At 40.3% G+C, this 270290-nt stretch overlaps 5 protein-coding genes across 16 annotated transcripts; 4 read left to right on the forward strand and 1 right to left on the reverse strand.

The window, feature by feature from the left end:
- Window positions 1-1322: 1322 nt before the first annotated feature.
- On the forward strand, window positions 1323-55439 carry RAB3B (RAB3B, member RAS oncogene family). Of its 2 annotated transcripts, none has more exons than XM_032192809.1 (5): window positions 1323-1335; window positions 11743-11970; window positions 45346-45464; window positions 53150-53274; window positions 55062-55439. In XM_032192809.1, exons 2-5 carry the CDS (start codon window positions 11743-11745, stop codon window positions 55247-55249), a joined length of 660 nt encoding a protein of 219 aa, XP_032048700.1. In that variant the 5' UTR covers window positions 1323-1335; the 3' UTR covers window positions 55250-55439. The 2 variants fall into 2 exon arrangements, with proteins under 2 accessions (XP_032048700.1, XP_032048699.1); XM_032192808.1 differs by lacking the exon at window positions 1323-1335 and adding an exon at window positions 5848-5892.
- Window positions 55440-59509: 4070 nt separating this feature from the next.
- Window positions 59510-85850, forward strand: NRDC (nardilysin convertase). The gene is made up of 31 exons (XM_032192235.1): window positions 59510-59832; window positions 63841-64162; window positions 64348-64429; window positions 65300-65453; window positions 67164-67237; window positions 68655-68750; window positions 69613-69735; window positions 70682-70739; window positions 71701-71774; window positions 71969-72038; window positions 72418-72495; window positions 72955-73075; window positions 73157-73215; window positions 73846-73900; window positions 75273-75377; window positions 75669-75792; window positions 76313-76399; window positions 77045-77164; window positions 77921-77972; window positions 79145-79295; window positions 80372-80499; window positions 80825-80987; window positions 81672-81703; window positions 82001-82139; window positions 82609-82656; window positions 83016-83068; window positions 83680-83763; window positions 84474-84564; window positions 84876-84992; window positions 85227-85316; window positions 85601-85850. Exons 1-31 carry the CDS (start codon window positions 59510-59512, stop codon window positions 85796-85798), a joined length of 3471 nt encoding a protein of 1156 aa, XP_032048126.1. The 3' UTR covers window positions 85799-85850.
- Window positions 85851-86556: 706 nt separating this feature from the next.
- Window positions 86557-147201, reverse strand: OSBPL9 (oxysterol binding protein like 9). Of its 4 annotated transcripts, XM_032192521.1 has the most exons (24): window positions 147034-147201; window positions 137403-137453; window positions 133418-133496; window positions 121667-121743; window positions 112962-113057; window positions 110837-110884; window positions 106051-106080; window positions 103455-103505; window positions 99011-99049; window positions 95993-96086; window positions 95365-95466; window positions 95068-95227; window positions 94293-94405; window positions 93861-93979; window positions 92291-92376; window positions 91874-92048; window positions 90333-90417; window positions 89965-90075; window positions 89548-89611; window positions 89299-89439; window positions 88328-88406; window positions 87918-88009; window positions 87447-87582; window positions 86557-87340 (listed from the first exon to the last, which is right to left on the reverse strand). In XM_032192521.1, the coding sequence occupies exons 1-24, from the start codon at window positions 147142-147144 to the stop codon at window positions 87266-87268; spliced, it is 2214 nt and encodes a 737-aa protein (XP_032048412.1). In that variant the 5' UTR covers window positions 147145-147201; the 3' UTR covers window positions 86557-87265. The 4 variants fall into 4 exon arrangements, with proteins under 4 accessions (XP_032048412.1, XP_032048414.1, XP_032048413.1 ...); XM_032192523.1 differs by lacking the exon at window positions 99011-99049 and having other exon boundaries at window positions 147034-147200; XM_032192522.1 differs by lacking the exons at window positions 133418-133496; window positions 137403-137453; window positions 147034-147201 and adding an exon at window positions 132801-133347.
- A 20699-nt stretch (window positions 147202-167900) lies between these two features.
- Window positions 167901-214505, forward strand: EPS15 (epidermal growth factor receptor pathway substrate 15). Of its 6 annotated transcripts, none has more exons than XM_032191835.1 (26): window positions 167901-168010; window positions 175613-175654; window positions 179287-179376; window positions 179726-179773; window positions 180775-180870; window positions 181296-181361; window positions 181767-181892; window positions 182327-182386; window positions 182695-182895; window positions 184495-184640; window positions 185499-185658; window positions 189217-189302; window positions 194065-194137; window positions 198969-199130; window positions 199714-199911; window positions 201779-201976; window positions 202533-202610; window positions 202953-203043; window positions 205012-205047; window positions 205580-205716; window positions 206744-206813; window positions 207361-207437; window positions 207998-208160; window positions 210545-210645; window positions 211207-211257; window positions 212551-214505. In XM_032191835.1, exons 1-26 carry the CDS (start codon window positions 167984-167986, stop codon window positions 212695-212697), a joined length of 2730 nt encoding a protein of 909 aa, XP_032047726.1. In that variant the 5' UTR covers window positions 167901-167983; the 3' UTR covers window positions 212698-214505. The 6 variants fall into 6 exon arrangements, with proteins under 6 accessions (XP_032047726.1, XP_032047724.1, XP_032047730.1 ...); XM_032191833.1 differs by having other exon boundaries at window positions 167902-168010; window positions 210467-210645; XM_032191836.1 differs by having other exon boundaries at window positions 167903-168010; window positions 210467-210645; window positions 211221-211257; window positions 212551-212619.
- A 4882-nt stretch (window positions 214506-219387) lies between these two features.
- Window positions 219388-264433, forward strand: TTC39A (tetratricopeptide repeat domain 39A). 3 transcript variants are annotated; one of them, XM_032192080.1, is made up of 18 exons: window positions 219388-219408; window positions 229365-229469; window positions 235648-235779; window positions 236446-236522; window positions 237012-237079; window positions 240073-240137; window positions 242554-242653; window positions 243408-243473; window positions 249788-249896; window positions 250552-250619; window positions 250750-250809; window positions 251580-251741; window positions 253433-253524; window positions 254590-254710; window positions 256680-256791; window positions 258738-258852; window positions 259396-259512; window positions 262529-264433. In XM_032192080.1, the coding sequence occupies exons 2-18, from the start codon at window positions 229405-229407 to the stop codon at window positions 262647-262649; spliced, it is 1650 nt and encodes a 549-aa protein (XP_032047971.1). In that variant the 5' UTR covers window positions 219388-219408; window positions 229365-229404; the 3' UTR covers window positions 262650-264433. The 3 variants fall into 3 exon arrangements, with proteins under 3 accessions (XP_032047971.1, XP_032047970.1, XP_032047972.1); XM_032192079.1 differs by lacking the exon at window positions 219388-219408 and adding an exon at window positions 227433-227495; XM_032192081.1 differs by lacking the exon at window positions 219388-219408 and adding an exon at window positions 228110-228146.
- The last annotated feature ends 5857 nt before the right edge of the window (window positions 264434-270290 follow it).

The following is a 270290-nucleotide window of genomic DNA, read 5'->3' on the forward strand; positions in this document are numbered from 1 at the left end:
GGTATGTAGCACTGCAGCGCTCTCTGGCTTCCTACCTTCTCACCAAACTGTTAACTGGTCAGCTACCCTGGGGAAATCGTAGCAGTAAGAGTAATTTACAGACTCCTTTCAAGTGGCTGAGCTGTTATAAAGTGAAAGTTTATCCAAGGGCTGGCTGACCTACAAGCCAGTCCAAAGATGGTCAGTTCAGATCACTCCACGTGCAAGAAGCTTTTTGCAAGCAAAGTGTGGGCAGTATTTGAGCCAAAGTGCCATACACCAAACCAAACACCCCACCACGATGAGATGGGGCAGGAAGAGAACAGCACTCAGAGCGATGTGCTGAGGGCACAGCAGCATCTCTGCTCCGGTTTAGAGCCCTGAGATCAGAGGTGGTCCCTGGAGGCTGCAATTTTGCAGTTCTTGAATCTTTAGGTGGCCCCTGTGCTGACCTCCCCTGACAAGAGCTGCTCTCGTGAACCAAGAACCTGCTCTTCGTGCTCAGGTGCCTGCTTAAAGCCACACGTTGCCGTCTTGGCTGGCTGTTTAGGAAGTGCCTCGTTAGTCATGCCAGAGGGGTGTTTAAAACACTCATGATTAATTTTTGTTTGCTTTCTCTCAGGGATCATCCCTGAGAGCTGGTTTGGTTTCCCAGCCAGAGAAAGGTCACAACAGAAATCAAGTCTCTGAGGTTGAACTTGGGGTCTGTCTGTAGGATTTTAAAGACAGAAGGGTCTTCATTAAGCACTTTGTCAGACCTCTTTCAGACAAGCAATTCAGGGAGATCACAGCTACCACCTCATTTTTTTTTCCTTCTCAATAACAGTGCAGTAGTTCATGCCATCACTAGGCTTCAGAGTCAACACTCCTACTGAAGAGAAACGTCCTCCTGAAGCCCTTGCAAGATCAGGAACCGCAAGTTACGGTCCCACCGGCACAAAGCTCTCCGCATCCCGAGCTGTGGGGGCTGCTGAGAGGATTCGGGAGCTCCTGAAGAGAATCGGGGGCTCTTGAAGAGATTCGAGGGCTCCTGAGGGGATTCGGGGGCTGCTGAGGGGATTCGGGGGTATCCTGAGCAGCGCCCCGAGCCCTGATGGGACCCTCGGGGGCTCACTCCTTCCCCTGTCCCCACGCTTCTCCCTCAGCCCGGTGCCGGGACTCCCCCCCGGGGCGGCTCCGCTCCCTCCCGGGCGTTGCCGGTTCCCCCCCCCCGGCACAGCTCCGCCTTCGGGGCCGCCCCAGGTGCCGGCGGGGGGGCGGCTCCCGCCACGCTTGCAGCGGCCGCGGGACCGGCGCACGGCTCGGCTCGGCTCTGCCCTTCCTCCTCCTCCTCCTCCTCCGTCGCCACCGCCCCAGGTAAGAGCCGCGGCTCGGCGGCCGGGCTCCCTCCGCCCGTAACGGGCGCGTCCGAGCCGTCGGGGAGGGCGGGCGGGCTGCGGGGCGCCGTCCCCTCAGGCGCCGTCCCCTCAGGCTTCGCGTGCGGGGCGGGAGGGCGGGAAGGCGCCTGGCGTCGCCTCGCCTCGCCCCGGGTTCCTCCCTCGTCCTCGCCCCCCTCAGCCCCTCAGTTCCCGGTTCGGACGGGCTGAGGGCTCGATGCCCGCGGGGTGTTAAGGGCAGCCCCCCCCCCCCCCCAACCTTAGAGAAACCGTGAGGAGAACCCAAATGCAGCCCCAGCTCTAAAATAAATATTTATTAGAGGTGATAAACCGTTGCGTTATCTTTTAAATAACCTAGGCGGAGGGGGGGTGGGGGGCTGGAGGCTGTGGCCTCCCCGGCTGTTTTCCAGCTGGTGCGTAAGCCCTGCCAATTCCTGTCATTCTGCACGGATGTTTTCCGCTGGGCGAACGGCAGCGCTTCAAAACTGCCCGGCAGTGAGACGGACGGGGTTTGGTCCTGCTGGTGCTGCTGTGGGAAGGGCAAGGTGCTGGCTGGCTGCACCTTGGTGGCCTGCAGAGCACTCGTGTCCCTCACCCACTGCACAGGAGGAGGACGCTTGGTGTGTCCACAGTGCCCAGCAGCAGCAGGCAGTGAGCCCACCACATGAACCCAAGCAGATCAATCATCCCAGTTTCACTCGCTAAAAGCACCAACTCTCCGTTTCCTCCGCTTTGCACGGTGTCAAATACGCGGTCTTGCTGCCACCTGTCCCGAGGCCACGTGTTTTTTTTCCTCAGTGTGCCAGCAGCAAGGCAGGGGCGCGATGCCCGTGGTGGTGGTGTGCTGTGGGATCACGGCGGCATCACCAACACCACCGCTGTCGTTCCTGTCTCTGCCTCCGGAGGTTCTTTCCTCGTGCTGTCCTTCCCTTCTTCACGGCACGTTTGTGCAGTGAACCAGGTTGAGCTGACCTCCATTAAGACTAACCTGACCCAAAAGAGAAAAAAAGGTTAATTTGAATGTGAATTTTCCCTTGGCCCAAGACTGTGACAGCAGAGCTTTAATTCATGTTTCTGTACACGCTTTCTTGGTGGCAAACCTGGTTCAAACGTCTCCAGCCTCGTTCCTTGTCACTCCTTACCCAGTGCTGCACCCACACTTCTGCTGATAACTCTTTGTGGGGCTTCATACTAGCCTGGGCTAGCCCTGGGTTAAAATAGCCCTCTTTTTTCTTTTTTTCTTTTTTTTTTTTTCCTCCTTCCCCTCCATCCCAAGTTAAAAGATATCAGTGGAACATAGTCTTGACTCCTGTGTTTGTATCTCGATGCAGATCATGGGGGTTCTGTCAGGCTGTAAATTGGATCTGTATACTGCTATGTGTGAGCGTGTAACTAAAAAGCTTTTTTTTCCTGTTATTTGTGCTCGCTGTCCTGGAGACAGTTGTATATGCACTTACTGAGACCTTGGTGTGATCGCTGCCTTCAAGACTCTGTTTTATCAGGGCAATTTGTATTACAAGTCAGAAGAGAGTTCCATAAACCAATCTCTAAATCAGACTTCCTTTGCGATTTGGACAAAACTGTGCCGCCCTTTTTGCAGATCTGACACATTATCAAGTAACAAGTTGAGAAGACTTAATGTTTCGAGGTTTTAATAGCAGTATTTCTTTCTGAGCCTTAGGTGTAGCAAAGCAGTGCATTCATCAACACGCTAGCCATCACTGTCCTGTAGTAGCCGTGTGAGTTGAGCTGTGTGTTTTGTGGTGTTTTTCCTACTTCCATTTTGCCTTGGTCTGATGCAGCCCCAGATCAAAAAGGGGGGATGAGAGAGCTGCTTGGCAGCAGGCCCTCGTGTGAGGGGATGCATGTCTCCTGAGCCTTCCCGGGGAGGCCAGGGGTGCTGTCTGGGGGTGTTTGCAGGAGGCACGTCTCAGTGGCTAAAACTGAGCCTGTCCCAAGCTGGCCTTTCAGCTGTACTTCGTGTACACGCTGGTTAAAGTTCTGCAGTACTTAGTGAGCTCCTGTAATGCCTGCTGAGCTCCCTGCAGCGCAGTCGTATTTGGTCTTTGACATAAGCAGTAAGACGTACGTTCAGGAGTGTTAGCTAGTTAAACCTGGGAATTGTCAGGGCACTTGTAATCTGTGTTAGCAGCTGGCTTACCTCACAGCACGGACAGCGTAGCACGGAGAAAAGAAGTAACATGTCCCTCACAGATTTTCAGCTTCGAGGCTGGGGCCAGAAGGCAGCCAAAGTTCACCTGCACCACAGTGGTGTTCTGAGCTGGCCCTGTCTCCACGACACGAGTGTTACTACAGGACAAAGCCAGCCTCCTGTCACCTGATTCAGTTCTGATTCTTACATGCAGGTGGAACATTTTGGACCTGGTGTTGTAGGAAAATCTGCAAATGTCTCTTGCGTGCTTGTGGGACAGGTGTCTGAGTCAGCGTACAGCCGGCCGGTGGCTCCAAGCAGTGTGAATTCCCTCGTGTGGCTGAACTGGCGTTGTTTGCCAGCAGAGTGGGAGGGCATCGTGGCAACTTCGCTGTGTCCCAGCGCAGCTCCAGGAAATGCCTGGCTCCTGTGGTTTCCAGGCTTTCTGGAATATAAAGGGAATTGGGGAAATCTTCCCTGCAGCTGCTCTCTAGGGCACAAAGAGGATGTAAGTCTCTTGCATCCTTTGGGGCAGAGCTGAGCCAGGCTCAGCTAGCAGTTCCCCTGCAGAAGGGGAGATCCCTGTGCTGTTAAATGGTGTTCTCTGTGCCTTCGGAGCAGCGTGTTTGCCAGCAGGCAGGAACCTGTGTGATGTTAAAAGAGCCACAAACAAAACACTCGTAGCAGAGAGTAAACAATGTGAACGATGTGGAAACTCTTATTACTTTCCTTTTTTTTTTCCCACTGTAAAAATAGAGTAATAAATTTATTCTTCCTGAGAGTTTTGCCATGGCTCTGAAATGGACATTAAGGATGTTGAACGTTACGCAGGAAACAGGCGAGGCATGGCTCCAGACACCCAGAGAGATGTTTGACTCGAGGAAGTCTTTCTGACAGCAGTCCCAGCCTGCTGCCTGACAAATTGTGGTTGTAAAGTTAAGAGAATTGATGGGATAGCCACCGATTCTGGGCTTTTGTTCCACACTCAAAAAATTCTCAGCACTTTTTAAAGCTTGCGTTCCCAAATCTGAATGAGCAATAATAAACTGCCCATGTTGTTTAGAGCGTTCTCTTCTTCAGTTGTCATGCATATATTGAACTCATTCACAGCATGTGGTTTCCAGCCTAAGTCCACTACAAAAATCTAATTGTGAAGACTTCATTAATAAATCAATTTTAGCTTTTACTGTCAAGATGAGGGGCTGACATTTCTAAAGCAGCAAAACAGTGGCTTTTCTTTCTGTTTCCACTGTTGACTTATTGTTGTTCTGGATCTAGCAGTTAAGTGATTTGGATGAAGCTTCAAAACCAAGTTCCCTGAAACTGTGGACGGTGCTGAAGTGAGAGCCAGAGGTGGTCACAGAAATACCTGCTGCAGAGGCCAGGGCTGGGGGAACACAGGGAACCGTAATCAAGAAAAATGTGGAGTAGTCTGGGCAAGAGCAAGGTGCCGTTTTGTGTGCCAGGCGAGGTGATTGTCAATTGTGTGGATCGTGAGAAAGGGTTTGTCCTTGTCTGATCCAAATTCTTACCTAGAATTGGTGGCTGCAGCTTATTTAGATGAGGTCTGGGTTTGTCTGGGTGCTTCAGCAGCCTCCACAAGGCAGCATAAAATAAGTCATGGTAACAAGTGGGGGTTCACACTTGTCTGATGGAGAGGAAATGCACCAGAGCTGAAGTTGGCCTTTAGATTATATTAAACATGAAAATGAGGACTGAATTCTGTTATTTTTTTTTTTTTTTTTTTTTTTTTTTTTTTCCCCTTCTATATCTGGCACAACTATTGTTTTAAGGCAGTTATTTCTATATGGATGTGCTGTAAGTGGGGTTGCAGACGTTTACACGTCCTGGTGTAATTGGCATTTGCTGTGCAGTAGACTTTGACCCAGGCGTTGTGTGGAACAGAAATATATGGAGATGTATTTCAGCTCCTCTGTGGTTCTGTTCCCTTTGCTGCCATTCTGTGATGAGGGTGTAACAATTCCTATCTGAGGTTTTGCATCCCCTTCTAGAACATCTCTGGAAATTAAAATTTAGCTTAATCTAGATACTCTCCCTTTAATAAATTCTAAACTGATGGCTTCAAGTTCTACTGTTATCTTGGTATCTGTTACTAACTTGAGTACTGTCTCTTTTTTCTTTGTACACTACAGGGCTTTCCCCGTTACCTTCCATGAAGGAAATTCAGACCTTTCCCCAGCAGTGTGTTCCCAGTCTAACCTATCCACCCATTAGTAGCTTCTGTAATATTCTCGTTACCCATCTTTGTCTTAAATATTGTAATCCTTCTGCTTCTACATCACAGGTTCAGCAGTGTGACCACTCTTGATTCATATAACTCACAGCAAAGCCTCCATCTGTCTCATGGATTATAGATCTAAATTGGTAACTATCACTTGCTTGCCATACTTATTAGCAGTTATGTTAATTGCTCATTATATGTTTTCTGCTTCTGGTAAATCTCTCTTGTAGTACAAGTATTTGTATAAGACTCACTAAGGTCACGGCCTTATTTCCTTTATGAGCTTTAGTCTCAGGACAGTGTACATTGGCTTAAAAAAAAAACAAAACAAAACACACAAACCAACAACAAAAAGTCATTAGGAGATAGAGATCTGATTCAGGACTTAGTTTAATTCCTGAAAAATTAAAAAAAGTTTTGGTTTTCTTTTCAGATGACAGAGCACATAAAGGAGTGTTTTTAAATTATTTCTCAGTGGAGAATTGACTTCAATGTGTAGTTTGTCAACTAGAAATTGTTAATATAGACATGCTGTAATACTTCTGGGGAAAAAACACAAGGTATTAGCTCTTTTGAAAAGAAGTTTGCTGCATGTCAATAATGTCTCTTGTGAATTACTACAGAACTCTACATACTAGGGATAAAGGAATCTTTTGCTTTCTCTTGTGTTTTTTTTTTTTTTTTTCCTACTGTGTAACTGACTGAATGGTTTCCACAACCAGTTGCAACGTTCTCAGAGCTGTCCCCAGTGCTCCTGTCTGTGCTTCTCTGAGAGCCTTGGCAGACTGGGGATCTGTCTGACTTTAGCTCTAAGTGTTGACTTTAGCTCCATGTTCTTTTTTTCTACCTTTATTTAGCCTCATTATTTCTGCTTTTAAGGGAGTGTATCTAGTAATATTTTTTTCCTTCCACGTTTGTAAGTGGCTGTGGATGGCAAGGAGTCGTACAGGTGGAGCTGTGTTTGTGACTTGCCCCTTCTCTTGTTCCATGCTGCCACCACTTACCCCTTCCAAACGATGGTCACCTTCTTTGTCTCTTCTTCTCTGTTGCCTGATCTTGAGTGCTGGAGCTCAGGAACAATAAGATGGATGTAAGAGAGAGGAGGTTATGACTCTAAAATAGGGAATGGTTCCTGCCAGTTGCAGCTCCGTTAGGGAGTAAAATACTACGTCAGGAGAAGCAGTGGAGGCTCAGTTGCTGAGCAGAAGAAGCTGGGCTGGAACCAGCCTGGAGTAGCATGCTGTTGTAAGGTCTTTGACTCTTAATACAGAGTGGCAGTTTCGGCCCTGTCATCCCTATTTTATGGGTAAGGAAAGAAATGTATGTGTGCTAGCAAATGATGAAACAGTTAAACATTCACGTTTAAATTGCCACTGGTACATAATACAAAGCATTTGTGGTAAATTTCAGTTTGGGCTTTAAAAAGAAAGTAGTTACAAATATTAAGGGATGCTGTCACTGTTAGAAATGCACAGTGTGTGTAATATACAGCATACAGAGTGATAATGTTGAAAATGCAGATAGTTCTTTCCGTGTAGTTTTAAGTGTAAGTTCCATTGATGTGACCGTGTTTTGCTGGTAACTGAGGTGCCTGGCAGCAGGCGAGGAGACCCTTTGCCAAAGGCAGTTCAGACTTCTGCCTTGCAATGTTGTGAGAGATGGTGGGACATGGAAATAGCCGTGGCTGTGAACAGGCACGTGCAGTTGCTAATACAGAGATGTCTATTCTTCCAAAATAGTGATCAGATTTAGTGAGTTTTGTCTGTAAGATAGAGAAGTGCCAGCCCTCCCTTAGTTCGTAGACAAAATAATAAGGACTGGAAACACTTGAAGTACATTTTTTTCTTCTTTTTTTATTTTTTTTTCTGGAAATAAATTTATGGCAAGATATACCAGGTGATTTCTAGGCAGCACCATCAACTTTACCCAGTCTGTGTACCGCTTTTCACTGCAGCTATCTGTAGGCTGTAAATATTGCAGAAGTGGGGCAGTAGTGACCACTTCTACTGGCTCGTAAGAGCAGTAACATTTTGATGGTTCGTGTTGCACTACAGAACAGGTTGTTCACCACATCGGTCACAAATTAAGGAGCACAGCTGTGTGAGGCCACCCATACGGCATATGTCAGTGATTATGGAAACTGGTGGAGGCTGGTTTCCCAGGGAGGTGTCTTAGGGTGAGAGGCTCCTTTTTTTTAAATTGCATTACAGCGAAGTAGGGAATAAAGGCAGGAAAGACACCTTGACTGTGGAAGGTATTCTTTGGTGCCTAATAAGCTCTGATTAAGATTTTATTGCTTCAGAGCATTTGTTGCATCCCCTTCCTGCGTGAATTCTCTGGCTAACAACAGACGAGCTCACGCTGCAGGCTTTTTCCTCAACAGGGGAATAATGAGGTACTTACAGCTCCATAACTGCCTATTCTCACACAACTTCCATGAAACGGATGTGTTTAAGGCCTTGTTCCCATCGCTGAAGCCCCTGGGAGCACAGGTTGTGGATATTTGTATGCTGTTACCTACGAAGAACAGGGTGCAGGCTCTCACCAGAGAATTCTCAGCGACAATCTCATGGGCAGGTTTCTCTTCTTGTGTGTAAGGAGCTTTCTGTAACGTAGTCAAGTCTTCCGTTAGCAGCATTTTGTTGAGGATTACTCCACGGCAGTTATATTAGAGCCAGCACAAGCCCCTCTTGCGCTCCGTGCTCCAGCTGTGGGTGACTGGTAAGAAACCCTGGTTTGCTTGGCGTGTCCTAAGCAAAGAGTGGAGGTGGCTGCGTACAGGATCTGTGTTGCTATCTGAACAGCCTTTCACCACGGGGAAAACACAATTTATGTCCGCAGCAGCCGCACCAGGACATCTTTGTGGAGGACGAGGTGTGTGGTGCTGTGCGGCAATTCTCTGCCGAGCTCGATGGGAGGTGACTGACGCTTGCGAACCGTCGCTTTCCCCCTGCTGCCGAGGCTGAAGCCCTGCTGAGGACCTGCAGGAGAGGCGATTTGGGGACCTTCCTCTCAGTAGCATAGCAACTGCCATCACTTCCCACCGCTCCGTCCCCCCGCTTGGCTCCCTCGCTTGTATTGGAGCAGGAGCTGAACCCACTTCAAAAACAGCCCTGCGAAACAGGAGAAGTTGTAGGAGGAATTATTTTTATCTGGGATCTGCCTGTTCGCCGAACCAGCTCCATGCTCCCTTTGTGCTGGCGTAACAAGGGAGAGCTTGGGGCAGTGGTGGGACACCGAGTGGGTGAAAAAGGGTCTCAGGGACTTGGCCTGAGGAATCCCGTGAGTTCAGGGCAGCCCCGTGAAGGCTTTCAGCCCAAATGCTTGCCGAGTGCAACTTCAATAATGATCTGCAACCAGTAATTACTACTGCAGCCCTTCCAGTTTCACTTTAGTGACCAGAGGAGGGGAAAAGAAAATGTCAAACTCAAGCGAGGAGATGGAATTTTCTTTGAGATGTTGGTGTGCCAGCCGCCGCTGCCTTAATGCTTCAGCGAAGCGACCCGCAGCATCCTCAGCACGAGCGTTGTGCTTCTATGACAACAGCGCCGGGCTCTGTGCAAGCAGCGTTTGATCTTATTTTCTGCATTGTGCTCCTAACAAAGCTGCTCCAGCTGGTCACATTCGGTAATTGCTTTTTTAACTGGGGCTGGAGAGTGGCATTTGTAGCCAGGTACGCTTTTGATTATAGCAATCTAGGGGGTTAATGGAAGCAGCAGCGTTTCGTTTGAAAGATCAGCTTGGAGTTTGCGACTGGATTCCACAAAGGTAGTGAGAGCAAGGAGGTATCGATCCGTATATGATTAGTGGAAAACACCTTCCTTAAATGTCTACCACTAAATCTTGAAATGACCAGGCTTCCAGTGATGAGGGCATCTCACTTTTCCAAGTTTCTGCAAGTGGAATGGAGAAGTAGAGTTGTTTTTTTCCCTCTGTTACCAAGTGCACGTGTGTTCTCAATGGCATTTGTGGGCTTACATATGTGTATGAGGCACATAAATTACTCATAACTTCTCCCTGCCTTCCAGCTCGGTGATGGTACAAGCGAACTAATCACCTAATTCCTAATTTCCTAATTTTTGCAGCTGAGATTGCTAAGATTTGAACCGAGGCAGTGAACGCAAGGGCCTGAGCGTGCATGTGGAAGTTAGTTGGATGTCGAGCTCTTCCTTGTAAAAAATTCCTGTTCAGAACTGCAAGAGAGGAATAGAAGAGCACTTTTCTGATGTACTGGTGAGAGGCAAATTTGTACTTGGGCTTTTTTGGAGTGCTTGCAAAGGACTGTAGCCTTGCTGAATAGCAGCTGAAGTTAAGGACTGCGTATCAGAGTGGTATTGTATCCTACAGAGAATTGCTTGTGGGAAGATTTGACTGCATTCAGTGCAGCTGTTGAATATTGAGCTACTGCTGAAGCTCTTCAGAGCTGTCCTCATTAATGCAATCTGTGAAAGGTCTGCTGTGCTGGCTCCTTCCTGGGTGAGAAAGTTGCACGTGTTTAATCAGAGATAAACCAAGAACAGCTCCATTTGAACTTAAATAAAACACGCACAACAATTTGTTTCCCCTCTGTTGGGAGCTGAATTTAAATTGGAATGCCAGTTTAGCTTTGGGCAGCATTTTGGTTTATAGCTGTTTAAATACAGTGAATTTTGAACTTCTTTTCAGCAGGCAGGTTAAGTCCTGTGTGTGAGCGAGCCTTGATAAGCAGGAAACTGTTTGGGCACATGGTGAGAATAGAAGTTGGTAGGAGTTTTGTTTCTAAAGATGCCTGTGACTATGAATTGGGGGGAAAATTGACTTATTTCTTTGGATGTTTGTGAATAAAAGACTTCAATCTCCGCTCAAACTTTGCTTTCTGGCACTGCACACAAGTAATGCACGTCCTGGCTTGGTGGACAAGCTGCTTATCAGACCTGCATTGTCATCGCCCCAGTTTGCACACCCCCCTGGCTGGCTATAAGGACCTTCATCTGTTTGACACGGGAGGAATTCAGAAACAGCCTTAGAGATGAAAATTGTGGCAAATGAAAAAGCAGGGGCTTGGCTTCTCAGGCTGCGTGTCAAAGCTCTGAACGTTGCAGCAGCCTGGGGTTGCTTGGTGAGTCCTAGCTGTGGTGATGTTTGATTCCATAGGATTGTTTTTTTTTGGTTGATTGGCTGCTTTTGTTGCGTGTGTGTGCTTTTTAAATCCAGTTCAGGATCACAAGAGGAGGAATCTCTGAGTCTGCACCTTTCCTCTGCACTCACTATCCCCCAGAAATGAAAAGTGATCAGCCAGCCATTAGGGATGCTGCCTGCAGCCATGCTGAGCCTCACATTTTATGCATGTGCTGTTTACTTGAATTGCGGTCTTCAGAGTAGATAAGTGTCAGATGGTCTCGAAGTTGTCAGCTGAAACTCCTTTTGTCAACTGATGTTTCTCCTCTCATAGCTAAGTGTGGTGTGTTTTTTTTTTTAATCTGTAAACACTGAGGACAGAACTTTCAAAGGATGAAATGGTGGTGGTGCATGAGCTAGAAATGCAGATTGTCCCTAGTAGTTATAAAAAGAATTATTTAGATTTACCTGCCTCAGTGGCTGCTTAATGAATCGCATAGCTGGATGCATTGTCAAAGATTTTAGTTTTGGGTTGCAGCACTACAGGTTATCGGAGCAACAGAAATGGCACCCTGCCACTGGGGTAGAGAATGCTGGTTCCCCAGTAATATCTGAGCAAGCTGCAATAGCCATCTGTTACTCTTCTAAATACAAAGCAGTGCAACAGGTGGATTTCTTGGGGTTGGAAATCTTAGCAGTGTAAGTGGATAACAGAAATTTAAAGTTGGGCTTTACAAGAAGACTTAAAGGTGTGTTGCTCTTTCTTCAGTAGATGTAGTGTGTATGTTATTAGAAAGAAGAGAGATAAGTTAAACATACGGTACGCAGTTAAGGAAGACGAGTGCTTGAACTGCTCCTAAATCTGTTCTTTTTCAATGTCTGTCGTTTTTTCTTAGATGGCTTCAGTAACAGATGCCAGATACAGGCAGAAAGATACTTCAGATCAAAATTTTGATTACATGTTCAAACTCCTGATCATTGGCAACAGCAGTGTGGGGAAAACATCCTTCCTCTTCAGATACGCCGATGACACTTTTACACCAGCCTTCGTTAGCACAGTAGGAATTGACTTCAAAGTGAAAACAGTTTATAGGAATGACAAACGAGTGAAGCTGCAGATTTGGGTAAGTGCCAGCATTTTCAGAAATGATTTATATTAAACCCAGCAAAGATACAACGGTAAGAAACAGCTTGCTTGGAGATGATTTTTTTTTTTTGTAGTATGAATACCAATTTTTGTTTATATGTTTTGTGTGGTTGTGCCTTTTTCATCCCTGCAGTAAGTTCTCTCTATATTGCTGTCTCACTTGACTGATGGGACTCTTGATTTGGTCTGCTCTTCAATCTCAGGGGTTAGTGTATTATTAAACTGAAACAAAAGCCGAAGCAGATCTGGAGCCTTTTGATAGCACCTTTTGAGTGAGCACTAGTAGGTGAGAAAATTCAGTGAGCACTGAATGAGTGATCTCTAGATGTAGCTTCTGCTGTCAGCTGGCGTCCTCCAAATGAGATACTTGTCCCTTCCTGTGACTCATGTGTCTGCAGAGGTGTGCTTCAAACCGTTTTGACAGAAGTGACTTCTTGGTAAATTAAACGGGAAGAGAATTTGTGCAGGTAAGCTGGAGGGTTCCTCTGCTCAAGCACCCCATCGGTCCTTGTCCGACTCTGAATGACAGCCTTCTTGCCCAGTTTAAAAAAATAAAAGTTCCTGAGCTGCATAGTGGAGGGCCAAGGCCAAGCAATTGTGTCAATAGCTTGTGATGCTCCTTTCTATGGAAGGCAAGGGTGTTGTGTCTTTTATGCTACATACTGGCAAATGACTTAAATTGAATTTGTACCATAGTGTTTATCCTAATGGTGTTTAACCCTCTATATCCCAAAGAATTACGAGATGTGTTTAAAAAGCATAAGCTTGGATTGCTGTGTTTTAAAGTACCAAAGGGCTCCAGCTGCAATACCAGTTAACAAGATTCTTCCCTTCTGTTTTGCATAAAAAGAAAAGATCTCAAATAAGAGATCACGCTGTCATTGTCTTAATTGTTATTCTCATAACAATCTCCAGGAGGTAGCTCACTAACGTGAAACAGCTGTCTGTTTAGAGGTTTCTCCCACAAGTTAAGCTTAAAATTCAGAATTAAAGATTAGTTGAAACTGTGTCGCATTTCTACCAAAACCCTGTCCCAGCTAAGACCTTAGCGTTCTAATTGATTTATATACACTTGATTTATAATTAATCTCAGGTTATTGCATCTAAACATAATATCACAGTAATCACATTTTTTTATTGTGACTATTTTTTGAATCCAGAGTGAGAATCTAAAATGAGGAACTCTATTATTATTTACTGCAGTGGTATGATTCATTTTATTTCTGTGTTGCTGTGTTTTTGTTGCAGCAACCATATAATAAAATATCCTCTCCATGTTGCTGAATTCTGACACTGAAACTAATGCAGATAACCTGGCATGGACCTGCTTGATTTCATTTAGGGGTTGTGTAATGAGAATATTCGAAGTTCAGGCCCAGTAAGTAATTAAAGAAGACTTCCAATCCTGCGTTTGATTTTCTTGGCCTCAGAACACCAAATTCTCTAATAAATTGTGTAAAAGCAAGAAGTAAGAACTGTGAATGATTTTATATATATATTTCAAAGATACCAGGATTAAAATGAATTAAGCAGGAATTTTAAATAAATGTTTGAAGATTTCAGGAAAAAAAGGCTTTAATAACCTTCAACTTCTTACAAAAAGAGATGCCAGGCAGATTCCTCAGCGTGTGCTAACTGTAGGAGCTGTAATACTGGAGTTAATCAACAGTATTGTTGATTTAAAATTTCCTTTCAATAAAAGGTTTATGTAAATGCTTGACAGTTTCTAGAGCGACTTGTGTGCTTTCCTTCTCTATTTCTGTGTTCCTTGCATGGATCCCTGATGTGAGTCATGATTTAAGGACCTTAACCATCAACTTTGTGTGTACTGCTTTAAAAAAAGCAGTGTCTGAGCTTGCTTACTTCCTGCCTGTCCTGAGACTAATATCTGTAATATCCGTGTATTCTTCAGGTTACAAGCAGCAGTGAGGGCCAACAGTATCCCAGAACTGTTTCTGTGTGTAGGAAGGAGATTTCTCACTGATCTGCTTTCTGATTCCTTTATAAAATGATTTACAGCTGCTGTTGAGTTTCTGTGAGTGTGGGACCCTGCAACTTAGCGCTCTGCTTTTACTTGCAACTTTCCAATTATGTTGACATTTTTTAAACCTATGACCTGCTAAGCTTGATTTTAAGACTTGACTGAACCAGGCTTAATGTGGAACTAAGGGAGGGAGAAGTTGCAGGTGTTTAAATTAGCCACTTCAAACTTCTGTATAAAGCCCAGAATATATAAAGCACTTCTAGAAAACCTCAGATGCTCCCTGCTCCGTGGAGCTGCCTCTCTTTCTATCTGTGGGTGCTTGCAGAGCTCTGTTAAGTGTATGCAGCTGGAGCAGGCTGGAGGTGCTTGAGCTGTGCACATATAACCTTGGTTTATGTCACATAAATCTCAAGAGAGGGGAAGTAACCATGTCTGGCGTGCTGTGATCGAGGAAGATCAGTGATCGTTGGGGCTTTCTACGTTGACTTACTTTTGCCTTTTTGTGTTGGTCAGAAGAGCAGAATATTTGGGCATAGTGCCAACCAAGTAGAGCTCCTGGGATTTCTTAAAGGTAGGAGAAACTCATAGCGCTTCAAGTGCCAAGCTGCCGGCTGTCAAGATCAAAGAAGGGTGCTGCTCTGTTTAATTTTGATGTAATCAGCAGGCCTTTGGCTCTGTTGACATTAATACCCCAATCACCCAAATTGATATTTTAATCAGGTTTCTCTCAGTTGTGCTAGTGACTGAGCAGTCCAGGAAATCATCTGCTCAGTTGAAGAGACTTGAAAGGAAGCTCTCTTTCTCTTGAGTTGGGCAGTGGGAGGGATGGCACCAATCAAAGGTATTGGTGGTGGTTTTAAGGTAGAATGATAGCTCTGCTTCTAGAGAACAAAATGGTAAAAAAAAATGGTCCTGAGAGGAATTATACAAAATAATGTTTTGTCCTTTTATTTTCTTTTAAAAAAGAACTCAAAGATCAGTTGGTTGTGTTTTAATTCCAAGTCTTCTGTCTTGTTTTGAAATGGTGATTTTACGTAAATGGGATAAATGACCTTTACTGAGAAAGTTCACATTGTAGTTGGATGAGGTTGGATAATTATCCCTTCTAATTTAAAACATTTTAATGTAAATATATTAATATTATGCAGATATTCTGGTATCTGCATAAATAGAATTTTTGGATTAGAATTTTTTTTATAGCACTGTCATCTGTAATAATACTTCCATATAAAACACCTCCCTCATGGTATATTTATATGGGGCTGCTTCATTTTCCTCTCTCTGTATGCAGGGCATACATGCAGGTACTTTCTTGACCAACGGTTCTGTTTTCTCAGACTTACTACCTAGTGATCAGAAAGGAAAGCTATAATATTATCAGCTAAGTATGGTTTTTATTATAAATAAATCTCAACGGTAGCATTATTATATTCTTAGCAAATGCGTTCGGTTATTACTAAATGCGGTGCTCAGGTTGCCTAGCAGCTAGGCAAGGCCACTCTGGCCAGATCCAAGTGGAAGCAGGGTGAATGAATAAAAGTGATTTTGGTTTCAGCTGAGAACAATGAAAGATCAATTTTTTTTTTTCTTCTGTGCATTTCAGTGTCTATTGGTGGTAAGTAATAACAGCAGAACTCTAGAGCAATGTTGTGCTACAGCATGCTCTGAGGTTAAATGCTGAGGGACAAAGTCTGTCCTTCTTGCTGGCCCAGTACAGATTAATCCCATGGGCTCTTTGTATCATACCGCAAATTTACTGATGGAAAATCGGTGGCAGTGTTGAGCCCAGAATAATGCACACCACAACACTTACAATACACAGTTTGTACGAGGAATTTCTTTACTCTTCCTTATTCTTTTACACCCTACATGTCTTAATTTTTGTTGCACTGCTATAAATATGTGTGTGGTTAATAACAAACATCACTAAGTACAGGCTTTGGCAGATGATATTGCAGTCGAAACTACTTCCCGTCCCCTTTTTAAGTCAGTGAGAGGTTAAATTTAACTTCAGATTAAAAGGCAAAAAGGATGTGATATTCAGATGGAGACAACATATTTAGACTGCAGTACGATTTCTTTTTAAGATGTTGCTTAACAGATTTAAACTACTAGGGTGAGTACAGCTTTTTTCTTTCCCATTAACAAAAATGTTTCTGTTGCTTAACTGCTGCAATCCGTAGGGGTCTGAGATGAGCTCTGGTGGATGTTGGAAACACGCGTGCTACAGCTTCTGGGCACAGCTGGGAAGAGGGTACAAAGCATCATCGCTCTGTTTTTGTGGGCAGGATTTTTACCAACAGAAATATGACAACTGCTAATTATGCTGAGTGGCAGTTAGCATTACAACTCAAAAAAGTGTAAGCCAAAATAAAACCCAAGCTGTGTAGCCATCTCCAAGGCAAACTTGCAGTGTTTTAAAAAGCTTTTTGTGTCAGTTTTCACCTGGAAGACAGGATGTTACTGAGCAGGGCGCCTCACAAGGGAGGGATTCAAAGAAGTAACACTGGTAACTATATTCATTTTTTTAAATTTAACAGAGGTAAATTTAGAATGCCATCATACTTGATTGTAAACTTTTAATGTTAATTGCACACTTAACCAGAAGCTAATTATGCATTTCAGATGAGAGAATCATCTATTCCCCTGGCATCCTATTCCCATCCTGTTTTTCATAAGTTCTTTGTAAGCACTGACTTCAAACTTGAATGCTTGCACAAAACCTGTTTCTAAAAAAAGAGCTAGGAGTTCTGTAGCTCCGAGTACAGATGCAGTAGTGATGGATGTCTCTGAAGACCTAATGGGTCTGATTTGGCTCAGTAGGTTCACAGCTGGTGTGAGATCCTCTCTCTGCTTCGCTCTTTAGACAAAGAACTAAAATGGCCAAAGTTGTGATGGTGAACAGACAAGGTTGATCCTTGTAAGGAGCACGTCTCTTCTGCAGCCCTGAGGATTTAATGGGTCCCAGGAGTGAAAATCATCAGGGCTGAGTGGGCATGAAGCACCACTTCTGACGTTAAATCACAGTGCATAACATCTCACCAGAGGAGGGATACAGAACTGTCTGTAATTCAAGCCAAGGTTTTGCTTATATCTCAAGTGGTAATGCTCCTGCTCTGGGAACAACTTGGCTCGTGCCACTCTGAATGTTCTTTGGGATTAGACTCCAAAGAGTGATAAAAGGGAGAGAGAGAAAACCCTACAAATAAGAATAACCCGGATGGTTGGTTATTCCACTCAAATGTATTTCTGCTGATTTTATTGGGGGTTTTGAATTTATTTAACAGCCTAAGCTTGCCCTAAGCAGGGCGTTCCTGTGTTTGCAGTTAAACAGTTGGCACAGAAGGTTTATTTCTGTTTATAGTTAATCACCTCAGTCCCATTGTTATCTCATTATAACTCTGCGTTACAGTGAAGGCCAAATTCAACTTCACCCTAAGCTCTAATATCACTGGATTTATTCCAGTTTACGGCATTGGATTTAATCTCGTTGCGAGGTGTAATATCTTTGTGCTACATCTTCGCAGAATTACCAGGAGTACGGAGTGTTTGCCTGTGTTTGGTGCACTTCAGGAAAATGGAACGAGTTACAACACTGCATTCAGAGGCACCGTGTCCTACCAACTACTGATGGTTCCAAGGGCTAGCCCTTTCCTAGAAAAAAATTGCCCATGTTAACTAGTTGCCCAGCAGGGGAAAAGCTTTTCTTGGGAAATTTCAAGGGGAAATCTTCCACTGATGTAGTTGCTGGCATCCTGACCTTTTGCGTGTTATGCTTTTTACAGCAGAAAGCAGAACAGATACTTTGGTGCTTTCTGGTAGAATTGACTGTCATTTTACGTAGGGACTTAGAGTCATGTGCCTCCAAATGTTTTCCTGTTGTCCCTGTCTGGTCAGAATCACTGTTGCTATGATTTTATTTCATAGTTTTATCTTCTACATTATGCCTACATTCTATATTGAGATACGCTTGGTTATCCTGTGATCAGTTACAAGATAGTACAGCGTGTGAAATCTATGGTTGCTCACAGTATTTGTGTCAAGTGAGCACATCCTTAACCCGTGGCATGTATTTTTGGTCAAGTGAGAAAATGCAATTATTGAGCTGAGTCTCATTTCTAACTTTTGTGCGTTGTGTTGTCTGCAGCACAGCATCGTGTTCGTGCAACACCTACGGGTAGGCTGAAGGGCTGAAGTTAGAGACAAAAACCAGGGCCACAGCAACTGGTTTTGGGATGTGAGAGGTTGTACCCTGAAGTACAGTTGGGAGTACCTTGAAGTTTAACAGTAGGAATTATTATTTTCACTTATTTTCTGTTGTCTAGCTGTTTGAGATCATTCCGTCTCATTAAACAGCATGAAGTAAGCTTCCAGATGTTGACCGCTACTTCTGTGTTCCTAATACTAGAGCTACTTCCAGTCACGGGGAGGGAGGGTTGTACAAGTACCCCTGCAGCATCCTTTCCTTTGTTGGAAAGGGAAATGAGTGATGATCCTTCTGGTGCAAGGGAAGCGGTGACATTATTCCCTCTCCACTACATAAAATCATCCATTGTTGTTTTTCTTTTAACAAACAGGTTCCCAGCACGACTCTTACTTGTTTTTTGCAGTTCATTTGTGCTGCAGTGTAACCACAGCGTGTGCAAAGGTTCACCAGCCTGCTGGGTGTAGGGGTAACTCCATAACTTCGTGGGGTGTAAGGCTCCAGCGACTGGGCTTTGAGTATCACTTAAAGAAGGATCAGGGTGGTGTTTTCTCAGCCAGACTGCTGGCTGGCTGCTCTGTATCAGTGCTGGAGGGCAAAGCCATAGAGGGAGAGCAGTGTGTGCAGATGTGGGCATGCACATGTGATGCTGCCTCTGCTTTTCCTGTAGGCAGAGTGCTAAAATAAAAGAGACTGTGCAGAGGATCTGCGCAGAGGATGCTTACCAGGCAGCTTGTTCACCCTAATGCTGCTTTTGCTTTTGCATGGCTTGTTCAGAGACCCAGCTGCTGCCTGCTGCCCGTTGGTCCATAGAGTGGCGATAATGCTGAGGCTTTTCTGAAGTTGCTGGGTGCCCGAGTGCCATGGTAACAGCATCGGGCTCCGCAGAGTGCCCGCAGTGCACGGAGCCCTGCCCAGCTCCAAAAAGAAGTGCTCCGAGTGATGAACTGCAGTGTGCTGATGCGAGGAGCTCTGTGAGGCTGTGGAAAGTCCTGTATCCACTTGTTTTGGTGGTCTTTTAAGAGACAAGAAAGAGAAATAACTCCCATCAAATGTGTTTGGGATTTGATTTTTTTAGTTTTTAGTTCTAAAACTCTTCTGCATTACTGGATTATTGTAATCACCACCAAATGCTAACTGGCATCCTTGCTGTGCATTTTAGCCTCGTGCTGTACGTGTTTCTGTGAGGCTGAGCCTCTTCTCCTGTAGTTTCACTTGGCTCTGTGTTACTCCCCCTGGCTTTTTCCAGGTGAAATCAGATAGCACCTGTGGAAACACTTCTACGTTAACTGGAAGGAGAGATGTGGCAGAGTACAGCTGTAACAGAACTGGAAAGAATTGAGTTGTCCATAAGAGAGTAGAAGAACTGGGGAAAAGAAAAAGTTGATTTATGCGTTTTCTTTTTTAGAGAAGAGGTATTTTGATATAAGACAGCATGCTGGTGCATCATCTGGTTGCATGGAGTAACAGTGCTGGAAACTTAGAGCCAGGCAGGACTGGCAGAGGATTGCCTTGTAAGTCTCTCCCATGTCAGAGTGGAGTGATGGACCTCATGCTTTTTTCTACCCTCACCCAATCCTGGCTGGCTTGTGAAATTGGCAGGATTGCTTTCATTTTGCCCTGCAAAAATGCCCCCCCAGTGCAGCACAGCGTGGCAGGGCCTGTTCCAGTTGGGAATGGGACGAATGCTAAGTGCGGGTTCCAGCCCTGCTATGTCTCTGGCTGATTTCCATGTTATTTTTAAGATGCCCAAGGCTGAAGGCTTGTGTCACACGTCGCTGGGAATGTGTTATTTCAGAAATCGCTGCTTGCAAGAACTGTGGGAATTTGTTTATGATTGTCAGGGAGCGAGTTCTGGCTGTGTGCAGCCATCAGACAGAGGAACTTAAGTACAATTTAAGGTTCAGAAACTGAAATGCCATCAAGTGTTTGGATTTACAGCCTTCTTTTCTCCTGCCTACAATCCCAAAGACACCGAGCTAACAGTTAACAGAAAAACAGGAAGAAAACCAAGGAAGGTTTTTAGATGTGATTCTCATCTCTTACACTGATGGAAACTTGGAGGATCTGCAGGACAGGCTTGGGTCGTCCGTAGGGTTTAATGCTGCAGTAGCCCAGCCTGGAGCCTTCAGCTGGGCAGCGGTGCAGTAAAACAGAGGGGAGATGCTTTGTCTGAAACCCAGGAAGATTATGCTTGGTACGGCAGGGGGCTTGCAGCAAGCCTAATGTAGTTTATGCCCAGCTTCACATGAACACAGCTGTGCCACCTTCATCTTCTGGAGGCAGCGTGGGCTCTGGGAAGAGAGGGCTCATGTACATGACCCCACTGCACGGTCCTGGTCTGCCCTGAGCCTGGCAAGTGAATGGGGTGAAAACTGGCACAAAATGGGAGTGGAGCCAAAGCAGGACTGTCTGTTATTTTTAAATTTGTATTAGGATTTCTAATTAATAGAAGTAACAAATGGAGAAAAAACAAACAAACAAAACACCAACAGAAAGCCAACACCTTTGTAATAAATTAAACTTCCCCTGTTAATTGCAGTGGAAAGCGCCAGAGAAGCAGTGCCCGTAAGTGCTGCCTTGCAAGGAGTGAGGAGTGGCCCAGAGCAGAAAATTCAGGAGGGGTGGGCCCTGCAGGGGTGAAACTGCACCTCAACATGTCTGTGGCAGCACAAAACCCCTCTGGATCCCGGCCTTCCTAGGAGGTGGTGGTTGTCTGGGCTGAGTGCTTCCAGGGATGAGGAACCAGGCATTTCGCAGAGCTCTTCAGCCTGTTTTTGTACACCCTTCCTGACCAAAGCTGCTTCCTAGGTTGCTTAACTAACTGTGAAATGTGGTGTAAAGTACAGAAGGGACTTGATTGGGTTGGCTGATAATAGGAACTCGGTGCCCTAGATGAACGGTATTTCTATACTGAACTTCCCAACTGTTGTGCTATAATTATGTGACAGCTAAAAATCTACGCCTGTTTAAGGCTCCTAACCCTTAGCTAAAATGCATCTCTTTTTTACAGGAATACCCATCATCTTGAAAATAGCATGCAGGGAAAGTCACTACTGCAAAGATATTAAATGAGGTAAATTTGTGAGGACTGCTTAGTCTTCCCTGAGGCTTCAGGATTTGGAAGTGTAAAATTAATCTTTTATTCCCCCCACCTCACTTGTGCTGGCTAATGATTTATTTAGGGGGAAAAGGAAGAATCTGCACAAAGGTCTGCCCCTGTGATGTACTTGCTGCTGTTCTGAAGTACATATACAGCATTCTCCCTATTCAACGTTATCACATTCAAAGCTGTGGCCATCATTCTGAGGCCTCGGAGATTGATAAAATTATTTCAGATCTTCTACTAAAAGTCTAATCTAAATGTGTATGGGAACTACGTCATTAATCTATCAAGAGACTGCATGAAATCTAAAGGGAACAAATCCAACAGAACCCATCCATGCTGTTGTGGGTGGCAAAACTAATTTGAATAATTTTTCACCTAAGTGCAGAAATAGTCTTGGTCTCCCAGACATTTGCTATTGTGATGGGTAATTTCCCCCGAAGCAGTGGGACTGGCAGAACCCGGCTCAAACTTAGCCCCAACAGCACCCGTACCGCTGCGCTGTTGGCTCCGAGTCGCTCGGGGGCTGTAGGAACCCTCTGTGTGGCGGGGATGTGGGGAGGCGCAGGTGCTCCAGTGTCATGTCAAAACCTGAAGGTGCTGAGCGATGGCGAGGTAGGCACCTCTCATACCATTTACAAAGTTCGGTTGCTTAACCAGAACAGGGAACTTTATTTTCCACTAACTTCATACAAGATGTTTATTCACTCTGATTGATTGAAAGTACCAAACCTTTGCACCTCTTTTACTCCTACTGAGATCTTCAGAGTTTCAAAGTTCCCGGAATGGCAGCCCTTCCTCCCGGCTGAAAACGTGCCCTCCAAATGTACAATATTATGTTATCCTGTAACGGCGAGAGAGTCGGTGCAGTCGGCTCGCTGATTAAAAGAAGCAGTGTGTGGATTGGTTTTCTTTTTTTCTTTAAAAGAACATCCCTTTATGACCTAAGGGAAAAGAGGTAGTATTTGATTTGTTGGTTATAATGTCAGAATCCATGCAACGTGGCCTTCTTGGTGGTTTTTTTTTTGTTTTGTTTTGTTTTGTTTTTTTGTTTTTAACTGTACTCTGCATGTCCAAGAAGCATTGCAGCATTGATTTCTTTTTTAATATTTTTTCGTGCAGGAAATTGAGAATAAATCCAGGTTATCATATTTGCTAACTGCTCTGGGACTGTTACTGGGAAATATGAGAAGCAGGGGATTTTCACTTCTAATTTATCTACTTATTTTATAGATAGAAGAAATTTGATATAGATTTAATTGCCTTCATACCACAGGTGAGTCATGTGTGTTCCACTAAAATCTGTCTGCTCAATAAAGCATTTGTTCAAAATAGTCCCTCAAAGGGAGATGCTGAGTGACTTTTTCAGAGTCATGACTCACTGGATCTCCATTTTTTAAATGAAGAGATTCCCAAGACATGTAAATTTTAAGATCTTATTTATTAAATTCTTGATTAATAACAATACGAAGGTTAATTTTATTGTGTCAAGACTTGAGGGATTTGTATAACTGACGTTTGCCTTTCAGAAAAGGAGCGGTAGTTCAGTTTTCACCAGAGGTGAACTTGCACAGATGTAGCTTTGGAACTAGGGACCACCATGGGAGAGAACATGTTCTCCCTGTGAGGAGAACACATCTCCCCATCAGCATGGTCTTCCCTTCATCCTGAGGATGCAGGGTGCCTGTCTGTCTGCAGAGGAAAGGGCAGGGGGCTGCAAGAATGAAACGTGTTGGAGATACATCATCAGTGATTATCTCCTACCTCTTATTCCTTAGAAATCTCAAGTTTTGCACTTCTGCACAGCACAGATTGCACTTTGAATTCATACTTGCAATTTGGAGCTGTTTCCAGCAGTGACTTCTGACTGCCGAGTAGCTTTCTCCCGGGGCCAGATGCACGCTCTCTGCTGAGAGCCTTGATTCTCTGGTTCTTTGATGGTACCAAAGTATCGCCCAGCTACTGCAGGTTGCTGCAGAAATCGTCTGCATTTAACATTGCTTTTATGACTGACCTCTTCATTCACTGAGTAATGAATGGAAAAGAAAATTGTTTTTCTTTGTTTTATTGAGTAATGAAAGGGAAAATTGCACTTCTTTATCTTACAGCACAGCCCTTGCTAAAAATAGCACCTGACTATATTTTCTCTGGCTCTCTTTACTATTATTTTACTATATTAAATGCAATCTTTTTTCCCTTTGGATTTCTTTCCATTTTTGTGCCCCGAAGCTTTAAGCACCAAGTTTTGTGAGTCATAAATGTTCTGAGACATCAAATTAAGTAGAAACTGGAGAATGAGTTCTCAAAAGGTTGTGAATGCTGCTGACGTCAATCTCAGATTGAAATAAGAAAGAAGATATAGTTGACAGATCTTAGGAGTGAGACTGTAAGGGCACTTATGCTAATTCTGTTGTTGGAACAGAAATTGTGTTTTTATAAATGAAGGCAATAGTCCCAACTGGAGCTGTAATAGGCATTCATCGTAGTAACGAGATGATCTTGAGCTTTCATACTTTACGCTGAAATTTGCCTTCAGCAGATTTAAACAAAATTGTTTCGAAGTGACTAAAATGAATATCAGCATGCTTTCTGCTTTATCAACTTGTGATACAATTCAGTTTTCCAGCTCTAATTTTGCAGGATTCCTCACAGGATTCCTCCCTTAAAGCAGCATTGCAAAGTATGTTCTGTGAACAGAAACTTGGGACCTGTTGGAGATTTTCCTTGACTGCGTTTGGGAGATAAATGAATTTTGAAAGTAAAGAGGAGTCATGAATATCAATATGTCTTGAGAATTATTTTGATAACATGCAACATTTAACTTCTTGAAAGCAATTAGCAATACTGTTCTTGAAGTTAAATGCCTGTAGATTCTGTGTTCATATTGGTTTGATCACAGAATCACAGAATTTTCTAGGTTGGAAGAGACCTCAAGATCATCGAGTCCAACCTCTGACCTAACGCTAGCAGTCCCCACTAAACCATTTCCCTAAGCTCTACATCTAAACGTCTTTTGAAGACTTCCAGGGATGGTGACTCCACCACTTCCCTGGGCAGCCTGTTCCAGTGCCTCACAACCCTTTCAGTGAAGAAGTTCTTCCTAACATCTAACCTAAAACTCCCCTGGCTCAACTTAAGCCCATTCCCCCTCGTCCTGTCACCAGGCACGTGGGAGAACAGGCCAACCCCCACCTCGCTACAGCCTCCCTTGAGGTACCCATGATGCTGTTGAAACTTTCTGTAGATATAGTGAGATGCAAAAGGTGACAAAAGGGAAAAGAAACCACGAGGAAGTCATTTGTTATTAGTTATCAGTGCATAACTCATTTATGTGGTGCTTGTTTTGGCAGTAATGAATGTGGCAGTTCAGAGTGACAGATAACTCACAGACTTGTTGCATACTTTATCCCAAATCTGTTCAGACAGTTCACTGGAAGTCTGTGTTTAATTGTTTGTTAATAGTCCTGCAGTGATCACGCTGAGTCTAGAGATGTGCTTTGACTGAAGGTACGCTTCCACTGGTGAAAGAGGAGTTAGAAGATGTCCAGCAAAATCAGACTCTGTTTTGGAGAGCATCTTACAGCAGCAGATGAAGTGTCGAGTTCAGAGAGACCAAAGTGAATTGAGGTGAACCCAGAGGTACTGAAGGAGCAAGGTAACGTGATTGCTGGTTAACTAGATTAGGGCAGCAACGTGAATGCCTCCACCAGGTCATCTGTAGTGCTGTGTTCAGGTGTTTTCTGCTGCTGGGAGAAGCCTTTTTGGCAGATTGTTATGGGAAGCCACTTTACAGATTGGTGGCATTGCATGTACCTGTGTCAGAAAAATTGCGGTCATAGCCATTACAAAAATAAACAAGAAACCTAACTACAAATTTAGGGATTAAATACAGGCTAGATTTACCTGCAGGTGGCCACTAGGAGCTCAGCAGGAAAGTAATCAATAGGGGCTGACTAGCTACGTGGTGCAAAATGTACTTCTGCTTTCAAGGTGAGAAGAATGCAAGGGAAGAGGCTGTGGCTCCTGAAGCCTTTGCACAGCACCCTGTGAACAGAAACACAGATGAGCAACAGCCCTGGGATCTGGAGCTGCTGCCAGGGCAGGTGTGGGGGGGACGAGTGAGCCTCTTCGATGAAGTTGGGTGTTCCCTGTCTCCCGCTGAAGGCTCTGGCTGGGAGGGGACCAATCCCCATCAATTTACAGTCCTTCTTCTGCCAAAGCTCCTTGGTTGCCATAGAAAGGGAGAGGTGGGTTGTGATGGTAGATAATTTGACTGAAAATGATAAGCAAGTGGTAAATGAGAACTTGCCTGATGTACCTAATGATAGAGGGTTTCCAAGACTTCTAACCATGAATGGTCAGGGGGCATCTTACAGTCCCACCATGCAGTCTTAGCAAGGCACGGACCTGTGAAAGGAATGGTCCTTCACAGCACACGCACAGGAGAAAGGAGGAGGAGAAGTTCCAGCATTTCAATTCCACACGAAAAGGAGGTTCACCACCAGCTGGTTTATTAAGGATTGGCTGCCAAGGTAGGAAAATGCTTCCCCCGTTGGTGAGGTTTTACATAATTGTACTTCACTGCCATTTTGTGTCTGTGCTGAAACATCTGGTCTCTGGTTTGATCAGAAGCTTGCACAGTTCAGGACCAGGTGCTGAAGGACTCCAGCTGCTGCTTTGAGATGGCACGGCAATTTCTCCAGCCCTTGGTGATTGAGCACAGAGGCAGAGAAGAAGGCTTTCTCCTTCCCGAAGCTGCTTGTTTGTGGTTAACCAGCATAAAAATGCATCTGTGCTGAATTGGTCCGTATCAGGATTCCTGAACAACTCTTCTGCCTCAGGCAGTGACACTCGATTATGTTTCTCATTCCTAAGCTTCTTAGAGGTTTAGCATTTATGAATCTCTTCTAATACTGTTTGCTTGACACATTTAGGAAGGCATATGACAGTGATCAGCTGAGAAAAAAACAAGTCCTCTAAGCGAGTGCAAATTGAGGCTTCTAGTAAGGAGAGTGGAGAGGCAAGCAAAGGTTTTCTGCCACTTGAAATCAAGTTAGGACAGGGACATTAATATAACTGAAATGGATTTAATGCAAAAAAGGGCCGTGTGTCTGCTTCCCAGTCAGCTTCAAGCAGTCCACGGCAGCTGGTTTTGTCAGCAGTTGTGGTAGTGAGGCTGAGGACTGTAGGGGCTGCGGAGAGGCCTGTTGGGTGGCTCAGCTCTCCACATCCCATGAAGGTGCTGTCGGCATGCAATCCTGTGTCTGATACCAATTTGGCAGCTAAACTATGGGGTTAAAAACCAACTGCAAATCTGCAAGGGGCTGCCTGCCCAGCTTCTTCAGGAAGGCAAGAGGGATGGCTGTAGGGCCAATGCAGGCAGCTGGTCCTGGCCCTGGGCACTGGTCCCCCCTGTGGGGATTCGCCCCCAGCACAGGCTGCTCACCACCTCTTCACTGTGGCTTCCCCATGGAGGCTCCTGACCAACAGAAATAATGTTAAAAGTAGTTGGTATTGTAGGCAGGTGCCTTCCAGCTCGGCATACCTTGAAAATTTGACAGCAGCCAGATGTCTAACTTGGTAGAGTAAGTGATGACTCTAAATACCGCGATGTAAATCTTGCAGACGCTGCTGAGGCTCCAGGTGCGCCCTGCGAATTGCAATTTCTGGGAGGAGGTGTTTGATCGGAGACTGAACTCTGGGCTTTAACCCTTGATTGGGCCCAGAGGAGGCAGCACGTGCTCCGATGGGTCGCTGCTGACCAATTCCAGCAGGTCAGGTAATGGATCTCCTGGAGCTCCATAGGGCTGGCTGAGAGCAGTTATAGGAGGGGTTTTTTATGGCAATTGACCCAACGTTGCTGTTGGAAGCTTTCTGCAGCAGCACAGTTGTGTTTGGTGTACGTTTCAGCCAGCATACGGTACACATTTTAACTGAACACATGGAGAATTAATTTGATTTAAGTTGATTGATGTTGATTACCGACATGAGGATATGCTAATGAGAAACAATCAATTTCTAAAAGACTGTTTCAGTTCCAAGCCCGGTTGACGCATAGCGTTTGTATGATAGGCATGGAAAGTACAGCAAAAAGCCTCGGGCTATTTTGCAGCGTTCTCAGTGGTTCCTCCTTGATGAACGCGTATCGCCCTAATTGCAGCTTGACAGCACGTTCTTGTCACTACAAATAAAAACATGGTGCCGGTGTTTATTTTCACCACTTTTTGTATAGAACAAAAAAAAAAAACAACTATGGAAGTTTCATGGAAGAGAAGAAGGCACACTGAGCAGTTGTGTTTCTAATGCAAAGTCAAAGAACTCAGCACCCTTTTCTTCCCCTTCTTTTTTTCCCTGCTGCTTTTTTTGCTCACAGTAGCACGTAAGCAAATTCTGTCCCAGGCAGCTCTCAGAGATTTGAAGCTCATCCCGGTGGTTTCTGAGCCTTCAGTGGTTCATGGGCTTTTGGGGCAAGTTATGTGCTGGGAGCAAAGCCCGTTTTATTTATTTTTTTCTTGCTTACTTTATTTATTTTATTTCAGGTTCCCATAACTAGCAGCATCTTTGTGAGCTGCAGCAGGGGGGCTGTGGCTGTGCTTCTCTGCCTGCAAGTCCCCTCCCTGCCTCGCTCGGAGTGCCTGCAAGTTGCTGTTCTCCCTCTGCTTCAGCAGAGCAGCTGTTTCAGGGCTAACCTGGCTGGCTTTGCACTCCTTCAGAGTGTGGGGGCTCACAGCTTCCCACCCCCATGCAGAGGTGTGTGAAAACCCCCGGCTGCTGGATGCTAACAGCCTTCAGCTGCCACGCTCTGTGTTTGGAAAAAAAAAATGCTGGTTTTCAGCAAAACTCCTTGCTACGGGCCAGGAGGTTGCATTGCCTGGGCAAAGCGCCAAAATAACCTCTTGTTTCTAAAAACTTTCAGAAGGAGGCTTGGTTCAAATGCAGTACTGAACTCCCACTGAAGGTGCGTGAGGTAGAGGCACCCTGCTCAGAGGAATCTTTGAAATCGTACCTCGAGTTTTTAATTAAGCCAGTTCCCTTTAGATGTTTTTTGTGCATGCTTCTTAGGGAGAAGGAACGTAATAAGAGAGTGGAGAGTTGTAGGAGAGAGCAGATTGTTGGGTTCAGCACTCCGTGTTCTCAGCATCTCAAACCTGGGGCTAAAAACTCGATTTCTTGTGAGCATTCACTTTCTAGGTAGGAAGCCTTCCTGGTGTATTGCAGGGATGTAAATCGGTGTGAGGATGGTATATTGTTCTTTTTAAGCAGCTAAAAGTGATAGTTTCTTCCTTGATGTAGCTATTCTTCGGTGTGCATCAACTTATCTATGCTATGATCCTGCAAACCCTTAATAAACATCCTCTGCTTGAAGTATCTGAGTTAGAACAACAGGCTCCACTGTTCTTACCTGTGCGAACGTGGTATCAAGTTAAAAAATCTTTCCAAATGGCAGGTAAATGAAATTGTCTTGGCAAATCAGCTCTTCTTATAGGGGACCCGGCTAATGTCTGATGCTTTCCACCTAGGCAAAAGTTCCCATTTTCTTAAGGAGATAAAACCCTTATTTATATAAGAACATGAAGTAATAATCCATCGTATAGTCATTGATAGCAACTGATGCAGGTGACGTGCAAATAATCGCTACAGACATAGCTGCTGCAAGAGCAGAAGAAGGAGTAGGATGTTTTACAGCTGGCTCTGCTGCAAGTTTTGGCTACAGCAGTAGAATAATCACACTGCCTGTGCTACCAAGGTAATACAACTAACAGTCATGGACCAGAGTGCAAAGGGCATCTCATTACGTATGCATGATTTTCTGTCTTGTATAAAAGCTCCTCTACAAGATACGTAATTTAAATGTTTATATATCTGTGCAGCTGTCAGTTTTGTTTCCCTCTTTTATGCCCACTGCTTGCCTGCCCAAGGGGCAAGACTGTTGGGATCAAGTAAATACCTAGATAAAAGCAAGCAATTATAAACTTGGTTAGATAGGTATAAGATAAAGGATTATATATTGTCCTCTACTTGTATATCTCAGCTTCTGGTTCTTTGATTTTTCTTTATGTTTCAGCGCTGGATTGAAAAGGCATGGTTATAAGTGGATGAGTCTCCTGTATTGAGCTTGATCTGGAAGACGGGAGTTCTCCAGGTCCCTCCGCAGGTTCAAGCTGTGTGCTTGTCCCTGGTGGGGAAGCAACTTGAAGGCTAGGGAAGCTGGTGAGCGCCCACAGACCACAGAGCTGCGATTGCTTCCTCCTAGGGAGGCTCTGAGGCGAGTGCAGTGTGTGCTGGCAGCACAGCTTGTAGCAGTGCCAGCGAGGTTGATTTGGGCACTGCCCTGAACCAGAATAATGAATTTCTGCTACTTTGAATGGTAGAAAGTCCGGTCTTTTAGGTGGGGGTGTATCCTGGCAATGGTCAGGGAAACAATGTGAATGATGTGGAGGTGAAACTTGTAGAGTTCTCTCACCACCAGGCAATGGGATGTGCAGAGGGGAAAAGACTGCACTGTTGCGAAGGAGAAGGGCATGCCAATGGGTGAGGTCACCCCGTAGCTCAGTCTGGAGTTCTCCTTGGGCACAGCATGAAGCAAGCTGACTTTCTTCTTTATATGTTTTGCAGGATTTATTCAAGTGACATGAGCACAGTAACTAAGACAGGAAGAGGCTTGATGATATTTAATTTGCTCCTGTCAAGCAGCAGGGTGGCATCTCCTCCTGGATGTGGCAGATGACAGCCTTGCTATGACCATGAGGCAGTTCGTGTATGATATTTGGGGAGTAAATCTTGGCAGTTAACCCCTGTGTTCATTCAGGCGGGTGAGCAGATAGTAATGGCAAATGAAGTATGCTCATAATGGGAACCTATGAAATCTAATGTTTCTTTGTGACAAAACCAATCTGTATTTCCATATAAATGAGTAGCTACCTCCAGGCTGGATTTTTTGATTGATTGTTGTTTTGTTTTCTTCTTTTAATGTATCGATTTCTCACTCATTGAAGAATTTCCATTTTACTTCAGCAAGTACACAAAGCAGTCCTGGCTGTGCCTTTGTCACATCTCAATATGTCACACACACCCCAAATTCAAGTCTTCTCTGCACTGCAAGGACTCTGGGAATAGAAGCAGGGCTGGGGTGCTGGAAGTGGCCAGAAGGCTAGAGGTAATCAGTGGAGGCAGGAAGCCGATTGTACAGCTGGGAGGAAAACACTTGCTGGTAACAGGTCAGTGAAGAGAGACAGCTTCTCACAAAGACTCAGTAGGAGTCCTAAAAGGCCTTGGCAATGTTCGCTTGTCTCCTTTGCTTAAATACCGTATGACACGCTTTCTTCTCTCATTTTCTGAGCTGCCTCTCTAGCGCTGTCCATCTAAAGTGACAGAAGCACGCTTCCTAATTGGCAGGTTTTTGTTGCTGTTGAACAAGTGAATAAGCAGTAGATCTGCTGCTAATCTGAGCTGAGATCAGACATCCAGACATCCATTCTCCAGCAGCACACCCAAAAGCAAAATCTGGTTCAGATGCTCTGTCTGAAGTTACCTTGGAAAACTGCATCCAGGTACCACAGAATTGATTTCATTTTCAAATGGTGGAAAGGATAATGAATTATGAATAACAAGCTGGCGACTTCTGTGAGCAAAGAAACTCTGGAAAAAAAAATCCTCTGCTGGTTATTGCGGTTTCCCACAGAAAAGGATGAATGAGTTTGCAGTGCAGAAAGTACAGCTCCATGTTGCCTTTAATGTATTCACTTTGTGTTGAAAACATGAAGCTGGAAGGAACAATGGTACCATGGTAACTTGTGTTCTTTCTAACCTTTCTTACAAAATTGTAAAACTGTTTACCATGGCAATATCAAGTTAATATAGCACATTGTTTTTGAATTTCTTGTTTTTCCTTTTATTATAATTGTGTGTTTGAAAACTCTCTGATGCTCAACTACACTGCTATTGAAGCTTTCTGATACCTTCAGTAAAACAAAGGTGCTAATTATGAGCATTATGACTGTGCCTGGTTGATTTTTTTTTTCCTTCACTTGTTCATTTTCTTTGTTTTAACAATCCTATTAACACCTGAGAAGTCTGACCTAAGCAGTGTAATTGAGACACAATGTGAAGCCTATAATCGAGTTTCTGTTTTCTTTAAATAATTTCATTAATTGTATCTCCGTAATTTGCTCCTCGAATCTGAGAATGATGTCTGAAAAAATGTTTTTTTCGATAACCACATAGATGTAGAGGTAGTGACGGTGTGGATTTAATTCTTGTGCAGACTGCGCACCAATCTACGTTATTCTATGATGAAATTGTCAGCGTCCAGATTATGTCAGATTGACAAAATGGAAAAGCTCCAGGGGAATGCTGCTATACACCTACAGGCATGTGTCAGGGAACATCAAATCCTCATCTGAGTCTCTTGGATGTAAACAGAGCATCAACAAAATGCATCTTTGACTTTCAATATCTTATGCCTTACCAGATTTCTTTATAATCTAAGTTTGGCCAAACCCCCAAAAGTGACAGGAGAAACTCCAGACTGAGCATGACCAGGCTAATACAGTTTGATTATCCTTAGTTTCTAGTGTTGCTTGGGAGTTGCAGAAATAACTATTCAGCTGGGCAGAGAGACTCTGAAGCCCCAGTCCTGGCTCATTTGTGACACAGGCGAAGACTGGTATCTGTAGTATGATCCCTTCCATTTCTTTCCTGGGTGCAGAGGTGAATTTCTCTGCCTGTCAGACGCACCTTTACTACTTGCTGGCTTTCTTCTTTCCACGCAGAAATGTGTCCCCTTCCATTTTCAAAGTGGCAGAGCAGTGAACCCATCACTGAAGCAAGCGTGGATGGAGGTTGCTCCTGCAGGTCTCGTCATTCAGCTGTTCTGAAAGATAGGGCATATGTGGAGGTTGGTTATGTTTACATCGGCTTCCAACTAGTCTGTTCGTTAATTAAAATGAAGTAAACAAGTGCCAGAATGTTGTCTGAGCTTATCTAAGAAATTTTATATAACACTTGCTGTCTGTTGATGCAACTGTCCTAATGAATGCAGGGCTGATTTGATACGACTTCGTTAGTGAGGTGGAAGGCTGCTTTGAGATTAGAACTGAGGTGTATGTTCTTTGTCATCTAATATTTATCGTCTGACTGTTTGACTCCAGGAAGAGTACATACTGTGGATTAAATTTTGCAGCACATTTATTTATGCCCCACTTGTGGAAGATAACTAGGATCCGGGAAATTTTCAGTCACTCAGCATCAGGAAGGCTGGCCCAAGGTGCTGCTCAGCTGTGGCAAAGACTCTTTGTCAAGGATCAGATCTTAGGATTCCCTCCTTCAGCTGCAGGTGCTGGCTGAAAATGGGCTCTGATGGTACCAGAGGTCTGCTAAAAGGGCCTGGTTAAGGGTGCTGCTGAGATATGCTGGGGCTCTGTTTGTAAGTCAGGATGTGCTTGCTGTCTCTCCCTTTGCAAGTGCATTTGCAGACAGTGCTGATTGGACAGGAATGCAGGAATGCTGCTTTCCCTTCGGGCTTCATCTGGAGAGCCAGCAAAAGGAGACAGCTAAGCAAAGAGATCTAGATGTTATTTTGGCTTCTGTCATTTTTAAACTGACTTGCAAGATGACGAGAGAACCTTTGGTCAGGGAAATGACCTTTAGTATGCTGGATGGAGAAAGAAGATCTGGGTGCTGTGAGGAGAGAAGCTCTTCTTTTCCTTTCTGTTCTTTGCATTAATTTTATTAATGCTTCAAACAGGGATATGTTTTGTTCTCTGAACTCTTTGGCAATACTGTTCAGGTACGAGTATCCCAGTGAAATGGAAACTAATTATTGGTTTCCTGCAAGACCAGATCCTGTCACTGTCCGAATCTTGGTAAAAGCATCAGATCCAGACAGCCAATGGTAAAGCTTCCACTGCTGCTCTACAGCCTCCAAAATTGAGTTAAGTTTTAATACTTTGACATCAAAGTAAGGCAAAAAAGTGGTGGGGAAAAAAGTGCAGTTCATTTAAGTGCAGTTTCATCATGTTTAGAAGCAGTTATACTGTTGAAGTCAGGTCCTGTTAGTGTTAAAATGTCTTCAGGTCATTGGCAGATCTAATTCTGCTCACATATAGGTTATGCTTTGCCCCAAAGTTTGCTTCTGCACCTTTGCAGTCAGGAGGAGTGATTGTAGACTGAAGTGGGACAAGAACACACCCTAAGGGGCTGCTATTCGTCTGTCATAGTAAATAACTTGTGTTCCTCAAAAAATCAACTTGTTGGACCTTCTCCAGGCAAATTGCACGGCTACACATGAAGGCAGAGAAGCTCTTACTACTCAGAGATTAGTTCTTGCTAAGAAAGTTGGCTTCGTTTGATAAATATTTCAGTATTTTTTTCCCCCAGTGTAACAGGACAACATCATTGCCATGCTGGGAGGTGTTTCTGAAAGTGTGATGGTAACGGAGTGTAGAATTGCCCTACGTTGAACCGAGCTGGTGGTCCTGAGAACCTGCTATCAATTTTCTCCTGGCGGACAGTCTGGGTGATTTAGGAAGCAGCACAATGCTTATGCATGAACTTGTGCTTGCATTGTGCCTGGTACTATGATTGCTTCAATTACAGATCTGTTGATAGACCTTTGCTTGTTTGGAGTGATGCTGTGCAGTTTCCTTATTTTGGGAAGCTGTATGAATGTAAAATTGGTAGAGTTTAATGAAGAATGATACTTCACTATTTATGATCTATAAAACATGCCGTACTTTGTCTTCTGTACAAATACAATCTCGTATAATCCCTCCTGAACGTAGGATCTTTACTTGCTTTAAATAAGGCAAATTGGAGTTGTCATTAACAACTCTTTTTACAGCCTTCTTTGGTTGGGCTGTTAGGTGTTTTGAGAAACAGATTACATGGCCAATACTGTATCTGCTTTTCCTTTTATCTGTAAATTTCATCTCATGGGAGAGGTCAAGACCTCTGCCTATACAGAGTTATTCACCGAGGTCACTGGATGCAGGCAGCACCTGATAATTTGGGGTTTATTGTATATCAGACTTCAATCACCAAATGCATCTCCCCAAATCTGTGCTGAACTGAGCTATGCTGGTAAGTGCAAGAGTAGGCTCCAAGTGGATCTGCCCCTGATAAAAGTAATTTTGTTGCCCTGACTAGAAGCTAGCTCAAATCCTTTAAAAATGTGTAAACAATGCTGCTACAGCAAACCAAAATTCTCCCCAGTAGCTAACGTTTTTCCTGCTAGGATGACAGTTCTTTGACCTTTACCACTTGTGTACATGTACGCATATTAGCCTAGCAGCAAATTGGGTTTGAAATGGTCTGTAGCTTTTATGCCTTGCATTGCTTAATAAATCATTAGAAATGTGATAGTTCTCCACCAGTATTTTTCTTGTCAATATTTGTTTGTTCTTTGTTGGCTTCAACTGTTTGAGTTTCACACTGGTGGGAGCATCCATTAGTGCTCATTTTCCAGCTGTTTATACTCAAAAGCAGTGTAAGGTGGGCCCAGCAGCTTCTGTAAATGCTGATCAGGACTGAAATCCTCATCACCTGAAGTGCATATGTGATATTCTCAGGAGTGTCAGAGTCGTGGGTCTGCTGCAGAGCATGATGTGATTGTCCCAGCTGTCATCTGCTTGCTAAATCTGTTTGATATGTACTTTGACTTCTTGGGGTCTTTTTCAATGAGCCAGCTCTTCCATTATTTTTTTTTTCCTTTAGATGGGGCTTTCTTTCCTTTGTTTGCTGGATTCCCTAGCAAAACCATTTGTCCTCAAAAAGGGGTCTAGAGGAATGGATTTTGTTTTGACTTGCTCCTAAAAGGGCTTATGTGCAGTATCCTTAGAAGGAATGCAGTGTGATTCCTGCCAGGAAGTGCTGCTAAAACTCAGTTTTCTAAACAGTTCATGAAGAAAGCAATTGGAACATTTCAAATAGGTAATTGTGGCAGGGAAAATCTGAATGTAGTCCCTTATGATCTTAGAGCAGGGAGGAGCAGTTCTTGATAGGCTGGGACTGGCTGGGCAAGGACTGGAACTGGCGTAGAATTTTATTTGGATAAATTAGAGTTACCTATATAAATTAGTCATGTGCTTTTTTATGATGCCAACAAAACGTTTTCTTCAGTTGGGAAATCTGTTGTGGTTTTCTTCTGTCTTTCTAGAAAGGTAGATACAAAGATGTGCTTTTCATTAGTAAAATTGGAGCCATTCAGGCATTCAGTGTGTTCTCTGGCCAAAGGCTAGGCAGCAGCACGTGGCCTGGAGAGAGCAGGGGGGTGTTGTGGGGATACCCACAGGAGCACCAAGAGGTGATGAAGTGATTAGTACCCAGTAAAATTATCACACAGAAAAGAATCCCACACAGATATCAAGAAGTATTTGCTCATGACCTTCTTTCCAAATGGAAAGGAGGAGTCAGCGTCAAGCACAAAGGTGGACGAACTTAAAATAGCCTGCAAAAAAGACAGCAGACCGAGAAACCCATAGGCATTGTAAGTGTGTGGCAGCCCCAGAGGGACCTCACAGCTGCTCACTGAACTGCCTCAGGAGCACAGCACAGCCATCTGCAGTTCAACATCTGGACTTTGTGGTTAAAATAGAAAACATTATGGTAAATGGTAGCAGATTTTCTTTGTCTTGTGCTGTTACTGAGCAGCATCGTGCATGTGCTGTTGTGGTTAACAAAGTACTTGTAAGCATCAAAAAATGGAGGCTTAGAATTCAACTACTCCACAACAGCTGTCCTTTAGATGAAAATTTTCCTTTCTACTCTCAGCAGAGATCTGAATTTACATGCAGAGTTTCAAATTCCATTTGATTGGCTTTCTTGAAATGTTTGTGAATTTAAGCAAAACCCCTTTCATTTCACCAATGAGAACTGTATCAGATTTATTTTTTGCATGGCTTTTCAGAGCATGTGCACATCTCTAACAATTGTGAACTTATGAGCTAGTGGGATCTATGTCATTTCTAAATTCCAATATTTGGAAACCATACTTCAAACTTTCACTGAAGTGAGTTGCAGGCATTTGTTCCTTTTTATTTACCTTCTGGTTTATGTGCTTCAGATTGCTTTTGGGTTTTGCTGTCTTTAAGCTTTTACTCCACTTTCTTGAGTGCTAAAACCTTAAATGCTTTTATAATTTCATTTAATGCTGACCTGAATTCAGCAGTGGGGCTTCAGAAAGATCGTAGAAACATGGACAAAATCCTAAGTTTGGTAGACCTTCTGTGTTCCTGATACAAATGCCTCAGAGAACAGCATTCAGAGAACTAGAAATGATTCCCCCAGTGCTTGGGGTGGGCAGCTGCTGTCCCTGGGCACATTTATTTGGCAATGTGCTGTTATGTAATGAGTAACGTGGGGGGCAGTTTACCTCTGGTCCTGTCCTGTCAAAGACGCTGTACTGGGGAAAACTGGAGGAGAACTCTTGTCCCCTTCAGTGGGCTCCTGGTTCTGGTGTTTTCACAGCACCTTTGTCCTGTTGTGGCAGGGTTCTGGACAGATGTCCCACCTTCGACTGCAAACTATTTGAATTATTTCTCAGCACAATTTTAAGTGAAACTCCCATCCCTGCAAAAATTTTGAGCTATAACTAATATGCTCTTTTTTTTTTCTTTTTTTTTTTTTCCTAATTTAGAAGATAATACACTGGAAATTGCCTGATCAATTCTTAATTTCCACCAAGTCTTGAAAAACAACGTAAGGGTTTCAAAGAATATTTTATGTGGTTCCTAATGTAAACAGTCATTGGCTATTTTCTTCTTGCTGCTGCCCTTTAATTTAATGTATGCTTTGTTGCCCCTAGCCATCATTTAGTTTGATCTTCTAATCTGACAAAAGTCATAAAGATTTAACCAAAATCACAGAGTTGTAGCATGGCTGAGGTGGGAAGGGACCTCTGGAGGTTGTCTGGTCCGACCGCCTGCTCGAGCAGAGCCACCTAAAGCAGGTTTTGCCCAGAATTTCGGAGCATTTATTTTAGAGTTGACACCCTTGACATAATATGTACTGGAGGGGGAGGATGTAAAGTGTGAGGCCCAGATTTAGCCTTAATGCGCTACCAAATATTCTGAAATCTCTTGTAGATGGGAACATTTCCTTGGAGTGATGCTCAAAGCAGAATACTAAACTAAGTTTCCTTACCGTTAGGGGTACAAACAGCTCTCCAGGCGTACAGCCATTAAGCTCCATGAACACCTTTGCACATAAATATTTACTTTGGAAATGAGTGAACCGAAGGCCTTGCCTGGAGCCATGCAGCAAGGGATGCAGGCAGCAGCAGCAAGGGCTGGGTACCACCGTGATGTGAGCCGGGAGCTGCTGCCCGGCCTCGCGCAGACCCGAGCAGCCCCTGTCGCTGCCTCTCCTGCTGGTTACCATGACATTTGATCACCTAGAAATAGGCTCCAGGAAGTCTGGGTCTCGTTCTGCTGCTCTCCTGGCTGGGATTTGCTCTGTTCTGCTTGCGTGGGTTTGAGGGGGAGGGAGGCTGATAGCAGGATAACGCTAATTCCCTTCACCTGCTCCTGTTACTTTCCAGATCAAAGAACCAGATTACTGAATTTAGCCAGATTTGTATCACAGATCATTTAACTTCCTCCTCACAAATTTTGCATTTGTTCTTTTGTCAGTTGATTTATAACGTATAACGCATTGCAATTTTCCTTTCAGTTGTTTATCTCCGTGGTTTAGCAGACAGCAGTCATGACCCAAACAGTGGGAGTTGGACCAGCCCGCATCTATCCAGTGCGCTGAAGTCCCAGCTAGGGTGTCCAGGCTTGCTTGTTCACAGTAATGTAGTGCTGCTTCTGAGGTACTCTGCCTGTGAGTGATTTATCTGCTTTCCAACACCTGTAGCTGTAATTAATGCCCTTATAGTGGCTAACATAGCTCAGACATTTCAGGGTCGTACAGCTGTTCTTACAGTGGTTGATTAACAGAATTAATATATGTGGAACAACTAGAAAGGTCATGCAAAAGAGGCAAACTGTTCTTATATAAAATTGCATTCAGTGCCAAAAATGCTTCTTATTCTAGACTCTTACTACTTAAATATTTTTCATTGCATCAGTGATGATTTTCTCACTTGCCCTCAGTGGATGGTCTTTTAAGAGATGTGATGCATTTGAATTTTGTTTGCTGTTACCTTGTATTGTTTATTTGCAGTTAGAAGAGTGGAAGTTGGGAATAGGTACATGGTATAGATGCTACGTATTTTTATTCTTGGCACTTACTTATTTCTCTGTCAAGGTAACTGGAAAAATCAAAAAATACCAGAATGATCTTCATATTAATCCTTTGCTTATGAAACATAGAACTCTTCAGTTTCATAAGAATTAAGAAATGCATGCAATGAGCTTAATCTCTAGGTGTACCTTTTCATGTAATTCCTCTTTTTTTTGCAGCCAGAATCTTTTAAATCTTCTAACAGAGAAACTCAACCTATAAAAAGATTAGAAGAGCAGATAATGTTCATAAGTAAACAGCCCAATTTCAGTCCTCCTTTGTACTTAACAAATCAGGAAGAGCAACTGCCCCTAATCTTTACTAGAATCTGAAGGCACCCAGGAAAATGGAAGTATTTTTCTCTTACTTATTAGTAGGTCATGAGCAGGAGAGTTAATCACAGTACCTTGGTTTGAGTCCAGTTTGGAAGTTACATTTTGCTGAGAAAATTCACCCCTCTGCATTTTCAGTTATTCACTTTTTGTCCTAAATGGTGTGGAGCTGATGAGCAAGTTCAAACTGATGGGGTTTTCCAATCCCCCTGACTGCTGTAATGGTTGGTGAAGTCAACCTGTGCTAACTTTTTGTCCATCAGCTGAGTTTGCAGAAGTACTTTAAAGAGAAAAGCAGTTGGTAGGTGCAGAGCCTCACCTGGAGGGACGCCCAGCCACCAAGTTTGTACCCCGCAGAGCACGACTTCAGAAGTGGAAGGGGTCAGGATTGAGGTCCTTGAGGACTGACTAGGTGGTGGTGAGCTATTGTAGGCTGTGCTTGTATTGAAAGTCTCTGATTGTGATGAACCCTCCATCTCCATGGTGGAAGCAGTTGTGTGGGAACACTATAGAAAACAGGGTGGCAGCAGCTGCTGTACAGCCTAAGCACAATAGGATGGGAGAGTGAAGTGTTTGCAACTGATGGTACTGAGATTTTCCAAGGCTTCTCATTTTACTTCCATTTAAAGTGAAGAAGGGGCAATGCTTAAAAAACACTTTGCAGGGTTAGAACCTTTTATATAAAGTACAGGGATTTTGTGCGTGTGTTGCTTTTTTTCTGGCAAAAAACCATTTTGCTGCACATTGCTAATATTGCTCAAAAGGAACTGGCTCTCAAGGTATCTAAATGTGTCTGAGTAGGTTCCAGTGACTCCTGCGCAATGGGAGCACTCAATAGCAAGAGAGGAAAAAAACATGCTCAATATGATCCATTGAACTGGAGCATTTTAATCAGAGCGGTGCTCTGAAGGAACCAGGTGTTATTTTGCTCCTGGCAGCAACTGAAACTTCACAGACTTTTCATGACATCACATCTTTTCCATGTCTTAACCAGTGACTCATCTTGCTTGTCTGTTTGTTCCTATTTCTAGCTTCCAGCAGGAACAGTAAGCTCAACATTAGCATTTCCTCATTAATGTCACATACTAGTCTGCCACAGGTCACTCTCTTCACTCACCTGTGTGATTCTCAGTAGATTTTTTCCCTCCTACTCCAAGTGACTTCTGTTTAGCTGATTCTTGGTGGCTTTCAGTCAAAAGTCCACTTTTGCGGAGGAAATATGTGCATGTTCATGTAGTGTGCAGGAGGTCTGATGGCAGAGCACCACACTGAGCATTAGGCAAACACTCAGCTGAGGAAGTCTCGGCCCCAGAGCACGCAGGCTGACACATACATGCCTGCTGAGATGCAAGAGGTCGGACTGGAGCATACTGGCCATCTCGCAGCAGGCATCAATAATATCGAACAAACCAACTAGAACTGCTGGAGGTCACGAGAAATTTAACACTTCACTTTGCAGCAGTCCAGAAAAGTGAGGAAATGTGGTTGATTCCCTAGATTTGAGCAGCTAACTAGGAGCGAGGAAGGAAGGACAGGGCAGCAGCAGAGAAGGCTGCACCCACAGCCTGAGGGATCTGTCTGCAGCTGGGAAGAGAGCAGCAGTGGTTATAGATGCAGAGCAGTACTATTTTTTCACAGCAGTGATGCTGACATGGAACTGAGAAGGCTTCACATGAGCACAGATGTTTCCTCATCCATGTGGAAAGGAAAGTAAACAGGTTATGGACATAAATGGGTTGAGTAGGAGCCCCAGATTGCCCTGAAGCAGGACAAACAGCCCTCTGCCTGCAAGAGGTGCCTTTTTCTTGCTTATTTGGGTTACCTGTCTTGTGGAGAAAAAGAGCTGAGGTGCACAGTCTTGCTGAGAGCTGAGCCCTGGTGGCAGGGAGACAGGTATCTCCTAGCATTTTGATGTCTAACAACTTGCTGCCCCTATAAACACTGGGTCATGAAGTCGATTACCCTGTCTCCAAGGCTGACCAGACTTGGAACAAGGTGCAGAACGCTATACCTAAAAGCTATAGGAATAGCCTTTGGCAGTTGTGCTTGGTGCTGGTGACTTGAGGTAGATACAAGCCTCTGCTCTGAGTCTCTCAGCAGCCTACACAAGGAAGGTGTTAAGTACATAGCAGCAGTGGATTGCCGTACGTGCAGTTTGCAGTTGTTGCCATCCAGCTGGACAACAGGTAGCTTCTGTTCTTAGGTATTATTATTCTTTGAAAAACAACAACAACAAATCCTTCAAAGAATTGCAAGGTTTATTTGTTATAAAGACTGTCACGTACACTGCTGGAAAAGTCACGGTGCTGAGGGGATTAAATCTGGTGCAGATGAGAACTTTTGGTGACATTTTATTTTGTACAAAGGACTTGTGGCTGGAAAATCTTCATTAGAAGAGCAATGGTAGGGACTCTGACTTTTCAGACCAGCAGCAAAGATCATCTATGGGGCTTTAAAAATTCAAGTCTGTTTCCTCTGCAAGTTCCTTGCTGCTTCTGTTGAGACAGCCGAGTAAACAACAAAAAGATGGTTGTGCTCATCTGAATGTTTAGGTGATGGACCTTGTGAGCAGAGGGCATCTGCACATGATGCAGATGCATTTAGATCTTTTTTCCTGTGATAAACACTGAATTTTGATTACTCATTAATGCGAAACCTTCCATTTTTTTGATTCAAGCTCCCAACTAATGGTCTTGCGGGGTTTGTTTAATTGTTTATATCAAGGACAGGCACATATGTAAGCTCCAAAAGAACAGACTTGTTAGCACATTAGTGTAAATATACCTCACAGAGGCCCTTCTGTGCTTGGCTATAACTAAGCTATCTGATTCCTCATCAGGGAGAGCCAGGCAGGCTTCTGGATGCTGAAGGCTCAGGCTCTTCTTCCTAGGCATTTGGCTAGACTGTTAATTAGAGTTGCAGCAGGTTTCTGCTCGTCCCCGCCTGTGCCTTGTCTGCTTGCTTTTCTGGTCCTCTAATGAGTTTGTGTTCTACCTGGAAATCTTGCAAACAACTTGAGGGGTGGAAAAAAAAAAAAAAGCAATCTGCGTCAGTTATTTCTCTCCTTCATTAGATAAATGTCTCGTACGCAAAACTGAAACGCCTAATTACCTGCGGCTCGTGGTGTTTTAAACAGATGTAAGGGTGGTTAGTGTACGAGCTGAAGAAGTAGAGCTCGGATTCTGCAGTTTGTTTTCTTTCATTTCTGTTTAAAAATCTGTGTGTGTGTTTGGGGGGGTGGGGGTAGTTCACACAAAGACAGCGTAAAACAGAGTGTGAGACAGGGAAATTAAGTCCTTTTAGAGCTGTCTAAGAATCTAACATAACCTGAGGAAAAAATTGATGTTAGGGTGATACTAGGAGATTCAAAGGGCTTTGGAGACATGTGACTAAAAACCTTTACGGGGAGAAAAGGTGCTCTGTTCCTGTGCAGTAAGCCAGAGCTGGGAACCCCAGTGTCATGTAGAGACGAGTGGCAGCTCTGCTTCAGGCCGCCCCAGGCAAGGCTGCGAAGAAACTTTACGTATCATGAAATATAGGATGCTTGGTTTTGGCCTCCCTCTTCCCAGATAACCCGAGGAGGTAGGCACCAAAGTATACACTAATGAACGTGCAAATTGCCTTCCTAACGAGGGCAGTGCCATGCCCACCCAGAGCAGGCTGTCACTAAGCAAATGCCTGCAGCCCCCCGGGGCTCTGTGCCCCCTGCTGCCCCGTCCGCACCTCTCACTGAGGTACACATCAGGGCCACCGGGTTTCATGGGGGGATACAAAACCCAGCAATCTAGAATTACCAAACTTGACAGTCTTCAGGCAGCCCCACAGCCTCCCTGTCACGCAGATGAAGTCTGGGCTGAGTGAAGTTCCTCCATGAACACAGGCACTGAGCTTGTGCCAGCGCCTGGTTTGGAGGGTTCCTCGTCCCTTCAGGCTTCCCAGGACCTCCTCAGAGCTGACTCCTTGCTCCAAGCCGTTGTTGAACCGTTTCTTTCCAAATTATTCTGTGTTTAGCTGAACAATGCTGCTTGTGGTTTCCTACTGCCTGATCAATCTCCTGCCCTAAGCCAAAAAGGGGCTATTTAAACAGAAAACGAGGTGAGAATTGGGAGGTAGAACCAGCAAACAGTAACTCTGTGAGCATGTGAATTAAAGAAGCCTGACTACCCTTGGATTTTATTTTATTTTATTTTTTTTCATCCTTTGTAGTATCTGAGAAGTTATTTATACTGATTTAGGTCTTTCTCCTAAAGAGAGAGGTGTTTTGTCCTAATGAGGCATGAAGAAAACCTCTCCTGTGGATCCTTTTGTGTCTGAGAAAGATAAGCGCTACACTTGAGCTTAGTGTGTGCTTAATGTCTCTCTTCTCCATTCCAGCTATTTTTATACCATTTGTAAGAGCATACCTCCAAGATTGACTTTTGATCAGATTTGACTTGAAATGCATTCGTAATTTCCAGAGTTAGAATAAGCATAAACTCATGCGTGTGTGGAGACCAGTGGTTTTATAAACCTTGTGTCCTCAGGAAATCAGGCTAAAATAAAGCAACTATCATGTCTCTCCTTATTAACAGAGTGAAAATATTGCTCAGAGACCCTTCTCACCTGAAGGAGTGCAGGCAGGAGCCAGATGACCCAGCTGGTTTAGCTGCTTGGCAGCTAAGTGAGGGTGCAGTGTCAGTGAGCAGGAGAGCTCTGTGATGGATTTATCAAGGGCAGGAGAAGAAATGGCTCAGGCTGCAAGGTGGTGTCCACCTCACTCTGGTGCTTCTTGTCAGGAGGGAATCAGAGAAATATTTCTTAGCCATAATGCCTCGCCATGGTCAGCCAGTGGGCTACCCTGCCTTGAAAGAAGCACACAAGTCCCAGTGAAAAATCTCTTCATCTTTCCAGGGATGTGGTGGAGACCCAGCAACATTCATGCTGCATAATCTCTGCCCTGGGAGATTGACTTTGTGTTAGAGCTGTGGATAGTCTCATGGCAGTGCAATAGGCTGAGCCTTTTAAGCAAGCTGCGGGGAGCTTATTTACAAGTGCCTTGCTCCTACAGAGAGCCTCTGTGATGTGCTGGTGCCAAACAACAGGTGATCATTGATGTTTTCCCTTTTCATATACTTGCTTGAGTGTGTTCTGGAAGGGCCAACACTGTCTCTTGCATGCAAATAAATAAATAAAGCTGCATTCATGGGACCTATGGACTAGGATTTTAAAAGCTGGATTTCCCTCCCATTGTACCTCATGTATTTTCTCTGGATTGTGGTGTGTTTGATCAGAAACATACCCTATGCTCCTGGAAGAGTGCTCTGTATGGATTTATTTTTCTCTTCCAGGTAGCTATGTGAATAAGTCCTTTCTGGATCTTTTTCTCTAGAGAAAGAACGTTTTTGTTAATCACATTTTAAACTAATGGCAGCGAATGCTTTCTGAAGTGGGGGTTTTGGTGGACTTCAGGGCTCATCTCAGATCTGATGACCTGTAAGAGTAACCAGCAGTCAATACCGTGTACTGAGCATTCCCTTTGAAGATAAGGCCCTACGCCACCCTGCAGCTATTTCATGCAGTTGCTCTTTACCAAAAGGTGGATGAAATGTTTTGTTCAAATGGTAGATACATCCTACATCCTATTTGAAGCATGTAACTTCTGTCCCTGGTTCAGTGGGCAGGTCCAGAGGGAGCAGATTGGCTAGAGGACTACTGATCTGATGTAGAAATATTCCCCAGTTTGAGCAGACCACTGGAAATGCGAGGAATAAATGTTGTTGTCATCCAGCAGATGGTAGCTGGCATATTTTCCAGCTGGTGTGAGTATTTTGAAATTCCTCTGTTGTACGTGCCAGAGCCAGAGCTTCACCTTTGTGCTGTCAGGCTGAACATAGAAATGCAAACTGCAGATAAAGTTGTTCTTCAGCGCTCCACAGGCGAAGAGAATTAAGCTGCAGAAGAGGGTAAATAAGTCTTGAATTAGCATACGCCCCTCTGTACTGTGATCAGGACAGTCCATATCAAATTCACTTTGTATAACAATTTTCACTTCATCCAGCCTTTAATTGTTGTCTCTAACCTCAGGTAAGAACTGAATCACCCACATCATCCATCTCAATGATGTATTTCTGACCGTGACACTAAATTGCAACACAGATGTCTTTTGCCAGGTACACTGCTGGACTGTTTTCCACTGCCTCTGCTTTGAAGTGCCATCTTGCAGTGAACTCTGCTAACATTTGGTTATTGCATTGAGGCTAAAGCAGAGAAGAGCAATTAAGAGGTTGACATCTTTGTGTTTTTTTAATAATACACGTGTCAAAACACATTTAAGAGATCATCATTGATGCAAAAGCCCAATTAATGCTAAGATTTAAGTAGAGCTCATTTCAGTGATAACAAATGATAATTTTCATACGTACAATAATAAAAAGGAATTGCCTTATTTTAGATATAGGACCTAACTACAAGTCCTGTTTCTGAGAATCTGAGTCTTAAAGCTTAAATATTCCTTTTTGTTCCAGGATACAGCTGGACAAGAAAGATACAGGACCATCACTACAGCCTACTACCGAGGAGCTATGGGCTTCATCCTCATGTATGATATCACCAGTGAAGACTCTTTCAATGCAGTGCAAGACTGGTATGAAATAAGTTATCGTTGTTAAGTTTGTTTGTTTGTTTTGTGTGATTCTCTTTTCACAACTGTTTGTTGAGAACATCTGCCTTCCCACCCTTCACATTGCTTTACAACACCATATTCTTTCTTCAGCTATGGCTAACCTATGATGTAGATTCTCGGTTATTATAAGCTCTTCTGGCTCCACTGAATTCAGTACAAAAGCAGAAACACCAGAAAATGATTTCTGGACTTTTTGGTTACAACAAGCCAGAGTGAAAAAAGAAAGCACTAAATCAGTCCCTTGAAAAAATTTATAGCAGATTTCAAAGCTGCATTGGTACCCAGGCGTGAATTCCCGTTTCTTTTGTGCACTTTTCCTTCTCAACCTGGAGTCTCCCCTCCACCTGTCTTCTTCCTTGGGAAGAAAAGCCCTGTCTTACCCCATGCTGCAATTTGATTTTAGAGCTGTCGTTCAGACCTTCTTCCTTCCAGACAAGTATGTATACAGAGCAGGAAGAATAGAGGTCTTTCCAGAAGAACCAAGGCAATGCTTGCAGCCCCCATGGTAGCTGATGGGAGGTAATTCTCTCACCAGTGCGATGCTCAGGGTGAAAACACCAGAGCTGCAGCTGCAAGGTAGCAGCTATAGGCACAGCACAGATAAGTGGGAGGCTGTATGCTGATGCTGGAACTCTGTTTTTTCCATGGCATCCTCTCAGAGGGACTCTGGGTCATAGGAAATGGGAGTTCCTTCATACAGGCCCACAGCTGGAGTCTGTTCAGAGCTGGGCAATAGGGTGTGGGCGTCCCTGCTATAAAGAACTGTCAAAGAAACCAGATTATGTCTCTGACTTTTCTGTAATGGCACTGAACACTCTCTGACATTGGGACATCAATTCTCATTATGACTATCGTGTTGACAGGGAAGACTTGGAGACTTCAAGTATCTTGCAGTCATTCCTGCTTGTTACCTGCTGCTTTATACTGCAGATAGGCATGGCCAGCATGCCCGAAAGGCAGTGCAGAGGGTAATGGAATCTCCTAAGTCTGACAGATTGATTTGCAGTGATCTCAGTGACCCCCTGGAGAATGTGATGGTAGCAGGTGGGTGACTTAAAATTTCCTTACCTGGCACTGGTTGTTAGCACCCAGCTCAGTCTGGCTTTTTGACAAACACTTCTCCTGTATCTCCTAAACTGGGTTGTAACTCAAAAGCCAAAACAACATAGCTTGTTGTTTCTAATAACTTGGTCTTCTTCTGAGGTTGCCCACTACTTCTTCTCACTGTCCACTCAAGCAGCTGCTCATGATCATCACATCCAAAGATGCAGTCTCTGCTTTCACTTTATCTCCAGTATCACGACACCATGTTGCAGAAGGTGGACTGCAGCTATCAAATTAAGTAACTCAAAGGGCTTGGGAATGGGGTAGTCCATGGTGATTTTTTGGAAGGAGGTTTCTGACTTGATTATGTAGGTTTCCTTGGAATTGTACAAATGCAGGTTATTAATACACTTCCTGTATCTCAGAAAAGTTCCTTTCAGGTGTTTTTTTTTTTCCCCCTACATTTTATAATATTTCTAAGTAGTGCTCTTAAAAGCAGCTGACTTTACACTGTGAATTTATTTCCAAGGATGTGCAGAGCAAGAGACAGCACAGGGTCATTAGCTTTTACTCATGTCTTAGAATCAGCCAACTTGTAGGGAATTTTGGTTTGGAATTTTGTTTATCAAATCCAAGTCTAAGCCATTTTTATCTTGTGTGACTAACTTTCAAATTGTTTTTCTTCTATCTGCTTTTCCATGTTTCTGAAGTATGTCTAGATATTGAAGGTTAAGGTGTTGTTTCTTCAGATCTTTGAGATGGGCAGAGCTCATACAAACCTCAGTCTTTTTATACATATTCAATACTTCAGTTAAATGGTCTTTTGGCAAAAAATAAAATAAATCTACATCTATGAGCTACTACTATGAACTTATATTTTAAAGTTTGCAAAGGTGAAATTTTGTACTGAAATGGTCTAACATCTGTTCCATCGAAGAATGTACCAAGGTCAGCTTTGCATACTTGACTCTCTTCCAGCCCCGGAGTATCTTTGCTAAGAGGAACTTGTCAACCAAAGCATAGAGGTGGACCATCACTGCTGAATTTCACTTGGCTCGTCAGGAATCTTTCCAACTATTAGCTTTAAGATTTTGAGGCCATATGGTGGTGGAGGCAGGTGAAAATGTAGTAGCCCATGTAGCCCATTTCCTTTCTTTGAAGCTTGTCCACAGGAGTGGAAATAATACCTGCAGCAAGCCAGCATAGCTGTGCCAGCAGAGTCCTCTAGTGGCCATGCAGCCACGAGACTTTTTTTTTCCCACTCTTCAAAGTTGTTTTTGAAACTTCTGAAGGGATGAGTAATGCAATCCAAAGCTTTTGTCTTTTGCTGGTGCTGCTGTATCAGTCCCTGGCACATTGGTAGCAAATATGCAGGATTTTTTTTCCACTGGGTGATATTGTTATTGTTTCAAAACAAAACATTGCATTGGATCTAGTCTTCAGTCAGGATCTACGCTCCCTGGAAAATGAAGGTATCTGCTATGGGAGTGGAACAAGCTCCTTCAGCCTAGTCCCTCCTCAGGTCAAGTGTGAGAAGGTAGCAGTGCGCCTAATGATAAAAACAGGCCTAGCAGTCCTGCTGTGCTTCTCCTTGGTGAGAGGATGGAGCAGCAGTTGGGAAGCTGCAGAGGCCATAAAATCAGTAGCATGCCCCTGCCTTGTCCCCTGCATCCCACCTGGGTGTGTCACCTTCCTGCTGTCCCAGCAGGAGGGAGGACCTCTGTAACAGGGATGGAGCATCGACCTGGAATTACATCAGCAATAATCTTGGCAAAAGTGATCAGCTAAACTCATCCCAGGTGTTTTTACATCCTGCAAATTTCCAGAAAAAAAAAAGATTACAGCAATCAATCCTACACATATTTTCTCCCTTTTAAATGTCCTGATATTCTGGCTGGTTAGTAATGCATTTTTTGGTGTCCAGCTACAGTAAATAAAGAATTCAGTTAAGTTGAACATTTTGTGATAGATGCAATATGGTGTGGCAAATTGACTGACATTTCTAGATACTGAGAATAAATCAGCAATATTCAGTTAATGTGAATTAAATCCAGTAAGAGGAACCTGTTAATCTTTCCAGTTATTTCTAAAATAGCATGTGAGGATGGAATTTTAGTGTTCCTCTGGCATAAAAAAACACAAACTGAATAAGCTACTGATGAGACCTGCGTAGTGAGCTACAGAATGAAGCCTGCTGAATGTCCTTAAAAAATTGAAAGGTCTTTCTGTAAATTTAAAAATAAACTACAAATTAACAACTGATAAGTATTCTCAAATTAGGTGACATGCTTTCATCTAATTAAAATAATTTATTTCTGTGAAATTGATGAATATATTTGGAAATGACGAAGAAGGATTTAAGCTTTTATAAGTAGGAAGGGCTTCAATTTCAAGAACTTTTATGTTGAAATATCTTCAATATAAAATATATAGAAAAGGATAATTTTAACTGAGGTACCCACATTCATGCACATTTAATGGACTGTGTGACAGATATGTAAAAGAAGTTGGAATTAATATATTAAAATGGTATTTATGTGGAAATTGGGTAGAAAGTAGAAATGGAATTTTTTAAAAAGTGCACATTCTCAGATAGAACAGATACTTTAATAGGTCTTTTGTGAACTTCTCTTGGGTTTTCTTTCTGTAGTCTTACACTGATTTAACCAAGTGCATTTTCAAACAATTTAGGGGCAAGTTAGCATGTAGGCACAGTTTTATGATATTTTACTGTAATGCACATTTATTACAAATAATTAAAAAGGAAATTAATATTTTTGAAACTTCTGCATGTGAGTGAGTCATCTGGCATGTGATCATGGAACTGGGTTCATTAAGCGAATGCAATCAAGCTTAGGAGCGTAGCTCAAGAAAATGAGGAGCAAATAAATAGAAATGATGCCTCTTCCCCTGACAGTTAGCTGCTGTCCATCCTAGTACGTTCTCATTGGCAGGTAAGAATTTCCCACCTGAACATAATTCCTGGGTCTTTACTCGTTCACAAAACCTTGTAATGCCTCCAGTTGTACACAGTAATCGTTTAAGTGTTTTACAGTAGGACATTCTCCAGTCTAAAGCTTGTTCCTTCTTGCTGGTGCCCTGCCTACTGCCGTTTGGTGCGTCAGGTTTTTTAAGCTGCTGTGTAGGCAGGCTTTCAATGTGAGTCTCAGCCCATCTCACTGCTTTCTCTTATACCATCTCTTCTTGCAGAGTTTCCTACAGAAAGCAAGCCAAAAGTATGAAAAAACAGCTGAACCAGAGACCTAGTGCTCCAAGTAAGCTCTTGCCCATGGCAAACTTTTGTTTAGCTCCCAGGGGTGTGCAGAGATCTTGCAATCCATCTTCATCACTACACTGAAGTTGTGGGGAGGCAGATTTGTGCAAAGTCAGCTCTCAACCAGAGAGAGGTATTTTCTCTTGTAGTCCTCTCTAGTGTCTTAGAGCTCATATCCTCCCTCTAGGTGGGAAATTGCCATAGTAAATTGTGTTTGCTAGCCTAATTTTTCTCCAAGCCTTTTTACGAAGCTCTAACATCCTCTCTAAAACTTACCCCATGTGTGTGTGGTGGACTTTACCTCTTATCTCTGGCTTCTTGGCAGTGACTGTTTTAACAGCCTCCTGCCCTGTCCACAAATGAAATAGTCTGCCGTAGGATTTCTTCCTTGGGTGGTCTTTACTACACCCATCTTATGAGTGGAAATCCTAAAGAGGATTCTGGTTTGCTTTGTGTCACTCCAGAAATACTTCATCTGAACAAAATAAAGGTATTCTATCCTTTAAATAAGGAGGATCATACTTATATCTTAGGTGTTTAGATAAGCTCTTGATATGGTACACGAACACAGTCTTCAATTCATTCTCATGAATCAGATGTCTTTCCTGTTGGGTGAGTGAATGGGTTAAAATGAACTTTTATGTCTTTCAGCTCAGTTTCTAGATTTGTTAGACAGTTATTATTTGATGCTGCCTTGATAGTTTTGTGTAGATAAATCAGTGTGTTATACATCATTTGAAACCGTACAGAAAGTAGAATATATTCAGAATTTGCTACTGTGAAGTAAATGGAAAACATTGTGGGAACAGCTTTGGATAATCTAGACAATTTCATAGAAGGGAAGGGAAAAATAGGTTAAATTTGTCTTAGATTTAAGCAATAGGTGGGTTCACAAACCACTAGCTTTATTTATCCTTAAGGCTGATCTCCAAATTAGGTTTTTGATATATCCATGTAACTGTGAACCTGAGGCTATTTTTCTTCTAAGCATGAATTGTAAAAAACATGCTTTATCATTAATTTGGGGAATTCAGCACAAATAAGGCATAACATTATCATTGTCACATATTTTTTCTAGTGTACATGCAGGACTGCCATGATATTTGTTGAACCATCTCAATTGCACAAGCCATTTTTTTTTTGCTTTATTTTCCTAAAGCTCCTAGAAATTTGTTCACTTTTTGGAGAAGGATCAGGATTTTTTAGACATTCTTCTTTGTAAGTAAAGCTTTATTATTATTATTATTATTATTATTATTATTATTATTATTATTATTATTATTATTATTATTATTTACAATAACTGTAAACGGCAGTGTTCTGAGCGAGGATTTTCACTAACTTGTACAAAACAAGAACAAGATTCAGTGGGAGATCCTACATGTTTATCTCCTCTTTTTCACGTTCCAAGTAATTCCATTTAGATATCTAAGATTTGGCAGCAAGTCTTCGTGTGACCCCCCTGAAAGGCTGAATCCAAACCAGAGAGAGGAATGGGAGTCAGAAGAGCCCAGCTATAGGTGCTTTAAAAGGAACATAGAGAGACTTACGTTCACTCTATTGTTTACAGAGTGAGAGTGGGAAGATTTCATCTTCCTGGGCTTTTGGCTGATTTCTGAAGTCATTTCCTTTTGTGATGAGCCTTGAGAAACCCCAGAATACCATATTAACTCATTACGTAGCTCTCACGGGACTTGTCTACATGGGGACAGTAGACAGTTTCCAGGACAGTAAGAAGAATTTAAGTTTCACAAAGTCCTTGTTCATTTTTGCAAGGTGCGTTTTGGGCCTGGGCTTGTGCGGTGTGCTTGGTCTGGGTTTGTGTTTTCCAGTGCAAACTGAGTAGGCTGCTGCTTAAAGACAAGTTGTACAGGGATGTGACCCCTTTTTCACAGATATCTGTGGAGCAGTGTGACCGTCTGCTTCCATGGCAAAGGCAAGTAAGCAACTGAAAACTAATTAAAATTTATCATTAGTACATCAGAGCTGGAGGCTCCCGCTAATTGAAAAGCGAAGGAATCGAGTGCCTTTATTGTTTGGGGAGTTCAAGCAAACTAAACAGAAGTTAAACTCTGAGGGCTTTCCTGGCTTCCTGGGAAATGGTAGATTTGCCCAAAACCATGATGGTCCTGTACAGAGAGGAGTGGTGAGCAGGGAGAAGGAATGGGAAGTGAGTAGGGCCTGGACCTGTGTTTGGAGGAGGGGTGGAAGAGGAAGGCGTCTATCTCTTCTGGCAGAACAGCCTAATTACCTTTGGGAAGGAGGGAGACTTCAAAGATAGAGCTGACTTGGTGAAGATAAAATAGGTTGGGCCAGCCTGAAAAATGGATGAAAACATCCTACTGTGTTAACACTGTTTCACTGCTCGCTCTGTGGCACCATGTGTGTGTGTATTTAACTCCTCTTTTGTCAAAGAAAAACTATAAAGAGGCTAAGTGTAAGGTCAGACCCCTGAGGTCTGCAGCCAGCTCCGCTCCTTTTTCAGCACACTGAGCCCCAGAGAGCTTCAGAGGCTGCAAGTTCATCTCAGTGCTCCTGCTTCAATTCCCGTGTACTTGATCCCTTTGTCATTGATGTTGGCATTTGTCAGATACATGCTGTCTGTCACTGCAGCTGCTGTTTCCTGCATTAGGTGTCACTTAATCCAGCTGGGTTCAAATATTAGCTCGCAAAGCCTCACCTTGAGCCTGCATCTTCCCAATTTGATAAATTTCTGTTTCTCTTTAGCATTTGTTGCCGTGTTTCTATGCACCTTTCTGTCTCCATGACAGTTTCCTGTTCAAGCAAAGATGACTTGATGCTTTCGTCTACGTTTGACTCTCAAAATACAATTTCTTAAGGTGTTACCAAAACTCTGCAGAAAAACAGATATTTTTTTCTCATTATGAATTATTTTCATGTTTTGCAAGGGGCTGTAGAACTAGTACAAACAGACTGTAGCTGAAGTAGAATGCGTTTTAGAATGCTTCCCCTTCCCCCCGACTTCAAAAAATTATTCCACTAATTTTTTGTCTGAATCTCAAGATCTGCAAAGCACTTACAAATTCATAAGGAACTTTATTGTCACACAAAGCTAAAGAATAATAAAATTAAATGGTGTTGTAGATTACATTGGATGAATCCTTGCTTTATGTGTAAGTTTAGTCATTTGTCTTCCAGCTTACAGTCTTTGGATATGGATATTTTATTTAATGGCATTTATGCCATTGGCATAAATGGCATATGGCATATGGATATTTTATTTAATGGCATTTATTTTCATACTTGAAACATGATTGTCTTTTGGCATGGCTGATGGAAGGAAACAATCTTTCTTGTCCTGCTGTAGGGCCACACAAATCAAGACTTACTCCTGGGACAATGCACAAGTGATTCTTGTTGGAAACAAATGTGACATGGAGGATGAAAGGATTGTTCCTTTGGAGAAGGGGAAGCATCTGGCTGATCAGCTAGGTACGTGTCATAGCTCTTCTATTTATTTTTTCTTTTCCAATTCTTCATGCTGTGTTCCTTTTGATTAGTACAATAAAAAAGTCCTTCCATCAGTAACGCTTTAATAGTGACATAAGGTGATTAATATATTCTAGCTCAAAGATGATTAATATATTCTAGCTCAGTATTTTACTTGTTTAGTGCTGAATAATACCTTCTTGTAGGGTGGCTGTATTTCTAATGCTAATATGTAAGGGTATGAGGAAGATGAAGTTTATCTGGGGAGAACAACTTCTATTTGCTCAGCTGAAAGAAAAAAGGACGGGAAAATATACCTGGTTTTGACAGGCAGCATTTCTGTATATTAAATGTGATAACTGTTCAGCATTATCTGAAACTGCTTTGTGTATCAGGTAGGAAGAATCTCTTTAATTGCCTATTGACTGCTTAAGCTGTTAGCTTTCATCGTAATGATTCACATAAAGGTTATCCTTTAGCGTTTGTCTCTAAACTTGTGTAGTGGCATTAATGTCATTGAAATCATTTTCCAATCAGATTAAGAAATTTATTGGCCTGAATGTGAATTAAATCAAAACAGCTTCAGCCACAGCAAAAGCTAAAACAGTGTTGGACTGACAAATACCACTGTTTTGTTGCCTCATTTCTTTTGCCTGTTCCATACATCCTTAATCATCTTCGGAGATGGCAAGTGGGGCAGGCAGAACCCTCGTCTGTTACTTGAGAGCTCTCCCTACTTATTACTAACACAGCAAACATTTCCACCGTCGCTTCACCTGTTATCCCATGATTTTTAAAAAGTGGATACCTACTTGAATCTCACGCAAGATGACTCAGGTTACCAGCAGTGGTAATCAGCTAAGAAGGCTTTTCTTTCCCTTAATTTGTGACAGAATCAAGGAAATTGATGCAATGGAAAATGCCCCCAAAAGACAGAATGTCTCTTACACCAAAATAAACAGTGTGATGCTTGTACTTTTGCTGTTGGTGGTATAATAGCCTGGTAAACAGAAGCAATAGCCATTGTAAGTTATGGTTGGTCTTTGAGACCCTTGTGGTTAGAAAGACAAAGAAGTGTGTGGCCTGAAACAGCACAGGTAACGTTTTGCAGTTCAGCATGGTGCTCCTGGCTGAAGCCAGGAGCTCTGGGTGTCAGCAGGAATGGCTGCCTCCATGCCATCCCTACCTATGTGTGACTCCAGCCTTGCTGTAGTTCTTTTAATCAGAAAGAGTCAGCATTTGGGAGTCTGTGCTCATTGCTGCGGTTAGGAGCTGTCTGCTGGCTGCTGATACTACTCTACTGGAGACGCACAACATGAATTTTAATCCAGCAGCACTGAACAGCCCTTGTCAGAACGGGTGTCAGGATGTGTGATGTACGGGCACTGAGCACACTGAAGAGCTTTGCACTTAAACTGACAAAGAACAGGAGAAAACAGGACCAAAGCACCATTTAGTTGCAGGTTATCGTGCAGCTGCAGCCCACTTCTCAGATGGGAATGAGAGAATTCGACTCCCTTGTCCTGGCTTTATTCAAATCCATGTTGTCTGCAGAAGTGTTTACCAGTGCTCTGGTAAGGATCCATTTACACCTCTAACCTTTATAGATGCTTGATGAACTTAGAAGTACTTCTGCTCAGTATTCTGAGACTGTGAGAGTCAACAGAGACATACAATTGTCTAATATCTTGTTTTCTTAAGATGAATTCTGAAAAAAATGGTTAGTATTTTAAAAGTCATGTCCCTAACATCAGTGTCTTGATTTTTTTTTTTGCATTTTTTTCTCACAGGTTTTGACTATTTTGAAGCTAGTGCCAAAGAAAACATCAACGTAAGGCAGGTGTTTGAGCGTCTCGTGGATATAATCTGTGAAAAGATGTCGGAGAGTATAGAATCAGACTCTTCCAGGGGCACTTCTGGAAGGAATGTGCGGCTCACAGACAACCCACCCCCTTCGCAGCAGAACTGCTCGTGTTAGTGACCTTTCTTGCTGAGAAATGTCCTTCTCCTTTCCTGACTAAATTTTCTCTTTTCATTTGTGATGGTGCATTATCATGTAATCCAAAGGCAGAAGTCTCTGTTGTAGGAAACTGGTATGTTTGTTTAATGTGCTGGAGTGTTTAATATGTATTTCCTCATCCAATAATTAAAAAAAAAAAAAAAAAAAAGAATAAATATCGTAAGTGCACCTAGTGTTAATGTATGAGTTACGCTGAAGAAAAAGAATTGTATAATGTTGCAAATGCCATTTCCACAGAGAATGTTGCATTTTTAATGATAAAGTCTACTATGGCAGAAAGAATTTTGTCAACACAGCAGGAAACCTAAAAGGAGGGAAAAGGTCTAAAAGAAAATGGGGACAAAACCATCTTCTCTTATAAGGCAAGAAATCATTGTTTTTATTTTTATATTTTTATTGTTTACATTATTAAAAACAACAACAAGCTATCCCCAGATATTTTTGGAGTCATGGCTGGTCTCCTCTAGACATGGACGTCGTGTTTGTCTGTATGATGGAGCAGAACACCATGTATTTCCATCTGATGGTTCAAGGTCCTTCAGAGTGCCAAGAGCATGAGGGTTGTCGCAGTTTGTGCCAAGCCTCTAAATGGAGGAATATGATGTGGAGGAATTGAAGCTGACAAGCAGGGAAGGAAAAATCCTTGCAGCCATACCTGCCCTGCCCTGCGCTCTTAGCTGGTGTTGGGTGAAGGACTGAGAGCACTTCTGGGGGCTGCTCTGTCCTGCAGCCTTCTCCTCAGTCTCAGGTAACCGCTTGTGAGGCGCTGCCAGTGTCACTGGTCAGCACCTTGCTGTGCACAAGCATTTGAGCCACAAGAGCTGACTCTCCTGCAGCTTTTTCCCTGTTACCTGTCTAGGTTTGGATCTACTCCGAGCAGCTGCTTGATGTCAGATACTTTGCAGGATGAAGGAAGGAGGATGTGGCTGTTGCATGCTTGGTTGGAGACATTCTGACAAGTAAGACTTAGAACAGCAGTATCTCAGAAAAATATCAGGAGAAAAAATCTTGTTGCCAATATTATTAGATTTTCTTTTTGCATTTTGTTGATTTCTGTTTTTAATTTGTACTGGATGGGTGCATGTGTGAGCATAGATTTTCAGGTTTCAGATTCAACCACAAGGTACAATTTTTTTTAAAAAAGTGTGTGTGTGTAGGGAGGGAAAGATGTGATTAATGAAACTTAAACTACAAAAGAAAAATGTTAAAGATATCCTATCAGTTATGCTACAGACATTTTGTTCCATGATTTTGTTCTCTGAAGGGACGCACATTTTTTAATATTCAACAGCTAAAATATTCTCATATTTCTGAAATCTCTAAAATTATAGTAGTCTATGTATGTGTGTAGAACTCTGTATATGTGTACTACCCACATGCAGAGCTTGCATTTCTCTGAAATATATGGAGGAACTGCTTTTGCAAATCTGTGAAATTGTGTAGAGTGTATGCCTTTGTTCACGATCACGCAGTCATTTGCCCATCCCAGCTCCAAACAGTGACTGCAAATTGTGTCTCTGAGTGCAAATTAGGTGGATATAGAAAGATTTGCTGTCTTAAGGGTGAAAACTATGAAAAGTTTTATGGCTTTTCCTTAGGCCTATGGACTCCTCTGACCAAGGAGAATTTCTGTTAGAAACTGGAGTCCAGTATCTGCCCACTGCACTGTGATTTGCTGGATCATTGCACTAGTGAATGCTTTTGTAATTTTGTTCTGTCATGTCTCAAAGCATAATAGTTCTAAGAAAAAAAAACCACGGTATTCTGGAGAAAAATATAACTACATTGATGTAGTTTGAGCTCATTGTGCTCAAGGCTTCATCCCTTTGCAACAGAGTTTGTATTTGTTTGCTTTCAGAAATCTCTACTGTGACATTTTGGGTGTGTATGATCTAGTACTGAAAATGCGATTTGTGCAGTGCAAGGACTGTGATTATTGTACCTAAACTCCTGAAACTGCAAAATAAAGAGAAATGTCATCATCAGGTGTGGCCAGAGAGCTTCTATGAGCTGCATTACTGATACCAGCCAACCTTCTGTGTATATAACGAAGGTGTTTCGTAATGCTCTTAAAGTAGATCAAACTATATAAGACCGTTTTTTGACAGCCTGATGATCCTGGAGCCTAGTAGCCAAGAATCACTACACGGATTTAGAACAGTGAAGACAAGGGTTATTTGGCCAATAAATGAGCAGTACAGTGTTTTAGTTACAGCAGAAGCAGGATTTAGTGTAACTTCTATAGTCAGAAAAAGAAATAAAAACTTCCACAGCAGAGAGTGACGATTTTGAGCTGTGAAGGTGTAAGAGAGAACATCAGGGAAAATAATGAATTTTTCAGCTCAGTAACTTGATGGTAAAAGAAAATAGATTCAGCAGAAATTGAATTTCAATTCTTGCTTTTCTACCCAATAAATAATTGTTTCATCATGTTCCAGTAAAATTAGATGTCTCTTTCTAAGAAGAATACAACGGTGTTCCAGGCCCTTCGAGCTAGGAATTGTTAGGCTAGGCAGAATTGTTTTTTACAGCACAACCCAGCAAGTAACTACATGTCGGAATTGTCCAAAGGAGTAGTGAAGAAAATGGTTATGAATTCTGTCCTTCCCAGTATGGCACACATGGAGATACCTTGCATTTTATGCAGAAATACTGAAGAGCTTATTTCAGATCGAGAATCAATCACAGGCAAGCTTGCAATACAACATATTCATAGAGAGATGGATTTCCTCATCTTGCATTTGCAATAAAAGCGACAAATGGAGAGAAAGCCTTTTGTCTTAATGGCATCCAGCTGACTTCAGAGTTATCAGAGTCAGTAATAATTGCTGTTTGTGTCAACTTATAAAAGATAACGGCAAAAAGTGAGATGATGTGTCAAGGCGAGGGAAATAACTGACTTGCTTCCACAGAAGACAAACCTGAAATGTTTGATGCATTCTTATATTTGACTGCCTTCCACTTGACTAGCAGTGCCCTAGTTATGATAAATCTTGTAACCATACCGTCTTTAAGGAAGAAAGAAACGAAGGAAAAAAGGAAGGACAGATGGACGGACTGCTCTCTACAAGCTTCTCTATTGCTTGTACCATCGCCTAGAGCACTCAGAGCACATTTCTGTCAGAAAAGCTGGGAAAAGGAGGCTGCAGGTGAGACGTGGTCTTGGCTTCCACCTAGCGGAGAAGCAAGGCGCTGAGCGCGGGGGGAGCTCCTCGAGCCTCTCACCCCTGAAACCTGTCTGCATTACTTCTACAGGCAACGCGGACACAGAAGGTAACGAATTACAGGAGAGTGAAGTGCGGAGCGGTGCAAAGGGGCTGTCACAAGCGGAACGGGAGGTGTGAAGGGGTCCCCGAAGGGGAGATGCCGGAGCTGAGGTGCTGGGGTTCCTGCTGGGGCCGGACCTCGCCACACAGGCGGCGGCAGCTTGGCAGGGGGGAAACTTTGTGTACCGAGGGGAAAGTGCTTGGGACTACGGAACTTGGGACTGGGTCAGCACCCACGGGCACCGAGTGCAGCAGGTCTGCCTTTTCTGTTGCATGTTTTGTGTTTTTTAGGAACAGAATTTAAAAAAATAATAATAATAATTAAAAAAAAAAAAGGCAGGTAACGGGCCACGAGGGGCCGGCAGCGCCTGTGAGGGGCGGGGGAGGCGGGGTAAGGGGAGGGGCCTCGCCTCAGGCAGCCACCAGGTTCTGGGGGCGGCTCGCGCGAGCTGATTGGCTCTGCCACGTGAGTGGCATCCGTTTGGGCCAATAGGCGAAGGGAATGAGGGAAGGGCTGGTTGGTCGTGTCGGGAGGGAGCGACATCTGCTTGGGCCGGCCTCCGCAAGGGGCGGTTGGACTCATCCAACGGGCGGGGGGGATGGGGGGTGCGGGTGTCAGCAAACACAGAAGGCGGCCACGATGCCGGACCCCGATGGGAGAGAGCGGGGCTCTGGGATCCCCTCTGCCTCCCTCCCTGCCTTCACCCCGCTGCGCTCCCCCCATCGCCTGCTTCCCCCCCCTCTTATCCCCCCCCGATGGTTCCTCCCCACCCCCACCAATCACCGCCCGCTCCGGCCACGCGCAGCGCACGGGGGCCTCCCCGTTTCCCCCACGTGACGCCGCGGCGGGCGCTGACGGGACGCGGGGCCGGGGCCCGCCCAACCGCCACCGCCACTTCCCGGCGGGGCGGGAGCAGCCCGCCTGGCAGCGGGGCCCGCCGGCCGGCCGCGCATGCGCAGATTCGCGGCAGCCTTCGTGAGGAGAGGCCGGGCGGCGGCGGCCGGGACCGGGAGCGGGCCGGGGCCGGGGGTGTCGGGGGGGCGGCGGCTGCCGCCGGTTCTCGTCAGGGCCCGGCCGCTGTGGGCGGCCATGCCCGGGAGGAACAAGGCGGCGGGCGGCGGCGGCTGCCCCGAGGTGCCGGGGGGGCAGCAGGCCGCCGAGGCGGGCCGCGACGCCGCAGGCCGCTCACCTCACGGGGACGAGGAGGAGGAGCGGGGCGCCAACCTCGGCGACCCCGACATCGTCAAATCGCCCAGCGACCCCAAGCAGTACCGGTGAGCGCCGGGACGGGGCTGGGCGGGCTGGAGGCCGGCTCCGCTGCCGGTGAGGGCCCGGTGCGGTTCCCGTGCCTCCCCCCTTCCGGGCAGCTCGGCCCCAGGAGCGCTGATCCCCAGCGGGAGGCGGTTGTCGGGGGCGTCCCGGAGCGGCGCCGAGCTGAAAGCAGGCTAAAACCGGCAGCAGCGGAACTCTTCCCATATAGAGAGGTTCCAGGCTTAATTACAGCTGTAAGCGGAGACCCTGCGCTGCCATTTTGGTGGTGTTTTTGCTCGGTGCTCCCATCAAACCCCCAGGAGCACGGAGAAATGTCCCGGCCCCAAGCAGCTGGGCCTGGGTGAGAGGCTGCTGAGCGCTGCAGCCGGTGTGAGGCAACCCTTCTCCGAGGGATGCTGTAGGCAGGTTACCCAGCCTCTGTGAGATGTGCTCTTCTAGCTCTACCCTTCATAACACCTCCACTGTCTCCCCAAAGCCCAGCCTGGAGCTGAATTGTGGACTCGCAGTGACACGGGCTGTAGTTCCCTGCTGGCTGCACGGGGGCTGTGCCCATTGGCTCTGGGGAAAAACTTCCTCTGTTCTGGTCCTACTTCCCTGCTTCTTCCTCCCCGTTTCTGCCTGCCTCCACTGCTGGCATTCTCGCTCACGCTGCTTTGCAGGAGGTGTTTTCCTGCGGTTTGTAGCTACAGAGATTGTCAGGTTAGGAAACTTGTGCCTTTGCTACCTGGAATGGCAGTGTGATGAAGCTTGGGAAGTCCACTGAAAACTGGCAATGTGCTCTGAGGCTCAGGAACCTCCTCCACATGCAGGGAATTGGAGAGCACATTTGCATGCAGCATAGAGTAGACAAATACCGACATCTCTCAGATATCCTGCTCTCTGTACTTAACAGACGTTTTTCCAGCTGGAAGCCAGGAGTCGCATCTTTTCAGATTGATTTCTGTGTATGGGAAGCGAGCCTTGCACAGACACAAATGTCTCCCTTAGGAAGACAGCATTGCTAAAAGTAAAGTATACCTTTGTGTTCCAAACCCTCTAAGTAAATTTAAAGATGAGATTTAACGATGTATATACAGTTTCTCTCCTCTGTTCTTGCATTGGTGTTGACGTATGCTGCAGGCTGTTCACAGTTGATTTAATTTCTCTCTGTGAACATGGATCTTAAAACAACTTCTCACTGAATTACCATCTCAAACACACCATTCATAAAAGCAGAGGAATTCTGACAGCCTGCAGAATGTATTCTCAAAAGTGGGTTTGCTGGGGCAGAAATGATCATAACCGAAATTGCTTCTGTTGTTGGAACAGTCTCTCAGAGCTAAGAGTGGGTAGTTAACTGGACTTTTTCCCAAAAATTGTTGTATTTAAGTTCATCTTTATATGGGATTTCATGAGTTTGTATTGCTTGTTTTGTGTAATTTGAAAAATGAAGACATTTCTCTAAGTGTTCACTGTGCATTATTACGTATTTCAGTATTTTCCTAACTGCCTACCACTGATGTAAGAAAGTATCTCAGTGTGAGAACAGCAAGCTATTCCAGCTTACCCAGGATGTATCTTTAAGAATTTGACTTTTATATGTCACAGATTCTTTGTATCAATGTCTGTACAGTCCTTTTAAAAAGCAATGGGACTACGCTTGCTTCTCTTGCTACATGTGAATGCGTTTTTCTTACTGCATTTTGCATACTAATTGATACTTCTGTATTGATTACACTTGTTTTTTTCCATTGGACTGAAACACGGAAAAAGAAAAGAACACCGCTGTTAGTTGGTGCCTCTGCTCAGCACGGCCCCAACTGTTCCAGGTGCTCCTTCAGTGGAATCTGAGACACTTTGACAGCAGCATGGTTAAAGTGTTACCGTGCTTTCCGTGCTAACATGTAACACTGACAAGCCTGAAGATGAGTAATGTCAAATTAGTGTTGCCTGCTGCCTTAGTTTAATGGCTGCTTGGGGAAAGGAGAAATAAGAGCCTCTGGTACACCTGGCTGTGCAGCTTTATGGCAGTCCTTGTGGAGGAATAGCACCGTAGTGGTTGTTCTCTGCCTTCTGTGCCTGTACTGACCCAGGGAACTGAGTGCTCTTTGTGGGATGTGGAAGCTGAGGACAGCTACGCATGGAGGTGCAGAAGGTGCTGGGCCTGCTGGAGGACATGCTGTACCTGCGCTGACTTGCACCATCTGGGGCTCTTGCTTGGAGTTCTCCAGAGCCTGAAGCACCCGAGCACGCGGTGCATCTGGTTTGTAGGGCCCTTGCTGTATGCTCAGGAGTGCTGCAGCTGCATAATGAGACGTAGGGTACGAGCACGTTGCTATTCAGACATTCCAAACGTGTGGATGATTGATCTTGTACCCAGACATCTTAGCATGGATCTGGTGCTATCTGTGCCTTCTGCCGTTAATCGCAACATCTCTGCACATTAACACTGCTGTGGGTTAAAGCAACAAGAAAGCAACTGTGCTTTCATGTGGTTGGATCAAATTCATGCTGTTCAGTGTCCTGCGCTACACGTGGTGGGTGTGTTAGTCATTCTGAAACCCTGGTCCAGAGTGGGTGCTGTTACTTCCACATCTGAGGAGCAGTCACAATTCCTGAACTCAACACAACTCTTAAATGTTTGGTCTTCAGCTTTTTTCGTAGACTTGATAGTCTAAGAAGTGTGATGTGTAATCATGATATTCTCTTTACTGCTTTCACCCATATATTTCCTTGTGAAATTCAGCTGATGGTGAAGCGCTCCGTGCAGCAGGTCTGTGGGCTGCAGAGCTGTAGCAAGTGTCTTGCATCTCTGTTCAAGAGTGAAGCTTACACTGACTTCAGATTTTGAAATGAAATACTGATAATAGCACACACTCTTACTGGTGCAAACTTTGAAACTACATAACTATAGCAGTGCATGAAACAGGAAGGGAGAGCTTTTGGGAACCGTGGATTTGGAAATCAAAGAGCACACATTTCACTTTTCATTTGCGTATTTACCCTGTAGCTTGATCTGCAAATCTACTTTGAAATTTCTGCTGCTGAGTTAAAACAGTGACCATGCTGTAATGTTTTCATCTGACATAAACTTACTCTGCTGTTCAGATTTCTCTGGGAAGGCGGGATGAGCCCGTGGGTTAGTTTTACACCACCAGGGTTTAATGGATCGGATACAACCAGTGTTAGGTTGGATCAGGTATTTTCTCGATCCATAATTCCTTTGTTTCTGCAGCGCAGCAGCTCTCAAAGAGGGTGCTCCACCTCACGTGACAAAATGTGGCCGTGTCTATTCCTGATCTGGCATGAACTTTCACTGCTGAGAGCTCTGGTCAGGCAAAGTATCAGCACTAACTGTCATCAGCCTGAGGAGCTGTAGAAGGGTGCTGGATAGGGATTTATACATACACGTGTACATACCTAATTTATGTAGGGATGTCCACATGTGGATGTAAACACAGAGCTGTGTCAGTTGACTCCTGATGGCAACCCACCCAAGTCACTGTGACTTTTGAAGGCTGGGGAGATTTCTCCTCTCTAACATGTGCCCGCAAATCTGCGGATCCCATCTGATGGAAAGCATTCATAAAATCAAATAAAATTGAGTCTCCAGGGCCTGCTTAGAGGCAAAACCAAAGATCTTAATTCTGTCATGTAATATATGTTCACAAGAGCCTGCCAAGCATAATAGGGTGCTGAAGTTTGGGTTTGCCTATTCTGAGTACATTAAGCTTTCTCTAACCAGGTGCTAGTAGCTCAGATATCTCACAGAGAGAAATAAAAGCCCAATCAATGTCCTTAACTGTATGGGCAGAAGGGCTTCTGCTGCTATCTTGAATTGCTTGCTTCTTTCAGCTGCTACATATCAGAAGAGTATTTTTGCTTTTCCATTCTGAATCTGCTCACCTTCTTAGCTGCCCATATTTCATTGGGAAGTCTCAGTTGAAGATGGGAAATGTGGAAATTTCTGTGCTTCTGAGAATTTGGATTTGGGAAGTGAGTGCATTCATTGCAAACAATTTTTCTTTCAGGTATATCAAACTGCAGAATGGCCTGTGTGCACTTTTGATTTCGGATTTGAATTACTTGGAGGGTGCCCCATCTGCATTGTCTTCGGAAGAAGAAGAAGAGGATGGTGATGAATCTGAAGAGGAAAGTGATGAAGATGACGACGACTCTGGAGCTGAGATCGAAGATGGTAGAGAAGGGTTTGATGATGAGGACTGTGATGAGGGGGATGAGGGTGAGGACAATGATGGAGATAACGAGGATTTCAATGATCCCGATGACAGTGAATTAGAGGAGCTAGCTGAAAAGGAAGAGACAAGAAAGAGAGGCTGTACAGAAAAGCAGGTATGTATTTAAAGCTATAGAGTGAAAAAATATTACATACAGAACCTTCTTGTGCTCTGAAACCTTGTGATTAGGCATTCAGAGTCATTCTTTTTATTATGCCTGTCCTGATTGATTTACATGTCTGTCATTTTCCTAAAGTATTTCTTGAAGCAGCTTTTACTGAGACTGTTGTATTTTCTCAGTCTGCAGCAGCCCTTTGCGTCGCTGTTGGCAGCTTCTCTGATCCCGAAGATCTGCCTGGATTAGCACACTTCCTGGAACATAGTACGTATCTGCCTCTGTTTCATCTTCCCCAGCTGCAGTGCAAAGTTAGGGATATCTAGCTCTGGATGTCTATGGCATTTTTAGTGCCAATTCATATTTCAGCTACCTAGAATTTATTTTTATTAGTTAAATAAATGTGTTTTTATAAAAATACTGATGTAGTCAGGAACTCTTAATGTGGGAGAGGGAGTCTCATTCCCTTTGGCAGGCTGTGCCAAATGTACGCTTTTCTGTTAACCACTAAATGTGGGGATGAATGCTGTGAAGTTTCTGACCAGACATATCCATAAAGGCTACTTGTGACCTATTGAGTCTGGTCATACCTAGAAAGGCGCTGTCTATTTGGGCCTTCTGCTAAAGGCAGGTTACTCTATTTATTGGACAGGTTACTCCAATTATTGGTCTTCTGTTAATTGCTAGAGGAGTGTACCTTCAGTTCTTGCATATTTTATTTAATTTTGATGTTGTTCTGAAATACTTTGTGTTTAAAAAAAAAAAAAAAAGGTATGTTTTAGCCTGGGTTGTTGCAGATGAGCAGTAGAAATGGCGCTGAAGTACAGAAGATGTAACTTGTGTTTCTTGCCGGGGGATGGTTTGTCTAATCACACCCTCAGGCTGTTTGTTGGCATCGCTGGTTCCAAACCTGAATCTGGCATCTGCTATGGTCTTCTACGTCATGTTCAAAAATGATGTGAGAAGTTAGAATTCAATTTAGCCTTGGATTTGGGCCCTGTCGAAGTCAATCCCTGCAGGGACCGTGTGTTAATGCCTGCTCGGAGCTGCTGTGTCAGCTGGGCTGGGGGGCTCCTTGCTGCAGTGAGGACTAACAAATTCATGTGGTCGTGGTAATTTGGGTGATTTTCATTTCAGTGGTATTTATGGGCAGTTTGAAGTACCCAGATGAGAATGGGTTCGATGCGTTCCTGAAGAAGCACGGGGGCAGTGACAATGCTTCAACTGACTGTGAGCGGACGGTCTTCCAGTTCGATGTGCAGAGGAAGTACTTCAAGGAAGCGCTGGATAGGTAACTGCCCGCAGGTGCTGGTGGTGTGTGCGTGTCCCTGGTGGTCAGTTCTTTATTTTGGGGCTGGCTGCTGCTGAACTTGTACTACAGAGACCCCACAGGGACTTGTACTACAAAAGAGGGTACCAAACACAGGGAAATAAGATTTCCTTGTGGCTATCTGACTGATGTTGTAGTGCCTGCGGTAGCTGCTGTGTGGTTACCTAGGATCCGTTTGCAAGTCTTACTGCAAGCTCTTTGTCTTGCCATTCTTAAACTGGTGGCTTTGATGAAGTGAGAAATGTTACCCAGTGCGACAGCTGTTTGGAGGGGAGGTGCCCCCAGAATCCTGATGATTCATCTGTTGAGTATCTGTCCTGAGTTTGGGGTTGGCTTTTGATTATTTTGTTTCCAAGTCTAATCTATCAAGATGGGTGGGAGGGTAGCCTTGAGTGTTGTGGTATGGTGTACGTGCCTCAAAAGGGTACATTTAACCCAATTCTGATTATTCAGTGAAATGTGGATCTTTTGGGGGTGAAGTACTTACCTTGCTCTTTTGTGCTGTGAGGTACATTAGGACAACGCTGCTCCACCTGTCGGAGTGGTTTCCTTCCATGAGAAGAAATTGTTCATTCATGAGGCCATGTCAGCCAAATATTCCTGATGCTGTGATTTAGCTCAGGAGGAAAGTAAGGCAGACTCCACTGTGAATTCACTTTGATCAAAATATATTTCTCTGATGAAGCCAAGATCTAGTATTTGCACATTTTGCCAAGTATTGCCTTAATCTTACTTTATTAGGCTAAATTCAGTTTTCATTCACAGATTAGTCCAGGCTTTAGGTGTTTGAAAGTGAGAAAGAATCAAAAAATATAATTGCAGTTGGTCACAACAGCTCACTTGGTGTATTGGAAACATAGAAATTAGGAGTTCTGTCAGCTGTGGGATAACATACAAAGAAACTAAGTGGATGTTGCTGGTGATTTCTGCTTATTCAGTCAACTTGGGAATTAAAGAAAGATATTACATTTCAGTGGTCTTTAGTTTAATTGGTTCTGTAGTCATAGAACTCTGTCAGCAATGTATTCCTGCTAACATTTTGCTTCATCAAGTTCCATGAAACATTGAAAAAATACAAATAAAATAGAAATAATAGTTTGTCTAGCAGCCTTCTGCTGTCTCCATTCACTGCAGACGTGTCCCTTGCCATTGATCTGCTCTCTAGGGGTATAGGAGAAGAGATGTATCTGCAGGTGTCTGAACATTTATGGTAAATGAAACTGTAATGGATATAAAAACTTATGTTTCTGGTCATAAATCAACATTTCTTTTTATTTGGAGTTAGGAAGAAACTTCCTTGCGGTTATGTTGTTCGTAACGAACAACAGGATTTTTCTGCATTTTCCCTCTGAAGCATCTGATACTGGCCACTGTTAGAGCCACAATCAGACTAGATGGATCACTTGTCTGATCTGGTGTGATTGTTCTTGGGATGTAAATGCCCTCCTCCTGCACAGCAGCCTTGCCCTTTGCTTTTTGATGCTATCAGAGAACTGGCTTTTATCTCTCCTTAAGACAATACACTCCAGAACTGCATAATTTGTAGTGAGGCACACAACTTTATAAACTAAAAATAATAGATGTTGAGTTTAGTTGTTGTGGTGTTTTGTTGTTTGTTTTACTTTATCTTAAAAAACACTGAGGAAAAGCACATATTTTTCTCTTTCATAGGTGGGCACAATTCTTTATTCACCCGCTAATGATCAGGGATGCAATAGACCGAGAAGTTGAGGCTGTAGATAGTGGTAAGAGTTTCTTCTTCTGTGCGTTTACATCTTATAAGACCTATTTTGTAGCATTGCTTATTGCTTCCTATTTGGGATTACCTTTCTGAACACTTCAGTCAAGTTCATCTAACTCAACAGAGAAATTAAACTCTTGGATCTCTTCTTAACTTTCATGGGTACCAGTGGCTATTAGAGGAGAAAGACTGAGCATGGTGCCATTACTGATAGAGCTTACTATCTTATTTTTTGTACTGATAATTAATAATTCTAGGTTATTTGGCAGTAACTGGTAGGACAATTACATAAGCATGTGTGTAGTTTTTAATGAACAACATGCCTGTAGCTCCAGCACAGCCCCAGTGCTCCCTCCAATCCTATGTGTTTGTTATTATTAATACAGTAAGTCTGTGTGATTGTACTTGTCTCATTCTCCTAATGCCTATAATAACTACAAATTTGCTTCACAGAGGGAAGTTGGCACAGAAGTGAGTGGAGTGCTCACTTGATTTTTTTAATACATAATGAATACTTACAGACTGCCTATAAAAGCTCGCTGCTTTAGAATAAAAACCTGTTCCTGGCAGATACACTGACTGGTTCAAATATGGTTTCGAAGTCTTTTTTCTCTCTGATTAAAAAAAAATGGGCAACTTGATCTTTGCATTTAACTAAGTGTCAGTATAAACAAGGACCTGTCTTGTGATTTAAGGTGTAGTTTCTTCAGCAATTTAAGCTAATTTATGCCTTCACTTGCACTACCTTCATCATGCAGTTTTACTCCTTGGCTTGTACTGACACTGTAGCAGTGAGCTGTCAGGTAACTGTGTCATCTTGAACTGGCTGCAGAATAACCTGACCAAAAGAGTTTACAGCTCTGCTGTGCATGTTTCTTACTACCAGAAGAACATGCAGTTGGAGAGGGTAAGTTTTTAATTTTCAGCAGAAAATCCCTTATTTGGATTAGTGTAAACTGCAAAACTTCATTTTTGAAAACTGTCTTGCTCAGTTTTCAATTTCTCATTTCATTATTATGCTAGAAGTTACTCCTTGTGTTATGCAGGAGGAACAGATTTGTAATTGATCTCTGGCTTTTTGTGCAGGGCCTGAGTGTAGAATATTGATGGCCTTGTGTTCCCATTAAATTTAACAGATTGAGAACATTCAGACAGGACAGGCTGGGGCTTTATATGCTTTTCCTGTTTATCCCTTTCTTTACTTCTCAGCAATGAACTACATTTTTTTCTCTTCTCTTTTCTTGGCTTATTTTCATTACTGCTAGCAAGTCTTGTTTCTTATCCTATTTCACTATTTCATCATCCATTAAAACAAAAATATTCCAGGCTGCATCTATGTTTTTTGTTTTTGATTTTGTTTGTTTTCCCCATGGGAACATGACCTCAAATTTTGATTCATGCCACTGCAAAATCTTTAACAGAGTATCAGTTAGCAAGACCCTCCGACGCAAACAGAAAGGAGATGCTGTTTGGGAGTCTTGCCAGGCCTGGACATCCTATGAAGAAATTTTTTTGGGGTAAGTTCTGAATTAAAGTTTTAAGTGGTTAAAATTTTAAATACTTTATAAGATGCACTAACACGAGCTGTCTTATCACAGCAAGCATTACCCTTTCTCAGAAGTATGAGAGCAATTACTCATTTCACAGCAAAGCCATTGGGAATAAAAGCAGCTGCTTGCTTCTTAAGATATTTTTCATTCTGGTACTGCTTTTTGCTGATGTTGGAGCTGGGTTGCCCTAGGCATAGAGTCACGTAACTTTCTGCTAATGTAAAGGCAGCGTTCTCTGAGTCACCTCTGTCTTGTTTAAGCTTGTTTTTGCTATTAAAAATCCATGGATAAATAACATATTCCTGGATTTTAGTCTAATGAGGCTTTTCAAAGTAAATAATTCACTGTCAAGGTTGCAGAAGTAGACCTTCAGTCATGTGAGTGAAGGGAAGCTTGTTCTTCCTATGTAGGGCAGTAGAGTCCCTCTGAGAACTCTCTCACTTTCATGATGCTGGTGGGTATATAAATTATAGTGGGATGAGTAATAAAGATGGCCAGCTTTGAAATGTAGATCATTTTTTGAAAGTTGTGTAGTGACATATACGAAACATCATTTTTTCCCCTCCCCTGCTCTGCAAGTTCCATTGGCAAGCTGGTAACAGACAATGAGCTGTATAGTACACGGTATGTGTGATCTGATAATACAGGAGGACTTTGCCTTCTCTTGTCCTAGAAATACCAGCTGTCCTAGAAACTGGAAAAAAAGTAAATTTTGGTTAACATTCCTCTAACTCCAGATTTCTCAGTACTTTTAATATGCTCACCATGACCAGGAGAGAAGAAATTCTCAGTATGTCTGGTCTTGACTAACCACTTTTAACTTTTACAGGTAATGCAGATACGCTCAAACATGAGCCTAAAATGAATAATATTGATACCTACACCAGGCTGAGGGACTTCTGGCAGCGCCATTACTCTGCTCACTATATGACTTTAGTTGTCCAATCTAAAGGTAACGTCTGTTGTTCCTTATAAACAGGCTCATTGCTGCTCTTGGGGTAGTGCTCTTAGAACTAGTTCAGCTTTAGCCCAAGCCATGCTAGTGGATTATCCTGTCCTGCAGTAGGTATTTAGATGTGGATTTTAGCCTGGTTTCCAAATGAAACAAGACTCCAGCAATTGTGCTCTTTTATTACCATCCTGACACTTCTCGAGAAGTTTTTAACTAAAACTGATGAATAAGTTCCATATAAACTCAAAAGGTAAAACCTTAGTTATATTTAAAAGAGAAACTTGTGGGACTGTAGAGTCAAACCACTGAAAATGACTTTCCTTGCTGGGGCTCATTCAAGAGAGGTTTTGAAATAACAGACTGGGAAGAAACTAGGAAGTTTTTTTACTCATAGACTGAAAAATTCTGTGCAAATAGAATTGTGTTTCAGCAGAGAACTTCAGACCTATGGGTTATTTCTGCTGAGACGAAAGGAAAGAAATTGCTTACAAGTTAAGCGGGTAGTGTAGAGTTGTGTTGAAAATAAAGTTGTGTAAGTTCAAGTTAGGTTTGTGCTTAGGGGTTTTGTTGAGAGCCTAAAACTTATTGCAGTTCCCATCCGTGAAAACTGCTTTATATGTACTGGACATAGGATGATTGGATGCGTCTAGCAAGTACGGTTGATTTTTCAGATCCCTAAGTCAGTAATTCTTGTTCGCAGTCACACCAGGTACTACCAGAATTTAAATCCTAGTAGTATCAGCCCCACTTTTTGGAATAGTATACAAAAACAGACATAGTGAATATTAAGAAATGACTCAAACCAGTTTAAAGCTTATACTTTGCAACTTTGCAATTTTAATATGTACTGACTTGCAGTCTCTTTAAAATAACTGGTGAGATAAGATAAAAAAATTGTCTTCAGGAAATTTCAGGAAATTAAATTTATTTTTTATTTCCTCAATAGAAACACTGGATACATTGGAAAAGTGGGTGACAGAAATCTTCTCTGAGATCCCAAATAAGTAAGATTTTTTTGATGCATAGAAGTATTAAAAATTATAAAATTATCTGTGCTTAAAATCACAGGGCTTTTCATTTTTTTAAATCTCTTACAGAATATGTTAAAGAAATTAACATTTGTTTATCCTTATCCATAAAAAAATAATGGCTAATTCTGAAACTTAAAGACTGCTGTTTAATTGTTTTGAGGAAGATTTTGTTTATGCATAGTAATCATTTAACTTGCAAGCTGTGTGGTGCTAACTTGCAGCAGTGTTTGTTTAATTTGTGCTCACTCCTTGATTTTACGATAAATCATTTAAAAGTAGATTATCATTTCATATTTCTTATTTTTGCTTTGTGTCAAAAATAATTAGAAACAAAATAAGATGATATCTTGAATTTAAATGTTGTCATTAAGGTGGCAACTGATCAGGACTTGATTTTTTTTTTTTAATAATTCACCACCATGTGCTATATAAAAAGAGGTTTCTGCAAAACCTTAACTTGGAAATAACTTTATTCTCCCTTTCATTTTCCTTTGTTGCTTGATGTTTATTTCTGTGGTGCGTAGAAAATGCTCCTGTAAAAGTCTAATGCTATGCGGAGACATCTGTCTTTCTCACCCCTGTCCTTCTCTTGCTCCTACTGCACAAGACAATCCATCTTGAGTTTCTTACTGCGTTTGCTTTCCCAACAGGGAAAGGGAAAGCCAAGCTTTTTCTTGTTACTGCCTTGGAGGGAAGGAGAGGGAGGAGTTGACAGGGTGTCTAAATCTTGGGTAATTGCTCTGTTGTGTTGGCAGAGTGCAAGTGAATGACAGGGTTCCTTCCAGTTTGGCTTGGGTGGATCCTGCATTGCACCCTTTGTTAAGGGCCATTTTCTGCTTGTCCGGTGTACCGCCTCTGTGCTGACGTCTGGTGATTATCTCAGTGTAGCCTTGAGTCTTTGCCAGTAACACCACACTTTAATTTTGCTTTCAAGTGGTTTGCCCAAACCCAGCTTTGGCCATCTGACTCAGCCTTTTGACACACCAGAATTTCACAAGCTTTACAGAGGTAAGTAAAATAGATCTGTTTGAATATTTTGAATACATACGTTCATATTTCCTCTGTGTTCTGAAAGGATCTGTGTGTTTTGTAGAATAATTGTGTGGTTCTGAATAACTTTTAACCATTCTTTCTGCATTATTTAAAATTTCCTTCCTATTTCTAATCATGTATTTATATTCAGTAAATTTATTTCTGTTTAGTTGTTCCAATCAGGAAAGTTCATTCATTGAGTATCACCTGGGCCCTTCCACCACAAGAACAGTATTACAGGTAACGTCATGTTGTATTTTCCTTCTACCATGTTATCTTGTGAATAATTTTACTGGATTTCACAAGAAACCGAAGAATCGCATTTATTTGTGTTAGATTACTTTGGTTCGGCTAGGAGAACATCTTTAAAATGAACTGAACTGATGCAAATGCGGTTCTTTTTATAAATTGGTGCACAACTGATTTAACGTCATTCCTCTCTGACTCATATCAGTCATCATGTTCTGAACTCCCACATCCGTAGCTTGTTATCCTAATGCTACCTGAAAATGTAATAATTGTCGTAATGAAACTGTATTATAGCTGCTCGTACAGTGATTTGAATTCCTCCTTTAAAAAGTATTACCTCTTGGCATTTAATTTTTAAATTTTCTTTTAGAGTGAAGCCTCTTCATTATATTTCCTGGTTGGTGGGACATGAAGGCAAAGGAAGTGTTCTTTCCTTTCTCAGGAAAAAGTATGTATTTTTAAGCTTAGTAATTAAATGCTTTGGTATGATTAAAATAAAGGCAAACTATTTCTCACAGATCCTTCTTTTTTTTTTTTTTTTTTAAATATATAAAGGCGGGTCAAGTCTGCCTTTTTCTGTGAGCATTTTGTAGTGATATTCTTTAAATTGATGATAGTCCCAAGTGAGAAGTAAGTGGTTTCTGGTTTGTGGTCTGTGGATCAGTAGCATCTGTGACTGATTTTTAAGAGATGTCCCAAAGGTAACTCAGCTTTTTCTTAAATTAAATTAAAAAAATGTTTTTTCTTAAATTCTGTATCCTGAGGTTCACATCTTTATCCTGAAAAACTTTGTGTGACCTGGTAACAAATTGGAAGCCACTGAAGTAAAGCTATGATATGCTAATTGTAACTAAGCTTAGATAAAGCTGAAATGAGTAATTAATAAGTGTCTTTAATTCTTCCACAGATTTTGGGCTCTTGCATTATATGGAGGAAATGGTGAGACAGGATTTGAGCAGAACTCTACCTACTCCATCTTCAGCATTTCCATAACTTTGACTGATGAAGGTTACAAGCACTTCTATGAGGTATGTTTTTGTAACTGTGACTTGATTTGGCACTGTTTTCCTAATGTCTGGAAAGAATAATCTGTTCCTTTCTGTTTGCAGGTGGCTCATGTTGTGTTTCAGTATGTGAAGATGCTGCAGCAAAGAGGGCCAGATAAAAGGCAAGTGGTTTGCCACTGCATCAGCTATTGGCAAGACCATTCCTCTCCATTAGCCTTTTATTTGTAGCATTTATGTGTTTTGGTGGGTTACTAGAGTAGAGCTGGTTGGTCAGTAGTAAAGCTTGTCAGTACAAAAGTTAGTCAGTAGAAAAGCTGTGTGGGAAACGTTACAAGTATTTAAGTTTACAAATGAAGTTATTAAATGTTCATGGTTGTTTCCTTGTGTTTTTAGTTTGGTTTATTGTGATCAATTCCTAATTTTAATAAGGTGAACTAGTTGTATATGTAGGGTGTGGTTTTGCATTGATTTAAATAAATTTTGTTGAAAATCTGTGGAAGTCCGTGGTGCTCTGATGTTAGCCTTTATATTAATTTGGTATCAGTATCTGACTCCTTGTAGTTAAGTCTCTGCCTGTTCGGAAAATAGCAGAACTTATTGCTAGTTGTGAAATGTCCTTTTGGAGGTAAAGGAAGTATGTGTAAGATTGCTTCTAAGTCTAGTGCCAGAATGAATCACTGCAGAGAAACTCACCCTTGATTCCTTTCCTAGATGACTGTTTTTTTCAGTTTCTCAATAATGCTATGAAGTAGTGGAAGAAATCCACTTATTCTCTCCTCCCTCATTTACAGAATATGGGAAGAAATCCAGAAGATCGAAGCTAATGAATTTCACTATCAGGAACAGGTATTCATCCACTGTTTTCTGTTGGCATATAGGTAAAGCATAAACAGGATATTTTTTCATTTAAATTTTGAACTATGTTTTCAAAGTTCTGTATGACTAGAAACGGATTATGCACTTAAAATAATGAGGTTGTTTTTCTGAAATAATTGTCCTCAACAAATTGGGTTTTGTTTTTTGTTTTTTGTTTTTTTTTGGTCATCTACGTAGGCGCTCTTCAACTTCCAGTAATCAGACCCTTTTGTATGAGGTTCTGTGCCCATTAATAGAGCTCTGCCAACTGTCTGGTGCTTTTCTGTATTTTTTCTGTAATTTCTGTTGCTATTAAGCTGTTTTTGCACTGCTGATTTCCAGGAACAGAAAAGCAGTGTTGTATGAAAGGTGTGGCTAGTGACCTGGCCTCACAAGGGCTAAGATGCTAATGATCCCCTTGTCTGCTCTTAGAACAATACACAGATAAATTCGGTTTTGTGTTAAGGCTTGCTTGGCATATTAATATAATAGTTATTAAAAATCTTAGCTGTTTCTATTAAAGATAGAAAATGAAAAAGCAAGGAATACAAATTCTACCAAGGTAACTTCATTTTTTTCAATGTTGCTAAAACTTTTGGGAAGACAAGTCCATATATTCTATATATGGCTTGAAAACATCACTGAATTTTCTTGGTTTCTTTAAAGTACACAGATGCAGGAAGGACAAAAAAAAATAGGAAATATTGGAAGGAAATATCGGAAGAGTTTCTTTTCTTTCTAGATACTCCAAGTCCTTTCAGACACTTTTAAGATCTGCCAGTCTGCACTGAGCATCAGGATGTTAGAAACATCGTTTTTAGCAAATCCTTCCATCTGTAACTCTGCCTTCAAAATAGCATATGGAGGATATTGAGCGTCTTGAGTGGCCTTTGAGTAACAGAGGAAAGTGGTATTTGCAAGTGATACAGACAGCAGGGACCACTGCCAATAACCCTAAGTAATACATAACAGAGTAGAGGATTTTTCTGCTAGGAACAAGTTTCCACCACTTGCCAAGTGCATTTTTTAAATGTGGTGTTTTGTTTTGTTTTTCATTGCAATACAGCTTTTATGAATTTGTTAACAAAATGGAATTATTAAAAAATTAGAACTGCCTGTCTTCTAGCAAAAGCTTTCCCCAGCACAGTAGTTTAGGTAAATAGGCATGAGTAGAAAGATATTTTAAAAGCTCATTTTGTAATCAACAGAAAAAACACTCTGCAGATGTTCAAAATGCACAATTCAACAATTCAAATGGTTTCATTTTTTTTTGTGTGTCTGACCGATCAAGCTCTGCTTAAAACAGAAAATCGGTATTTTAGTTTTCTGATTATGTGAAAAATAGCTTTTTGTTTGTTTTTAGACAGATCCAGTTGACTATGTGGAAAACCTCTGTGAGAACATGCAGTTGTTTCAGAAGGAGGATTTCTTGACAGGAGACCAGCTTCTGTTTGAATACAAGCCTGAGGTAAATGTTCTTTAAACTCTGATTACATGTTTTGATGTAGGGAAAATACAGGCATACTGTATAATATAGGCACATACAAGCATGCAATTAGGCATATTGGTGGCACAGGTTTTGTACTAATTGAATCACTTTTTATATTCAGAAAGCACATCTCTTCTTCTTCTTTTTTTTTTTTTTTTTTTTTGTAAGTTTATGATGTCTTGTTCTTCATACGTTCAGATTAAGAAGTCTCAGCTGGGTCAGGCAGAGCCACAGTTGCATTTGAACTGAAGTGTTGTCTTGAACTTGCAGATCATTGCTGATGCCCTTAACCAGCTCAGTCCTCAGAGAGCCAACCTCGTTTTGCTGTCTGCTGCCAATGAGGGCCAATGTCATCTAAAGGAGAGGTGGTTTGGAACACAGTACAGCGTGGAAGGTAAAACAGCAACAGAAACATAAAGAATGTGTGATGTATGCATTAGAGCTATTAAAAGGGTGACAACACAAAATGCAACCACATGGAAGCAGGGAAATGAATCCTCAGTGCTAACTTGACTTCATCATCAGTCAAGTACTCTGTCCTCCTGTAATTGTTCTTTGTTTAGTGTCAGTTGATTCCTGCTCCCTGGTTTACAGTTGTAAGGAGGCACTTGGCTGCAATTCAAGTCCTGAACAGGGAAATGAACACAAACAGTGAAGGACAGGGTGGCTTGGCAGCTGGGTTACTAATGTGGGCAGGCCTGATTTAATTTTGAGTAGGACTGCTTCAGTCCTGCTCCAAGGGAGCTGTTAGGAACAGATTTAGAAAAAGTCATGATAAACCAGGTGACATGAAGAAACTCTTACAATACTGCAAATGTTCATAGAGACAAACTAAAAGATGAGATGATTTGTCTAGGAAATAGGAAAGCATTAGCCTTCCTGCTGAACTAAATGCATTTCATATTTTTTAATAGATATTGACAAGTACTGGAGTGATCTATGGGCCAGTGACTTTGAATTAAATCAGGATTTACACCTTCCAGAAGAAAACAAATACATAGGTAAGGCACCTGAGCATGAATTAAATCTTCCCCTAGTAATTTGTTTGAGTTTAATGTGGTTTAGAAACAATCTTTAATTCCATCTGAACATCAGCCTGACTTTGAAAATTAAAATATCTGGGAGCTCTGTTCACTTGAATTTCATTTAATGCTCTCTTATGTATAAATTTGGGAACTGACTTTTTCTAGTACGTAAACTTGCATATCATACAGCTCTAACAGATCCCACAGAATCTGTGGACTGTGAGAGTTAGCACAGAACTGTGGATGCATAAATAGAGGAATTTTATTTGCTTAATCCTGCTCGTTTTGAAAGTATGTAAATAGCATCTGGCTTTGTCGCCAAAAACAAATAAAATACAAACCCATAATTTACAGCCTATATAGAACATTACCATTTCTGCGTAGCCAGTATTCTGATGTGAAAACTGAAAAATGTTTTTCATTTGGTGTTCATTTGGTCATTCATTTTCAGTGCTGTGAAACTCTAAATGTTCTTTGGGCCCAGGGAAACATATGCAGTCATGTATAATGTAACAAACTGGGAGGGGAAAAATGTATTTTGCTGATAAATTTGCAGGCTTTTATTCATATAGCCTGGCTGTGTCTGACTTCCAGTTTTGGTTTGTTTTTTCTTTTTGTTAGCCACCGACTTCGCTTTGAAAGTTGCTGACTGCCCTGAGACAGAATATCCAGTCAAAACACTAAGCACACAACAAGGCTGTCTCTGGTACAGGAAGGATGATAAATTCAAAATCCCTAAAGGTAAATGAATGCCTTCTCTAAGAATAGGAAGCCCCTATTTTTACCAGCTGGAGTTTATTTCAAGGAAAATAACTCACAATAGTCTTCACCATTTATACTGAAGTGTTTACTTCCAGCTCTTCCATGGTCCTTTTGATATATTTATTAGCTACGATAAAAGAGAAGCAGGTAAACTACCTTGCAATAAAGAAACCCTGCTGATTACTTAGATTAAAAGGTGGAATCACTGAAAAATACTGGTTTCTTCTACTGTCTGTGGACAGAATTTGGCATACAGAATATGTTACTGAGACAGGGGCTTGAGAGGAACTTGAACATCGTAGAAAAAACTTGTAGTTTCTTCTACAGAAAGAGAAAGCTACAGCCTGCCTTTGAGACAAATGTGGAAAATATTTTGCTTTTTTCAAGCAAATTTTTAAGCAGAATGTCATTATTTTTAGAGTCTGTTAAATGTATGTTTTGTGGAATTTTCTTAGAGTTGTTTTGATTTTATTGGCCACACCACGTGAGTTAGTTTTCTACCAAGTGCAGCTTTATGTTTGTTAATATTTGGTATTTTTAAGGAAAGCTTTTGAAGTGGAAAAGAGAAGGCATTTGATGATGACTTAATAAAAGAAAAATATGTTCTTATAGCTCAATGACCATTTTCATCAGGCTTGAGTTGTGACCAAAGAATAACCTGATGGATATATATCACTTTGGAAAGCTGTCCCTTGTTATACAATTGCTCATGTAAGTCTCATTTTTCCCCACCAGGTTATGTTCGTTTCCATCTGATCTCACCGTTGATACAGCAGTCTGCAGAGAAGTAAGGATTACATTATTTGTGCATAGCTTGCAGTATAACTATAGGCCCATACATATTGAAGAAACATGAAAAGAGACTGATTTTAAACTGGAACAGAAAATTCCAGTTCCTTTTCTCACCTTCTTGCACTTTCCTTCTAGTTTTTTTCTGCAGTTTGGCAAGAGTGGTTTTGCAGCAGGCTGTTGGTTACTGTAGCAGAGAGGTGTGTTTGAGATGTGGTGTGTTATTCCCCAGCGCAACTGGAAAAAATAATGTAACAGCAGCAGGGTGCATGCCAGAAGGAAGTGTTTAGAGAAGGAATTGGTCCTGAAAACTGCACAGTCACGTCTAAACTAGTGACCTGGCAGCGTGTAGGAGCAGGTGAAGGGACTCACGGCAGCATTTAGAACCCTTTGGTCCTCAAACCTCAGGGTTGTAGCTCTGCCCATGCTATGCTTTTGCTGATCTAGCATTGCTATTTGTAACAAATTTCACAGCAGTTTTATCCTAAGCCGCTTGAGACCTGCAGGAAGAATGTTTCAGGAATGTCTGTATGAATCTGGTTTCATCAGGGCTTTATTAGTTTGAACTTTGAATTGGAATCCAGGCAATAACAAAAATCTGAAAGAGGACAGGACAGCAATTTGCACATTGCAGTCCAATTCACTGTAACTTATTTATTTATTTACGTCTTGATAGACAATGATCTCATTACTCAAGTCTTAAGCATAGCAGAAGCTTTTTCAGAAAAAAAAAACAGAGACTGGCTATCCTCCATTCCTTTACACAAAAGTGTATCCTCCGTTCCTTTACACAAAGTGTAAAAATCTATTTTTTTTTGTGATTATTCAACATTTCAAGCATTGGCACATTACTATGTGTCAATGTGTCTACTTTGAAGAAATCTAAAATCATGTGAAGCTGGAATTTTATTCATTGCAAAGAATAGTTGAATGTCAAAATAATTTTTAGTAGTGTCATGTGCATTCTGGATGAAGGGAAATTTGCATTTTGTATTTCCAGATTTGTTGAAAATTGGTTTTGAATCTCCTTTTACTTAAGTATTCATTTCTCTTAGAGAATTTCTTTTGTGTACAACCGAACTTGTTGGCCTTGATATTTTTTCCTCCTTTTATTCTTTCATTTTTTCTTTTTTTTTCTTTTTTTAATCCTCTGCTCTTTTCTCCCCACAGCATAGTATTGTTTGATACGTTTGTAAACATCCTTTCCCACAATCTTGGTGAACCAGCTTACGAAGCAGACGTCGCTCAGTTGGAATACAAGCTGGTAGCTGGAGAGCATGGCTTAATCATTCGAGTGAAAGGATTCAATCATAAACTACCTGTAAGTACTGCTGATCTTCTAAACACTTTTATGGATGCTTCTTTTCTGCATATGTGCTTTTTCTCCTTGCAGCTGGAGCTTGGCTGGGTAGACCTTAGAATGTTTAGATGGGGCATCTTAAATGGGAAACTTGTTTCCCTGTTCAAATACATGAAATGGCAGCAAATGCTCTTTCATGGCTTACATATATTTTATTCACTTACAGAAGCTCAAATTACTGACTTTTGCCTGGCTTAAGAGAAATCTTCCTTTAAGTAATAACTGGATCTCCATTTAGACTATAATAGCTTTTCTGTTAAAAAGAGAGATGAGTCTCCCATATTCTTTTAGAGTTAGAGCCTTGCTGTCAACAAGCTAAGGCTATTTGCATGCTGTCTGGAGAAATGTCTGAAAATAGCTTTGTTTACAATTTCATTTTGGAGATACAGATTCTGAACACGCTTATTTTGGATGCCATTTTTCTTTGTTGGGTTGTTAGGACTTTACAAGGATTGGGGGATCCCTGATCCCATTCTGTGAACGCTGGCCATGTAACACCTGGTAAGCACAAATGGAGAGAACATACAGATGGAAGAGCAGAGAACCACCAAGCTTCCTTAGGCTTCCATTGCAGGGCTTGAGTGGAGCTTTAACAGGACTGTCCATCATCTCTCAGACCTGTTAATATGAGATATAAAAGAAAAACACAGAGATGTAAATAGCATGCTCCAAATATCCTTTTTAATCACAAATGTCACTCTGTTCTGATCTCATTGTGCTGGCCAGTGATAAAAAGAAAAACTAGAACATCAAATCAGTAGTGTTGGAGTCAAAGGCTAGGTTTGTTTCAGTAGAATGTGGAAGCTCCTCTTGGTTTGTAATACTGAGCTTACTTCATTCACTGACTAAAAATGCTATCCTGTGGAAACTGTAATTTGGTGTATAATTATTTAGTGAAAAGCATCTAGCAGAACTGAGGAATGTGCTTTAGTAACAGTGGCTTTTGTGTTGATCAATGGTTTTTTTTAAATTATTATATAGAAATAAGTTTAAATCTGTCATTTCAGAAAAATGACTTTAAACTGTTTTCTTTACAGCTTCTATTTCAGCTCATCATTGATTACTTGTCTGACTTCAGCTTTACTCCAGCAGTTTTTGAAATGATAACGGAGCAGTTGAAGAAAACATACTTCAACATCCTCATCAAACCCGAGACTCTAGCCAAGTGAGTTCTGGGGGAGGGCAAGAGGTGGCTGTACAGTAACTGTTCACAGTAAGTGTGGGGTTGAGTGGATGAGCTCAGAAATCGCTGCTCTGAGCTCCTGGAGATTTGTTCCAGGGTTAGCGGTCAGACTGGATGCCCAGGTAGCTGCCGTTCTGGTGCCACCTGCAGCCAACAGCAGGTGCTGAGGCAGGGCAGGGTGAGCCCATGGCAGTGCACCTGGGTGCCATCCCCCTGTCTCCTGTACGTTCCTGGGTCAGAAATGGGATCTCCTGCATTAAGCAGCTGTTGATGGCTTGTGGTTTTGTTTTCCTTTCTTGCATTGCAGGGATGTGCGTCTGCTGATCCTAGAACACAGCAGGTGGTCCATGATAGACAAGTACCAAACGCTGATGAACGGCCTTTCCATTGAGTCCCTCTCCTCCTTTGTCAAGGCTTTCAAATCGCAGCTCTTTGTGGAGGGTCTCGTACAAGGAAACTTCACGAGCAGAGTAAGTACAGCTTCAGGAGCTGAGCTGCACTGGAACTTGTTCTGAAAATGGACTTAAACACAGCTGCAACAGCTCCTAATGCTCACCAGCAAGCTGACTGCCTCTTCTGTACCAACAAACCAGAGGCTTGCTGGTGCAGGGCAGCTTCATCTCCAAAAACTCAGGAATGCTCATGCATATGACTCTCTGAGGGGTCTTCATAGCTGCCCACTTATTTATTTATTTTATTTTATTTTCAGGAATTTGATTTAAGGGGAAAATGTGATAGAAATATGCCCTGCAGCCTTTTCCCCCCATTGCCACCATTCTGTATAGTTTGATGTAGTACTGATATTGATAAATATTGTTATTGATTTATTTGATATTGAGAAATGTCCATGGTGGAGCTGATGTCCGTGTAAGCTCCTTTTGCACTCCTGTGCACCCCTGTAGGTCCTGGTCAGTTTTACTGTGTCTCTTCCTTGATCCTTCCCGGAGCTCCAGCTCTGGTCCCAGAGAGGGGCCCTTTGTGTGCACCCTTTACTGTGGCATTGGCTGTTGCTGTTCCTCAGGCTTCTGCATTCTCCTTGCAGAGAAGTGTTTTAAAAACAAAAACCTGACCGAAGACTCTTTTCTATTTTGTTTGTGGCTGTGAAATGGGGCTAATAATTCTCTTATGAATAAAAATTGTATTTTCTCTCCTAGGAAGCAAAGGATTTTCTGAATTACGTTGTTCAGTGAGTATCTGACTCCTGCACCATGCATGTGGTAACTGTAACTGAAGTCAGGATTCTTTTCTGGAGAACGGGGTTGGGGTGGGAGCAGTGCAGACGTTCCCTTCTCCCTCCCAGGGTACAGCGCTGCTGGCAGTTCAGGAGGTGACCGTTGCTCACAGCATTATAAGCAGGACGTTGTTCTGGTGTGGGGGTGGGGAAAGCAATGTCAGTGTGAGAGTGTAAATGTCTGGGTGTTGGGCTGGTTTTGGCTGAGACGTGAGCAGGCGTCTGACACTTTGCTCTTTGTGCTCCCTTCAGAAAGCTCCAGTTCGCTCCCCTGGCCCACCCCTGCCCTGTGCAGTTCCGGGTGGTGGATCTGCCAAATACACACCTGCTCTGCAAGGTGAAAACTCTCAACAAAGGGGATGCCAACTCTGAAGTGACGGTGTATTACCAGGTACGTGTCAGCTCTGTGTGTCCCTCTGGTACCTGCTGGTGCTGTAGTGTTACGTAGGTGTCAGCTGAGAGAGGTTTCTGGACAACGATGTTACAGAGTGCACCAAAACCCTGCATGAACACAACACAACCCTTGGCCCTCCTGGCTAAACCAGGTGTGCTCTCACTGCATGTGGCACTTCCTGAAGGCAGCACCTTCCACTTGTGGCCTTGTTCTTGTAGCCTGGCGTTGTGCTGTGGTTATTTCCTGGTGTCCCTACACTGAGCTCATGGTCCTGGGGTGAAACCCCCCACCTCGGTCCTGCAGGCAGTACTGGGCCCCCTCAGAGACCAAGCATTTTTCGGTTGTCCCTGCTGTGAGATGTGTTTAATGCTTTAGTGCAGCTGATGTACGTCACACTTGTCACCTTGAGCTGGGCTGCAGCTTTTAACTCCATGAAATCATCTGAAATTCTTCCTTTTCTTTGTAGTCAGGTGCCAGGAGCCTAAGGGAGTACACCCTGATGGAGCTGCTTGTGGTAAGTTAGCCGTCATGGCTCACAACCCGTGACATTTCTGTACCTGCAAATGGTGCTTAGAGCTGAGATAAGGCCTGGGGGCTCAATGGTATGAAGGGGGGAGCGTGTGCCCGCTGCTCATTCTCATCAGACTTCTGAGCGTTTGGGACAGGATACCCAAACGGCTGCTGGGGAGGGCAGCTTGGAGCAGTTTTCTTTACTGACCCAAAGACAGAGACCCTTCTTCATTCAGCGGGTGTAGCTGGAAAGGCAGCAGTGCAGTTTTTTCCTGTGTTGGGATTTGTGTTTCTTGGTTGAGCCTGAGGGGCAGCTGCAGAGGAGCATCACCCCTGCCATGACACATCTGTGCTTTGTTTCAGATGCACATGGAGGAGCCCTGCTTCGACTTCCTGAGAACCAAGCAGACCCTTGGGTGAGTTCAGCACTATGCTTTTGATGTTCCCCAGTGTTGTTATCTGGAAGCCCTGGAATTAACCCTTGCAGTGGTTAATTCCTGCCTTGTTGCAATGGGAACAGAAACGTGTAACCCATTAAAGCCACAGGCACCCATTGACACCAGCTGCAGCTGAGTTGCTCTGGAGTCCCATAACAATTGGTGTCTGCCACTGGTGTGTTAACCTGGAATTACTCAGCACAAAGTTGTTCCTTCCCCTCCTAAACCAGCTCGCTGTTCCCCAGGGCTGCTGCCATAGCAGCTCTGCGGTGGCAGGACTCCCTCAGAGGCACCTGGCCGCCCCACAAAACCGGAGCAGGGGAACAGGCCTTTCACAACCTTATTGTTGTGTGTGGTAATTCCTGCAAATGAGTTCAGAAGCAGTTACTCCGTCAAGCTTAAAAGGGTTTCCCAAAAAATGAGAAGACACAGAAGTGTATTGATGCAGGAAATAATGGGAATAAGACTGTTAAGAATTTGTATGAGATTGTTGGTGTAGTACCAACACTGTTTTAACTTATCCCATATCCTGTAAATGAAAATTTAATTGTTCCTGTGGAATGACTTTTTAATTTATTTATTTTTTTTAGCTATCACGTGTACCCCACCTGCAGGAATACTTCTGGGATCCTTGGCTTCTCAGTCACAGTAGCAACCCAGGCAACTAAATACAAGTAAGTGTGTAACTGTGGCTGCTGTAGACTAAGAAAGGCTTCACTGCAGGGCACTTACAGCACGTGGCTTTAGGAAGTGGTGCTGAAGGAGGAGGTCAGCAGCCCTTGTGTGAAGGCTGTGATATCTGGGCCTCATTTGTCTCGTGAGGTATCAAACTACGTGTGACCATGTCTACGTGTATTTTGTGGTGAATTTATACAGCAGCCAGCTGAGAGATTTCATTTAACCGTCTATTTGTTCTACTGGAGCCAATGACAGCTGACTTCAGTTGGCTTTTGCTTGCACTTTTGAGTGCACCCACTCCCATTCAGAGTTTGTGGCATTAACGTTCAGCTGCTTCAGGCCACCAACTTCTGCTCTATTCATGTTGCAAGGCTGAGGGCGGCAGCTGGGGCCTGACAGCACCCTGCAGCGCGTGCTGCTGCTGGGCATGCTGCAGGCCCTGCACCACGCAGCTCTTCCTCTTGTGGCTTGGTTATATCACATCCCTGGGTTTGAACAGGACTCAGTATAGATAAAAATCAGAGCACTATTTTTATTCCTCACTATGGGGGAAAACAGAAATGGTGGTGTTCATAGATGTGGGAGCTTTGTTTGTCCTGCTGCAAACATTCCCTTGGTTGAGGACTGTTCTGCTACCTTATCTCTCAGTATTTTTGTTGTGTTTTTTCTCTGCCTGAGCTGATTTAATTTTTTAACTCTCATTTAGTTCTGAATTAGTTGACAAGAAGATAGAGGAGTTCCTTTCTTGCTTTGAGGAGAAAATCAAGCATTTAACTGAAGAAGCTTTTAGCACCCAGGTAAAAGTCGATCATGAGAAGTTTTTTCCTTTAATTGCTGACACCTAAAACTGAAGGCTTCGGTTACACTAAGCCAATATTTTTCTGAGGTCCCAAACAAAGGACTGACCTTTAGGTCCTGGCTCTTGCTGCATGCAATGCTCATTCTCTAAATAGTTGCCCCTGGACATTTCCAGAGAATTTTGAGAACAACGAACTGTCTTGTGCATGCCATTTGGGTTTTCCTTTAACTTCAGTGAAAGGTGGCTGATAGATGTAAATTGAGGTTGTTGAAACCTGTCAAACCTTTTTTTTTTTTTCCCTAAATATAGGTTACAGCTTTGATAAAGCTTAAAGAATGTGAAGATTCCCACCTTGGAGAAGAAGTCGACAGGAACTGGAATGAAGTTGTGACCCAGCAGTATCTCTTTGACAGGCTTGCCCGTGAGGTAGGGAGTTGCTCATTGTTGTCAAGCGCTGCCAAACTGAACGCTTGCATGAAGCTTTTTGCAGCAGTGTTAAACACAAAGCACAAGTAGCTGGTTTTATGCTATTAGAAACATAATGAAGTAGAAATATGCTATTTTTAAAAGGTCTAACAGAATAGCTGTTGTAGAGAAACCATTTTTATGTTTAAAATGACGTGAATTGTCACTGTGCTATTTAAAACCTCTGCGTTTCAGATTGAAGCTCTGAAGTCTGTTACAAAATCAGACCTGGTCACTTGGTTTCAAGCTCACAGAAGCAATAACAAGAAAGTGCTCAGTGTACATGTGAGTATTTCTCGTTAGCTCTTTGTTACCATCTTATGACATGCCAGGCTTTGATAACCTCAGAGGGGTTATCCCAGTAAGGGATGGCAGAAGTCACCTTGTCTAACCTTTCCTCTGGTTGTTAGCCACACTACTGGCTTTGTATTTCCTACCTGTCTAACTAATACTGTCCTGTAGATTGCATTGAAGTATCTGCATTTAATTTTCAGGGCAGATGACCACTGAACGATACCCATATTACAGCATCTTAGAGCCAAATTGTTTTATGTTAACTTTTTTTCCAGGTGGTTGGCTTTGGAAAGCACGAAGGGGATGCAGAGGTTACAGCTGTCTCAGAAGTACAGAATTCTTCATCTGGTGAAATACCTCATCTTATTTTCTTGCCCCCATCTTCCCTGATGACTAACGTTACTTCCATCAAGGACATCAAAGCTTACACATCAACTCTCAACGTTCTCCCTTACCATAAGATCTTAAAATAAAAATGACATCGTGCCCTGCAGTAACGTGTAATACAGGTGCTTTCTGCAACAACCAGTCCAAACCTATTTATTTCTATTAAATCAGGGCTGTAGCGTTAGCTGGGACAAAGCAGCTTCCCTCAAGCAGTCCTCAGCCAACCTTCCATTAATCCCCCACGGTCACACCAACAAGGCAGCGCCCTGAATTCCAGCTGGAGAGAAGGGTGAGCGTCCCCTGCCACCAGAGAGATGCTGCGTTCTCCTTTCCAGCTGGCTGAAGGTGGGGGCTGCCTTTGTGCGCACACAGTCCTGGGCATCGTTCCTCCAGTGCTGTAGCAGTTAAGAGCAGTAAGTACGTCTTCTCCCAGGAAGAATGCTGTAGTTCTCCTGCAGGAATTACAGTGGGGGGAGGGGAGCACCCCAAGGCTTTAACTTCATGCTGCTTTTTTTTTTTTTAGTTTTTCTGTATGTCCAGAATAAACAAAACTGAGATGAAATCAAATAAAAACCAGATTTAACTGTGTAAGGCAAAATAGTTTGATTGCTACAAATAGTTACTTACTCAAACATAACTTCAAGCTAAATCAGAGAAAGGCAAAAATTCCCCAAGTGCCAGGCAGTAGCAATGCAAGGCCAGTGTAGTTTCCAGAAACACTCCTGTGGGTGCTGCAAATTCTGCTCCTGTTGCTAGTTTGTTAATTCCTTCAAGAAGTAATTCTAGCAACTTCTGGAGGAAAATTAATATTAATGCTTTTCACATAAAACGATCATCACTCAGCTGCAGTCTTGCTGTAAAGGTTTATTATGAAATAAATAAAAAGTCCATAAGAGAAGTTTGAAAAATCTATTTTATGAAGCTTTAAGATGCATTGAGTAGAATTATCTACGGTTACATTTTAATCTCAAAATAACAAAGTTATTTTGGGCAAGACACTGAAATGCCAAAAGATTTGATTATCATACAGGTGGAAGATAACATTTATGTAGCATTTTCTAACAAACTTTCCCCTCAAAGGAATCCTCCTATTTACACATTGCAAACATTACCTAGATTTTTTAAATGACATCTTGCATTTTCTTCTGTGTTGTTTATATTTTTTAAATATGTAGGACCCAGGAATATTATGCAACTGATACCAAATGTCATGGCCTTCACAGTGGTTATTCAAAGTGTATAGCTCACAGCCCAGATTCTCCATGCTTCAGAAGCATTCGTAAAAGGGCTCCAAGAGCCTGCCTTTGAGGCCCAAATACACTACTACCAGTCTAGCAGAGTCCCATGTAAGTTACTGCACAGCCAAGACGTTCCCTGTTTTGTGTAACTGTTTATCTGCATCAGTAAGTCCGGTATCCCTGAGATAGGAACCACTGCAACGGGAGGGGACAGGTTCTCCAGGAGTTACGTACGTGACAACGGATGACTATCTTGGTATCAGATGTAAACTTCGCTAAGCCAAGGCTTGAATAGGTTCGGTTTTTATAACCCACTTAATGTTTACTGGCAGCAAGTCGTTTCAATAGCGGCTCATCATAAACCCAGCATTCTCCATCTTCATGGAATAACTAGAGGAAAGGGAATAATTAAATGTAAGCTTTTTATGCCTAAGGTGGAAAGGACAGTAAAATGCTACAGGTTTAAAGACTTTTACACTGTTGGAATAAAGCTCACCCGTGTTTCCCACGAGGTCTCATTCTCCTTCCTGGCTCTGGCTTCAGCTCTCTGTCTTTCTTCAAGTGCGTGCTTTGCGGCTGTCGCTGCATCAATGTCTCTTATCTTCAAGTTGTAGGTTACGTCTTTCCATAAGCTTAAAAAGTTAAATGGAATGGAAAGAAGAATGCTTTAGAGATGTGAAGTGCTACGAGGTTGTAAAGACAGACTACTGGCTATTAGTTGTTACTGTTTATTTGAGTTAGGGTAGGCCTCAACTATCCCAAGGACAGGTAAAACCAACAAATATTAAACCACAACTGCACTGTATAGTGCCAGAAATGGGAGGGCTGTAGTGAAACTCTCTGGACCCCCCAGGTAAATTTGGTCCCAGTGAGGATGTGACCAAGAGCTACAGGTCAGTCAGACTGCGTACTGCTAGCCTACAAAAACCCAAAAGGTCTTAATTCTCAGTTTAATTGAAGTTCTTACCAGCGAGACTCAAAGTCCTCTTGGTCCTCCAGTTTCCTTACCTTCTTCTTAATTGTAGGCATTTTCTTGGTATCTATAAAAACAGCATTCTCCTAGTGAGAGTTAAAAGAAAAAAAAAAATCAGTTCTTTAGCTAGACTGAAAAGTTATATACCAAGTTACATACCCTCTTACTCTAATACAGTGGTTGTCAGAAAACATATCCCAAACAATCTCTTGATTTTTTTATAGCAAGAACAGAGTCTAGTTATCTTAAAAATAACAAAGTAAATTTGGGACTTTTATCTTGAATTCAGTGTTCCTGTGATCTTTTGGGCAGTTTCACAGGAGTTGTCAACTACTAATGTTTATTTTGTTTTATTTTTAAGCACAATCTTCCACTTTTGATGAAGGAAAAAAAAGCTGCTTTACCCCTGTTGCATATTTTGCATACATGACACCATTCCATTCTCCTTCAACTGAGCAGAAGGGTTTCTTGTCATTAGGAGAACTAAAAAAAAAACAACACACAGACATTTCTCAGTTGTATTACAGCAACAGAGAGACCCCAAAGGATCAAAACTTTATCCTGGTTGCTGTACAGTCTGATCTAAAGGCCTTAAAAATGTCAGCTGCCAATACAGAAAATGTGAAAGCTTTGCAAATGAGTTTTTTTTCATAAATTAGTTCAACTAGATAAACTTTACAAGGAAGTGCTCTTCCAGCATGAGCCAGGTCTTGCCTTAGGGCTGTATATGCATTCAGAGTTCAGGAAACGAGTAACAGGCTTTCAAAACAGATTTAGTGATAAATTTAAGTTTTAAAAGACTTCAAGAACTCAAAATTTTTTCCCCAGACTACTGGGAAACACACACAGTAGTTCAAGAATGAGGTGTGTCAAGAAATGATTTAAAACCAAGATTTCAATCTCTTTCTGTCAGTGCTGCTTACTGACATTACAGCAGATCTCTTAAGTAACACGGGATTCTCCACTGCTCTGGTCACAGGTGTAGTGTCTAAGGAAAATTCACCAAAACACAAGTATAAATCAATATATAAAAGTCTGCAGCATGCACTTTAATGACATGCAGTCATGAAGCAGTATTACAAGACTTGCTTTAGTATTTTAGTAGGAGACATAATTATTAATACATTTTGGATAATTCAGGACTGAAAACTTAAAGTTTTTTTGTAAGCAGCTGAGAATGTTTGAGAGCCTGGCAAGCCAGGATGCAGATTTAGGCAGCTTTCCTCTCACAAGTCCTGGCTGTAAAATGGCAGTCCAGGACAAGCAATCATAAGCTTAATTATGAGGACAGCTGTTTCACATTGTTGACTTTAAAAGTACTGTCAGCATTTATGTAGAGAAAAATCAGGTTAACTGAAGAAACCTGCTCTCTTACAAAATTTCAGCAGTAATTCTGTGCTTCTTTCCTCCATAAAATGGTTTTGTGTGGAAGACAATGGAAGCATTGTAGCCTGTCTTTGAGCAACTAATACTGCATTCTCCACCAAGTTCTATCCATGGCACCGTGAGAATAGACCTGTAATTACAAACATATGTATACATGTATATATAGCCTTTTAAGAGGTAAATATTAAACACCATCTGTTACAAGGCATTAAAAATGAAAATACCGGAGTTTACTTGCCTTCCATAGCCATTAGGAAAGGTCAAAATGTAGTGTTCGTCATAATCTAGGCAGGTGACACATCCTATCAAAGAAAAAGAAAAATAGATTTAAAAGACATCCAGCAAAATCTCTGTGAAGCTTTTCATAATGAAAAGCTTTCACAAAGGTGAAGAGCTTTATTTCTCACAGAGGCTGAGAATGCCTCGCCTCTAGAGAAGGCAGGGAGAATTGTGCTCTTCACAGGAAAAACTGGGCCCTAAGTGGTTTCAGCACACACAGTCTGCAGAAGGAATCTCCAGTTCCTAAATACATGCACCCTGAATTCATAATTTCAAACATTTGTGTTTTATAGTGTGACTTAAAATAATTTATATAAAAATTCTAGTAGCCTAACGTAAATTTTTGTTCTGTTGTTAACTTTACACACACACATACCTTGCCCTATGTTATGAACTCCAATAGACATTCCTAAGAATTTTGACTTGGTCCATATGTGAGCATTGAATTGTATCCTCTTGTTATAACACTCTGCGTAAAATGCTGAAACTGAAGATAAAGATATTAAAAACAGCAGCACAAGACAACAATACTGTTGTTTCCAAATTCCTGTATCAGGAAATCTCTGATATTTATGTGGCAACAGAATTTTCAATTTGTTTCTCTCTATGACAAAAGTTCATAGAGAAAACTTTCAGCTTTTAAATTCAAAGAGAAAATTTAAATCCAAAATTTAAACCAAAAGCCGACTTTACTTTTGCTCCTACCCAATGCCAACTCTTTTAACCAAGTTATTGTCAACTTACTTGGAGGATGATGAGAGACCTGCTCTGCCACAAATGTTACACTGCTTTTACTGACCCAAGGAACTGGTCCTTCTGAAACTTGCTCCTGTGTGATGATAGAGAGGATTTTCATCATTGAAAGTGTTACTAGAAAGTAACTGGATGCTTGAAGTTTAAAGTAAACATACACCAACTGTTCTTTGTGTATTTGTTGATTTGCTAATTTAATGTGGAATAACTCCTTCCTGAAACTATGACATACAACATACAGTTTCTATTCTTGTTAACTATAAATGTATTTGGGGAGATGTCTATGATCCTGAAACAACAGTTAAACCCAAAGAGCTATGCATAAGCCCAGTTACAAAGTAATATTTATATTTACTTATTCAATTTCTTCAGAAGTGATAACAAATAGGTGACAGAAATAGTTTTCATTTCTACTTCTGAGAAAGTCTGATGTGCATATTAGTAACAGTAAGATCGTACATCACATACAACAATTCATTTCCTGTGGCAAATCATAAAAAGTGTAATTCATTGTTAGGAGTGGAAGGACAAATACAACACTGTCTTTATGCAAACAAAGAAGAGTTCAAACATTCACCTTAGAAACAATAAATATTTGGGCAAACTGGGGAGAGGTGGGGAAAAAGGGAGAGAGACTAAGTACATGAAATATTATGCCTCAATCATGTTTAAACCTACTACACATGGGGTACGGGAAGTATTCCAGAACAGCACTTCCCACATCTTCATTTGCAATTTTCCAGATTTAGAAGACTAAATGAAATGTTTTAAAAAATAATAATAAAAGTAAAATATAAAGAAGACTGCACTTTGTATATATTTAGTGCTACAACTTCTTTCTAAAATCACTGGGGCACTGTGTTGACCATAGCTTGTGCACCGGTCTCTGATTACAAGGGAGGCACTGCTACTTGTCCTTCACTGAACCAGACATACGAAGTAAATATGAAGTAAAATACAAAAGGAGGAGAAATGGGCAGACAGATGTACAACTGAAGTATTATCCAAGCTCAGAATCCAAATCTGATAAGACTTCATACCCTTCAAAGTCTACAAAACGATTTTAAGACAATAATTAAATATATGTAAAAAATATTTATATTTTCATATATATAAAATATATATGAAAAAATGTGTTGCTCTCCAGGTTTTACATGACGGAAAGAAGCCTCACTGTTAAAAATAAATGGGATTAGGGAACTGATACAAATCAGAACTTTGGAAAGAAGAGAATTAATATTCAGTGCTATGAAATGGTTCAGGAAAACAAAAAGAGAATGTTTTCAACGAGTCAAATCATTCTTAAAAAAAACCCTAATGGCTCAAATTTTTGTTATGCATGGTATTTTAAACCTCTGTCCATAGAAAAAGGGGGGAAAGGAGGGATGGAACTATCATTTAAGAAATTGCCACAGGTTCTAGATTTTGCTACTGAAACACAGCATATGCCATTGCAGTCAGTAAACAATAAAGCTTTAGGAATCTTTCTCATGTGTTCTAAACACCAAAAAACATACCACTAGAAAACTAACCATATCATCTTCACCTTCAGTGCCTGGTAATACCCAATGACATCGGAAGATCTCGCCCAAAATGGGGTTGTAAGGCTTTTTAGCAACCGACCCTTTTCTTCCCGCATGAAAAGCTGAGAGGTACCATTTCACCACTTGAACCATTCGCTCCTTTGGATCCTTCTGGTCACTAATGCTACACGAGACAAGACAGAAAAGAACAGGCAACATGTAATACAAGTGGATACCCTAAACGCGGGAAGCTTTCTGGATCACAGAATCACAGCTAAAGGTTTGAGTAGACTACTTGGAACATTTTCCAAGTTTAGATCAAAACTTGAGCATTATTCTTCAAAACTACTAACTTGTTTTCGACAGCCCATGAGGGCCATTAACAATAAAAGAACCAGTTAATGCTCTATTTTAAACATAGAATACCTGACAAATAAGTCCGGATGTGCAAAGAAGTCAGCATACATTTCCAACAGTGATCTTCTTTCCAGGATAAATGTTGGAAGAACCACCTGCGTAAAGAAAAAGGGCTCTTACAGATCATGGTATTTCAACATCCTGCACAAAAGCATTCTACATCCTAATTGTAACTGGACTTACAAACCACCCAAGGCACCCTGTACCCGTAAGGTAATTGTGTTCTCAAACCTACTGATGAGTTCTCACATAAAGCAGGTCAGTTGGATCTGCCATAAAACCAAAGATTTAAGCTGAGCTGCCTTTGTCTTGCAGATGTTCTAGTCCTACTCAGGGCATATCCAACCACATGGCTGAGCTTATCAAAAGCTGATCTTAATTACAGTAACACTGATCATTCAATTTCATCTATATGAACACTTAATTTGCAGTTAATAGTCAAAATCTCATTCCATGTAGTCATATTATCTTAAGTGCTTCTATCAAGATGAAGGTTAATCTGTCCCCCACCACTTTACTTTTCTTCCACAACAGCATCTGTAGGATCCATTCTTGCGGATCACCCTCATCTGCTTCAGTGTGGTATAAACCACCATGGAAAGCAGCATGGATTGCTATTCTTGATTTCAAAGTGATGCGGACAAGAAGCACGCTCATGATGCTTCTTGGCAGTTCGAGTATCTTTTCAACTACTCCAGGAGTTCCCAAAACAGATATATTTTGTAGCAATTCTTATTCAGAACTACCTGAAGTTCAGAAGCCTTTGGTAGCTTATCTGTGAGCTGCTGGCTATTTCCCCAGAAATACAGATCTTATTGTCTATTGTAAGTTCCAGACTGGACAGTTAAAGTCATCTACTTAAGGAAAACGATGGTAGGATTTATTACCTCTGTTATTTTTCTATTTGGAATCAGTTGTTTAAATTTAACCAAGCTGACGAGAAAGATCAACACTTTGAATGGTGTTCATGCAGTGTTAAGACAGATGCCAACATGAATCATATTCAGGAAATCCAGCTCTTTATTTGCCAGTCCTATGGTACAGTGGTTTATTATGTATATATGTATATATATTACATTATATAATTTACATTATATATATAATGTAAATATATATAATATATATTTATATATATAATTACATATATATAATTTTTAAAAATATACAAATATGTGTGTGCACATGTATGTGTGTATATATATATATATATTTACAGTGAGATATTGAAGATCTTCATTTTTTTTGAACCTGATCTTTAGAGTGCCTGTAAATTTGGGGTAAGAGGGATGCTGTATCCAGTAGTAAAGTTTTACGTGTCCTTCAGCTTCCTAAAACAAACATCTGCTTTCCATAGCAAACTCCCTTCCTGATCAGATTTTAGCAGTTGGATGTATTTATTCAGCACTTATTTCCTCTCCTAGTAAGAATTCCAATTAAAAAGCAATCACCATGCTAGAGAGATTAAAGCTTAACTAGCTGTAAGAACCACTGTAAAGTTAGGTTATCACTTTAGTATTAAACTAATTCATACAGAACTCAGTTTACTGCCTCCCTCCCCATGAACAGTCGGCAAGCTTACCTTTGTTAGGTCCATTCCTAATCTAACTTGTGACAAGAGATGCATGATAACACTCTTATGTTCTTCCACTGATTCTCCTTCCCCATCATCATCTCTATCATCAGGAGGATCAAATAGATCTAAAAAGACAAAAATGTTTTTTTCTCTAAACCTTCAAAGACTGTCTACATTTAACTAGCACATACATATTTCAGCTGTCAGAAAGGCCTTACTCATAAAACTACGATTTTTAAATTTCACCATTCAACAATCTTTCCTTAGTTAAAACAACTAAGTAGGTTTATCTACAGTAAAGGTTTATCTACAATCAGTAGATAAACCATTTTCCACAAGTATCTCGCCACATACTTACGATCATACACGTAACAACACAGTTTACAAATAGAAGAACAATCAAGAGCTCCTTACTAAACGTTCGTGCAATCTACTCACCAGCGTCATTTGTCCCATTCGACATGGAAGAATTGAGGGACTCTGTGGTATCTGGACGTTTCAAACTACTTCCTGTGCTGCTGCGAGTCAGGACTGCAGCAGAACCTGAAGAACTGAAGAAGAGTAATAAGGACTCAAGATTCACAATGAACAAATTCAAACCAAATTATCAGATATTGATACACACAGGCTTCAATTTCCTAAGGAGTTTACTGACAGAGCTTAGTATATGTGCTGCAGGCTAATTTAAGAAAACTCTAGCATCTCTTAAAATTATTTTTCTGATCAATAAAAAAAGAAGAAGAAATAGAGACTTTGGGGGAAGGCAGCAACTTAAAGGTTTTGTTTGTCTTGTTTTTCTAATTAATGTGACAAGTAATTAGCTATTTATGAAACAAATAGCTATGAAATACTCTGTAGTCTCAGACTAATTCTCTGAGCTGGTGGCTCCCCTAGTTCAATGTGTGTTAAAAGCTTTGTCAACATACATGTCTGATGGAATGGGAAGGAACAGGGGAGGAAACTGCATCCCTGACAGACAGCTATGCTTGGGGATGAGGTATTTTTATTCTGTTGCATAAAGAGTGGATTGGCTTTTTTAAGCCAATCTGTCTTCTTTGCTTATTTAGCTTAAGTAATGACTACAAGTAGACAAGCCATGTACTTGGAGATTTTAAAAAATCAACCAACCAACCACCACCACCAAACACACAAAAAAATAACCAACCAAACAAAAAACCTATTCAGCATATACTGTGTTCTTTCAGCTACTTACTCTATACATCTCTTTGGGGAAGAACTGCTCTGGTAGAATTCATCAGCATCATAGAATTCATCCTCACTGCTTGAGTAAGAAAAATCCGGAACTGTGTTCGGAGAAAGATTGACATGGCTTGGAGAAGTGAGGCTGCTGCTCGGTGCTGATTGCCCACTTCCTGTGGAGTATTAAACGTTGTGGGTTTAATTAAACCAACAAACAAAAACTGTCAAAGTCAAGGATGGAAAAGCATATACAGAAAGCATATATTCAGTTTCAGTTTCTTGAACACCAGACATTCAGACAGCACTGTACCTGTACTATTTGGTGTTGGAGTCTGATTTCCAAGAGATGCTACTACAGGTCCCACTGGCAAAGACGAGGGTCGCTGCTCTGACTTGCATAACTGAGCGGGTTCTAGGGCACAGTTTGATACGTTAAACCCAAAAGTCACATTGAAATACGAGAATTATACTTTTGTTGGGAAAGAGATTCCGCATTATTTCAACTGGCCTTCAAAAAATAAATGCTTGCCTACAAAAGCCACTCAGAAAAAGCATGCTTCCATTGTTGTCAGCTAGCGCTTTTTTTTTCTTTGTGAAGCAAAGATGACGTTTTAAAAATTGACATTAGTTATCTAGAATGCACTTCTATTTTCACAAAACTGTAGTTTAATTTCTTCTAAGAAAGTATAGTATAAGTGTAGGAAGGTAACTAAGAACAAGTAAAACAGATCAGCTTATCCGCAGAACTAGTGGCACTAACTCCCTTCCCTTCCTTTGCACCACTGTGGTGAGCATCCACCACCACGTGCAGTGGGCACCTCTACACAGCATGTCTGACACAGAAGCTCTCCACCTTTATGTAGCCCCTCCAGCTAGAGCACAGTTGCATCCTGCTTGTTTTTCTACGTTTCTACTGAGCTTGTCTCTGCAGAGCATACCTGGAGGTATAACAGTCTGGGAAGGCATTGCGCTGATCACCGGCTGCTCCAAAGGACTGGGCTGATAGACTGCGTCAACAGGGTTTATAGTGCTCTGAGATGAAAAAAAACAAAAGCACATTTTTTTCCTCAATTAAAAAAAAAAAAACAAGCATAGATAATGAGAACACTGTGAGCACAAGAAATGCTCAAATGCAAGACAGCAAATTCCTGAGAGAGAAAGCGAAACACAAATCGACAGCTGAGGACATGAGAAATACGTTTAAAATAGTAGTAGTTTGATTCTTTGCACAAATTTTTAAATACTGAACTGAATTTGCTACAAATTTTACTAGTCTATGAAGAATTCTTATTTCAAGTTCTAGGTTCTGGTATTCCTTTTAATGTCCATTAATAAATACTGCATGCAAAGAGCAGAAAGGTAAGACACAAATCATCTGGCAAAAATTAGGATAGGTAATCAGTAGTTTGAAAACATTTTGTTCAGAAATTAATTTGTCCAGACCATAATAAATCAACCCATGAATTAAATCAGGAATCATCAGCACATTTACAGCCAGGAAGCACCACTTTGTTGCCAAAATCCAGCTGAATGCAAGCTGACAGTTTTCAGAGCATCTCCAGTAATGGACATTTCGATGTACTCGTGAACACAGGCACTTTGAAAGCAAAGCACCAACTCGACTCATTATTCACTGACTTCAGGATGAGTGCTTGGCTTTTATACAGCAAAGACCTCTCAGAAATCTCAACTGCAACGCCTTTTAATCCAAACTGGCAAGATTTTGCCTTGCTTCACTGACTTTTAATCATCTAAGCATTATTTCTTTCTGTTCCAAGTAGGCTTACTTGCAACAACCAGAATTTGGGTATTGTTCTTGGATAAGAGGCATGTAAAACCCTTTTCCATGTATTTTGCAATTAAAAAACATTGATCTACGTCAGAACTGTGAAGATCTTTGCCTGCTTGTTAGATCTTGCTACCAGGCTTCCATTTAAAGATTTCAAGCCCAGATATTAAACCCCCAAAAACTGGCTAAAAAAAAAAGTTAGATGAGCTTTGCCTTTAAATTTAATCTGTATGCTTACTTCTATCCTCTTAGGTTATTAAAGCACTTAGAAGCTTCCAACTGCTCTTCCCTCCTTTCATACTGTGAGTTTTCACGTGCACGCAGACTGAGGGAAATGGAGTCCTTTTAACCTCTTCCTACAACAGGCAGACTGTATTCTTGCCTCTTCTCCTGGATAACCACTATTTGGAACTTTGTCCCATGTTAAAAACCAGTGAAGCCGTGACAATTTATTTTTTTTTAATAGCACAGAATTTCTCTCATTTGAAAAAAAAAAATTATTGTTCCCTGGTTATCTTAAAAAATCTCCAGTTAGAAAAAGAGGCATAAAAATTGCTTTCCAAGTTTTTGTTGGTGTCACTTATTGGTATGCAAATAAATAACCCAGTGCATTTACTGTTACTCCATGGCATCCCAACATAAAGCCAACCTCCCTCAGCCATTACTCCAACTGGTTGTGCAATTACGCATGCAACACAGGCAGGTTCCTGTCCCACAAACTTCGCAGTTCAAAATTATGATCCCATTTTCAGAGCTAAGAGACTTAAGAACTGAGATAGCCCTACGATACACAGGACACTACTGCTATCTCCATCTCCCCCAGTTGTCAGGGAAACTAATAACATAGATGATACTGGACACTGGTGTGATAAAAAAATAAAATAAAATTGAAGTAACCTCATCTTTGACTTTGTATGTAGGATTGTAACCTTATTCTTAAATAATTCTCCACTCCGCAACACGAACTGGAGCTTCTCCTTAGGTATTTTAGGGCATGCCTCCATAGTTTAGAAACAAATGAAGGCAGATCTTAAAGTATTGTTCTCTGATTTTAATGACAATTTAAAAACAGCCACCCAAAGAGAACAAGACTAATTCCACCATGGCATCAAACATTCCTGCCTCAGTTTAAAATGAAATCCTGACCTTTACACTCAAGCTGACGTTGATCTCAATAGCATCAAAATTTCAGCCTTCACAACCCCTGCTACATTAGTCCATGTATTTTTTCAGCATAAGCCAGCCCACTGACAATTAGAATGGGGGCTAATCAAATTCAGACTACGTTGAGTTGTAGTAACTGTATGAAATTTCCAAGTTGCAGATCTTCTGCCCACATCATTCCTACCGCAGGAAACTGCTGTAGCCAGACCTGCGTGACCTCTCTTCTCCGGGGCATGCAACAGAACCTGCCCTGTTACACAAAGACCTAAATTATGTGACACAGGGTAGCTGTGTATTTTACAACAAGCATCTTATCTGCATCTTTACTCCAAAGTTCACATCAGAACACCATACCAGTAAAGCTGTATATAATCAAAAGACAAATAAAGCTTGGGAATTACTGTCAGCTGTAATGAAAACAAGCCATAATTTTCTGTTGTTTTACAGAACCGATCTCCTATTAAAAGCATCTGAAATGTACTCAAGTGACAAATAGAGAACAAAGAAAAAGAAGTCACATGTGACTGAAACCGAAGAGAACAGAAGTTACACTGAGAATGCAGAAGTTGGATTAAAGAAAAGCCATGGCTTTAACAGACAGAATACAGCTGGGCCAAACGAGCAGCAGCACTGCAGAGAAGACAAACTACTTGAAGCACACAGATAGCTCATCTATTTCATACACAGATATTCCGATGGAACACTGGACTATTTATATCCCAGTAATTTCCCTTTCCTCTGTTTATATGGCAGATTTTTATCTAGGTGTTCAGTCATAACACTGCCATTTAAGACACTCGGCATAAAACTGGTCATTATATTTTCTAATGGCAAGGGTGTTAGGCAACCTCAGCAGCTAATGACTCAACAGTAATTTTAATGAGACACTTGAAGCAGTGTATTAGAGAAAGGAAGAAGTATGTTGTAAAATGAGTGGAAATTCAGGTCTCTGTTCACATGTTCTGCAGAAATAAAGGGAGATAAAGATTAGATTTAAACTTACTATAAGTCCATCTGCGTGCTTCTCCTCATTATTTTGGTCCTTAAGGAAAAAATGTTAAGAATATCAACATATCAATCTTGTACGACTTATCAGTTCTGTGTTACGTGACAGCTCTAACAGCAAGCTTCTCTCAGGAACATTTACATTTTCAGCCATTAAATGTTAGTGTTCCTCATCAGGTGATAGAGTAACTCAATTTAGAAGAAATAGCTCTATACATTATCACTGTACCTCTGCAGATTAGTGTTTTCTCAGGATCTTCAACCAAGCTCAAATAATTTCTAAAATATTCCTTCTACACTGCTTAATAGAGTCACATTTTACAATGCAGGTCATTCCCAAACAGCTAAGAGTCCCCAAAAACTGAAAGACACGATGGTCTTGGTTTCTGAAGAACAACGATTAGCATACAGAACAAGTTTTCAGAACCACTTTTTGCTTTCAAAAGGCAAAAATGCCTTTATAAATAAAATGTGTTGAACTTCTGCTCTCACACCTATTAGATTTTTAAGCCTTTTTTTTTAATTATCTACAGTTTAGCATGTGTTTTTGTTTGTTTGCTTCTGCCTAGAAGCATATGCAAAAGAGCAGGCAACACATGGAGTAAACTGTCATCAGGGAAATCACACTAGCAACAGGCAAAAGTAATACCAAACTAGAGTTAGCACAGGTTTAACATTATACCAGCAAGTGTTACATTTTAAATTTACTAAACACCAGGCCAAATCTCTTCACTTCCACTGTTAAGTTCATATTAGCCTGTATTATCAGTTCATAATTTTCTTTTCTGTAAACCTTATTTCCCCAGGCTTCCAGTTGTTAACATTATGAAGAGGATCAACAATTTTTTATTATTTTTTTTAAAAGCTGTAGGTAGTATTAACAAAGTTAGCACATAATTATGCTTCAACACTTTATACACCCTTAAGCTTATGCACTTGGCAAAAAGGCTGCTTAAATTTCATGTCTGCTAGTTGGCATTTCTTATGCAAGGCTGACATGATTAAAAAAAAAAAAAACAATACGCTAAGGGCAGTGAGTTCCATCGGGCTGTCAGCTTACAAATAAAGAAGGAAAACCACCAGCATAGTCCAAATATATTGACTTTTCCCCCCTCCCCAACACACCAAGTTTCCACATTATGCTATCACCTCTAAGACCTGAGAAACCACGACAGAGCAGCCTCATTCGCACCGCTGCTCGACGTGGCATGTGGATGAGGTGCTGAGGGGAGGAACGCCAGAGGCAGGCAGGTAAAAGAGACCAGAGTAAACAAGGGAAGGCAAAGACGTAAAGCTAAATATCTCAGCTGTAAGAGCTGCTTTGTAAAACATGTAATCCTTCCTCCTGTTGTAAGACTGCAGCGTGCCAAGTCGCTGAGAGACCAGGACGTACACGTACAGGCGGGTAGCAGCGCGCCGGGCACCTGGAGCTGTCACACGCCACACACGGGGCTCACACACGCCAACCACTGAGCCCACCCCTCCTGCTCCGTGTGGCTGGGTTGCTTTTTGGGACGTGAGAATGTTGTAATACATGCACGTGTGGTATCTGCTTCGTTATTTTCAAAATGCCTTGGGTCACCTCAAACACAAGTGGCACGATTACACCCTACATTCACCAGAGAGTTTAAGGAAGACTTAAGTGCCCAAAACCTAACACAGACCGTTTTCTTCTGTGAAACAGCTCAGCAACACACAATAAGAAAACCTGTTTGCCTCCCTCAGCACACCAAAATAGTATATTCTATACCAAAATAATCCAAATAATATATCATGGTTGAGGTTGGAAGGGACCTCTGGAGACCTTCTGGTCCAAAACCCTTGCCTAGCAGGGTCCCCCAGCGCATGTTGCACAGGATGACAGCCAGGCAGGTTTTGAGCATCTCTAAAGAATACTCAATACAAGAGCATTTAAAAAAAAAAAAAAAAAAAGGTAATTACGAAGTCTGTCTCCTGATGAGAAATGCACTGTAGAAGTAAAAAGGCAGGGGCATGTGTGCATGTGTTAATATTATGATTTAATTTCAGTAGTGTAAGTCAACAACAATACTTGCCTAACAGATTTGGGGAAAAAAAGACTTCCAGAATCTTAGAAGGTTAGATACTGGAGAACAGAAAGCTATCAGTGAGGCACAATACTTTTTTACATATATAAAACTTCATAGACATGCAACTAATAGAATTGTAGAAAGAAGGGAAGGAGGGAAGGAAAAAAAAAGCAATGTATATTTAATTACCTACAGCAGTACGAAATCAGGTACCAACACAGGTAGGGGAGGGGGAAAGGGATGGGACAGAAATGCCAGGTAGTCAACAAGTACATTTGCCTAAGAGAGAGACAGGAAGAAGATGAAGAGATGAAGCAGAAGAGGTTACTGAAATAGTGGGAAGATTCATAGAGGGTAGTTTTTCACTATATGTGAATCAATTTTTCCAATTAGCTTTGCATAAACCACTCATTTAAAGCACCGTATCTTCACTAGCTCCTCAAGATCTTTAGATATGATTATTCCTTAGCAAAAAAAAATCAAAATTTACAAACCTGTCCATTTACACTGGTAATATTAAATTACTAGTACCGAAGGAAGAACTTCAAAGTCTGATTCAATGTTACAGAAATTGAGAGTTCTGGCATTTTCCTGAGACCCAGGTTCCACCTATGTTTATGGCAGCTAGAACAGCAAAGCACTGAACCTGATCACAAATGACTACAATTGCCACAAGTCCAATTTTGTCCATTCTCAGCAAACCACCTAACCAACTTCAAAATCATATGTTTAGCATCATTACAAGAAAAGCAAGCATATTGGTTCTTAACCCACTAAACTTACCGATAACACATAGCAGAAGTGGGACTTGACATGCAATGGGAAAAAAAAAAAAGCTAACTCAGCCACTATTACCAGCTTTGATCAAGAATCTGAAATGGAGATTGTAGCTTCGCTCTTTCAGTTCTGCTACTAATTGCACAGCAGAGCTTTAAAAAAAAGTGCAGTATTTCACAGAAATTAAATCTTTCTGGAAATAACAACTATCAAATGCATTTATGTAGAAGTAGGAAAAAAATAAGCAAATAATTGTTTGCGCACGGTTTGTCCAACAGCTACCTTAATACTGCAAGCCCCATATATCCATGTAAGAAAACCAGCATACTACCATGCAGTCCATCTCTAACTGAGTCCTCCAAATCCCCAAAGAATGACGCGTCATCTACCAGTTTCATTATGCTAAAACACTTCTAAATATACTCAATACTAAGTAACAGCAAGCTATTAGGTGCTGTCAAGGCTCCCCTTGCTGTTACTACTGTTAAAGATTCAGATGGCATCACCATACCTTACCCTCAGACTGTTACAGCTCTAGAGTGATGTGGCACTATTTCTGTGTACCTTACTACTTGTAAAGATATTTTTGGCTTTGTATAAACTTACTAATGTACTTTCCCTTCAAAACTTAACCACCTTTTTAAGCTACTGATTTGAAATCTGAATTCTACAAAAACATGCATCAATACATAATGACTTCTACCTCCAAAAGAACCTGATTCCAAATCCTTCCGTTTTCACTAGCCTCAGAATTTTGCAAAATATATCTGGTGTCTAGAATTATGATAAACAACAGCATTGTATTTGAAAGCTATAAAAAGATCAATCTAGAATGCAAAAAAAAGAGCCTATACCTATTCCTGAAGAAATCAGAATGTGTTCTAATAGTCTTAAATTCTCAAAAAGCATAAAGTTTTGCAAAACACTGCCTTCCTTCACTCCTGACATATAAATTAGCATCATTTACTTAACATATCCTAAATACTGTACATAAAGCCCTGTATGAGCAAAACTTGACCAAAGAAAAACAAAAAGGAATACAAATCTCACTAGTTTTACAAAAGTTAACAAAATATTACAGTGAAAAGCCTAAGTACATTACCCATATTGCATTCTCAAAAAATACAGCTTATTGCAAGAAGTTCCAACATGGTGAAGAACTTCAGTCCTATTAAAACACTTGACAGACCAGTTTAGATTAATAACATCACCATTTTCCCTATTCCTATTTATGCTAGTCACATCCTTAAATGAAACAGAAAAAATAGTTAGTTCCATTAAGTTTATATTCTGCTAACCTTACATTTGTTGAAGTTCTGACTTAGTCTGGAAACTCTGCAAAAGAAAGTTTCTCTCTAATGAAAAAAAAAAAAAAAAAAAAAGCTTTGTCATCAACACAACTGTCAATAGGAACACTGACACAACCGTCTTCTGTGGAACTCAGTCTTTTGGAAACTTCATTACAGCAGTAGCAGAAATCAACGTATACCATTTTTTGGACATACACCCTGGATCACAGAGAGTGAACTCAGATTTCAGATGTCAGAGGGGAAAAAAAGTTCTCACACAGATTAATGCCATATGATAAAAATTTAAACTAGTTTAAAGCATACTTACTTTAGCTATCTGTAGCAACACAATGCAGTGTTTTATTGATTCTACCATGCTCTAAAAAAATAAAACAGAAAAAAACTTATATCAGCATGTAATAACATTTTTTATTTACAAGTATTTTAATTAGTTACAAAGAATATTAATGGAAATATTTGATGAAAACTGAACAGACACTCACTTCTAGCATCCCTGCTCTCCCTACCTCCGACCCCTTGACCCCTTTTGCCAGGGACAGAAGCAGAGCAGCAGGAAATTGAAGTTTCCAGAAGCCACATAAAACACAGGGTGCCAGAGAGAAATAGAAGTCAGCTTCAAACTTTCAAAGAGATGTAAGAAGGCAAATCCTCAGCAAGTGGTGAATCTAATGCATTTATGCAGTACTAATTGCTTTAGTTTTAATTAGAGGTACACCTCATTTATATACTTGACAAGTTCTCTCTGTAAGCTTTAGATAAGGGGGAAAGGGAAGGAGAAAAAGCAACAAAGATAATTAGGATTAAGATAATGGAAATTCTACACAAGATTAGACAGTGCAAGTTTTGATACTTCACAGAAAATAACAGAGTTATAGGAGAACAGCAGAGCCCCTGAGAAAGAGCTGAACACATGGGGCAGAAGGGACAGTAAGTATGAAGAAGGAACACTGGAAAACATTAACGTCAGCATATAGAGAGATTTGGGATCACAAAATGGGGAAACAGAAAATTAAGGAACAAGTGAGAAAGTTTGCCTTCCTGAGAAAGAGAGTTGGCTGATGTGTTTCTGCAACGTGCTTCCTGAAAACCAGGGGCTCTACACTGAATTACCTTGGGCTGTGCTGGTTGCATTTGGTCCATGCTGGGCACAACTGACAGGACAGAGCCACAGCCATAACCTGTCCCAACATCCTGGGTAAAGCAGCAAAGGTCTGGCTCACAGTTAGTCAGCACTAATAAGCTCAGCTAAATTCCAGCAGACTCCCAGAGAGCTGTCCGAGCCCATACAGCACTTCAGGGCAAGTACAAAAAAAGACCTGGTACTTTTTTTTTTTTTTTTTTTAACTGTGGGGATGGTCAAACACTGGAACAGGCTGCCCGGAGTGACTGCAGAGTCTGTCCTTGGAGTTATTCAAAACCCAGCTGGATGAAGTCCTGAGCAACTTGCTCCAGCTGACCCTGCTCCAAGCATAGGGTTGGACTACAGATCTTCAGAAGTAGCTTCCAACCTGGGCTGGTCTATGATTTTATGATTCTAAGATGCTAGACGTAAGTCTGCATACAGCACCAGAACCAGGCTGCCGCTTTGATGTTACACTGCTGGACCTAATATCGATCCCTAGAAACCAGAGCACGCCTCAGGATGGTCCTCTACGGGAGCTAGCCTTGGTCTGATCTGAGAGCTGCCAAAAGAAATCAAAATCCAGTGGGGCCCAAGCTGACCCTGTACTGTGCTCCTTGAAATCTACATTGTCCAGAGATTTTGCCATTGCCCTGGGTAATCCATTCAGCACTGCTTCAAGCAATGGACAGGTGAGAAAGGAAGGAAGATGAGAACAGCAGTGGAAGATGACAGATAAATCAGTGCTGGGAAAGAGTTCAAAAGTATTCAGGAAAGAAACAGATCCTGTAAAAATCTCAACATAAGTGGTAAGGCGCGAAAGATTTAAAAAAATCTAGAATATAGCAATAACAAACTTTAACTGGAGAGGAGGATACTGACTTATCAGAACTCAAAGAAAAAAAATCAAGGCAAAGTGGTCATTTTCCACAACAGTTACAGAAACAGGACATCCCAATCACTTATGAGATACAAAGAAATACTGGGAAAGGATTGGAAGAGGCCTGGAACAGACAAGTAGCTTTCAACTGCATAAGCCAAGCTGATGAGAAGGCCACCAATCAAACTCAGCTAGCAGCAAGTACAAGAGGAAAATCGGAGGCAGGAAGACCAGACCCCATTCCAATAACATAGATATAGAAGAACATCTCAATACTCATTCCAAAGTAAATGTCCGAAAATAATGAGCTGAAGGGTTGGAACAAACCAGACAGAGTGATAGAAAGGAACCTTCTTTGAGCAAAGCATCCATTCTCCTCCTTGCAGGCAATTACATCAAATAAAAAGTTTTAAAAGATCAGAAGGGGAAGCAGGTTTTCAGTGTTAGTAGAATTAAGGAGAGGTCCCTATCATGTGCCTCTTCTAAAGAGTGTATCTGTGATAAGAAGTGCCTTCTTATCAGAAGTTTCTACTGGAAAAAAAAATGTGGATTTACCGAAAGGTAAAGATAGCCTCTTTTTTTCACTTCAAGAAAAATCAGCTCTTTCAGTTTCAAATTTCTATGGAACTAAGATGTAAGATGTAAAGTTGAAATCTGATCAAAAGACAGACTGCTCACAAACATTTTCTGCCTGGAATTAGTGAAATTAAAGGTTCTTTTACTCCAGCTCTGACTATGAAGTTTGAAAATTCTTCATCATTCAACAAAGCAAATAAATACCAACTTCCTCTTGTACAGCTAAAAAAAATTCCACTTTTCTGTAACAAACTTTAGAATCTTCCATAAGAAAACAAGGTGACTTTTCAGAATCTATGTAGCAGTTAAAAAAAATAAATAACTTACACTGGTGGTTTCTTTGAGGCTTTCAATTTTCTGTAAAAGAAAAATCCAAACAGTGTGGTTAAAGAAAGAATTTCCAGCATCTAGTTTGACCTAAACACTATACAAATACTGTATTTTACTATTAAATGAGGAAAAAAAAACAACCAACATGATTAAGACTATTTCTATATATAGACATAATTTTCATTTTTGTAATTGAAAGGACAGAGATCAAGCTGACAATTAAAGCTTGAAGACAATAAGGTTAGGAGTTTTGGAGCAATGACGTTACACATTCACCTTTGCATAACATTATCAGCAACAAAAATGAAATTCAGTAGGAAGATTCCCTCTAACTACACTACTCTAATGCAGTGTACTGAAAGTAGCACAGTCCAACAGCCAATATGACTTGACATTACCATGATTCGAGTGTAATAAGCACTGTTGAGCAGTTTAAAAAGTATCACAGAAAAATAACAGTGCACGCCTATTGATCTTTCTAAACCTACAGTTCATGCACCTGGAAACCTGCCTGCTTAACCTTATCTGGAACCACTGTTCATAAATATTTCCTGTGTGGAATTACACTTCAGGCATGCAAAAGGCATCTGCATGCCTTTTTACACAAAGGCATGACTTATCGGAGAAGCATATGCATCCTGTTGATGTCTGTGCCTATCTGCTGAAGGCAAAATTATTAAATTGGACTCAGCATCTATCCTGTACTAATTCAATTACAGGACCCCTTTGTTTTGATTAATATGAATGTCTCATGTGACTTGAATCAGAGTCTTTATGATTCTCCAGTAATCAAAGTATGTAGAGGAGCTTTTTGTCCCCACACAGCATTGCAAGCCAACTTCCACACCATGAGAGCAGCATGCATCTTATTTTTTTTTGTACATTCATAGCCTCTGTTTATGTGGATAAAAATGCAGTGATGGCTTCCCAGTCAATGCCTGGGGAAAAAATCAGTTATACTCCGTTCTATACACTATTCATAAGGATGCTGTAGATTTCCTTCAACCCCTAGTCTATGATTAACTGGCAAGAGGTGGCCAAATAGCCACCTTTTCCTTTTCCCCAGGAACACTGGACCATAGTGATCTAGGAAACTGCATCAAGCAGAAGAACAAGACAACAGCTACAAATTCCTTTATTATTATTTTTCATGTCTCTACCATCTCCCAGGCCAAACTTTATGAACATGTACTGAAAAAAAGCATCTGAAATATAATGACAACAGTTCAGTGAAGTTTCGAGCCTTGGAGTGACAAAATAGAATGGGTGACGTACCCAAACACACAGCTCTTGTCAGCTGAAAGACTGAACTGCTGAAATGAACCATTCAGCCTCAAGGCTTTATAGCCAACTGTAGGCAGACATCAGCAGCTTTGATTATTCTTTACCTGCTTTTTCCAGTAAGTCCCAATATTTTCACACCAGGTAACATAGTATCTCATTCCCTTCACAGATTTGAAAGTCTGAAAGCAATGACAGGCCATGCCATATAATTTGGTGATGCTGTTTTCCCCCAGTCCATCTGTAATCTCCCCAATAACAAACTAACGAAGACATTGCTATTTTTACACACAGGTACAAACATGGTAACTTCTCTGAGGTCACACAGAAGATGCAAGGTGGGATAAAACTCAGGTCATCTGCTTACCAAGGCCTACCCACAAATTATGCAATCATAATTTTTTTCCACTACCGAAATGAAGTTTTTATGAGGAGTCCAACCTAAATAGTAGCATTATGCATTAACCCAATTTCTTTTTCCACATTTGTGCCCAAGAGCTACACTGCAAGAACACAGCATGTGGAGTCAGAGCATTGTCTTCTTGCTATGTGCACACAATTATGAGAACAATGCAGGGAAGGCAGACAAGCTCAGTCCCTATGAAGACCCTTTTAAAGGGCACCAGCCCTATTCTTTAGGGCTAAGCAAACACTGATTTGGAAGTCTCTGTATTTCCATGAGCAAAGTGTTATTCCAGACTGGTGAAGCAAGCAGCCATAAAATTGCAGTTGGTTTGGAGGAGACATCTGCAGAACGCTCATACCTCTTCTCCGTGGCCGTACAGAACCACACTGCTGGGTATGAGCACGGCCACTGTGCTGCAAAGGCTGTGCTTAGGCTCTCATTTGATTAAACTTGCATTAAACATAGATCATTTGGAAAATACTAAACTGGAAGTAAAATCATAAACAGGTAAAAGAAGGCGTATGTTGAAGATAGAAAAAAAAAGAAAGACAATAAAAATAAAAGCAAAGAAAACCATTTGCTACTACGAGGTACCTCAACTTTCTCTTCAACATCCCTGTTCTTTGAATACCAATTAAGACAAAATATAAATAAGACAGTTTCCCTAGTTTTAGGTAATAAATATACACCTTCTCAAATTAAATATCAATTTCCTGCAGAAATGGGTTATTTTCTATATCTGTGTCCCTTGCAAAAAAGGATAAGGAAAACAATCTTCTTCCAAATCAATTTACATTTGCAGAACGCAGCCACAAGCTGGATCTAATCTAATTGCAGGCTGCCACTGAAACTGCTCCATCTACTTACTGCTATTTGCACCTACCTCCTTGACATCTCATTTTTTATGAAGCCCCTGGTGGTCCAATAGAAAGCTAATTTTATTTCTTTGATCAAGATTTTTGCCTAATTCAATAACCACGTGGCTACAGAGATGGATCAGCCTGTCTAACAAAAAGAAGTGGCTGACTCACGGGCAGAATTGGGGAAGTGCAACCTAAATCCCTAAGTTCAGCCTTGGATTTACTTCACAAAACCTACTCAGTGTGAGTCAAAGAGCTTGATCTGGCTACATTTCTACCACAATTTTCTCAAAGTCTTCACAATTCCTCAAGTCTACATCTTCTTCCAAAGTCCAACAGATTGCCATGTCTGAGAAAGAAAATATCCAAGAGAACCTGATGCATCTCAAACACCCATACCCCATCCTGTATCATCATCTTCAAAAGACAAAATATGTCTCATGTTCTGTCCAGTGCTCTCGCAAAAACAAGAGCTCAGGTTTTCAATGCCTGGCCACGAACAGCTACAGCAAACAGCACACCGCTACTTGGGAAACGCACACCACACAAATAATACCAAATCTTGTTTCCTCAGATGAAAAGATTATGGGTTGGATGGCAGTATCCTGCAGGTTAGACCAGCAGTCAGCCTGAGAGCTGAACCATGTTTACATAAACAAACAGAAAAACTGCTAAATATGGTAGCAAAAAGCCTCTTAGCTGCCTCAGTTCAGGAAGAGACATGATCATAGAAGTGCTCTGCCAGGTCTCTTTCATTTTTAACAGAGAGTAAGTGGAATCTACAGTAATAGCAACACTGAAAGATTTAAAACGCAGGGAAGCTGACCTCTTCGAAATCAGCCTCTCCCCTTCTACAAAGTCAACCTTTCTGTTCCATAGACACCTTGCAGAGACAAAGAAAGAAATCAGCACTTCATGCAGGAAGTCTCTACAGATTAGGCACACTGTCACAGGGAAAAAACAAACCAAAACAAAAAAACCTGCCTGATCTGCAAAGTAGCATCTGGAGAGAGGTCAAAATTGTAGGAGAATTCTTCCCAGTAAGAAGGATGGAAGGAAAAATACAGACGTTTTAGATCGTGCTCTTTTGATCAGTTGTCTAAGGATTAAACACACACAGAGAACGCCTGTACTTCAAAGTTGTTCTTCGAGGCTGTGCATACTACAGAAATCCAGAAAGACCTCTGGTTGTAAAGTCCCTCAGATGCCACAATAATGTGTCAAGCAAGATGCATAACACATGAAAGATCACAGCTGTTTTAAAGTAAACTAGTTCCAGAAAGGACCAAGCTTTTAAAAAAGTAAACCAAACAACAAGAGAAAAATCAGCTTGTTTTCCACAAGCAAAATGGGGGAGGAATAACTAGGATAAAATACTGCTTCTTTATGATATTAAAATTACTACATTTACTGGAAAAAAAAAAAAAAAACTCACCAGCAATAACTCCTTTAAAAAGAAATCCTTCCTCTACACCACACAGATGTGTGTATAAAATGTGCAAAAACTAGCATGCAACTTTATGCCAAACCCACACTACCAAAGGTATGTGCTAACCTTTCTTAAGCACAATGGTTGAATTCTGATGTACAGACTTGATTTTGAAATGGGAGGGGATTCCAAAAAAATAAATACACACACACAATGAGCAGTTAAGTGAATTACAACCTTGCTAAAAAGGTTATGCTCTCCAGGTAGCAAATTAAATTTTTGGGCATCCTCACCTAAGGTAAATTAAATCTGGTATTCTCAGACTTCCAACAGGTAGCATGCTAGTCACAGAACTAGACAGGATGCAGACATATGAAATATACGATTCCTGGTGCTAGGAAACCTTAGAACAGGTTTGCTATTCCTACAAACACATTCAACGTTAATCCTTGAAAAGGGTTAAAAATAAATTTGTGATTTTTTTAAATCTTAAGTTAAAATGTTTTACAGTTGGACAACAGAGGAGAAATTGTTTCCTACAGAATAATATATATATACTTTTTTAAATGTTATAAGCATGACACCCAGTATTACTAAAAAAATTCAGTTTGCCACCTATTCACAACACAGGTTATAATGTTATGCTATTCAAATTGCTTTTAATGATTTTGACAACTTGAGGAATCTGAAAATAGACAAGAATATTTAGGTATCTAGTCCAGTGATGCAAAAAAAAAAAAAAAAAAAAAAATAAAAAAAACAAAAGTGAAAGCAAAATAAGCAATATTTAAGACAAAATGTACTTGCTTTTCTCTGTTCGTCATCTTTGCAGTTCTGTAGCTTTTCATCAAAGCCCTGAAAACAAGAGATTCTTGTGAAAATACTGTTTTATTGCCATACACTATTAGCCAGAATCACTGAAATTTCAAAACAAAACACATTTAATAGTTGTAAGATCTTGCTTTTATGACTCCAAGCAGTTTTTGCTTACTGTTTCATACAGCATTTATAACGTAACAAGCTTGTAACTCATTTCTTACATCATCACATTTTGCAAGAGACAAAGTCCCAGCTCCTGAGGCTAGTCCCACACAGCGCAAGCTCTCACAGTTCTACCACGGTTTCAACAAAAAAGTAAAGTTAAGTGACAAAGGTGACACTCATCAGAACACATTGAACTGCCTTTCTTTTATTTCTGCAAAGATCTTTGTGACTTACAATGTGCTCACCAAAACAGCTTCAATCCTTATCAACACTTCCAGGAACCTTCTAACTCAGGTATGTGATTCAAATCATCTCAGATTTGTAAGCCCTTCTTTTCAAAATGATTCCACAGCATTAACTTAATTTATTTTATTAGAAGTGGAATACTAGAAGCAGCTAAATAAAATGAAGCAAATCCTTACTTGAAAGCTTGCATGTGTATTTAATACAGACTGAGCTGAAACAGCTTAAAATTGCTTTTGGGAGTGTGCTAAGGTGAACATACAAATAACCAATAACCATTAAGCTGTTCAAGGAAAAAATATGATCAACGGTAATGCTCAGAAGATCATCGTATCCACCCTTGCTCAGAAACGAGGCTGCACTTTTGAGTGGTAAACGAGTTCTTCTCTCAATTGCCTGCCTATGACTTAGTCGCTTCTTTGCTCCCCTTTCTCTTGAGGGCTCATTTCTACTTCTTTTCTCTCCCCATGGTCTCTGAACATCCTCAGATTTGCTTTTCTTACATTATTAATTCAATTCCTATACTCCCTCCCCCCAGTTGTTCTGAAATAAAATTTAAAGGCATTAGATTTAAATACCTTCCTTCAGTGAGGCATGCTCCTGTTGTATATTCCTGCTAGGTGGCCTTGAAAAAGGAGTTAAAGCTAATTCCCAAATCAAGTCTTTGCAGTTTAGCTTTGAATTTTGCTTGCACCTCTTTGCCCCCCTCCATTTCTGTTGTGCTCTTCCCTCCTCCACCCTCCCCTGCATCTGAATTTTTGCTGAATATCCCACATACGGTACTTGTCCATTGTATCAGAGGGGAGAAAAATCCAAACCAGCAGAACTGAAGCAATCCCATGAGCAATTTTAACCTGCTTAGTCATGGGAAAAAGTGTCCTAACCAGCAGCAAAAACTTTGTTTTTCTCAACAAGGTGAGTTCTGTGAGATATGACCTTATCATCCCTCACCTCCCCACCAACACTTAAAACGCACGCACGAAGTGGAAGAGGACAGTATTCATACAAAACTTCTACAGAATGTTTTTGCTCAAGGACAAAGAACAGTTTTTCTGTCACTGTTGGAACAAAGTCTGAAACTGTCTGCAAGTGCAGTTGTATATTACTTGACAAAACTTTCTTCAAGATAAATTCTAAAATGCTATGAGCAAGACGATGATTTGTTTAAAAATTAAACTTCAGTAATCTGACATTTCCATGCTGTTACAAAGTATTTCAGCCATTGTAAATCATTCTATAAAATCAGTTTAATTTATTTTGATTTTCTAACTCTATTTCAATAATCACAAGATTCAGTCTTGTGATATATAAGATATATATTCAGTCTTGTGATATATATTCAATAATCACAAGATTCAGAAACAGCGAATACTATTTTCAGCTCATTCCGCTTTTAGCCTATTAGAACTTTTAATTTTCTTATTCTAGTAAAACTGTTTATTTCAGAAGTAGTTAACACTTCATGTAACATCCTAAGATAGCAAGAAAGAGAAAATTCTAACATCAGACTTGACATATTGTAAAGGTATGTTTCCTCCAGCTCTCATTCAGCTCAGCCAGATGAGGCCTCTGCCTCCCATATTTACCAGAACACGTGCGAAGCATAAAACATGGCTTTCTCCCCCTGCTGAGCTTCCTTTCAGGCAGACCTTGAAATCCACACTGACAACCACACTCACAATACAGCAAATGCACCGTAACTTACCTTCAATTGGTCTATCAAGATCTGTAAGTAAGCATCTGACTCCGTAAGTTTCTTATCAAAATCATGAACAGTAGGAACAAATGCTGAATCGACACCCTGGAGAGAAAAACAAACAAATAAAAAATCAAATATATAATTAGAGGGTTTTTTTGGGGGAAAAAATATAACAGCAATATGGTTTTGACTGCCAAGTGGCTGATAAAATGTTGCCTTGCCTGCAATGTATAAACACAGGCAAACAGCTGAGCAGATTTGTCTTCTATTTGCAGCTAAATCAGTAACTGCAAATTGCTGCACATTTTCAATGTGGGTATAGTCAGCACACAGCAGAGCATTTCATGACTTATAATTGGAAAAAAAAAATCTCCTAAAATGACACTAATTAAAGTTTCTTCAGAAAATATAAAAGAGAATTTAGTTTTCTGCAGACTGCCTTGTGTTTCCGTATTCAGAGATTTCAATTAAGGATGGACAAAACCATAGCCAAGTGCACGACTGGACTTCTCACTCCTCAAACAGAAGCTTTGCCAATTACAACATAGCTCATCTCAGACCATCTTGGTGAAGGACTGTACAAAATAAACCTCTTCTTAAATACAGGATAGCCTTTAAACTGCAAAAATTTGAACTGGTTACTCCTGGCTGCCCTTGTTCCTTTACAGCTGCAGTGATTTGCGTCCTCTGCACTGGGTTTGATTTATTACATTTCGTTGCATAAATACCAACAAGGGCAAAATATCATTGCCATGAGAATGATTACTTTTCTGTTTTTTTACTTGCAAATTTACTTTCCTTTTTAATGTAAAATTCAAAGCACACTTGTGCATATAACATGTTCCCCACATTTAAACTGATAAATGGAGTAAAGACCTGAACAAACTCCCACTGGGCAACCACATCTCTAATTAAAGGAAAGAAAGGGAGAGAATTCTTGAAATCGATTACTACTGACTTCACACAGCCTCTCTATGTAAACGTATTTAACATTTATTTATATAATATTTTAAATGCAAATCAAACTTCTAAACAAGTATTAAAGCACTCCTGGCCTGAAAAATTGTACAATGCAAGTTCAAGGCAGGAGGTAAAGGTAAAAAGAGAAAGATACAGGATGAAGTATTTAGGCTTTCTTATTAGCCTCAGTACTCTCACATGTTTTCACACTGACCTAAAATATGATGTTTTTCACTTCAAACTCTTAAGAAACCATCAGCTGTGCAGTTTTGACTGCTGAGAATCCCCTAAAGTCTGAATATGTAAAGATCAAAGTGTGGGGGAAAAACATTTCCGTAGGGGAAGACAGGCAATTCATACCTGTAAAATTCCACATTACCATAAAATGTTTGACATTATCTTCTTTATCAGTGCAGATAGTTTATTTTTGTTTTTGCATGATAATGGGCTGTCTTATTAATTAAAAGCTTTATTGACAGCTCTTCGAAAGCAGGAAGAGTTGCATGCAATAGAGGAATGACTTGCTCTTACTCGAGGTTAAGATGCATGCATATTATCATGTATACCCTGAAACAGAGCCATACCCTGACGTTAGGGGGTATTTATTCATGGCCATAGCTTAAGCTGTGCTACAGACTAACAACCAGATCTTGACAACAGTTCTGCATGAACATACCAATAAGCCTGTAGACAAGTGTTAAAACCCAAAACCTTCACCCTGCACTAGACAGCCCATTCTGGACAAATTTTAAAACATTGTTCGAAATGTGGACGAGGAAAGAAGAAAATAAAGCAATCACTTTGACTACTCCAAGAGAAAAAGACAAAAAACCACCCAGTGTTACCGAGTTAACAAAAGCTCTAATGGACAGGAGGGAAAGTCCTCCCAAACAAGAAAGTTGGGACAATCCCCCTAACTTGTCAAGTTTAAAATACACAGAAATTAAGTCTAAAGCTGTAAGAAATTCGTACCCCATTCCCTTGCTGAAGAATGAATTACCCATACAGCTAGCAGCCTGCACCACTATTTCAGCAAATGGTCCAGCATGCTCTACTCTGTGTTACAGTTTTATTACCAGATGAGGTACCTGCAGAAGCAGGAAAGTTATAAACTTCTGGTCTGCCTGCTGGCTCCCGTAGCAACACATTTGGTATTTCACTCCTCCCCATGAAAAATCCCATATATGATAAGCAGTATGCAGAAAACATAGCTCAATAAAATGGCATTCCTTCCCCTTGTTTCCCCACATCCATTTTCTGAGATTTCCCCTTCAGGAGATACCACAAGTTAGAAGACTAGGCCACAGAGGGCTCATGCCAATGCTAACCCTTGTAGGTAGCAAGGAGCCAGTGGGGCCCAGCAGCGCACCGACCGACCCCATTAACAGTCTGCAGCAGGACCAGCATGACACCCATGACACACGGCTATCCTAGCTGCACACTATGGGTCTGCACACTAGCCAGGGATTAAGTAAAGACATCTCACGCTAGGAGTCCTGCAGAGTAATTCCCTTCATAGACATTCCCATTTGGGAGGGGGTAAACTAGAGGGCAATAGCAAAATATAAAACAATTAAAAGATACACAGTTATGAGCTTTATTTTCCTTACAGATCTGCTAGTGCTGAGGGATTTTTTATGTTGTTCCCGTGTCCTACAAATTAGAAGTCATGCACACCACTAACACATTTGTATTCAAAATTTGTCCATGCCAAGAAGTAGTGCCAGCCTAATGTAAACTAGTTCTTTCAAATAAGATGGGATACAAAAATGCCATCACCCTTTGAAGAATCACAACAGAAAAATTCTAATGTACTTCTCAAATAAGAACACCGCAATAAGGACCTCTGTAGAAGATGAACTGTAACAAAGGCAGGGAAACAAGGAAAAAGACAGAGGCAACAGCAAAGACTTGACAGGCTTTGTCTTTCCAGAATAGTTTTACTGGGGGAAGGAAAGAGAAAGCTGTCCAGAGCAGGCTTTCTTATCTTTGTATTTTTGCTATATTCTTCATTTAATTAGGATCCCAAGTCCAACAAACAAGTTTGTGAAAGTCAGTTTAGAGAAGCAAGTGTTCTCAGCTCCCTCTCAACACCCCACCAGAGACGTCTGCCCTGCCTATAGCATGGCTGACTTTGCAGAGGACACTGACAACACCAACAGAACGGAAGACAGGACAAGGTAGCTAGTAAGCCACTCAACAACGGTACCGTCGTGTATTTCAGTTGTGACCACAACAACCACATTTTTATCTCTGTTAGATTTTTAAGCTCTATTAAAAGCTCACAATATACCCGTCTTGAGTTCAAAAACAAACTTGTAAGAGCTCTGGGAGGCCTATGAGCCTTCCAAGTAGTCAGAATATCGTGCTTTAAAAAAAAAAAAAAATCTGCTTTGCAAAACAGAAAATGGTTAGCAAAGACTTTATGAGGCTATAGATACTACCCTATCTTATGGGTCAATAGAAAGAGTTCAAAAAACAGGAGTATTTACATACAGATACAAAACTGGCTTTAAAGCAGAAGTTGAAAATACTTGTGACAAATATTACATATACCCTAGAATCCCAGTAATTTACCTACTTCATATTCTGGATGTAGGAAATACAAATGCACTACTGTGCTTAATCAGTATCATAACTTTTTTTTTTTTATAGCAAAATTTGGTAAAGTGCTGCATGTCAGCTAACTATGCCCTCCCACCAGCACTGTAAACGCCTATATTCAATATATTCCTAATCTAAAAAACACTATTCTCAGTTTTACCTAAGTATTCTTGACTTAGTAGAAACGGGGTTTGAAAGCCAGTGAGAAACAACATCATTTACATGTACTTACGAGAAATTCATAAGAAAGTTTTGTTCTGTCTTTTATTCGTTTTTACAGCTTTGAAGCTCATCACCCAAAATGGTGGTTAACAGGAGGCCAAGGGAACTGCTAGCAGCACCGTTCCACCAGCACTTTGCACCAGAAGCACATCGGTTCCCCTGCTGTTTACTCCCCTTTTACTCTGCTCTTTGGAGTAAGCACAAAGGTTTGCCCTGTCACAGAGTTAACTCAGTATGGAAACTAACACAGGTTAAAACTACACTAGGAAAGGGAGGGCAGCAGGAAAAGCAGTTTTAATTTGGGCCCGTTCTGACTCCAGTTCCAAATTCCTGCTGCGCTGTCTCTTCCCCTCTGCTAGGACACGGCAGGACTGCTTCCAGCAGCAGCACCAACTCGTAACATTTAAGCCACTGTATCACCCTTCACAGTAACCATCCCAGATCCATTTCTTAGAATATGCTTTTCTTACCTTATTATTTGCTACCTACAAGGTAAATTTCTTGTTCAAATTATGGAGACATCAAGCTATAGAAATATATTTGTGTTTTTTGTTTGTTTTTTGTTTTTTTAAGAAATGGCATGCTTCTTAGTGGCAGTCATTTCAGGTCCTTTGTCTCTTCCGAGAATTCACTAGCAAATCAGGAAGAGCCCTCAACAGCCTGTGTCAGTACCTCAAGGATTTTCTTAAGTGTGGGTAGGAAAGCCTTTGTAGCCTGCAAATCTTTCAACACTCTCTAACGTGGATTATTTCTGTCATTATCTCGTCAGAAAGCACAGAAGACATCTTATTTGTAGAATATGCAAGTTTCAGCTCCGTATTTTGATATATTTACTTATTTTAAAAATCAAGTTGGAGTTGTCTTTCATGCAGTTCTCAATAGCCTCTTCAGCTGCCACTTTCAGACACTTACCAAGATGCTCTAGCAGCACTGGAATGACAACGGGGAAAAGTACATCTCAGGACATGGGTTCTAAGGCAAGAATGAGTGTGAAAGTTTGAGCTAACAGGAGAAGACAAAAAGAAAGGGGAAAAAAAAGGAAAGAAAGAAAAAAACAGCTCACCCATCCATCTCAGGGTGGACATGACTCCTATGAACAGGATCCTAACACTACAAAAGCACCACTAGAACACAAGAATACATTCAGCTCAAAAAAAAAAAAAGCTACGTTACTGTCATCCCAAGAGACACAAATTATCTTTGAGAGGTTTTCACAGGGGAGAACTCTGGAGCCAAAAAGTGCATGTAGCACTGGGCTGTGACTTGAAAGACAGAAGAGGAAAGCTGCACATTTATGCTAAACAAGAAGACCAGAAGCACTCCCTGCTTGAATGGGAGGGACCACTGGTTGACATAAATTCTGATGAGGAACAAACGAAAATTTGAGATAAGTTATCACCCACCTCCGCCCAGGCAAACAAGAAACCCAAGCCACAACACATCTTACACCACGCACACCCTTCCCCTTATCCCTTATGAGTGGAGGGCAACCGATGTGCTGCCACCGACCTGGCAGTACCACACCTGTAGTCTTGGGACAAGTACAGGGCAAAACGCTGCAGGGTGTACAGAAGGACACTGCCAGCACTGTCACACCTGCTGCTGCTCAAGGACAACATACAAAAGTAGCACTAGAAGAACTGAGCATATCTAACTTTCAGTATAAGAACATGGAAAAACACAGCAAGCAGAACAGAATTCAATTTCAAATTTCAGAAAAAAAAAAAAAAAAAACAGATTACAAGTACGTCTGAAATGTTTCCTTCCCATTCTTGTTTCACTTGAACACAGTATGACTGAGCGTCAGCCCTCTGGATGGCTGGGATCACTTCACTCATTTCTACATACTTATGGCTCACTTCTTCCACAGCTCCTTGACCAGAGTTATTTCTCACAAGTTTCTATTTTTATTTGTTTCACAAACACTTCCATTCTAGAGACTGACAACACAGTAGGGCATTTAGGCAAAAATAAAGTTAGCAGGGCTAAATCGGAACAGAGAGCACCTGGCAGCGCTTCACCTCGCATTAATTCCTTGCCCTTTGCGGATCCGGCTCACCCAGCACACCAACTCCCCAGGTTTCAGCACATTTCCCCACATCTATCCTAGGTCTGTTTGAGACTATGAAGAAAACAGCCTAACTTTCTGAACTCAAACACCCCAGGAGCAGACCGAGCACGTTTTGGTCCGCATGAAAAATCCGAAGTTGCGTAAAAACATCAACAGAGCCTCAAAAAACATGCATCATTCCAGACAAAAGTAAAAAACAAAAAAAAAAAAAAAAAAAAAAGAAAAAAAAGGCCGTAGATCTATTTGCGTGGTTCTGCGTGACAGATATCCACGTTTCTGTTTGCAACACTGAAGAAAATACCCTTACAGAAACCATTTCTCTGACAGCTCTCAAAACCCCGTAAGCCAATAATCCGCCCAAAGAACTATTTTTTTGACTTTATCGTGCGACGAGAAAGCAGCAGAGCAGCCAGAAGCGGCGTTTTGTTCAAGCGCTCACAGAAACAGGCGCACTTGGACCCAACGGGCTCCGGCTGAAAGCACCCCCAAAACCCCAGTGGCGAAACCCCGCGGCCCCCCGAAGCCGGGAGCAGGGCGGCGGGGGGGAGGCAGCGCCCGGCTCCCCGTCAGGAGGCTCCGAGCCCCCCGCGGGCCCCCCGCTACTCACCCCGGCCATTCCTCCCCTGCGCCGAGCCGAGCCGAGCCGTGCGGGGCTGGCGGAGCGCCCGGCCGGGCAGCGCCGCCTCCGGCGGGGCGGGGAAGGGGCCCCCGAGGCCGTGGCCGCCCGGTGCCCGCATGACGGCCGGAGCGGCCGCCGGTTGGCTGCGGGGCGCGGAATGGCGGCCGCCGGCCTGAGGGGAGGCGCGGCGCGGGCAGGGCAGGGCGGGCTCGGCTCGCTCGCCCCTCGCTGAGGCGTGCGGGTGCCGCAGTGCCGGGGGCTGGAGAACGCCCCAGGCGTGTCCCCGCCGGCACTCCCGGCCCCAAAATGTCAGCGCCGCTGAGGGGAGAAGCCTCAGGGGGGCCCTGCAGGCGGCCATCCTCGGCAGTGCTCGCCCCTCTGCACGTCCCACTGCCTGAGGCACCAGCGCCTCAGGCACCTCTCTAAAGCACAAAAGGCTTTGAAAGGAGGTATAAAGTACAGCCCCCTTTCATTCTTAAATCACGATGTGCTCCGCACCTCCTGTGAATGGGGATGGCAAGCCCTAAAAATCCCCGAATTGGGGTGTAAGGGAATACTATTCCTGCTACTCTACAAACAAGTGCCTCAGAAACAGAAAGCTTGCACAACTGGCACGTTGAAGGTTCTTGAAAACAGACAGTGAACATGATACAATAATCCACAAGGTGTTACTCTCAATGATGAATATACTTAAGAGGGATGAGGTTATTTTTTAGTAGTCACAGATTTTTGGTTATTCCCCCAAATATCGCTAGATAAATAACTTTTTTTTTTTTTTTTTAATCTAAATATGCCTTGCTCATTTGAAGAATTCCTCGAACAGAAAAAGGTTACGTAATGGGAAACGATTCCATTACTAGCTGCAATCATGGAACAATGCCAATAAAACTACAACGATTTCTAAAGAGGGATACACATTTTGACAAACCTTATAGTATCTTTTGTTGTTTCTGTATGTCTGTAGTCTGTATCTCCAAGCCATAGTAAGTTTTCTGGATGGAGAAAACTGCAAAGACTCCTTTTCTCCCCAAGCAGAGGATAGGGAAAGAGGCATCTCTTGGAAGCCAGCTCAGACTTAAGTCAACATGTTGTTTTCTACACAGTCTGTTTCCTCACAGCCACTGCAGAGAGGGGTTCTTCTATTTGTGGCCAGCTACTATGGATAGAGAGATTACTTCTAAAATATCTGTGACATAACTAAGGATACAAAGCCGATTGCCATCTTGCATTTTTTATCCAGGGATCTGCTATCCACAAGAAAATCTGCAGTGGTCTTTACTAAGTCAAAAAATGTTGAAAACTACTGTTTAGCAGGAAATTAAAGTAAATTGACTGAGAAAAATTCAGGCTTGCTCTCATTCTTTAGACTGGGTAAATTACATGTAAATCAGTCTTTATAAGCTTCTTCTCTTTCTGTGATATTAAGGATTTTAATATATGTTTATACATCGTCAACCTTTAAGACACTTAATTCTCTTGCTGTACCCCTGAAACATACCAAACGTTTATTCAGTACAAATAATGAATAGCTCTTTCATATTTCTACACTGTCATCACACATCTTTGTGGTACAAACCAAGTATGAGAAAATTCCTTCCTGAAATCTGTGTTTCTGTCCAGGGCAAAAAATAAAGGCGTGTTGAGTCTTAAGGATGTGCCCATGTCTAGAACAGCACCAGGAACAGATCTTAGATAATTAATCCCAAGAATCCTCACTCCAACCATCCATTTTCAAAACCAGAAAACTGCCACTATCCAGTTTACACCATGGATTCAAACATTACATGTAAGTACCATTTTTCTCATCCATAAAGAGGTCCAATGCTGCTGTCTCATTTTAATTTCAAAATTTAGATAGCGTACACACATACAACAGGCTTCCAGATGTCTCATTATGCTTGACCACAAAAGGACTAACACTCAATTTAACAAAGAAAAAAAGAATTAAGTGTGTAACTATCAGTCTGGAACAAATTAAAATATGAGCTAATAAAGAGAAGTTTCATACTGACTTTTCATGATAGTAGGACAAGGAAATAATAACAGAAAGACTAGAACCTAATTTCAGGTACCTATACTGATTTCTTACGACATCTGATTGTATAGGCCATGGAACTACCAAATGTTATAGAACATATGTTTGCTATTAGCAGTCATACCATTGTATTTTTGTTTTTTTTTTTTTTCTTGAAAAGTAAAGTAAAAAAAAAAGTTAAGAGTGAAAGTGAAATTTACCTGCAGCTGAAGAGTATGACGGAGAATGGTGTCCTCTAAAGCATGAATCCACTTCTCTCTCTCATCAGCATCTCGAGCTGAAAAAGTATTCAAAAGATACTGTTAAGTCACATGCAGTCTTATATACTAAAAGCCATAAGCAAACACATCTGATGTCCTCACTAAATATGGAAATAAAATCATATTATTTATCTTAAGTCATCGATGACATAATTCCACAGTTTTCTTAATATCCTGTTTATTTTTCTGTGGTTACAGCTCCATAGCGTTACTGTGTTGATCTACATTACTGGAGAGATGTTTGAAATAATCATGCAAGCAAAAAACTTTTATGCTTTGGGAGCATTTCTCCGTAACATCAATACTCTCAGCTCCTGCTCAAGTTAAGAATTTAATATTCCTTTCCTTGTGAATTTAAGCTTAAAACTTTTTTTTTTTTTTTCCAATGCCACTTTTTCAATGGTAATAAAATTTAGCGAGCAATTTAGATGCAGTAGCTTTCTAGTATGTAGATGCTTGACGCTGCATCTCAGTGCACTTTAGTGGGACTTTGTATGCTCAACACTTTTTTAAGCATGTTTTTTGACAGGGTATTAGTTCCTTTTACAAATATCTAAGGTTCGTCAATCAAAGAAAAAAAAAAAAGGTATGCTTATAAAGAATGACAGCACCACACAGGCAGAGAGAATAAAAGTACTGTGTTACTGTATCACTGACATTAGGAGCTTGTTTCTTCAGTTTCATTGTTACAATGGAGGAAGTGCTGTTTGTTAAATAAAGAAAAATATTGTAAACAGAGCTAGGTGCATCATTTTCTGCTCAATGTATATGTAATATAATTTAAATATAAATGTAAGAGTATCAGAAACATAAGAACAGCTCTGCATTTTTACTCTTTCAGTGATTATTTGTCCCTTGTCCATCTTTAGGGACATACATGGGAAGAGTTTGCACAAACATTTCCTCACTTAATTCATTAATTCATTTTTTAAATTTTCCTAGTTACAAGAAGCTGTTCAATCTGTAATAAATTACTCTTTAATTCTATGTCAGTGTGAACATAGTAACTTCACACAATGAAGTGCAAAGAATAATCTGAAGTGTTATATATCTATATTTATATACAGGCACGTATAAATACAGACATGACGCCTTTACTTCACTAGTCTGAAAAGAGCTCCTTGCTGTGCTGGAGGGGTTTAAAAAAGAGAGGAGCAGACAGAGTCAGCAGACTCCAGGTGCATTAAAAGAATCCAAAGGCATTAGTAGACTGTAGGTGACTTGTCCATATGCAGGATTAGAATAGTTACAGACGATTGTTTCTAGTTCCTCATTCAAGTGGAAAATATTTAAAAGAAACAGGAAGTCTGCTAAAAGCAAGGAAAAGTTAAGTGGGTAGCACCTATTATAAACTTGAGAACTAAGATTCCTATCTGGCTTACTTGTTGTGAAGCTCAGAAAAAATATCCCTAAGTTTTTATACTGAAATATACTCTCCAGCCTCAAAAAGCCTTGTTTTCAGTGTCCCCATTCTCATTCTTATGTTTCCATTGTTTTTATTCTGCAGCTGAAACTCACCCAATACTCAAAACCACCACAGATCTTCCAAACATCTAAAATAAACATTATGTAAAATACTTATTACTTTTTCCTACATCCAATCCTATAAAAGGTAGTTCATTGGCCATTGGAATGGGGAAAGGAAAATCAGAAATCCACAGAAGAATCCATCTGCTATGCCCTCCAGCCTTTGGGAGGGGGTAGCCGTAGAGATTTCTAAAACTCTCTCAAGAAAACAAAAACCCACCAAACTTAAAATCAAGATAAACATACTTCTTCATTTAGTATATATAGCCACCAATAATGTCAATTAACAAAAGCATCAGGAAAGATGTGTTGTGAGAAATACATAAAAAAATATCTTTCTAACATAGACACTTTCTCCAAGTCTAACTGATAATGACGCCTCATAAAGCAGTGAGGCAAAATTTTCACTATGTGCAGGGTAAAGATAAAAGCCTACTTTAAAATCTAGCTTTTTTTTTTTTTAATTGTATTTTTCGTGACTCAACAAATCAAACCCTATTCATTGTTCTTTCAAAATAGCAAAGCGTGACCATTTGCCACAGGTGTTCTGGTAATGATACCATTAACCAACACAAATAAAAAACCTACACACAAGGGAACTTGACTACACAAAGTGCTCTCACATGTACAAAGGAAGCTTGAAGGAAGAAGTTAGGGTAATTAAATGTTACTTGGAACACCACGTAAATAACTTTCCTGCAGAAATTGCAGCAAATACCTAAGAGCTGGACTTTGCTGCTTGGAGTACTCTCAAAAGCTCAGCATCAACTTCTAACTTAGAGGGGTTCACCCTGCTAGTTCGCTGTGTTTTAACTGAAAAGCTGAACCAGCTGCCAAGGAGTAGTTTATATTGCAGTGAGACTAGACAGGATGGACAGAAGCCTTCAAATTCTTAACAGCTGACTGCCAAACATATTTTTCAGTATGCAAACTATGATTTTTCTTTTAACTTACATACACACAAACATCCTGTTCTTTTTTACATAGAATAGCTCGCACTTTAATTTCAGAATCAGGTACATTTTCCTCTGGCGTTGATTTTGAATCCTTATTAGCTTCTTTAGTTCTGCTTAGCAAGAGCTGACCCCTTTGTCTAGTCACATTAATCAAGTTTATGCTTCTTACACCAGTCACCATTGGGCTGTGAATATATGTAGGTACAGTGTTCCTAACTTTTCAAATGTGTGCTCAAAGTGGCAGTGGTTAACATAGTTCAGTTTGTATAAGCTTGCTTGGGTTTGTTTCCTTGTTTACTGAGTTCTTTACTAATCATCTCCCAGTCCCAAAGAACATCCTATTAGGGAGCTGTGGTGCAAGTCATTGGGCCAGGCTAGTACGTAACTCACGCGATGCAAAAATCCTGTGTTCAAGCTTTTCTGCCTGTGATTACTTAAACAAAAAAAGGAACAATTAAGCTGCAGAGCAGTGAATTAATCTTTGTGTTGCAGCAGACTTCCTATGACCTTCCAGACTGCCAGCAAAAGGAGGTCGCTGTGTTAGTTAAATACTAATCTCAACGTACAGTGGCCCGTTAATAAAGGTTATCACATTAAGCCCCGTATATATAGTGATGCACCAACAGAAGCGAAAGGTTACAGCAACATGGAAGACCTAGAAACCAACTAATCAGTACAGTTCAATAACAAAAGTGACTTTTCCATGCTCATAAATAAGCTAAACTTTAGGAGCCTCTTTTCATTTAACAGCCCTTTTTAATAAAACCTGTCTTTGCCAGGGTTCAGCATAAGGAAAAAAAATCAAGCTATATTTTTTCTCTATTATAGAAATGGCAAATCTATGGCATAGTATGGTCAATCTATAGTTAAAAAACATGAATTTCACCAACCTTGGTACTAAGACAAAGCCTTGACCACTATAAATCCAGTAATGCTGCCATGAGAAGACTGCTTACAGCGCATAAATGCAGCATCGTAACCTTTTAAGCATCCTCTGTTCAGAACAGTTTTAACTTTCAGACCATCTATCACCACCAGCAGGTCCTTCTGGCTCTCCTCCACACACTCTTTTAAGAAAACCACGGAGAAAAACAGTAGGATGCAGTTTTTAGTAAAGCAAGCTGCAAGAGAAGTTATATTAAATCTCATCAAAATGGCTGCTGGGAGATTAGGTGCAAGTAAAAGCTCCCTAATGGTAAAAGCAATTTAGAACTGAATGGCTGCCAAAAGATCACTGATGAAAAAAAAAAATAAAAAAAAAAATCAATGGGAACATTCAAAAAAGAGATTAGCCAACATACTCAGAAACAATTTATGGGAAAAATCTGCGCACAATGGTCAGAGATCATTATCCACCTATCTGTAGGGAAAGCTACATAGCCAATGCAGCTCTGGTTAACTTCGGGCAGAGAAAACGCTCCAGTTATCTTTCCAGCTAAAAAAGTCTGTGGCGCACACTGCCTCGTATTCACTCTGCAGCAGCAAGTGCTGGAGGCTTTCTTCAGCAGGTAGGGAACAAGAGCACCTTGCTCATTAGTTTGTGATCGGTCCCAAGGGCCCCCAAATCAGTCCAACCTTCTCCAGGATTTGCTCAGGCTCCATTTTTAAGGCAGTACCACCCCCTCATCCTCTAGACATCTTATGGGAAAGCTATTCCAGAATTTCTTTCTGCCAGTATGTTTGGCATAAGGCAATTACCGCCAGAACCACAGAATTTCACTAATACCTGTGCTTTTTTAGAAGTAGAAGAACAACGTCTGCTCCTTCCTAACAAACAACTCCAACAAGGAGGTGGGTAGGGAGCAAGGGACAAACCCCAGAAAGTTTTTCCAAAGCTGATTCTTGCTAGGCTAATAGTTACAAAAGCCAAACAAGAACCACAGACATCTGTGCGAAAATTATCTGGCATTTAAAAACCGCAGAGGTGTTACTTCAGCTGCTTATAGGTGTTTCAAATGCTTTTACACTAATGAGAAAAAGCAATTAAATATAGGAGCCCACTACATGAATATTCACTCTGCTCTTAGTCTGGTGGGTTAATGCCATAATTACCTTGCCACCCAAAATTTAAATTGCACTGGGGTGCCAACTGTCCACAGAAATAGAAGTGTGTCTGCAGTTTAGCGAACACAAACAGTCCCTGTGCTTTTCTCTATTTCAAATACCAGAATCATCACCTCAGTTTTTCCTGACTTGCCAGTGAACATTTGCACAGAAATCCACACAGAGCTATATATTCACTGCTGGATGGAAGAGGGAGGAATCACTGATTGCTGAAACACTGCAGATTTACCATGATTATGCCAGTTAAGCTACTGCTACATTTTCCTAGAAGAACTAGTATTTATGGAGGAGATTACAATTTGTTCCCATACGCGTTGCATCCACAGCACATCCTCTGAAAGCTACCGGAATAATTTCCTGTGACATCTCAGGCATGGCAGACAACCACTGGGTACTTAAAGCAATCCCAGTCCTATTTATGGCCAGTAAGAAAAGCACACTTAACCAGTACGCAACTGCATTACAGCCAGATTAAATACAAGGATATTTGATGTCTAGTTGAGCTTACTCCTAAGATATATTTTAACATCATTTTATATTTAATGTATATATACACATATACTCTTTCATGGATGAGGTACCAAGAAAGAAAATCAACTATTTTAAGGAGAAAATTATAAAATACAGAAAGTACTAAAGACAAGAAGTATGATTTCTACTGAGGGATTTCTATCACTCAGAAAAAGGATGCCTTACGAGCCCCCAAATAGGCTCTCACTTCTGAATTTCCCGAACTGCCCAGTCAGGTATGACAGGGATTTTAAAAGGTTCTATTTTATGAAGATAAGGAGGCAGATGAAATGGCACTACAGGAAATGCTCTCAGCCTCTATTAATTTCCCAAATACAGAATAATTCTGTGCTTCAGAGTTCCTACACTCTTTCCTTTGTTGTGAAGAGCTTCTATGCATTTATATAATGCACACCAAATGTTAAAGTACAGCATAAAGCATTATTTTTTCCAGCCTAAGCTTGATAGCATCTAAAGATTAGATACAAACAAGTTTGACAACTCTCCACAATACAGCATTTACCGCTAGCATTTCTAGGTCATGCACAGCAGTGCTTGGAACACGGAATATACAAAACACCACCTCACAATTCGCATGCTGGTGCTTGCTTTCTTTTTTTCCCCCCGTGTTTGTCTACATGGGCATCAGGATGAAAGAAAAGTCTCGAGAATTAGTTAAAAAAATCACTAGATTACTTATAAATACACCATAGTGTCTCAAAGTGAAATGTGTGGTTTATTTTCATTCCCTGTGACCTACTTACAGGCAGAACTCAGTAAAAAAAAAAAAAAAAAGTCTATTACACCCACAGAGTCAATAGTCAATTATGCAGTCTTTATTCAGACAAACTTCCACTGATGTTTATGCAAAATTCCTGTATTTTCTCACCCTAGTTCAGAAGTGATGTAGTATCTTTACACACGAATGTGTAGTTTGCCAGATGACACAGGTGGAACTCTGACTGTACTGAGCCACAGGATTTTTGCCGCCAATCTCAATGAAGAGATTTTAATCTGTAGCACCCAATAAGGTGGAAAAGTCACACTTCATAGACAAAGCCAAAGGGTTATTCTGTGGCAAAACAAACAGGTTTTTAAAGCTATTGAAGGTCATATAAACCATGGAAAAACGTGAGATGAAGAAGGGTTCCATACAAACCTACCAAAACACCATCATCTCATTGCTTGCACACTCCCTTCTACCATGCAGTTCCCACACCTGTAGGTAGGCTGAACACAGTCTCAGTACCTTAGGCCTTCTGTATCATTTTGGGGTTGTCACAGCTGTTCTTCCCCCTTCTACTCATCTTCCTCCTGATGCCATTCTCACCCACACATACAAATCAACCCAGGCTTTGGTCTGCAGGTGTTCATCTCGGCTCTTCTCCCTCCACCTACTGAAGACTCCAGGGCAGTCACAAGAAACAGACGCCTCACCTTGTCCAAAGAAAGAGCACCAAATGGCGTCCTGTGTACAGTGCGGTACTAACATTGATCTGTGATCTTGAGAAATTCTCATCTCAACTGCTGTTTCACTGCTACCTGCCATCAGCTTCTCCATTGCCTCTTAGGCACAAAACACCTGCCACTTGAATCCTTCACTTTTCTAAAAACTGCCTGCCCCCAATTTAGTTCATGCCATCAGTGAAAATGAAGTGGGTATGGATACCTGAAAAATGACAGCTATCAGGGTTCTTCCTCCTTTTTTTTTTTTCCTTCTTTTTTTTGCATTATTTTGCTGCAGGTTGCTAGAAAATAGTTTCAACAGTAGACCGTTGTAATAGAGGATGCTGCATGTGCAAGAAGGAACTGCAAGGAACAGTGAAAGCACAACCACGCATCATTCCCTGCACTCTCATCACAAGTTCTGATTACTCAAAATGGCAGGACAAGAATTCAGTGGGAAAAAGCAGGTAGACTGAATAGAGAGGATGACATAAAAAAAATCATACTGCGGAAGATACATGTGGTTTTAGTTCTCAGAGGAATTTCTGCAGTGTTGCCAAAGAGGAGAGGACCATTTCAGCCCCAGTGCTTTGTGCAGCACAGACCCTGTCAGAGGATATATTGGGTTATGAGAAGGGAGGAGGACTGATAACACAGCTCTGCTGCAAATGTATGAAGAGACAAGGCTGGAAGTTTTGCTCTTACATAGTTGCTCATCTTCCTCTCCAATATATTAGCATTGTTGAGCATAGCATAAAGAGGAATTCACTGTTTGAGCATCACCAGAGCACCAAAATCCCTGAAAAACGTTAGGTTGGGACAAATGATACAGTCATAGTAGTTACAAAAATCTTTGAGGTAACCAGCACAGACCAAGATTTTATACCAAAACCTCCTATTGGGCAGTGTATAAAATTTAAAAAAGCTTTCAAGACTTTTTGGGGGAAAGGCTGCAATTCATGAATTGTTATTTAAACTGGGTGATCTGATAGATTTATGTGCCTCATTATACCACAGGGGCAATCGTGTGTCTGTCATTTATTTGGTGGACAAGAGTAAAGTTTCAAATACTGACCATTTCCCCAAGTAGTAGTAAAACACAGATCTAAAGGATTACATGTAATTTTGTTACTTAATACAAACACAATCTCAAATTCTGATACTGCACAGCAATTAAGGCCTTTGTGGGCCTTATAATCCTTAATAAAAGCTGCATCCCAACTTAACAAAAAATCCCTGCTTTTATAGCACTAAGACAACCTCTTGCTGCGCGTATTTCTCAGCTGGGACGGTAGGCACTCACAAAATAAGCTAGAAAGTGGGGCAGGATGGGGAAGAAGGAGAAATCCACCTTTGCCAGCTGACAGCACTCCCGTAATAAGAAAATAAGCTGCACTGCAACATTCGTGCTTCCTCTCTCAGATACTTTTGCAGCAGGAATAGGAGAAGAAAGACAAAAGCTAAAGCTAAATCATCTCAGATCAATGCACTGGACCACCTCCAATCCTTCAATCCCTTATTACACAAAGCAGTGGAGACAAGACTGACTTGCCTTCCAAGGAACTGTGCTGTGAAAAAAAAGAGCTGAGTTTTCAGGTAGGAGTTTAAAAATCTGAATTCTTTCTGCAAGCAATGTATGCATAGTGAAGTACTTCCCTACAAACAAAAGCCATTATTGTTTCAGGTTAGACAGCAATTCAAATATCAACAACTCCCTTGCCAAATTGTCCTGAACATCATGTTCCCACCCTTGAATTCAAGTCATGAGCATCCTAGTGAGCAGAAAGAGCAGCTAAATGATATGAAGGATAGAAGAACTTGCTTTCCAGATGGGAAGAGCTTATAACTGTGACAACATGGATATATTAAAAAGAAAAACAAATCAGAAAAAACAGTGTTTGAAGGTTATGGAACTTTTAGAACAGGGACCTGCATTACAGCAGAAAAAAATACATTACCAAGAAGGAGCTTCCTGACAGGAAGGTGCATTAGACATCATCCCAAATGTCTTCAGCAACTTGAATGGATTTTCACATCTAATCTGAACAAACCCATGAGGGAATGCTTTGAGATCTCCTTCATTCGGAAGTCTTAGAATAAAGACATGACACTGGATATGCAGTATGACTACACAACCAGGAGGTTAAATACATTACTTTTAAATATATTTTAATATTTCTGTGGATATCCTGCCCCTCACTGCCCCCTTCCAGAGTGAGCAGGTATCAATATTGCACTAATGACAAAATAAAGTAAACAAATCTGCTGGGCTGCCTGGCAGAGCCCAAATTAAGCTGACGGTAAAATCAAAATATGCCACAAGTTTTATTGCTCATATTTATTCAGTTCACTTCCTTTCTTTATGCTCAGATGTTAAGTGTACAGATACCATATGATACATGTGCAAAGCATCATTCAATGCCTCTATTTTCTTCCTCATAAAAACTTCTCAACTTTTACTAACGCTCAGTATAGACACACCACTAGGAAGCATAGCTGCAAACAGAATAGAGGAAGGTTGTCACAAGCAGCAACAAAATATAAACTATGCACTGGAAACACTGAATTTCCCAAGATTCAGTGAGAGGCAAATCTTAGTGGGAGATGCTGGAGGTTTAGTGCTTCAGAAATTCACTTACGCATGTATGGAAATAACATCCCCGTGACAAATTATTCAGGCATCTTTAAATGACTTATTTGCCCTTCATCTGACTATTTAAATCTCTGGAGTGTTAGAGAGATGCGCAAGCTTGAGCAACTGATCCTAAGAAACAATTAACCCAGTATGAAGCTCTTCCTACGTTTCCTTCAAATTCTATCGTCGTTTGTCAGCAAAATTTCACTAAGGTCAAAGAAGATTCAAGTCTTTGCCAATCCATACTTAAAAGTCTGAGTATGCAAAAACATTTTTCCAGAGCCTGAAAGAGAAATTGTTCCACTGCAGATGGGACCCTAACTCACAGACAGGTCAGCAGATCTTGGTACTTTTAAAGTTCTGTCATTTTCCCAACTAGGCTCCAGGTTGTCTGGACCCCTGTCTGTCTTTGAAAATGAAAGACAGTGATGAGAAGGAAGATACTGTGGGTTTTTTTGTTTGTTTGTTTTTAAAGTTGCTGTTTCTAAAGCACTCCTCTAGTAAAAGTCTCCTTTTAAGAGAGTGAATATATTTATAGCTATGACTATCTTACAGAAAAAAGTTGTATCTGAATAGTGTACAGAAAAATGTTAGAAATCATTAAGAATACTGTACATACTCTATTCTATATATGCTATGCAGTCTCAGATTACATACAGTAGTATTTACATATATATCCACATATATATCCATTCCCTATTTATAACTGATAGTCACCTATAGTTCACATAAAAATAAAGCCTGTATAGTACTGAGTGAACTTAATGCAATGAACAAACACTGCATGAGGCATACAGCACACATTTACAGTGACCTTAAGAACAACAAATATAGTTCCCTAGAACTGTTTCATACTGAAATATCCCAGCACTAATATTTTACCTATCGTTTTACATATTCTCTTTACAGCTATATATACTGTGCTTGCATCATTATAATTTGCTGGGTGTCATGAATGTCATCTTCATAACATACTAACAGGAAAAGCATAATACATAAAATGCTGTACAAGATCTTAGTTCTATATTAAAGGAGCATACATGAATCCTGACCTGATACAAAATGCACACAGATTGAGATTATAAAGCATAAGAGGTTATGTGACAAAATTGGAGTTCAAAAATTAGCCATATAATTTAGAGCAGAACATCACGTATACCAAATAGTCTTCTTTTAAGGCATCTGGCTAACAAAAAGAGAACATAGCACATAAGAGATCACTGCAAGGAAGAGATATATTACAAAAGGTATACTCTAGTAGCTACAGATTTCTAGATTTACCTGTTTCAAGTTCTCAAATATTCAGCAGTGTTTAGCTTCATTGTACTGAAAGACTGCCAGAGTACTGCATTCCATTACTGCATTAGCAATTAGCTTGCATTTTATCTGTTACCATTTGGAACAGTAGATTTAAGTATTACTGTCAGCTCAGCATTATGAAGGTATGTTTACAAGGCTTAATGCAGTGAATAGGCAGAGTACAGCAGCAGCATTTAGGCAGAACTGTAGCACAAGGAATACAGATGCTAGTGACAACATGGTGTACAATTAGTATTTATCATTAGAAACATTCACACAAACACACCAGCATTAACAATAACTCCCATTTCCAAATCACTGATTTAAAAAATATGTACAATACAAAATAGGCTACAGTATTATTCCAGTTGATAAAAATTAATAAGACTGCTTACATGCAAATGCGCCTCTTGGATATTTGCAGATTCCAGCTCTATTCAATTATTTAGCTACTACATTTTAGAGGAAAAGCAAAAAGACTAACAAATGTTACTTAAAAATTATTTTAACCCAACTTCCCTAGGATTTTAACATTAGGAAAAGAGAAATTCTCTATACAATATTATCACAGTACTTTATCCTACTGCTGCAGATAAAACAATTTAAGGAGTATATAACAATGATAATAGTACCTTACCCTTTCTACCGGTGAACCATAGCATGCAATGACGAAACATAGCAGTGGCAGATGGCATTGGTGTTAGTAAATGTGAATAAAACGATAATACCAGAGAAATGGTGACTGGCAGACAAGACACAGAAATGTAGATGAAATGAATGCAAGCTGGTAAATCTTGAAGCAAAGCTCCACCTTTAAGCCAAATGTTGCCTCTAGTCTCCTCATAATTGAGCATTAAGTTCTATTTGGATACAAATTGCAACCTTCAGACCAGTCTTGATTCTCTTCATACAGAAATGCATAATTGTATCTTGATAACGAAGATCAGAAACGTTTTGTAAGCGAAACCCATAATCAGAAGCCAATTACTTTTTCCCCTTGAGTCATTTATTCTTTACATTTTAAATCTCCGAATCCTGCCAGGACTACAGTCTCTTTCTAGCACATATGTATCCACTGCAGATGCAAATCCCTGCCTAACCTGCAGCACCCCTGGATCCAGAATGTTCTCAGTGTGCTCATTCATGCTGTTCTGTTGCCAAACATTTAAAATCATCCATCAAATACTAGTGGAATCTATTATAAGAAAAAAAAAAAAACAAAAAAACAACACACAATCTCTTCTTTCAGCTCACCCTGAAAATGGAAGGTTTTCTGATCAACAGTTATTGTGAAGGTGCTGTCGTCCTCATCGTCTATACCAATCACAGCTCCCTGTGAAACAAAGAACAAAATCCTGATAAGGCAAGCAGTGACATCAGCAGCACACACTCTATCACTACACCACCGGAATTTAAAAAGCATTGACAAATTAGAAGCACACTGAATACTGTAAAAAACAGGAAGATCCTCTGTTTAATCATGGGATGTAAGTCAGTTCTTTAATAGAACACATTTTTAGTTGCAGAAAAAAATAATAATTATTATTTGGAAAACTTTATGATTTTCTGAATGGGAAAATGAATCTTTTACCTTTGTAACGGAGATGGCTTTATGCTACAGCATCATTATAGTAAACAGTGTTCTACTATTCTCTACTACATTTCAACTTATATTTTGAAGAAAAGTGGGGAGCAATAACTTATAAGTACTTTCCGTGTCTAAAAATACCAGTTCACTGATATGCTACAAAAAGAAACTCTTGACCTAATTTTATCTGCCTCTGTATAAAAACAATCATTCCAGCAAAATGAATTCAGCCCACCATGTCATGTCACTAGCACACTGCCTGATCTCATTTCCAGCCCCTAAGTAAATATCAACAGTAAGCTAACAGGATGCATCAAAGGCGGCTAGCTTTGTCGTCCAATTGGTGACGAATTTTTAGAAGGAAATGCAAAGATTACATAGAGTTAAAGACCATCTGTGCTCAGCTATTTACAAATATATCCACATCTTCTGCCATTCCTGCCCCTTAACCCCAGTACATAACAAACAGCACAGTTGCACCCAGGGGAGGAAAACACTGAAAAAAAAAAAACCTTTCCAGGCCTCTACCGCCTCTCAGTAAAATCATAACATCTAACCCAAAATACTTCAAAAATCCCCAAAGGATTTACTCAGTTTCTCTTCTCCTTTCCCAGGAGACACAGCATCAGGCTCTGTTTCATCTTTCCTCTCTCCCACAAAGCAGAAAGACATCACTGGAAGGCACATGGGCTTGAAGGGTAAATCCTGCTCTTACATGCAAGTAAACAGCCAGCGATGAGACTGCAAGCTGGCCCCAGCAAGTGCTGGCCCCATTTAGCCAAGCGGGGCCCAGCAGCTGCCACACAGGTATAGGTAAGTATCACGCCTGCCCAAACAGAGGAATCTGTTTCGTATAGACCCAAGGGCAGGGAGATGTGAATCGATCATACATGTCCTTCCCAGCCCCATCAGAGGTTTCTGGACCGTGTGCGGCTGGGCCTGTCACAGGCACCTCAAGGCCGCAGGAGGAGCAGGTCCTCTATGGGAGCAGCACCAAGCACACGCTGTAGCATATACGGCAGGAAGGGATAGCTCCAAACTGCTTCTTCCCCTCTGATGCCCTGCGTGTACCACACAACTTCTCCAAAAGAATATTTTCAGGCTTTTACAGGTTTTTCATGGACAGCTCTGTGATTGCTATACAAGAGGCACCCAAAAAGTACACCTGTCCATGGTCATTCTGAATACTTGTAGTACCAGGACATTACAACAACCAGAAGACCACCTGTTAAGTTCTGGTAATCACGCAGTGTGCCAGTTTCATGACATTTCTGGCCAAATTCATCTTGTCAGAATGCTTTTTCGTTTCCTCAGTAGACCTCAGACAAAACATGTCTGGCATTCACTCAGCTTTGCTATGCAGAAAGTCAAAAGATCACTTCAGATCTTACCAAATCATGGTCTGGTTCCTCCACACCTGCTGTGTCAAAAAACTGTAAGTCATACACCAAGAACGTGATATTCTTTCCCAGTTAATGTAGGTAAAACTAACGCAAGGCTAAGAAGGCCAGATTGGGACAGCTGAGTCCTGCCTCCATCCCAGGTGGTGGAAGGAAACTGAGAAGCAAGAAGCACACACTGCTCTCTGATGCCTCAGCACAACGCTCCACAAAGTGCACGAGCTCATATCACAGCACTAAGGCTAAGTGAGCATAAGCAGAGAAGATGCTTCTTTTGTCATATAGACAATACGTATTGACAAGTGAAAAAAACAAAAGCACATGAAACTTGAAGTGTTTATTACAGAAAGCTTAGGCAGGACCTAAGCATAGTACAGATGACAGATTCCTCCACCAGCTCACCTTCCTAAATACACCATGACAGTAAACAAAAAACATAATTTGAAGATGAAACTCCATGACCTATGAAACATGAGTATAAAACACAAAAAGGCAAGGAACAAGCTTATAAAAATCCATTCAAGAAAAAGGGAGGTATTTTAGGCAAATTGCTTAAGCTACATGCTTGTTTATGTTCACACCTAGAGTTACAAATCAACAATTGCTCTCAACAGAAAACCTCTTTGATAAAATTTCAGGTTGCAGAAGCCCATCTGTTCAGCTATTGGTATCATTGTCATCTGCCAGAAGAGCTGCTTTACAAAAGCAAAAAGACAACGACCCCTTCCTCCCTCACAAAATAAACCCCACACACACATTCAGATAGAGTCAGCAAACCTCAGCAAAACTCCTAGGAGTAATCTGCTGTGGGAGAGTGGCAGATGGGGAAAGAGAAATGGATTGTTTTATCTTAAATGCATATAAAAATGGATAATGCAATGTTGAACAGATTGTTCACTTTTAATATTTCCTAAACTGACAGGCTGAAGCCAACCTCCACATTTACATGCTCACAACACAATTAAAGCAGGCATGTTTTTTCAGACTACATTTTTCTACACAATGCAAAAAAGCACCCACAAATCTTTGGGAACGTAATGTTGTAGACAGTGGTTTGAGTTTACATTACCCTTTAAGAAGTTACGTATTATGTTACCAGTACCCTAAAAAGACAAAAGTGCAGTAAAGTCATCTGGAATCCAGATGAATGGGGATTCTCTGTATGAAGCTCAAAAGGAGACCCCTTTATTAGGCCCCCAGAAAGTGGTAACAACTTAATAAAGGAATAACTGGGAAAAAAAAGAGACAGAGTTCTACTGCAACACTCATCAGATTGTGACAATCAGATTGTGTGACAGATCCCCTTCTCTACATTTTTTACTTCAAGACTCAAAATGCTCTCATTTATGCCCATTACCCTCCTGACTCATTCCCCCTATTTACATCAGCATCTCACAAGACCACTGCATGCTGGAGCCACAGACTCTACGAGAAACAGGAAAAAACACAGCAAAAGGACTTGTGCAAGAATATTTTTTGGTAAGTGCACAATCACAAAGTAGAAACTGAGCATGTGCAAAGCCACCACAGCATTCCTGGCTCTCTGCAGTGCTGTCACTTCAAGCCACAAGAGCAGCATTCACAGCTGAACGTCCCAGGCCAGGACGGGTAACACCCAGTTTTCCTGTGCTGTGTCTTCCTGCCTCTGTTTCCCCATTATGTAACCCCCCTCAGCTGACATTTCAAAACCTTTCTTCCTTCCCTTTCCACTCCTCTTTTGTTTTGCTTCTGTAAAGACCACGTGCTGTGTGACGTTACTACACAGCACTACAGCACCCTGAACGAAGCACAGGCAAGCTGCAGGCCTAGAGTGTCCAAACTGGCAGAACAGAGGGCTCACAAGAAGAATAAAAGCAAACCAGGACAGAAGGAATGCAGTTTTACAACAACTTCTGTAGGTACAAAACATATCTATATACAAACATATCCAAACACACAAAGAAATGAGAACTGCAAACAGCAACTTTTCTGCAGCATTTTACTGCCAACCCATCTTACTCTGTCCTATGATGCTTTTTAAGACAACGTATAAAATGCATAACACTTTTATACAATATATAAAATAACAGAATGCAATCAGCCCACAATGTCATTTGACCTCTAATGTTTTCCATCTTTAAGTACTTTCACTATTTCAGTATTTCGCAGAGTCAAGAATAGAGCCTAAAGCTCAAAAGTCTCCTTGCAGTTCTCTCCAGTAGGCCATAATATCCACAGTATGTCATTAAGTACCGAAGAAAATAAAACTTACCCTGAGTCTAACACATCCTCGGCGTGACCCTCTCATCATCTTGTCTTTTGACTGAAAAAGCAAAAAAAAACATATCACTGGATTAACAAATATTATAAGAAGTGCAAGGAGGAAGTTATTCAAGGCAATTAAGAATAAACCATGTCGGTATAATGCTTTATTGACTGATTGAACGATCTCTGTTACAAACTAGGTTTGTTCTGACACAAAAGAGAGGATAACACCATGGTATGACAAAGTAATTCTTCCAAAAAATAAGAATACGGTACCATGCTTCGAAAATTTTTCAGAGATATGTTGAAGAAATAATTGGAAGATGCAGTCTGCACCTTTACAGAAAGTCAGAAGATATGAAGAAAGACACTGATTAAGGAATACTAAAAATTGGCAGAGTGCTGATTTACATCTACCTCCTGCCTCTCCTGCTCTTGGGAGAGCGCCCATATAACATGTTTCTGTCAGAAAGTTCCCTATAGTCATTCCCCTTCATACATACATAAATGTCACGTCCAGACAAGTTTCTAAGTCTTATTTCCTGCTTTTATTCCAGGAGTTAGAAAATTCATGTCTATAGCCATTCAAGTGATAAGATTGCAGACCAGAAACCAGGATTCCTCCGTCCAGAACCAGTGCCTAAACCTGTAGCCTAGCCCACCTTGCACCTAAATTACTGAATCTCTTCTTTAGTAGCTCTGTTTGAAACACTGACTAGCTAATTGTAAACATCCCACCCACTGCTAGCTCAAAACTGTGATCTTAATCTTTCAGCTATTCCCAGCACTGCTTAGGGTAGATTTTGTCAGCACGCGTCTGCCAATGCCATGTTATTGGGCACTACTGGCAAGCCCAAGTAGTATACACACAAACCTGTTGAGATAAATAAAAAGGAAAAAAAACATCTGGAGGAATCCTAAATATTTTGTTTTCTGATAGATGCAAAACATCTTCTGGTTTTCAATTACCTCCCCCTTGTTATTATTTTTTAATGATAACTTTTATGCCATCGTAACCTTAGCTACAAAGTCTTTAGTCTTGCCTAATACAACCCTTTCTCTGTCACCACCCAGATACAAACTACATTTGTTCAGGTCATGGAAACACAGGTAATGCTGTGGTGGCACGAACAGGTTCTCTGCCTGTCACCTCTGAAACACGCTCTTCTCTCCACCAGGATCCTAATACTTCCATGTGCACAATATATCACTGTGATTATGACTAGCCCTATTTTCACTGGAGCCACTAGACAGTGAAATCTTACTGATAACAGTGGGAAAAGACAGGGGGCAGAACTATCAGCCTTAACAGCAATAAGTTATTCTTCATCTGCCGTACATCTGAGAGACAGAGCTCCATCAGAGCTATCGATGATAGCTGCTTCTCCCACAGAAAGCCTGAGGCACTCACGGCAAGGCCTGTTCACTAGAGGTAATATACAAACACAGCACTCCAAGCTTCAAATGAAGTGAAATTTTGCTTCAAATGAAGCGAATTTTTGCTGATCTCTCCCTCAATTCGGTCTCTAATTTACCAAAGAATCTTCTGAGTGTTGGAAACCATCAGTATCACTCTCCGTGTTCTCATATTGACACGGGTTAGCTGATCAAAACACAGTGGGTGTAAGGACTAGCAGGGCCTCCATAATGTATTCTACAGATGTATGACTTCTTTGTAGATTGCCTGCATGAAAACTTCTACATTGGGAAGATTTTTTTTCAAATTTTTGTTTTGTTTTGTTTGTTTTTTAAAGTACAAGACCAGAGGAGTATCTACAAACAAAGCTACTCCAATAATTTTCTGTCAGAACTTGTATATACCTGGGACACACCTCACTAGAGTACACCTACACATAGATTTTCGCTATTCATTGCCGTAAGTGAGCTCCTAAAATGGGAGAGGGCTACTGAGAGCTTACTGCTCCCTCTGGTGGTTTCCCTCAGAAATACTGGCATGATCTCAGCAGGAAAAAAAACAACAACAACAGCAAAAAAAACAGTACCTGGGCTGCAGCTGCAACTCCAGAGGAAAAGGAAAGAGAAAAAGGAGCCTGCAGAGCACAGGGTGGGCACCAAGCCTCTGGGCTTGTCCTGCCCGGATCCCTGAGACAGACAAGGGGAGATGGGAGCCAGTCCTACAGCAAGGAAGGGAAAGACCCCAACAACCCCAACCTGCCCTGTACAGGCTGAGCATCAACTCGACCACAAAAGATCCTGTAATAGCCTTTTTTTCTTGTACATCACATTTTAATGGAGTAGAAATTGAGTTTCAACTTGATAATGCTTAATGTTCTTAGCCTGAAAAAAGATTTACAGGATAAATCACGCGTTCAGCGTGTGGTCCTGTATACTTACAATTTCCTCATCTTCAGACAGAGCTTTAATTGGTTAACACAATTACAATGAAATGGCAAATCCAATTCCTTCTACCTAAGCAGCACGAGTACCTGCCATTCTAGGATCTGAACGAAAGCACGCAGCTGCCCTCACAAATCGAGCTGTATCCTCACAGCAGAACTGAGCAAATCTTTCCAAACATGGCTCATTTGACATTTTAGATTTGCCCCCACCCACCAGTAAGATTTTATAAAATGTAAAATTTGGACAGCTTGCCCTTAATATTTTCTGCTTTTACTCTTTGGCTGAAGGGGAAAAGATCAGGCGCTGATATAGCATGTCTTATACTTGGTCAAATATTCTTGAATAATTAAGGGGGATTACAATAATCCCATAAATGTTTTGAGGAGTGGTTCCACTTCAGGGAACAAAATCTCCGACAGCTGAAAGACGTGTGGGAATAGCTACCAAAAAGTCACATTTTCCTTTCTTTTTATATATGAAGTCTCAACACGCAGCTATCTTTTTTCAGTGATCAGTTTTAAAACTAGGGAAAATGACATTTTCAATAAAATTCCCATACACACTGTACTGATTTTGATGATAACAGACTTGAATAGGTTACAAGCAGGGAGCAAAAAGAGATAAATCTCACCTGAGGCTCAAATAAAAATTCATAAAAATAAACAAAGATATACAGTATTACTGCAGGGGGAATGTACATATCTGCCAAATAATCTGGCCTTTATTGGTTTCTTTTTTACGTCCACACAAAGAAGTTTGATCAAGTACAGAACTGACCTAATGTATGGCACTTTGGGTAACCTACAACTTCTTAGAGAAATGAAAATAACTCCCGGGTTTATTTTAAAAACGAACAAACCCAAAACCAAATGAAAACCCCAACTTCTCCCCTTCTTTTTTGGATTTATTTCCTTTGAGTTTCTGAGCTGTCTGGGAAGTCTGACATCTCAGCACAAAACCCAGCTGCTGCCTGCCCCCAACACCTCTCGGGCCCCAGTCCTGCAGTGCCGAGGTGCACAGGACCCGCAGATGTACCTTCTTCACTCACACAGCACTGCCAAGGGGATCTCTAACGTAAGCACACTGATGAGCAAAACCATTTGTGTCATTTAATTCCCTTTAGGGAGGGGGAACATGGAACAAGCTCTATTTATAAACGCTGATTTTTGCAGTTTAACTACATCTGCAGGACAACTTTCCATAATAGCTATTGTTTTCACCAAACGCAAAGGCAACCCTTGTTTTTCAAGCCAAAATAAAACCCGATGAATTAAAAACTTAACATGCTGTTCCTGTAGCTCCCCGCTCTCAGGAGGGCCTCCTTGAGCACAGGGACAGCAGTAACACCCAGCCCAGAACAGCTGCAGCTTCTTTGACCCCTCCAACCATTGTGGGTCAGGCATGAACTACAGGGGACAACGGCAGCACCCCGAAATTGCTTGAGATCTCAATTCCTCTTGAATTCAATTAAATTTGCTCTGAAATTAAAACTAAACACAGGCAGCTGGTGTACCTGAAGCTTTGACTTCTGTGGATACAGTCATACAGCAGGAACCAAAACCTCAGCTACCACCAAACAGCAACTAGAAGCAAACACTTCCAAGAAGCATCCTACTTCTTAGGTGTTTAGAGTCTCAGTTGCATTAAACCAATGCGTTTCTTGTCTGGTAGTGCACATGAAAATTTACACTGAAACAAAGGCTGCAACAATTAATTTCCAAGAAATTACACACAAAGTTCGACTTGCTTTTTGAAAGGAAAGTGTAGGCAGGCATCTAAAGATAACAACGAACACTAGAGGAAAAGTTGCCTTGTATCTGCTGGAAAAGTTTCCTCCCAGAACAAAAGTGCTCATTAGGCTCAGGGAGTTTAACTGCCCCGCTCTCAACCTGCGCCAAGGAAGCTTTCAGATCAATGGGGCAGGCAGCATGGCTGGCTTTGGGGGGACAGCTGACACGCAGGTCAGGGTAATAAGTGCAAAATGAACCCATCAAATGTTTCCAAACAAATCTGAGCAGGCACAGCATGTTTCTACCAGATGAGAAATGCCACAGATGTGCAATGCACAGTGGTGAGCAAGTACTGGGAGACCTAAAACCAGACGTATTGCGTAAATATTGCAGAGAGCAGTATTAATTCAGCATTACTGAAAGCAAGTCAGGCAGCATCACATAAAAATCACCTGTTTGGTTCCAGGAAATAAGTACTGCTCTAGTATTTGAGTAAATTTACTCCCCAGGAGGAAAACCTAGCACTAGTGTCAAGCATTAAACCCTAGCTATCAAATTCTAAGGAAAAAAAAATTAAAAAATCAGATTTTGGAAAGATCACATTTCTAAAGATACTAGAAGCTGTAACGGGTCTTAAGTTCCATACATAATTAAGGTAACAGATTGATGTATCAGTTGCAATTTGTTGGATTTATTTCCCAACTTTAATAAAAAATTCTACTGCAGGAAGATAGGAAGGGATACCATGCTGGCTGGCAGAATCCTGCACCTATGGCCAGCAGATGGAGAAACACCTGCTTCTCCTTCTCCCACACCCCTACCCTACAGGGAGATGCTTAGGGACACAGGAAAAGAAGGATAAATTGGTTTTGGCTCTTCTAATGCTTACTGAAAGTATATCTTTTATTTTTTTGCTGGGAATTTTACATGTTACTGTCATAAGGGTATGTACCTTGATTGGTACAAGCAGATTGTTATTAATTAAATTATAAACCTGTAATAATTTATTAACTGCATGGAAACCTTTGAAACAAACAGTTGAAACTAGGCACGAAATTCAATCTAGTGTTGAGTAACAGCCACCTTATTATTTTTAACATGTGAATTCAGAATTACTTTCCTTACCATACGTAGTTTGCAGACAGTTTTGTCTGGTTTTATTCGACTCACTGAGCTGGTTGCAGTGCATGGGACAGATCAAGCTCTTGCAGAAAGAAGTGTCACATCAGCTCAGAACGGAAAGCAGAGGCCAAAAGCAATGTTTGTACAAAAGCAGGGCTTTTTTTTCCTGTTTTCTTCAAATTTTTGCACACAGCTGTTGATTGAGAAACTGTATTTGCAAAAAGCCAGAAAATGTATTCAACTGAAAGGCTCTAACAGAGGGGCACTGAGCCATAACTCCAGCTTCAGAGGCATCATTTGAAATCAAGTTAACGAGGTTTGTTCCCAGTTTACCACTGAAATGAAACCAGAACAAAATCTGAGCCCCTCTCCTCAGTATGTGGATCGTACACTCCACGAGCACTTCTTCAAGGCAGCACCTCCAGCATTCAAGTTGCCAACTAGCAGAAATCTTTCAAAAGCGCAAGGGGGGAAATAATCTTACAACACCACAACCGCTTCCTCCTACAACGGGTTTTGCACAGATTTTGCTCCTGAAAGTGACTAACCAGTTGGTGTATGTTTTCAGAAGTATTTTAATGAAACAATTAACAGAAACAACAACAGCGTACCAAAGCCATTAATCTATCCTTCAGGAATTTATTGGTACAAGAACCATAAAATGATTGGAGGCTACCCAATTTTGTTTCAAGAAGACAGACTCTGGAGTTGTCACATACATCTTTTTTCTCTTTCAACCCTCATTCACTACACCAGGCAGCGTTAAGTCTGCAACAGCTTGAACAGTTCTCCTTTCAATACTGTCATGCATCAGATATCTACAAAGATTTAAAATATTTTAAGGAACTGACCTTCCTATCTACTGACCCTGGTCTTAGCATTGCTTGCACAACTATGCCAGTTCAGCTGTTTATTATACAAGTAAAATATTTATTTAAAGAATACAGTTAAAACAATAATTTTAATCAGATTTTCAACCCTGAGGGGTTCTCTGGATTATTTCTACGGGATTCCCAAGGGTAATCAAGGCTATAGCTGATGTGTATTTAAGGCAGCACTGCTGCCAGAAAACACAAACAAAAAGCAAATCGCGTTCACCTCCCTCTCCCTCCCCAGCCATTTCTTTGTCTTCATGCTATCTGCCAGCACAATGCCAACACACGTTTTTATACTGACAGGCAGAAAACAAACTACAAAATGGATTCAACTGAAAAAACAAATCAGCAGAAAGTTATTTTTCAGCTGGAATCCAGCTTAGGGAACAACTTTACAACTCCTGTGACAAGGCAGAAATGATCTATTTGGAGGCTTTTCTTTTAAATATCATCTGTGCCTCCAGCTACAGCCTGAAAAAAGTGCAGTGCATCAGGAGACTTCTTGCATCTGCTATACCTCCAGAAGGAAATATTGGTGGATTCACAAATCAAAGAATATTGAGGGAATAAAAAGTCCTTTGTCAAACCAATCCAAAATGGGATAGTCATTTATTTCATATCTTGCTCTTTTGAAAATAAAACCAAACTGAACCAAAAACAAACAAATGAAAACAAACAAAACACCAACCACTTACTGATACTAGACAATCATTTATTTGAACAAAACCATGCAAAAACAATCAATATTTGGATGACAAGTCCAGGTCATATTCTCTGGAATATAATTGCATTTGTGTATGAGTGATATAAGTAAATTTGAGTGATTTTTCTCTTTTAGAAGAGGAATGTACAAACACAAACTACAGAAGAAGAAAATGAAAAAAAGCAAACAATTCGGCATTGTAAAAAAATGTAACTGCAATTGAATTAATTTGTTTCTGATGTATGTATTCAAAACGCATTTAGGTTAACATTTACTCATTCTACTAAAAGAAAGACATACTAGCTTAGCTGCAATACGATTGTGCACTAACTCTGAATGATCATGGCGCACCAACAGTACTTTTCTGCAGTCTGTTTTATGCTACTATGAAAGAAGATTAAAATACAACTGTGCAGGGACACATCTCTGAGCAGATCTACATGTACTTTTCTGGGTCTCTCTCTAAGGAAGAGTTCAGCTGCCTCAGAAGTTGTTACCTTGCAGCCTTCCCCAACTCTGCTGCCAAAGGTTAAGTGGCTCTTGGACCTACTGGAGAAAGTTCCTGCATGCGCAACTTTTTGGATTGCAGTGGGCTAAGGAGTCTGCAAGAGGTGATGAGAAGGTAAAAGCCGATCAGTTAACTGTAATCTCTCCTATCAGCAAAGCTGTTTCCAGGTTGCATGTTTATGAGCCAGGTAGAAACAATCTCGGCGCACCCCACCCATGCATTGCGCTCATCGGGAAGGGCCAGTTTCAGGCTCAAAACCATTCAGCTGCATGTACACAAGCAGACTAAGACAACAATATTGCTTCCGACTGAAACTGGCTCAGAAGGAACAGAGTAATCGATCTTATGTACCCTATAAAGCCTTCATTTCCAAATACATGTGTACGTACACAGAATCATAGAGGAAATCAGGTCATTTCCCCACACACATAAGGCTCCCAAAACTTCTACCATTCCAGATTGATGTTGCTTACTTACCACAGTCTTAAAAACTAATGTTCCTGAGTTATTACTCTAAAACTGAAGGTGTAGCTGAACAAAAGGGTACCCCAGTACCTTCCATCAGTACTGGTGAGGCATGTGGTCACCTGGGACCTGATGCGAGTTCCCCCTCCAGCCCTACCCTGCAGACCACGCAGCCCATTAGCAGAAGCAGCCTGCCTGCAGCAGGACCCCTTCTTCTGGCAACGAGTCTTTAACTACCTTGAGTTCAACACGACACAGGACACACGCCCTCAGGTACAGGAAGGAATTCAGGTATCTAGAGAATGGCGTAACAAGTACTTCACAGACGTGCAGAAAAGGTTGATAACAGCGTTCCGATGTAAATCTTAACTGAAGGGCTTTCTTGGCGGTAAAGGCACAAAGCAGAGACCATGGTTTGATTTCCTGATCCCAAGATGAACTTTTAGGGCATTGGGTTAAAAAAAAAAAGAAATCTTTAATCTGTGAATCTGTAGTCAATGATCTGAGTCATTGGAATAACAGAAAACATAGTAAGTTATACAGAATAAAGGGGTAATGCATATGTAGGGATACCTAACCATAGGAAATAAGGAAATTTAAGAACTGGTACTTATTAAACCGGCGAAGACCAGAATGAAAGTGACCGCAGTATCCAGTCATGACATGCCCCTTCACTAGTCATCAGCGAGTGTTTCTATTCCTGCAGCTGAGCATAAAATGACTTTGCACCTTGAACCCTTACTTAGACTACCCTCACTAATTCGGCTCAATCAAACAGCTGACATCTGAACAGCCACTAAAGAGCAACTATAAAGGCACTTTTATTTCTCCGTCATATTCCAGATCCAGAAAGGATTTTTAATCGATGTGAATCAAAGCTGCTGTACAGTTTATAGCTGGCTTATGCTGAGGGGTACAAACTCCCAGAGCCAGAGACCTAAGCTCCTTTTGAGCAGCGCTGGAAGCTCAGATTTAGGGAGCAGAGGTTTCCCATGCCGCGCTCGTGTACCTGTGCCTTCACGAACAGGGAAGGGCCAGACAGGCACCCCGAGCTGTTATTTGCCATAAACCTCCTCCAGCTCCTGACAGGCTGAGCGTGCACGTGTGTTACGCGGGCCGATAACCCGATACACAGACCGAGCGCCAGCTCTCGCTCCACACTGCCCAAACTTAGCTGTGCACGCAGGGCCCTGCCAGCCTCCTCGTTTTGGGGCACATCCTCAAGAAAAACAAACAAAAAAAAAAATAACAAGAAAAACCAAGCTGCGCTGTTAAAATACTTGTAGGAATTTTGACTCCAGCCGCCGGCCAGCGGCCAGCAGGGAGAAGCCTCGCAGCGCCTCTCGCCGCTCCCAGCGCCTCGCTTCAAAACTTCGCGGCCAGGAGCCGGGAGCCCCTGTGGGGACACTGGGGGGGGGGAACGGCTGGGGGCGACCCGCGGCTGAAGTAACGAGCCCGGGGCGGGGGCAGGACCGGGGCGAGGGCTGCACCGGGGCAGGGGAAGGACCGGGAGAGGGCACTGAGGCGGCCGGGACACCTCGGCGAGGCTCGGACCCCGCAGGGCAGCGGGGCGAGGCCGCTCCGGGGCACGGAGGAGCCCCCACCGCCACCGCCCCCCCACCCTCGGGGCCGCTCCGCCACCGGCCCCCCCCCCGTCCCGCCCCCGCCCCGGTACCCCTCGCCCCCATCCATCAATCACCCCGCACGGCCCCGCCATTGGCCGCTCCCGCCGCCTCCTCCTTCCCTATTGGCCGAGCCGCGCGCTCGCCCCGCCCCTACGTCCCCTCCCCGCCCTCACCTCCCCCCTCCCCGCTCCTCCAGCGGGCTCCCCGGGCTGTGCTGCCCGAGCCGCGCTGCCCGCCGCCGCCCCTCACCGTGTAGTAGGAGAGGAGCCCGGCGTTGTAGTCCAGCACGAACCAGCGGTACTGCCAGCCCTTCATCACGTTGGTCCATTTGCTCAGCGGGCCCTCCATGATAGACGCCATCTTAGGCACCGAGCCGCGCGCGCCCCGCCCGTGCGGTGAGGGGAGCACAGGGCACAGGCACGGCGGCGGCCGGCAGGGGAGGGGCGGGGCACGCAGCGAGGGGGCGGGGACAAGGGCTCGCGGCCCCTCCCCAGGGGGCGGGGCTAACGGCTGCCGGGGAGGCGGGGCTCTGTGAGGTGGCGGCCCCCTGAGGGGGGGGGGGCCAGGGTCTCCTCAGGGCTGTGGGGAGGGCGGGTAGGGCGCGACGCCCCGTTTCGGTGGCTGAGTTGGGCGTTTTTCTGTCAGATGAAATAAATGGTGCTGCTGCCTGTGGTGGTGTGGTTGTCTCTGAGCCCCTCTGTCTGCACAAAGCTCCCCTCTGCCCCTCAGGGCTCTCCAGTTAACGCCAAGGTTCAGGGCGTCCCCTGAAGGGGCTCCGTGTCCAGGGCGTATTAAAAACATCCAGGGCTTGAGGTGAAAATCGCAGTCTCGTTTGGCACTAAAGTAACCTTTTATGGGCAAGGCTCATTTAAATGGGACACAGCTTTCCTGCGGGCCGATCCAAGAATGTGGAATGAATTCCCCAGGAGCTATGGACAATCGTAAATCTCTGGCTAAATGCAAGGCATGTTCTTTGGCACGGGTCTGCTTGAACATAAATGCGTAATTCCACTTGTACTTCAGCACAAAAACTGCCAAGGCGCATTAGAGACACTCGTGTTCCTCCCTGAGGACAGACAGCATAGCAGCAGAAGTGGTGTTTGTTGTATGAACTTCTTTCGTGGTTCTTTCAAGCAAATATAAAACCTTTTTTTTTTTTTCTCTTTTAATGATTTTAATATGAAGAGCCCTTTATGGTAGGGCTGAAGTGGATATAGTGTCATACAATACTGGACCTGTGTACTGAATTCAGATAATTTTAATAGAAAAATCACCACAGATTCCCCCTTGTGAAAAAGCATCAGTCCAAGGCAGAGTATCTATGTTTGATTGTAGAAAATAAGAAATACTCCAGTATTTCGAATTCATCTTCCCATTTGCATCACATTACCTAGTAGTTTGTTTCCAAGTGGCGTTTATAGCATTGACTTTGCAATGCCCCTTGGAGTCAGCTGGTGGTGTGTTTATGCATAGTGGTGCCGGTTTAATCTAGCTAATGTACAATTCAGTCTTGAAGCCCAGTTTGTTCATTTTGATAACGGTCCTTTTTCAAGCTCCATATGACCTCAGAGGTCTGTTTTCTTCTTTAGTTTCACTGACTAAACAAAGCACGGCTGCCTAGAGATTATACCCAGGCAAGCAAAACAAAAAACATCAGATGGTGCCAGAACATTACTAGTACTACCATGTAAAGCTTCAGTTGGACTGGAGCTTTATTATCTCAGATCACAACTTTCACTGCATCGTACCACAAGCCTTGAAACTATGCAAAGAGCTTGTGCAAAAAACTCTTGGCTTAACTGTGAAAGGGTTGTCTGTAAGCAGAACGCTCTCAATGAGAAATTCTCAACAGAAGAGCTTTCTATTCACCTTGGTTTGCCAGAGGCTGAAACTGCTAAACTTCAGCATGCACTGGAAATCTTACTTGTTCTTTGTTCTCTTTGACTTTTTTTGAGGGGAAGTGTGCCAAAGACTTGCCTTTGCTTGAAAAAAAAAAACACATGTACTTTAGCTAGCTCAGCTTGACTAACAAAAGCCCTGCGGTAGATGGAGAAGTTGTGTTAGCAGGTGTTAAAGGGAATTCATCTTGAGATTTCTTTTAAAAGATAGCGTGGATATTCTCTTTAGGTGATTTGGCAGAGATCGGAGGATCGTTATTTTTAATAATAATAAAAAATGAAATAAATACATATCAAATTATAGTCTGTCATTAGCATTCAGGTTACAATATCAAATAGTATTCTGAACTTTCTTGACATGCCAGGATGATGTGTCTGTGTATATCCAATTATTCCCCTACATCTTGAACGTAATGGTGTTGTTGAAGGGATTAGACTTGGTTTGCTCCTTCCGATCAAGACTCTAAGTGTACATTCAAACAGTTTTGAGAGATCAGTGTAAGCGTTCCTTAATTGTAAGCAATTAACAAAATGAAATCAGCCACAACTGTGAGACAACTTGCCTCTATATGCTCAGTATATTACATCGTAATTACCAATAATTTTGAATAAAAAATACTTGAAATAGAAGTAAGTTACTTCCTTAATGGAAGAATTTAGTTTGCCCTAAAATGTTTCGTCTGTATTCAATTTGGAACAGTTACAAAAAGCTGATATTTTTTGTAATTATAGACAGTTTTATTGTGATGTTCTCCATACTTTGCAAAACTTGAATTAGAGCAGTATGTCACTGTCTTTAACATTAAGTAGGGTGCTTACTGTCATCTGAGAGGATTACATATTACAGAGATCAACAGAGCCGAGCAGAAAGCAGCAGCTGTTACCTGGTGCTGCCCTTGTTCTGCTCCATCACTGCTCCACCAGCTGCAAATCTTGTCCAGCCTCATTCTCTTGCCACACCAAGGCCTCAAGTAAGTCATTTTGCTGGGGTGTCCCAGCCACAAGGCTCTACAATGCCCATTAAGTGCCCTTCAAAGTACTCAGACTGTCCGAGCAAGAATGTAGTGGGAAACCTCAGATATGCCCAATCCTTACTTTGTTTTCCAGGACTTCTCAACTTCCACCCTACTTTTTTCATTTGGTCTATTTTCTTTACCTGTGTCAAAGCTTGTCCAGTAAATTGCATCTATGATTTTTTTTTGTTTTGTTGTTTGTTTGTTTTTGGTTTTTGGTCATTGCAGTTTAATTGTGTATGGTTTCTAGCCAAGAGGAAGACACTGCTGATTTAGGATAAATACCAGTGGACCAGAGTAGAGGGACCGAGAAGCGGGAGTATACCAGAGGAAAGTCTGATGCTTTGAGGGCGAAAATGCTTTTGTATTGTAAATTTGCCTGAAATTATAGCTGAGCTAACTTTGAAGAACCTCAGTGCTGGCTGAAATTGTGTGGCTTGTGGGTTTCCTTAAGGGTGTCTGGCAGTGTGACTGGCAGCAGTGAAAGCAGCTCTGGCTTCTCCCAACAGCTGCAATTGCTTGGGGTTCTGCAGAACATAAGGAAGCCATTTGAGGAGAGAACAAATGACATTTTGTTTCCCTTTCCTTTACCACTTCAGGAATAGGCTGTTCGTTTCATTTTGTGTTTCTTACCCTATCGGGTCATGGTGTCACCAATGATAACAGTCATTGTAATTAAGAAATTATGTTTTAGCCTGATGGTGGATGACTCTTTTTCTGCTTGTTGATAGCAGACAATGTCTTTTATTTGTAACTTCAGGAAAAAAAAAATAAACTCTTCATTTGATTTGTGTTACATACACACTAATAAATTATGAGTAAGAAGAAGATGAAGCCTTCTGCACCATCTTCAGTCTCCTGCTACTGTCCTGTAGAGATATTTTCTGGTCCCTCTGCGCATATACCAGCCACACTAAGAATGGAAACAATGGCAGAGCCTGAACATTTTTATTTCCTCAGAATTATGTTTGGTTCAGAAGATTAGGAAGAGGAATATAAATAGGAGAGAATCACCTTTACCTGACAAATAGTCATTCTTAAAAGAGGATAATTAAAGGAAATTAAGTGTGCCAGTAAGGGCCATCATAAGTAGATTTTCTCAATAGATTTATTATGCTGTCACTGTTTTTAATACAAGTGCTTATTAAAAAATCATCATTTGAAGTGTCAAGAAAATAGTAGCTGGTTCTCTGTCTTTCTAAGGCAAACATAATTGCATCTTGGGCCTTTCTTGCCAATATCTATTCCTGTACAGTCCCAGCAAATAAAAGCTATTAGCAGTAAATTTTCCCAGTCCTGTCCAATTTCTTCTAGTTTTTCTCCCATCCAAATGAATTGTTGTAAACTCCTGTATGTCAGGGTTGAGGACAGGTTGCTGAGGGCTAAGCAGACCTTTCTGACTCTTCTAAGTGACTACATGTTAGCATCCAGCAGAAGAAATGAAATTACCATGGGTTGAATGGAATTAAAGTTCTTGGGCCTGAGAATCCCTGTTCTGTTTCTACTTACAGCTTAGAGCTGTGTTGGGTTTGAGTTTTCTCAGGAGAAGGACTTCTCTTTCAGAACATAATAAAGATCAGCCTCACTACTGTCCAGATGCTCTTCCTTTTGTGGCACATTTGGAGCTGCGCTGGAGAGTTTTATGACATTGGAGCTGTTTCCTGAAAACATATGGAATGGGTTCAGCCAAAATATGGTACCGTTTAAGAAAGGGCTGAAGATTATCTCTTGTATTTAAAGCAGTGATAGAGGTGATTCTGAAACAAAGATTTATTTTACTGTTAGTTATTGAGTTGTCTCTAGTGGTGCTGTATGTCTGGGGGTCAATCCAGCAAAAAGGCAGCTAGCTCACCCATCTGGCCCCTACAGCACTAGGAAACGTGTGTCAGCTGTTGCAGTATGTGTTAAAAACGGGGTGTGATGATACTCACTCAAGCAACTTGAATGACTCACTTAACGACCAAATCCTATTATAAGGCCTGTAGAGGAACACATTTTAAGAGCATTAGAAATTCAAGCAGCTTTATAACAATAATATAACTTTCATTTTGTTCTGATCTCATATAAAAGTAAATTCAGATTACAGTTGACAGTTTTGCAGGACAATTTGACATAATGTTATCTGGGAGTTGCAAGAGATGTAAACTGACATTTTAGGACTCAACATTTCTTCAAGAAGTACGTTTCTGAACTTGCTGAGGGGCTTTGCCATTTAGGAACATGGGTGTCTTCTGTACTCCTCTTATACAGAGAAGGGCAAAGAATTCCCCCCACATGTCCCCAACACGCTGGAGATCTTTTAGTGTTCAGAGATGGAGGCATTAACAGTAACACAAATATAATACAGAAAGCACTTTCTAACAATCTGTAACTTAAATACACTACAAATCTAGTCCAAAAGATTTAAAAGATTTGAATTGCCTTTATGCTGAAGAAATACGAGCTATTTTCCATCTGCATATACACTGAGCTCTTAAACTCTGGAAATCAGTCTAGCAATTAGAGAAATGCTGGAATTAATTTTGCAGGGTGAATGATTCACTGTCATACTAGTATTATTTTATTATAAAACTTACAACAAATCATAATTTAGTCTTGAGAACAACAGGCCCAGTATCTTTGCTGAGTACGAGAGTTTAGAGTTCACAGCATGCTGAATCACATTTTATACTCCTAATGCATTGCTCAGATGGGTAATGTCTCAGCATTTGATTTAAGCATCTTATCATCTTGTGGGCAGAATTTATTTAAAATTTAATGCAGAAGTCCATGCTATTTTCTCAACCGCAAATAAGTGATTTCTACTTTAGTCTCCACAGAGACTTTGAGGAGATACAGAGGAATGCTGCTCAACTGGAATATTTACTTCCCTGCAGCCTCCGTATGCAGCCCACTGATACAAAAAAGCAAATAAGCATAATCTCTGTTCCCCAAGCTTTTCCACCATTACCTCTTTTCATAGTGTTTGGCCTATTAATATGTTTCAAATAAAGTTACGTGCTCCTTGTAGTCAATTTTGCAACTGTGCAATAGATGCATTGTCTGCTCACAAAGCTTAGCATATTTACAGAGGAGTTTGGTGCATAGCAAATTTAGCAAGGGAAAAGGTAAGAAATGATGTATTGCCCCGAATTATAAGCATTATATGCTATGATTATTTTCAGCAAGGAGCATTTCTTTTTTTTTCATTATAATTATACTTATCATATTATATATTCATTATATATATATCATTTTTTATTAGTAATGGATACTGCAATATCAACATTTTTAGAACTAGTATATATACATATACAAGTAGGTTCCAAAATATATGCATATTATGAGGCTATTATGAGCAGTATCCATGGTGCCTGGTACAAAGTCTTATTAAAAACTAGAGGAAAAACATTTATTTTTCTTCTCTCTCTCTCTTTTTTTTTTTTTCAATTTTTATTTTTTGTCAAGGTAAATAGCAGAAATAATGTAGTAAACAAGCATAAATCTGACTATGGTAATTTTTAGAGTACTAGGTAGGAAATCTAAGGAGATGAAAAGGAAGATAAAAGGAAAGTCAAGGAGACCTAGGGCTGAGCAATCAATCATAAAACACAAGTATGTAGAATGAGCACTATCCCATGAGTGCTTCTATTATTCACTGTTTTCCATAGCTAGCAGTATTAAAGAGGTACCTGCTGAAACTAGGCTTCAGTTGTGTCAATTCAGAATCAATTCCTGGCTCCTTCTACATTTCAGATCTGGAATTTAAGGCCAAATGGTTTTTCCTTATATCTAGAATCACACCCGGTGGTTTGCACATAGGAGGGACCCTGTGTAAGTATAATACCACATCTAACTGTCCTCATTTTGGAATGTGGAAAAGATCTTTCTCTAGAGTTACTGTTTCTTGTCCAAGGACTGGGAGACAAAGGTAGCAAGGCTTATCATGCCATAAGTTTCGAGAAGGCTTTTTCTTCTTATCTTAGAATGAAAATAATCCCTCTTGGTGCCTGCTTAAGGGATTTGCTTTGTACTTGTTCTGATGAAAGCAAAAATGCGGAAACAATTTGTTCATCTTACTCAACTCTCTCTGTTCTGTCAGAAATGGATAAACGAGCAGAAAATTGATTTTGTAGAGAAAAAAAAAAAAAAAGTAGCTATCAGAATTTGCAGAGTAAACTCAAATTGCTCCCCCAAAATCATGGTCAGCACTTGGACCTCAAGTTTAGAGAGGAGATGGACATTTTGCTATTTTGCAGCTGTCAGGAGACTACTTCAGCAGTGTGTGAACTAGCTTACAAACATGCAGAAGGCAGCAGCATCTGATCCCCAAATTAAGTGAGACCTGGGCTCACAGCAGCATCTCCTGCAGCTTCACAAACTTTCTATCAGCAGGAAGAAAACCCAGGTTCAAAGAGCAGGGGAAAGCCCTAGCCCACCCTGTCTAGGTTTCCAACCCTAGTATTATGATGGCAAAAGCCTTGGACAGCCTGGGACATTTTACAAATGCTCATCAGATGTCTAGACTAAAACAACCACTCACACCAATTAAACAACTCCAGCTCAGGTAATTTCTGATCTGCAAGTCATTGAAGGTTTGGAAAATACATCGGGGCAGTCTCACTACATGGTTATCTACTCCTACCATCTTCCATAACTGTTGCTACTGCTGGAGATGGGATACAGGTGATTCGGACGTTTGTTCTGAGCCACTTTTTATATTGTTAAATAATATTCTTAGTTTCATGGTTAGTTAAGGGACTCTAAAGATGCCTTTCCAAGGAGGGTTGTTTTTTTGTTTGTTTGTCTTGTCCAATAAAAGAGTGGAATTTCTGTGGGGATGTTTAATGGTACTATAGCCTAATTTTACACTTTAATAGTAGAACCTTATTTTGCGTGTTTTCTAACATTTCCAGGTTCACAGACTTTCACTGAAGCTCAGAACTGTTGAAATAAACCCAGATGCTATGGACTGAAACAAAAGGAATCTTACTCAGCATGTGGGCAGAGGCATACAGAAGCAGGTAGGAGAGATGTGGCAGCTCTGTTAATCAGTTTGAAAGCCAGGAACTTGATGAAAATCCAGGCCTAATTTCATTTATTTGTTTCCAAGTTTCAAAAGTTCAGTCTGTTCTATCCGTACTTCTCTGTGCCCTAATAAACTATCTAATCTGTATAATAATTGCTGCATAACTTGTAAGCCAATGCTAGAATAACTAATATTATAATCTGTAAATGCTACTGAAGTTAACCAAAATCTGAATGATTGTCAGAAAATGGGGAGGTACAGCATTTGCTTTCTGTTGCCCAAGGGAGGTAATTTTTGAAAATATACTTGTGAGGAATACATTAACAAGCAAGTCTAACTATAAAACAGTTTGCAGTATACAGAGAGTCGATAATTTCCATAGCAGAAATTGAAGTTGGTGAAGTTTAGTACTTAAAAGTTTCTTACAGTTGTGTATTAACTTGAGGTATAAACAATGAATAGTTTCTTTTAATTTACTGGCCAGGCTTGCAGTGTAGTTTGTAGATTAGCAGCATTAAGTCTTTTGAAATAAGATATGAAAAAATGAGAACATGACTTCAGTCGGGTGTTTCCAGTTCAGGCCTAACAGGCCAAAAGTTGTTCGTACTTGTGCTTTCCATTGGTGTTGATGTGGTTATGTGTACATAACGAAGAACAAAATTTATCCCACTGATTTAAAGATTAAAGCATGTAAATAGCCAAAGTTAAGCTCTGGTATTCATATTGCATAAGAAAAGAGGAGGATCTGAGCTTTTTGTTAGTATTACACTCCCTGGTTTATGCTGATTAGTTCTAATTGCACTGTTTCTGGTTGGCAGCTAGAGAAAAGTGCAGTTCTTCTGAATACAGCAAAATCAGTAGCAACTGAACTGTTTGTTTTATCAATGTTGCAGATTTTAGTTTACATATCTGACAATTTTAGACAAAACAAAATCCAACCCACAGTTTCCCTTATCCAAGTCTCATTTACATATTGATAACATTAGCCTGTTCTGTGTGTAAAATGTCATGTCTACTTGGCTTTACACTTCTGGATGAGAATTTAATCTGTTAAATATCAAGAGTGATGTCTCATACATTTAATTACTAGTCTTTGCTTTAAATTTACTCATTGCACTGAATTTCTAAAACAAGAGAAGGGCAGTGTTATTTTTCTTGCAGATAGTGGACCAGCCTTACCCTGAGTCTATCTCTTGGCTGTAGAATTAACTCAATTTACAGTTCCTTTGCATTTTTTTAATCTTGAATCCCATATGCCCACAAATCCTTAATTCTAGCATTATAGTACTTTAAAGATTTCTGAGGATAGTGCAACGTTGGCTGTTACAGTGCTTGCGTGAAGCTTAGGTAGCACTCCACTGAGCAGCTGATTTAAGTAGCGTTTGGCTGACTTGAGTGATGGCTGTCATTTCTGTTCCCGGTAGCAATATGCACATATTCTGCACAGTGAATGCTCAGACTAATTGCTTTTCAGAAATGATTGATTTTTGTCATGCATAGGAAACTCTGCCGTATGCAATATGCCACTTTCTGTGGCTTTTGACTGTACTACGCCAGGGTTCATGATGGTAAGAAATTCAGACAACCAGATAGAGGTTGGGGCGATGGACAGATTAACAGACAGATATGTATGTAGATAGATGTGTGTGTCCTCAGAAAGAAATTCCAGATGGAACAAATTGGCATATCTGGGCAAATCAAGACATATGGTAGCTTTAAATCAAGTTCACTTTACAGTGGATTTATTGCCTGAGACATAATAATGCCTGCAGGAACAGTGCTTCCATCCACTAAGGCAAGCTGGGAACCAAGTGTTTGGCAGGGGGTCCTGTGCGAAGGCTAGGAAGTATTACAAGCTGGGGAGAACTTTCTGGTAACTGTTTCTGTATTGGACTGTTTAAATGGGAAATCATTAGACTTCATATTCCAGGCACTTTAAGTTATTTGTTTGTGCTTAAGGCCTGCCAACCAAAGCATGAGTTTAAAGAGAATTTTGGTTTCTGAACTTTCACTATTCATTTACATTATATTTTCAAGCTTTCCTTGGTAACCTGGAAGGTCAGAAAGGTCCTGTGTTTTGCTGTTTTTTTTTGTTGTTGCTGTTGTTTTTCTTTTCCTAATTAAAACTCAAATAACTCATGCAAGCTCTTAACTCCAGGGGCTGGAGCTTTATTAGAAAAAACAAACAAACAAACAAACAAACAACAAACCAACAAGAAATTGGAAAATACAAAATCTTGGTAGCTGGTGAAGCTGAATTTGTTTTCTAGAGCATGCCAAATTTGAGCAAAATAAGTAGAAAGGTAGAAAATGAGCAAAGAGCATCTTCCAAGCAGGTAGGCCTTTTTTATCTAAAAGTGGGACAAGGAAAACTTTTATCCCACTTAACTTTTACTTTTGGTTGGCATTTGAGCAAGCCTTGTATGTTTGGCAGCTCATCTGTTGAACCATCTGTTACAAATTATGCCTCCTCAGAGGGCACTTTGCATCCAGGGACACAGTTCCCCAGAACACAAGAAATTTGGATTGGATTTGCAGTCTAGCTCTCTGTAAACATGGATATGCAATCATACATCCAAATAAATTCTGTTCATTTTGGACAGATGGAACCATTCATATAGCTGGAGAAACCTGAGAAAGGATGTGAGTGCAGAGCCTTAGGCCATATTCACTGTTTTGTGTCCCTCCTACAGTGCTCAGGAAGTGCAAAGAGAAAATCACCCAATGTCTCCAGGTAGGAAATTTCTCTTGTAGATTGGGAAGTTCTTAATGGACTAGGAGCCAATATAGTAACCAGTTTTACAGCCCATTTTAACAGTGTCTTAAAGAAATCAGAGGGTAGAGAAAGTGCAATTTGGATCCCTCCATTGATGAATTATCTCCAACCTCAGCACAGTGCGAGGGACAAACTGGGTAGTGAATTAGAAAGCTATAACCAACTCTCTGAGAGCCTTTGTTGGTTACAGTTTATCTTGGCCAGGAAAGAGGATTTGATCCATAAACTTTAGTGGTACATTAGGTAAATTTTGTATTATTCCTGGCATACTAGTGGCACTTCACTTTTTCATATGCTATCTACTTTGAATATACTTTCTTTTTGTCATAACATACTGCTTGTTCAACCCTTCCCTATTCCTTCCTTTCCCCAGAACGCTGACTCAATTCATTTTACTCTTTCAGCCAGCTTGCAGTTTTAGGCATTTCCTTGTCCAGTTTCCAGTGGAACACCATCCTTCCCTCTCAGCAGCACTGGGCAGCTCTGTTGTGGCTGCACAGACCATAAACTCTTCTCTTCACAGAATATACCAAAACTATGGACTTGAGTAGCAGATGTGTACAAGAGAAAGAAATTTTACTCATATAATCTAGTGATGGAAGTAATGGTAAATCTAGAACCAGCCAGGAGACTTGAGGGATAAATGTCATTTTGTCTAGGTTCTCTTTCTAGACTACTACAAACAGATTGACTGCATTATCAGCAAATTTTGAGTGTTCTGGTGATGAGGATCAGACTTAAGTAATAGAGTTTATAATAAATCATGAACAGAGCCTTAACCAAATGGTGAATCCATTAAATTATTTGGGCAGATCTTACTCAATGTGATGTACATGAAGAGTCTCATTATGACGTCAGGTTGAGTGAGGTACTTGAAAATATTTATTTCCGCTAAAATTAGCACACATTGTTCATTTAATCAAATAATTGTGTGTGTGAAATTTATATACTTAAAATTTTAGGAATTTTACTTTTTGTAATGTATTTCATTTGGTCATCTGATAAAAATAGGTCTTCACATTACATTGCTTATTCAAGTATTAAGTTGTATTGCTTTTTAAATTAGCAGTCCCCAAAAAGTTATAGGAATTGATGACTGTTATTTCAGCCATGTTACCAAATCGAGATACCTGAGAGAAAAAAAAAAAAGTTTAATTAAAAATGTGCCTTTTGGGATCTTGTTAGTAGAATAAATGCTATTCTCATATGAACAATTTGTCAAGTAGCTTCAAAGCTACAGGAGTAGGAGACAAGTAAAAATGTCAGATATATAATAATGGTAAAGGGGAAAGAGAAAGACAGAGATTCTCTGCTGTTTTTAGAACGTGCCAAGGGTATGTTTTGGACAAGAGAAATCTTTTAGACTAACGCTATCTGGCTGGCTTTTGTCTGTGCTAGTTGTTATATACTCCAAGCCCCCCGTCCAGCCTCGAACACATTTCTTGAAGTAGAAGTTGGATTAAAAAATAACTCCGTTACCTGACTGGAAATGTACCTGTCGAGCGCCTTAGAAACCCAAGGAAGCGGTCCAAGCTTTAATGCTTTTGTCACAAACTTTTATCATTTAGACTTAGATATCTTGTGTACCTGAGAATCACAACTACAAAAATAAGGAGACTGGAAAAGCAAAAATAAACACCAGGTACTTATATTGATAAATGCAGCAATATAGGTTTTCTTGACTTTGATCTCTGTCAGGTACTTGTCTGGTTCGTATTTTTGAGCTGATGTTTATGTCACTTGGCTAATAGATCTGTTCTGTAGTCCTGTTCAGGAGACCCACAGCTAATTTCTAGCCTTGGACTTATTCCCTGCTTAGGAAAATTTAAAATAAATTAAGTAACTCATATATTCATTTTAAGTAGCTCTACTGATGCTTTTTTTCTCCTGCTTTTCTGTATATATGTAATTTACCATCATCTAGAGCTATCACAAGGAAACAATACAGAAGCTCATTCAATCATTTTTTTTACAAATATTTCTGTAAGTAAATTCACTAGGGTAAACTTGATTTGAACAGGAACTAATTATCTCTCTCCAGTAAACAGGAAGAGACTGACATTCAAAAGTGTTTCAGCCTTGAATGTAATTTGAATGCCTTTTGAATCATGGGGATTCTTTTAGCAAGGCACATCCTTTGTTTCTGCAGAACTTTCATAGTTATCTGATCTTATCTAGCTTACATGGCTTCTTCCTCTGTTTTATACTGAAAACCTCATTACTTTCCTCTTTTGGGCCTCAGTGGTCTTTGTGTCATTTTCATATCTGTTTGTTCTGTGAGCACTTTGGTTTTTCTTCTAACAAGGACAAATTTGTCATGTTTACACAAACTAAACTGACACAGGAATCTGAAAATCTGACTGGTTTCATACTTGTACATCATCAGTAACTTTAAGAAATCCGATGCAGATTTGTATGTATAAATATACGGATACACTCTTCAGTTGCTTCTTAGCTTATGTGCCTCTCATTTCAATTAATATTACCAGCAGGAATTAACTTGGATCATCTTTCACATTCTGGAATGTATTTTTAAGGCCAGAATACCAGAATATACTTAAATATAATTTTATTTGTTAACCTAGCAAGTTTCATCAAAAAGCTGTCATGAAACCACTGAGATCCATGATGTCATTTTCTCAGTCACAGTGATTACTACACTGGAACTGTTTTCCTTGGCTGCTTCAAATGCTGCTAAAACTCAGGCAAAGATGGCTTTTTTTTTTTTTTTTTTTTTTTCTTTTAATGAATGGTCTCCAGACCTTTGTAGTTATGGCTGTTACATGAAACAGGTGAAGCTGCTGCAATGGCTTTTACTTCTCACTATGAATGATAGAAAAGAAATGTAAGGTCACGCAGAGGCATGCAAGTCCTTGTCAGCTGATGGAGTTCAAGTTCCACTCGTGTTCTTTTGCATCTGATCAGTCATGTGCACACCTTAAACAGTTCCATTAAGGCTGAATCATTGTTGCATTAGTTTTGCAACCTGATCTCAAAACAAAACGAGACAGAAAACAGATGAGTCAGTAAAGGAATAAATTGGTCATCTCTGAGGGTATTTCATGTTTCAATTGCATGTGTATGCAACCAAAGAAGAATATATATTAAATGCTGAACTTTGCACTGCACTTTGCAGCAATGAGATAATATTCAGGCTTTGATATTTAACAGAGCTACTCATTGTATGTGTTTAAAATATTTTGCATAAAGGAGCCTATTTTAGGTCTCATCAGTCATATTACAGTACTAAGGTTCATAACACCGAACTGATTTAGAAGAATTAAGAAGGAAAGGTGGTGCGAACACAGGTATTTTAATTGCATGTCAGTAGTTCAGGAGTCTACAAAAGAGAGTGAGATTTTAAAGCAACATTTCTCACTCTTACATGCTGACACCAGTGGGATTATTTGTTTTGCACTTAAAGGAACATTTTGCCTGCCAGCGTTGTGCAATAGTTGGCCAAGGAACAGAACAGATTCCTCTCCCTGCTACGGAGCATTAAATCAAAAATAATCCCACAAGGTGGAGGTATCTGGTTTATGGACATACAGCAGGACTGGTTCTGAGCAGGGGGAGAGCAGCAGAAAGAAATTCCCGCTGAATCACCCCAAATTCCTTCTGTCTGGAGAAGGGTCTGCACTCTGCCATCTGACAGCCTTCATGAAGCACAACCTGCAGTCTCCCTTACACATATATGCCTGGTGCTGATGGAGGCAAGTAATGCCTTGCTCTCACTTCTCCCTGTATTGTCAATAATTTGTGATCTTCTCCATAGCAACAAAGACATTGAAACACTTTTAAATTAGCTCACTTTTAAATGTAGATTGATGATGGTTAGCTAAAATAGTGAAATCAGCCCTGTCCTTGTCTACTGAGAGCAAAATCATTAACACCTTGTCAAATATCATTGATTTCCCATCATCACAGGCTTCTGACCCATCTTCTCACCATCCTTTTGACAGTCACAGTACCACAATCCAGCTGACATCTCTGCTCTGTCACCAGTGGTCTTGTCACTGTAGTTCGTGTATATGAGAGATTATTGCTGAAACCAAGCAGAATGTGATTTAAATTTATGAAAGGTTTTAAATTCTAGTGTAAAATTTAACACGTGACTATTGTGCTGTCCTGAACAGGGATGAATTTAAACATGCATTTAAGTGTTTTGTTATGTTAGGGCTTGAATCATTGCTCAGCTTGAAGAGTGGCTTGCAGGTACTGGCTCAGTGATTTGGGAAAGTTAACTTTTTTTTTTTTTTTCTTATGACCCATATTATTTAATCAATACTAATTTATTTCCATAATTTCCAAACCATTTTGGTATTCTTGGAGTTGTAATTAAGAGTAGGAGAAAATGAAAGAAAACTGAGAAGAAGCTAAGAATATATAAGAAGAGAAAAAGAAACAGGAGGACAATAAAAAGGAGAGGCTCAAGATTTACGGTAATGCCCTAAAAACAGCAGGATGCCATAAATAGTCATGAGTTTGTCTTAGATAAAGACAAACCAATCTGTGGGAGGAAGACAGTTTTAAGGGTCAGTAACACGCTCTTTTACCTAATACCTTCATGTACCTTATAATTCTGAAATGAAATAATCATCTTTCTGATGTGCAGAGTGAATTAGTTATATGTTAGGAGAATGCTGGGAATTCAGTGTGTAGGTTTTAAGAAGACACTTCATATTTATTTAAACATAATAGACTTGTAATTGTTTTAGAAAGGCAACTCATGCATTCCCTGGACTTACGGTACAGACAATATGCCTCAGGAAAAAGAGAACAAAAGAAACTGTTGGCACAAGCCTTTCTGCTTGTTTCTTTGTAAACATATTAGTTTTCAATCCTCATTTTTGTCGAATATGCAATACACATTACAATATTGATGTTTTTAATTTATAATGAAGACTGTTGCTGTTTCATCAGTGGTATTGCTTTTTCTATTTTTGTCTGAGCATATATTAAGCTGTACAAGGAGTGGCTACATCTCCAACTGCTATACTAGCTGGGCATCATGTCAAATCAATGCTTGTTGAAGATTTTTCTGGTGTTCAAATATGATCTTGAATGAAAAATTAAGTCTTGTGTAAAAAATGTCATTCTGCTCTGTGTCATCCATCTAGCTCATAAGAGAACAAATTAGCCTCTTTTATATATCCACATTTTGTTTAATTTTTTGGGAGCATGAGGTGTAGTCCCATAAGATTGACTCACACAAATTAGAGAAAATATGCTTACAGTCTTAACGAAAAGATAAATTGTGTATATTTTTAATGGTGTAGATGAGGCTGTAGTGTTCCTGCATTTTAAGTTTGCTAATTTTTCCATCAAACATAATTGTTTTGAAGAGATTCACTCAGGCCTTATTTAGGTTTTTATCAACTGTAACATTCCTGTCTCTGAATAAAAATTCTAATTATCATAGTTGAAAAAATACTTTTAGGGGGGATTCTGAATATTTGCAATACAAATTGTATCATTTTCCAAAAACAAAGAGGTAAAAACAATCACTCCATCCTGTACTCTATTCCTATGTGACATAAGACTACCAGAGCAGAAAACACTGTTCAGATGAGTAAATGTGCAAAGATACAAATTTGCAAAGATGCCTTAACATCATAGTTCATGCTTCTTTAATACTGCTATGGTTTTGTCTAAATCTGATCATCCCACAACCTCTTTTAAAACATTTTCAAAGCAGCTATGACTTTGAAAGCCTGCAAACTGCCAGGAGGAATCAAGAGCACAGCACATGAAGAATTAGCAGAGATTAGTCATTCATATGCAGTTTTCATAGTGATCGCTGTACCTTGGCTAGTAACTAGGCATCTCCCTACAAGACACACCGAAGGACTCAGGCATCATGGGCTTTATACAAAAAAAATTAACAGATAACTGTGGAAAATCTTATGAAGAAGGACAAACCAGCTGTTTTAATGATGGTTCCCTGTAGCCTTAAAACATACCAGCCTATCAGTAGCCCTACATCCAGGAAACTTGTAGCTGCATATAATGTAAAGAGCACATAAAGCTGGGGCGTATTACTAGAGACACGCCTGTAGCTGAGATTTCCTAAAGCAACTTGTGTCATTAGTCCTGGAAAGTACTTGAGATTTCTGATAAAAGATGCCTTCAGTCCAAAAGGTCACTGAAATTTTGTGCTGATCTTCCTCATTTCTCAGGAGGGAACTCTTGATACCAGAGGTGTGGTAACTGCTGGTGTGTGTCAGGAGTCCAGCTGTGGCTTGGCTTTCTGAAACCTGGGCAACCTAAGCTAGTTTTTGCTTACCTATAAGTAGTTCTCTTTCATTTCCACTCTTTGATATGAGGATTGTAATTCTCTTTTTGCCAGGATGTTTTGTGTTTGTGCATATGGTTCCTTTTGTCCTGTGAAAATCCAAATGGTTTAAACCTTCTGCTAGGTAGATCCTTCATTTGGTATTTGCAATACTGGAGCTAATCTGCTTTGCACTGAAATTCCAGAAAGCTGGCAAAGTCATTTCATGTTTGGGTATGCAGGAGGCAGGAGTGAGTCACTCCTGTAGTCAGCCTCCTGAGCGTTCATGGGCTGTAATAATGCTTTTCCTGGAACAAGCAGAACAGGTCACACTGAATACCTATGTGCTGTTTTGGAAGAGAAAAAAAAAAAAAAAGTGCTTCCTGTGTGCTGAGCCATAAAGTAAACAAAGCTATGATAAAGGAAGATAAAGGAAGGCATGGCCACTTAAGATGTTATTTCCAAGAGACCAGTGGATCTGATTAAAATGTTATTAGCCTTACTAAAAGTATTTGGTGACTGTAAGAGGTGCATAAAACACAGAGGTCATTGGTGCCTGATTCTCACCTGTATAAAAGTCTTTTTAAACTGTGTAGCAAGGGTTTCAAATTCAACTGTTCTAGAACAAGTCACTTTATATACGTACACAGTGTCTTATAAAAAGGGATTTGCACTGAAACAGTTATGCTGTTGCTATTGTAGCTATGCTGGTGCAAAGCCCATCCTTCACAAACCATTTGCCTGCTGTTGATTTATTAGTAGTCACTTGTTTGTCCCATGTAGATTTAACCTTGGGCATTTTGCTTTTAAAGAAACAATAAAGAACACTGAGATCTGGTATCCATTTGCCAAAATGTCAATACCTACAATACCCATACAAAATCCTGTTATACTTAGAAATAATAGCATGCTAATACTGTTTGTCATGTTCTTTTGATATCAAGTGTCCTATAATAGGGGATCTTATGGCAAGTAGATCAACATTTAGCAGTTATTACATTTATTACAGAGCAGATTACACATAAACAGCTTTCCTGCCGCAGAATTCTTATTGAAGGTGACAATACATAAAATGAAACTGTTAATTTTGGTTTTTACCTAGTTCATTGGCCTTTTGACATTCTGAAGTTCTTTACAAGCTTCCCCCAAAACCTAGCACAATCTCACCACCCCCTTCCACACTACATAATTCTCAGAGAAGGAGATACCGCAAAAGGCTGTAAGATTCATGGGGTCAGCAAAGGGAGAAACAGGAAAACAGGGTTTCCATGTTTAGAAACTCCCCCAGTCCCAGATTTCCACCCCAGCCAAGCCCTAGTGAGCTGCTCTTGGTTCAGCCAAAGAAGTAGTAGTTGTTTTGCAGTCCTGCAAAAGGTTTGGGATAGATTGTAGTAATTGTTCTCGTTATAGAAAATAATCAGTAACAGGTTACTACTACTTTCACAGTATGAAGTTCGTTTTTATGACTCCGTATCAGGACATGAAGTTTTTATTACAGCATAGAAGCAGATAGCTGTTTCCTCCCAAGAGCTTTCATTCCAGGTTCACACCAATCTGCCATACAGTGGTGGATTGGCATCAAGCTGCCAAGTGCTGTTGCAATTTTTACAGAGATGTCTGAGGCCATGAGCAAGCTGCTTTAACTCAGGTGCTTGAAGGCCTCCAGGACAGTATTTGCCTGCAGGAGGCATGCAACACTTAACCCCAGCAAAGACCTACGTGACCACACCAATCCGGTGTTGACTGAATGGAACTCGTTATTATTTTAATTTGCAGAGGCCACAGTGATTACCTTGAGTGACTCTCACACTCCGACTCTGGACAGAACAGTCATGAGTGATCACTGTGTGTTTTGAAAAGCTACCTACCTCTCAGAAGAACCAAACCTGCCATACACATGGCCAGGGCGCGAAGGGACGTAGGCACATTTCCAGCACTGCTCGCTAGCTCCTACCCTCACTGGGGGAGCAGCGAGGGCAGCCTGTATTGCTGATGCTGCCCAGGAGAGCTCAGCAGTGGTATGAAAACCCTTGCTGGATCAGCAGCCTGCTGTGCTCTTCAATTTGAGGGAGCAGAATAGTGGGTTTTGCTGTTTTTTTTTTTTTTTTTTTTTTTTTTTTTTGCCTAACGCAGAGGTTTCTGGAAGGTCAGGCCCTCACACACGTATCTCCTGGACAGCACGTTGTGCCCAGAGGGGACCTGTGACTTTTAATTGTGCTCTGGGTGAGGCTGCTCTGCATGAAGGGCTGTGCAGGGAGAGCTGAGTGCCCGTGCAAGTCTGCTGTGTTCCTTCCCAACCCACCCTGCACTCTCATTTCAATAACCACAGTGGGTCTCGGCCTGCACCAGCTGGATGCAGGACCCAGCAAAGCGCCAGGGACCAGCAGCAGGGACACATCTGCCGAGTCAGGCAGCCTGCCCACAGAGTCCTGCTCACAACAGCCTCCAACATTAAGCCTGTAACCCCAGAGCCAGCTCCCATTACCCTGTTTTGCACTTTCCTTCCATTTGCAGTGAGAAGATGTCAGCCTCAGCGTGACCGGCCCCCTCCTAAGGGGCTGCCAGTCTGCTGCCGACTTGTAGCTGCTCTCAGCTGGGGAGAGGAGACCAAGATGGGGAAAACAACACAGACAGCAAAGGGCATCCACGAGAGGTTGTGGCAATTAACAGGAACCCAGGCCCTCTGATTCTCTTCTGTGGCCCCCCCACAAATGCTGACAGGCTCCAGTGCTGCTGTCCCCTGGAGACAAAGCTGTGGCTTGCAATCTCCTGATTTAATTTCCAGATAATATTATTATGGGATAGTATTCCAATTTTAATCAAAGAAGAAAAAAATCAACCTAGAGAGGTAATAGCCTCTGCTGTTTTTTAGGGTTTTTATTTAGGAGGAAATGAGTGTGAGGTGGAATAGAGGTGTGAACGTCAGCGTGAATGGTATGAATATTTTTATTTTTATACTATTTGCTTTTTGTATTCTTCTCTTTTGTATCTTTTTTCTTGCAGAAATGATGACTGAGAAAGAGGTCAGTAACGTAGAGCTTCTAGAAAACCTTTGTTAGAGAATAGGTGGGTGAGATCCCACATGTATCATGACAGATGTGAATAGCAGCTAACAATGACTGCTGGCTGAGGAATGACGGGATGCAGAGGTGGGGCGTGAACATTAGCATAAGCATGAAACTGAGCTGAAGATTAAAAAAAAAAAAAACAGCAGTGGTAGAGAGAATGAAGAAAGGAGGAAGAAAACAATGCACACTGTGAAACCTTTCCAGTCAGTGTGACTCCTGATAATTTATTGGTCTGAATGTGTAATGCAAAGATTCACGCCTGGTCCACCTTTGGCTAAAGCACAGAAACAGGGGTGTTTTCCCTCCACCCTCAGTGGCTGATGTACGAGGTGGTAGCACGAGGGGGTCAGGAAAGCAGCCAAAATGGCCAGCCGGTGGAAGCGAGCAGGTACAGGAGGGACAGAAGGGCCATGGGCAGAGATAGCCGGTGGTGTGTATGTTGCTTTCAGACAGTCTGTGTGAGCATTTCTTGAAGGTTCAGGTGTGGTGCTGTTGGTTCTCCACTCCTGCCTGCTCCTCTTTGTCTCACTGTGATGTTTCCTCACATTTTTTTCTCCCATGAGGCTTGTTTGCCCCCCTCCTTGTGCTTTCTCCCCAGCAGGAGAAAGCACAGAGAGCCTTGGGGAGCGACGGGCGCCTCGGCCAGCGTTTCCCTTCCTGCAGGACCAGAGGCAGGAGGCCAGGGCTGACCCCAGCTGTGTGGAGCCATGAGAGGACGCGTTGGCTCAGCTCATCCTGCCCGCCTCACACTGCTTCCTCTGGGCCCCGTTCCCAGTTCTGTCACAACCAAAACCCCACAGCCATATAGTTTGGGACGGTTTAGCTGATGGCTAACCCAGCGGGGTATAACACTTTGGCAGGCGAGAAGCACCCACAAAGCCCCACACGAGAAAAGGCGGCAGGCTCCGATCCGCACCAACCCCCCGCCCGGCTCCGCCTTTTCCCTGCAGCTTCCTCCCGCGCGCTCCGGCTCCAGCCGCTTCCACCGCCCGCTTTTCCTCCCCGGGGGCGGGCTCCGACTCCAACGACTCCGGGCGGGCGGGCGCGGATCCGGCGCCGGGTTTTGCCCGGGGCCCGGCCGGGGAAGTTGCCGAAGTTGGGCAGCGGGCGGCGGCGGCGGCGCGTCCTTCCTGCGGCCCGGCCGGTGCATGATGGAAGCAGCATGGCCGCCCACCTCTCCCTCACGCAGGTACCGCCCGCCTCCCTCAGCCCTCGGGCAGGAGGTTCGAAGGCTCAGGGCCCCTGGGGAGCGAGGAGCGGAGCGGCTCGCTGCCGCCCCGGCCGCCCCTCAGCCTGCCCCGCCGCCTAACGGGCGCCTAACGGCCGCTGGCGCTGTCAGGTGGCGGCTGAGGGGGGCGTGTGGGGAGGTTGGGACCCCCCGTGTGAGGGAAGGAGGGGAGAGGGGGAGCCCCGGGGGTCGCGGCGATCCCCGCCCGGCCGCAGGTGCCTCTGCCCCGGGGCAGCCCGCGGAGCTCGGGGCCGCGGCTGGCAGCGCCCTCGGTCTTTTGTCTCGGGGAAAGGCAGCGGGCGCCGGGCGCAGATAAAACAAAATAGAAAAAACAAGCAAACAAACCTGCCCCCCGCGTGGTGGAGGGGGCGTGGGGGGCACCGCGGCTGTGCCCGAGGAGCTTTCGGGCAGGGTTCGGGGGTGCTGGGGTTGCGCTGGGTGCAGAACAGCTGCGAGGGTGTCGCTTAAAGGCCTGTTGCAGCGGTGTCTTAGCTCCAAAGACATCGCCTTGGAAGTCATTTTACTTCTTTTCTTGTTAGCTGTGTGGTGTGGGGGCACCCCTTCTGCACGCTAGCTTTACAGGTGCCTAATGGTGAAGGGCTTTGCAGGTCCTTGTGATGAAGGACCTTGCATGGTCCTAGAGCTTGGACAATTTTGGCATCTTTAGTGTCCAGGTGATCTCTTTGCTTAAACCTCTTTGTTGCTTGAATTTCTTTCTCGATGGTAGTAGAATTCCTCCATGTGCATGCTTGTACCCTGTTGAGACTGCTTCGTATTCTCCAGAGATTTGTTAGGTACTAGACTGTACTTCTGGTACTGTTTTGTTTCATGTAGCAGGAACATGAGAAGTTCTCATTTCTACCTGACACAAGCCCGAGGCAGGCCTGTCAGTGCACACGCTCCTTGCTTGGAATGCTTCAGTCTGATCGTCAGTTGTCACACGTATGTAAAAGCTGGTAAAGAAGTGTGACTCACTTACACATGCATGAGGAAACCAAAAAGTTCAGAGCCAGACTACTCAGCTGGCAGTTATTCCATTCTGTAGCTGACTTGTGAGGAAATCCTCAACCATTTCAAGAAAAGAAAGGGTTGTTCATTGAAAACATGAACTCAGTGTTCTCAAATACATTGAGAAAGCATGTCTTTAAAGGTCTAAAGAAATAAAAGAAACATACTTGTGAAGGTAACAGTACTCTGTGAAAGTATGCTTTGATAGTCAAAAATGTTAGGTTAGCATTTTCTGTATCTTTTTTTTTTAACGGTCTTCAAGCAAAAGAAAAATGTTTAAAGCACGCCTTTGTTGAAGAAGGACAAAGTTTTCCTAGACCAGTAATTTAATTCTATGGGCTATTCCGTGGGTATGGGCTCTTCTTTTTTGGGGGAGAGGCCCTTTTTTGGGGGAGAGGGGAGGAGTGCCTGATACAGTTCTACAGTGAAACATTGCTTGCAGGCTGTGTAATCCTTTCATTGTAGAATTTACACACTTTTTTTTTTTTTTTTTTTTTTTGTCACGTGAAACGGGGACTAAATAGAAATGTGATAACATTGACAGGAGCAGAAAAATGGCCAGTGTCCTTAAAACCACTGTGACTACAGCTTACACCAGCGGTTAAATTGAGAAAGCTATTTCTGTTGTTGTTGACCATTTGTGTGGGGAGTTCTTATTTGGGGAGTGGGGAGAGGAGGTGCGTGCTTTGAGTAAAAATAATCTAAGAAAGTCAAGCAAGCCTAAAGATCATTTCTTCAATATGGGCTCTAATTTCAGGCATTTTAGAGTTACGAAAAGTCTGAAGTGTTCTGAATCCATTCCGATGTAGTGTGAGGAAGTGAAAGTGAGTATGGGGGTGGGAGGGATGGTTGCTGGCTGCAGTTAGATCGATTACTGACACCAGCGAGACAAACTGTGCAGGATGGTGCTTTCTGCTGTAAACAGCGTGCAGAGAGTAAGAGGCAGTTCTGCTTGACTTGCAGCCGAGCTCACAGTTGTCTCAGATTTTCTTTTCCCTTCCCATGTGGTTGTGACCGATTTAACACAACGAGGAAGTCGGGTGTTTCCAAAATCAGACTGGGGTATTTTCAGATGGCTTTGCAGCTGCGGTGTCTGAGAGTGCTGCCCATTGTTTATTTGAATGTTACAGCTTCGTTTAAGTAACATGGAGTTTTCTGTTGGTTGATAAGTAGAAATATTTCAGGCCTGTGTAGCTGTAGTGAAATTCATGACACCAAGCATGCTTGAAGAGTGTTGCAAAATGAATATACTTAATCTGAAGTATCTTGTTCTCCAAATTTTGAATCCCTTAAGCAATATCTTGTTGCCACTTGCATTTGCTGGGTGAGTGTCGTGGTCTGAGCAGAACTGAATTAAGTGTGGAACTTCTAAGAAAACTTGTACCAAGTGAATGTTTTGTTGTGGTTGCCTTCAGCTTGGAAACAGCATCAGTGAGAAGGAACTGTTCATATCTAGCAGTCATCCCTTGTTGGGAAACTCAGATTAAGCTATAGCCAATGAGAAGAATTTTATTTTATTTTTGATCTTCCAAATATGGCTGCTTATCTGGTTTAATTAATTTACAGAGGAAGGAAGTGAAGACAGAAGATGCAGAAAATACGTATTAAGAGTGTGGGCGATGTTTGAAGGCTGGTGCAATGTGGACATTCAAAAACTTCCTGTTGCCACTGAAAATTAAAGTGGTAGTTCAGAGAAACTGCTCGTTTGTGTTTGAAAGTTTGAGGAAATTAAGGTGGGACTCTCCCGAAGTATTCAGGGAGAACAGAAAGATAACTTCTTGCTTTCCTGATATTATGAAATACGCCTTTTGTGAAAAAGTGGTGGTCACCTTAAAAAGTAGCTTTGAGCTCCTTGAATAAACAAGACGGTCACGTAACAAGTGACCCTTACGTACCCTGTAACATACCCCATGTCTCAGTTCAGACTTCAATATCTTGTCACAGGTCCAGAGCGCTGTGTTTCATTGTCTAAGGGATGCACTGTATTATAACAGGCTAAGGTAGACACCTGTCTGATGCATTGCCAGTTACTGGAGTATATAGGATGTAAACACAGTATGAATGAGTCTTGTAGTAACGGGTATGATGTAATGCAGAGCCAAAAAGCAAAGCTTACCAGTCACTTAATTCTTCTTCACCTGAGGTTTGTGGCAAACTTCCTATTTCTGTTAGGGATCAACACAGTAATAGAACCAGGATCTTGATCTTTATTATTATTTTACAGGAGTAAGAAATCTGGTGTTCCTCTTTGTCCTCTATGAAAGATGAAGAAATCTGACTGTGTGCACGTGTTTGTGTGTTTAAGCTTGACCAGTGCGTGACCAGTCAGCCTCTCCTAAAAAGCAGGTAGAACTAAATTTTTGATTGATAGCACACCAGCCATTTAGATAGTAGCTGAAAGGCAGTGGAGCTGCTTTTTCACATTTTACAGACTTTGTTCAGTACTGATTATAAGATAGTAGAGGCTTCCTGTAGTGATTTGAAAATGGAATTGAACCATATTTAATTAGGCAGTGACAGCCATCTGCGCAAAGAGAAGGTGGCAGAGTTTCTGCGCATGCTTCAGCTGTTCAAGGGGAATGAAGGTTCTGACTCTGAAGTGCATGGCAATATATGTGCATATAAATTTGCTATAAATACTTTCTTATCTTGTGTTATTGCTGTAGGGGAAAACTTTAATCTCAAGGAAGCTTTCACTCAAGAGCTCTGTTAAATGTCCTCAACGTAAATGTAAGGGAAACAATGTGATTGCAGCAACGAATGAGCTACTTAAAGTACAAGCACATAAATCTGGAGAGAATGTCTGCTCTTGTTTAACAGTTTTGGAATATCTAACGCTGTGTCATCAAGTGATTGTAGAGGAGCAGCATGGATTTTTTTTCACCTAGGTGGGATAAAATCTAAGACTGGATGGAAACAAGTGAATGTGCACCAATGCTTGTCATTTTGGTCCTGTGTTGTATGGCCTGGAACAGTGACTCTGTAGCTCCCTCTGTGTCTGTGAGACTAATAGTACCAATGTCAGTGTAGTAATAAAAAGACAGTACTTGGAGGAAGTTTTATAGTGTGTGGGGGGGAAAATAATACACAAAGGCTGGATTCAGATCCTTCTTTCAAGGGACGCATTGTGTGTGTATGTCCTATAACCAAGCACATCGACTCCAAGCTGAAGTCGAGTTGTTCTTGGTCACAGAACAGAAAGTGGTAGAAAGCTTTGCAGTGAGGCACTTCAAATAAGAGAGAAAAACAACAGGAAAACGTTTTGTTGTCCTTTGGAAAGGGCATCATAATAAAAACCAGCTTGCCTTAAACTTACCTGCTTTTTGGCTTTCTGCCTGTTATTTTTCCTTACTTGTTTAGCTCTTGCTTGTATTCCTACACACTGCTGTAGAAGGGATTCCAGGCGGAATAATCCTTGGATGTTGCATTTGTCTTTCTGGGTTAATTTCATGCCATTCTTAAACTTTGAGGGAGCTGCATTTAGTGGTGGAAGAGCACTGAGAGGAACTCCTTGGAACTACTTGTACTTTATCCTTCCTTCCTTTTTATTTTTCGGAAGTAGAGAGCCAGGGTCTGTGCTGTGCTGCAGAGGAACAGTTTTTTGCCACCCTAAGGCTGCCTGGGACCCAGGAAAGAGCAAGAGGCTGTCTTCATGCAGGACACTTACTGCCAGGTTGTGTCATTTGGCCTGGAAGCTGTTTTTCTCTGTAGACAGCCTCCCACCCTGGGCTCTTTAACTTAGTGCAAAGGAAGGCTGCAGATGGCGGGGTGGCCAGCCTGGCAGCAGTGTTGTGTTACACTTAAATGTGAGTGTGCCGGGGGTGAGAACCTGGGGGCACGAAGCCTTGACTAGCACCACAAGATGAAAAGGCAGGTGTCCCTGAAGGTGGCTTTTATTTCCTGGGTTAGCGTTCTGAAGCTGGTTTTGCCACAAAGGCTGTAATTACTAGAGCAGACATGACTCTTGTGAAGTGATGAACTTCTGAAGGGAATCCTAATAACGTAATTCTATTTTTGTGTGCAGTGGAATCTGACCTTTTCTCCCTCCTTCCTTTCTGCATTGAAAACAAGTTGAATTTACTGTCTGCAACTGCGCGTTATAAATCCCACAAAAAGAACGCTGACTAGAAAATCTTACAGCAGCGCTGTAGAGAGTGTAGAACAGTGTTTTTCTTCTCTCAGAAGATCAAGAATATCCCAGACATTTATATCTTTTATTTTATACTTCACAGGAAAAATAAGTCTGTAACTAGTAAAAAAAAAAAAAAAAAAAAAATAGTCTGGGAATTTTTTTGTTACTATTATTCTATTTGTCGTCACAGGAAATTCCAGTTATTACAGCGATACTGATGGTCAAATGAGTATTGGACACATTAATGAAATCAACAAGAATTGCTGGCCTGTGCTCCAAGCGCTGAATGAAGAGATTGTTTTGCACTTAGTGTTTTCGTGGCAGGACTCGATATTTCCAGGAGTGACAGTGATAGGTCTGGCTGTAAGAATGAAACATTTGGCTGAACAAAGGGGGATATTGGGCAAGAGGGATGATGGATTGATGCTTCGAGGGTGCGTGCTGGCCAACGTTGCTCCAGTTATTTTGGTCGTAGCTCTAATTTGATTCTGTGTCTATGCTGTTACATTACAATGAATTAATGAACTTAGGAAATATCTGAATGTTCAGGAGAAGTGCTCCTCTAGATTGCCACTGAAGTTGTAGCTGAGCTGGTAAGCAGAGCATCTGTCGTTCAGTAAATATAAGTGTGCTTTGGGGCACGCTGGAAAGTGACAGAAAGTGGTGGCGTGTTGGTGCTGCGGTGGTCAGGTCTGGCAAAGCGTGAATGTATTTCGTCAGGCTGGTTTGAGGGGTATGTAAATGCCTGCCTAGGTGGTGGCTGAAACAATAAACCTTTGGGTACTGATGGCGGTTTCCCAGCATGTGGAATTTTGTTACCACCGTGACCCCAAAGAAGTAAACAAAAACCCCCAAAAGTAGAGACCAAGCAATGCTGCAAGGCTCTTAGAAACGGAGTGCCTCTGGGCAGCGTTCTTGCTGAATATTCAGGTTTAAAGATCTGAAAGCAGGTGCTGCTGTTATCTCTAGCTATTCTGCCATCTGCCTCGTGAGGTGCTCTGTTAATACAGCACGCTTCCTGTACTTGAACAGGATCACACTAAAACCCCCCATTTCTAAATAGTTTCTGAAACCAAAGTTTCCCAGTAAATATTTTTTCTCAATAAATGTTCTTTGATAATCAGCATGTGTGGAAGTCTGGCAGCTTCATTAGCTGTTGTTATAGGAAAACATGTGTTTGTATTTAAATAGTTGCAATTTACATGTGCTGTAGTGAAGCCTTTTCTCTAGCTCTGTGATTGGCAGAGCCTAGCGTATTGTTGGTTTCCGTCTTTCAATGCAAATTTCTAAACTTTAAACCAGGAGAAGCTACCTTGTTTGGATTCAGTTTCTGCAAAGGTCTGTGCGTGTGACCCAGAGCTTTAAGATCACATTCCTCTTAAGGGGCAGGAAAATTCTAGTTTTTTGGATCATATTCAAAATAAGTTTTTTATGACGTGGAACTCACTTTAACTTTTGTTGTGCTTATGTTTTCCAACTGGGCTTGCAACGGCACCCCCATTGCAATGATTCTAGGCTCACCCTCTGCATAAATGCACCCAGTCATGCACACAATACACAATTCATGCAGTGTGTACTTCATGAAAGCAGTATCTAATTTTGTGCCTCTTACTTCAGGGAAAGTGAGGGAACCCTATCAGTACACTTTTGGGGAATCTCTTGACCAAAGGTCCTTGGTACAGGAACAGATACTAGTTTACTAACTTCTTTGTGGTTTCAGGCTTTTTGTTTGTTTGTTTGGCTGAATAGAGTTTCTAAGAATGGTTCAATTAAAAAAAAAAAAAAAAAAAGCCTTTACCAAAGATGGCATTTTATCTTTGTTCTCCTAAGTTTGGGTGAACGCTAAGTGTCTGGTAGGTGGCAGCGGATTTAAGGCAGAAGTGATCTCTGGCAATGATTCAAACTGGAAAAAAAAAAAAAAAGACCTTAAAACATATATTTTTTTGGCATCATTGATTTGGATTTACTTGTCAATCCAACTAATTTGGGTATCTGCAAATTTTGCAGACTAGTTGTGTATGGCACTAAATTCTAAAGAATGACGTAGTAGATAATGAAATAAAACTGGCTTTGTATTTATTAGTGAGCACTTCCTAGACTGTGTCACTTCAGGTTTCTTCTCGTTTGTCTGTATTTGATGTCACTCAGGAATTGCTGTCTCGTACTGCCTAGCCTGCTGACCCATCTGATAGTAATCTGATAGCGGTTAGTATCGCTGCCTCCAGAAAAGAAGTCTTCTAAAAGTTACTGTATAAAGAGCAGTCATAGTCCTAATCGTTTTGCAGAATAGAATTATATAAATGCTTCATGTTTCCCTGAAGACCAGAAAAAGTGTTTTCTAACTTTAGCTATATAGGTTGAAGACAGTTGAAGTATGGATTTTATGGTTAATTCTATCTTTTTTTTTTTTTTTTTTTGTATAGCTGTCAAGTGCAAATCCTGTGTATGAGAAATTCTACCGACAGGTATGTATATTCTTGTTGAGAAAATGAAATTTATACAGAATATTATTCCATGCTAGACTTCAGCATGGCTAGCAGTGTGTAAATGACTGAATTCCAAGGCAAACACTTCACAATATATTTTTGTAGTAACTAACACTTGGGTCTGAGCTATATCAGTATAAATGTAGTTATAAGATGACTTAATGTGTTAGCAAACTGCTGTGTGTGTGACATCCATTACTTTACAGTTATACCAGACTGTTAGCTGTTGGAATGGAGTATATCCTTGCTAAATACTGTGGGGATATGTTTTTTTTTTCCTTTTCCTTTGTACAAATGAAGCTGGTGTTCTTGTATTTGCGGTCCTGATAGGTTTATGTCAGACTTGAGTCTCTTTTAAAGTACGCCCCAAGGTTCTTACCAGTTGCTGTAAGGGGTGAACTTTGGTTGGAAGGCCACTGAATGCTGAAATGAATGTGTAGTTCTTGCAGCTCCCCTCAACAGATAAATCTTCTGACGTGGGAATTTTATTCATTGCTTATCTGTTATAGTTAGATCCTGCAACAGTAAGGTGTACTAATTTGTATAAATATAGCTTTTTGGAAAGAAGGCCATTTAAGCTACTGTATTACATCAATATTTTGTATTCTGCACATCTAATTATGTAATGACAGATATATGATAACGTTTAAAGAAACGCCTAAATGAATTATATAAAAAATATGCCTGTATATATAAAGACTTCAATAGCTATTGAACCTCAGAAGAAACCTAGTAGGATGCTTTTTCTCCTTTTGTGCAACTGATAATGTTCCTGTCCGTTTGTTGTAAGACAGGATATAGTGCATATAATGACCTTTTTATTTAAGAACTTGTTTTGGTTATCAACACTAGAATGCAAGCTGCTCTGCTAGGGAAGAAAGAAAACCGTGATTCCTATCAACACTCTTTTTGGATTGTGCTTAGAGGATTAATCCGTTTCTCAAGTGCATAAAACTGGATCAGCCTGTGATGTCTCAAAAGTTTGAGCTCTTACTTTAATGATTTTTCTCCACTAAATGGGAGTAGCAGTTTTGAAATTGCTTAACAGTAAGAGAGAGTTTACCTTGATTGAAGCTGGGATGGCTCCTGAAGGTTGAAGGAGACAGTATCACCCTCGCAAAATTGTCTTTCAATTTGATGAACAAATCTGCTGTGTATCTGTCCCTAGGAATTAAAGTCCTTTAGAGAATCCCATGTTGTGGTGAGTGTTACAAGGTCACAAGGCAAGAAACTCGCCTTTTTCCATGTTAGGTTTCCTAGCCCAATGCTACTGACTGTGTCACTGCCTTGCATAATCTTTGTCACATAACTTGTCTGTCTCTTCCACTTAATTGCAATTGTTTAACCATTGACGTGTGAAACCAAAAGATGGGTACAGAAAGTGAATTTCAGCACAGGTGTGATCCTGGTTCTGAAGTCACTTAACATTTTGCATTCATTGGCTTACACAGCCTGATGAAATCAGAGCACTGTTTGTTGTCTGGCAGCGTACGGTCACGGGGATTCCTTGAACCTGATGCTACTGTTCGTTATATTGTGCCAGTGGATTTGTTTTCCGTGGGATTAGTCTTCTGACTTGCTCAGCCAAATGCTTTTTCTGCAAGCGTTTTTCCTAAAGAGTAGCTTTGGAATGTACTATGTCTAAACACTTCCAGTTGCACTAGATAACTTTTTCCTTCTCCCTCTTTTATAAGGATATGTCAGCTTTTCAGAATAGCCATGTGAGAAAGACATTTCCCTCTGTCTTCCAGTAGTAGCAGAGCATGTCTTGCTTCTTTCATACCAGAAGCACCTAAGAGCATTCCATACAAATTGAGAATAAATTCATCACTTGAAATAGCTCTGATGCTTAGTACTCTGCCAGTTCTGTCACAGAGTTAGTCATTCATTTTACATAATGTGTATTGTGAAATGGCAATTAAATCCTGGGCTTTGTACTTAGAATGCGGTTGAAACCTTAACCTGTCAATAGGGATATTTCTCTTTTGAATAAGTTCTTGGTTTTCCTTTTTTTGCTTGACCATACCTAGACTGATGCTCAAAACAGCATGAGGTTAAAGGATACGTTTAAATATGTATGATAAATTAGCAGGCAGTTATTTGTGCTGCATTGTAACAGGTAAGCAGTATGCCTGAGCTGCTGCTGAATTCTTGATGAGTCTGAATTGAAATACTTTTCACTGTTACCTTGTGACCTAAAGAGGTCACGTACATTTTAAAGTTTTAATCATTTCTGGCCCCATAAAAGACAATTTGCAGCAAGGTAGTTGTTGGCTGATACAGCTATGAAAAAAACAACTCCTGCCTTTTGCACACTGGGGTGGGAAGAAAGCTGTACCAAGCTGATAAATACCAGCAATCTGCTCAGTGCAATGGTCAAGCATAAGCCAATTTTCTGCATTATTTTAATACTTCGTAAGTACCTCCATCCCAGCATACAGGAGTCAATAGTTTGTTAAGAAATGGAAATCAGACTTTTTCTTTTTTTTTTAACAAAAAAACCCCTACCACCTTCATTTTAAGGAATTATTTGAACAGAAAAGAAACTGTATCCACATCAGATTAAGTAAGAAGCTTGCTTAAATCCCTCAAAATCTCCTTCCTTTGGGTTGGAAGTTAGGAAATTAAAAATAAACACAGATGATATTGTATTGCTCTGACTTTCTTGAAAGCTAAGAAAAATCCTAGGTTAAAGGCTTTCTGAGTGGATGCTAAGAGTACTTGGCTTATGTGAAAGATGGGCTCCTCTAACTGAAAATGGGACTTGTTGCAGTGACTTGGCAACTCCTTGCCTATATTATGAACAGCTCTCCCACACAAACTGAAACAAATGATTTACAACTAATTAACAACCTCTCCTAATCAGCCATATTAGCTGTGAAAGTGAAAACATCTTTTGTTTCAAACCTATTAAATAATGTTTTCAGGAATGCTTTTGGAGTTTTTTGATGTATTTTAGAAGCAGAGAAGACAATCTTCAATCTTTATCCACTTCAGCATGCTTTGCAAATAATAAATTCTCTGCAAGTCTTTTGCTTTCTAGTTCTAAACACATATTTGGGAGGTGTTTGTTTTGAGCACCTCATGTGTGAACTTTGAAAATTGGATTTTTGTTTGAAACATAATACTGAATATAGGCTTTGTTTAAAGAAATCTGTGGGGCTGTAGGTGATGGCTTTGCATCATCACCAAGTGTTCTGCTGTATGTACTCAGTCTTGCTGTTCTGTGTGAAGCATCATTCACGCTAGTTATTCTCAGGCTAATCCAAAGACAGCCGTGATGACTCAGTGGTCAGCAAGCACTTAAAAACCAATGGGCTTCAGAAGGGGGTACCAGCAAATGTAATGCTGGGGTTAAGTTACTAGCATGTCCTTCAGTTTTCCATGCACATAGATTTATTGGTACAATTTCAATTTTGGTTCTGTTTCTTCCTCTCTAGGAAGCGTAGAAAACATTCTCTCTTGCTTCTTTTCTGTCCTTTGAAATGTTTATCACGTCTCAAATTCTACATAGTTTCAGTTCTTCGTGGATAGGAAGACTGCTTTTGAAGATTATCTATATTTTTAATCTACAAAGCTGTTTTGTGATATGAATTGTTTTCTGCTCCTAGGTTGACTCTGCCAATACTGGAAGAGTGTTAGCTTCTGATGCAGCTGTTTTCTTGAAAAAGTCTGGATTGACAGATTTGGTACTTGGAAAGGTATTTAATGACAATTGTTTAACTCTGCTGTCTCTTGCTTTAGTTAGTATCCTTTATAAATTAAAATACTTAGAGTGGTAGCACAGGATACATGAACTTCCCTAACGTGTTTTCAGTTGTGCTATCTAACCCTTTCAAACTTGAGCAGCTCTGCTTATTGCAATGTGTGTGTTGTTTGTGATGGAAATTAAAGCAATATTTAAATTTGTTACCATAAGTAACTTCTATCATGGAAGTTAAGAACTAAACTTTCATCCAAGAATTATATCATCGTTAAATTGAGTGAGAACTTGCCAGATTCCTTTCAGTGTTGTAGAACATCTTTGTGAATATTGTTTTTATGTTCTAGATTTGGGACTTAGCTGATACTGATGGCAAAGGAATCCTGAACAAACAGGTACGGTTTTATGATGAATGAAGTTACTCTATGCATTAGCAAATCTAGAAAAAAAATATAAACATTAACATTTCTGGTTCAGGAAAGCAGTTTTTATAGTGGGATTCTTTTCAGGTATGTACTCCCCATTTCATTGTAAGCTACAATAAATTAAGCAGCCTTCAGCTACCTCATTTATTTCTCTTGAAGTCACAAAATGAGCTGTTACGTAGCTGTGCAGTACCACTGAGGAGTAACTTAAGGTCTAATGGTCTGTATTAAGGTAACTTTTCCTCTGAATCTTGGGGGGGAATGTAATGCCAAAATTAAAATTCTAGTAAAATCTTCAAAATTTCTCTTGATCTAGTTTTGGTGGGTTTCACATCAGTTCATTCTGTTTGGAGCTGTTCTTTCAAAGCTGCAGCTATGAGCAGTGTCAGTCAGACTTCCGTATCAGTGGTGCATGCGGTGTGATCTGCTGAAAATCTCTGATGTGATGTTTCTGTTTGATGGTTTGAAGCACAGTTACTTAAATAATGGCCTGCAGAGAGCTAGCTGCTTTATTCCATGGTAGGAAAAGATGATTGTAGCATCTATTAAACAAATCTTTCATCAGCCTTCTACTTGAGTTCACCTTTCTTGTATGCTGTATGTTTCTTTCCTCCTCCTCTGTCAACTGTCACCTTTGAGATTAGCTCAGTTCCTTCAAGATAAACAGCTGTAATTGCTACTTCAAATTTCACCGCTCTGTCATAGAAGAACATAGTGTGGAGAGCTGATTACACTAGCCAGGAACCTACTAAATGCTTGGAGCTAGTAATTACAAGCTTTACTTCGCCGGAAGAATTAATCAGTTTTTGACTGCTGCTCACTGTCATTTTGTGACACATACCACTCCTCCTTCCCCCCAGCCCTTTGTGGCCCTTGTATACATAATGATACTAGAAAAACTCCTAACCCTTCATAAACTTGTGTGTTTGAATGTAACAAAATTTTCACCTTTTTTTTTTTTTTCCCTGTAGGAGTTCTTTGTGGCTTTACGACTTGTAGCATGCGCGCAGAATGGATTGGATGTTTCCCTGAGTAGTCTTAATTTGCCTGTTCCTCCACCAAGATTTGTAAGACTGATGTATTTATTTTAAATGATCATATTAACTCATTAATAAGAACTGCTTTGAAGATAACAATTAGGGTTTAGTATAAATACCAAATATTTTTGGAAGTGATGTTGTAGGGCAGGGGAAAACAGGACAATCCAGAATTAGAGTAAGGTGCTATGTGTTCTGGTCAGGGACTTAAATATATAATTGTGTAAAATTAGAATATATATGGTATTTGTTCTATTAGTGTTTTCCTTAATGGAAAAAACTTTTTAAATTTCTTATTCTAAGTTTTGGTATCCTTCACTTAAGATATGGGTGACTAAAATGCAGTACAGACTTTGAGAAGAAGTCACTTCTCAAATAAGGGAGTTATTTTGAAAGGTCAGAACCAGTTCTCTTCTGATGTGTTTTTTTTTCCTGTTTTTTTTTTTTTTCATTAGACTGATACTAGCAGTCCTTTGCTACTCAATGCAACAGCATCAAGTGATGTACCATGGGCTGTTAAGGTAAATACAATATTGGTTTGTGATCTAGAACTATGATGTGGTTTGCAAGCAAACAAATCTTGAGAAAAATATGATGCTGGTAACTATAGTTCACAAAGTATGACAAATTGCCATTTCTGTCAAATCTGTAATTGGTCTAGTAGACCTGATTTGATTGGGTGAGGGGAAGGGAATGACACTTGGGAAACCTTCGGAAAAATCTGATTTATTCAGAGTAGTTACCTGAAGCTATGAAAATAAGTGAAAGACTAAATCTCAGCGGGTGTTGTGTGAGCCTATGACTCAAAAGAAAATACAGAAAAAAAATCTGTCAAAAAAAAAAGCTTACTACTTCTGAAATAACGAGTGCTTCTTAAACTGTGAGTGACTGTTTCCATAATTAGTATTTTTCTTCTGTTCCTGCAGCTGGAAGACAAGGCCAAGTATGATGCTATTTTTGACAGCCTAAATCCCATTAATGGACTATTGTCAGGGGATAAGGTGAAACCTGTACTCCTTAACTCAAAACTGCCAGTGGATATCTTAGGACGAGTAAGAATCTTTTTAATTAATCATTAATTTGCAGATGATAACTATGCAACACTCAGCATTGTCTGTTTTTCAGACTGTTTGTAGTAATGCACCTAACTTGTAACTACTGTCTTACAGAGTGAGAAAATGCAAAAATAATCTTTGATATTCTGATAGAGACTGCATCTTACTGTTAATGTACCAGTTTTGTGTATGCTGTAACACTTTGTTTAGGACAGGGTGTCATTAGCACACTCTGTCTCCATCTTCAGATTCTCTTCCTTTGCATGGTTTCTATGAATGTATATTGCTCACTGAAAACTAATGCTGTTAGATTAATAGAACTTTGGATATACTTGGGGGAGGCTGTTCTCACATTTGTTTTTATTGAGGTTGTAAATAGGCAAACAGTACAGTTCTGGCAAAAATCCCTATATTCTGCTTTTGGTTGGTAGGTGTGGGAATTGAGTGATATTGACCGAGATGGAATGTTGGATCGCGATGAGTTTGCAGTGGTAAGTATGTCTTGGGATTTTGGAAGTCTAATGACAAGTTTAAAATGGATGAGTTGTATGTTAACTTTTGCCTGTATGGTTTCATTTATTACCTTTATTTACAACCTTAATCAAGTCTTAGTATTAAATTAATGTGAGACTCAAAAATAAGTAGTAATAAAAAATGCAGGTCGGAAGACAATAAGCTGCAACTCTGTTCAAGGGGCTTGTAAAGGAGAAACATAACAGAAAACATGCTACAAATTTATGTCTTAACTAGTGTCGTCCCCCCCTTCTCCAGTATTCACATGGTTTGTTTTTATGTTCAGGCAATGTTTTTGGTGTATTGTGCGTTGGAGAAAGAACCAGTGCCAATGTCCTTGCCTGCAGCTTTGGTGCCACTATCCAAGAGAAAACCCATTAGTGTTCCAGGAGCAATGCCATTAATTCCATCTTCAACATCAACCAAAGATTCACATCAGTCCTTGCCACCTGTAGGCATTTTAGCTGCCAAAACACCATTATCACAGGTACAATTCTGAAGTGAATTGGGGCTGAAAGATTTGTTCTTAATGCTGTGCTTTGAGGTCTGCCTATGTGAAGCGTCTTGATATACGATTTTAATTTCCTTCTTGTCCTATTGATTTGTTGATAAAGTTGAGGAGGCTGATGGGAAAACCAGGTTAAGAGAAAGGATAGCACAAAATTTATCTTCTACTGTTTTTAGATGCCTTCAAATATAAATGGTTGGATAAAAGAATTATTTAGTAAAGATTTTTCAGATATTTAAAAAATAAATTATTTCAAAACATGAAGTGCAACCCAAAGGTCAGATTACTAAGGAAACAGTTTGTGAATGTAGTCCAAATACACTTAGGCAGAACGTAAGTGTTCTGGCTGAAGACTGATTTGAATATGGCCACTTTTTAAAACAAATTGTACTAATGCATGTGTACGTACATGTATGTTGTGTATGAGTGTAGTTTGAAAAAGCTATTAAAACAGAATAGAGAAGCAGAATAGATAAATGAAAGCTATGGATAAAAGAAGACTAAAGGTCTGGCATATCCACATAAATACAGAGATCCGGTGTTCTAAATGTAATGATTAAAAAAATTAACTCACCCAGAAAAGCATCTTACTTAATCCTGGTCACTTTAGAATCCAGAAATTGGGAATGTGTCTTTACAAGTGGATTATAATTTACTGTTTATATTCAAAAGAAAAAATTACTGAGAAGGGAATCTGAGGTAAGAACTGTAGTACTTTATGCATAAGATGCTGCCTGGATATTTGGGCACCTGTATTTGAGTGATCAATAAAAAAAAATCAGCATTAATTCTGGAGGTTCCAAGGTTTTCATCTGTCAGTTTGCTTGACTGACATAAGCCTGTGTACAATATGTATTACAAAGCAGTGCCATTCTGGATCAGCGTCTTGGTGTATGTTTTTTGTACAGTACCATTTGGAATTCATATATTGTGTGTTTATACGCTGAAATTAATTAGCCTCCACGAGCATGCACGTATGCAGCAGCTGAAGCCATTTTCACTCAAACAAACAAACAAACACCCTATCTCTGTATAATAAATAGTATGGTATTTGGAAAAATTGCTGAAGTAAGACTTGTGGCTCTAGTTCCCATCTTTACATTGATGAGAGCTTCAAACCTACAATTTAGAACGTCCCAACTGTTAACTCCATGCTTGACCAGTTCTTCAGTCCCTGCAGCTAAAGCTCTCCAGCTGTAAAGAGGAATAAAATGGATGGAGCCAGCCTGGAAGCAGGGCTTTGAGTACAGTGATGAGGGCACAACTCAGTGCTAGGAGATACGGACCTCAAGGAATACTTCTAATGGATAGGCAAAGAGGTGGAGCAGTATCAATCATCCATGGTGTTTCACTGTTATAAATACTTCTGCTTTTGGAGTTGCATGTGGATGTCTGTACAGGACTATTTTGGGCAGTAAAACTGGTTCATAAACTAGGCATCTATACTACTTTTTAAATATGTGCTATAGTCCTTGAGTTATGTAACTTTGAAAGCATATAACTATCTGACAGAGCTGTCTTTATCTTAGCATTTATTTTTTTCCCCCCTCTTCTTCCTTCCCCCTTCCCTCCCCTCAGTGGGTTGTATCGCCTGCAGACAAAATTAAGTACGATGAGATCTTTGTGAAAACTGACAAGGACATGGATGGATTTGTGTCAGGTGTGGAAGCCAGAGAACTATTCTTGAAGACAGGACTGCCTTCTGCTCTTCTTGCACATATCTGGTAGGGATTATTTTTCCTTGACAGCTGTTTAGACGATGGCATGGTTCTTGCTCTTTCCTAGCACTTTTCATGAAAAGTGGAAGCTGTTATTTTTGTATATGATAGCGTGGCATCTTTATTAACAGTGGTAACTTACTTGCTTCTAGTAATGGACAGAAGTGGTGGGTGAGGAACAGGTTTATGCTGTGAGTTATTTCCTAGCTGGAGGAGGTAAAGAACCTGAACAGATGGTTACAAACAAATACTACACTTTAGCTGAATACCTGATTTAAGGCAACATAATGTATCAGCATTCAGATGCACAGCAACTAGCCATCTGAGGATTATCTGTGTAAAATTCTTAGCATGTAAGATTTATGGCCCATATAACTCTGTGACTCGTTTATCTTTCGTTATAGTCAGTAATGACACCTGCTGTGTGATGGTGTGTTTTTCTAAATTTTTCCCCACTACATGTATAAACTATTTCACGACACTGGTAGGAAAAATGTCATTTTTTTCAAGGCATGATTAGCATAACTTTATTTAGGGAAGTCAGAAAAATTAGACAAACTTGTGTTGGCTGTGAGAAGTGCTTTAGTTCAGCAGTAACTTCAGTTACAAATATTCTGGTATTATGACTCAGTCCTGATTCTGCCTTTTACGAGACGAAAAATTGCTGTAACAGCTGTGGAAATTGCACAACCACTTTCTCTTTGCATTCTATGTTTGTGTAATGTTTTCTATTTATTTCGTTGCTGTACTTATGTGTTGCATTTTTTTTAGGAGAGGAGATCACACAGTAGCAATTGTTACATTTCTAAATAACAGCAAGTACAGGAAACTTGTATGATTTATTTCATGTGTATCTCTGTCCAGGGCTCTCTGTGACATAAAGGACTGCGGGAAGCTTTCAAAGGAACAGTTTGCTTTGGCTTTCTATTTAATCAATCAGAAATTAACAAAGGGCATTGATCCACCTCAGGCTCTGACTCCAGAGATGATTCCGCCTTCAGACAGAAATGTCAGTTTACAGAAGGTAAGGACAGGTTTGGCATGTTTGGTATAAATTTCAAACAAAAAAGGTTAATTTCAAAAACTACACAGGAAACACCTCAAGTACTGGCAGACCTAAGTATATCATAATATCAGGAAGAAAACAAGTCTTGATTGCAAAGAAGTGACAAAACACTGCTCCATTCATGTTTCGAAATGAAGCTGTCATTTATTACACCTGCCAACCAAGCGGAGAGATCTTATGTTGAGAAAGCATTATTTTCTATTTTGAAAGAATAATTCCTTTCCTGTCTAAAGAAATCTTAGTTTGCATCTGAAGTAACACGCACAAGTTAAATGTTGTTGTCCTAATGTATTCTCAATTACCTCTTTTGCATTTCTCTTTTTCAAAAAGTCTCAAAACTGAATAAAGTTTAAATACTTAAAGTTTTAAAAGTAAATGATCCACCATTTTATTCTTCACAGATAGTTTAAATGTCTTCATAGCCTGTTGATTGCCATCTATCTGAATCCAACAGTAGACTATATCTCAGCAGTTCAAGTTATATTTATCTGAATGGCAGAGGTCATTGCAAATTCCTACTTGTTTTACACATCATAAAGTCTTATGTTTGTTACCTTTTCTTGGTTGTGCAAAACATTGACCTAATTCTACAACTTTCTTGAACAGAATGAGAAATTTACACCTGAAAAAATTTAGAAACTCAAAATTTGGCACTACTTTTGAGTTTCTGTAACTGGTATCTTATTTCTTTTTACATTCTGTTTTTAAAAAGTAATTGCTTTATTTGCAACTCTACTAATCTTTTTTGTATGTTTGCTTTCCTTTCTATGTCTCTTTTCTAGTTTGGACTGTTTTTTCCATTCTGCACCACTCTGCTTTTCATCTTTATTATTCTGTCAGTTTGTTAACTCTGCTTTCTCAAGGTTAGAGAATCTTTGCTTTTCTAATATTTACTGTCTGTTGGTTTAATAATGAACATCCTTCTAAGACTCTTAAATAATCACTGAAATAGCACAGCACTTTTCTGAAGTGTCACAACATGTTGCTGTCTCAGATTATTGCTGGTTTTCCAGTTTTCCTCATCTGGAAGAATTCCAAGGTGCTTTGCATATCTGAACTGCCATAGTGTCCTTAATTCGCTCCTGTGCAGAAAATGATTTGTGGGGTGGACTTCTGTGGCTGTTACGTGTCGGCAATGTGTGCTGCTTAAACTTAAGAGAAGATGCTTTGTATTACTCGGTTGAAATTGCTGGGGAAGTGATGACAGAGTAGTAGCCCGGTGTGACAGTTGACGGTTTCCATTAGGACTGATACCCATGGTTTTGCTGATTATATTTCAGAAAATGTAGTGGTCAGAACACATTAGATGAGATCAGCATTGTTTACTGCTACTCTATGTACGTTGTCGTCACAGAACTCTTAGAGGTCAATTGAATTTTGCAGTGGTTTTGCACTGCTAACATAAAACATAAGAGTAAGAATACTATGAAAGAAGGTAAGTGATGCCTTCTAGATAGCTTTGTAAATCCTCAGCAAGAATTCATTTTACTAGATTGAGCTCGAGGTCTAGCTCATTTTGAGGTTTTTCCAAAGAGATGCTACCCTCTTGGTTGATATGAAAGAACTCTTTTTGCAAGATTATTGTTCAAGAACTGAACCAAAGGATAAGAGCAGTGTGCAGAAACAGGATTTTAGCTTGTTTTCTTGAAGTGGTGTGGCTTAAATAGTAAAAAACACTTAGGCTTCCTCTTCTGACTCACCTATATAAGAGTAGTAGCAGGAATATCAGTAACTATGATGGTAGTCCATTATATTTTTGAAGTATGGAAAGTTAACTTGCTGTCCTTCTTGGTGGATGTTCAGCAATATACGTGCATACAAATTCTGTTCTCTGAAGTTTTGTTTATTTACAGAATTTCATTACCACAGTAGTATGACTTTTATTTCAATTGTGAAGCTTGAATGCAGATGCCATAAATTGGAAACAGAGCAGCAGTCTAGTATTTGTTGCCATTTCTTTACCTAAAACTGTTTGTAGTCACAAAACTTGAGCTTGTATTACTAGCCATAAAATTTTACTTTATATGCAATTTCCTTTTCTGGAATTTTGACAGGAATTGACTTTTATTGCTATTTTGAGTTAAAAACTGAAGTGTTGCTTGCATGGGTGTTGCAGTGTGGTAAATGGCAGCAAATAATTCCAATTCCTGTCTTTTTTTTTTTTACTTGTAAAATTAAAGCTAAACTTGGCTTTTGTGGACTGCCTCTCTCCCTAAAGTTCTTATGAAGAATTGAAGATGAGATTGTACTATGTTTTGTTGAAGTTTGAATTATTGCGTAGAATTTCTTCAATTGACTAGAGAGAGAAGCACAGAAAGAATTTGTAGTTGTAGCTGATACCACCAAGTTTTCCTTCCTCCTTCTTAGGAGAAAGAAAAACTTCCTCGTTAGAACACCATGAGCAACTCAGCAAAACTCCTCTAATTTCTTCAGGATGGAATTGAACTTCATAGCTATTTTGCCAGTTTGAGAAGCTGTACACTAACCAGTTTAAGAATAGCTGTATTTTTTTAACGCATGCCATTTGCTTTAGTAAAATATGCATGAATAATGTGTAGTTCTGCTGAATAATATTCTCTGCTGCTGTGTGCTCAGATTTACTGGTTAGGTCTTTTGTTGACCAAAGCTTTGTTACTTTTTCCCCCAGTATAGGCTTGAAAAAATATATAGTTAGGCTTTTATTTTATTTATTTTTTTTTCTTTTTGCGGTATCACCTGCCTCTTAACTGTATGTATATGCCTTTCCTCTGAACTTTGTGTTTGTCCTGGTTAACTTTATTCAAAGTTTCAAGGAGTGAATGTATTATAGAACACAGTTACAGTGACTCTGGCTTCCTAAATATGTTCATGTTGTAGTAAGGCAGACTAGAACAATTACAGTATTTGCTAATTTGTGTCTTCAGAACTTGTTCTGTAGTCCTTTATATATACTTTTTTGAAATGGAAATAAGTTGTATCATAGTAATTGTCTTATTATAAAGATATTAAGGAAATAAGAACTCATGGGCTATGACTTTGTATTATTGAAGTTTGTCAGTACTCTGGAGATTTGTGTTAACCTACGTAGATACGACTTAAAGCATTGCAAATGAAGTGTCTATACTCTGCAACAGGAGGATCACCAGGGTTGAAGAAATATGTATATTAGTAGTAAACAAACTAAACTGTTTTAAATGAATGGTAATAAGCTGTAGTTCTAAAGTGAAATGTATTTTACAGTTAAGACTTTTTGGTATGATGAAATGTCCTTTTGTGGAAGACGTGCTTTCAAGAGTTTACAGGAGATAAACTGTTTGAATTACTAGATGTGTTTGATGTATGGTGTTTCCTGTTAATTTAGCATTTTTTTCTGTTAATTTAGACTGTTTTTAACATTTTTTTAAAGATTAAAGATTAGCAAAATAATGCTACGAACAGTTGTTACTTCTTGTGATAGTGCAAGCTATTTTTTAAAGTGAAGATAGTTGTCAGACTGCATAAACTATAAACTAACAGTATGTTTTCTTTATCTTTCAGGGTACTCAAGGACTCAATTCTGTAGCAGATTTTTCTGCAATTAAAGAACTTGATACATTAAACAACGAAATAGTAGATCTGCAGAGGTAGGTAAAGGAGGGATAGCTACAGTTGCCTCAGGTTCAGTTGTTATGCTTACTGTTTTTTTGTTTATTTGTTTTTGTTAAGCCAACTAAATACATAAGAGGAAAAAATAGAAGGTAATGTAGTTTGTTTTGCTAAAATCAATGGTAGCAGGTCTGTAAAATTATTCTAATATTGTTTAACCCCTCAATTCTTTGTTATCTCAGATGGGTGCATTTATTAACAGCAAGATAGTGAAAGATCTGTCTTGTGTTCTGGGTGTTTCAGGAAACTGCATATTCTCGCATCCTGAGATCAAAATACTCTTGCTCATCTTAATTAGTAGATGAGCATACAGCAGATCTGTAGGGCGTGGGAGCCATGACAAATTGGCATTATACATGTAAGTCTTGATTTATAGAGGGAATCCTAAGGGCTTTTTCTTAATGGAGGCAGGGAAGTGAGACAGGAAGGCTCAAGAACAATACAGAGTGGCAAGATGAGAGTTTGCACTTGGACCTTGGCTAGGATTTTGATGGGGATAAAGATGTAAATCCTTCCCTTCTGTATGGTTGTACTGAGAAAAATCGTTTTAATTAGAGGTCTGCAGACCTTTGGTTTCCAAAAATTATTTCTAATGTAATTAGGATAATGATTTCAAGTGACTAAGAAAATCAAGTTCATATATACTGTGTAGTCTCTGTCATACTCTCAAGACAGCAGATATTTTTCTTCAGTGATTTTTTGGTACTATTGTAAATTTACTGTAAATTCCTTCTGTCAAGAACAGTCAGTTAAGGTGCGTTGTCATGATGAAATCTGAGTGTCTTACTCATGTCACTTGTAGGAATGAATTAATTGTGCGATGTGTCAAAGCACAATCTGTTTCCTAAATAGATAAACGTTTTTTGCTTCAACTCCTTTTTACTCCCACTGCCTCCTGGCTTGTCCCTGCTCTGGTTTCCTCTGTTCTTCCTTAGGTAGTATTAATACCAATTTTGGATTCATACATTTATTAACCTAAAATTTGATTTACAACTATATATATTTGCCAATATTATCTTAGAGAGAAAATGCTCACTAGTGTCAATTTTCAAATTGTTTTTTTACCATGTGTGTTTGCAGCCTAACATGCAAGCCAATGAAATTCTGAGAGCCAGTAATAGAAATTGTCTATTTTTGAAGTGCACATTTAAAACAATCAAACAAAAAGAACAACCAGAGGAATTTCTTCAAAAGAATGACAATGTTTTGAAAATTTAGCTTTTTGAGAGACTGAACAACAAAATACAGAATTGATGTGTTTGTGGCTCATCAGTGTGTGTGGGAAAATTTCTGGTGGCCAGTAGCTTTTTAATGTAATTCAATAAAAACATAACATGAAGAAGACCGAGGTTTAGGATTAGATGAGGAAAAAATGCAGAATACTTCTTAGTGAGGGTAAATCCCCTCTGGTACAGGGAATGACTTGTTTAGGGAAGTTGTGGAATCTGAATCGTTTTGAACCTGTCAGCAGTTCTGTTTTCTTCGGAAGGCCTCAAAGTTCCGTTTCAGTTGCACTATATTTCTGGAAGGCTATTTGTGAACTTTTTTGATCAGCATTGTGGGAGGCCAGACCAGATGTTCTTAATATTTTTTTTGAGCCATAGAACCTTTTTCTTCCCCCAGCAAACCCTGTTTTGGTTTTGTGCTTTAAAGCTAGCTACAGCCCACAAATGAGTGGGATTCTTTCAAGCTTTACCAATACCACATTGCTCTAAAAGTGTGAATGGTTGAACTTAACTAGGTATGCCTCACCAGAGGTGCCATCCTTCGCACATGTTGGACAGCAGCAGTTACATTGTCTTGAATACAAATCAGGTTAGAAGGACTGCATAGCTGGTAAGTCAGTCCCTGAAAAGTGAAGAAATGGCAAAATGTCTCTAGAAAAACAGGGCAACCTCTCCCTGCCATATGTTCACATCAAGACTTTGTTTAAAAGCTACAGCTTCATAGCAAATTAGTGGTAAGAATTTTACTATCAACTCTATGAAACTATCAGCTCTATGAGCAGTTATCTATCACTTTTTATGAAAAAGAACTCTGATATTTTTCTGCCTTTTTAACTAATGTGGGTTCTAATCGTTAGCCTCCACAAAGCCTGGCCAGGGTTGTTTCCTATGTAGCTTAAAAATGCCGCTACTGACAAGGACCTCCTCAGTTGTCAGCTATCACAAATGTTTCAAATATGCTGGCTCCCATTCATAAATACTTCTCCATTCACAAATTGTTATAAAGCTTCTGGAGTTACTGATATTATTTCTTTTGTAAATCATGGTGTATGTGCATTAGAGAAACCATGTATTGTTTTTGTTGTGTTTGTTTTTTAATTTTTAATAATCCCTTTTAATTTACTTGATAAAAGGGTCTCTCGACCTGACTGCAATTAAGATATGTAGGGAAATTGTATTGCTTTCGTAAATTGACTTTAAGTTGGTTACAAATGTTTTTGTCAAGACCACAGGTATTTTTGTTTGTTTTCAAGTGCTGTGGTATGGGACGTCAAGATCCAGGAAATCTTACACGGCCAATAAATCAATTTTGTTGCCTGCTTTTGATTCTTTCAGTTGCTGGGCGTTCCTACAGGCATATAGTAGATAATTTGTAAAAGAAACAGAAGCATTCAGAAGAATTAGTAAATTGAGTAGGTTTGTGGTATTATTTTTGAAACAAAGACACGTTGCTCCAAGTGGGAGTGGGTAGGGTAGACACTTTTTTTAGACTATATATGCTCAATTTGTTCTGCTCTGCCTGAGGCTACTGCCTAAGCTGTCCTTGTGCTGACTGACAATAGTTCTTTCACTTGATTTGTTCCAATTCATTGTTTGTGTTAAGATTTTGCCAGTGTAAGCTGGCTGTGAGTGGGTGTCATGGCCTGTTGCTTGCTTAGGGTCATCCAGATAGCAAGATTTAGGTACCTGACTTCCCTTGAAATAGAAGGGAAGTGAGCTTTATTTCTGGCAGTCTCCTCGCATAGATGAGTGACAGTGTATATTAAGTCATGCTCACCTGCTGGCATTTATTTCCTGCTCAGTTTTCATACTCAGGCTGGAAAAACAACCAAACAACTACTTGTTGTTTGTTTTTACCTAATCAATTATTCAATCTTTTATCTTCAATTAGGAATAATCTGCCTGAATGCCTGCTGTGCTTGATAAGCATCTGAGAGCTCGATGGCGTTTTTCAACTTGACTTGTGTTTAGATCTGTGGAAGTGCTTTGTTGAGATTGAGCCCTTTTGTTTATGGAAAGTTACAGAAGGCAAAAATCAACAGAATTTTTTTCAACCCTGTGATGCTTCAAATATCTAAGTAAAACTATGCAATAAATATTGGTTTGTTAGAGAAATGTGCTATAGCTTTGATGAAAATGGCAGATCTGTGTCATATTTACATGATGATTTCATTCTGATGAATCGGAGTGAGAAGTTATGTGGAACTGGAAGGTTCACACTTAACAAAATAACTAGCCTTGTTCTGCAGTGTCTCTGCAACTTGTGTTTTCTTGTCCATGTAAGCCTTGCCTCTAGGCACAGCAATCAAGTTAATCGGATACTGAGACAAACAATAGTAGAACATAATATACAGTAATAAACAAGCATTTGCTCTGAAAAGATTAACATCTGTGACACCTGTTTTTTTCATCTTCCATTGCGTATGGTTTAACAGCAAACAACCATGGCTTAGCCTGAGTAAAGACAACTTTCTCAGAGCAGATACCCCCTTTACTTGGTGGACAGAAATATCTTATTCCTTATTGGAGAAGAGTAAACAATAAAATTAACAGTTTTGGATTGTTTACCAATCTGCTGCTATTAACAGACAAAGTTACCTTAATTTTAATATGCATTAGTAATATCATTTGATAGCTTTTCCTTGTGGTACTTCATTTAGATATGTTAGGTCTGTCATCACTGCTCAAATTCTATTCAATATATGTCAGAATTTAATAACAATCTGTAAAAGTGGGTATCTATATAGAAAAGCTGTTGCTAAATCTGTAAAGCGTAATGCTTTAGTCTCTTAATTCTCATATGCTTTCTTTTAAACAAGCACTTCTGAGTAGTGTGGCTTTTTCCTTTATAAAGCTATTGTTATCTGACTGCCAAGAATTTATTGATGATAATTCCCCTGTCATCAGCGGTCACGTTTAAGTTTGCATAAATGGCTGTAGGGACAGACTTGATATGACACAGCAAATAACTATGTGCGGAGTCCCCTAAGCATACTCTGATTACGGCAAGCTAACTTTTCTTCTTCTGAGTGAATTTATCAACAGATACATCTAAAATATGATAGTCAAGGTTAATAATCCACCAGGTTGGCCTCCTGGAAATGTTTTCTAGCTGCTGTTAGTGTAGGAATTACTGTATTTGCAGGGGTTAACAGATGGAATCTGATGCAATCCCTCCCACTTTTCCCAGCAGTTTTCATTAGACAAGTGCTCCATAGCAACAGTGAGATCACTGAAGACAGTATTTCATTGATTTCTCCCTCCCGCCCCCTTCCGTTTTTGAGCCATTCTTATCACTAAAGTGCAGTTGGCTGAAGAGGCATCTTTTTTTATGCAAAAAGCTTATGTGGGCTTCTGTCTTGTAAATAATTTGGAAAGCAGAAATCCCTTGCATCTCCTGTGTTTAATGTTTCACTATGTATTTAAAGAGAGATACAGGTTTAGGAGGCTGGATAACTGTACCTGCTGTAGCTGATGTTCTGAAGTATTCTTGCATTGTTTGCTGGTCTTCTAGGGAAAAGAATAATGTAGAACAAGACCTGAAGGAAAAAGAAGATACCATCAAACAGAGGACGAGTGAGGTCCAGGTAAGTAAGGCACAGAATTATTGCTCAGATATCTGATACCGACCAATGTGATGTTTTAATGGCAATGAGATTGTTGAATCTTTAGATCACATCACTTACTGAGTGGTAGCTAATTAAAAAAAAAAAAAATACTCTGAAGTGTATTTGATATATGAATGTGGATTGGTGAGGGTCTGTATATTCTAGAAGCTCACAAATTTAAATAAATATATAGGCTACATGGAGTTTTAAATTAAAAATATTTCATAATATTTTTTTAAGCAAGACTAGCTAATGTCTAATTAAAACTGAAGAACATACTGTAGTACTGCAAATTAGTAAACTTAAGTAGCTGAGTTAAAAGGACTTGGATATGGGGCTGCTACTTAAGAGTCGTAATAATTACCTGCTTGAGAGGAATGCTGCCACAAGTTAATTTTGCCTAACATAAGTGAATTTTAAATAAAATCAAATACATTTTTTTAAGAAGGATTATATTGAACTTTTCATAATTGAATAGAAAATTTGATTTTTACAAGTATTTTATGAATAAAAAATTATATAGTCAACATCACTGTATAGGATGCTAACAGTGTAAGCTCTGAATTAAATGCTGCAAAGCATGTTTCAATTAATCACGAGGTGCAAAAGCAGATGGAGTTGCTGCATTAAGAAAAAAAAAACCTTCAGTGTTATATCTGATCCTTTACATTTATTTGTGCATTTGTTTCAGGAATCTTTATTAGTTCAAATACTTGTTATTTGATTAAGACTAAATAATGCAAATTTCTGCATTTTACTTTGCCTTGGAGGTTGGGAGGTTGGGGAAGAAAGCCAATGTGTTACAACCATTGTGACTTTTGTGCTTGGCTATTTAATATCCTTAAAGCCTGGGTGATAATTAATAGTGTGACCTCTCGGAAGATAATAAGATGCTGGCCTGTTTGTCACAATGGCAGCCAGATTCAGCAGCTGCTGGAATGCATGCAGAAGTTGACCCAGTCTGTGATTCTGTCTGTGCATGCACTAGTCATTCCTCTCCTCACCATGCAGATTCCCTTTTCACAATGTAAAAAATTCTTCTGGGCATTTCTCTATGAGCACAGAGGGTGATTTTGTTAGTTTGTTGTAGAATGTTTGCCTTCATGTGAAGGTTGAGCTCTGTGGTGCCTTTGTACAAAGCTAAATTAAATCCTTACTTTTAATGATAGAAGGCCTAAAACGTAACAATATTAGTGTGATCTGCTTGTTTATTGTGTAGTGTTTGACAGTCAGCAACATCACAGAATGAATGAAATCATTGTATCCAGAGCAGTCCTGTTGGAAGCAACTGTCTTAGGTCTTTAACCTCTTAGTGATCACATAAGCTATTTATATCTGGTTAAATGTAGAGCTGGAGTTCTGTCAGTCTGCAGAGAAGGAACGGTCTATTACTGGATTGTCAGAAAAATGGGAAAGCATCAGGATCAAATGGGATGTGACTGCAGCATTTATTCGAACTGGTGGCCCCCTACCTCTGGTCTCCTTCTTGTTCCTGAATGCTGGAGAACCTGCATATTTCATGAAACTTTCTAGAACTTCACAGAATAGTGGTGACAGACTAAGAATATCTTTACATCGTGTTCTCTTTACATCATGTTTTTCTGTTTTTATTCTAATGGTGATATTTCTGAGATGGTTTTCACTAACACAGTGTTCCACAGTGTTCCAATCTGCCACCTTTGATAAAGCTAATTTAGTGGTATCACACTCTAGGTTTCATGATACCAGGGTTGTATCCACAGACACAAATTATAAGCTCACGAATAGCCAAGGTTTGTGATGGATTGAACAGATTTGTATGGGAGGAAGGAAAGGTTAAGTGTTTTTCTCCATAAAATAATTTATACACTATGTAAATTGAGGCTAAGAGGCAAAAATGGAAAAAGACTTGGAGGGAAAACAACATATTGATAAATTTTAATACATATTTTATTTTATTAAAATATTAGCTCTCTCTTAGCAACGATTAAGGGATGTGTTTTTTCATAAGAAGCTATAGGAAGAGTAGCAAAGATCATGAGAAACTGAGGCATTTCCCTCATTTATTCTGTGGTGGAGTTCGTGTTATTTGGTGTGCGGTCCTTGTAAGAAAACATTTGAAAGCAAGTATCCCCTCTCTCTCCAGCCACCCATTTGCTCTTCTAGAGCCAGGTATTGGTTGGAGCACTGGGTGCTGCCTCAAGCCATGGGCTTTTGGCTACCTTTGCAAGACTCGGATCCTCTGTGGAGCACTTCATGTGTGTAGGGTTTACAGTCTACCCACGAAGACTCTGAAATAAATGGTGATTCTCTCCTGGCTTTCCCAACAAGGATTGTGTTCCTTAGAATTTTATTGACATGAAGCCAAAAGGTTTGCTTCCCATTTTAAATGGAACACTGAAACTTTGTAAAGAGCATTTTAGAACAAATGCATGCAACTCCTGAACAAAAGTTAGTTAATATAAGTTCACATCTGTGGAGGAAAGAAAATGTATCTGCATTTGCAGTGCCATTTCAGAGAAGAACAAAAAAGTGAAAAGCATTTTGGGAATATGTCCTTCCAAGCAGTCTGGCCTTTTCTTCTAGCCTTTTGACTTCTTTGTTGGCCTGAGTTTTCATAAGCAGATTTTTTTTTTTCCTCTGAGTATCCCCCCTCAACATTGTACTGTCCTTACTCTTTCTTGTTAAGTATGAGACTGGCAAGCTATTAAATCTATTGCCTGTCTGTGGAAATAGAGATCCCTACTCAATTCCTTGTCTGCCACTACAATGGAGAGTTACAATAATCATAAACCTAACACCGGGATTACCAATAAAAATACTAGTTTGTACTCAAATGTGTTACACTGGGGGTAATACTTCGATCTTCATGAAGTAAACTGGGCTTCTATTAAACGTCAAAGAACACCTTCAATGGGAGAAGCGTCTTAACAATCAAGCTCTGAATGAGGTCCTACATTGAGACATTTGTTAAATTAAAACTGTGTGTGCAAAGTTCAGTGCTTGGGTTGGGGCCTGGTTTACTTCATGAAGATGTATGTTTGAGGATTGCACCAGGTCTGTGTGTTGTGTCCACTCTAACCTTTACTTTTGGAGTAGCTACGTGATCATGGTCTTGTTTATTATATGTGTGTTAATTTTTTTTGTTTGCTTTTTTGTTTTCTCTCACTTCTGAGAGGTATCAGGCTTAGTCAGGCCTTTTCAGAGCTGCTTCTCTCCTGCTATGGCTAGGACAGCTACTGGGATTCAAGAAGCAGTAGCAAGGTTGGAGGTGATCTGTATTTAGCTTGTGTGTATGTGAGTGTTTGCTTCCTTTAGAGGAAAAGAGACTGAAATCTCTTTAAGGTGTTACCTCCACCTCCACATCCACCCCCTCTTGCCCTGGTTGCTTATGTTGTGTGTCAGCTGCTATATGATTTTCAAAGTGATGTGAAAAACAAATGCATCAAAACAGTTTCCCAATTATTTAAGTTGCTAGCTGCTGTCAGAGCCTTTTGTGCGTGTTGGTGTGTCTTCCATAAATTAGAAATAACTAGTAAGTCATCTACTCTGACTGCTGTACATGGATGGAATGTTTAACTATTAATGTTTTTACTTAACTTGATACATAGGTTTTTGAACTTTTTTTGCAAATGCATTTATGAAGCTTCTTTAGGTAGTCTTCCAGTTGTCTTGAGGTCCCCCATTTGTCTAGCATCCGACTGCCTTTCTGTTTCTCTCATTTTTTTTGTCCTGATTATTTGGAGGTGTTAACATGTGTGGATTAACTGTCTCACCTACAGAATAAAAATAAGTAAATAAAAATCACCTGAAAATGACAACAGGATCTTAGCTTAGAACAGCACACACATGCATGATCTAATCAGAAATTCATGTCAGCTTGTTTTCTTACTGTCATTAATTTTCTTTCATCTCTGTTCTTTCTTTAGTGTTGTATATGATTCTTCCTTCAATTGCCATATTTTCTTGGAAAGGCTGCAATCTTCTCTTTTCATCTAATACTTTTCCTTTTGTATTAATATTTTTTTGATCTCTCTGTATTACCTCTTCCTCTTGACTTTGACAATTCTTTCTTCTTTCAAAATTCTTGTCTTGATTTTTCTTTTAAATGTTATCTCTGGAGTTTAACCAAGTCTAAACTTTGCTGTTGCTCAGAAGCGAACTAATTACCGTATGATGCTACTTCATGCATTTAAAATGCAAGATACGTAACTACAGCTGTTTCTTAAATTAAAATGTATCTTATTTTCATGTGTGGAATGTTCATTTCTTACAATTACTGTTACCTGAAAACAAAATTTTGGCTGATTTGTGGAAAAAATTTGAGTTTGGGAAGATATTGAAGGAAGTACATTTGAGTTAATAAGGCGCTGGCTTTCTTCTTTACCATGCTGCTCCAGCAAGTTTGTATTTTGGAATAGGTATTTCAAAGGGGAGAGGAACAGAATAAAGAATTTCTGTTGTTAAGGAACTTGTGAAAATGTATTGCTAAAATACCAGAGAGAGATAACATAGGCTAAACAAATGCAACTTACAGATTTGAAATAGAATCCTATGTCCCTGGGAGTAAAACACTTAATCTCTGTGTGGAGGTGTGGTCTTCAATATTGCAGTGAGAATATTTTTACTAAAGAAAAGAAAAAGCAAATAACACGGTTATTTCTGTCTTAAAATTAAAATGAGAATACTTGCTTGCCTGAATACTATTCTTTGAAAGATAACTTAGTGATACTCTGAAATCTGACCAATCATTACCTCAATTTATACTTTGGAATTCAGTGGTAAGAAGGACTGGGGAACAAATACAAAGCAAATCTTTTTTTTATTACAGGATCTACAAGATGAAGTAAAGCGGGAGAGCAATAATCTGCAAAAGCTGCAAGCTCAGAAACAGGAAGCCCAGGAAATCCTTAATGATCTTGATGAGCAGAAGGCCAAGTTGGAGGAGCAACTTAATGATATCAGGCAGAAGTGTGCAGAGGAGGCCCATTTGGTAAGGCCTTTGACAGAGAAAATGCCTCTTTCTGAAGAATGTAGCCATGCAGTGTGTTGCAGCTGTTGGGAAAGGAGAAAAAAATTTAAAGAATAATCAGCATGAATTTCAGGATTTTGTGGACAATAGAGAATAGGAGATACATCTCTGATTTCAGCAATGTTTGTGATATTTGGTGCTCACCGATGCTACATTGTGTACAAATGTATATCACTAAAATAAGACTGTGTGCAAGCAAATGCTGCAAATTTATAATGCAATATAAGTGAAATTAGAAGCAATACACAATGGGACTGATTTCCTGAGAGTTTGGGGAAAAAGTGATTTTTTTCTAATGTAAATCTTTAGTATTTCTTTGCTGTCTAAAATGTTATCTTCAATATTAGAAATACCAGTGTTGGTTAGGAGAACAACTTGAATAGTTTATTGAGACCAATGCTGAATTAACCTCTTGTTCAGGTATGATCTATAATATCTGCAGTAGAGGTTTCATACCTCTTTTGGTCATAAACAATATTTGCTGGACATGTTTGGAGTTTTTTTTTTTTTTAATTTGGCCTTGAAATATTTGTTTATGCATTAGATTGCCATGCTGAAGGCTGAAATAACAAGCCAGGAGTCAAAGATTTCAGCGTATGAAGATGAACTGACCAAAGCTCAAGAGGAGCTGAGTCGTCTGCAGCAAGAAACTGCAGAGCTTGAGCATTGCATAGAGTCTGGGAAAGCACAGCTGGGACCTCTTCAGCAACATCTGCAGGATTCACAACAGGAAATCAATTCCGTAAGGCAGTGTGAAAAGATGAGGGGAAAAAAAACAAAGGAACAAAACCCAAAATGTTTTAGCTGACAACCTTTAGTGTTTTTTCATAAGGGGAAGGCACTTGTTTATTTCTTCACTGTTTGCTCGTGCCTTTCCACTGCTTGCACAGAATGTCTGTATAGTAGTTAGGGTTCTTAGAGGCTGACTTAAATTGCTCAAGGTATTTAATGATATCTCTCCAAGTTTTGATAATAAAAGGGAATTTATTATACTTCATAAATAATTTCTCTTAATGTAATGAATGACAAATGGCTAGTGCCTCTTTAGATTCCCTACTACATGTGTAGGGAATTTAAGTTTTTGTCTTTAGCCATGGCCTGGGGCATGGTCTTGCTATTCTTTAACTGACATGATGTTGGTATAAAATTATTAATGACATAGTGTATTTTTGAAGGAGGAAAGTGAAGTGAACGTAAGAAAAAATTGTATTGAGACTAAATACTGAGAAACAGGTTGCTGTACTGATTTTGAGCACAGAACTGCACTTTGTGTGTGCAATCGATGATTTATTACTTCAGTGATGTTTTAGCTTGTGCACCCTTTTGTTACCATTCTTTTCCTTCTCTCGCATACCCACAGTGCTAACGTGAGCCGGAGCCATGTCATTATCAAGTTGAAAACAACCTTTCTATTAACTTTGAACCCTAGAAATGGCTGACTTCTGGATCAGTTCCTTCACTTGATTCATATCTAACTTCTTAACAGTCTTTTTTTTTTTTTTTTTTTTTTTTTTTTAAAGACTTCCACTGCTAGGACACTTTCCTCTGTTGAAGAGGCTTATGACATACACAAAACCAAGTATAAAAACTACGAATTTCTTCTAGGAACTGAGGAGTAAAAAATTGATGTTGTTTTATCAGAGGTAGAAGGAAGGTAGTGCTATTTCAATATCAATAACTAATAATCATAACAAGAGATGATTGCAATTAATGGATCTGATGCAATTATGTAAGTGACTGGTTATGCCTGACTGTACTAAAAACCTGTTTTTGTTGTAGACTTCTTTCACATAAATACTCCTGAGTTCATTGCTCTTGGCTCAGAAAAAATGAACAAGAGGTCCTTTGATGCTTTAGGCAAGAGTTTCTAATGGTTGATCTGAAATCAGCATATTTGAAAGATGCCTTGCTATTGTCTTTGCTGTCACCTGATCTGTGATGTGCAAATCAAGGAAAACACTATTAGGTGATTGACCTAGTAGAAATCAGTGGGATGTAGATGCCTAAATATCTGAACTGTGTGCATCCTTCTGCATAATCTGCCACGTTCAGTAATTTCTTCAGAAATTGCAGATTGTTTTAGATGTTTGCTATGAGGTACTGCATTATGCATGTTGTTGAAATAACGACATGGATGTAGCTATCTGCTTAGGAAGATATATTACGGATTCGATAATGAATTTGTAATTTTCTTTGGAAGACAAGAATTCTTTTTAAGCAGCCTTTTTAATTTATGGAGTTTAAGGCAATTTCAAATGAGTAAGTTAAAAGGAAAAAAAAGCTTTGCAAGGGAATTCTTCTTGTGAGTTTGAGTGAGGGAAAAAAGGGAACAAGTCTTGATGTTTCCAGTGACTGCCAGCAATATGGTCTGCTTCCTCGGCAGAAGGTTCTCAGGTCTCTCTTTCAACTATGCTACATTTCTTCTAGGCCTGATTTGTACTGCTTTCTCAAATGTCACCCTTTGAAAGAACATGATTTTTATTATACTTGCTTAAGGAAAGTAAGAACTTTAGATACACGTCTTCCATTTTATGTTTAAGAAGGTATGGTTATATTCTAGCATTTGTGTGCTGCTGTATAGATACATATACATTTATTTCTGCTTACAGGTGCAGACGAAACTTCTTGAGCTCAAAGAATTGGAAAATAACCAATTTAGTTGGCACTCTCAGACTCATAACATACTTGTTAATGGAACTGCAGATCATTCTAGTCTTAGCAACAGCAGCAGTGAAACTGCTAACCTTAATGAGAATGCTGAAAGGGAGAGTATAGCAGAAGAAGAACAAGTAAACAATGCATCTCCAGTGAGTACAGTGTTTTGCCTGCTTGATCATAATGCAATGCAGCTGTGAAGTTAAAATAAATTAAAATATATATTAAGATGGATTATGTTTTGTTTTTAAACACTTGTAGAAGTGAACTTTCAGGATGTTATTCTGAGGGAGTATTTCAGGATCTGAAAGTTGATAATCAGAAAAAGAGGCAATCTTAGCTTGGCTGGAAAGTGGCAACAAAAATTTGTCTATTTGTTTCCAAAGCAAAATGTCTTAAATTGAAGAATAGAATTAATATTAAAGAAGAGCAGCTGTTTTCCAGTTGGTGCAACAGAAATGGAATGAGGAAGAGGACAGAATATCTGAAGACGTCTTGCTTTCTAAACGTCCCTCTTTGTCTCAGTAGTTTTCTGATTTTTTTTAATAACTTTCACAGGGTTTATGGAACACTTCAGTGTGTTCTATTATAGCTATGAACCTACTGAGGTATCTTTTAACATATTCTTACAGCTATGTGATACTTAGAATAGTACTTGTAGTGTAGTCTTCTATTTATTTATACTGAATTGCTTTTATCCTTACATAGGCAAGGAATAGTCCTGAAACAACAGCTGCTGTTGTGGAAGAAGAGAAAGAGATCCCAGCTGCAACTATTACCAAAAAAGTGAGTTTGATCAAATCCGAGGGAGGAAAAAATGTAATAAAAAAAAAAAAAAACCCTACCACCAACAAAACATAACCTAGTTAAACTGTTTGAGGTTTGCATCATGTCACTTACATGATGGCTATGGAACATCAGAGAAATAAATGTCAGTTGTTACTGTTTTTAATTAGAGTATGATGTCATCAAAGCATTCATCTTATGTAGCAGGTTCATTTTTACTGAGAAATACTTTGAATCTCTGTTGATTAATTCTATAGAGTTCAAACTCTCAGCTTTAAGAAACTAATAAATGGTAACAAGACAAGTGTCTTGAACCTCATACCTCTCTCTTATGTTCTTCAGGAGGATCCATTTGATGCTGAGTCTCATCCATTGCCTGATCTAGTTTCTGAAGCCAGCTTAGAGTTCTTCCAGTCTGACCCTTTTGTTGGCAGTAAGTAAACTTCTCTACAAGTGCAGATTTGCAGAAATGTGTTTTGTGGGAACATGTCTCATCCAAATTCATCCTGCACTTTCTCATTAATTGTGAAAATTGTAACTTTCCCTCACTGGTCTTCCTGAGGGCCTTTTTTTTTTCCCTCTTTCCTGGGGGTTGCATTTTGGTATTAAAGGTGTGGGTGTACTTGTGCTACATGTGATGTCAATGATCTAGTTAGCAGTGCAGAGCCACAAACAGATCAACTGAGGGTTCAGTGAGCTGTGGTGTGGGGGGGATGTGGGTGGCTGAGAGTGAATGGCTGTGGCCTACTTACGGTGAGTTTGGCGCTCAAAAAAAGGTAATGTGGAACTGCACCATCTGTTCATCTTATGGAAGTGCCGTGCTTTATTTTAAGAACTTGACACTTAAGGATGCTGTTGCTCTGATTTTTTTAACGTTGGAAGGAGTGATCTGTCTGTGAGCTATGGAGACACTTGGAGTATGGGAGAAGGGGAGCTAATTTGGATTAGCAGTTGAAGCAGATGTTTTCAGCTACGTTAATATGATTTGACAGGCTTTTCGAGTCTACATGGTCTAACCAATTTAGTTCAGATTGCTTTGGAAGGAAAATAAGCTAAATTTATTTCATATCGCTTGGCTTCTAAAAGAATGTCAGTGCAGATTTCAATACATTTAAATGGGTAAATTAAACTAATTTAAAACAGCTTCAGTGTTTCCATGTAGATATTTCTTTTTTTGTTTATATTGAAGTAGCGTTACTTACAGGATGTGACAACCTTTCTTTCAGAGGAGAAGGTATGGCTGCTGGTAGTCAAACTTTTGGACTTTGTGTGATCTGTATGTTTACTGGTAGTTACCTGCAGCTAAGAGACCATAGATACATGAAATGAGGGAGTAAATTGATGCAATTGGAACTGTGCATCTAGTACAGAAAGGAATGCTTTAGAGCTGCCATCCATGGTGCTGTGAGAATTGCCAAAACTAAGACTAGGCTGCTGTCAGTGGTTAGCTTGGATTACTGTGGTGGTAAATACTGCACAATGTGGTCACTGACAACAGCCAACAAAGAGGCATCTTTGAGAGACGGCTGCTTTTGTGTGCTTCATGTTGGTAATAAGCTACGTGATGAATATTTGCTTTGTCTACTACCAGCTCTTATAGTTTCTCTGAAAACATTGAAATTATTCTGAGTGTGAGAAATTGATAGAATGGATTGAGAGCAGCCCTGAGGAGAAGGACTTGGGGTTGTTGGCTGATGAGAAGCTCAACATGAACAGAGTGCAACTTACAGCCAAGAAAGCCAACCATATTCTGAGCTGCATCAAAAGGGAGGTGATTTTCCCTCTCATCCCCATCTCATGAGACCCCACCTATATCCAGCTCCCCAACACAAGAACATTGACCTATTGGAGTGAGCCCCAAATATCATCTAAGGATGATCAGAGGGCTGGAGCACCTCTTCTGTATGAAGACAGGCTGGGGGAATTAGGGTTGTTCAGCCTAGAGAAGAGAAGGCTCCAGGGAGCCTCATAGTGGCCTTTCAGTACCTAACAGGGGCCTACTAGACAGCTAGAGAGGGACTTTTTACAAGGGCATGTAGTGATAATACAAGGGATAATGGCTTTAAACTGCAAGTGTAGATTCAGATTAGATGTTAGGAAGAAATTCTTTCCCATGAGGGTGGTGAGGCCCTGGAACAGGCTGCCTGGAGCAGCTGCGGATACCCCATCCCTGGAGGTGTTCAAGGCCAGGCTGGATGGGACTTTGAACAACCTGGTCTGGTGGAAGGTGTCCCCACCCATGGCAGGGGGCTTGGAATTAGATGATTTTTAAGGTTCCTTCCATCCCATAGCATTCTGTGATTGTGAAATTTTAGCTCTAGAAATGATTTTGTGTCCAGAGGACTGTGACTCAGTACATGCTTTGTGATTAAAAAACAAGTCACTTTTTTTCTTTAAACAGGTGATCCCTTCAAAGATGATCCCTTTGGGAAAATTGGTAAGCAATTTTGTAACTTCTGAATTTTTTTTATTTATTTTTGTAAAGGATTCCTAGTAGAACAGTATGTGGGGAGAAGTGTTACCGCTTTCAGCATGAAAGAGGCCATGGGTAGTCTCTACTGAGACTGGCTGTATAGGCAATGTGCCTTGGGGAGTGATAAACTGTGCTTGGGGAGTGAAGGAGAGGAAGGTAGGAGAGTGGTAAAAAAAAAAAAAAACTAGATTTTATAAAAATATTTCTTTTTAATTGTTTTTTAAGAGAGTTTGATTAAAGAAACTATATATTTAAGTGATTCTGGAGCTGAACGATTGTTACGATCCATTTTTCATCATGTGTGGAAGATGTTGGCTTGTCTAATTTTTGAACCACAGTATGCAAATTATTTGTAGATACATTTGATGCTTCAGAAATCCTTAGTCTTAAATGTGTCACCTTCTTGCAGTATGAAAGCAGGAATATAATGTTTCATTTTTAAGACACCAAGCTAAATAAAGCTAGCAGAAATGGTAATGAGATGTTTACTTTTTAGATCCCTTTGGTGGTGATCCCTTCAAAGGCTCAGATCCTTTTGCAGCTGACTGTTTTTTCAAACAGTCCTCCACTGATCCTTTTGTGACTGCAAGCACTGATCCATTTAACACTGCTGGCAACAGTAATAATACCACAGTAAGTTTTGATAGCAAGCCTTTTACTTTTGTATATAATTTGGACAAAATGAACTGTTTTGTGCATTTGGACATGCCTTGAAATGCTGATATTCAGAAGTGATGTAGACTAAAGGTACCTCTCACCCCATGGCTCTGTCTTGTCTCTTCTTCTGTTCTGCTTTCTAGAAACGGGAATAGATAAAAATAAAGAAAAAAAAAAATATGTTTCAGTGTGGAGCTTCATTGCTACACAAATTAGAACCTTTTGAGTATAGTGAGCTAAGCTCCATTGATAACTGGTGAAACTTATTAAACATTGAAAGAAACCCAAGATTAATCTGACCAGGTTATATTGAGACATTTGACTCTTTTGCTTCCAAAGCTTATAGGATCAATAAGTATGTTATATCTTATTTAAAATCTGATGTGGTATAGGATTTTCCCCTTGAGAAGTCAGCTTGTACTTGATATATGTTGCTTTGGGTTTTGTGGTCTTTTATTAATAAGACTTACTGAAACCTTGCCATAATGTGGAGATTATTACTGAATAGCATGCTCTTTCAGAGGTACTTAGGTGTGACTTCTAGCTGTTCACAAGGTCATGTTACACACTACAGGCTACTCCTCAAACCTTAAAAAAAAAAAAAAAAAAGAAGTCTTCAATACTTACTCTGCACGCTATTGTTTCCCAAGTCACAATATTCTAATACAACTAATTCTTAGTCATACTACAGTCTGACAATAAAAGAAGTATAGAGGAGTAAAAAAAAAAAGTGGTCAGAGCTGTAGTGTGGGATTCACAGTCTGTAGCAGTCGATTCTTGAGAGAACTGTATTTCTGAAGCTGTATTCATCCTAAATACTTTACTGCACCTTTGTGTTACTGACATCCTGTAATAATATCTTTATGAAGAAAATGGAATATTTTACTTCTTTTTGGTGCTGGACTAACGTTTTAACTGAAATAAATTTTGATTGTATTCTTAGTATGAGGACTTGTTTAAGCTGAAAACCACATTTCCCTCTAAAGTTATTTTTTTATTTTAGACAGAGATATTGAAGAAAAATGATCCTTTTGCTCCTGGTGGAACAACTGTTACTACATCAAATGATCTAGGTAAAAGTAGACTATATACAGCAAACTTACTTTACATGCATTTTCTGATTTTTGTTTCTAGTCTCTCTTCCCAAAGTTTTACTGAAAAATACTTGAATCCAAGACATAAGGCACTTTTTCCTTGTGCTTTGTGGCACATACGAATGAATTGCACTGTTGAATTGCAGACTGAGATCATAAAAGGTTTAAAAAGTTTATTCCACAAATGGGCTTACAGTTGGAAGTGAGCTCTTTTTCATGGTCATATTCATGTGTGTTCACAGCCACAGATGCACACACAAAATACACATTGTGTGTGTGTACAGATATCTCAGCTAAACCTGTTCAGGAAAATTACTGTTCTTAGTCAGTTGTTAATATTTAGTTTTTGTAAAAACTTCTTAAATAGTGAGTGTCCCGCTCATTAAATATTTCACTTGAATTAGTCTATACTGCAAGATAAGTAACAGCTGCTTTTTTTTTTTTTTCCTATTGTGGGATCTTTCAATGTTCTTTTCAATGTTTAATTTATAATCCTGTTCTGTTTGCTTGATTTGTGTGTATTTAGCTACAGACCCCTTTGCCTCTCTGTTTGGAAATGAATCCTTTGGAAGTGGTTTTGCTGACTTCAGCACACTGTCAAAGGTAATGTGGAACAACTGTCACTCAGAAAACGCATGGAACTCTGCAGTGACAAGACTAAAAACATTCTCTATTCTGATGCTTTTATTGTTACAGTTTTGCCACTAATAATGATTTATAATGGTTAACTTCCTTGAAAAAGTTTTTAACAGTAAATTATCTTGCAGTGTCACTGTGAAAAATGCAAAGTAATCTTTGTGGCTTTGTAAGTGTTTTCTCTGCATTTGAAATGATAATTTTTTTCTTGAAATCTTGAAAATCTGCTGAATGTAACTGCAAAAGTGTTACTTTTGCATCTATAACTGTACTCAACTTCTTATTGCTGTACACACTAAACATTCCTGATTTTCATATAATTTTCATCAGTGTGGGGTTTTAGTATCTCCCAGAGTAGTTGGATGATGTCTTTAAAAACAAACAAAAGTATTTTTGTATTAGTCCAAACTTGCACTTTTAAACAAATACTGTAGTATTGGAAAAAATAAAAAAAATAAAAAAATAAAAAAGAAAGTAAAAGTAGAATTGCGCTGAAAGTGTGTATGTTACTGTTTTCTTTGTTGAAGGCCAGCACCGAGGATCCCTTTAGCTCTTCCACATCAGGTTCCAGCAACAATGTGGTCATAACTAAAAACTTATTTGAAGAACCACCATCCAAAAACGAGGATGTTCCTCCTGCATTGCCCCCTAAAACAGGAACTCCCACAAGGCCCTGTCCACCACCACCTGGTAAGAGCTGAAACTGAGATGCTGTTAACCATTAGATTCTTCATTATTGGTGGTACGACAATTGCAAGGGGATGGTGAAATACACTGAACTAAGAATGAATGAGGAAGGTATAAAACAAGTCTGTTCCAGATCTGTTGTTGTTTTCCTCAGAGTTAAATTTTGTGTGGCATTTAGGAGCAGACCTTCAGTTTTTTGGTTGCTGTTTTGATTTTTGAAGGGGGGGATGAGAAAAAGGATTTAGAAAGTGGGAGAATATAGGGTTGTTACGGATATCCGCAAGAACACAGAGCGGCTACAGATTAAATGGTTGGTAATGTGATAGACTGAATGAATAGCATACTAAATTATATTTCAAGTGAGAATTCATTGTGTTTTACCCATTGCAAAACCTCTGGTTTTAATTCTGTCTTTAAAGAAATATTAAAACTATTTAGCGCTTACATGGCTGGAGTAAAATGAATTAACTAGGGATAACATGACTGCCTCAGATGTTCAGATCAAATTTTTCCAGATGGCCTCGCCAGGTCTGTAGTATTGAATCTAGCCAACATAATAGTAATAAACCCAGGCTGTTTTCTGTTCAGAGATAGCTGAATCCTCTGGTCTGTTCCATGACACAAACCATTCTTTTCCAGAAAACACCATTCTTGTCAAAGATAACACCTTCTTATGGTTACAACAAGTTACGTTTATAACAAGGTTAAAACACACTACTTGCCTTCAATAGCAAACTGGAAAATATATTAGTGTTCTTTTAACTCTCCATCCGCTGTTTCATTCTCTTTAAAAAAACAAACAACTACTGCGTCATATTTTTTCACTATTACACTATATGGTTGAATCTTAAGGTGTTTAGGAAAAATTAAATTCATCTTTTTCCCTCAAAAGTAGGGAGTGCAGTAAATGTAGGAGTATTTAATACTAAGTTTAAAAACAGGTCCTAATTTCTAATGTTGCCATTAGGAGATCTGGCTCATGCCTTGTAAATAATCAGTTGAATTGTAAGTAACGTTAAAACAGTTGACTAGTTGTGATAATTTGAATGTTTTATAGTATTTTCGTTTATGGAGGCCCCTCAAAAGGGGGTGTGGAGACTTCTGACTTCATTCTTTAGGAAGTGCCTACAAAGTGGTGTAAAGATGTGGTTTTAGAATGCAAGCACCAAGTGGCAGAGCAACAGCGCCGTTGTTGATAGATGACTGGAAAAATAGCCTGTTTTGGTTTGCACATATTAAAAATGATACTGTGGATACCTTGATAGCCATTCCTAATAACTTACTTTACTTATGTAAGTCATAAATTGTGATAGTTAAGTGTATTTGTTTTGAGTAAATCTCTTAGTCTAATACAAAACAAGAAAATGCATTTTGAGGAACTGCCTGTCCTTTTAATTCTACATGATACTGGAAAGTGTGCAGAAGGCTTATTTGCTTGTCTCTGAAATCCGCTGGCTTTCCCGATACTTATAAGCTCTCCCATTTCATGATTTTTCTGTGGGTTTGGAGGTAGGATTAACATTTGTAGGGATATGAAGTATAATTTCCCTATAGAAATGTTTTTTCTGGATGTTCAAAAATTCAAAAAACTGCAATGAAACCTTTTCTGTAAGTAATAACATCTGGGAAGAATGGTGGGAAGAAATTCAGCTCAGCTTGTCTTGATCTTGGAAGGATTTGGGTTAATGAACTCAAAGGTGTTGAAAGTTGACTGGGGTTAAACTGAAAAAGAAAAAGGGGGGGCTCTTGTCTGGTTCTGTTATATCTGTAGCTACTTAGGCAAGGATTAACAAAATAGCCTGTGATTGCTGTATGGCTTCATTTTCTTAGTTTAAAAACTACAGAAATTCTAGGTGTTAGCATAGGAGAAGATGTTGTATTTACTGTTTTGAAGACATACAAGTATACAACTGTCCTCTGAATCAAATTGTGTTACTTTGATCCAAACAAATAATAAAAAGGAGCTGGAATTAGCACGGACATTCTGTTGATAAACAGAAGAATAATTACTGTGCTAAGAGAATAGGGGTTCAAGACTTAGAAATTCTCTTCCCCAAATACTGTTACATCAGTACATAACTGTGCTCTTGAATCATTAACATACATGTGTTCCTTTTTGATCAGATAATGCTTTAAGAAGCTGTGGACCATACTCTCATTTTTTAAACTAGCAACCCTTCCTCTGAATTCATTACAACTCCACTAATTTTCCAGAAGAGGTTGCATTCCAAGTAGTTTTGGATTTTTAACTATTTTGGCATGTTATTACCTGCTATCTTAAATTCATTTTAAATTCATTTTAATCTAAGGGAAAAGACCTATCAATCAAATAGACTCTTCAGATTCCTTTAAACCGAGCGATCCATTTCAGCCTTTCCCCACCCCAGACATTCCCAAAGAACAAGAAGCAGATCTATTCTGTGATCCATTTGCTCCCACCAGCGTCAGTAAAGAGGCTGACCCCAACAATTTTGCAAACTTCAGTACTGTGAGTAAACAATTTTTACATTTGTTTCAGTATACTGACAGCTTTGAATTGTTCACACTGAAGTCTTCAGTCTAATTAAAAAGATTAAAACATATCCCACATACGAAGGGGATATCGCTTCTAGGTAAAACTGTATTTACTTTTAGTTTACAACTGAGGCTGTCCTAAAGTAAAACACTGCAGAATGATGTAGTTAATGTTTAAGTTGTATTGCTTTTGTGAGTTTGAGACTTTTCTCATGAAGGCCTCCTAACCTTTAGAAGACATTTTAAATACGTGTTCTCAGAGTTGTTCATTTTATCAATGCATGTAGCAGATATAAAATATAAATCTATATAAAGCACACTGTTATTTATTTGTTAAAAATGCAACCAAAGGTGTGACTTTAATTTTGTCACTGAACTGTTTAGTCATAATATTGAAATATGACTGAAATACGGATAAATAGCATCGGAGTGGTGTGTGTTAATGAGATCTAATTTGGTGAGTTTTGAATGGCTACTAAATTCCAGACCTTATGTATGATGCAGTGAAAAGTAGTAAGTGTCTCTTTGTAACCAGAATCCATTTCATAGAAGTCGTGGTGTCCAAGCAGTAGAAGCAAATCTAAAGGTTTGTGCATGCCTTTATTTACTTATTTATTAATTTAGAGTTTTTGCAAATAGGAGTTTTGGAAGGCATCATTTCACTTTCAAGCTTGATATCTGTTAAATGCAATTTGCATTCACAGTAATCGTATTGCTTGTATTGTTTTCAGGTATAATAAACTATTTGCTTTATTGAAGTAAACTGAGGATTGACAGGCTCTCAAAATTGTCTTGCACTGGTTGATGTGTCTTATGGCATGACAATTTCTGACATACTATTATCTGACATATTATCACTTTAACTAGCTAAAGGAACTAAGAAGTTAGTTCAGAGGAGAGAATGTGAACTGTGGAGGGGAAGGACAAGTGTTCATTATTTTCATAGACGAAAAAGCATTCTTTTCCATCTGCAATTACCGAAAACACTAAGTGAACTATGGAGAAAACTCAAGCTTTTCTATGTTTATTCCTCAAAGAAGCAGTGCGAAAGCAGAAACTAACCGTAGTATATAATGATAACCTTTTAGGACTTAACACGGGGACATTCATGAAGACGCGGGCTTCACCTACCTCTGCTTTTTCCTGCATGCTGAATAGAAACAAACTTTAGCATAATCTTTTGTGTTTTATGATCATACCCTAACTGTTTCTGACCTAACAATCATTGTACCACAGCAATTCAATTAACGTACCGTTCTCGTCTAAGTATGTAGAATGAATCTGTTTTTTCTTTTCCTCGTGTCACACCTTTCTCTGTATTATTGCTAGGCTTCTAACTGTACAGTTACCTTAATATTCTCCTTCTTGGCAGAAGTGTTTTTCAGTTGCACAAATAAAGAGTCGTTCTACAGCTAACTTTTACAGTCACTGTCATCTGGAATAATCATCCCTAATGAAAGTAGGATTAATCAGGGTGTTCCATAATGCTGGATATGGGTTTATTTTGCAATATGTTCTCCTGATTTATTCAATTTTTTTTCTTGCATAGGCTGGCTTTTATCCAAATCGGTTTGCATTTAAATTATAGCACTTGTTTCTCCAGTAACTGTTTAGAAACTTAATGAATTTTGAAACTCAATGTATTTCGTTAAAACAAAAACAAAACAACACACAATATAGCAATAGGATATCTTCAGTGCATTTCTTGATGGTTAAACCTTGAGCTAAGCTAATAGTGATAGCATGCTGAGAATAAAACACAAATAATTTGAAGGCTAGAGTTTGTCCAGTATTTTGAAAAACTGTAAGTGTCACTTAAGCCAAGAACAGGATTTGTTATTGCATTATTAATCTGGTTATTTTGTCTTTTAAAATGCAGTATTCTACTGAGGAAGACATGATTGAATGGGCTAAGAGGGAAAGTGAGAGAGAAGAGAAAGAAAGATTGGCAAGACTAAAACAGCAAGAGCAAGAAGACTTGGAACTGGCTATTGCACTCAGTAAATCTGAAATATCAGAAGCATGAAGCTTAGAATAAGATTTGTCTTATGTCAACTGTTTCTGTCCCTTTTCCTGAATACCTAACCTATTTAAATGTTAATCAGAAAATACGTATATACAGGAAAATAAGAAAGGTTTTAAACTTCTGAAAGTGGTGTGAATGTTTCTGCTAAATTCAATCCTTTTGTTTGTTTTTGTTTGAATAACTTAATTTTAGCATTCAATTCCACTCAAGTTTTCAGGAGAACAAGGAACTTTTCCCAGTTGTAAGCAAATCAGTTTTAAATGCAGCAAATGAGATTGTAGTTTGACTGTAATCTGTCAGCAGTTGGTAATTGAGCATAAAGTGAACATAGCAATTATTTTGCCATGGCTGGCTGTCTCCTGTCAAGCAGTTAGCCATTTGAAACCTTTTATCCTTCTTCTAAAGATATTAGTAATGCCAGAGTTGTGGAGTGCTTCATTTTATATGTATGCATATAGATTTTTCTTTTCATTGAAGATTCTATGTTTGGACTTGCAATAACAATCTTCATAGAGTCTAAGTTTAAAAAAAAAAAAAAAAAGTGTGTGTCTTACTGAAACCTTTAATGCTTTTCTTGCATGGCCATAGGTTTTAAGACCAGTTATTTTGTTTTATAAAGAAATTACATGGAAGATTCATGTGCGTTTGCTGTTGGCCAAGATGACGGTCAAATTACAAGAACCCACAGCTATTTGAGCCAGTTTTGCCTGTGAAATATGCAGCTGAACTGGCAAGATGATAAATTGAAATTGAAATGGGATTGAGAATAGAAAGAAAACATGTAGTCTGACTTTTTTTTTTAAACCACATTTTTTTTTCCTGTATGTATAATTTATTGAAATGCCAACTGATAGTTGCACCTTAAACTGAATTTCTTTGTGGTCACTGAGTAGGATTGATAGAATGTTAATGAAAATAACTTAATGAAAATAACTTATTGTTCACTTTGGAAAGAACTCCATTCTGGAGAATCAATTTCACTAAAATTCCAAAAAGAATAATCTTTTGCCCTATCTTAGACAAATGGATGACAACAGCATAAGCATCAAGAGATTTTTTTTCTTGCACTTTTAACTTGTGGTATTTCTGTTGAGAAAATGGAAAAGTTTCAACGCACAGCACTGAGTAGGGGGGGGAGAACTCAGCCATGCTTCAGTATATTTAAGCTCTTCCTATTACCTATCAATGCTGCTGTTGAAAGAGTTTGGTAGTTTTCAGTTTTTCAGGAAAATAAGTAACCAGACTGAGAGGTTTTTTTCTTTTGCACTGGGAAATGAGCATTTAACCACCTGCTCAAAAAGGTAACTTAAAATTTTGCAAGGATTAAATCGTTGTAACTTATCTATACATCTTTGTAATGAGTGTACACTAATCTTGCAAATCATATGCTTAACTGGATTACATAGTTTCTTATCTTTTGTTAAAAATGTATACTCAGTGGACCAACACGATATTATTATGTATATATTATATATATATATTCCTGCTTTCCTTTATGGAATTTAAAGTTTTGAGTCATTTGATGTTACATTTCATGTTACTGACTCTGACTATAGTACTTTTACTCAGACTACCAACAAACCACTGCTGTGAGCTAAATGGCATTACTTATGAAGTTTTAACTGTTTTTTTTTTAAAGAAACTTGTTCAGGTGGGATTAGCCTCTATTTATAGACTTTTGTTTAAAAATTCTAACAATAGCCTGTAATTATGAAGAAATAAAATTTAAGTACATAAGTGTGAAATGTTTGCCTGTTTCTTCAAAAGGGTGCTGTGAGCTGTAAAATAAAATGTAAGTGTAATGTGAATGATACAAGGTCTTCTGTTTGTAGTCTGATGGGAGGTGGTTAATTTTCAGAGAAACAAATTGCTTGAATCTGGTAGTTAGCTGAAGTGCACATTAATCCCATCTGTCACTTGCTTTCTTAGGAATTGTGGCAGCTTCAAAGAAAAATTCAGACTACTTTTGCCCAAGGATTTTTGCCTGCACAAAGCTTGCAGTGCCGAGATGTTTATGTGTCTAGGATTCATTTGTGACATATGTACGGATCTCCTACTAGCTGCTGGCAACATAAAGCAGATTCATATGGTTTGGCAGATCTTTAGTTTGACCCAGAGTGTATCCTTTTCAATATGTCAGCATAATGCCTCCTTCATATCAATAACTTGATATCCTCACCATCTTTGTCTAATTTACTGTATTATGAGGTTATGTCATGTAAAAGTTCATTGAATTCACAGCAGACCATTGTACTCTTTATGTAAGAGATAATCTAATGTCTAGCAGACAAATTGGCCATTTCCAATGCAAGGTAACTTTTAATTAAAAATTGTATCAGTGGTATATGCTGGCAATTAATGTTAAAGATCTGTTACATCACTGCCAAGTATTGGCATGGAATAAAGTGGTGATAAAGGTGCTTAATAAAGGACCTGACATATTGAGTTGACTTGAGTTGTCTAGAAAGGTTCAGCATCGAGGACTTTAAGCGACGAAACCTGATGTGACAAGCCCTTCTGCTTAATACTTAAAATCTGTTGTGTTAGATCTCAATATTGGGCATAACATTTTCTTAGGTTTGTAGACTTCCCTGCCACCCTTTCCACCTGACACTACAGCTGCATGTCACTTCTTTGCATAAGTAACATCAGCTTGCAGAACCATGTTGCCTACTGTTTTTTCCCTGCTAACTTCTCAACAATTTAGCTACTGAAATTAAAAATTCTCTGTTTCAGAATTTGAATTTTTAGCAAAACTACAACTTCAGTAGTGGAGTGTTTTAGTTATGCTTTAGCCTCAATCTTCAGATGTGCTACCTCGTGTTTTGCAATACCGATAGAGTGGTATTTTTAGATGATTAGATGATGATATAGAGGGAACAGGGCTAACATATAAAAGGATAAAATGAGAAAAGTAACTTATCTGTTCAAAACATTGGCAATTCAAGACATGTCTTTAGAATTCCATAATATGTCAGTGAATACTCTTGAATTTAATTTCATTTTTAGGGTGATGGCTGGCATTCCAATGTATCTATTCATTACTGTAAAATGGAAGAGGATTTACCTTGTGCAATTGTAAAAATACAGGAAAAATTCGAGTTAAAAGCAAATTGTCAACAGTTAGAACTAGAAGTAGACAGTAACCTTCTGCAAGTTTGAAATACACTCCTTTGGTAAGTAGAGTGGAACTTTACCTATATGGGTGTTACTGACCTGTTGAACTCTGTGCAGGATAACTTGCATGTTGCCTTCCTTGTTGGCAGCATGATGTAAGTGTTAAAATTAAAAGGGCAGTGAGGGGAGGGCAAAACAAATCTTTGAAGCAGAGGCTAAGGGCACAATTTCCAGTTGGGCAGATACAGGTTTTCCAAGCTGTAACACCTGATGCTTGTGCAAACAAAATCTTCACATCTTTCTGCCCTAGGGATGTGTCTGGCATTTGATCTAGTGAAATTCTTAAGCTATCAAGAGAGCTAGAGAGCTCCTGTTTCCAGGGAGCTTTGGGGTTAGAGGAAAGCCACTGTCTGCACACGCTGCCCTGTACGAATGGTAATTTGGTACCTGTGTAGGGAGAGAGGACAGCACAATGTAAGGAATTCTATGTGCAGAAAAGTCAGGGAGACAAAACAAAAGAAAATAAACAAAAAACAATACTTTTATGTTTATATATTGATAGTGAGGCATGAGAATTCCTAGTTTGGAATTTTTGTGGGAAGCCTCTCAATTTTGAGCTGAATTTTGAAATGAAAGAATTTTGAATTGGCTTGTATCTGTTATATCCCAGAAAGATGTGAAGGAACTTTCCATCTTCCCTGTTATTCATTCCCACCAGGAACTGATCACGTGATGGGCTATCAGTAACAGCTGCATTGCCATTTCTTGCTCAGAACACAATTCTTCTTGTGCAAAATTGAGACACATTGAACTGGCAGGACCTGACATGGAAAATGAAAAGCATTAGTTTTTAAAGAAGGTAATCAAGGAGCTGATAGGGAAAATGCTGCATTGTTTGGATATGTATTTAAGAGGTCAGGATGTTGTTTCTACTTATCTCACTGAATTATTGAATGATTTTGGACAAAATACTTTTTAATTTTAATCTCCTTCCTGTTTTCTAAATGACAAAGGGTCAGGTAGTGTATTATGTAACTGCTGAAAGTAAGAAAGACGTTGTTGTGCAGAGTAGAAACAATATAAACCTATTTTATTTCTGCGTATTCTAAGGTTAAGAGAGATGGTATTTTTCTTTGTTAGTATATCAGCCAGTTGCACTCCAGGACTATACAAACAACTGGAATTAGATTAAAAAATTGGCAGAAACACCTCTCTGAGCAAGATATTCTTGCTTGACGATTTAGTTTGCTGATAATTCAGGTTGAAATTCTTACCTTCACTTCAGAGGTCTGTTCCAGCTGCCATTGGCCAGCAAGAGATCCTTGTAAGGACATTTACATACTGACAGCTTTCTCTTTTGTGTCTGACAGTGCCCAAGTCAATAAAAGAATTCTGATCCACTTATTCAGACTGATTTTCCTGTGTGGACAGACTCAGTATTTACTCAGTATTTATTCCATTGCGACTGTAGTGTTAAAACTTCTTATATGCATCTTTGTCATTAAAAATGTATTACTCAGAGCCAAAAGGTCCTTAGGATCACTTTCCACAGACTGCAGTCACACTTGAGATGTGACCACACCTGGTTTACATAACTCATAAACTAATTTTGAAAAGTTCAAAGGATCTTTAGGTAAAATCCGTCTTGTAAGTGTTAAGGAAAATGACACGAAGCTCTATCAACACCTCCTTGTTCTTAAATACTCTTCTAAAAGATAGATTCATGTTTCTGAGTTCTAAATGGTTCTGAGAAATTTGTAGTATGAAATCCCATTTTTAGGCTCACATTTAATATTCATTTACTGAATAAATAGCTTGGTAGAGGCCTGAAAATTGCATGTAAAATATGTGCTGAATATTAGAGTTGGAGATTAAAAACCTCTAATTTCCTTTAATATGCTATTCATTTTTGTGAAAATATTTCTGCGTCAGATAATGAAAGTGTAACTGGTGTGTTCATGAACGTACAATGATATACTCAGGAAAATAACACATTTAAACTGCAGTTAAGTTATTGATGCAACCCTTGTTTTACTGTTCTAGCTTTTTTAACTTTGTCCCTACAACAATGAATTCCTAAAGGTTGGGGGGGGGAAAAACATAATTATGTGCTGGGGTGACTACTGATTAAAAAAGTTTTTAATGAAATGCAACTAGCTATTGAAAATGGGCTGTACATAGGCAGTGCAGAACTGCTAGGGAACTGACACCTATGGGAAAGCATTATGTATGTTACAAGTATCCTATGCTGAAAAAATGTATTTTTTGCATCTGTGCCATGTAGCTGTGAAGGTGCTTGTCACCATTTCTTATAATGCCCCTCATTTATTTAAAGTGTTTGACTTAGTTAAGACTTCGTTTTTTCTCCTGTCTTCAGCTCTTCGGACTAACAAATCATGTTCAAATTGATCAAATGCATTCTTCTCAATTTGCTTCTCTCAAAAAAACTGTACCCTGTGCAGTGGAGCTTTAGGCAGGGGTGCCACCTACCTCGTATTTCACACTTCGTGAACCACATTGTCAGTGTTCAGCTAACGAATTCTTTTTCCTTTTAACCTCATCCACCCCCTTCTTATTAATGTGCCCATTGTTTCATTATGTCAACCACGTCCTTTCTGTTTGTCCTGCCACTCCCTCTTCTGTGTGTACCTTTCTCTTCTTTCCCCTGTTCATTTCCTTCCACAGCCTGTTACCCCTGTAAGCCTGAAGCTCCCTGAACACTGATTATAATATATGCAACTAATGGTAACAGTTGTGTCAGTATTCCATACCGGGGTGTAGTTTGTTGCTTTTTTTTTCCCTACTTTGTTCTTGAACTTACTCTCCACTTGCTCATTAACTGATACATTTCAGCTGTGTGCACTGCTGTGGTAATTGTTTAGTACAACCTGCTCACCTTGTGTGGGGGGCTGCACGTGAACCCCCCTTTACAAGTGCTAACCCAGTGTAGGTTGATTCAAAACTTTGGGAAATACGGATTATATTTTGCTCCCGTTTCTTCACAACAGGAATTAATGGCTCCTATGTTAACGCAACGGAATCAATAATGCAAAAACAAACTTAAAAACAATCTTTTAATTAGCCGAGAGTGTATTAAGTAATAGCGCATGATTTCTTCGCAGTTTGTGTTTGGAAACGCTTCATAGCTTAGGGCTGAATTGAAAAGCTGGTAACGTGCCCTTGAGGTGAAGGGGCTTGTGCCACATTAGCTCACCTGCCCACCTCCCCCTTCCCAGCACGCAGACCTCCTCCTGTCCCCCTCTCCCCGGGCCGCCCTGTGCCCCCCCAGCCCCTCAGCGGCGCCTCCCTGGGGCGGGCGCTGCCTCAGCCGCTCACCTGCGGGGGCGGCCCCGCGGCGGGGCCCGGCCCGGCCCTGCCCGAACATGCGCCGAGCCTCCCGCCCGCCGCCGCTCCACACCATGCGAGCTGCCTGCGGCGGCCGCCCGCGCCGGGGAGCAGCAGCAGCAGCAGGAGCAGTACCCGCAGTAGCAGCAGTACCAGCAGCGGCCGCCCTCGGCTCCGGCCTCCCTCTCGTACCACAGCGGCTGCAGCCGGGGCCGCCGCCTCCATGGAGCCCCCCGCGGCGGGCGGCAGGTGCGGGGCTGAGGCGGGGCGCGGGAGCCGCCTTCAGCGCGGCGCTGAGGGGGCCGGGGGGCGGCCGGGGGCGGCGCTGCGGGCTCGGGACGGCCCCGTCCCGGCTTATAGGGGGGGACAGGGGGCGGCTGGGCCCGGCTGGGGCATGGCTTTCCCCCTGCTGCTGCCCCCCTTCGAACGGGACCACCGAGGGGGCAGCAGGCGGCTTGCTCTTGTAGGTACCTTGTTTTTTTTTTTTTTTTTTTTTTTTTTTTGCGTAGGAGGTGTAAGCAAATCACCTACCTGCGCTTGCAGTCCTGCAGTAGCTGCATGCAAATTTAACTTTGTCTTCGCCGTCTCACTCAAGAGCGGGGCGATTTCGGCCTCTGAAGTCTGTGGGAGAGCCCGGTGGAGCGAGTCCTTCCCCACCGAGCTGCCAGCACCCCCAGTCACCACAGGGCTCCCCGCCACCCGCCCACAGCAGCAGGGGGATCGCTTCTCTTAGCCCTTCCACGTGTGCCCCTAAAAGCCTTCCCCTGCCCCTAAAGCACATAAACTTGCACTGTGTGCCTTTGAGGGAGTTGTTCCTACGCAGGCTGAATCAGTGTGCAAATAACGTTCTTCCTCGGTGGCGACGACACGTTGCACGTTACAGGCAGGTGCAACGAGGCCTGTTCATGGCTTCCCTGGCTGACACGACTTCTGAAGCCATCTGCTTTACGGGCTGCGTGGGGTAAAACTTGCAGGGCTGTGGTTCCTGGAGGGCATTTCTCTACTCAGAAGGGCAGTCAAGGGTCCATTTGTGCCTCTTGGAGAAGTGTCGAAGAGGTGTTGTGCTCCGTCTCTTCCTGGGTGCTTTCCTCGTGTTTTAACGTTGAAAACAGCATCGGTCTGAGGCTTTAAGTGGTCTGCAGAAACCGTGGCAGAAAATATTTCCTGCATTTTAGATTATATAAGCTATACAGTCGCGCTCATTTTTTGTTGGTGTCACATTCTAGCTCAACAACTCTTTAAAGGAGCAATATTTTTTATTATTATTATTATTTTACTCTCCAGGAGGAAAGTTAGGTCATATGCTTGCAGTGATGATTTTAAATGACATTGTTTGAAGACTGTTGTGCTTCCAGCTCTTGTGCTTGCACTGACAATAGCAGGAGCAAAAAGACTGAGAGATCGCAACCCTGGCTTCATGGTGCTTCAGGATGTTTTGAACGTGCAGAAGGATGTTAGCAAAAGCGCTCAGAAGCAGCAGCAGCTTGTTGAGTGGTGTTGGTTTGGGCAGGCTGTCCCAAAAGTCAGGGTGTGCTAGTGAAGCTGTGGAGAACTTGGTGCTGGGTCCTCTTCTCCTTTCTGTAGCTCCATCTACTGGAATCAGCTGTCGTGTTCCAGCCTGGAATTGCCCTGGGATGTCAGGTACTTCAGATGTTTCAGTTACTGTGCTACAAAGTGCTGAAAACAAGTTGCATTATGTTTCAGGTTTTCACTAATTATTGGGAAAAATATTACTATTTCCATATTATACTTCCCATTTTACTCAAAACCGCACCTTTAAAACCGCATTGAAGATCCTAGAAAACACTTTTGTAGGGCTGAGCTTGTGGTTTCTTAGGTTTTGGACGTGTTTTGGGAACAGAGTGAAATTATTAGGTCATGTTTGGAGGACATGATGGTCTAGTGGACTGCTTGGAACTGAAAACAAAATGCCTTTTTTTTTTTTTTTTAATAGAGGCGATGGAAAATGACCTCGCATTTTGCAGATTTTCAGCTTTTGTCTTCACTTTGATAATAACAAAATTTCGGTTGTCTTTTGTGGACAAGCAATAGTGAAAAGATGGCCTGAATATCAGGGTGGGCATTCAGATGTACTTGGCTTAACGGCTTAAATCTTGAATGCAAATCAGATAGAAGGCACTACAGACCTTGCACATGCTTCTTACTTTCTTTCTCTTTGGCTCTGAATAAAATTGTTTTCCTGAATTGGTGAAATCTTCTCACTACATCTGCGTCATTTTTTTTTTTTGACCAATGTCTGTTTCTTGTCAGAAATGGAAAAAATGCCAGAAAGTTCCCAGACTGCTCTGTTTCCGAGTCCCAAATCATCCTTGCTTTTTATTTTTTCAGTCCCCGTGTAACTTTCTCAGTTGTTTCTTCACTCTGTGAAATGGGGAGAATAATAACTGTCTGCCTCTTCAGGCGGTTGTGCCTAAGAATAATGTTCAAAATGGCTTTAGAAGCACTGATTGCCAAGAAAACTTGCTACTAGTGCTTTTTTTTCTGTTCTTGGGTATTGATTCAATTCTCAGGTTCAAGAGAATTATAAAAGGGTTGTATTGAAGTACTGTGCTTGAATTTTTATTTAATTGGAGAGAATGTGGCATTGTTATTGGCCAAGGTACCATGAAGTATGCTGTGCAGATAACTTCTCAAACACAAAGTTAGTTTATTGGAAGCTTTCAGGGAAATATGCTCTGAAATGTCACGCAAAGCAATGATGAAAGGCTAAGCAGCAATCCCCTATTTGTGCAAAATTTTTTTGTGTTGTTCCTCCATGTAATTTTGATGAGAGCATAAAGCAGTTCAGCAATGGAGTTGGAACAAAAACATGGTTTCTTTTTTTAAGTTGCAATAAAACATGACCGAGTAGTTCATTTAGAAAAAGATTTGCATATTTTTAACACAAAACAAACAAAACATTGCAGCTCAGAATAAATAAGGCTGGAAGAATACATTTTGGGCCAAAATGTATATTTCATCCCTTCCACATTTTCATCTCATTGAAATCTGAAAGAGCCGGAGTGTAAGCCAACATGAAAAAGTACAAACCAGACTTTGCAAAATGCTGAAATAGGATGTAGGGCTAGCTATTTTGGGACCTACCAATCACTCTTTATTCAGTTGATTATTGGTAGGCAGTGGAGAATCCAACCAAAAGTGAATATTCTCCAGTATCGCTCCCTCACTTCCCGCTGAATCTTATGTCAGTAGCTTCACCTCTAGCCTGATCTTGCACTACTTTAAAAATTGAAAATAATGGATATTTTCTGGCTTCTTATGATGAACATGGCAGATATGAACTTGCATTTTGCAAAAGCCTTTTTGTGTGTGCATGCTGTGTACCTAGGTGTGCTCAGCACTAGTGCAGGACAATGGTCTGGCTCAGCTCTTGTTGAATTCTCATCGGTTTTAACATGAACAGGATTAGGCCTTTAAAAAGTCATAATCAGAGGTGTAGGGTGACCACACGTAGTAAAACTGAGACAGAGGATTTGGGAAAAAGGGCAAATGGGTATTGTAAGGTTGTCTAAATACCTTAAAACTCTTAAAAAAAAAAGGAGGAAAAAAAAAAAAGAAAAAAAGCCATAATATGAATTACATTTGTGTTTCAAATTGTCATAAATTGTAGAGTATTTGAATTGGTAAAGAGGAGCTGGTAAAAGTTAAGCATTAACGCAGACTGATTTACAGATGAAAATTTACTCTGAGTTGCAGTGTTCCTGTAAATTCCTGTAATGCTGAATGTATTTGTTTTCTTTTAATATTGACCCTGTGTGAGCTGATTTTTCTGTGTGCATTCCAACCGGTTAGTGCAGCTTTAGGAGGTTGGGTTGATAATCTTAATTTTTTCTCGTTGTGTTTGGTGCAGGCAGTTTGACTAACCGGGACTGATCTCCCCCAGTGCTGCATTTAGCCCTCCGTAAGCAGCTGTGGCAGTAGAACACTCCTGCTCACGGAAAGGGAGCCACAAAAGTGACACAAATACTTCTCATTTGTCTGAACAAATCTACCTAAATGAATTTATTGCATTGTTTGCCTGTTCAAATACAGGATGAGAACTGTCAACGTAATGCAACCTAGATCCTGCTCGGTGCAAGTTAAACAGTGGTGGGACCGAGAGCACGACAGAAGTCTTTGCTGGACTTTGTTCCTCTCCCATGACTTTTTTGCCACATCCCATTGTTCTGTGAGCTGTTTCTGAAATGTGAGAGCCAAAAGCACGAGCGTATTTTTAACAGAAAGTTTCCAATGTTGCTGAGACACCAGCAGCTTGGCACTTTCAGAGCTGAGTTAGCCCTGGAAAAGGACTGTGTCATGGTCCCTGTGCAACCTGAAGTACTGACTAAGGTCTCTCGAATTGCAGAATTGCATTGCATTTGTGTTTCCATACTTCAAACCTTTCCAATTGCTGTGTTGTTGGTAGAAGCAGTGACATTTCTGCAGCACCCGGGAGTGTTAGTCACAGGCCACAAATGTGTCCAAGAGCACAAAGATAAATGCTGAGGTATTTCTCGCTTGGCACACGGATCAGGAAGGGGTATGGTAGAATTAATTTTCTTGCATAAACTTATTTGCTTCCAAATTATGAAAAAGTTTGTGCATTGTCTGAAAACTGAATGCGAATGAATTATTAACCAGACTGGTTCTTCTTTTCATGATAATGGAGCAGATTGGTTTGGTTCCGTTCTGTTCAGTGGTGGTGTTTCTGAAGATGTGCAGTGGAAAGGTAGCCGGTGTGTCGGCAAGCCAAGCTGTGTTATGTTGGAGGTGTCTTAAATCAGATCCGAGCACATACATCACAGTTGCTTAAACAAACTTGTGAGCTGAATCTGCAGCCCTTCAGATGAACAGGACGTGCTCCATGCCTTCGGCACAGCAAGGCCGTGTGCCGAGCAGTCCCTGCTGGCTGCAGAAATGCTTTGGTGGAAGAGCAGCAGCAGAAGGCAGCCATGCTCTGCAGGCAGGTACCGCTGGGGTGAAGGCAGAACCCAGCTTGGCATTTGCTGGAGTAGCTCTGCTGATGTTTCTGCCTAAGATTAAAGCGGTGCCAGTCATTACTGAGCACAATTGTGCTAATGCTGTGCAAGCCCTGCGACAGAAGGTCCCCGGTATGATTACAGAGGTTTTGCTGAGAAGTTCCTTTGGAACTGGAAGATAATCTTTCCCTTGGATGCTTTTGTCTCACTTGCTTTAAGTGTTAGTGACTAGATGTGGCTGTGAAAAGAGGGGGTGCTTCCACTGCTCCCTGTGTCTCCTGGTTGTGGGGGGAAGAGGTGGCTACCGAGTCACCAGCACTTGGTTCTCTCTGGGGTGGTTTCCATCAAGGACTGGGCAGTTTGGTTCTGTTCAACTCTGTTTCTTATTCTCCTCCTCCAAATTAAGGCATCCATGCACACAACCTAAGCTGATTTACACAGATAACATAGATTTAGCAGAGAAATGTGTCCATATTTTTGATATGACTGATTTAACTTGCTCTCGGCATTTCGCAATACTGAAAGAGCTCTTGAATTATTTTCAAAAGCATTATTATAAAGGTTTGTAGCCACAAACTTCAGGCTTATCTTTTTTTTTTTTTTCTCCAAAGGTCAGATAAATACTGAGTTCAGATGGGTCAGTGGTTCAGCGTTTTGTAGAGCATGAGTTTCAAGATTCTTTTTATTAAAGAAATCCATAAAGCCAATGACAAGTCATATCAGCATATGTGCTGAAAACTTACAGTAAGAAATGAGTGAACATCACACGTGCAGGAAAATAAAACCTATGCAGAAACATTGTAACCCCCATCCTCCAAAAAATCTCCCCCTCCCTTTTTTTGACCATGCAAAACATCCTGGTTCTTGTGCTTTGGAGAACGCTTTACTTTTCGTTAAGATTCATGGATTTAATTTTGCTTAGCTTGCTTATATATTTCATTCAATGTTGCTGTTTGGATAAAAAGCATTTGATGTTTAAGCAAAAAGAGCGTTGCCCTAAGCTGTCCTGAGTAATTGTGCTTCTGAGTAGAGTCAGTGGGGATGCAGTACAGTGGGATCAGGTCTTACGCTAAGCCGCAGGATATACTGGAATTGTGATTTGTGAAGCACCCCAGCTGTGGTCCCCAGGGCAGAGAACGATGATTTCATAAATAATCAGGCCACAATGAGAACCATCTGATTGTCCTTACAAGACCTGCAGCCAAAAATCAGGAAACGGAAAGAAGCTTTCAAAACTGAGGAGAAAAGAGCCGAAATGTGGAGATGTTCCTGATCTTAATTTCTTCGGTTTGTTTCCTTTAGTTCAAAGAAAACATTGGTATGTGTGTTGGAAGAGAAGCTGCATGATGAAGGTCTGAGAGTATAATTGTTACTGGACAAGTGATGCTCAAAGGCAAACCAGCCAGCTCAAGTCCTGAAGACCTTGGCAGGGACAGGCAGAGCCTTCACCATGCAGAGCTCCAAAGAATAATTTTGGCCATACAATATCAGCGAGACATGGGATAAACAGCTAGTGAAAATGATGAACAGTCCTTCCCGAGTAGCTCAGGATCATGGCGTAGAAGCACCTTGGTTAATTGTAAGTGGTAATTAGCAGTTATTCCCAAGTGGGGAAAAAAGCAGTGATGTCTTTTATGTCTGGTTGTAGCCCAGGTATGCGCTGCTGTTACAGACTTGTAAGGAACCATTAAAGGGCAGCCTGTGGCTCTATTAGGATAATTTTTATAGCAAATGCAGCACAGGCTTTTCCTGTACAGGATGTCATAAAACAGCAAGAGATTTAATCAGGTGTGTTAACGTCTCAGAGTATCTTCCTGAAATTATCATCTGCTTGTTTATCGGTTTTTGGGTCTTCCTTCAGCAGCTGACATCTCCAGGATTGCCGTGTGTAATCTAACAAATAGGACCATGTACAGGAGGAAGGACACATAATTTTTGACATTAGATTATATGCTCTTGGAGAAACTGACTTAGATAAATTAGATCATAACTGAACAACTTGCCCAGTCCAGCTGTCTTGGTGAGCGAGCTCAGTGCTGCCGGCTGCAGCTGCTGCCCTTGGGCCCAGGACCAGCGCTGCCGATGTGCCAGCAAAGCAGTTGGGGAGCATACACTGCTTTATTTTGGACAAAATCGGCCAGATGAGCTCACTCCACTGATTCAATTGTTTATGCTAACCCATTTTGCGTGACTCTAAAGAGAGAATTTTACCAAGACTGTAAAAAAATGTATTGCATCAAAAGCAGCGTGGCCAGCAGGGTGAGGGAGGGGTTTGTGCCCCTCTGCTCTGCTCTCGTGAGACCCCACCTGGAGCCTGCATTCAGCTCTGGCTCCCAGCACCAGAAGGACATGGACGTATTAGAGCAAGTCCAGAGGAGGCCACGAGGATGATAAAGGGGTTGGAGCTCCTCTCCTATGAAGACAGGTTGAGGGAGCTGGGGTTGTTCAGTCTGGAGAAGAGAAGGCTCTGGGGAGACCTTATAGTGGTCTTCCAGTACCTAAAGGGGTTGCAGGAAAGCCAGGGAGGGATTCTTTGTCAGGGGTATAGTGATAGGACAAGGAGGAATGGTTTTAAACTAAAAAAGGATAGATTTAGATTAGAAGGAGGAAATTCTTTACTCAGAGAGTGGTGAGGTACTGAACAGGCTGCCCAGAGAAGTTGTGGCTGCCCCATCCCTGGAGGTGCTCAAGGCCAGGCTGGATGGGGCTTTGGGCAACCTGGGCTGCTGGGAGGTGTCCCTGCCATGGGCAAGGTTGGAATTAGGTGATCCTTAAGGTCCCTTACAACCCAAACCACTCCGTGATTGCATGAAAGCCTCCTGAAGCTCTGGGAACCCCCAGCAACCTGCAGTTTGGTTGTGGACTCAAGCCTGTTTTGCGGAGACTCCTTGCTGGGAAGAAGCACATTCTTGTCTCACCTGTCTGCTTCTCAGCAATTCCTGCCTCAGCTCTCCTGCGTTTCGCCTGGCCTCACTTGACTCTCCCTCCTGGCTCCCAGGCTTCCGACGTGGTCCTCTGCTGCGTGCAGTCATTGTCATTGATTCGGCTCCCTGATCACAGGGATGCTTGCCTTCTGCCTCGCTCGCACTGCGTGACAGACAGCTCTGCAGATCACAGCCCAGGCTGGCAGCTACCAGCACCTTCCAGACCAGCGGTGCCCGGCGGTTCCTGCCCCTTGCGTGGGGCAGCGTGGTGCCCTGGCGGGGAGCAGCGAGATGCTCAGTGCCCTGCCCTGCCCTGCATGCGCGGAGCAGCGCCCGGTGCCTGCTGCTGCTGCTGCTGGGTGCTGCTGCCCGGCCGCCCCACGGGCGCAGTGCGGGTGAGGATGTCAGAGCACACCGGAGGGCTGATGGAAAGGTAGGTGGCCGGGCTCCCGGCTTCCCCTCTGGGGCAGGGGTGGTGCTGATCTTACAGTGGAAAGCAGGAGAGGATCCGCAACCCGCTCGCTGAAGCATGACTAATCACTTTGCTAAAAGGCTCGGTGTTTTCGAGTTGGAAGTCTGGCTTTTTTTTTCCCTCTTTACAGCTATAAGCGATCAGTTGTAGCATTGATGAGAGGCGTGAGCCCTTTACCTGGGAGCTACATCAAATGCTTTCCCTGGAGCACCGGGGAGGTGCACAACTTGGGTTTTGCTGCTGCTGGGGGTGGCACTGTGCTAATAATTCTTACTCCTGTAAAGATGCCAAGTAATCAGTGCATCTTGTTTGTGCTTTGAGCTTCAACAGCATGTGTTGTTTTTTTTTTTTAAATCATCTTTCTGTTTTAAAAGGAGTACTGTGAAAAGGTTTAATTGTATTGAATGGAGTTTGATTTGTAATTCTCTGCGTGGAGGGAAACATATCAAAACAAAAATATAAAAATGTTGCTAGTCTAAATATTTTAAAGCAGAGGAAAGTATGTTTTATGCACTTCTAAATCTGCTATTTGTTTCAGGGCTACAGGTTTAAAAAGGCATGCAAGAACTGCAATACACACAAACAGTGATTGGCAAAGTTTTAGTTATTACGGTAAGCGAGGCTCAGAATAGATTCCAGGAGGTGGGCAGACGTGATATTGCATTTTGTGTGAGGCAGATGCCAAGACTTGGTTAATCAATGTTTGCAAAGCACTTGGGGAGTCTCCTGGGTGCAGGACGACTTGCAGCGTATCTCAAGTGTGAAGTCAGCAGCCACTGTGAACGGCGTTGTGTGATGTTTCTCTCAGATTTATAATCCCGATTTTCCTGTGTATAATTTTGCCCTTTCTTCTTTGCAGTCATTATTCATAAAGTCAAAACTGAAACGCAGCTGAAGCGGTTATTACTGATGCTATCTGTTTGTTCTGTGCTCCCCTATCTTTTTTTCCTTAAGAAGATATCAGGATTTTGCTTCCTGGTGTTCCTTTCAGCAGGCTGTGTGTTTTGGCTGGTGGAGTCAGAAACCCAATGAGGATTTTTTTTTTTTTTAATTTTGTTGTGGTAATTTTGTGTACAGACTTGGATACGACATATTAATGCAATATAGCTCTTTGATCATTAGATGCAGATGTTTCATCTGTCCTGACACTGACCAGGTTACTTTAACTTTGTTAGTGCAAGGTCTAATTTGTTTCTTCTGTGGTTTTTTGTCCAGCAGTTCTGATGGTGAGGAAGTTGGGCCAAATTTTTTCAGCTGGCCTGTCTTATCCCATTGCCAGTAACCCAAAGATCAGCTGAGAACCCCCGTGAAAGGTCAGGCTGACATCTAAATGCTGTGAAGGAGAAAAGTACAGTCAGACTAAGCCACAAAGATAATCTTCTGACTTCTGAGATGCAGCAGCAGTTTTTTGTTTGAGTGCAGCATCACTTCTTAAGGACAGTGACGTTCCCGGGAGCACGCACAATGTGAAATTTTAGCCAACCTGTGAGCAGTAGTAGTCTACTGGGCAGAAACCAAGCTGAATGTGAGCTGAACTAAAGCAGCTGTTACAGCAGCAGGCAAAATAATAATTTGATGCAGTTTGGAAACATCTCATCCTTAAGAAAGAGGCAATCAAACTAACCTCTCATCTCTGTGAGCCTTACACACAGTCAAAGTGTGTGTTGTCACCCAGTGCTTCTGTGTTCATGAGAAATGAGCTCATAAAATTGCTAGAATTAGGAAGGCAATGGGAAGGCTAGCACTGAAGATGGGAAGTTGAAATGTAGAAGTAATGCACTGGTAGAAGGAGAACAGATGTGCTGAGTTTATTCTCTCTTCTTCTGGCAGGTCACCAACATCAGACCTCAACACGGCATTGCATGAGTGCATGGCAGCTCTGGATTTATTTCTTAGCAACAAGTTCTCAGATGCTTTGGCTTCTTTACAAGCAAAGTAAGTTGGTTACTTATACCAGTTTTCCTTTGTTTATCTCTCCTTGCTTCACCATCTCACGAGAATTGCCTAGACAGCTAGTTCTCTATCAATAATTGATAAGGCTATGGTTTTGGTTCAGAAAGGGATGGTAAATAATATATTAAGTTTTTGGCAAGACAGAATAAGTGTTTTACATGTGGTTGAGTAAGTAATGTGATTGATCAAAGGTAACTACAAAAAGTACTGAATTGCTATCCAGAAAAGTAACCATTTAGCTATAGCACAGTATGTGAGATTCTTAACTCTGGAAAGAATTAAGTCTGACTTCTGTCACCCCCCACCCCATTTTCTCACATACAGCCAAGTTTGTAGTTTTGTGCCTAAATCAGCAACTGACAGGGTGTTGTCAGGCTTGAGATGTGTTACTGTAGGTTTGAATTTAAATTTATAAGTTTACTTTGTGACTGGATTATTTATTTATTTTCAAATACCTAACTGCTTGCAGAAACTTTCTCACAGCTTATTTTACAGTTCAGTGCTGCGGTCATGCATTCTCTTTCCTAATTACATGTTGCCTGGCTGCAAGCAGTGAGGTCAAAAAATAACTTTTAAAAATTGTCTCATCAGTTTCTGTGATTTTTTTTCATACCCTGGCCTTAAGTTACCTGTGCTCTTGGATTCTTGAAGTCTGTGGTTAATTTACATTTTTTTCCCTCAGTTTGCACCATGTATTTTTGAGCTAGCAGGAAATGACATTGTACGTTCTTCCAGGTCACTGGATTATCAAACAAGTAAAATTCACAGGTGATACAGGTCCTCTCTTTTGCCAGTTCAATTTGTCTTCTCCTTTATCCTTGACTGCATGACTTGAGAAGTGTTTGAGGTTATCAGTGATCTAATGGGTCACGTAATAGAGCTCTGGGTACTGGCATGCAGAAGTTCAGAGAAGGCACATGCAAACACTTTTCAGCAAACATTATGACCCTTTACATTTGCTACAGACCAGGATGAGGCCTCAGATGTCCTCAGCAGGCGCAGCAGGTCGATCAGGTTGCATCAGCTTCCTTTCCACCCAATTACCTTTTACTCGCCTCGCTCGTGTTATACATGAGTGTAGTCGTCAGTGTTCTGCATCTCCTTTGCTTCCTCTTCCCAAGTCCTCCCCAAGCTGTGACTGCCCTGGCAGGAGCATGTGTTAGAAATGCATCAGGGATAAATCTGTTTTGCTTTGCTGGGCTATCGGCCTCAGTCTTTGGCACCAGAATCTGTAGCTTACCCATTTAAGTACACAGTGTGGAAGACATTCATAATAAATGGTAGGCTCAGGCATATTACTAACACTGGGTTTATTCACAGCAGTGTTGTTTTGTGTTTATGTATCATCAGAAGATATCATTGAAATGGCAAGAATAATTGTTGTCATTAAGTTCTGATGGTAAAGCCCCTGTGCCCATCTGGAAATGCTTACTCAGTGTTTAGCACAGAATGGGGAGATACTTTTGGAGATCCCAAAGCGCTGCAAAAGCTTGTGTGGCTGTGGTGTTTTTTTACCCCATAAATCCATTTTTCTTGTATTGCATATGGTTTCCATTCAGCTTTTGTCAGGCCCTGCAGAATACATTTCATGAGCTGCCATTCCATTTTTGTACCTGAGTGTGTTGCATATTGCAAAACCATTTTGAAACAGGTTTTTCATGTTAGCCTGTTACGAGGAGGCCTTATTCCTGTTGTCCTTTGGCAGCAGGGAAATACAGGCTTATGATCTTTGCAAGTGCATCGCAGAACCAGGATGCTAAATTTCCCCACAGATGATATCCATTATGAACACACTCCATCTCTTCAGGGAACGACAAGAGCTGTGGAGTGGGCACATGTGGTAATATGGAGTATTTTCTTTGGGAGTCATCAATTCCTCACTGCTGCCTTTTAGCATGCTGAGATTTGAAATTGGTTTTCACAGTCCATAAACATACTATCTTTGTTTAAAGAAATACTTTTCAGTTTTTACACGCTTGTAAAGAATATCTTATCCTAAATTTTGCAGCTTTGCCACTTAAGATGTTGTAGGACATACTCTGCTCTGTATTACATTGCTGCAGATTCACTAAATTACTCACATTTGGCTTCCACGATAAATGTATTTCCAACTGATTTGTACCATGTGTAGCTGAGAACAGATTTTGGCAATGGATGAGAATTAAAATCGGAAGATCTCTCTTAGCAGCTTAAAAAGAAATATCTAAGGATATTGTCTAGACTTGTGTTGAGATAAAGCTCTTTTTTCCTGTTAGAAAAAAACATATGCTCCATAAAGATGAGGACTTGTTTCATAAAAATCTTAGTCTAGTGTTTTTTCTTCATGTTAGGTAACATTTTGTTTCCTCAGCTACCTTTTAAGTTTTAGAGTTAGTTTTCTTTCTTATCATTAAAACTCTCGTTGCTCTGGTTCTCTTGTGGTTCCTGCAGTAGGTTTAATTAGTTTAATCTCTTATATAGAATATTCATATTCAGACTAAGAACACCAAGAAATTCCTTAAATTTAGCTCCCAAACAAAATGTTTATTTTTAATATACACCCTGGTAACTGTGACAATGGGTAACGCTAAAACTGACTTGTCTCGGGGGTGGGGACAAATCTTCTGTTCCTCCTCAACCCCAAGATACAGCAAATCAATTAAAAGCTGACTAGGTTTTCGTTCTCTTGTAATTGCAAACAGATAATTAGCACTGAAAGAGTTGATAACAGTGAGATTTCCCCTTCCCTTCTGTGAAACAAATGTTTAATATTTTAACAATTATCCTGAAGGAAAGCATATCATAATCACCTGATGGTTTGCTGATGTCAGATTGCTTGGGAGAATAGTAAATAATAAAGATAAATTCATGACGCAGAGCAATCTGGATCATTGGGTAAGCTGCAACACATCTGTCTTGCTGCTTGCAATATTATAAAAACGAGAGTGATTCATTCTGGGCAGTTGACTTTAACCTGGAAATAGTCTCCCCAAAGCCCCTGCAGATGCCGGTAGAATGTTAATTCCAGAGAGACTGCGTCTGAAAGGTAAGCTCAGTCCTGTGATGTATGAATATGACAGGTGGGTACGGAGACATTCTGGTACTGCTTTGCTGGTTACTTGTACAACTGTTATACTCTGCACAGCGGAGTTCTAGAATACTTATTTACCATCACTGGAATTTTTTTAATACAAATTACAATATTCAATGTTATTTTTTCTATTCTAAGTTTTTAAAGGTTATTAAGCTTTGAATGGGAACCTTTTAATGTCTGCCTTCATTGTGTGGTGAAATGTTCTTGTACTGTAGAGCAAAAGCAAATATGATGCTGCTCAGTGAGGTGTTGGAGCGTGCCATGAGAACTAGCCAAGAAGGTGTGTGATTGTCATACTGAGCAGTACAAGAGTAAGGGGGAGCACATGGAGGTAGCTTCAAGGTCTAGAAAGTGTTTGGATAAAAATCATGTCCTCCAACAATGTCCTGAGGGGGAAAAAAAAAAAAAGGCTGTTATATTTCATCCTGAATCCATCCATATAAAATGCAGGCCTTAAAACAAAATGTAACTGGCAGTTTCAGTTATTCATTTAGTATAAATAGCTTAGATAACTGCTACATTTGTTTACAAATGGTTGCATTGCTGTCTATCTCCCAGATGAAGAAAAAAAATACTAAGTTTTGATGCTGATAAATACCAGTTGCATAATAAGAAACATTAACCTACTTTAATCTCCTGTAAAATACTATAAGCAAAATAGATGAAACCATTGATTAGGGAAGGAGTGATTTTGCATCAGAAGCAAATTGTTGGAGAGAAAAATCCCTCTTCACCATTGTATACTTGAAAGTATAAATTTTCCTTTCAGTACAGTGGATTTTATGTTTATCTGCTTTGATTTTGAAAGCAAATTTCTAAAATTTTGGAAGAGGTCTATTTTAGTGCCTTTTCTGTGCATTGAATGTGAAACTTGGAAAGGGTTTTATTTTAATAAAGGTGAGATGAATTGTGTTTCTTTGTGCCCGCTGCGGCTGATGACTAATCAAGTGAACAGGAACACTTCATCAGGTTGGCATATTACAATATGTTTTTTTTTTTTTTTTCTGCTTTGCATTGTCAGTCTACTGAAAGAATCTTGATCCAGGAGGCCAAGACAGAGCTGTCATGGCTCTGCTGGATTTTAAGTTAATTTCTCCATTATTAGTTTGTTCTTTTTTCACATTGGAAACGAGATGGCTGTCAGTATAGTTCAGGGGCTCCCAGTACTTACAGCAGTAGGTGATTTCCCCACACAGCTTTTCTGCTAGATGGGTTTAGAGGTTGCTTAGAGAAGCTTTTTAGGTAACCTGTGGACATGGTGTGGGCAACAAGGAATTAAGGACAGTCACAGAACATGGACTGCTCTGTGGCTTAAAGATGTGCACTGCACATTTCTTTGGTACAGCCCGCCTGCTCTGTGCCATGTGTGTTGGAAAAAGTGGCCCTTTGGCATCGTTATGGAGGGTGGCGAGGGAAGCACCAGGTATCTGTGTAATGCTGTCTGTGCCGGTACCAGGTATTATTTTAATCCCTAAATCTCAAAACATACATATAACGAGGCAAGTCAGGATCATATAATCACTGGGATTTCTTTTTGGTGATTTCATTGTGTAGTGTCATCGAGAGGGGGTTACTTTAGATATAGAAGAGGTTATTTTTTTAGTCTCCGGAAAATATTAACCGAACATCAGGGACTCCTGAGGACATTTCAGGGTTTTTCACTCCACTCAGCGAAAGAATCAATGCGTGGATTCAGACCAGCACTGTGAGTTACCAGATCACTGTTGGGGTGACTGTCCAGATCAATGCAGGGTTGTCTTAGGCTACCATAACATTATCTTTCAGTACAATCCAGGTATCAAAACCTGGGGAGGCAAATGTCTTCCTGGGAGAGGAAGTGGGTGAATTGAGGTGTCTTTAGAGCGTGGCTTTTCTCCTTAAAATAAAATCACACAATCATGGAGTGGCCAAGGTGGGAAGGGACCTCTGGAGGTGGTCTTGTTCATCTGCCTGCTCAAGTAAGGTCTCAGCCCAGATTGCTGTTAGCCCTCAAGAGCATGTTGCTGGCACATCACTTTCTGCTTGGAAAAAAAGCACAACGAGGTCACTCATTTTGAAAAACAAACACCTGAAGTGCATGTATGGAGAATAGGCGTACTGTTTGATTGCAGGTATTTGTGTATATTCCCTGCAGTAGGGAACTATCTGATCCATTCTAAAAGTGTAAACAATGGAAATAACAAATGTAGCTCTTTAGCAGTGTTTGTCTAAGTCATGGAGTTTGTCATGGGTGAATTAGCAAGGCCCACAGAGTTCCTGTGGCAGGAATTCATCTGAGCTTTCTCTTCAACCTGTTTCCCAAGTCATCTTGATTGGACCTCTAGGCCTGAGGATATTTTGATTCATTTGCAGGTGGTTATAACATACATGGCTACTGCATGAATGCTGGAAATGCAAGCAATATGTAAACCCTTCCCAACAGAGAAAAGGTGCTGGTAATGGCTGCAGATGGAATTTACTTGTCTTCCCTTGCATTCTTGTCAAAGTTTTTAAGCTTTCTGTAAAAGAAGCATCATCTGACATCTCATAGGAATGCATGGGGCGGAAGGTTAGCAGAAGCGGAGAGGAGGAAAAAGCTATAATGTTTGGTTTAGACTGGAATGCTTCTGGTAGGAAGATCTGTTTGAAAAAGATGCTATTTTGGCCAGGATTATAGTATTCTGTTACATGTCTCCTTGAGTCTGTCCTGAGTAACTGTCCTAAAATAGAAGAATGATGTCTGGATTTGTGTCACGTGCTGTAGAGTTCATTTAGGTAATCTATTAAAAAAAAAAAAAAAGATTTGATTTCCCTGAATGGTTAGCCATGCAGATAATTCCTGTACTTCAGGTATGTTAAATACCTATCTTTAGCTCAGAACTGGAACATTTTAGCACAGTTTTTGAAACTGGAGATGCAGTCGTGTTTTCCTGCACAAATCTGAATCTGTTAGCATTTCTTGATTATAGTAACTGTTTGTATGTCCTTTGTGTTTGATTTCTAGTTCAGTTGGACCTAGTTTTTGGAGTTTGATTTTTTTTTTTTTTTTTGGTAAGTAATTATGAAATCAAAGCAGCTGTTCTTTGAATCTTGTGTTTTTTCTTGCAGAACTAAAGACAGTATGTATCATGCACTGACTTATGCCACCATACTGGAAATGCAAGCTATGATGACATTTGATCCTCAGGACATAATGAATGCAGGAAACACAATGAAAGAAGCTCAAGCCACCTGTCAAAAGTAAGTGTGGGGCAATGCAGTCAATAAATAGTCCATTCATGGAAAAGCCTTGAAAGACATCCAGGTTAGAAAAAGACGTGTAATTTCATAGGAATTATAGGAAAACAGAAGTTGGCAGGGACATCAAGAGGTCATCTAGTCCAGCCTCCTGATGAAAGGAGGGTCAATAATGAGGTTAGACCACATCACTTAGGGTTTTCAGCATTCTTGTCCTGAAAACTTTTGTTTACTGCAGTATCTGATTTTTCTTGTCAATTAACTTTTTTGTCCTATCTGTTGCCCTGGTTCTGCAGTGTCTGGAGGCTATTTACCGTTTACAGTTGCAGCACAGTTCTTCCCTTTAGTGATGGTTGTGCTGTAGCCATCTGTCTTTGAGCCAGCAGTGCTCCCAGTTCTGTACACACATGCACACACAGAATGAATCAAAAGCCTCTTTATCCCCTTCCACCATCAAAATGGATTTCTGTGCACAAAGGACAAAAGACAGATCTCAGGAGGATCATGTTGACCGAGGTCTATGTGGAATATGCTCAAGTTTGCATATGTAGTGAGACGACAGAGGGTTGGTGAATACTACAGGTACGCTGGTGACTATAGATGGCCAGCTGAAAGATAGGGTTCTCATCTTGCTTCACGTTCAGAATGACCAAACTGACTTTTCTGCAGATTTAGGAAGAAATCTACAGTAGCTGATTCCATCAACAACCTTGTGCATAGACAAAGCCTTGAACACTTCACTGAAGGTAACATTATCTCTAATTTTCCTCTTTTTTTGCTGGAAGTGGAATTGTATTGAATTGTTCACACAACATGTTCTTACAGTTTGCTGACTCATTGACAAAATTTCTGATTTGTCCTTTACAACATCACTGGATCACTGTTTTGGTAATTGCTGTGTCACCATATATAAAATCTCTATTTTATATTGGTTGCTGACTCAGTATTTCCACAAATTGCTGTGTAAGGAAATACCTAGAAAGAAGCAGGAAAATGCCTAGAAAGGTTTTAGAGCCAAGAATTTCTGGAAGTCATTATTCCTGAAAAATTTCTCTAACTGTGTATCATTATTGTTTGGAGTTCATTTGATAGTCTAGAACTGAAACACTGCAGCCAATTCAGAAAAGATTTTTCTCAGTTTGAGATTTATGAGTTTATTCCTTTATTAATGGTCTAAGTATTTTTAAATTATTTTTCATCTGATTTTTGTTTTTTCCTGCTCCATGTAACACTAGAGGAAATCCATGCAGAAATTTGCTATGCTGAATGTTTACTTCAGAGAGCAGCACTCACATTCCTCCAGGTATATTTTTTTTTTTGCATGACTCATTACAGAATAATACACACTGTACAGATTTCCTTTGTTAAAATTAATAGAAGTCTGTGGTTTCACCTAATGATCTATGACTCCTTCATCTGGATTAAATCTGGATTTTATCTGGATTATTTGCTGATGAGATAGTGACATGTTTTGTTATGCCCAATGATTATCTGAAAAGGCTTATCTCATTAGAAATTGGACTGAGTCCCCTGTGATGCCCTTCTCCATTCCCCTTTGGTTGTGTGAAACGTTGCTGCGCTAAGCAGTGATTTTCAAATACGGTGTGCTGGGATATCAGATCTCTAAAAAAAAAACATAAAAAAAAAAACAAAAACAAACAAAAAAAAAAGAGAGAGAGAGAGATGGTCATTGAAGCTAGGCTAGGCTGGAATGCAAGGGAGATTTTGTTTCAGTCAGACTGGTGTTTGCTTTCCCAAGACTTCTTTCTCGCTTGTTTGTTTTTGAACGCTTCTATGGTCTGCACAGCTATTAAGCTCTACACATTCTTTTTGCTGAATAGTGCTGCCTGTCTTTAAAAGAATGGGAACTCTCCCTCTGCTTGGAATTTTATCTGACTGGACTAATGAAGCTTGATTTGTTTGAGAAATCAGTATTAGCAACACTTATTCCAACTATCATTAACAATGTAAGCTGCAATCTAGAGCCTGGATAACTGATTTTTATTTTTGATCTGCCTCAACTTGCTATGTAACATCAGGCCTCTTCATCTGTGCAGAGGGGATAATAGAAGTCAGTCACATTTACAAAGAGCTTCTGCTTCTTAGGTCAGAGATGCTGATAGAGAATGAAATGCAGGCGATGGATTTATAATGACTGGGAGTTGCCAGATGGGCTCTGATTTGTGTTGCTTGCAGTTCAGTTTATGAAACTTCACCTTTTTCTGCTATCTGCCTTGCCCCTCTACTAGAAACTATTGCTTCATGGCAAAGCCAGTAATCAAAATAGCTTCTTCTGAAGTTTTTCAGGATGCTGATAATGATGTCTTTATGGTAAGATGCTTGAATTTGAAATGGCTGAGGTGTATCTACCTATTTTCATATTCCTACTTTTTGGGATGAGTGGCCTGTGGCACTGAGGACAGTTCGGGTGATATCTGAAGCTATGGCCGCAATGTTTTCCAGAACTTCTGCATTATGCCAGTAAGAAAAATGTGTTTGATACAGTGCCTCTTGGTTCTAAGCACTGTTTCCACAGTCTTCTATTTTAAAAAATGTTTATAAATACATGAGAAATTTAAGAGTAAGAAAATAATTTATTGTCTTCTTCTGCATGAGAAATAACTGGTTTTTGCTTCCTCTTTTTCTCTGTGTTTAATTTTTCATGAACCCATGAACTGGTTTTAAAAATTAAACAAAAGCACTTGTCTCCAACAGCTACTGCAGTCAGTTAATTTTGATGCTTAATGTAAATGACCAAACCGAATTGAAAAAACATAGAAATTAGCATCAGGATTTTGAGGGGGAGGCTGAACTATTCTTGTATTGGTTACCTCTGTTGCTGGTATCTTGAGTATTGATTTAAATATTTTGCTTTAAACATTTTAAAATCATCTTCTTTCATCTTCCATTTTCTGTTCAAATGAAAATGTACTTTTTTTCTATTAGAAGGAAAATACAACTGAACCTTTACATATGAATAGGTATGCCCAACCCCTCCCCAGTTGCTAACACAATTTGTTCTACAGAACAAAGAAAAACAGGGTCGCATTGCTCTGTGATTATTTTGTCTGCATGTTACTGGGATTCAAGTCTCTGGGGATATATCAGAAAATACACGTTCGCTTATGGGGTGTTCTGTCCTCATTTATCACTCTTGACAACTCTGCTTAAGGATGGCTGTCAAAGACATGTCAGTGGTGATGTTGCAGTCTGCAGAAGTAAGCCCCTGCCCTTCAGTTCAGGCCATTAGGCTTCCTACACCAATTCATAATTCATTTTCTTACAGACTTCACAGTTTTCTGTAACTTTGATTGGGTTATCTTCCTGACTGTCAGAAGGATGGAAAGCTCTTTGGGGCAGGTTCTGTCTCTTTGTTTACATATTGAAGAGCAGAATTGGGCCCCATTTTCTTGACAATAACAGTTAAACAACTGAACATTCATCTAATCTATGCTGTTTTCACCTAATCTATGCTATTTTCTCCACAATGGGTTGTACAGCCTCTCAAAATACCATCACAGAAAAATCATTTGCTAAAACGCATGTAGCCTTCCTATTCCAAAGTAATAGCAGATACCAAAACAAACCAGAATGACCGATTAGATGTGATGAATGAAGCAAGAAACTACCACCAGAAACTTATGAGACTAAAGAGTTTTCTCTTTGGGATACAGCTGTTAACTAAAGGTCCCCCAGATACACTTTTTTGTAAGTTCTCAGTTCATTATAGCTAGTAAAGTAACATGCTACCACACTAGTATGGGTCTCGGAGGCACTTAATTCAGACCAGAAAGAGCATATCCTGCATAACTTTACTTACCCTGCTTCCTTTTTAGGATGTGAAACTATATTCTGTAGACTCCTGAGGACAGGCAGTTATTTGTATCTGGCGCTGAGCCAGGAAGTGTTCAGATCTTAACCATGCTGAAGGACAAATGAAAGAAAGCTATTTTTTGAAACAGCCACAAGTGCATGTACCGTAGATGCTATTCATTAGTTTAGTTCCCTGTGTCCATTAGGGAGATTCAAACGGTCCAGAGGTCACAGGGGCTATACAAATCACAGAATGCATCAAAGTAAAGCCAACAGATATCTGAAAAGAGTAAAACTGTTTTAATATAAAAAAGAAGTCATAAATGCATGTATTGTTTCATAGAGAATTATATTGTCAGTGTAATGATGCTTATGTTCAAGGCACATGTTCATCTCTGGAAGACAGAAGACGTTTGTAATGCTTATAAATGCTTATAAATTTGCTTATGAATTCTTATTGCGAACATCTTTCATTTCCAACAGGATGAGAATATGGTTAGCTTCATAAAAGGAGGCATCAAAGTCAGGAACAGTTACCAAACATACAGGTATGTCAGAGTGATGACACTATTGTGTGTACTCTTTCCATAAAAAGTGCAGCCGGTCAAATTCTCCAATTCACAAATTACTTTCTGATATATTTATTGCAGCCTTCATTATGGGCCTCATATCTAGAGCCTTTCTCTGCCCACACGAATTCCTTCTTTGCAAAACAAAAGGCATTGATATTATGGTTCATTTGGATTTTAAATTTGCATTAGGTAGACAGGGAATAGAAAAAAGAGGTAGTGGACCCTTCCCTTGTTAACTGCCAAGGTTTGCCTACTTGAGATATGATCAGGCATGAAGCAGGTCATCAGGCTTATGAAATTGCATTTCTTTGTAGTTTCTGCTGCAGCTTTTTGGAACGTTCAAACCCAGTAGCTGAAGCACAAGTAATTCCATAATAAAGGCATGAAACTAAAAATGAAGAGAATATAAAATGAAGAGCTTGCAATGGAAAATATAAATGGCTTCAAAAAAAGATTTAAGCAAATGTACAGGAAATAGATTTATCAGGGCTAATTAGCATGATAGAACAGATGCAGTCTCTCCACATCATGAAGTCCCCGAACAGACAATTCATAGAGGATGTTTTTCCAAGCATATGCCACTGTCTGTGTGAAATATTGGGTTAGCTGGACCTTTAATCTGGTTAAGTATGGCAGTTATTCTACTCTAAAGAGAAGGTGCATGCTATTAAAAATGATAAGCAGGGTTGCTTATCTAAACTCACAGTATATCTGTTACTTAGTGTCTAGAAGCCAAAAACATCTGCCTAAGCATATTTCTTTTTGGGAGGTAATGGAGAGAGGTTTTCAACATGTGCAAAGTGTTTTGAAGTGCAGTAGTAAATTCTGCAAAGGTAAATTAAAATGTACACCATGGGAAGCATACTCTATTGTGCCTCAATAAATTAAGAACAGCTCTACTATATGTAAAAACAAAGTGTAATAAATCTAGTTGGACTTAGGTGGTCTCCCTCAAAAGAATGCTAATAACAACTTCAATATTACTAAAACATACTTTAACAAAGGGGAAGTTTGTATGTGAGACTGGCAATTATGATTTTTGTACTGTACCTTTGATGTGGCAAGAAGTAATTGTTTTCAGCCCTGGTGAGAGTGTGGTGCAGAAGGTTGCGGCAAAAATGTGGAAATGAGCCTTTGTTTGCTTTGATTGATTAATATTTATCACAATAATTTCTGATACAAAAAAGTGATTTTTGCTTTCCCTGCTGTCAACAGAACAGGTTGGTAATCCACAACAACAGCAACCGTGACAAAGATAGTAGGGGTAAACATTACAAAGATATAAAACTCTCAGGGAGGAAAGGTTACCATAAAAAAAAAGATAGAGTGAAATAATATGGTAATTTAGAATGAAACATTTGCTTGCTGTCAGTACATAAAAAGTATGAGAAAATTTTCATGGTAGTAGAGACTAATGAAAAATTTAAAAAGATGAAAATTAAATTTGCATCATGTTTTGTTTTACTTTAGGACTTAAAATTTGGCCTCAGAAAAGCCACAAAAAGTCACGTGTATCAGACAAAACAGTATCCATTCCAGGTTCCGCAGAAGTGTACTGAAAGGGAGAAAGATGACAGTGTCCATGTTCATGTGGGTTTAAGGTGACTAAATGCAGGTCCATTGTAAAGGCTGCAATTACAGTGAAGGGTCTTAGATCTATTAGCAACAACCAGCTGATAAAAATGTGACAGCCTGCATAGAAATGTGTGGCTGGAATTGAAAGAGTGTTTGTGTTTTTTTCCCTATGCATAAGCAAATTGAACTAAAACAATAATGTGAAAAACACATAACTGTGGAAGGCTTGGGGGAAAAGCAGCTTCAAATCCAGTTGGCTTACACAGGGCAATAAAGGAACGCTACCAAGTTGAGACCTAAAAGATTAGAAATATAAGTAATTTCCAATATACCTGCTCACTTTTTAAAATTTCTTACAATTGACTTTTCCTATATATAACACAATGTTCTTTTGGTTGAACATGCACAAAATGGGAATGCATAATCTAGAAATTAGTGAAATGCAAATCAAATTAATTAAAAAATTGCGAAGTCCTGTCTTCTGCACTGGCCCATCGTCTCTTTGTAATAGTAAGTCCCAAAAGCCAGTCTTGGGACATTTTCAGGCAGAAACGTGGTTGCAGATTGACTATGTCTGTTTGACAGGAATTCATCTCCAGGACTCCATATTTTTGAGTTGATAGTAATATGACAGAAATGGTTTGTTGATAAATCCAACAAAATGCTGTAGATGTTGTTCATCTGGGTGAGATGACAAATTCACCTTTTTTGAACTACTGTGTAGGTCAAGGTAATTGGATTACTTTCTTACTGAATTGTAATTAGTGTTAATCATTTTGTTTTACTGACAATATGACAAAATCTTGTGCTTTTTCAGAGAGCTGGACAGTCTCATACAATCTCCACATTATGTCAAAGGGGAGAACCATCTCCATTTTGAGGGAGGTGTAAAGCTCGGGGTTGGAGCGTTTAATTTGGTATGTACCAGCAGTTCTTCTCTTGAGCTCAAGGTCTGCAAACTCCTGAAAATGTTCTTAATGTAACTTCCTGAGAAGTTCCATAGACATCAGTGTTACTAGTCTTGGGGTTAAAATTAGGTGTATGTGTTGATACCTGCAGGATCCCAGTCTCTGATCTAACACCAGCAGATAGTAATACACTATAGAAATAAAGAGACTGCTACCCATAACATGCCAATACCGTTGTGTGTGTGCAGGCCCATGTGCACGTCCTGATGGAGAAATTATAAATTGAGCGATTTTCTTGTCTGACACAGGCTAAGGACATGTTTTTTGATGATATAGCAAAGTGCCTGTGCCCAGGTGCCAGTGGAGGTGATCTAGGTTAGCCCAGTGACCAGTGCTGGGAGGCACACAGGAGTGGGTTGTAGCCTCATGAGAAGGGAACCATGGGGATAAGGGCTGGGAGAAGCCTTGCTCAGGAGCAGAAGATGCCGGTGCTTGTTGACTTCCATTTACTATTTAATTGGCACTGAGGGAGCAACCAAGGACAGGGAGTTGTCTGTTGGCAGGACAGTTGGTGGGGCAGGATGCGTGAGTGGAGCCTGGGATGCTGTTCAGGCCACTGTTTGCTGCTGGTGCTTGTGTTCTGGTCAGGAAAACAAGGGGTCAGATGTGGTGACATGGCACAGGATGTCCTCTGTAGCAAACCACGGGATGGCTGATGGTATGAAAGTGTGTAACTGTGTAACTCTTGCATTTCTTTCTATAGACATTGTCCATGTTTCCTGCACGGATTCTGAGATTGCTGGAGTTTGTTGGGTTTTCTGGAAACAAGGTAAAGGTGAAATAAATATTTTTGGTACATTTCTTTCAGATCGAGAGAGAGAGAGAGGAGTTTCTTCCTCCTCTCATTAACTCTGAAACACTGATTAGTATCACAGCATGTGTGTTGCTGACACTGTTTTCATACAGTCCGGTATTCCTTTATATTTTTGTCTGAACTATTATAAAGGTTGTGATATCATTTTTCAATGATAATACACTTTTGAAACATGATACAAGATAATGGCTAATACAGTGGTATTGACAAAATCAGGTTTTGTTTTTTTTTTATTATTTTTAGTTACTGGTCTTTTGATGTATGCTTGTGCTTAGAAGGTCATAGCCAAAATCATATTCTTAGCCTGTTATAAATTATCTTACTTGATAGTTGCGGTTATTAGAGTATCCGAATGACCCTGAGAGGTTCCTGCATGACATCCAGTTGGAAAAAAAAGACTTCCAGTTTCATTTGATTTATTTTTCTCCATGTCTTTAATGATTTCTGTGGCACCTAAATCTTCTTTGCCTAAAGAGTAAGTGCTTTTTTTTTTCCCCAGAGAGTTACAAGTCTGACCTGTGTTGCCTGTGCATGCAGTTTAAGGCCAGTTGTTTAGCAACGAAGCACCAGTAAGCTTGCACAAACTTGACTTACTCTGTCCAGCAGAGGCACAGAAAGTATCCAGAAAGTAATCTCTCTGTGTTAGTATTTTGTGGATACGTTGTTTCAAAATAGGATAATAAACTGTGGGTAATTATTTAGAGTTTTTGTTTGTTTGTTTTTTTAATCTTGGCCTTGATACCTTTTACCTGTCCTTATTTCCCATTCCACCACCAGACTATGAGATTCAATCAAAATTTGGGTTCTTGGATTAAAAAAGCATTAAGGTTCACTTAACCTGAACTACCAGTTATGCTTATTTCATAAATTTTGGGTAAGGTAAATGCTGTGTTTGTGGGACATCAAACAAAAGCATAAACAAGTTAAAACTCAACTCTTTTTTATAATGTTTTCTATTTTCAAAACAAGTTTCAAGGAGAAAAATATTTCTTTAATCAGAGCTGCACTTGTAGGTGACATGTGGGTGAATGTCATTGCCACTTTATTAGTTTATTGGAGGGATGTTAGATCTGAAAATAAAATGTCATGTTTAAAAGCAAGGAGCTATTGCAAGGGCATGGATTAGAACTTGGAAATGCCTGGGAGCTTGACCAGGAGCTGTTTCACAGGCAGTAGAGGCAAAAATCAAGTAGTTCCACCTGTCAGTTATGAAAACAAAATGCATCTAAAGCAAAATATTCTCCTAGAAAATGTAAGGGCAATTTGCATGCCAGCAGAATTCTGAGAATACTCAGAATTGAACTCTCATTCTATTACTGCAGATGAAAATTTTCCCTCTAATAGAATTTCTGTTCTTTTCCATTGGCCCTGGGGTTTGTTGTATGGCTATGAGTGGGCTGCTATTTGTGTTGATGAGTCAGCTCCTGTTCCAGTTTTTCAATAACTGACTGAAGCATGACCTAGATTAGCATAAATTTAAGCAAAAACATGGTATCTGTACACCATAAAAAGGTGCATTTTAAGCATTTTGATCAAAGTTCATTGATGGTCATTTATTTTAACATCCCAGAAAAGTCTTTCTGCATAGGACAGTTTGAAACTAGATGCCCAAAGTGAAAAGCAAGATTGCAATTACATTCATAGTCCCTTCCAGTGGTGCTTTTCCAAAGCTTGCAGAAGGAATCTGTCTTCTGCAGTACAGACAAGAGGCTTGAAGGTGAAAGTAACAAAAGAGAAGAGAGAAAGTGTGTGTGTCATATGCTGCACACCATCCAGAGGAAAAGGAATTTTGAGTACATCAGCGTTTGACCACACAGTTTTTTCATTTAAATGCTTGTGGTGAGCATCAGGCTGTGCAAAAGCCAAGAGAGCCTTGAGCTGCTTATGATTTACCCAAAAGAGTTATATTTCACTCAAAGACAGTTTGCTTTTAGTGTGGATCGTGTGTGTATTAGAAGTGGATATACAATTGTATTAAGATATCTTCCACAAAACTAATCTGCCTTGAAGCTGGCAGACTTGCCCCTAGCAACTCTCCTTCTCACAGACATGTCATGTCTGCTAGTTACTGAGGATGTGCCCAAAGCTGCATTACTTCCTCAGTCATTCATGGGCACTGGGGACAGCATGATCAACTTAACAGCAGTCTGGCGTCCCAGAATAGTAGGAAGGATAAGATCAAGAAAGTATAAAAGTAGCCTGAGGCCACCCTCGTTCCCTTCCGCTCCGAGAAGTGCCAGTTGTGCCACGCTCACTGTCTGAGCTCCTTTCTCCTGGTATCGTTGGTCAAACTAAGGGCTTATTTGTGTTCCGTGGCATAGACCCTGCATTTAGATATTGAGATTCAAGGCATGGGAGTGCAGTTTCACCTGATTTCATGAGAAATTTTCTGTGGGTTGAGGTATATATCATGCATTGGCTAGGCCACTAACAGGGGAGGCAGGTCTCATCCACTCTGGACAGCGGGTGCAGAATGTGTCCCGTCTGGACTTTTTGTGCTTAATGGTGACTAACTTCTGGTGTGAGATCACAAGACTCCTCAGACTGACATGTACAGTCATTCTTAGTTTATAGAACGCTACAAATTTTGTGGTGCTAAGTTGTAGAAAAGTTTGACATGGGTCCACCATAAGTTAAGTGCAGCTTGTCAGAGGGTCAGCTGGCAGCATGATTTCTGGGGAAGGCAGAAGAATTTTCAGATAGAACCAACTTCTTTCAAGTTATACTTTCTGATGTGGGAGGACACTTTTTCCCAAAGCAGCTGAGCTGAGGAATATTTTTGATGTCTCAATTTGTAATAAATTGAGTTCCAGTTTCTGAAGAAGCATCTTTTTGATTTGCATTTTGGTCTCCTGCAAATTTTAAACTGAAGTTATTTAATACATTCAAGTGCCCAGGCTACTGGTTTAATTAGTTCTTCATAAAAGCTATTATTCATCCTACTCGCTACACCTGCAGTAATGTGATCAAGTCATGGGACATGAACAGTGACCTTGTTTTGCTTCCTTTGTAAAGATCTGTAATTAAACAAGAATGATTTAAAATATAATTGAAGAGCTTTCACTTCAGGAAATGAAATGGATTTTAGTCAGTCACAGCTGAAATAGATAGGAACCAGCCTGTATGCTGTCTAATGATGGTTTTGAGCATTGTCCTTGTTTGCACCTCATTCACTGTGAGAATCCTCCACTGCTTGTGTGGGACACTGGAATGAGAGAATAGTGGATGTCTTGGAACAAGGATCACATCAATGGGATATTGCTTTTCCTTGTCATGAAGTGACAGTATAGGGAATTAAAAGGGCATAGGATGTTCTGAGCAACTTGCATAGAAAGGTAAGGGATACTGCATTGGGTCGTGACATTTGTCTGTAAGAAAAGTGTGTCGCTTCCTCCTTTGTGTTATACCTTATGCTTTTCATGGTAACCTGCCTCTTGTGTTACTGTTGTTTAAGTATTTTAGAGAAATTACTGCTACTTGTTACCTTGACATCTGTTTTATATTGTAGCAATAGACTTTGTTTGGAAGCACATCCTGGTGGTTTGTCATAGCTCCTGTCACCAGTGGCATAGGTGTGGGAGGTATTTACAGGTGTTAAAAGGTGCGTCCTAACAATTAGTGTAATGTACTCGATTATACCGACTGGCACCAGTGAGTATAATTTGTTCACAGAGGCTCAAATAGTAGCAGTCTGTGATTTGGTGCTGAGATCCTCAGCTGATCCCCACTGAGGATCATGTGGGTGTAGTAGCATTGTCCAACTCATGACACCTCATCTACCTGATTAGGTTTGCTGGCTAATTTCTTTAGGCTCCCTGTGGAGTAAGAGTAGGTGCTTAAAAAAGGTGAATCAGAGTGTCCGACTTGGGCTTCTGTGCTGAATCGTTCCTTCCAGGAGTAAATCTATCTCTACCAGCCACAAAGGGAGCCTAGGGAGTCTGTCTGGTTGGACATGGTAGCTAAAATGTGCTTCTTACAAAACCCTTTGTCATCCCACTTTGGAGATCTTGCAACAGCAGTTTGCAAGAGTGTTTTCAGGAGAAGCAGCTTTGTTGCAGCCTTCTCTACAAGCAAGCATTGCAATACTAGTAATAACTGCTTCTAGATTTCTTTTGTTCAGACTGTGTTTACTGATTATATTGTTATTTTAATATAGAAAGCTTGGGGTATTCCAGTAGCAGAGTGAAATGTAAGCAGTCTTTAATTACCTGTGTGGGACAAAATAGGATTCTAGACATGACAGCGACCTAACTTGCTCAGTGAGCTTCCCATACCTGTGTAACTACTCAGTTTAAGAATTTAGGCTGATGTATGCCAGATTTGCAGCTGTCTTTTATAAAGAATGAGCAATTTCTTAATCGATTTTCTTCACAGCTACAGCTTTCCCAGATGCTGTCCCAGATGGGGTGGATATGGGCTGCCTTCCTGGTTCATACAGACAATAATATTGTGTTTGGCTATCTTAAAATACATTTTTTTTGGACTAAAATACATCAGTGAGATCAACTTGACAAGTAAATTGTTTTATATAAATAATACAGTTTGTTTCTCTGTCATTCTTAGTGCTATTCACAAATATGAGCAGCAGCTATTTTACCTGTATTTTTATATTAACTGGAAGATATCTAACACTGTAAGGCCTTCTACTGAAGTAAACGTCTGTAAAGACTCAGTAAAATATCCGTCCTGAAGATTTTTCATTTGAAAAAATCTACTTTGGAAGTCTACTTTGGATTTTTTTTTTCTGACAAATTCATTCCACAAAATGTTTTGTCTTCTACCTTGCAGTACAACAGTGTTACTTTAAAAAAAAATCCAAGTATTTGTGGTTTTCATCTGAGCAGGTGGAAGGAGCTGAGTGCATCATATTTTGTTAGTTATTTGTATCAATCAAACTTCTGCTTTCAGCAGAAAATGAAGTTGGCTTTATTTCAAGAGTGCTTGCTTTCCATAAAGTCATTGATTTTCAGTTATGATTTTCCTATCTTTTAAATTTCTTCTGAAGTGATGTACAAGTCAGTATTTTCATTATTTTATCCAGGCTAGATGTCATGCTAATTCTCTTGCAGGTGTGTGTGTTAATGGTACGTGTTACTTTCCCCATAACAGTAATAAATAAATAAAGATTTATTAAAACTCAAAATAACTGTATTTACATTAAAAAAAAACAAAACAAAACACTAGTTAAGTAAAAACATACATGTATGATCAAAATTAGAATATGGTTACAGGCTTCAGGATTTGTACAGTAAATGGTAAAGGTCATGTAGTGTAATACCTTTCCATGGGCAGGGACACACAAAAGATGAAAATCTGTGTTGAGATCATGCACTGAGTGCTCCCTGTGATACCTTCTGCAGTGGCTCCAGAGACATCCCTCAGGGTCCCTATTTATAGTGTAGCTGGTTTGAATGGATGTCTTTATAGTTGTATACATCTTGTTCCAGTAGTTTTCCATTGCAGTTGTAGTGCAACTTTTAAATGGAATTTTCCCCAGCACAAAGTGAACATCTTACTGTATGTGTTTACTAAGAAGCAAATCTCATGGTTGATATGTTCGCATGTTTATATTCTTACCATTGACACCAGGGAACCAGTCCTAGAAGGGGATTGGTAAATACTGTTGTCTCAGGAGCTTGAATCCTTATTTCTCCCTTTGAATATGAATACAGCACGATACTTGATTGCTGTAGCTCTTCCCAAAGAGAATAGGAACATTCTTCTTTCTGTGATATTTTTCCTACCTCTGGTAGAGGGCCAACACCATTGCAAGGCTTCTTTTGTTGACATACTTACAGACATCCTTTTGCACTGCTATCCTTTGCCCTGCTAGTTGCTGATATGGTTTTCTTGATGTCTTTAACCTGCTTCTGCAGTGAATAACAACATACATGGACACACGGCACAAAGACGATCAATATTATTTGCCAGGCATTTTAAAACCGTGCTTTTTTCATTATTGAAAAGTGGTTTAGCAGCACTTTGGTGATGGTGATAAGTTGTTTCACATTCTCTTACATTAACCAAGTAATAAATCACAAATTGCTGCTCTGTCTCAGAATGTTTTCCAGAGATGAAGCAGTTACTCCATAAAAAACTGTTAATATAATCTCTCTGATTGCTATACAAATAATTTACATCAGTGTATTTTGGAAATTTGAGAGTGAGCAATCTATAGATGACACTGCAAAGGATAAATATATATATATATCAAAAATTTGCTTTGGTTCTTTTCTAATACTTTGTCCTTCTCGCTTTTGTTTGCACAGGAGCATGGTCTGCTGCAGCTTCAAGAAGGAGCGTCATCATACAGCTTTAGGTCGGTGCTGTGTACCATGCTGTTGCTTTGCTATCATACTTTCATGACCTTTGTGTTAGGTAAGATTGTTTATAATAACTCTTGGATTTGATTAGTTCTTGTGGGAGACAAAGGGGAAAAAGATGGTTTCAACACCTATTTGTTGGTGAAATACTTGTTCACACTCAGATTAAATATACGTCATTTTGGGGTGATTTTACAGTAGTGATCATAAACAAAAAGAGTATCTTAATCTACAAGATGGAGGTTTGTTTAATGCATAAGAAAGGAGAAAATGGGGGTAGCAAAAGAAGTCATGAGAACTAAATCTTTCTTCTCTAATCAGGTGTATTAACTGGGAAGCTGAAATCATGGCTGTGGGTGAGATGAGTTCCTGAATACTTTGCTCATCTCTATCTTTTTTTAGAGTTGATAGCTTCTCTCTGAAAGAATATACTTCCCAGTCATCTACTGTTAGAGCTTTTTCAAAGTGTGTTTGTCTACTCATAAATTAATTTTCAAGTCACTAAGCACAATGTTGTTTGAATCTTCCTGCTTGCTGGCTTAGTGAAACTGTATTTATACCCAACTTAACAGATAGAGGAACTTCTGTATCGGCCAGATGAGGATGGCTAATCAGTACTTTGCCCTCCTGTTTTTTGTGTTTTGTATGTGCGTGTGTTGTTTTTTTTTTTTTTTTACTGTTTTTATTACTTGCATTATTATGCATTTTAGGGACAGGAAAAGGAAATGTTGAGGAGGCAGAAAGGCTACTTAAACCTTACTTGGCTCGCTATCCAAAGGTAAAATCAATCATAATTCAGATTGGTATGATTGTTTAATGTTTCCCTGCCAAATAACAAAGATCTAGACTGTATGGTCAGCTTGAAAACTGTTAAAGAATACTCGTATTTTTATTATTATTTATTACAGGGAGCCATATTCCTGTTTTTTGCAGGCAGGATAGAAACACTGAAGGGTAACATTGATGCGGTAAGTAATCCACTTGCTCTTGGAAAAAATAAGCCTCAAAAGCTTCAGAAAAGCTCCTACAGGAACAACGTTTCTGTTTTAGTTAATGCTTCCTGTGTCTCTGGCCTGTATGTAATTTATAGCTCATGAATACGAGTAGGAATTTTGAAAACTATTTTGACCAGCTTGTTTCACCAGCTCATATCATTATCCTTGATTTCTGGTGATAACCTAATCCACTACTATTAATGACACAGTTTTGTCATTGTCTTTCCTATCCTGAAGTGAGTTGTACCTTTAACAACATCCCATGGTAATCATTTGCCTTAAGTCTGAATGGAGAGTCATACGAGACTTGCAAGAATTAGGGTGTTGCAGAATACACGTCAAAAATACTCTGAGACACAGTATCAGCTGATGTGCAGTGCTGTAGCTCCCTTGAAGTCTTTGGAGCTATGACAAATGTCAGCTGAGCATCTGTCCTCTGACTTTAGTTTCCCAGTTTCCCTAGGTACATGCATTCATTTTGCCTGTACTTAGGACTTCCATAAAACTTCCAGGAATGGGGAGCTCTGTTGCAGGGGTAAACTGGCTAACCCCAGGATGACTGTGGAGCCAAGGAACTCTTATGTGAAGCCAGCAGACGTGATCTTGGGGAATACTAGGCTGTTTTTAATTTGGAAACTGCAGGAGCTATGGAAGCAGATCATGAAGACCAAATGTCTGTTACAGCTTTGTTGTACATGCATTTACATGTGATTAAGGCAGTGTTTGGAAATCTCTGTGTTCAGGCAGTTAATAGGTATGAAGAATGCTGCGAGGCTCAGCAGTACTGGAAGCAGTTTCATCACATGTGTTACTGGGAGCTCATGTGGTGCTTCACCTACAAGCGCCAGTGGAAGATGGCGTTCTTTTATGCAGATCTGCTAAGCAAAGAAAACACTTGGTCAAAGGTAAGTTGAGCAGAACAAGAAGGAAATATTTAATGACAGGTATAAGGCCCTGTATTATCTATTAACTTTTAATCAAATAGAGTTGACTTTTGGTATCTGTGAGCTGGGTGAAAATTATAAAACAAATACAGGTCTGCTGTGGCTTTTTCAAAACAATGTGAATTGTGAACATTAGAATCTGAACAGATTGTGGTCAAATGGAAACCTTTTGGGCCTTGTTTGTAGATGAAGAACAGACTGTTAGAGATGTTCTGCTGTGGATTAACTGATTGTTTTGTCAACACATTGCCGTTAGTGGCAAGTTGTCATTTCTTTCTTAACATTACAAGCTCTTCTGGTGATGAGTGAGATTAGCCATGATGGTGCCTCTAGGATAATAAATGCAACTAGAAGCAATGCAGCTTGCCCTGTGCATCTGAAAGGGAGAAGTTCTCAAGTCCAGAACCCTGGTAGACTTCTTCCCTTTGCCTTCACTTGAACCACAGGAAAATCTGTCAGGCTTTAAAGTCTGGTGAGTGGGTGGGTGGGGTTAACTGGTGTTCACTGGTTTGTTTCTCCTCAGTGTGATCACTCTGGGTGGATAAGGAGGTGTTATCTCTGTTTTTTTCTACTGCACATGGTATATATTGGCCAAGTGCAACCAAAGCTGACATAAGGTCCAAACAGCCGGAGAGCAGCTCTCACAATGCTTACAGTTGGACAAAATCTGGAGCAGGGATTCATGCCCCTGGGTATTCCAGCAACGCTCTCAGTCAGATGCATTGGTCTGAATAGCTCCCACAGGACTTTTGTTTAGTGATGGACCACTACCCGACTAGAAGCTTTAATATCCTGAAATGCTGTAGGATTAATATTAATATATGTCCTTTTAAACTTTATGTAGAGTTCTTTAGTTTATTGCACAGGCCTAGAGGCAGCAAAGGTGCTTCTTATCAATAGGTAACCTATTGCAAGTACAACCTAATAGGAGCAAAATACTGACTACATGAACTAAGTAAATAATGGTCACATAAATGGACTGTTACATTCTGCTAGAAATAGATAGGAAAAATATTTTAAGCTTTGACTGAAAACTCCTGAAACTTATGGTTAATGTAGACTCCTTAAAGCAGTCTTTAAGACTGCTCAAGAACTCACAACTGTCATTTTCTGCTGTTCCAAATATTGCAATGTCCTCTGCTGCTTTGCTTTCCTTGGTTGCTGAATATATAATTGCTCACAAGTCCCTGTGAAGTCAGTACATTTCATAATCTGAAATAAGGAAACCTTTTAAAAACTATTGTGCTTTTTCTAGAACTTAATATTTGAGATATGCTACTAAGTTGTGACTGGACGCATAAAACATATGGTTTGTTTATTTTTTTTTTCTCCAACCTTTTCTTAAGGTTTCCAGTGTGTATTCATGAGAGTAATACAAAAATGTATTTTATACAAGCATGATACATAGTTGTACGCTTGTTCTTGGAATGTGAACATGAGCTGATAAAGAAAACAAAGGCATTCAAGATTTTAAAAAATTACCTTTTTTTTTTTTAAATACTTATCTCCTGACTAAAATTTCATAAGATTATTTCTATTTGTGAGCAAAAGCAGCAAGTTCTTCCTCTTTGTTACTGTTTTGTTCTTTAAATCAATAATGGTGATGCTGTAAATTCATTTTTCTGTACAGATATTCTTGATTGCATTTGCAGGCTACCTATATTTACATGAAAGCTGCTTATCTCAGTATGTTTGGACCTGATGACTGCAGTCCTTTTGGAGACAATGAAGTTGAATTATTTAGGTAAAATTTGTTAACTCTCAGTTAACAACAGTTTCATATCAAGTCACGGTATATATGGAAAAGAGGCAGAATTACTCATTGTGCAGTCTGGAAGATCTGCACAAATAGCATTGGAATTGGTAAGAAATTGAAGAATGAAACACTACCCTTAGAATAAAAAGACCCTGAATTCAGACAGGAGATTTCTACTGACCTGGAAATACTTTAGAGACAGGTATTAATTCTGTCAGCCATACGGTAGCTGGTGTAGTTGCATGTACCATTCACATTCTTTTTCAATTGTTTCCATTGACCAAAATGGCATGTAAGATCTGAAAGCCTTAGTGGATTACGTTACAAGATGGATGCCTGTAACAGCTAATGGAGACTGAATCATTACAATTTGATTTTTGGGCTTTGAGTCTGGGACCAATATTAAATAGTTACATGTGCAAGTAAATGTTTGCATTATTGACCCAGTAATTTAATATATTTCTAATGATCAAGCTCAAAAAAGCCTAACTTTTGCTGGGCCAAACAAAATTAATTACTTTGTTTTTCTGAGAATGTGTCTATAAAATTTCAATATCACTTCTTAACGTGCTTAAAATATATTGATACTTCTCAGGTCTTCCATATCTTATGTAATTATTAAAAGCAGATTTCATTGGATTTGGGATCCATTGCAAAGGGAATCAGTTTGGTCTTTGGGAGAATGCGAGGAACACTGACAAAAGCCAAGCTTGCCTCTTTCTTAGTCTGTGAAGATGGGCCATTTATAAGTTAGGTGCCTCACCTAATTTATTCTTTTGGGTGGGGAAGAGTCCTTATTTCTGCTGCTTGATTAAAGTGGAAGCTTAAAAGAGATATGTATGTCCTACATAAAGACAGCTTTTGTGAATATGTATTGCTCTGCTTCCCTAGAGACAGCAATAGCTGGGTGTGTAGCAGCTTTTTAAAGTTCTCTTCACTTAGATTTTTTTATTTTTATTTTTTTTAGAGTTTGAATATTGTTGTCCCAGACGTTCATAGAGGAAAAACTCCTTACTTTTTTTCCTTACTTTTTTTTCTTTTTTTAACTTTCAGGATTGTTCCCAGCTTGAAACTGAAAATTGCAGGGAAATCACTGCCTACAGAAAAGTTCGCCATTCGGAAAGCTCGACGATATCTTTCTTCAAACCCTGTTCCTTTACCTGTTCCGCCTTTGGTAAGTTAGAAATATTCTGCCCCCCTGCCCCCTACCCATTACATTTTTTTTAATTTATTGAAACAAAAACAAGATAATTAGAATACTATCTTTCCGTGTTTCTAAGGTAAAACCTCTGCAAGAGACTGGAATGTTCCCAAAACAAAGCCAAATGAATGCAAGGAATGCTGTAAAACTGGGGCATGCAGCAGCCACAGGGAACTAAGCCAGTTGTTTGTGACACATAAATGTGTTGCATGTGTAACTCATTATTCTAGCTATGGACTGGCATGCTCCTATCAGTATTTTTTAATTACCTGTTGAGGAACTTTGCCCTTGGTCTCTTCTGTCATGTGTCAGTTACTAAGACTATTAAAAGAAGACTTTGAGGTACAAAAGAGTGGAAAAAAATCAAGAAACCAATGCTAGAACTGGGGGCTCTGTGTAAGCGATTCCTTAATGTGCCCCTGAATGTTTGCAATGTGGTGCTCTTCAAAGCAGCTTGGGGTGGTAGGATGAAACATAGCCAAGTCTCTTTAGATACTCCAGAGAGCTATTGCATACAGTTATTTTTTATTTTTTATTTTTTGCCTGTAGTGCTGGCTAGTTCCCAGTTGCCAGGTAAGATCAACTGTATAAGGCCCCCATTGTCTAGCACATGGTGCACTTACAAAAATCTGTCTGCAAAGACCAAGTAAAAGAACATAAAAGATTTTGACTCCACAGGTCTGCTAAGTTCAGTGGCATTAACATTTGCAGTGCCTTGAGCTGTTTTATCTGAGAAACAGATGGATAATTAGTAAATACTCTTTAAGAAAATGCCTGAGCAAGGAGATCCTCTTGGAGACACCAGTGAGTAGTCATTTCTCAGTCCACCAGCTGGTTATGTGACACACTGCTGCTTGAACAAACATAGTCTCCTGCAAATAAGGTACAGCACAGCGTGAGTATTCACTGGTGGCCACTTTCAACCAAGTCATGAGGCTGAAATGAGAGGAAATGATGAGATTTTTTTGATTTGCCTTTCAGGTTTCAGAAATTGTAGAGAGTCAATAAATATACACACCTGGAGTTTGGTTGGGCTATTCTAATGGAGTTTTAACAAAGCGGGTTTCTGTGCTGAAGGCTTTCCTTGGGGTGATAGGGACACTGCAGTCTTTGTTTCTGTTGCAGTTGCATTTCTGAGGCAGCAGATGCCGCAGCTGAACAGCTGAAAGCACTCAGGATGTGGAATGGGTGCAGAATCCCATTTTAGGATTTTTCTTTTCAATATGAAGGGACTTGCTGAGAGGAGAGAAGTCTTAAATATTTAGCCTAGAATAAATGTAGTTTGAGTACTTGTGAATCTAAGCCATGGTAATAAATTTACACTAGAACTGTTGAACTACAGTAAGTTCAACACCAGTTAACATTAACATCATTTAATAATGATTAACATCATTTCATCTATTCTAGCCTAACATCTTGTTTTACAGTAGCTCTAGAAGTCAGCTATTCTGTACAGAAACTTTAAATAAAAGCTCTAAATTATCAAATTCATATTAGGTCATAAAAACAAAAAACTTGTCATGAGGACCAATGGGAAATACTATAGAAACTGGCATCATTAGCTTTGCAATTGCTCTTTGCAGTTGCCACTTCAATACATTTGGTCTGGTGATGTACTCTAAGGGAGAACCCTAATAACAACCAGGAATTAAAACAATAGTTTTTAGTTAAAGTTACCCTAAGAACAGTTGAATTATGAAAGAAGTTCCTGTTTGTCGGAATGTCAAAATGCAGTAAATGGCTCTTCAATTGTTTTCCAGGACTAATTTGTTCTGACAAACAATGTAGCTACCTTCCATTTGCAATGAAAATATGTTTAGATGAACTGAGTTTTTAGCTAAGGAATCAGTAACTTTTTCATCATACAGAGATAACAAGTATTTGATAGCTGTGTTTATCCAGCACTGTAATTAACAATGCTGTCTTCTCTCCCTGACCTTAGGAAATGATGTATATCTGGAATGGCTATGCTGTAATTGGACAATGTCCCAACCTAACAGAAGGCATGTTAGAGACTTTAATTGAAGCAGAAGAAGCATTGGCAAGAAGTCCAGGTAATCAGTGATATGGTTTAAGCAGGTATTTTACGGTGCAATAGCTAAAGATAATATCTGTGAATAAAGAGAAACACTTGTTAGGAAAGTTAATCTGATCATAGGAGGAAGGTAGATTATGAAGCCATAAACTGTTTGCGCAGATAGGACTAATTTTCCTCTTTTATCATAGCAATAACTTACAATAGTAGCAAGCTATTTTCCGCCCACAGATGTGTATTAGGAATAGTTTATGACATGTATTAAGGACTGTTTATTTTGGTAGATCAAAATCAGCATATGAATTGACTCGATTACTTAGATCATGAAGCTTTGTTATCCTTAGATACTGTATTTCAGTTTTGAAGGATAAAGAGGAAAAGATGACTGTCAGTCTTCTGTTCTAAAAGTGCTGTCAACTTACAACATGACCTTGGAGTGATATTGGGAGTGTCCTTGGAGTGGACTTGAATGATATTTGTGTGTTGAAAGCTGAGATATCAGGGATGGGCTTCCTTTGCACTATAATGGAGCATAAGAAAGGAGTTAATATTGACCTGGAACAGGCTTTGCTACCACATCTTTTGTCAGTCAGTTAATTAGCCATCCATGAGAAAGTTGAATTGCCATTTATTTCTTGCCAATCTTCCCCAAATTCTTAGAGAAGTGCAGCCAGTCTCTGTAATCACTAAGTCTCCCCTTACTAAACATTTGGTCTTATTATTACATTCCACCTTCCTGCAAAAGGATCAATCCCATCTTGACAAAGGAATGTGGGTTAAGTCACTGCGTTGCAGTCTTTTCTAGGACCTGGTCTTCCTGTGCACATTGTTACACAAGTATTCTTCTAGAGTTGAAAGAGCTGCTTGAAGAAATGGCTAAAGCCATCTCCTTTTTAATTGTTTGAGAACAGACAGAAAAATATTTTCACTGAAAGTGACGTCTTAGAAGAAGTCACTTGACTGTTTCCCTTTTTGTCACATATTTTGCTACTTTATTTTGGATAAGTGAATTATTTCACTATTCCTTTTTTTCTTAGTTGGTAAATAGTGAACAAGACTAACTCTTTGCAGGGATTTGTGGAAGCTGATTCATGTTTGCAGAACACTCTGAGACATAATTGAAAAGTGCAATGTATTTTAAACACACCAACAGTACTGCGTGACAGTGTTACACCAATAAGATGTCAATCTGTTAACAGAAATAACATCTAGAAATGGAAATCTGATATGCACAGTTGTGTCTAGGGTAGGTTTATAAATGTTTTGGATTTTTTTATGCAGTTGGGAGCAGTTTATAGGCTGTATTAGAAGGAGAGGAGATGCATGCATATGAACATGTTCATGGAACAGATGTCCAGGAGAGATAACTGATCTGCTTTTTGTTTTTCTTATGAAATAACTCTTCTGTGGCCCTGAGACATCTGACCGGGCACATACTCAGTGTATCACCTTTTGCCTTCTTTCCTGTTCCTTCTAAGTTAGTGTGCTGTATAGTCTTTGGGCATCTTCCCGCAGTTTTGTTTTGGTGATACATTATATATAGATGTTTCTTTTGGATTTAGCAATACATGTACAAGTGACTGCAATTGGATCAGGACCTCCAACAGCACAGTCCAAAGGGGAACAACTGTTCCATGTAGAATGTGTCAGCATTAATCAGCTGGGGTGGCAGAGGAAGAAGTAGGTAAAGGACTCCAGTAGTAAAGATAAGCTGAAATTCAATAGCTCAAGATGTGGTATTATACATTTTGCAGAAATTCCTATTAGCTAGTATTTCGTGATACAAGTTTGTCTGCGATAGCAGGAAACTACTCTTAATGAACTTAATGGATCATTCAGTTCCTTCTGTCTTGTGTTCCAGTAAAGAGCTTTTACTCACACCTACCTGTGCAAGTTTCTCTGTAGGGAGGAAAGTCTCCAGTGCTCTAAAGTTTTCTAAAATGTGCCATTTGCTTCATCTTGCAGCTACAGAATTGCTAGCAGATGACCAGTGCGTGATAAAACTGTTAAAGGGTTTATGCCTCAAGCATTTGGGCAAGATTGCAGAGGCAGAAGGCCATTTTAATTACATCTACTTAAAGTAAGTTGTCATACCTGGTGTGCAGGAGAACTCTTGAATTTCTCAGAAACTGCCAAGTAACTGCAACCTGAATACAACTACAAAGGGGAGGAGTACAGTATCTCTAGTATTTATTTCATTTGTTTCTCTATCACAGTTTTGATTGCCAGTATTGTTAGCCATGTAAGGAGGAAGTGTAATTCTGTACTTTTTACTAAGAGATTTTTTCTTCTTTGTGGGCTATACATGCATAAAATTTTCATAATATAAATTTTTTCATAATATAATATATATATACATGCATAATATTGTCACCTCTTCAAATAATTCCCTCATAATAAAGGGAATATTTTTAAAATCCCGAGATAATTTGTATAGGATAGTTACGTAAAGTACACTTTCAATAGCCTGGTAGGTAGCTTTGGGTAGCGAACACAAGTGTGATAAAGATTGATTGCTCTTTCTGATCTTAGCTAATCTCCTATTTATTTGTTTTTGGAACTCTTAAATGAAGGAAATAATATATCGTTTCAAGATCTTGAGGCTCTCTCTTTTCCAATGTAGTGAGAAGAAGATAAAATACGACCATTATCTAATTCCAAATGCCTTGTTGGAGCTTGCGTTACTGTATCTGGACCAGGATAGAAGAGAAGAAGCAATAAAACTACTGGAAAGAGCAAAGTAAGCAATTAAAAAGTCTTTGTTGACGGGTCAGTATGTTATTTTACTGATGGGTAGGAAGCAGACATGATAATACCGCACAAACTCATTGTTTCCTTTATTCAGCAGAAGCAGACATGCCCTAGTTTTGGCTGGGGCCTTTTCAGGTAGTAGACACTATCTGATCGTTCAGTCTGTGAGTTACCAATCCATTCTGATAAGAGCAAAAATAATTTTAAAGATCTTGATATGAATGTCAAGGGCTTCCATAAGGAATAATCCATGTGTAACTAAATGTAATTATCTTTGTAGTCTATTTATTTATTCATAGAAGATGTATTAGATGAAATCAAAGCTCTGTGTTAGGGCTGAAATAATATTACTCAGATTGATAGCTAGCAGTGCTGTTTTTTTCCTTGATGAAATACACTGAAGATGATGTTTCAGTTTTCGTTTATCTTTGTGTTCTTTCGTCCGCATCTGAAAGACAGCTGAAACACCTGCCATTGCTATTTTCGTTGTGATTGATGTTTCTATCCAAGTAGGTTTATCAGGAATAGTTGGACTGGATCATGTATGTTCTTTATTATAAAATCAACAAAATAGAATTTTGCCTCTGTCCCAGTCTTTGCTTCTCTGCTGAGCCAAGATTTCTATGGGGGGAGGGGAGGGAGGGAGAAAAAGAGAAAAGAAAAAAAAAAAAAAAGGCAGTCCAAAACAAACAGCCTTCATCTCCCTCAGGCATCCTGCACCAGGGCAGTTCACCTCTCTGCCTGCATGCTGAATGAGGCCAAATGTTGCACGTTTCCAAGTGCACAGCATCACACCAGCCCCTGCTGCAGGTGTGTTGCTACAAAACTGATCTCTGGCCCCAACTTCCAAAGAAGTCGCGGAGAGTTTTTTCTGTTGAGCTTTTGTCCAAGTCAGTCCAACATGTATGAATGGTGAATCAGTCTGCTGAAGCTGATGCCAAAAGCCTGTCAACACAAAAATTAAAATATTGCAGCTCTTAATCTCCTGTGCTCATGAGCCTGATTCTCTGTGGACTCATGGAAGTTATTAGGAATAGCAAAAATTGCATTAGCAAAACGCAATGGAAATTGTTTCAGTCAATTTCACATTCCTCAAAGCACGCCTTGCCTCAAATCCTCAGTTTCTTTGCTCAAATCTTAAAAAGAAGCCTAGAAATTACTGCTTCTGAGCTTCTCACTCTGTCTGGTACAGCTGCCAGTCCCTGCTCAGCCTTCCCACCTTTCACCTGGCACCTCAAGGGAAGATGTTGGCTTAAAGAAGGGCACAGCAGATAGCAGCTCTTAAAAATCTCGTTACCCAGTGTTTGAAAGGCTAATACTCGGGCTTGTTATGCTCAAAAAACTCATGGAAATGAGGGAAAAAAAAGGGGGGGCTGTCTTATTTCAATTCGTCACTAAAGAGTACAACCTTTAAGTTACCACCTGTAGCATTATATATACTTGATCAGAATGCAGAGGTTTATAAGCCTTCAGCTAAAAATGCTGAGTGTCTTTTCAGCCACTAGGGGGAGAAGGCATTGTCTGTGGTGGATTTCAGGATTGCAAAATTATGCTTGCTGTTGGCAGGAGTGGAGATGAGCTCTGCTTGTGCATGATGCTTGATTTACTTGACCTAAATCCACGTATTGCTGCTGGCTTGAATGTTTCAACTCTAGGAGAAAGAGTGGAATGAGATAATAAACAGTTTTGGCTTGATCATGCATGGAAACATTTCTATTTGTATTACCATAAGCAATAAGCAAGAATATCAGCCTGCTGATGAGAAATACAAGAGGCATTTTTTAATATCTGCATGACAAAATCTACTTAGTTTTCAGCAAAATCTCCAAAGTGTTTCAGATCAGCATGCAGCACAACCCATTCATTTCCACGCCTCAGCCAGCCTCTTGAGTGCTGCATACATAAAATTCCAAGCTGGTGTAGGATGGGTGAGGAGTCCCTTGTTTTTGCAGAGATTGACACTGCCACAGTGGCAGATGCTTGCCTCCATGACTGATTTGAATTATGAATTCTGAGCTGAAATGCTTTTAAAATATATAGACTACTTAATACTTGATGTAACGTTTCTGTGAAGATGATGGTATCCGCTAAAAGAATATTAGCATGGTCTAATCCTCATTGGTATCTAGATTCTGTTTCCATTTTTCAGGAGTTGAAATGTTGGTTCCCAGTAAGGTCTGCATTTTCCCTGTGGTCCTGGGAACAGCAGATCCCACCTCTGTTGCTTTGGAAGTCTTGGAAATCTTATCTTTATTTTTTATTTTTTTTTCCCTAGGTGTTATTTCTATTATGTTTCTTAAATTCTTTTATTGTGATTTGGCAAGTAGCTTGTAGACAACTATAGGTATTCAGAATAAAAGGTATCACTGAAATATAAATCTTTCTTTTTTATACCACTGTACCAAATGTAGGCAATTTAAAACTTCATCTTTGAATTACAAATTTTTTCAGCTTTTTAATAATCTAGAAATACAATGTTCATTCTACATTGCCTAGCAGTTATCAGTGGTTGTCAGTCTCATTCCTGTCCTTACCATACTTACCAAAGGTTCATATCACTGCTGCAAAATGTTTAAATCCTTGCTGTTAGCACACATTCCTCATCTTGTTAAAATGAGGAAAAAAAATAATGAAAATATGTGTTCAAATTCGTCAGTCATACTTTGGGAGTGAAAAAACCACCTAATTTCTGAATGCAAACTAAGTGGATGTTATGGATATTTAATATGGACTCAATATTTTGATTGAGTGGAACAGATTCAATTTCTTATTAAGCTATATTTTTCTGGTAATTGCCAGACAGTAGAACTACAAATAAAGAACAAAGAGCTACATTGTTTGGCTAGAAACACATGCCTTGTATTTTACAGTAGGCAACAAAGGAGCTTGTGAAGAAAAGGCTTTTTGCTGTCTACAGTTGTTTTGCTTAGAACAATAATATAAAGATAACTTGAAAATATTTAAATATATATATATTCATCAGAGTGGATCTGCTTTTGTTTTAGACATAACTACAAGAATTACTCCATGGAAACGAGAACACATTTCAGAATTCAAGCTGCCCTGCATCAAGCCAAATCCTCCCCAGAAAATGGAATGCACTCTGGAGCCTCGGCAGTGTCGTAACTTTTTCTTCTTTGATGTGCTGTTTGTTGCAAACTTTGGTGCAGACAATTACTGACACTTCAGAATTATTTTTCCTTCTCTTTCAAGTCACTGAGAAACCAAATCATTTAAAATTTTAAAGGTGATGCATAAAACATTAATGTGATAAAATGGCAAAAAAAAAAAAAACAACAAAAAAAACTCAAACCAACTATAACCCATAAAAATATTGTTTTTTCAACAGTGGCTTTTTGAATACTTACATCTGTGTAGTTCTCTTTTCAATCATGTGCCTTTTCTTCCTTGTATTCACAACATCTGCTAAGCGAGATAGAACATAAAGTGGAACAACTGGAAAAAAAGCAACACTAAACTTCTCATGGTTCATGGATTTAATCAAAGTGAGCTTTAAACGTTCATTTGAATTCATACTGCTAGCAGTTGAGAAGGAAGCTTCTCTTTTTCCAAGTCTCTACTTGAAATGATGTGAGAAAATCTCAGTGCACAAGAAACACAGCAGGGAGGAGCTCTCAATCCTGGGCATTTTCAATTGTGCATAGAATGTCTCTTTACTAGCTTTTAGTAGTTGCTTTTTTGCTGCTGTAAGAAACTTGCTGGTGAAGAAAATGTTCTCCCTTATGCAAGTATCTTGACATTTTCTTTAATCTTGTCTTCATGTCAAGTATGCTGCTTGTAGTGCCTGAATGATTTACCAAGGATTTTAGAGAGGGAAAAAAAAAAAAAAAAGAATAAGATGGAAGTATAAAACTGCATCTCTTCTTTGACAAGTTTAAAAATGGGAGGACTTTAGGAAACAACTCTGCCGTCAGAACAAACATGATTTGAAGCTTATATCGTATTCAAAGCACAAGTCCATGAAGGTCACTTAAGAAACAGCAATATTCCACTGGCTGCACAGCCATACAGTTACTGTGACAGTCAATTTCTTCTTAAAATGATCGTTCTTAGAGATGTCCTACTTGAGATGTCCACGTTTAAAAAGACCGTATGGCAGTGTTTCCTGTGTTAAGAAACTTGGGTTGGAGCAGAAGCAGGCTCTCTTGGCAGGGTGCTCTGCCATTTACAAAGGAGATCTTTTTCTTTTTGCTCTTTATTATCTTTTTGGAGAACCTGTGAGGAAGTAGGGCATTGAGAATAGAGCAACGGGCTAGCGCTCTTTTCCAGTGCTGTCTGCCATACAATTGCTGCTTTTCTGCAAAACTGGTAAAGTCAAAAAACAAATTTGCACTGTACTTACTGTTCTCCAGGCTAGCTCTTTGTGTACACCTGTGTTTTTTGAGGGCACAGTTCTACCTCCCTTTTGAAGGAGATTCTTCCCCGTGAGCTGTTCTGGTATGTGGCAATGGGAGGTCTTCTGACAGCCCTTTTTCTCCAGTGGAGATGCTTGTCAGGAAGATTCATATATAAGTACCTCACAGTGAATATGCCTTCTAAAGTGATTGTTCCCAGCAGAAGAGAAAATTGACAGTTTGTAGCTCTGCTTTTACCTCTTCTAAAGAAATGACATTGTTTTATAATGCAAATTAATATGCACGGAGACAGAACCACCTGTTCCTCAACAGTGAAAACTTGCATTGTATTAAAAATAGACACCCTTTATAAAAGTCTTCCCAAGTTAAAATTATAGGTGAAGAATGCGTTTTTTTTAAAGTGACTTTCTCAGATAAATTCTCAATTCAGATACGATTCAGTACGAACAGTTATGCTATTTACGTTTGCACATCAAAATTTACGTGTAAAAACTCAGTCATTCTTTGTATAGAATAAAAAAGATTCTTGTTCTATTTCATGCATATAACGCCTCTTCTTCCAGTTGTGTTCTTTTCAAACATTTTGGCAGTCTTAGCATCTTTTGAGCAAGCAATGCTATGAGAATTAGCATAATCTGTACTTTGCAGAAAGTGAACAATCCTTGTGACTGTAGATTCATCTCAAGGCCACTGAAATGCTCTTTGAAACTTCACCCACAACTGAGTTGTGCCTGTGCTCTCAGATGCGTTGCACAAAGGCCATACTGTGCGACATGCAATCAACTTCCCTGGTTCTTTGCAGTGATGAAAATCCCGAGATTTTCATACTCACCTTTGGTCGAACATAAACACCCGTCGTATCACATGCATGATCTCCAGCTTCAGTTGGGGACCTCGTAGTTGGTCATGACCAAGTAGTCTGTGCTTTTACTCTCACATTTTCGCTCCCAACCAGGAGGAAACATCACCTCCATCATGCAACAAGGTCTTACGGACTGTACTATTCTGAACTCACTAAAGGAGAATAAAACCTTGCTTGCTAAAGGATGCATGGAGGATCTGGTATGCTACCACCGTATGTCAGACTTGATTTTTAGATACGTTACATTTTGAATTGTCTGCTTTTACTCTTTGTTCACGAGTATACTTCATTTTGCTTCTTTTCTGTGGCTAGTGATCAGAAACTCAGTGGTGTCAGTGTGGGCTGCAGCTAATATATCGATATCTGGAACTTCTGTCATGGGATTGTCTTTCAGGCTGGAGGAACCTTTCCATTGTTACTACTGAAGCTGCTGCATTCCTCCCGAAGGAGCCCTCCAGAATGGTAAATTGCTTTAAGTACACTGAATTAGGGGAAGCACAATTGGTGTGAGAAGTTCTCAAACAGCTTCAGAATTTGGTGTATTGACCTACAAGAAAATAGTGGATACCCTAATGGAATCACGGATCAAGGATTTTCACCATGGCCTCAGATTTAGGAAACCTTAGGTACTGCTTCAGATGGATATAGCCAATGCCTCATTTGAAGAAGAAGCAGTTCCTTCTGCTTTCAAACACTGCATGGTCTGACTGATGTTCAAGAAACCCTCTGTATATAAAAAGCTTTAGCCAACAAGTGCTGGTATCAGCTCTCAATTCTCAGCAAAGACAGAGAAGTTAACCAAACGAAAACTACTAACTCATGTAGCAGAAAGTAGTGTTCAGTATTCTGCACTTAGTAGGACTTTTATCATAAAACTTGCATACTGTATTTTTTTATTTTTTATATATTTTATTTAGTAGCACTGATGTGTGGTTTCCTGTCAGTAGCCAAGGAGAAATTCATATTTGGTCTCCTGGATGTCTGCAGCAATTGCCGTGGTTCGCCTTGTGCTATCAGTGTCTTCTGAATGTGGTAGTGGCAAGGGAGGGAAAAGGAGTAAAATGAAGATAGATAATTGTTATCATTAGATCTGATGTGTGGAGTCATGCATATGTGCCCTCTCACTGACCCGAAGGGAGGATATGGGTTAGAAAGCTAGCAGCAAGCAGCTTATACTGAGGTCTAACAAAATCTAACTGTATGTGAACAGCTCCTATAAATAACACGAGATGAGAGAACCTGTTGGATAAAGAACGGCGGGGTGAAGCTGAACCTGGTTTTCTTCATGATAGAAAAGTGTGATGAATTCACAAACGTGATACAGCTACTGCTATTTGGAAATACCCATTTATGGTTGCTCAACTAAAGCACAGGAACACACTTTGATTTATTACTGATATGCAGTCCTATTATGACCTGCAATTAATGCATCCTGTCACGGGTGGTTAGTTTAAAGCCTGCCCCATTCTAACGCTGCCCTCATTTACACTGCAGTGATAGAGCATTCTAAACTTTGCTTTGGAAACTTTGCCTTTTATGAAATTTAGCAGCATAGAACAGGATCACATAAAACACTTCCTCCCATTTCACACTGGTTTTGGCATTAAATTCTGTATTAAGTTCAGTGCCTTAGTACTTCTAGTTGACCTGTGGCCTGGGTCCAAGATAGCTAAAAGATCGTAGGGTGATAGATTTGACTGCTTGCGTATCTCGGGCCCAACGGCAGCATCTGCAGTAAAATAATGCTCCTGTTTGTGAAGCAAGGCTTTCCTAAAGGTCAGCCCAGAATGCAAAAGGCACTCCCAAGAGCTTAAATACAGCACTCTCAGCCTCCTGTTCCACCTGCAAGATGTGTTTCTTTGCCTGGTCTAGCATAAAAGCACAGTTGCAATGCGCATGTATATGAAATGACCAAAACAATGCGTTCCACAGTTCCCCCTCTGGGAGGAAGAGAAGAAGATAAAGAGGTGAGTCATGTTGTTTACTGCTGTACAGGAAAATGGTTAATGGTTGGAAACGTCACTGATGAACAAGATTGGAAAACCTGAACAGACTAGAAATGAACTTGCTTCTTTTCTCATTATGTTCTGCAAATACCCTTTTGTGATAGATAACATGCAGAGTGTGTATTGGCAAGTATTATAATGGAATGATTTGTCATTATAAAATATTTTTAAAAGATACTCTCCAGATTTGCTTCAGGTGCTTTAAGAAAAAAAAAAAAAAAAAAAAGACGTACTTTATTTTAAGTCCAGTCTTTGTCTCAAAGATTTATGAACAGCAAGAGAACTAATAAATACCTGCATTGCACTGTGGTAAAATTCTGCATGGTGTTTGCTCCGAATTCAACATTTTTGTAGGAAGGACCAGGCTTTGTTCCATTGTTTTCTGTGTGTTTTTTTTTTTTTTTTTAAATCTCTGGACCTACTTTCTTTCATTGCTGGCTGAACACAAGCAAAATGTTTATTTAGAATTATGTGTTGTGTTGAATTCCACTTGCTTTCACTCTCCTTGACTACATTACAGAAAGAACGCACAAACCAAAGCAGTCACAATCCAGCCAGCACACTGGCTTAAAAAAAAAAAAAAAAAAAAAAAAAAAAACAGAAAAGAGGGAAAAAAATCATTTATCTCATGTTAGTCAAGTACTGTAACAACATTTTCATGTAACATCTCTTTTTTTTTTACATCTTTTACGTAAGACTGTTTCTTACCAATTCATCCAAATAGTAATCAGACTCAAAAAGGGGCCATAATATTCAGCTATTTTAGAGAAAACAGCTGTTCAAATGTTGTGTTTGCATTCTGTACTTGTGAGAGCCAGTGATAGTTAAAGATTATGACTTTCCTCTAAATAAGTCGTCCAGGCTCTCTCTTTCTGACTTTTGTTAAAATAAGTGAGGTTGCTACAAAAATGTCGATTTGGATATCATAGCTACTGACTTGTTTCAATACCTATCAGAAATGGTACTTAAACTTCTGTGCAGGCTTGCTGCTGGAATACAGGTGGTAGGGGTAGGGGCTCCTGGATTAAGGCATGTTAACAAAAATGTAGTTGTGGCTGTTTGGAGTCTGTTGTTCCACTTATCTGTGCCTGCCAGTGGTTGCGTGCCAACGTTTCGTGGACTCTGCTTTCTGCAGAGGGCCAGTGCAAGAAGCCAGCAAATGCAGAGTCTCTGATCCCAGTAACATGGTATGAAGGTTGTTTGCATTCATGAGGGAGAGTGTGGAAGGTGTGCAGAGAGCAGAGCCCCAACACGTGCGTGTGCTTCAGAGCATCAGTTTGTTATTTCATCGAATGCTTGCTAACAAAAAGTCCAGTTTTGGTGGTGTGGGCCTGAGAGGGATGATCACAGACCACAAGCCTTGTGGCATCAAGGTTGCATTCATCCTGGAAGCCAACAGGGAAATAACGCAGTGTCCATCAGCCTTCATTTGCTTTTGCAAACCCTTTTTGATGGAAGAACTCTCTGATGTCATGTTATCCCCACCCAAAATGTCCAGAAATGGACAGGGCAGTTATCAGGAGTGAAGGGGAAAGGCGGGCACAACTGTTAGGTCTAGTAAGGACTTGGATTTGGATTTTTTAAACAGCAAGTAAACGAAAAACCATGCAGACTGAATTCTGTGGGTTTCAGACCAATAGTCTCTGACTTGGCTTTGCTCACTCACTTCTCAATTCTTTTGTAGAAGAAACGTGCAGAATCTCCTGTTGTTTTGCTTTTTCTCCCAGGTCATTTCAAGCAAGATGAGCAGTGTTTGCATCCTGAACACAAGTAGGTCCAGCAGGACATCAGGTCCTCTGCTGAGGCAGGTAACTTGGATTTGAGCCTTTTCTCTGTCGAGAGAGAGAAGTAGAAGCTGCAATTTTCTGGATGTTTTTCACCTCTCACTGATCCTCTTACACAGCCACACATAGAGTGTGTGGAGGTAAGGAACGCCTTAGCACACCAGGGCTGTATTTGATGCTTGTCTGCAGTGTTGGAGCCACAGGAGCTGTGCTTGGTTTTGATGATGCTGTAGGTGCAGTTCTAGGATGAGCTGGTGTTGTGTGTGTTAATGCGGTGCTTTTCCTGCCCGTTTGGTGAAGGTGGTGCTGTGGCATGTCTAAAGGGAACCTCTGCTGGTGCCGTGAAAAAATGGAAAATAGGGCCAGAATCTCCAATGCTCAGCAAAAGTCAGTAGGTGAAGCAGTGATGACTGTAGAAGACACAACATAGGGGTTGTGTTCAGTGTCATCTTCCAGCAGGTACTCAGTACTGCTCTCATCACTCCAAGGTTACACAGCCTCCGCTTGGCAGCTGCAGACTTTCGAGAAGCAACCACCAAGGACAGTTGCAGTTTTGGTATTTGCTCTGGCCTCCATTTTTAAGGCTTCCAGGTACCTGGGAAGCCTTGGGGTAAGGTTTCCGTTCCGTGATGCTGGGCTCATCGCTGATGCAAATAATCCTTGGTTCTTCTAAGGAGCACCAGGAAGCCCACCCGTAATGCCTTTGCTAATACTGAAAGCTTGTGATCTGTGACATACGTACGTATATGTTATTCAAAATATGTGCATGCATGCTCACACACAGCAGCATTCTTGATTAGACAGGCAGCCACCACCGAGGGGTCTGTGCAGAGGAGTAGGAAAAAGATGCTACAAAGGTGGGCGTCTGTCTGTCTGTCTGCAGCGAGGGCCTTGGCAAACGTGTGGTTAGTGAGCAAGAGCAGGGCCTGTGTCCAGAACAAAATATGTGGTGTAGGCAGGCAGAGTGCTCTTAGTATGTGCTGTGGATTGAGCAGAAACTGGTGTGTGCTGAGTTGTTGTTGGAATGCTTTCATTTAAAATAAAGGCAAACGCTCTCTTGGGTTTGGTGCTGCAAATAATAGTTTTTAAGTTTTTTGTTGTTGTTGTTGTTTTTTTCTGGGGGCTTTTTGGTTGGTTGTAGCATAGTTGATCCGCTCTTGCTGAGTGACTTACATCCCTTTGTGCTGCTAGAAACACAGGCAGGCATTTTCACTAGTGTTTTTTCATTATATAGACGCCTTTCTGCAACTTTTACTTAGCAGTGTAGGTACAGAGTGGATATTGTAACAAACCAGTTGGCAGCATGCAAATACAGTTACTCCTGCTTAAATCAAAAGGATGCTTTTGTGGGTTATGTTTGGACCATTCCTTTTATCAAAAGGCTTTACATTTCATACCAAGAATTCCAAAGCCTTGAACTCTTATCCCAGAACATATTTAAATGCAAGATAATCTGCAAAGGATGGTTAGCATAAATTATATTCTTCAAAGTGAAATTCTGTATAATAGGAAAGTTAAATCTTTGAAGATTATTTTTATTTTGGGTATTAAGAAGTGTTCTTCTGGACAGATTTTGTTCATGGTTTTTATAGGTTATCAACCAGTGTGTATGTTTTTAGTACAAAATTGGTGTTTGTAATAAACTGTATTTTCAGTTGACTAGCATCCACTTTGTAAGTCCCTTTTAATCCAGGATTTAACTGATCAGAGGCCTTGTGTGTGTTTGGTTTTAGCCGTCT

Source organism: Aythya fuligula, chromosome 8, assembly GCF_009819795.1.
Source record: "Aythya fuligula isolate bAytFul2 chromosome 8, bAytFul2.pri, whole genome shotgun sequence".
Taxonomy (NCBI): Eukaryota; Metazoa; Chordata; class Aves; order Anseriformes; family Anatidae; genus Aythya; species Aythya fuligula.

Bases quoted from the DNA above. Each gene is read 5' to 3' on its own strand.
- RAB3B (XM_032192808.1), top strand. From the start codon at position 5,872: ATGGATTATAGATCTAAATTG. The intron at 11,971-45,345 runs GTAAGTGCCAGC...TTTTTGTTCCAG, and splicing joins GAGTGAAGCTGCAGATTTGG to GATACAGCTGGACAAGAAAG. The intron at 45,465-53,149 runs GTATGAAATAAG...GTCCTGCTGTAG, and splicing joins TTCAATGCAGTGCAAGACTG to GGCCACACAAATCAAGACTT.
- NRDC (XM_032192235.1), top strand. From the start codon at position 59,510: ATGCGCAGATTCGCGGCAGCCTTCGTGAGGAGAGGCCGGGCGGCGGCG. The intron at 75,793-76,312 runs GTAAAACAGCAA...ATTTTTTAATAG, and splicing joins AACACAGTACAGCGTGGAAG to ATATTGACAAGTACTGGAGT. The intron at 81,704-82,000 runs GTGAGTATCTGA...TGCTCCCTTCAG, and splicing joins TTTCTGAATTACGTTGTTCA to AAAGCTCCAGTTCGCTCCCC.
- TTC39A (XM_032192079.1), top strand. From the start codon at position 227,464: ATGTCAGAGCACACCGGAGGGCTGATGGAAAG. The intron at 242,654-243,407 runs GTATGTACCAGC...TTCTTTCTATAG, and splicing joins GGGTTGGAGCGTTTAATTTG to ACATTGTCCATGTTTCCTGC. The intron at 251,742-253,432 runs GTAAGTTGAGCA...TTGCATTTGCAG, and splicing joins AAGAAAACACTTGGTCAAAG to GCTACCTATATTTACATGAA.
- OSBPL9 (XM_032192521.1), bottom strand. From the start codon at position 147,144: ATGGCGTCTATCATGGAGGGCCCGCTGAGCAAATGGACCAACGTGATG. The intron at 133,497-137,402 runs GTAAGTTTTATT...TTTGTTTCACAG, and splicing joins GAGGATGTGTTAGACTCAGG to GGAGCTGTGATTGGTATAGA. The intron at 106,081-110,836 runs GCAAGTACATTT...TTTCTTTTACAG, and splicing joins AAGATGACGAACAGAGAAAA to AAAATTGAAAGCCTCAAAGA.
- EPS15 (XM_032191833.1), top strand. From the start codon at position 167,984: ATGGCCGCCCACCTCTCCCTCACGCAG. The intron at 185,659-189,216 runs GTAAGGACAGGT...TTTATCTTTCAG, and splicing joins GAAATGTCAGTTTACAGAAG to GGTACTCAAGGACTCAATTC. The intron at 202,611-202,952 runs GTGAGTTTGATC...TATGTTCTTCAG, and splicing joins CTGCAACTATTACCAAAAAA to GAGGATCCATTTGATGCTGA.